This window comes from Phaenicophaeus curvirostris, chromosome 15, assembly GCF_032191515.1.
Source record: "Phaenicophaeus curvirostris isolate KB17595 chromosome 15, BPBGC_Pcur_1.0, whole genome shotgun sequence".
NCBI classification, from domain to species: Eukaryota; Metazoa; Chordata; class Aves; order Cuculiformes; family Cuculidae; genus Phaenicophaeus; species Phaenicophaeus curvirostris.
Genome location: NC_091406.1, coordinates 5,644,651 through 5,853,269, shown reverse-complemented (window position 1 = coordinate 5,853,269; position 208,619 = coordinate 5,644,651). Strand labels below are relative to the sequence as shown.

The 208,619-nt window shown below is 48.7% G+C and overlaps 6 protein-coding genes across 11 annotated transcripts; 4 read left to right on the top strand and 2 right to left on the bottom strand.

Annotated features, from left to right (window-relative positions):
• The first annotated feature begins 3,741 nt into the window (after positions 1-3,741).
• CSF1R (colony stimulating factor 1 receptor) lies at positions 3,742-24,128 on the top strand. Its single transcript, XM_069869141.1, has 21 exons — positions 3,742-3,948; positions 8,738-8,983; positions 10,308-10,592; positions 11,116-11,252; positions 11,741-11,900; positions 12,475-12,661; positions 13,707-13,822; positions 14,001-14,121; positions 14,709-14,899; positions 15,257-15,369; positions 17,323-17,449; positions 17,919-18,023; positions 18,333-18,443; positions 18,707-18,869; positions 19,427-19,524; positions 19,661-19,779; positions 20,520-20,642; positions 20,765-20,876; positions 21,189-21,288; positions 21,892-21,997; positions 22,539-24,128. The coding sequence occupies exons 1-21, from the start codon at positions 3,900-3,902 to the stop codon at positions 22,671-22,673; spliced, it is 2,904 nt and encodes a 967-aa protein (XP_069725242.1). The 5' UTR covers positions 3,742-3,899; the 3' UTR covers positions 22,674-24,128.
• Positions 24,129-24,778: 650 nt separating this feature from the next.
• On the bottom strand, positions 24,779-44,035 carry HMGXB3 (HMG-box containing 3). Its single transcript, XM_069869138.1, has 20 exons — positions 43,883-44,035; positions 42,978-43,119; positions 42,416-42,590; positions 41,404-41,958; positions 40,378-40,476; positions 39,194-39,325; positions 37,368-37,771; positions 36,844-37,019; positions 36,454-36,551; positions 35,874-35,972; positions 35,295-35,444; positions 33,335-33,636; positions 31,737-31,864; positions 31,338-31,469; positions 30,882-31,066; positions 30,058-30,277; positions 28,829-28,962; positions 28,317-28,433; positions 27,731-27,940; positions 24,779-26,808 (listed from the first exon to the last, which is right to left on the bottom strand). The coding sequence occupies exons 2-20, from the start codon at positions 43,115-43,117 to the stop codon at positions 26,338-26,340; spliced, it is 3,927 nt and encodes a 1,308-aa protein (XP_069725239.1). The 5' UTR covers positions 43,118-43,119; positions 43,883-44,035; the 3' UTR covers positions 24,779-26,337.
• RNF130 (ring finger protein 130) lies at positions 43,921-206,969 on the top strand. 3 transcript variants are annotated; one of them, XM_069869144.1, is made up of 10 exons: positions 43,921-43,926; positions 152,739-153,021; positions 163,311-163,505; positions 176,350-176,600; positions 180,679-180,750; positions 182,322-182,404; positions 187,345-187,441; positions 188,473-188,677; positions 190,694-190,787; positions 193,647-193,841. In XM_069869144.1, the coding sequence occupies exons 2-10, from the start codon at positions 152,751-152,753 to the stop codon at positions 193,660-193,662; spliced, it is 1,284 nt and encodes a 427-aa protein (XP_069725245.1). In that variant the 5' UTR covers positions 43,921-43,926; positions 152,739-152,750; the 3' UTR covers positions 193,663-193,841. The 3 variants fall into 3 exon arrangements, with proteins under 3 accessions (XP_069725245.1, XP_069725246.1, XP_069725247.1); XM_069869145.1 differs by lacking the exons at positions 43,921-43,926; positions 190,694-190,787; positions 193,647-193,841 and adding an exon at positions 200,288-206,969 and having other exon boundaries at positions 152,538-153,021; XM_069869146.1 differs by lacking the exons at positions 43,921-43,926; positions 190,694-190,787; positions 193,647-193,841 and adding an exon at positions 190,523-190,674 and having other exon boundaries at positions 152,540-153,021.
• LOC138726943 (neuropeptide Y receptor type 2-like) lies at positions 61,035-66,921 on the bottom strand. The gene is made up of 2 exons (XM_069869055.1): positions 66,648-66,921; positions 61,035-63,076 (listed from the first exon to the last, which is right to left on the bottom strand). Exon 2 carries the CDS (start codon positions 63,057-63,059, stop codon positions 61,875-61,877), a length of 1,185 nt encoding a protein of 394 aa, XP_069725156.1. The 5' UTR covers positions 63,060-63,076; positions 66,648-66,921; the 3' UTR covers positions 61,035-61,874.
• On the top strand, positions 79,636-84,891 carry LOC138727024 (zinc-binding protein A33-like). The gene is made up of 6 exons (XM_069869147.1): positions 79,636-79,916; positions 80,330-80,425; positions 82,225-82,458; positions 82,861-82,880; positions 83,622-83,737; positions 83,823-84,891. Exons 1-6 carry the CDS (start codon positions 79,644-79,646, stop codon positions 84,365-84,367), a joined length of 1,284 nt encoding a protein of 427 aa, XP_069725248.1. The 5' UTR covers positions 79,636-79,643; the 3' UTR covers positions 84,368-84,891.
• Positions 89,153-147,487, top strand: FLT4 (fms related receptor tyrosine kinase 4). 4 transcript variants are annotated; one of them, XM_069869136.1, is made up of 30 exons: positions 89,153-89,299; positions 111,851-111,947; positions 118,618-118,892; positions 122,991-123,103; positions 124,005-124,167; positions 124,399-124,538; positions 125,199-125,367; positions 125,920-126,037; positions 126,674-126,825; positions 127,574-127,736; positions 129,195-129,339; positions 132,132-132,240; positions 133,077-133,436; positions 133,685-133,831; positions 134,471-134,602; positions 134,862-134,968; positions 135,240-135,375; positions 136,182-136,286; positions 137,649-137,762; positions 138,002-138,090; positions 138,372-138,519; positions 139,153-139,247; positions 139,588-139,710; positions 140,141-140,252; positions 140,625-140,724; positions 141,176-141,281; positions 142,282-142,358; positions 143,049-143,169; positions 143,933-144,018; positions 145,346-147,487. In XM_069869136.1, exons 1-30 carry the CDS (start codon positions 89,239-89,241, stop codon positions 145,563-145,565), a joined length of 4,083 nt encoding a protein of 1,360 aa, XP_069725237.1. In that variant the 5' UTR covers positions 89,153-89,238; the 3' UTR covers positions 145,566-147,487. The 4 variants fall into 4 exon arrangements, with proteins under 4 accessions (XP_069725237.1, XP_069725236.1, XP_069725235.1 ...); XM_069869135.1 differs by having other exon boundaries at positions 142,219-142,358; positions 145,349-147,487; XM_069869134.1 differs by having other exon boundaries at positions 142,219-142,358.
• Positions 206,970-208,619: the final 1,650 nt, after the last annotated feature.

Here is a 208,619-nt window from a genome sequence, read left to right as displayed (position 1 = left end):
CCATCTCTCCGGTAACTGGCCAGCTTGTGGGGCACGGTGCACTGAGAGGAGGTGGGTAGAGGGAAGGATACCGGGAACTGTTCCCATGTGTATTCCCAGTACCAGAGGTTTGGGCCAGCAGCCCCCAACAAGGGCTTGATGTGCTCTTTGGGGTCTGTGCTCAGAGCAGAGTAGGAATGTGGGACCTGCCGGACTGACAGTGCTGGGCTGAAGGAGGTGGGGAACAGCACAGGGCCGTTGATTTTTCCACGTAGCTCAGGGCGGTGGGAGATTGGGGGTAGCCATGGGGCAGGGCACTAGCAGGAGCCACACTGTGTTGCACAGGGCTCCTCATGTCTGGCTCTTCTCTGAGATGGGTTCTCCTCCCCTCCCTCTGGGATGAGGAATTCACTGGTACCCTTCAAACGCTCAGCCCCCCAGCACTGGCTGCCCACACTGCCACCCCCTTTGGTTCTCCTGTACCCCTGCTTTCCTCCTGCTCCCAGTCACCTCTCCAGAAGCTCTGGGCTCTCCCAGCCCCAGGAGACACAGACTTCTCCTGAGTCCAGCCCAAAGCATTCTCCTCTTGCTGGCTTCAATGCAACTGCTTCTCTCAGACCCAGGGCTGCTGAGCAGAGCTGTTTGCAGCCAGCTCTGAGCCACAGGTTTGGAAAGCCTAGGGTCCCCGTGGAAAGGGGATTTTTGAACTGAGTTTTCAAATATATCAATGTTGACTGTGTTTTCAGGCTGCATGATGCAGCCCTGGTGCAAGACCCCGCTGGCACCAGTTGTGCCTCCTTCAGCTCCTGGAAATCCTTCATGTACTTAAAAGCTAAGGCACCAGCTGCAGCAGGAGACGGGTCCAAGTCCCAGCAAGGCTCCCCCACTCCAGCATGACCTGTCCTGGGCTTCTGTCTTTTCTCCCTTTTGCCAGAGAGGAGGTTTGCAAGCTCCCTGACGATCTCGGGCTGATTTTCCCCAGATGCGCTTTGAGTCACCTGGCACAGCTCAGCCACGGCAGGCAGACAGGACATTTTTCTCCAGGAGCTGAATCAGCAGGGGAAAAAAAATCACCTCATCTCAAGGGAGGCTGCAGCAAAGGCTTGGGGTGAAGCAGGGAGGGGGAACTGGAAGACATCAGCCCTGAACTTAGCTGGCTCCCATTGTCACTGTCTGCCTGGAAGGTTTTTTCATGCCAGGATGCACTGAGGAGGGGTCATGGGGCTGGGAATGAGTAGTCACACACGGGGACTACCAGCCTCCCAGGGCATGTTCCCCACCTAGAAACAAGTCTTCTCTCCGGTGATGAGACAGGGACCCTGTGGAGGAGCTCACGGAAGCAGAGAAACTCAGGCTGCAGAGACAATCCCTCACCAGGATTTTTAGCTCCTTGGTACCAATTGCTCACTTAGGACACAGGTGTTTCACGTGTCCCCACACCACTGCAGGGCAGTACAGGCAGGCATGACACCATCACCAGCCGCATTCTGTGCAGGGATCCTGTAAGGCTGGAATGACCCAGCCCCGCTCCCAGCGTGGGACACAAGCCTGAGCTCCCAACCAGAGCTCATGACAGCCTCCACTCTCCCCTCCACAGCCATTCTGTTCCCAGCAAGGCATTGAACAAGTCTTGTGCCATCTCCCAGCATGCCCTCCTGGCCATCAGAGCCTCCACAAACATCCCTAAGTTTCATGTGACTCAAAGTAAGGCTGCAGCTCCTCTGAGAGCATCTCTGCCCCTTGCTCAGAGCTGCTTGGGCACGCAAGACCCAGCAGCACTCCCGTGACTGAGCTGCTGTTTGCAACCATAATATTTGGGGTTCAGGCAGGAGGAGATAGCCACCAGTGAGGAAGGAACCCCAGCAGATAGCTTGTCCCACTCAGCATCCCCAGGTTTGTCCAGCCCAGCTCAGAGATCCATGTGTATGGGCTGTGACTTGTCACATGCGGATCGCTGCCATCAGAGATGCTCTGCAAGGAGCCTCTTCAAAGAGAAGGGAGGCTGAGAGATTGTTTCCCTTCTCTGCATTAAACCTGCCTGGTTTAGTACTTGTTCACGCTGGTGAGTCAGTTCTCTCTGAGCTGGCATTTGTTCTGGAAAAAAAAAAAAACAACAACAACCACCAAACTTAAAAAGAAGAAGGAGGGAAACAAACATCCTTTAAAAAGCCCCTTTGGCTCAAAAGGAGGAAAGAATAATCAGGCAGACGTCTTCTGCAGCCCAACCACTCAACAGACCCCCAGCTCTGGGCAGGAGCCCTCCAAAACACCGCACTGCCTCTATTTTGTGTTCTTCTTCCTCACACCCTGCCAGGAAAAACTGCTGAGAGGAAATCTTCTCTGGCCAAAAGCTGCCTTTCCTTCTCTCTGGACTCCCTCATGCTCTCCAGACGTTCTTCAGGCCAAAACCAAGAGCTGTCTCCGTGTTCCCATGACTCTTAGTCATCTCCAGCAATCAGCCATGCTCTCATCTCTTGGCCCCAAGACCTTGGCTTGCTGGTACCTCTGTAACTTCTGTTCACATTTTGCAGCCAGTGTCCCTGTCACCTCCCCATGGATGGGGCTGCAGCTGGATGCAGCCAAGGCAGAGCCCTCCAGCTCACCCCAGGGAGAACCTTCCTCCCAGGGCTTCCCAGTATTGTCAGGTGGTGGCTGTAACTTCCCACCCCAGAGCCACTCTGAACTGTCATCAACTTCTGCTGCAGCATGTGGACATCCAGAGACAGAGCAGAGAGCAAGGGGCACCCTGTGTCTGACTTGATCTGACAACATTCTTCTGTCTTGAGTGTCCCTGGAAGAGCTGTTTTGCTTCAAGCCTGCCCCCACCCCCTGTTTTGAAGAGCTGTGGTCCAGGAGAGGGTTAACAAAATGCCTAATTATTGCTCCCAGGTGCCCCCAGGTTGTCAATTAGAAAACAGTTTCAAAAAGCCTCCCCAGGAGCGGTGGAGCTTGGGTCCTAGAGGCTTTTTGGGAGGAGAGGTTCTTGCTGGAACCCTGTGGCTGCCTGATGGTGATGGGATTAGTGTGAGCCCTGAGCTTGGAGGTACTGGGAGAGAAGGAGAGCTGGGGTCACCTGTCCCACAGCCCAGCTGGGGGAAGCATCTGCAGACTGTCACCCCCCTAACTTGTGTCCCTGCTGGAGAGTGCAGTGAGGTCAAGCCTGAAGCTGGCTGGACTTGACTCTGCCTCTGCATGGTGCTGGTGGGGAGCTTGGGGTGATCCTGTGTAGCCATAGGACCCCTCTTTGCACCAGGGGTCGTGCTCTTGGTTAAAACAAAATAATTTGTCACCTTCACAGGCCTTTCCCCACCTGGGAGCTGCCCCAGGCTGAATCATCTTTGTGGGCCAGTTGTGGGGGAGTTGGACACGTTCCTGTGTGTGTCTTTGAGACCCAAAGCCACCAAGATCTACTGAGCACGAGGTAAACTTTGTCCTGCTGGGTTGAAATGGAGCTCCCTGACAGTGAGGCAGGTCCCAGCCAGGCTCTTTGTGCCCCAAAACAAGAGGAATGGGTATGGAAGTCCCTGGGTGTTTGGGTGGCAGTGGGTAGGGCACGGTGGGATTCTCCTAGACCCTAGTATGGTGTAGTGGCCCCCAACAGCTCTGGGGAGAGATCTGGGGCTGAGCCCCTCTCTGAGGTAGGAGGGTGGCTCCAGCAGCAGATTGGGGTGCATGCGTGGCCCCACCTCTGCCAGAGGGGTTTGGCATCCATGACGTCTCAAAGCATTGCTTTCTTTCCCCCCCACCTCATTTCAAAAACAAACAAAGGGAATTTCTTAACTTGTGGTCAACTCAGAAAGGAGAAGCTCCTGCTGAGGGAGCGCTGCGGCGGGTGCCTGTGAAGAGAGGTGCCCGCTGCTCAAGAGGATACTTCAGCTGCTTCCCTGCTTCACACTGGGGGCTTCGTGGTCCCTGGGGACATGGGTCCTGCTCTTCTGCTGCTGCTCACCACAACTGGCATCTGGCACGGTAGGTCCACCAGCCCCACAAAGCCCTACAGTGTGTTCATGTCGCTTGGTGCAGTTTTGAGATGGTTTCCTGGGCGTCTGGTGTGAGTGCTCCATCCCTCTGCAGGTGAGGAGGGGTGACAGCCCTGGTAGGGCTGGGAGCTGGGTAATGCTGAAGCTGGACTAACAGGTGTTTGGCTCCTGGTGGTGGAGCATGAAGCCAGTGGTGTCTATGAAAAGCTCACTGTGAGCTGGGACGGTCCCTGCTTTTGGAGGCTGCTGCATGAAGCAGCCACCGCTGTTGTCGGCAGGTTCAAGGAGCCTTGGCACGGGTAGGGAGCTGGCAAGAGAGCACGTCTGCTCCATGGCGCAGCAGGGAAGAGACACCAGCTTGGCTTTTAGAGCAGACTTGGCTGCAACAGCTTCTTGAAGACCATCCAGAACTGGCTGTTGTTATACAAGTAGGACAGCAGTGGAAAGAGGGTGTGTTCCTTGTCTGTGCGGGTTCTAGCGCTCAGCTGTGCTGAGATCTTGCTCTTGGCTGCCTGCAGCCCTGCCAGGGTGAGGCAAAGGGGTAGGGAAAGGTGCATGTAGTGTAGAAAGAGCCTCAGCACTGGGGAGGTGAGAAAGGGAAACTTCCCACTGTTTGGGTCTGGGCAGGGGTTAGGAAGAAGGAGATGTTCAGCAGAAAGTGTCCTTTGGGAAGCACTCTCTGAAATAACTTCTAGTCCAAACAGGGCAAGAATCGGAGATGCTTGACATGCAGGTGAGCGAGTCGGGCAAGTCAGCTGCACCGGTACCTTCTGATGCACCTCATGCCCAGCCAGGATGTGGTGGAAACCCGACTCGGGCAGCCAAGAAGGGAAAGGTGAATATGCCTGGGTTTTGAGGCTGCTGAGATTGCAGAGAGGTGATAAACCCTCAACCTCAAGAGTCACTATGCCTGTTTTGAGGTTTGCAATGAAACAGAAACTAGTATTACTAACAGTACATTTTAAGCACTGGTAGCCTCTTGGATCTTGTGTGGTACTTTTCTTCATTTTCCCCTTGAGCTTGCTTGGGAACACACTGAGACTCGGGTGTGAAGCCCCTCCTGGAAGGGGATAATCTTGTGGGAAAGCATTCAGCATGTAGCAGGGAGGCAGTGTATCTCTCCTGAGCCACAGCACTGATCCTATTTTCAGCCCAGGAAATTTGCATGCCTCTTGCTGTTGCCTTGCATGATGTTTCTCTAAAAGTCATATCTTTAACACACTAAAAAGGCTTTTTCCAGGACTGCTGTACTGGGAACTGGTTTGAGGAGGGTGCAGAGGGGGTTATTTCTTATGTTTAAGATAATAGGGATTGGGCAGGTGTGATATAGATTTGTGAGATCATAAAGATATCTGTCAGGATCTCTCCAAAGGTTCCTTGAGGAACTGGTCACAGCAGGTCACCAGCTGTGACTTTGTCATCAGGCCCTGTCTTCCATATCAAGGTGTTAGATGCATATTTGTCTGAGTATCGTCACTGTTGGCCAGCTGCATCATGCCAAGGTTGTCCAAAACAATAGCCTCGAACTGGAGCCAGAGCCTGGCTTCCTTCTCCTACTTCTTGGATTGCAAGTGCATCTTCTGCAGGTACCGAAGGCTGATGGGTATGACCATTGTGATCTGCTCTCTTGCTGGGGAAGTATCAGGGGCTCAAATCCCAGCTTCAGGTCAGGCAGAGGAAAGATTTGAAACCTGATCCACTCATGTGTGTTCTTGGCTATTTTGAGAGGTCTTCCTGGGGTTTATTTTGTTTTCTTGTGGATGTATCTAAACCTCTATAGTAGAAGTCCCAAGCAGAGATGTGTAGAGCCACATTTATCCCCATCCCTTGCCCCCCAGGTGCAGTAAGTGACTCTGAGGGTGGTTTCCTCAGAAACCAAGCTTTTACTTGCTATTGAGTGGGAAGCAAGAGGCGCTCAGGTCTAGTATGCGTCCCTCCTAAGGCCAGACCTTAGCTTAGATATCCCCTAGAGCCAAGTCAAGGTCCTGATGGTTGGCTTCTATGTAAGGTTCTTGAGCCCCTCCGTCTTATCAGCCTTCACTCCTCTTTCCTCACCATTTCCAAACCCTCAGCAGAGGAAAATAGTGTTTTGGCTGGCATGGGAGAAGCGGGGACAGCGCCTGCAGCTGTAACTAGAGGTCATGGTTACACAACCCAAGTGTGGTAAAACCTTTGGCCAGCAGTTACTGGCAATGCTGCGGAAGCTGCTGGAGAGCAGCAGAGAGACATCCCTGGGCTTCGTGCAAGATTGCACTCTGGTCAGCAGGGAAAAAGCCTCCTCCAGCAGCCCTGCTTCCCCATTCTGGAAAAGGACTTGCTGGTCTGATTCATCCCCCAGCCCACACAGAGGGGTAGATGTTTTGTTGGCCTTCACCTAGCATTGTCTGATGTTGAGTCTTTGGCCACTCCAGTTGTGTGGTGGTTGTGCCACTGACAGGCTCTGGTGGCCTGAAGGCTGTTGGCTTCTTCACTGTTATGAGGAGCACCTATCCTGAGCCTTTTTTGGCCATAACATCTCAGCAGCAACTGGATGCTGATAACAAGGACAGAGAACGGCATGGCTCTTTCCTTGTCCTCCTGCTATAGCCAAAGTTCTTCCCCTGAGCCAGTTTGAATGCAACTCTGAGTCAAAGAGCTTGGCTCCCACATTAAAAGATGCTGAGGCCTTGGATGTGGAGGCACAGCTAAAGTGGAGAGTAGGTGAGGAAAAAGCATCCAGTGACAGAGTTAAAATAACAGAATTGTGTCAAGTCCTGCTAGAAAACACAGCTTAGCAGAAAGGGAGGAATGTTGTCCCTAAGATATGTGGATGATGTGGCTTTGGAAAGGATTCTGGGATATGTTTTTCTCCACTCTGGGAATAAATGAGGCTTTTCCTCTTTCCACAGAAAGATAAGAACATCACATGCACAGAAAAAAAAATTGGGGAGATAAAATGTGAAATATTCCATGCTCCAAAGCTCCCTGACCTCTCCTTCCTCCAGGGCCAACGGTTGTGGATCCACAGTTGGGTTTCCCATGAAAAACCGCATCACTGTCACACACCGGCAATGTTCTCCAAGTCCTTAAGTCTCCTATTCTCAACCCTTTGTATGGCCAAGATTGCTTAAATTATGGTTTTTTGAGTCCTGCCTGATGGGCTTTGGTGTCACAGCCCTGAGCACAGCTGGTACACAGGACACGCATGTACCTCATGGTCTTTCTCACCCAGGGAGAGCTGTGAGCAGGGCTGGATGAGGATGCTGTGTGCTTCTATTGGCTGCTACAGGAATGATACCTGTGCCTATGGGCAACCTTCCCTTCTCTCCTCTCTACAAGAGGTTTGAAGAGTGAAAAGCTGTAACAGAACCTTTCCCCTGAAGGATGTGCAAGCTAGCTGAACTAATGGTGCAATTATAGGGTATCTTGCTCTCTCCCATTTCCTGATAACTGGGGCTTTTATGCTCATTTGGATGAGAAATCTTTCAACTAAAGAGCTCCTGCGAGTCCAGAGCACTCTGCTGGAGTTGGAAGCATCACAACACCAAACTCAGCCCTTGCTTCTGCTCCACTGCCCCAGTGAGCCCCTCTACAAAGAGCAATGAATCGATAAATTGGACAGCTGCCTTTCTACTTAGTATTATTTGAGTGTTTGTCCCTTTAAGATCTAAGAGTGAATTAGCAACCGGGAAGGAAAGCAGAAGTGGGAGAATAGCCCTGGATAGGGGCTGGAGGGGTGTGCAGAGCCCCCTGAGCACAGATAGCCATTCGCAATGTGTTTCCTGTCCTCCCCACGGGCCTGGCGTGGGGGTGGTGGTAACGCTTCTTCCCTAGCCCCGCAGTACTGATTCATTTCTCACTTCCCCCCCACCCTAAATATAGGTGGTGACTCAAAGAACTCGCTGATGTGACAAAACAGGGGAAAAAATATTTCCCTCAGACACTAAGGGCTGGAGTGGGACCCTGGTTCCCCTTTATTTGGCCAGCAGAGAAGCTGTCTTCAGTGAAGAGAAGGCATCGAAGATCCAGCTGTGTTGCTGTGCCAGTGTTAATGTGACTTGGTGTGCTGCATCTACAACTATTGCAGCTATAGGGAAGCATGGAGGGATAGGACAAGGGGGAATGGCTACAAAATTGGAGAGGGGAAGATTTAGGTTAGACCTAAAGAGGAAATTCCTCACAATGAGAGTGGTGAGGCTCTGGAACAGGTTGCCCAAAGAAATTGTGGCTGCCCCATCCCTGGAGGTGTTCAAGGCCAGGTTGGATGGGGCTGTGAGCAGCCCGATCCAGTGGGAGGTGGCCCTGCCTATGGCAGGGGGGTCGGAACTGGATGGTCATTAAGGCTCCTTCCAACCCAAACCGTTCTATGATTCTGTGGGCTTTCATGAGCCATTAAGCTTTTCTGTGCACCTAGATATGACTAATAATGCTTCATAATTATTGGATTGTGAGGAAATTGCACTGTGTGACTTTATAACAAGGCATAAGTAGTTCTTCCAGATCCACTGCCCAGCAACCAAAAAATCAGTCCTCCCAACAGGCATGCTCTGAATTCCTTCTTTGCAGGAGTTTTCAAGGTCTAGTCTAGCTCATCTTGGCACTAATGCAAGAAAGAGCCCCATCCACTGGGCTCAGCTTAAACCTCACCAAGTGGTGTTATGGGCTAACCAAATTCATACAGTAGGTCCAGTTCTGATCTTTCTGATTCAGAACCATCTCTTTCTGATGCTTAGTGTGAACTCAGCAGAGCATCTTTAAGGATCATTTTTGCATCCTCACTCTTTCTCTTTCCTTTGTAGGCTCAACATCACCAGTGATCAGCCCTGACCAACCTGCTCTGGTTGTCAACACGGGGGATCCAGTCACCTTGCGCTGCTCAGGAGAGTCTGAAGTTGAATGGAAAAGCCGAAAGGATACGTTCAGTAACCACACCAGCAGCACACTCAGTATTCCCAAGGCCATTTACAAGGATACAGGCACCTATAAGTGTGCTTATGTCAACAGCAGTGACAAGAGCATCGCAACTGTGCATTTGTTCGTGCGAGGTAACCACTTTTTCCCTTTTCCTATGTGTGCTGACAGAAGTGTTTCCCTTCAGGGAACGTGGTCATTACACAGATCCTCTCGATGGCTGTGGTTGTGTGTGTGTTTGGGGGAGCGGTGTGTGTCTCTAGTGGGGCAGTGGCTCACCCACAACCATGTAAGCCTGCAAAAAACGAGGCTAATGGCTGAAGCACTGGGGTAGAATACGGAGCATCTACATTTCATGCATATTTGTGAATGGCCTGAACCTCTCCTTCCATTTACCTTGGCTTCCCTTCCTGAAAAAAAACAGATGCAAACAATGTTGTAATGAGAAATGAGAGCTGAAAATCAGAGAACTCTATTGCCAGTAGCCCAGGTAAGGGAGAGAGTCATATGAATCACTTCCTCACAACATGATCTGAGCTGCAAATATTCTTTTCCCTTTGAAGTTATGCTGTTGTACCTCCATACCTTGAGCTCACCTCTTCTCTTATACTAGAGATACTGTTCTGGACAGGGAAGCTGCAAGTCTGATAAATAATGCTAACACAGTGGTGAAAAGTCTTATTAGAATCATAGAATAACCAGGTTGGAAGAGACCCACCAGATCGAGTCCAACCATTCCCATCAATCACTAAACCATGTCCCTTAGCACCTCGTCCACCCGTCCCTTAAACCCCTCCAGGGAAGGTGACTCAACCCCCTCCCTGGGCAGCCTGTTCCAGTGCCCAGTGACCCTTTCTATGAAAAATTTTTTTCTAATATCCAGCCTGAACCTCCCCTGGTGGAGCTTGAGGCCATTCCCTCTTGTCCTGTCCCCTGTCACTTAGGAGAAGAGGCCAGCACCCTCCTCTCCACAACCTCCTTTCAGGGAGTTGTAGAGAGCAATGAGGTCTCCCCTCAGCCTCCTCTTCTCCAGGCTAAACACCCCCAGCTCTCTCAGCCGTTCCTCATAAGGCCTGTTCTCCAGCCCCCTCACCAGCCTCGTTGCTCTTCTCTGGACTCACTCCAGAGCCTCAACATCCTTCTTGTGGTGAGGGGCCCAGAACTGAACACAGGATTCGAGGAGCGGTCTCACCAGTGCCGAGGCAAGCATAATTCTCAGCCTCTCTTGCCTATGTACATTTGTGAGTTGATTTCTGTCCTCCCTTCAAATGCCTTAGCTGGAATTGGGCTGGTCATGCAAGTTTTTGGAGGCTGAGTCAGGCAGTTTTGAGCAGAGCTGCCCCAGCATCGAACTCCCACAGGACAGTGATGCTGGAGACTTGCCTTTGCTGGAACGTTTTTCTCAGCTTCAATGCATTTCTTCATCCTGTTCTCTGGCTCATCTTTTCTCCTTCACAGATCCCAATAATGTGTGGTTCGTCCCATCTTTTCGGATCTCTGTGACCAAAGGTGCTAATGCCGAGCTCCCTTGTCTCATCACGGCCCCCGAGTATGGATCCAATGTGACTCTGATAATGGATGATGCATCTCAGCTCTCACCTGGGACCAGCTATTCTTTCAGTACTGAGAAAGGAATAACACTATACAATGTGCAGAGCAAGCAGAAGGGCTCTTACCGATGCCAAGCAGTGATAAATGGAAAAATAGAGAAGTCACCAAGAATAAGACTGTTTGTGGAAGAAGGTAAAGGATTGGGGATACTGCTGCCCTCAGGGAGATGGCTAAGCTGGCCACAGTAGATGTCTAAAGGGAATCTCCTCACCAGTGGTAGGAAAGACCTTCTGAGTCTGCAGGGTATTTAATAGAGACAAGATTCCATTAGTTTCTGGCAAATTGTCTCGCTCAGGTGGGTCTCCCTGGGTTGTGCAGGATTCAAACCTTTGCAGACACTATCGTAGAACAGGGGGGAAATAAATCCATCTATCTCCCTGATGTTGTGCAAGTCCTCGGGCCCTGATGCTCAGGACATAACCCTATCACAGGAGGCTTCTCTTCACTTTCAACTCAGTGTGACTGCTGTGCTCTCCCTGACCTGTACCACTTCCCATAGACAGATGCACAAAAAGGAGTGATGATCCCTAGGGAAGAGGTAAAGAGGCTGAAGAGGACAGAAATGAGAATGTAGCCAGGCCCTGGGAAGTCCCCAAAGCCCATGGGGTCATTAGACCAGCTGATGTTGAATCTTTCCTTGCTTGCCTCTGTGTAGGGCTGGAGAAGCCTGTATCAGTGATGATGGACCTACCAGACCACGTGCGAATCGTGGGTGAACCTTTCCAAGTCACTTGCAGAGTAATTGCTCCTTCCCACAAGTATGACATCAGATGGGTGACAGCAGCAAAGAACGTAAGTTGTGCAGCTTCAGAGGGGTGTAGGAGTTCCTTAGAAATTGGGAAATGCAGTATGGTAAGAACTGACCCAACCCAAGTCACCTCCAGCAAAGCCTTAAACTGCCCAACCAAAGCAACTATTCAAACAAGCTGCAGAAATCTGAATGTGGTCATCTGTTCCTTGGGATGACATAGGGCTAGGAAACACCTGCTCATGGTCAGGATCCTGCTACATGACAGCAGTGTGTTGCTTCAGCTGAATTCATTGAGCAGGAGCCACAGTACCTATTAATTGGCAACATCTTTCCACCCAGCCTTGCCAGAGCTTTTAAAACAGCAAACATGCTCAGAACATGCAGTTCCCTTGAGAAAAGATATGGCTCTATAGCAAAGTTCAGGTGCCCAGAACAGGAAGGGGAAGGGGTGGGCACATTTGTTGTAAAAATTTAGTTCCATCCTCTGCCCTTCCAAGAAAGTGCCTGATGTTCCCTCCCTGCCTGACAGGTTATGACAGTTAGAACGTCCAGCTTTGAAAATGAGAACTATTTAATCAACGACATCCTGTCCATTCCAGCGGTGACCATGGAAGACAGTGGGAAATACACTTGTATAGCTAACAACTCAGCAGGATCCAGGAATTCCTCGACAATGCTTCAGGTAGTAGGTGAGTGCTTCCCCAAAAGATCAGGAAGATGTGGGCTGAATCACATCTAGCCTTGAGTTTTTCTGCTTCTGTTCTGTTCCTAGTTTTGGTGTTGGAAACATCATTCTCACTTGTGCATGAAGGCTCACGTGAGAACTGCTAGGAAAAAAATATGCTGTTCCCTTCATCTCTTGAGAGGCAGGAGGACCTTTTTTTGGAGTCTGGATGAAAAATTGGAAAGCTCTTAATTTCTTTGTTTTATAACCAGCTCTAAAACAAAACAAAAAAAAAACCAAAATCAAAAAACCCACAAACCCAATGCAGTAAGTTTATGCTGAAGACGAGGAAAGGCTGGCCAGAAGGAAAGGCACATACAAGCAGAGTATGGATCTTTGGCTCTTCCAGATCCACATAAGAGGATTCAGGTCTATTATGTACTTGTTTGTATCTCAAGACAGAAAACTCACAACTCTCTTCTGCAGCCTTCCAGCTGAGGCTACTCTTCCCAATAATGGTCCATTTATGAAGCTGGTATAAGCTCGTTTCAGGGCTCTGGACATGCCTACTGATGGTCCTGCTCTTCTCCATCCTGCAGAGAGGGGTTATGTGCTCCTGACCGCAGTGCCAGCCACCAGCCAGGAGGTTGCTCTGGGAGAGAGTCTGAAGCTGCAAGTCCACATTGAGGCTTACCCGAAACTTCTCCACTGGGGCTGGGAGCACACAAACCCCTTGAACACTAGGAGTACCGCATTCGAGAGCCAAATGACCTCTGGAAACAACTGGTATGTTTGCTATCTCTTCTACAGTGACCGTGGTGTGTTTCTAACTATGCTTTTGTTGTGAGACAGGCAGACCCCATGCTGCTGGCTGATGGAAAACTCTGCTTTTTAAAAGGGGAATTGCTCTGCCTTTGTCTTCTCTTTCCAGTACAACTAGCAAACCACCATAAGCAGGTCTGATCAGGTCAAGGACAACACTATCTCTGTCTTGGCAGCATTCTCTTTAGAAAACCTTGTGGAAGTTGCTATTCCATCTGTGGTCTGGTTGTTTGTCTGGACTCCCCCTACAGGAAGACATCACAGGGGTTGAACGGGACAAAAACCTGAATTCCCTTGCTGCTCCTCAGCTGTCCCATAATTTGCAGTCTGGACAGTGCGTATGCCGAGAGGGCACTGTGTGCCCTGTGTCAAGTAGAGCCAGGAACATCATTATGTGGATAAGACTTAACAGAGGGCACAGCCTGATCTTCCAAAGTGTACAGCCATGTGAGGCGAAAAGGAGAATTAAAGAAAGAGGATATTCCCATTTACTGAGGAGTTTTGGCAATTACCCTTTCATTTTCTTAGGAACTCTCAATAATCCATGAGAGGAACTGTACCACTCGGCAAGCGTGGTTACTTTAGGATGAACTTTCTTTCACTGGGGTCTGAGAAAGGAGAAGCAGAGAGGAAGTGGGCTCTGGGGACTATGACTTGATGAGCTAAGAAATGAGAGGAATAACACATCCTGTCAAAGGCAGGAGGAACAGCATCCTCCTGCCCTTCCAAGGCAATGATCTAGATGTTAAACTTTGCATATTCCCTCACCTGTAGAAGTGCTCTACCCTTGGTGGCAAAAGATCTTTTCTCTAAGGAAGATCAGACCTTCCCTGCTTGCCCTGAAGAAAGCAAGTAGCAGATTCCCCCCCCGGGTTAGGATTGATGCTGGGAAGTGTTCACGCACGCCAGGGCATAGGAAGCAGACACATCTTGCTGAGCAAAGACTGAGCGCTTGAGTTTCCTCAGCACAGCTTTCTTCATGGTGTTTGTTTACTCTCTGTGTGAGCAGGTATAACAACACGCTCTTCCTGAACCGCCTGCAGGAAGGAGAGGGGGGCCTCTATACTTTTTATGCCCTCAATAATGAGACCAATGCTTCCGTTACCTTCAGTATCTCCATGAAATGTAAGTGTTTGATGTCTGTTCTTTATCCCTGCTTGCCCTGGGGCTGCTGCCCAGTTGGCAGCAAGTAGGGTGGGACCCAGACCAAACCTACTCGTAGCAGTGAGAAGTAAATCGGAGCACAAGGAATGTGGTTTTCCTTTGGTCATAGCATTCACTGTTTATTTGCCATCTGTGACAGCTCCTCCAAGGGTCTGCAAAATCAAGGTGCCAGCCAATGACTCCAGCATCCTTCAGTGCACGGCCATCGGCTACCCTGCCCCACGCATTGAGTGGTACCAGTGCCCCAGTGCCTCTGACAGGTAAGAAATTCTCAGAAGACTGAGCACCTCCACAGTCTGCACTTGCCTTTGCTATGCTGGAGTTTGCTGAGCAGCGACGTGTGGGGTTGCTTACAGGCTGTTCAGCAAACCCTGCTCAGTAACAGCAACAAGGATGTTCCCCTGCTATAAAAACAGGTTCTTGAGAACTGCCTGAGAAGGAAGAGCAGGCACTTTTTTCTTAAAGTCCTGAGCTTAAAGAGATCTATTACCTGTGATTCATGTTCTCCCAATGCTGTTTAGCTCTGTAACCCTGTGCTCTTACAGTGTGATGGGAGGCAACTGCAGCTCCCTGGGCAGAGGTGGCTGTATCTCAGTATCGGCCTCATTCAAGGAGGGAACTGCTGCCAGAACGCAGCTATAGCCATGTGAAGGCAGTGAAGACTGCCTTATACGCGGCTTTGATGTCCAGAGAGAGGCCTCTTAACTGGGCAGTGAGTAACACACCTCCCAGAGCTGCAACCCTAATTCCCAGTGTTTCCTCCGTAGTCCGATACAAGCACCGATTCACAACCGTGCTGTAGAGGAACACTCGTTCACTCCTGCTTGGTGTCTTTGTGTCTTTGCAGGTACAATGATGATTATAGGTTGTTACTCAATGACTCCAGTCCCCAGGTGGTGAACACATTGCCCTTCCAAGAGGCAGAGGTGGAGAGCATTGTCCCATTCCAGGAGCTGGGTGCCGATTTCACCTTCTGCTGTGTGGCCATTAACAGAGAGGGAAATGCTTCTGACATGTTTCACTCGCTCACCATCACCAGTAAGATACAAACTGGTAGCTTGGAAGAGTTGGGGAGTATCTGGGGACTTTAGGAGCCTTATCTTTCTATATGTTGTCCTTCCCTGTTGTCTTACAAGAGAGGTGGAAGTAGATAGATTAGTCTGACCTGCACCTGGTGCTGTTTGTGTGGAAATTGGGGTGGATGGGGAGAAGGAAATCATTGCAGCCTTGCTTGGCATCAAGAGCTTCTCTCAGCTCCCAGCAGTGCTTTCTGAGGCTGGTGCTGGGCTGTGTTGCATTCAGGAGAAGCCGAAGTGAAGAGCTGGTCAAAATGCACCCAGACAATGGGATTGAAAGGGGAGTGGTTTACTCATCTCCATTTTTTTTCTCCTCCAGGAAATGTCATGGCACCCCCAAACACGCTCTTCAGCCCCATTCTCTCCACCTGTATAGGCACATCAGTCCTGCTGCTCCTGCTGCTCCTCTTCCTCCTCTACAAGTACAACCAGGTCAGGTTCCCTGTTGCGTAGCCACAGGCAGGGATCGTTCAGCTTGGAGGTGCCAGCATGCCAACTCCCTCACCTCCACTGCCTCCCAACTTCCCCATGGAGTTCCCTGCTGCAGGGCAACGCTCATGCATCAAACCCAGTGTGCTCAGACCTCTCCCGCTCTGGTCCCTCACTCTTCTAGCCCAGAGGTCAATGTGAATATCCCTTGGTGCCAGACAAAGGTGCTCACTCTGTGCTGTCAGCTGCAGCTGGTTTTGCTCTGGTTGCACAGACCAAATTAAAGAGAGAAAGGTGGTTTGCAATTTGCAAACCTTTTTACACTCTTCCCTGCTTTATAAAAAGCTGCCTTTATGAGGAAAGAGGATATTAGAAGGTGCTCGTCTCTGGGAAGACTTGGCCACTATTTTTATACAACAACTTGCCCCATTTTCTCTGCAGAACTCACTTTCAGTATTTGGATTCCTTCTCAGTTGTTTTCATAAACTGTACCAATCAATAGCTCCCTGTGCTTTGTGAGTGGGTGAAAATCTCCTGGGTTTCAGCTCTGTTTTGGCACTTTTCCTTTGACAGCCCAATAAGGCTGCAAATTTTGTGGCAAAGCTCTGGTGCTGGTTGTCACAAGAGTCACAGCAGAGACCTCTCCCAACCAAGCACCTACAGCTTCTCAGGCAGAGCTGCCTTTGGCCAGGAGCCCAGAGAGACAGAGATGGATGGAAGTGTAAGTGCAGCTCTGAAGAAACAGCTTTTAGGGAGGCCCTTGCAAGGCCAAGAGAAGCAGGACATGTTTATTTATAAACTTGTCTATCTCAGCCATTGGCTTATTGAGCCCTGGCTGATTGCTGCAGTGCTAAGTGAATTGTGGAGCAGACAGCAGCAGTGCTCACTCTCTAGGAACAGGCAACAGCACATTAAATGGGTGCATGTGGCACTCTTTTGAGGACCATCCACCAGAAACTGCTGCTTGGAGCACCCTGTCTGGGCATTTTTCAATAGCCTGCATGGGCATGGAAGTTCAGCTCTCAGGCAAAGAGAAAAAGAAGCAGTGTGTAGGAGAAAACAAACGGATGCTTTGAATCAAAACTGCAGATCAGCTTGCCTCAGTTATGGTCAGTCATCTGACTATCCAGGAGAATTGGTGAGAAGAAGCATTTCAGCACACACCTCCCAGCAGCTGGGGGGTGAGGTGACTCAGAACAGCCATGGTCACTTCACCCATGCTCCCCTGTATCTGTCTTGGTGGATCCGAGACTTGCTGCTCTGGGGTGCAGGTCCTTGCCTGTCTCCTGCAGGAGTGAAGACTGTACACACTAGTCTCATGCCAAACTGTTTCACTGCCTTTCTCTGTTTGTGCCTCCAACCTGTCTCCCAAGCCCTCTCAACACTCACGCCCAGCACGAGCTGGCAACCACCACTGCCCACAGGCCTCCAGCGCTGCTTCTCTCTGTCCTCATCTCATTACTTCTGCTATAAGATTCAGGGAAAAGAGAAGAAATTCTTACTTCTCTTTCTCCATTTCTTTTTTTCCCCCCTGTAAGGGAAGTGGGGCTGGGCCAGCTGCTTTCAGCAACCCAGGATGCCAAGGAAGGCAGCGCAGTGGGGACATCTCCCTCCAGCAGCAGCTGGCGCTGGGAGCCACTGGTCTGGTGGGGCTTGTTGGCTCTGCCAGCTCTGGGTCGCTTGGGAAAATGAGAGCAAAGGGCTGAAAGAGGCAAGAGACCCTCCCTCAGTCGTGGGTGACAAGTTGGGGGGACTTTGTAACAGGCTGTTACAAAGGACCAGGCTGTCCAGACAAAGCCGTTCTCACTCAGTTCAGCTTCAAAGCAAGAAATATTTGATGCATTGCAACCTAAGTCTTCCCTTTACTCCTGTGGGGTGAAAACTAGAGTTCATGCTGGGACTGGGGAACCCTCAGGACTCAAGGAGCACTGAATAACTGGAGTTTCTTCCTTACAGAAACCCAAGTACCAGGTGCGGTGGAAGATTATTGAGGCCTGTGAAGGGAATAACTACATCTTTATTGATCCCACTCAGCTGCCATACAATGAAAAATGGGAGTTTCCCAGGAATAACCTCCAGTTTGGTAAGAAACCTTCCTTGCTGTCTGCCTGGCAGCATGCAGCTCACCACAGAGCTGAAATGCTGCAAGGGACAGAGCCAAAACGATGGGGCAACATTTAAAGGTGCATATAGACATTACAGAAACATCCTTAACCAAGCCTTGCTGCCCTTTCCCACACCATGTGGCAAATGCTAGGGTACAACTTCCCTTCATTGCTCTGAGGAAGGTTGAGAGGATTGTGTCCCTCTCTCATTCCTAATACAGAGCTGGTGAGCTCGTGTTTGGACATGGCCTCTTTCATACCATTTTTGCGCACAGTAAAGTTCCCCTCAAACGTTAACCAGCTCCTGACTAAGGGATGTGTCATCTTATTTGGGCTCAGCAGGTATCCCCACCCACCAGACATCCTCTTCAAGGCTGTTTGCAGCACAACTGCTCAATCTCTTTCCTTAAAGCACATTATAAGCCCATCTTTTTTTTCCTTCTGCAGGAAAAACACTTGGAGCAGGAGCCTTTGGGAAGGTGGTGGAAGCCACCGCTTTTGGGCTGGGCAAAGAAGATTCAGTTCTCAAAGTGGCTGTGAAGATGTTAAAGAGTAAGCGCAGAGCAACTTGCAAAGGCTAAAATCCCTCAAGCTTTTTTGAGACAGGACGTAGCACAAGTTCACCATGTTGGTGCTCCCAGGATGTGCTACTTGCTTTTGTAGATGTTTCTGTGAAAAGTACTGGGAGCTGTAATCAGGCTGCTGTCATTTCTGTGGACACTCACGGCCAGAGGCACAGAGGACATAATTTCCTCTCTGAGTGTGTCTCTGTCTTTTATTGCATCTCTGGCTACACCTTTTTCTGTCTTCCTCCACGACTTTGCTGTCCTTCCTTCACACAGCTCTCCTCTTGTCTTGCAGCATCGGCAGACACAGATGAGCAGGAGGCGCTCATGTCTGAGCTGAAGATCATGAGTCACTTAGGACACCACGAGAACATCGTGAACCTGCTGGGAGCATGCACCTATGGAGGTGAGATCCCACAGCCCTGCTTCCTTCATGGATCCCTCCCAGGGTCTGCTCCTCTGAGGCTGTTTCCTCAGTCTCACAACAGAGCTGATGAGCCCAGTGATCTTTTCTGATTCTATAACTTCTCAAGGGACTCCAGTCTGGCCATTTCCAGTTGTGCTTATGTGCAGAATGGTTTCTGCTGCTCCTCCCTGGAGAAGAAGCAATTCTCGGGGTGGGTCACAGCAGCATCACTTCTTGATGAACCCTTTCTGCCTCCCTCCCAGGCCCAATTCTCGTCATCACTGAGTACTGTCGTTACGGAGATCTGCTGAATTTCCTGCGGAAGAAGGCTGAATCGATAATTATCCAGGATTCTACCCTGGACACCTCTTTAGACAGCACTGCTGACTATAAAAACATCGACCTAGAAAAGAAATACATCCGCAGGTAAGAGCAGAGCTCTGGCCACAGGGCTTGGGTATTTGCTGGGACCAGTACACGGAGGGCTATGCTGGTGAGGGATTAAGGCCAAAGTTCTGGGGACTTGCAGGATACCAGGATGTGAAAGCCACTGGGGATGCGTGTGTTTTAGACTTGGCTACAATTCCAAGGTTTTCAGTTTTTGACAGCAGTCGTTGAATATCTCACAATACACCCAGGTTTCAACCTATTCTGCCCTCCCACAGTCTGGAATCAGAACTTCTTTGCATCCCGCAATCCTGAACACGTGGGGTTTATAGGACAAGAGGCTGGTGCTCCCCATCAGCCAAGGGCAGTCGTTGACTAAAGGGGAGCAGTACCTGAAGATCCATTCCCCAGGGCACCAAGATTCCCTTTCACAATCAGCCTCAACGCTGGCTTTCCCTTGGTCCTCAAGCCTCTAGCTAAACTGCTTCCTGCAGGCAGGGCTGTGGTTTCTTCTCTTGGTGGCCGTGGAGAAGGGCAGAAGGTACTGCGGGAGAGTTGCTAACAGCCTGCCTCCATCTCTGTTGTGTCTGACTCAGTGACAGTGGCTTTTCAAGCCAGGGTTTGGAAACGTATGTTGAAATGAGGCCTGTGTCATCATCGTCTTCAACATCATCAGATTCTGCACAAGCCAGGGGTGAGTTTAAAGGCTCACTTCTGCTTCCATTATTTCTTTATCCTGGCTAGCCCAGCTCGTTTAGCCCTGGGCAACCAGGATACAGCATAGCTTATTCTACTTTGCAGCACCTCTAGAACTTCACTTTGAATTTCAGGAAAAAGCTCAGAGGAAGAAGATGAAATCAGGGAGGACCTCCGTCCTATCAGTCTCTCTGACCTGCTACAGTTCTCCAGCCACGTGGCCCAGGGCATGGCATTCCTTGCCTCAAAGAATGTGAGTGCCTGGCAGACAACTGCCCCAACACCTCACCTGGGAGGCGCTTGTCCCACCAGCAGGCACCAGCTGTTCTGCCTGCAGGAGGCTTGAGGTGGGTTTTGGATGAGGTGGCCCAGCTCAAGCAAACTGCTGGTGGAGAGGAGCCTCTCTGCTCCATCTGTTGGGTTCAGGTATGCTGGTGAGTGGTGCTCCCCTCAGAGCTTCTGCCTCCCGTCAGCTCCAGGCAGGTCATCACGACAGGGCAGTGTAACAGGGGTAACTTAGGACTGGGCGTCATGCTGGTCTCCACGCTTTCTCCCCAGCTATTACGTGAGCTCTAATGCGAAGCTTTCTCGCACTGGCAGCTGCCCCAGGGACGAGGAACTGAAAGTGGCTGTTGAGCTCCCTGCCAGAGCTGGCTTATTTAGAGTGTCAGGGAGTAACAGCATGACTGTTTTGGAGATGAGGACACCGTGAACAGTCCCTGGTTCTCAGCCTCCTCCACTGGGGAAGACGACAGCCCCATGAGTGATTAAAGGACAAGGCATATTTCACAATATCAGCATTGCGAGTGAAGTGGTTGAAAGCACCCGCATTCCCTGTACGTGACACAGTGCCGCTCACAGGGGCTTTTTGAGCAGTACATGTTCCCCTTGCTCCTGCAAGGGTTGTTTGAGTGATGGTCTTGGGCTGTAGGGAATTAGTTGGGACTGCTGAGGGATGTTGGCTGGGTCTCAGCTGCGGTCTCTTCTCCCCAGTGCATCCACCGTGACTTGGCAGCCAGGAATGTGCTCGTATCAGATGGACGGGTAGCCAAGATTTGTGACTTTGGCCTGGCTCGTGATATCATGAATGACTCAAACTATGTTGTAAAAGGCAATGTAAGTAATTAAAACGGGGACAAGAGGCGGCACAAGGGTGGGGCTGAGGCTGCAGCACAAAGGATGGGGTATAGCAGAAGCTGCCAGCCTGGCCCAGTCTGCAGGATTCTCTGCTCTTCCAGGCCCGCCTGCCCGTCAAATGGATGGCCCCAGAGAGCATCTTCGACTGCATTTACACGGTGCAGAGCGATGTGTGGTCTTACGGCATCCTTCTCTGGGAGATCTTCTCCCTTGGTAAGAAAGAAGCGAGCTTGCAAACCTCCCTTGTTTATCATTGCTTACCACTGCCTTACTGTCTCTGCAGAAAAGCTCCCAAGACAGGAGGAAGGCTGACAAAAATCTAGGTTTTATCAAGGCTATAAACCCCTCTTATGCTTCCAGAGGGATTATTAAAAATCAGTGGATCCTGGATCATTTCCTTTAACTCAGAGCTCCCGGAGAAGGAGTAGCACTGGCTTAGGCGATGCTCCAGGCTGCCTCTTCTTGCCTCAAAAGACTCGAGTGTCAGAGCCTCAGGTCTGAGAGCTCCCTCTGCTACTGTCACAGGTAAAAGCCCCTATCCCGGCATGGTGGTGAACAGCAAGTTCTACAGCATGGTGAAGCAGGGGTACCAGATGGCCAGGCCTGACTTCGCTCCCTTGGAAATGTGAGTGGGATGATGTGTGACAGGGTGGCTGGAGCTGCATCGGGAGGTGGGCAGGCAGGGACCCTGGTCACAGGCTTTCCTGCTGCTCCCAGCTGTGTCTGCGCCTGATGGTTCAGGCTGGATCTTACCAGGCAGCTCCTCGCTCTTGTAGGAAAGTGAGACCTGGGGCAGTCCCTTATGATGCTCTACCCAGTATTTCCTCTGCTTAGGGACAGGAAGATGGGAAATTTAATATTCTGTGTCTACATTCATGAACTCGGTGGATTTTTCTTAATTTTAGTCAGCTGCTTTTCACCCTAGGAGTGTGAGAAGACAAGCCTGAGTAGGTTACAGGAGGGGAATGAGTTTTAAGCTTAAATCACTGGAGGATAAATCCCCTTGTGGACAGAACAGAGAAGTTTGCTGTATCTGCTTTTGCACTTGCCTCTCCCTGCAGCACTGCGTCTGCATCGACCAGAGGTTTATAGGCAGGAAGACAAGGGACTGCTCAGTACTTTGTTTTTTCAGGCTCAAAGTGCTGCAGGGAATAGCCTGGGGGTGCAGACCCTCCAGCAGCTCTGCAGCAGCACTGCACAGCCAGCCTGTCCCTGTTTGGCTCCACAGGTACAGCATCATGCAGGCTTGCTGGAGCTTGGAGCCCACACAGAGACCAACCTTTGACCAGATCAGCTGCTTCATTCAGAAAGAACTGGAGGTGCATAAGGAGCAGGTGAGGACCTTTGGAGTGAAGGGGGTAGGAAGATGTACTTTCACCCTACATGAACACAGCTCCTGGACAACTTTTTGGCTTATGTCCCTTACATTTAACTGCCAGGAGCAGTTTAGTGGTGGTGGGAAGTGTAGGGAGGCTTCCAGATTTCACTATGCTGGAGGGTTAAATCACTCCCCTCCATCACCAAAGGAACCCATCACCAAAGGAACCTGGGCAAAGAAATACAGCTGCTTTGAAGCAACCTCTCTGGGCATCAATATGGGCAGCAACACAACGACCAGTGCAGCAGCCCAGCCCCCAGCCCTGGAATTGGTGTGCAGCTGGACAAAAGCTGCGCTGCCTCATGACTAACTGTCCTGCAGCTCCACAAAACCATGGGCACACCTGTCCTGCCAGCCAGATGTGTCCTGTGGGCACAGCAAATGGCAATGTTAAGGTAGCAGACCCAGCTGGTCATCCATGCAGAAACCAAGGTCATAAACCACTGAAGGGACTGATGCGCTCTTGGGGTGGGTGGTTTTTTTTTTTTATTTTCAAGGACTACACCAACCTCCCCTCTGCTGCTGCTGAGGAGGACAGTGGCTGTGATACCTCCGGCTGCTGTGAGGAGTCCTGTGAGCAAGAGGAGAGTGGCCAGCCCCTTCTCAAGAGCAACAACTATCAGTTCTGCTAGCTGGTACCACTGCCCTGGGGCAGATCCCTGCCCTCCCCGCTCTGCAGAGGGCACGGTTCTGCTCTGTGTTAGGATGCAGATGCCTTCTGCTCTGAGCTTCCTCTCTGCTTTCTGAAGTATGAGTGTTACTGACTCCCTCACTTGAAAGGACGTGCTAGAGTGACTCAAAACTGAGACTCACCATGGGGTCTCTAAAGTCTTATCTCAAGCATAGTGTAAAGATGTTAGGATGATAACATGGTTATCTCTAACATACAGAGAGGTCCCTGTCAGCTGCCTCCTCATCGCTGGAGGCACTGGGGCGTTTGGTTGCTGTAGAATTTTTTATATAGAAGTTGTAACAAGATGCTTGAAAAAGTCACTGCCCTGCTGATGGAGCTCATGTTTTACAAGCATGTCTTGAAATTCAAGTCCTGAAGCTGGAACTGCTCCCCACACCACCAGGAGCCCTTCCTTGGTGGTCCTGCTCTTTTCCTGTTGCCAGTCTGACCCTGGATGATGCAGAGTGAGTGTTTAGACATAGGTGAAGCCTCTACTTAGCATTAACTATGCATTAACCTCATGTTTCCTCATCCACTCTACCTCCCTGCGGCTGATGCTTCTGCAGGGTCTGTTTGAGTGAAGCGAGCCAAGCAGACAAGCCCAGGGTGCTGTGAACTTGTGCCCCCAGAGCACAGGGGCAATAATTTCTCAGGTGAAATATGGAAGTAACTGATGCTCTTCCACAGGAGCACTGAACACAACCCCAATCCAGGAAAGAATGGCAGCTTAAACAGATCTGGGAATGACCAATTACCACATACCCTACAGAACTTCTGAATTATTAAACATGTAGCAGTCACTGCCTTTGTCCTGACTACAGATATGCTCTTGTACATAATCTTCCTGAATGTATTGTAATTGTACTGCTGAGGTGATTTTTTTTTTCATAAGCTAGGGCCTAATGCCCTTTAATTTCTTTCTCATTTAGCTCTTGTTCAGGGTTACTAATGCCCCAGACACCCACTCCTGTGTAGCTATTGGGAGTAGCTAATGAACCTCTATAGCTTCACCTGACTCAGGGGGTAAGGGGTCTAGATTCCAGGTACAAGCACTGACAGGGCTCAGGTGAATCCCAGCACAACAGACCTAGGGGCTGGCAGGTGCCCTTTGTTGCAGTGTGAGCAATCACACTCTGGGCTGCTTCCAATTGTATTAAACCTGGATTTACACTAACACAAACTGATTGATTCCTCTCTACTAAATGAAAAGCTAACCTATTTCTCTCTGTCAGTATTATAAAGAATAAAAGATGTTTAACAGCACAAGTCTCTTCAGGGGCTTTAAGGACTGTTCTTGGAGCAGGATGGATCAGAGCAAAGGTGAGGCCCTGGCCCATCTCCTCCCACCCTCCAATGCTGCTCCAGTTCCTCAACCACCTCTCCTCAAAACCATTCAACCTTGTGTAATGCAAAAAAAACATTAAAAGCAAGGTTTTAAGGCACTTTGCTCTGACTAGCCTGTCTCTAATTAGGGGAAAAAGCTGTACCCATGCTCAGGGACTACTTCAAAGTTCAACTGCAATGATGGAACAGTTGACAACAGTCGCTATGTCTGAGACCAGCGCATAGCAGCAGTCTGTATGGGAAAGGCAGTGCAAGGCCAAGGGCAAAATAAAGGCAGAAGGACCCTGACAACCAGACTCGAGCTTCCTGCAGCAGAACTGCCTGCAGCAACAGTTTAAGATACAGCAGGAGCTTCAGCTCAGGCATTAAACACATCCTGAAGGGAAGAAGCCACTGTCAGCTCCTGCAGTCTCACCCATGACAGGCGCCTCAGGAGATGCCCTGAGGAGGGAACTGCAGGGCAAGCACAAGGGGGAGTCTGACCATCTGCAAAGCTACTGTAAGAACTATACCTTTGCTATATTTAGCAGGATAATTGTAGTTCATGCTCTGGTGAGGTGATCTAGCACCACCTTGATCTGCTCCTCTCAGAACATCTTGCTTCGGGGGGGCTTTTGCCCACCATCACAGCAGTGCAGACCAGTGTACATCCACACAGTGTTTGTGACCTTTCCCACTCCAGTCTTCCAGGCCTTGTACACAAAAAAGAAGTCACGTAGCCACCATTTCACCCCAAAAATTGGAGATAATTTATTAAACTTTATCACTGACTGAAAAAAGTCACTAATGTCTCTTATAATAAGTTAATGTTCTTAACAGAAAACCCCAAGCCATAATTACTGCATTTGCTCAGACTTAATACACTTAGTTTAACAGTTCGGTACTCAATAGGTTCCCCTTCACAGAAGGGAGTTTTCAACCACACCACAAACCTCTGATTCTTTCCCACTGCTCACTCAAACAAAGTAAACTCCCTGGATGGCCACTGAGCAGTCCAGCATCCCCCTCCCCTCCTCTGCAGGATGCAAACATCCACCCACCTTCAGCTTCATCGCCTGCAACCAGCAGAAGGGAGCTGGCAGCAGACAACTCGCATCCCTTGACAACCCCAGCCCCAAGTGTGCTTTAGACCTGCTGTAGGGGCAGAGGTCTCAGCCCAATCCCTCTCAAGGAGCTGATAAAGCAACCTGGGTGGCACAGCATGAGACTTCTCTAACCCACACAGCACTGCATGGACACAGGTGGCACCCAGCCCAGTGCTGAGATTGCACTCGTGGCTGCAGCTTTCCCAACGCCTCCTCTGAGAGGAATACAAAACCTTGCTCGCTCCAGTGATGCTGCATTCATTGCTTTTCCTTGATGCCACGCTCCTTGTGATTCTGTTCTAAGGGCTGGGCAATAGGAACTCAAGTCATTAGACAGAATGAAACTGCTAAAAAAAAAAGTTTCCAAGGACACAGCACAGAAACTGAGTGTCACCACCTTCCACAGCACTCAACATGCTTGGTTCCCTGGGAGCTCACCTGGCCAATTCTTACCATAACATGAAGAACACTTTTCACTCACTGTGTGTGCCAGCTTCTAAGTTATTAGTGCTCACATGAAGGGACAAACAATCCTAGAAATTTTCTGCAGCCAAAGTACCCAAAATCGTAGACCCAGGAGCGCAGCCTACAGGGAGCCTCCCCAGATACAGCGTGGTAAAGCTGCACGGCTCCTCCTCAGCTAAAGCCTCCTTGCAGCAAACGCATATGAGAGCTCTGCAAGATTTCCAAGCAGGAGTCAGTGTCCTAAACCAATCCGTTCAGAACATTTTGGGACAAGTCATCTTAACTGCCTGCATTTCATACCTGCTCCCACACCCTCAGCCCTGCCACCAATATGCACAAAGAAGTCAGCAAGCAAGAACCACAATTAAAAAATCCTGTGCGCTTGACCATGCATCCTCCCCACTGTCGGAAATGCTTCTCACTCCCTTCTCCTCACTGGCTGCAAGGGAGGGCAGCATTTCCCACCACCGAGCAACGGGTCCATCATACACCTCGGGAGGCAGCCGCAGCCTTCAGTAAGGAGGTGACAGACCCATCCTCGCAGCACCTACTGTAACATTATGGAAGCACACAGCTCTTTGGTCATTAACAGCAGTCACAGCCACTGGCATCACATCTCCAACCTGAAAAAATAAACTCTAGCTAGACAGCTGCCCAAACCTTGCACAAGCTGGCCCAGCCCACCCACCCGCACAACCAGAGAGAAAAACCAACAAGCTGTTTTATTACTCAGCAACCTCTATCATCCTCCTGCTTCCCCTGTTCATCCTCTTCTGTTTCTGTTTTAATCTGGGCCACTCCAAGACGGTAGAGAGCATCACGAATTACCACCTCCCCAGGCTGGCAGCTCTGTACAATCTCCTGGATCTGCCGATTCACAATTTCCCTGCTGGTGAGGAAGTCCATGAGGCGGTTGTAGAGGTAATAGTGCGTGGCGTTCTCAAAGGTGATGGGCCTTTGACGAATGTTGCTTGTTTTACTGTCGCTGATAGCAGTGATGATGGCGCTGTAAGGCTCCAGCTCTCGGCACAGGGAGATGCAGTGATGCCGAGCCGTTGGATCTTGGTGACTGTCCTGCTCCGAACCCATGTGAACAATTCGGCGTGCTGAGGACTTGGTGATTGGGTGCTGAATGGAATGTTCAGCCACAGTCATGTCTACACTGTAGTGCTGGTCAAGCAGTTCAGGGCAGGACACGTACTGGAGGACAGAGACAGGCACCAGGTAGAACAAGGAGCAACTTTCTCACAGTAAAGAACAAGGCAAAACTGTTTGGCTGAACTCCAACCAGCACTAAGACCCAGGACAGAGGGAGGGTGAACAGATTAAGGTTCCCCCTAAAAACCACAAAGGTGTTCTGTACACTGACTGAACTCGTACACCCTCAGACATAACCCCAAGGCACTAGCAAGCCTCTTCCTCTCTCCTTTCTCAAGTAATAGCAGCAGCTTCAGAGAACCAAGTACCTCTGTCACAATAAAACACATGCTCCAAAGTTCATGATCTGACCTGTTACAATGCACTTCCAGCACAGTTCCTCCTATTAAGGAACATGAACCTAACACACATTGCCCCAGCAACACATGATGCTTTCTGCTACGCTTGGAAGCAACACGCTGGCAGAGCTGTGAGTCAGGACACACTGACCAGGTCCAATTATCTTGAAGCACAATGCAGGTTTCAAACACACGAGAATCATAGAATGGTTTAGGTCAGAAGGGACCTTAAAAGATCATCAAGTTCCACCCTCCCCTGCCATGGGCAGGGACACCTCCCACTGGACCAGGTTGCTCAAATCCCCACCCAACCTGGCCTTGAACACCTTCAGGGATGGGGCAGCCACCACGACTTCCCTTGGCAACCTAGGCCAGCACCTTACCACCCTCACAGGAAAAAAATCCTTCCTAATATCTAATCTAAATCTCCCCTCTTTCAGCTTAAAACCATTATCCCTCATCCTATCCCTGCACTCCCTGACAAAGAGCCCCTCCCCAGCTTTCCCACAGTTCCTTTCAGTGCTGGAGGCTGCTCTAAGGGCCCCCCTCACATTTTTTATTTTTTTTCTTTTAAATCTCACTTGAATTTTTTCCATACTGGGCTGGCATAGTTGGACATAACTAACCGTTGGAGGATCCATGGGGTCAGAGAAGCAGCCCTGTTTTTTCCCCCACATCTGGGAAGTCAGGCCAGGACAGCAGACATCTGCACACAGTGCCACTGAAGAGGCTGTATCAACAACATACACTGGAGGCCAGTGACGTGAGGAAACCAACAGGTCCACATGATCCCGTGCATTTTCTCCTCTCACTAGGTACTTTGAGCCACACACAACCTGGAAAGAGAAGGATTACCACCAAACAGCACAATAAAACTGAAAACTTCAGGTATTCCAGACAACACAGTAACCAGACAGTTACTTTCTATAAAGATATTCTGTTTCTTCCTCATACACATTTACTTTGTCTTGTTCAGGAAGAGGAGATTTGCAACTCCGCCTCAGCAGTAACATGAAAACTGGGCTTCAGATCATTAATGGAACTTGTAATCTCCTGCAGAGCTGCTCAACGCCGAGGCCCTGAGGCAGTGTTTTCATTCCCAAGGCTCAAAGAGGCCCACTCCATCACTCCTATTTAGCGAGGGAGTTCCACAATAATAACAATGAATAACAAGGTAAGAAAAAAACCCTCACTGACTCCAGCCTCCCTTACCTGATGTGGACACACTTTGTAGATTTTTCCTCCTGTGTGATGAGCAGAGGCTTGTGTGATGCTTGTCCCATTCTGTACAAACTCATAGAGAGCCAACAGGGAGTAGCAGAGCTGGTCCTAGAACAGACAGGCCCCGGAGAAAGTCTAGAATTAATGGGCTCCCCGAGAGAGGGCGAAGGCTGCAGGCAAGTTCTCCCAAATGCTAATTTGCACTTCATCCAATAACTTCCTAATCCCACACTCAGCACTGTGAGGATGACAAGCAATTACGTGATGCTGAGCCTGTGATGAGGTAATTACAGGCTTCCTTTCTTCTAGCCCACAAAGGCTCAATTTGTAACAGCATGTGTAATTTACCCTATAATCTGCAGGGACTCACTTCTAAGCCACCCCTGCCCTTAGTCCGGTCAGATGAGACGTTAATGACCTAGGATGGGAAGTCTGAATGAGGGAAAAGTAGTGAAGAACTGCTCCACTCCTGCAGGCTCCTCTGTGGGCAAACAAGCCATTACCTTTGTATCTGAAGCCTCCCAGGGGATGCCACACTGTGTCAGAAAGCGCTGCAGCTCTTCCTCACTGTAAGAGCTTATCAGCTCAAGCCTCAAGTTTTCTTCCTGAAGGAGCCTCACCAAGGCACTCCCATTACCTGCAAAGGAAGGAAACAAGACTCAGCACTCATTCTCAGGAAGGGAAGTCACCAAAATAATTTCTTCTGAAGACTACAGAAGCAGGGATTGCATGACCAACTGCCAACAACAGAAAGCAGTGAACAGCCTTTTTAGCAAAGCGCACACTTCTCTCAAAGCCTTTGTTAGTAAAGTCACCAAACCGAGCTCAGGAGAGCTGCAGACTCCATGATCGCTTGTCTGTCCTGTCATCTGCAACCTTGAAATGACCGGGTGGACTAACATGAGGATAAACAAGTGACAAGAGTGCAGAGAAAGGTGACTACAGCCTTCAGACTGAGCAGCTCCAGGCTTACTCTGCCCTCTACTTCTTTCTCTGGAGCTCCTCTCCCACAAAAGCCCATGCAGCCCTTCTGCAGATCAACTCTCTAAACCAGCTGCAGCCCGGGTTGCAAAGCCAACTCATACAACACTTCTTAAGCTTGCAAAGCCAACTCATACAACACTTCTTAAGCTTGCAAAGCCAGTTTTCCTTCTCATACCTAACACCTAATGTGTTAAGGAAACTGGATGCTAACTAAATTTAGCTCTCATATACCTGAGCTTAACTCATCTCATGGTTTCTTGCAGTCAGTGCCCTGGATAGAATGAATATTGACAACACTGAGCAGCACTAACATGTCCTAGAGACATCCAACTCTTCGTCTTTTTTCAAGTTCTGTAAAAACTTATTCACCCTTTATTGAGATCATTATAGTGAAATACCAAGCACTGCCTGCAGCTACACAGTCCAAATATCAGTCTAACACGAAACAAATACTGACTGGCATTCAAGTTGTGCAGGCGTCCCTCTGCAATTACACTGTATCTCATCTGGAAAGCAGTGTTTTCATGTCCCCCACATCTCGAATGTATCAGAGCACACCAGTGCATCCATGCTTCACTAGGCAGGCCAAAGTTCAAGCTGCTAAGTATCCTGAAAACAGCTGAACCTTCTCTCAGCAGAAATTTTAAAGAATCATGCAATCATCAATTCTCAACTCTAAACGTCACCAAAAGGTGGAAGTCACTAACACATAAAGCACTCCCTTAATAATCACAACCTCAGCAGTTACCTGGCATTGGCTGTGCAGCCAGGATCTTGTCCTTCTCAGTATTGATTACCATCGCTCCTCTCATCAGTGGAGGGAAGAAAGGAGCAACAATAGAGGCATCAAACTTTGTGATGGGGATGCTAGAAGGAAAAGCCACCTGCTCAATCACCTCTGTCTCCATCGTGGACCAGAAGTCTTCTACATTCACTTCACTTGATGGCAAGAACTCCGGCCAAGTAAACTAGAAGGAGCAAGAAACAGACTGGTCAAATACAAGTAACCGTAGTTCGTCTGACAGTTGTATGTCAGACTCACCCAAGCCATCAGGACTATCCAGGAGAGTGCTCAGCCCAAATCTAACAAGATGACTTCAGGCTCCTAGAGCTCCCCACAATCATTTTCAGTTATGCGGGAGTTAAAACCACTTATGTGACATAAAAGTCAGACATGCTGCACACTATCAGCATGGCTTTTTTTAAGCCCAACAGAGGAGACAGCACCTCAAGGAAACTGCTGTTGGGGGGGAAAAAAAAAAAAAAGAATGCCTTCATGTCAAACGCGGTCAAGTTCAGCAACTTTCATCCAAGGTCCCCACTGTCAGAGGCTGCTGGACAAATGCTGTGGCCCAGTGACAGAGGATCTTGTTTTCCCCAAACCATACAACAACACCTCTAAGAGGAAGTGCAGGCATCACCACTCCAGCCACATCCTCTTGCTAGGAATCAGCAGAAAACTGCTCACAAAGGTTTCATGTAATTATTGTGTGCTATGAAGACCAGAGTCAGCAAAAATCATTATGATCTGCTTTGAACACGAACAGGATGTGAAGTTCATGAAAAGCCTACCTCTACATTTTTCAGTGCCAGGACATTTTCCACGTTCCGCTGGGCTATTTCCACCTTGGGGGTTATGCCACAGATTCCGCAGATCATATCATTGTAATCCCGGACAGTCAGGCACTCAAAGGCCCAGTAGCCGTTGCACAGCAGTTCCTGGAGCTGAACCTGCTCATCAGGGCACAGGCTTTTTTCTGAAAAGAGAACAAGCCTCTGTTACAGCTTTCACTTCCTACAGCCAGTGGAGAGGTAGTTAAACTCTCCTATGCAGAATAAAACCAAACCTGCCCTCCAGAGAATTGTTATCAAGAACTGGTCACAGAGGTGTGTTGGGTTTAGGAAGCAATTTAACAGAAATGTACCACACCAGAAAAGGTGAGGTTTGCCTCGTTATAACCCAGGAATCAGAAGTAGGTCACAGTATGGTCTAAGTGTTATGGTAAAAAAACAAGAAAGAAAACCCACCAGTTTGCTCCCGAACGGAGTCAAGAATATTTCCAACAGCCACTCTGGGATCCTCTCCAAGTTTAATGTGGTTTCGGATTGCAAACAGAAGGTCCAAACTCACCAGCAACTTATTACCCACATTGAAAAGGCCTGCAGTTAAAACAAGACAGTTACCATCTGTAGGGTTACAGATCTTCCTTAGAAGGAAATATATTCCTTATCGATACACAAAGCACTAGTGAGTGCAGTTCAGAAGATAATGGAAACAGCTGGAAAGTCCTTCTGGGACTCTTCCTTCTTGCACACTAGTGAGGTTAGCTCCTTTCTGTGCAGACAGTGCCCTGATAGAGCCCCGAGGCTTCTGAAAGGTTTAGAGTATAATCATGCTAAGAGTCAATAGCCTTACACTTTTCCTACCTGTGTAAATATCAGTGAAGCTATGGAGGGCCAGACACTGCAGGTTCAAGCACACTTTGACCTGAGCTGTAACCACGTGTAATCTGTTAGCTGTCAGCAGCCAGCACTCCTGAGGACCAGCAAGGGAACTGTAACAGAGAACAAATGATAACTCAGAGTCAAGTCAACAGGTTTTTCAGTTCAGTCCTGCAGTAACTTAAAATGTTCTAGCAGAGATCAGTTCATTGCCGCCACTCTAAGCCAGTTCACATCATTTCACACCAGAAAAAAAGAAAAGTTACATTTTAAAACATAGTCCCCTGGCAGAGTGAGTCAGGCCACTGCTCACATTCCCTTAGCAGCACTACAGCATCTCTCCAGCTCTGTCCACTGGGCACGCAGTATTCAAGAGGTGGAGAAATTCTACAGCCTGAGCTGCCCTGGGAGTAGTGTCAGCCCTATTGCTGTGGGGCAATAATGGTGGCTACTAACACGTTCTACATGACAGCCTGTCCCCTCACAGAGACTCCAGAAGGCCTGCTCCTCTACAGCACAGCTGGCGAGGAAGAAGTTCAGACAGGAAAATGCCAGCTGCGCCCTAGGGGCAGAAGCACAGATGTCCACCTGAGAAAACAGGAATCAAAGTCAGAGGCAGCTCCCTCCCACTGATAGGGGTTTTAATTAGAGCCTACGCAGGCACATGAGAGTCCCACACTGGAAATACTGCCTGCAGAGCATTGCCAAGCAGCCCACCACTGACGCAAGGATTTACAATACACAGGTTGATAAGTCACGAAGTGAGGAACAGGATGGAAGCACTGTGCTGTAAAAAATACACAGTACAACAAGTATCTCTGCTGGAAAAAACTCACGTTAGTACAAGCCTGACCGAAGCAAATATCCTTAATTGGCATCAAGAAAGTCTTTTTGGCTGAAGGAAGAAACACAACAGTAAACTATCATCCTGTCATTTTCCTGCAGGAAACATTTCAGCTCCTGCTTTCAGCAACAGGAGAATGTTTGTCTGACTCAGTGAGGAGATATCTACAGGCTTTTACAGAAATTCAGTTAAGGTAATCTAGCCTACACACTAGTAATTTCTGAAAGCCTTTCAGGTTTCAGTTTGGGTATTTGTTCCAGAAAAAGGATTCATTCAAACCCACACAGTAAGAGAATGAAAACATCATAAGTAAAAAGATCCACACAGGAAATATTCAGATCAGGACGACAGAGAAAGGGAAATCACACAACGCACATCTATAATCCAACAATTTTGCCTCTGTCAGCCTCAAAACATCAGACTGGGAAACACAGAAGGGATGACTAATGAAAAGATTCCATTTCAAGGAAAAAAATACATCTAGACTTGGCAGCCACTCTTTGATCAAGCTCTACTACTGCACAGAAACAGTAACTATGACAAACTAAACTGCACAGGAGAAACAGAAATGCATTATCACTAACCACCTAAACCCTTTCCACACACACGGAGCTTATTCAGTGTCACTTACATCAGCTTCAGTACCAGGAGGGTAAAGCAAATATTATTTCAGGCACACTTTTAACATAAAATATCCGCACAAGGTTGAAAGAGTCACAAGTCTAAAACAGAATCTTACTTCTGTCCCCCTTTGAACAATGGGCTGTTACAGAGGAGGCACTGCGCAGATGGAGACTCATAGTAGTTTGACCAGGAGGTCTGCTCTATGGTGACTGTCTCCTCACTCACGTTGGACAGGATGAGCCGCGAGCTGTTGAGTTCATGGATGAGCGTGAAGACCTCGGCCAGTTCCGACTCATTCTCTGGGATCTGCAGCACCTTGCGTAGCAACTGCAGGGTGGATTGACGCTGGATCTCTTTCTGGGATGGGGTTAGGGGCTCACTGGTGTTCAGCACATCAGACTGACCTGGACTGACCTCCTAAAAAGCAAGTCAAACACTCACATATTCAACGAGGCAAGCACGAGGATGAAATATTAAAAAGCCCAAAGAAGTCATAAAAGGTGGCAGAAACAGTAACCTTCGTACCCAGCAGGCTTTTACTCCACTGCTCAATCACCGACACCAAACAGTAGCTTTAAGCCTAAGTTACTTCACTGAAAACACTTTATTACAGCCCAGCCGTTCAGGAACTCCTAAGACACTGCTAGACCACCACAGATGTGCCACTAAACTGGAGTGTCAGTGGCAAAGGTGCAAGAGGGAGGATCAAGAGGGTGAGGACAACCCCCAACAGGCATACAAACACTTCAATAATCATGGCCATCCTAACTGCCTTTCTCCAGAGCTTATCAAGCCCATACTCCCGTGTAACACACACAGATGGCCATGGCAGCCTGCACACCTCTCAAGGAGTGAGAGAGGACAAGCGCTAAACGAGAACTAGGGACTGCAATGTATTGAATACACTCATTAATTACAATTGATCATCTATAGTCCTTACACACATGCACACACATAAAACAGACACCCGCTTATCAATGCATAAGCACAGGAAAATGAAGCTCCAGGTGGTTCAGAACAGCAAGACCGCCAACACGCTAATAAGTTTAATCACTTAAAGTCTTCTGCCAACATTTCAATGTTTTTCGGTCTAGTCTACCAATAAGATAAATGATCAGCCCAAAGCCCAGAGGCAACAATGAACTGTGTGACAGGACTGTTAAACACATCTAGAACCAGAAAATAAGAAAAAGCTAAATGAGGAAGAGACAAGCCGCATGCCTCTCAAAATGCAAGCTGAGCTAAGCACACTGCTGTTCCTTACACAGCTGCTTATGTGCGAGTTTCACACAGGCCATTTCAGCTTGTTTGTTTGTTTAAAAAACACTACACAAAGTTATGTTCTTCAAAATAAAAAAAGCAAGTGGAAGAGTCATATTACCACACAAAGTAAAATGTCTGCATGCTGACTGGGCATTTCAGCTAAGAACAGGACAGCTCCTTTTTTAGTTTTTAAAGAAACAAAAGAATTCTGGACGAGAAAAGCTAGCATTTGAAACTTTAAAGGCAAGAAAAACCCCAAACAAAACCAGAACTTATTATTTACATCTATGCAGAACAGGAGACAATTGAAAAGCAACTTTCTACAACGAAAAAAAATACTATATCCAGAAGTATATTCAGGCTGGAAGTAAAGTTGCACTACAAACCCCTAAAAATAGAAAGAACTTGTACCAGATGTACGAACTCGATTGACATTAACCACAAATTGGCCACAAAGCAGAGCATACTTGGGAGTTTCTTGATGAAGTCTGAAGTTCAACAAAGCTGACATAACAAATGTGACTTCAGGGGTGATTTCCCAGGCGTATACCAACACATCATAAGCATTTTTAAGCTACAGAGACATCCAGTGGTAGAACTGAGTGCTTTCAGTCTCATTCTCAGCCTGAAGCACCACTGTCGCAGGGTTTGGACAGTACAAACATCATCGTTAAGTCAACAGGTCATTATTCTGTTAGAGAAGTTTACTATACTGACAAAAAATTAACACATTCCCATGGGCACCTGCAAACTACAGTACTTCCCTGCCCACCCCACAGCCATTTCAAAAGAGAAATTATTCTGAACCTTACCAGAGATTTTGCTGTTTTCTCAGCTCTGTCTTTGGCAAGATTGTACCCGCAGCTGGGACAGATCCGTGGCTTGTGCCTGTTTGTATACACGTAACTACAGGAGGGGTTCTTGCATTTCCCTCTGCCACGTGATGTTGCCAATCCCAAATCCTGAATGACACAAAAGAGATGTTTGCTTACCTGGACTTCTAGATGCCAACATGATTCCAGAGAAGCCTTCTTGAATATCATATGCTTTTTCAGCACTTTGTAACACCTCATTTAAAGGTCAAATAGCAGGCCCTGTTACTTTGTACAGTGTATTTTAACTGCTGCTCAAACATTTTGAGGCCAGTTCCAGAAACCAAATACTCACACATTAAACTCATTCAGAAACCACCAATCCTCGCTGCTGAAGGTATGGTTGGACTCAATGACATCAAAGGTCTTTTCCAACCAAACAATTCTATGATTCCATGATTCTGAACTAAAGGAGGGGGTGGGGATTATGCTAGAGCATGAAGAAAAATCTAGCTCTTAACATCATCGCACCCCAGAGATGATAATCCCCACAGTGCAAGCCAGATCTGGAAAACTCACCAAAGTTACAGTGCAGCTGTACTTATAGGAAGGGAACACGTCTGGTTTGACCTCCACTACTTTAACCTGAGATGTCCTGCAGGTCAAAGCACTTTGGAGCTAGAAATGGAAGGCAGAAAAAACACCCATGAGACGCCTACTACTGAATATATACATCCTGTAAGCAATACCTATTAGCATTTTTTATCCCCAAAAAATCAATTCATGTTCATTTAATATCAGAGGACTACAATACACTGTTTTTCATACTAAGGTATTCCAGCATCTTAGCACAGCCAGTCATATTTCAAAGGTGAAAGACTCAGTATTGCATGTCAGATTATCAAAGCACTAGCAGATCCTCAAAACATCTTCTAGGAGTAGCTGTGAGGTTCTCAAAGCAGTCAACACAAAGACTGTCCAACAGCATCGTCTCAGTTCCTAAAATCAGCCATCCAGCACCCGTGGCTGCTTCCAATCCATCTTGTAAGAACTGCCAGTCACAGATCTCTTCATCACGAGGCTGCTACGTTTTTATGTTCTATTTCTCACCACTCATATGCCTCATCCAGGTAAAACAGCATGTATTTGAAAAACAAACCTTTTGCTCCTCGGCACTTGGTGTCTGCATAACTGACTGACCCAGTTGTTTCAGCGTACTGGGCTTCAAGCCTGATGTTCTCACAGGGGAATGCTTGTCTAGAAGGAAGAAAAGGATGCAGCAGGTTAGGTAGGAGAACACAGGTCCTGTTTCATACTGACCTCTTTGGTAAAGGCCACCGCAGTCACGTGAGATTTTCCCTCTGAATTTGAAATGACCCAAGCAGGTGTTTCATGGCCCATTTACCTGCACCCTCAGTTAAAGACGGAGTTTTTCCCAGTGTAGGTCACTATCTCTCTTCAGACATAGCTTATTATTTGACAGAGATCACTTCAACGTGGTTTGGAAAGACAACCACTCCCAAAGCACACCAGAGAACACTGCTTTTACCAGTATTTGCAAAGGCCTGTCTGCTGCCAGGCTGCTCAGTGCTGGTTTCTCTCCCCACACTAGCCGGTGCGGGCAGAATGGCTCGCATGGGTCTTGCTGCAGCCAGCAAGGAGGGCTTAGGTCGCGGTTTACTCTTTACTTCTTGTCCTTTGTGCGCAGCAGGTGGGGCATCAATTCTGAAAGACAAAAGCTACAACTGGAAAAAAATGCCATGGTTTACCCATCAGTATGAATTTTCTTCTCTTCCCTGAACCGTGTTTTATTAGCTCAACAATCAAAACTACTGCAGCAGAAAGGAGAAATAGTGCTAAGGATACATCTGTGACTACAATCTAACTGTCATTTTAAAAAAAATTAGTTCTGATGACCACCTCAAAGGAAAAATCCTGAACTGGCAGAAAACAGACAGTAAACAGAACAGGTCTTATAGGAAGCACTGCCAACAGCCTTCAATTTCTTGGATAAGTCCCATCAGCAGACAACAGACATCATATGCTCTCATAACACACGGAAAACTGACTCACCCTGCTGGCTTTTTTGCAGAGGCATTTGGACTCAGCACCTCAGAAGAAGGTGGCATCCCCAGCCCTATGCTATCTGTTTCTGTTTGCTCTGAAGAGTCTCCTTGCCGTTGGCTCTCTTGACCCAGCACCACTCCAACTGCATTCCCTCTGTCTTCAGCAAGTACGTTGTTTGCAAGAATGTGAGCCTCGGAGATGACCACTTCCTCCCACTCCTGCATTTGCCCTCCAACAGGAACAGCATTCAGCAGCTGGCTGACCGCTTCGGAGCTTTCCAGGGCAGATTTGGAGGTGCTCTCACTGACAGATGTTGGTTCTGTAAATACTGACTGTTGACCTCTTTTAGTTGCTAGAGTTTTAAGAGAGGTGCCTGAATTTGACTCAGATTTGCCTTTTGGTTGCTTTTCCTGGAAACAGAGACAGTCACGTTTCAGAGCTTTAGGCTTTCACAGATAAAGTAAAATCTCTACACATACACCAGGTTTGCCATGGTCTATTCAGTGCTGGACAAAACCAGCAAAATCCTAAGTGTTTAAGCAGTGAACTGTACAAGAGCAGAAAGACATCATCTCCTACAACAGCAAAGTCCCTGATAACAATCTATCTAGCTTCCTGGCCCTTCACATATTATTTTTAGCCACTGTTTACTTTGAAGAATCAGTTTTTCTTCAGCTCTCTCAAATATCACCATTAGCATCCACATCACAAACTCACTCACCACCCTCTGTAACAAGGACGCACCTCCTACGCTCCCCTTTCACAGCTTCAACTCTCTGGCACTGTCTGTTCCTCCACACTATTAAGGAACTAAAGAGACAGAGAACTTGTAGATTTTTGGATATGAGCACTGTGAAAAGCATCCATTTAAGCAAGTCAGGAAAAAGGGAATTACTCAGGAAGGTTTTTTGACTAAAATGTTACCATTGCAACTAAGCCAACAGAAGCCACATTTTGGGGTCAACAAAGGTAGAATGAAACACTGAATGGCAATATGCAAAAAGATATCAGAAGGGGAATCAAGAGTTTCTGGCATGATAAACACATTAATTCTAAGTTCTCTAGAGAGCTTACATTCAGAAGGCAGGTATCCAACCTAGCCCATTGTCTTTCTGGGGAACAGGAATGTCTGTATGTATTTAGCTTCAGTTCTACTGATGTTGTTAATGGTTAAAAAAAACTGCTGGTGCATGCTTTTCCCAAAGCATGACACTATAAACACAAGTGTAACTGTTTATGCAAATGTGTTCCCAGAAGAGCAGAATAAAACTAAAAGTGAGAAAGAAAACTCCTCTAAAGAATAGCCAACTTCAGCTTCCACTAGACCAATTTTGTTAGCTAGCTCTCAAAGGGTCATGTTCCTACTATAGCTGAGAATCATTCTTCCTTCTGTTGAAAAAATTATGCTGGAAGACCACAGAAAGCCTCCATTTGCAGAAGAGCTTCAAATGCAGATGAATTACTATAATAAATGGTTTGACCAAACCCCTGAGCTTAGCTAGGGCTGTAGTAGGAAGAACAGGCAACGCCTTCGAGTCACAGGAACTATAGCGCAGGCAGAGGGCCAGAAGAACATGTGTCCTCTCAATCAGAGTTACCAAATGCAGCCTCATCTATTCTAACTGGCACCATTACAGGTGGCATCTTAACCCAAGGTGTGGTGATTTCAGGGCTGTCTCACCTTAGCCAAGTGTCTCTGCAGTGGTAACATGCTCAAGCACTGGATCATTCCCAGTATATTTGACCTCCTGTTCTAGATCCACAGACCCAGAAATATCACAGGCATTGACAAAACCAGCGCTTTTTGTCTGAAAATCAGAGAAGGCATTTACCTTTGGGATCCATTTCCCTCCCAGGAAGTTCCCACACATTGGGCATTTTGGTGGCTTATGCCTCGTGACGTAAGTGAAGGAACAGCCAGGATTGGTGCAATTTCCATGTCCCCTGCGAGTATACGTGGTTGTCTGAAATGAGAGTTGCCAAGAATTTCTCTACAGAGCTGAAAAAAAAATCTGTGCTCAATGCCCCCTTCTTCCTCATAAGCACTTCACAAGCATTATTCAGCAAGTTATCAGCTCTCCCCTGTTCTTCCTGATCACCCACTCCACAAGCAGGATCCAAGCGAGTCAGCACTACAACTACTCCAAGTCTAAATGCTCAGTCCCCAGCTAGGTACCTTTTCTTCTAGAAATGCAAGCGCTGCTGTCAAATAAATGAAACGATTTAAGCTAGGCACTTCTCCTCAGGAACAAAACCTGAGGTATTTCCATTCTCCCTAAGACACCTGGAAGAAAGTCATGCTATGCACCACTATAAATATCCACAGTGTTCCACCAGCTGGAAGCACAGAGGACCTGGAACACAGCTTACACAACACTAGGAGCTGCAGAGCCGACTGCACAATGAAGTCCTACAATGGCTACTGAAATACAGATGGTTGGAGAGCTTAGATTAGAGAAGTAATACTATTCTTCCACATGCAATGGGCCACACGATCATTTACAAGGGCTTCCAAAACCTCAGGTCACTGCCCCTCTCCCGTCACATGGCCAAAGCAAGAGCCATCCACGGGACTGGGGAGCCCACATTTTCCTGTCACAAGCACAGGTTCTTGCCCTTAAAAGGATGGGCACTGGTATTTTATAGAGACAAATATGCACTCAAGTAGAAGGCATGGATGGCTACACAAACCCTGAAAAGGGGAACACAAACTGCTGCTGGCCAGATGTGCTGTGATAGCATTATCTATTCCATCAGGTCCCAAGAATGTCTTGAGGAAGAAGGCAGCAGAAACAGGCCGTAATAAAAGACACTCTAGGAAGTCAGAGACCCCATCAGCATACACAAGGCATAAAACCAGGGACAAGAAATACATCAGCTGACATGATGACTCCAAACTGAATTACCTTTAGGAACTGGACCATGATCAAACCCTTCCCACTTTAACATCTTAAAGACAAACCTATAGCAATATATCCATACCTTAAAATACCATACAATACTCTGAATTTCTTACCAATTTAATTGATGCTGGGTTCTCCACAACAGAATGAGCAGGTAAAGGTAACATAATAAACTGTGTAGCAGGTGTGGAGGAGCTGCTCTCTTCAGTATCCTAAAATCAAGCCAAAGAAAAAAAATATGCAGAAAACAAGAGATAGGTGACCTGTGTCCCAGCCTCTCATGAATGTTACAATTGAACGTATGTTCTAAGGACTAGCAAGATCAGAAAGCAGGAAAGGAGAGCAGTCATTCCAAAAGCAATGGCCTTACCAGGCCTACTTTGGAAATACCAGACTTTCTGCAGCTTGAAATTGAAAACAGCAGATCCAAATCTTCACAGAACCAGGTTTTCTATAACCAAACCCTAACACTTCAGCTTAAAAGGACCCCCTTCTACCCCTCTGCAACCAAGAAACCAGCTATCAGGAGCACAGAGGTAACATTTTTTTCTCCCCAAAATCTCGTAGTCCAACTGTGGAACCCACCCCAATTACTGCTATAATAAATTAAGAAAACTAAAGCAGTCATCACAAACACAAGTGATACAGCACATGGCAGAGCCAATCTGCAAGCAGAGAGGTGTAATCACTCAGTTACACACGGTGCCATTTCCCTCACCACTGAGTTACGCAAGGGTGCTGGCCTCTTCTCCCAAGTGACAGGGGACAGGACAAGAGGGAATGGCCTCAAGCTCCGCCAGGGGAGGTTCAGGCTGAACATCAGGATAAAATTCTTCACTGAAAGGGTCATTAGGCAATGGAATGGTCTGCCCAGGGAGCTGGTTGACTCGCCTTCCCTGGAGGTGTTCAAGGTGCAGGTGGATGAGGTGCTGAGGGGCATGGTTTAGTGTTTGATAGGAATGGTTGGACTCGATGATCCGGTGGGTCTCTTCCAACCTGGTGATTCTATGATTCAAGCACACTGGGCAATGCGGGATACCCTGCAGCCACTGAGGATTTCAAGTGAAATGTATTAAATGGCACTTGGACATCTCAGGTGAGACGTTGGCAGGAGGCCGAGTGCCACTAGAACGACTTACCCTGCCGGTCACCACGGTCACCACAGATACACCATCTGAAACCTGAGGGCGGGCCACAGCGATGCTCCCGTTGGAGATGTCTGTGGAGCCACTAACTAGAGTCTCTTCAATAACCACCCGTGCTGTCTGATACGCTTGCCCTTCTATTTCCAAAGAAGCCTCATCCAAGAGGATTTCTCCAGCCACTTTCTCTGTAACAGGCCCAACATAGTGAGAGAGAACCTCTGATGAAACCACTTCTTCCACAGCATCTGTCTGACCAAAGGACGCAGGCTCTTCTGCTAGTCCTTCGATGGCAATGCACTGCTCGGAAATGCCAACGTGGCTCGAGTCCACAGACAGGATGTTCTGCACAGCATCGCGGGACACGTTTGTGATATTGGCGGAAGCTTCGGATGCTGCCTGACTCTGTGTCACACAAAGCTCCAGCGACTGCCTGCTCCTATCCTCCTGAAGAGTGGTTTTGGGAATAATTATATAGTCTGAGCGAGGAAGAATCTTACGGAAACCTGGAATGTCTGGAACTACTGCAGTTCGAGCAGAAACCTTGGAGTTCTGTCAGCAGAAAAAGAGCACAGAATAAATGAATACGAGAAAAGGAAGACATATGGTTGTCAATCCTGCTATTTTAGTGCCTAAAGTTCAAATGGTTTCCTAAGGTAGGCTGCTGGGAATTACTCCGCGTGTCAGATCCTGGAGAATCCCTCTCAGCCCTGTTTTTATCACCCTCTTTACCATCAATCACCCTGATGACACGACACAAAAATAACTACTGCCCCTGTCAGCGGGAACCAGACAAATCCATCTTGGACTTCAAAGCATTATCCCTTAACTGAACCCAAGGCAAAAGCAAGAGGCACTGGCGTCACTCATTGCTCCTTTACACATTCTCCTAAGCAGAAATACAACCTGGAACCAACAGTTCAGTGATTCTCCCACACAAAGTGCTGCATAAGCAGTTAAGTGCCTCTCCTTCCACATAGCAAAGAGCTGTCACAGAAAGAGGACTTACCGGGTCCAACCCCTCCTTCTCTAGCTTGGCCTTCTCCAAGTAGTAGCTTTTTTCAGCCACACTGAGCAACCTCCAGCTCTCACTGATCTTTTTGTTGATTTCAGATTGAGGGAGGTGAGGGAGCTCTTGCTGTACTTTCAAGTAAATGTCATAATAGTAGAGGAGGTAAGCAGATCTGAAACACAGAGACCCAACGTTTAACATCATTCACAAATTCCTTTGGAAAGAGAAATCAACAAGGTTAAGTTTGTCTCAAGGTCAAATGACAAGTATGTCACATTCAATTCTACTTGTTAATGCATTTTTTAAGCAAACGAAAAGTAAGATTCTGAGGAGAACCTCTGTAGTAAGGAGAAAGAGTCTAAGGCAAATTATTCCGGAGTACACAAACTTTAAATTGAGCAACAGTAGCAACATAAAGGCAAGGATGTCAGAGTGTGCCCAGAGGGTCAAGCTAATTTTTCATGCATGATGTTTAACTGCAGAGTTCACTTTTATCAGAAACAAGAAAAACTTCTCCCATACTCTACACAGGAGCTAAATGAATGCAGAAAGAACTTACCTAGGCTTTTTGGCTTTTTCTGCGTGGTCACTTTTATATTTCTTTTTCTTCTTAGACGGCACCGGTGATGTGTAAGTGTAAGTGTCCTCTATTTCCTCCATCACCACAGTTACTTCAGTGCCATCGTACGGGGCCTCCATTGCTAAAAATACACATTTCACGTTACGCAGTCACCCAGTTACACAACATCGCTCCCAAAACCCACTCTTAATCCCCTTTGAAAGCTGATGAAATCACTGACATCTAAGTTTGGCATTAATGAAGCAAGAAAACCGTGTGTTAGCTACTCACCTGTTCTTAGAACAGCTTTACTGCTGTGGTCTTGGCACCATCAGATAAGCGCAGCCACTGTGTGCGCCCTGGCACAAGTTTCTCAGAGTTGTGGCTGCCCCATCCCTGGAGGGGTTCAAGGCCAGGTTGGATGGGGCTCTGAGCAGCCTGCTCCAGTGGGAGGTGTCCCTGTCTTAGCAGGGGTTGGAACTGGGTGGGCTTTAAGGTCCCTTCCAACCCAAACCATTCCGTGCTTCTATGATAAGTGGTAATGCAGATCCAGCCTTATCCCGGTGAGCAGGAGTCCAGCTCTGAGGCACCACAGCCACACTCACAAAAGCGAAGCCAGAGGTTGAATAAGCACGGAAACCTCGTAATCCTCTTACCCACCAAGAGCTCCTCGCTTAACACCGGCAGCAGCTCCAGCCTCCGGGAGGCGGGGAGGGCCCGGGAAGCCTCACAACATACGCGACAACGCTACCTGGGCTCAGGTGCGGCCCCTGCCTGCCCCCCCCCACGCGGCCACAACTCCCGGGTGGCCTCGGCTCCTCCACGGGGCGGGGCGGAGCTGCTGCCCCTCCCCGGCCCTGGCGAACCCTTTTCTCCCGGTGCCCCCCCAAGGCGCCGGCACTCACCGGGTGGCCCCTGGGGGCGCGGTCGGAGGGGCGGCGAGCGGCGGTCACGTCGCAGGGGGCGGCGCGGGGGGCGGGGGGCAGCCGCATGGAGAGCAGCGGGCGGGGCGCCCCGGCATGCTGGGCCCGCGCCGCCGCTTCGGCCGCCGCCGGAAGTGCTCGCGGCAACGACTTCCGGGTCACGGCGCGGGGGAAGTGGAGGCGGGGGGGGGGGTGGTGTCGTTGCGGGACGGTGGCCGGGAGGGGCCGTAATTGCTGCGCGTGCGCGATGTCGCGGTGGCTGAGAGTCCTGTCCTGGCGGGGGTCACTGTGGGGTTGGAGTCATAGGGTGGTGGGATGGTTGGGGATGGAAGGGACCTCAAAGCCCATCCAGTCCCAACGGCCCTGCAGGGAACAGGGACATAGAATCATAGAATCATAGAATCATAGGATCATAGGATCATAGAATGGTTTGGGTTGCAAGGGACCTTAAAGTCCATCCAGTTCCTCCCCTGCCATGGGCAGGGACACCTCCCACTGGACCAGGCTGCTCCAAGCCCCATCCACTTGGCCTTGAACCCCTCCAGGGATGGGGCAGCCACAGCGTCTCTGGGCAGCCTGGGCCTCTCCACTCTCATTGTGAAGAATTTCTTACTAATGTCCAATTTAAACTACCCCTCTCAATTTAAAGCCATTCCCCCTTGTCCTGTCACTCCATGCCCTTGTAAGAAGTCCTTCCCCAGCTTTTCTGGATCCCCTTTCAGTACTGGAAGCTGCTCTAAGGTCTCCCCAGAGCTTTCTCTTCTCCAGGCTGAACAACCCCAACTCTCAGCCTGTCCCGGTATGGGAGGCTCTCCAGTCCCCTAATCATCTTTGTGGCCTCCTCTGAACCCATTCCAACCTGTTTCAACAGCTCCTTTCTTTTGATTTACTCAACTCAAGCACGCAAAGTTACACATTACTCTCAGCAATCATAATTATACATGGATACAAATCTATATAGTCTATCACCTCGGCTCCAGCAACCTCAGCCCGCAGTGCAGCTTTTCTTTACCAACATTTCTCACCCAGTTTTGATGAATGAAGGTCTCCATACAAAACAAAATAATTGTTTTCTTGCCCTATAGAACTCTGTGCCCATAACTCTCTTCCACTAAACCTTTTGGAAAGCAGGACATTGTTCAGCTTTAACATGTTTCTTAAATTACACATTTTGGCTTCCTTCTATTCATGTCTATTTCTGTTTTTTACATCATGACTTCTAACTTTAGAGAAATGTAAACCACATCTATCTCGCGTCTTCTAAGGTCTCGGAGGAGTAGGCTAAGGTCTCCTCTTGTCTAGTAAGTCATTAATAAAACCCACACAGCAGTGATACGACAGCCAGTATTCAATCTCCAGCCAGTTATTTATTCTTCTGAAGTCCTGCAGCCGTTTATATGCTCTGCTAGTGCTTATGTGCAATAATTGGTGTCAAACTCTCTGTTCTTCATTGGCAGAACACCGTGCAGCTTCATCCAACCCATATACTTTTCTGAAGGTCTGTACTTTAATCCAGGTCAATATACGACCTCTAGAATTTTGTTGAAATTATTACCTAGCCAAATATTTAGGAGGGGAAGAAAAAGGCTGATTGGCTTTACTGGATTAATGATCAGCTGAAAAAAAAAAATAATGGAAAAAAAAAAACTTTAAGGAAGGCAGCCGTATTTCCCTCATCATTCAGGAAGTTTCTCTCGGCACACATGCTGTCGATGGCGTTAGAAGCTCAAACTCCTTCCTAAATTAGGCATTTTGACTCCTCCATGGCCATATGCATTTATCTCAAAAAAATTACATTAACAGCATGTAAATTATTTTAACTATGCTGTGATAGCTTTGTGAGGATCAGGGGAATCTTGCTATGTAGCCCTGTCTTTTGTAAGCCCAAAGAAAGTTAGAGAGGAGGACCTGCTGTGTCAGGAGGAGAAAGGCACTCTCCCTCCAGAACACATTATGCATCATTACCTCAAGAGATGAAAGGTAACAACGGAGATTACACAGGGATCTCCCTCTTCATTTCCCTGATAAAGCACAAGGGCTGCTTTGAAGGAGTTCAAAAGACAGCCAGGCACTCTGAACCACAGCAGGTACCAGCATTTACTTTTGAAGAGTTGACTTCAGAGTCGGCTGAGATAGATGAGAAATCATAGCAGATTATTATTAGTTTCATCCAGGTCCAGCTCCCTCATCTTCAAAGCCTTCCAAGGCTCAATCCCTTCCCCTATTCAGTCAACATAATGTTGTCATGTAAGTAACATGGGGCTGAGGCATCTTCCCTGAGCACAATGTGGCATCGTCTCTGTGCCAGCCCTCAAAGAGCGCCAGTTTCTAAGAGGCTTTCATGACACCAGCCCCTGGAATGAAAGTTACAGGAGACTGAGACAGCGCAGCAACGAGGAGCAAAGAAGGCTTAGAGAACCCCAGCGGGATCCACGCTGAGCCTCATCTGAGGGGATTTAGGAGCAGTCAAGTGGATTTGTTACCAGCTTTAGTCACCAGCAACAGTTTTCGGTAGTCCTTTTAAGTAATTTTAAGCCTCCCTGAAGTTTGCTAGGGCACTACACCAGTCATAGAATCATAGAATCACTAGGTTGGAAAGGACCCACGGGATCATCGAGTCCAACCATTGCTATCAAACACCAAACCATGTCCCTCAGCACCTCATCCACCCATCCTTTAAACACCTCCAGAGAAGGTGACTCAACACCCTCCCTGGGCAGCCTCTTCCAGTGCCCGATGACCCTTTCTGTGAAATATTTTTTCATGGTTGGCTCTGAGAATAAACACACACTGAATCAGTTCCTCTGAGGCTCTGCACACATCTGCTATTGCTCCCTTTTCACTGCACCACCATTAGTGCTCTTTGTGCTGATAATAACTGCCACAGCATGACTGAGCAGCAGTCAGAGGGCTGGAGGCAAAGAAGAAGTATCTGTCTGTCCATAGAAGGGTAAAGGAGCCCCTTTTCCCTCAGAAATGTGGCAATAAATATGTTACTATTTTTAAAATGGCACCAATGGAAAAGCAAAAAGGGATTTATTACATTTCTGATTAATTCTGTTTGCAGGAACACAGGGATCTCCGAAGTGCTAACATTTTCAATGTGTCTAGTTTTATATGCAGAGGGGTTGAGGGGGTAGAAACAACAAAACTTTGGCTCTTAAATGCGTCTGTCTTTACTGAACGAGTAACTCATAGCACAAAATGATCACACAAGAAAAGAGAACAAGATTTATATGCTGATTTAGGTAGCAAAAGGTACCTTCTTGTTTTATCCAAAACACAGTAGCCACTAAACCAAGGGCGTTATTTTACCAACCTTGCATTTGATCTTCCAGGATCATAAAAAAAATCAGTTTCTCCATGAGGCTGCTACAGCCACACATAGTATTTGGGGTTTCTGTGTTTATAAAACAGAACCTGTCTCTCTTCTTTGAAATTGCTTTGAATAGATTGCCAAATCTATTCGATAGATTTGGCAATCTATTCAACAGTCGTCAAACTAGCACATATTTCATAATAAGTGAAATGCCTTTCCTTCAAAAAGGTTACATAAAACACTTCAAAGACATTTATTCAATTTTTCCTAAACAATGAAATAGGAGCAATGATTCTTATCACTTCTCTATTCTAGTTATTTCAATAAAATTGTTAACAAGGCTTAGAGGTGACCTTCATATTTTAAGCTAGAATTTTATCTCTACACAGGTTTCTACTAAACGAGGTATAGAAGTGTTATATGCTAGGTGATGAAAATAGTGAAAGCAGGGAGAAAAGCCACAGTCAAAAGGACTGTCTAGAGAGTTTATGAAGAAGAGAAACCTGGTGATACGTTTGTGTAAAATAATGATCTGTGCAGAAAAGGCTAGGAGCATGTTCCTATTCCCTCTTTATTGCAGGTAAAGAAAGGGGATAGCTTTTTAAACTGAAAAATTTCATTTCACTCAGATTTGGAAAGTGAGATTGAAGCATAACCGTTCAGAGCTCATGGGAAAATACTTCTGGCTTTGCTGCCAGCTGATCCCGGAGCAGCATGGTGCATCAGCATGTATCCAAACCCACTAAAATATCACAGGGATAATGCACCCATGTAGAATACTGCATCAGGATAAACAAAGAGGAGCAAAACAGCTTCCTGTTTAAAGAATAAACTCACCACTGTCTAAAGGACTGGTAAGAGTTCCCCAAGGCCCCGTATTACCGTAACAGTCTATTAGAGAGGGTTGTATACAGTTCTGGTGGCCATTAAAGGCAAAGTCTTGACTAGATCTGACACTTGTGGGTCCTGAATATATTTTATTTAAGTAAACATTTTGTCCTACTCATTTCTTTCCCCAGAACATCAGGAATAACGCATCGGAGAGTAGACATCTGGGGCAGTGCACTGGCTCCTCAATCCCTTCCGAGCAGGTAAGAATGCCAACCAGCACGGGGCAGGCTGTGCTGGCACCGCAGCTCTGTGCTCGGCAGGAGCAGCACCCACGTGAGAGGAGGGAGTCGTTATCTTCGTGGCAGTAAATGAGTGTATGAGACCCAGGGCTGCACACTGAGCCTGACAGCTCATTCCCAGAAGACATGTGAATTCTGTCCTTCCTGCCGATTGCAGCTGCGGAAGTGTTATTGTTTTCCAGGGTTCATGCTGTGCCGCTCTCTCTGACAGGACGTATTGCTTTATTTCATTACAGTCTTGTTAAGTGGCATGTAACATTTATCTGAAATCAATCAAGATGACTGCCTCCTTTCTTAATGAATATGCTAATGGTTTTGATCCGTGTTGGGTTTTTTACTGTTGTTCCCAAAGCAGTGTGTTCGCTCAGATCCTTTCACAGCTTGCGAAATACAGAAATGATTTTCACTGAGTGGTAAATACATTTGTTAATAAGGAGCTACCCCATATGAAGGTGTCACTTTGTGAAATTAGTGTCCTTTGTGCTGAGCCTGTTAAGTGTGACAAGCTTGACTTGGTCTTTGTGGTTTGTGAGAGAAAAGCTACTCAAAGACTTGGGGTTGCTGCTCTAATGTGACACTTCACCAGCAACAGTAGTGAAACCTACTCAACAGCAGTAATTAGACATGTGATGTGAGGCAGGTAAACACGGCTTGTCACTCCCCATTTTAATGATGAAAAAACTGAAGCACAAAGAGGTGAGTAAGATTGATATCTCATATACTCAGTGAAGTCACTCAGGTTGACGCAGAATGTTGATTCTAACCCCATCTCAGTTTGGCAGGGCAGGGAGAGGCAGCAGTCAGTCAAAAAACAGAGAATGACCATACAATAATGACATTTGCAAAGGCTTTCTTCACCTGCTTCCTATAGCCTTCTGCATACCTGCATCCCTGAGAGGTCGGAACAGTCATGCATGACTTTTGGGATGCCCTAAAATATTCTCAACCTAAGACCAGTGAGCTGGATCCCGATAAATGTCTATTCCTATCCCCATGAAACAACAGCTTTCACAGCTGCCACCAAAACAGCAGGACTCCCTGCACTGTAACTTAATTCTTTCTCAGAAATGCAGAGCCAGAAAGGAAAGAGAATCTTCAAGTCAAGGTCTTGGGCAATATTTTCTTTCTGACAAGACACTCCAGCATGGAGGCAGTTTTCTTGAATACAAGAAGCAACTCCAACTGTCAAATACAAAAGGTGCAATCCTGGTCTCTGTGATATTAATCTGGTTTCAAGCAGAGCAGCTGAGTAGAGAATCAAGTCCTCTGATGGTTCATGATTTTATAGTGACATTCAGAAGAACTGCTTCTCCTGGTGTTTTGAACAGGATAATACCATGACTGAGCGCAATACTGCTAATCTTGTCTCCACTCTTTCCACTGAAGGGGACAGCATCAAAGCTTTAACAACTGCACCTCCTACCTGGTGTCTGTCTAGTGTCTCTCTCTTCTCCCCTCCCTGTTCTCTAGTCCATTTTGAGCTGAAACCCTTGCCTTATCACATTCAGCAGTTGTCTGTTGATTACAAGGATCAAAAGAACTTTGAGCTGTGTCTCAGCTTGCACAACAGAGCATTTCTATATGTCTGCAGGTCTCTGGCAAACAGAACTCGGTGCCAGGGTCTCTTTTTATGTAATACCTCTGAGTAACTTGGCACATTCACCAGTCTGGAGGGTCCCTGAGCAGACCCTTAGCAGTGCAGTTTGCATGGAGAGACACAGTCAAGCTGCTGCCAGCTTTCAAAGCTCCAGTGTCTCCAGTGTCTCCAGGGGTTTTATGAAATAGGATGATATCCAGGAATGAAGTCACATCCACGTGCTTCCTTCTAACAAGTGGTGGCTTGTTCATACGATCCCCTCTGGTAATGCACCTCCTGGAAAGTCCCAGCCAAAATTATTTCTTTGTCACACTGTAGGGGCCGAAGGCATCTATCTCACATTTATTAGCACAACCACATGGGAACTGAAGGAACGAGCTCTGTATAAGCTCAAGAAGTCCTGGCTAATATAACAGGGCTACAAATGTCGAAGAGACAGTTTATTAATGCAGCAGGTTGAGCTCGCCTAACACCTACAGAACAATAAATATAAGAATTTTAAAATCAAAATAGACTGAATAAAAAAAAGCACATATGCTATTACTCTGGATTGAAAGTATCGAATCTGTACTGAGTTACAACCACTGCAACAGTAAGGATATATTGAATTCTGTTTAGGACCCTCATTTTTAACTTGCTTTTATAAATCACCAGTCATCTGAATGCATAACTGAAGAATTTTTGCCACAGAACTGGCATTCCAGTTTTTGAGTCGGCACGGTGAAAGGCAGGCACATGAGGAAGGAGATTATTCATTTATTTCTTCTAGGAAGGTGCAGGGTACCAGAAACACTGGAATACTTGGGGCTGTGGCCAGACCTGATGACAAGACTGTAACAAAAGGCAAATAACCGCTGAAAAACAGGAGCAGCTTCTCAGAGTAGGATCTATTCATCTATGGAATGGCTCTATAAAAAAAAAGGGGGAATTCATGACTTGGAACAGAACTCGAAGAGACAAAACAGTAGCGAGTGCACTGGAGGGAACAAGGAGATTCTGCCCCAGCTCTTCTGTTTTACAGGACCCCCGTGGGGCTGGTGCCATGCCCATTAGTGCTTGTTAATGAGGAGTCTCAGCCAGAGCTCAGGTTTGTGATTTGTCTTTAATAGTGGAGAAGTAGGTTAAAAATTCCAGGGGGGAACACGCAAGAGCCTCTAAGGAAAAAGAGAAGAAGGGGCTGATAACACTCACATAACACCTGACATCTTTAGGGGTGTCCTGTGGTGAAGGGTAACTTTAAGATACAGTTTCCTAGAAAACAAATTACCATCATGCCCTGTGGGCCCAAAATTCATGAGGTTCCAATGGGGTAGGAAGCCCCATTTGGCTTTAAAACCACTTGATGAATTTCAACAAAATTTGGCAGAGAGGTTAAGATCTTCACAATGTTGTATTTGAAGAGTTTTGTGCAAGAACACAGCAGGTAGAGAGTACCACTTGTGTGAGCTGACACATTATTAGAAACCAGAGAGACAGCCAGCCGGCACAAGGCCATTAGGAAATCTGGCTTTCCTCGTTTTGTGGTTCACTGACCTACTTGCAAATAGATTAATTATGAGTTGCAACTCACACTTCCACAAGGAGCAATTCAGATGCTTCCCAGGATGGACTCTGGGCTCTGGGGAACATGAGCCACTTTGAGACTATTGGATAAAAACATCACAAGTGGGGATGGGGGAAATATTTTGTTAAACAAGAGCAATAAGCGTCTCTACTGATAACTGATGCAGCAGGGACCACAGATTACTGAAGACATGACCTGATCATAAAAGCCATGACAGCAGATTGCTTTTGAGCTTCCTAATTTGGTTGTGATAGATGTGGTGCCTCAGGAGGTCACCTCCATGCTGCTCCTAAATTTAATTGTTTTTCTTGCTGATTGCTAGGGTATGCACACAATTTTGTACATGTGCTTTGCAGCCAGGGGGCCCCATCCTCATCTTCAGTCTCTTCACTGGTGCTGCAGCCCAGAGCTTGTCATCTTCCAAAGTGGTTTCAATAGAGGAAGCTCCTTCTTCCGATTGCACATCTTAGCAATCATCAGGGAGGGAAGCACGAGACAGTACAAGACAACAATAAGAATTGGGTAAAACATGATTATTTTTTTTTTTAATAAGCTTCCTTGGAACAGAAAACAACCATGTTGGTATCTCTTTAGAATCATTCTTGTCCAAACAATTCAGAAATGCTTGTGAGCAGTGGAGCAAAGCATGTGGTCATCCTTCAGTCAATACTCCTACTCCACAGTGAAAGCAGTAGATGCTGCTAAAAAATTCCAGGCACTGTGGCCATTAAAAACCCTCCCACACCTGGATTCACAAATTATCACTTTTTTTTGAGAGAGAGTCTAGAATAAATATTGGCCCCTGAGAATTCAAAATTTGATTTTCTCTGAGTATTTAACAGCATTTTCCAAGTAACCTCTGCCTCCTTGATACTGACAGAAATGTAATTATTGTAAGATATGTTCAATTATAATGCTTTTTACTGCAGTGGCGCTATTCAGCTGGCATATAGGATACGTTTTACAAGCCTCTGGGTGCTGCACTTCTCCTGTTTCACAAAAGAGGAAAGCAAAGCTCAGCAGTTTGAGATCAGCTCGTCTAGGATTTGACAAAGCTGGAAGAAAGAACCAGCTATAAAGAATTCTACTTTCTATCTACAATACAAGGAAACACAATGTAAGTCCTATTCTTTGAGGCAAAGTGGAAGAATTAGCACATAAAGGTCCCTTTAACAGCAAATACAGAGGACAGTCATGCTGTGGACATACCCAGGCTGCACACAGGACACGACACCCACAAGGTGCAAAGCTCCACATGATGCAGCTTGTAAGGAAGTCTTTGCCTGGTGGTTGTTTTCACCTGTGAGGGCTTGAATACCACTGCAAAGTGCTGCTGCTTTTACCCGTGTAGAAAGAGCCGTTGGTGAGTCAGAACATGGAAATAGCTCTGCTGACAGCGAAACAAAGACCCTGGTCTCCTGCCATAGTGCAGAGGCTGTCAGTGTTTGGAAAAGAGCAGTTCCCAATTATGCATTCCAGTATACAGAGCGAATACTCAGAGAACATAACATTTCTGCAGAACCTTTTTACCTCCTTTTGTTTGCCTGCAAAACTATTGCCTGTTGAACACAGAAAGTCCAGAGGAGAGCAGCAAGAACAAACAGAGGTACAGCAAATGAGCCCTGTGACGAAGGACAGAAAAAATTACTTGGTTTAGTCTGGAGAGGATAGAAGAGATGCATGATAATACCCATTAAATACGTAAAGGTGTGGTATAGAAGGTAATAAACTATTATCTATTACTATTAGGGAAAAAGTAATAGATTGCAGTAAGGGAGATCTATTGGTTAGACAATAGGAAGGGCTCAGAACAGAATGTGCAGGAAGTTGATGAAATCTACATCACGGGAGCCTTGGAAGAGGTGGTAGACCCTGCAATTTGGAATTAGGGTTTGGAACTAGATGACATTTAAGGTCCCTTCCAACCCTAACTATTCTATGCTTCTATGATTCCAAACAAACTGTGGGGTATTAATGACCCAACTCTCAAGGATTTTGCATGAAGCCAGCTGGGATTTCAGACAATGAAGAACTGCAGTGCCAGGTAGATCTTACAAAGACCAGTGAACCCTATGCTTTAGTAAAATGTCTTTGCTGCTGTAGCAGTCTTGTGTTATTGCACTCCTTGAAGCAACAGAACGTTTTGATCAGTTCCTGCCATGCTAGATGCAATCATAGCTTTGCTTAACTGGGTACTGAAAGGTTATCTCAGAGAGCTGAAATCTGCACTTTGAAACAACTAGATTTTTTCATTTTTCCTAGGAAAGAGAAATGGGATTTCACATAGCAAAGTTGTCAGTAACGAAACTAGACCAAAAATTCTGAATCGCTGCACAAATGCATTAGCTGGGGTGCACTTACACAGCCATCAGCTGAGTTCAACCTTGGAGATTAGCTCCCAGCAACTGAGGCCCTAAATTATTGTTTTAATAATCATGTCTGAATTCCTGTCTGAAGCCAACTGCCACTGCAGGAGGCAAGACAAATTTTACTCTGGCCTCACTGCCTGGGTTTGCTATCAGTGTGTCTACATTCACCAGGCTCTCAGGTCTGACTGCCCCATCGCCAATTTTCTCATGCAGATCTCTTGCTGATTCCTCTTTTGAAGGTTTTTGTTTCTGGTGCTCAGATCTTGGCTAACAGGAATGCAACCATGCTGCGTGCTGATTGCAGCTGGCAGGTGGATTAGAGCACATTCAGATAACTGTGAAATGCCTCTGCGAGACAGAAGTGGCAGAACAATTCATTGTTTTGCCATGAAGAGCCCAGAATCTGATCCAGACAGTCACGTTGAGGAGACAAGCTGAGAAGCATGCAGACATAAAGCACTTTTTACTTCCACAAGCCCCAAGATATCTTCCCAGCTCGAAGTTTTGGGGATCTGCTGCCAGTTCCCTCTCTCCTCATCGAAGTTGGTTGATTTGCCTCAGGTGGAGGATGTTCTCAAATTCTTTCAAAATATGTGGGAGCGACAGTTGCCAAGCAACAAAAAACTCATCATTCTTTTCCTGAAATGCACAATTCCTCGTTTTTCTGTTTCGTAGAACAGATAGATGAAGCTGTGATTTAGGACATTGGGCTGGGATCAGGATCATTTGGACTTCAGTATTGCTGCTGGATAAATCTGTCAGATAGAGTTCAAGGTGAGGTAGGGATCTGGCTGCCCTTGTGGCTCTCGACTTCAAAAACAAAACCAGGGATGCATTTCTTGATTCACTGAACTGACTCGGTGACCAGCGTAATGAGATTTCATTAAGAACACAGTGATGCTGCAGCCAGGAAGAGGCAGCCTGACATTTTATCAAGAGGTGTCCTTCCCACACACTCGCTTTAAACCGCTCATATGACTGATGTCAAGCAAGGCTGGAACAAAGCTCATAGACCCCACTCCTTCACGAGAATCATGAGGAAAGTTCAGCCTGTTGCGGAACTAGAGGAGGTCCACAGAAGAGGAGATAAAATGATCAGGGATGAAGAAGCTGCCTTAGGAGAAGATGTGACTTAGGAGAGGAGAAAGGTGGAGAAAATAGCACCCTCATTCTCCACCTTTCTCCTCTCCAAAGTCACATCTTCTCCTAAGGCAGCTTCTTCATCCCTGATGATTTTATTTACAAAATGAAGACTGGTTCAGCTGCTGTTCAGCAAGTCCCACAGTACTGGAACCAGAGGGTATTTGCTGAAACTAGCAGGTGATTTGTTTAAATAGATAAAAAGAAGTGTCTTTGAACTTTGGTATTGGCTGCTACAGGAGGCTGTGGAAGCAGGCAGAATTGTCAGGGTCAGGGAGGGATTAGACAAAGCGACAAGCGAAAGATCTAGAAATGGATATTGAATGGATATTGAACAGTTTAGATAGGGTTGTCCTCTCTAATGTCTCTAATGCAACAGTTGTGGCTGCTGCTAGGGTTGTGAGAGGAACGGACCACAAAAGTGGCCATGTTAGCATGCTTTCCCTAAATAGCATCTTTTATTGCCTCAGTCTAAGACAGAATACCTGACATGATGGATCCTTATTTGCTGTTATTTCCTACTTGTCTCTAGTTTGATAGAGGCTCTGTTCTTCCTGCACCATGGCAAAGTTCATTCCCCTTTTGATGTTACTCACCCTAGTCCCAACAGAGCCAACAATTGACCCCGTGTTCCACAGAGAACCTCCAGATTTCATGCAGGGGTTCATCCTTTCCTGAATATCTTGAAATCTTGTTCTGTCACCTATTTTCCTCCTTCCTTCCATGCAGCAGTGAGGGGAAACATCTTGTAGCTGGGCTGCCTGCGCATCCTGGAGGCAGCGTCTGAAGGTTTGTGACACGTTAGCTAAGTGACACAGTGACAACTCCATGCTTGTGCACTTCAATAAGCTAGTTATAAACAAAAGGGTTTCTCCTCTAATGTTCACAGTCCTTGCTACCACACTGGAGAGGACTGAACTAATGAAGATCTCCTCCTGTGAACTCCATGAGGCATCCGCGCTCTTCCTTCTGTACTCATTACGCTGAGCAGAACATAGACCAGAAAAAGAGTTCTTTGCTGGCTATAAATCATGAGTGACACTAAGGTATTGCTATTAGCAGCAGAAAAATGCTTTCCTCCCACAACCTCATTCAGGCCCATATACATACAACATTTTGGCAAAGGGTGCTGGGATGTCTGGATAGAAAATTAAACAGAGGTTGTGTTGTCTGAAGATAAATTTGTATCTCCCTCAGTGTATGTGAGTGACTTTGTCTTTTTTCTGATTTGCCTTTTAACTTACAAAACACTGAGACTGAAGATAATGATGAGCTTTAAAACCCTAGCCTTCTTCCTCTCCCAGGCCCTCCTGAACAAATCCCTTTTCTGAAATGAAGTCAGAGAGAAAATAAATGTTCTGGCAGTAATATGCAATGTTATTTTTGGCACTTGAAACATCTCAAGCTCGATAAGGGAAAACTGAAAAACAGACGGGGCTCTGTTTTTTCAAATGCAAGGGACCAAATTCTGCTCACCCATCCATTGATCTTGAAGTAAGGTACTACTTCAGCCTTGTACTGCTTCAACTTGACATGATAGCTAACCAAGTTTTTAGCTAAAGCTCAGAAGATTGTAATTTACCTCCATCGAAGTCACATAATACTCCTAATCTGTCTGGGGGAAAAGTATATCTAGAGTCTTGGGTTTCTTAGTATGTTTTCCTGAAAATATGGTTTGCAGCCAGTTGTTGATATGGATGAAGCAACCTGATCCCTATGTGTTAGTCCCATGCTGCAGGATTTGCAGCCCTTCTGAGCTCTCACCTCCCAGTAATGCTGTCCACTTTCAGCAGCAGTGGTTCCTATCCAAAAAAAAATATTTAATCACTATAATTAAGTCTGCCTTACAACACTTGCTTCCTTATAGGCACCAGTGAAGTCTTTGCTGATTTATTTTAAGGTAAATGCTTAGAAGTACAAAACTTTCTACTATAAGGAGCAAAAATGTTAATGTACAAGAAAATAGAATATAAATATAAAATAGAATACCGAGACAGTTTTTACTTGCACTCGCTGAGACGATACATTTAACATCAATTCACATTTAATAGCAGTGAATGTCAGTCGCTAAGAGCTTTGTAATAAAGAGCTTCAAAAAACTTGAAGACACCTGCTGTAGCATGAAATTTTAGTGTTATATAGGCAAAACGACCTCTGTGCAGGACAAGACCAAGTACGCTGCTTTGAACAAACACAAATCTCCCCTTAGGTTCCTACCTTGTCCGCCCTTCCACAGCATTACACCTCTGGGAGTCTATAAAAACCTAGAATCCTTCCTTTTACTGCATTACTGCAGTAATTCCTGATTTTCACCAGGTAAGCTGATCCTGAGGCCTTATTTAAAACCCAGCACATTCAGAGACCCTGGTGAAATCACACAATAACAGAGCCGAAAGACAAAGGCAGGCAAAGAAAGAGCCAACTCCACAGCTCCTGCTCAGACAAAGGCTAATTTTGTTTCAGATCATGGTAGCTGTGACACTGATAAGACAAACACCTGGTATCAAGGGAAAGGCTGAGCTGCCTGTGACCTCCTGTGGCAGAATAGCACTGCAGCCCCTCTTGTTTTTAGCCTATGTTAGAGAAATCCTTCTCTCCCAGTGTAGTACGTCTTTCCCTTTGTGAAAAGCTCAGAGCAATGTTTCTGCTCACACGTTTGTGAGCATATTGAATAAAACAGGTGCCATTTGACATCGTTGGCTTGGGCTGCCGTGTGTGATGGGAGAGGGCACATGGTACTGCAGGGCAGGGAGCCACGAGGCGATGGATCTGGCCTTTATAGGAGCAGGATGAAGCACAGGCACACGCAGGAGCGTGTCACGTCTTTGATTCTAACAGAGCCCTGACCGAAGAACCCAGCTCACCCTGCGTTGGCCTAAATGCCAGCTGTAGACATTGCCCTAAGACAAGGAAAAGCCCAAGCCTGCGCTCTCTTTACTCTTTAATTTGTTACAGACATACACGCTTTGGAAATCAAAGAGAAAGCGATTTTCCAGAGCAAACTAAATGTCTGAAGAGCAAAATCTCTAGTGCTTGGAGAGCTTCTTGTACTCAAATCATAGCTTTTGCTTTGCAAATTTGACTGTGCTTTGTCAAGCCTGGAAGTTTGATAAGAGGCTCCAGGACTGCTGAGAGCTCTTAGAGTCGCCTCAACTCAATAGGGAACAACAGCTATTGATGCTGCTGTTTTTAAAGGATGATGTTGCCACATCTCAACTGTTCTTGTATTTGTCAGGTACGGTTGCACAGGAGAGTTAGAGGCATCTCCGCCTGTAGCGTCTCTTCAGAGTTAATCATAGAATCATAGAATAACCAGGTTGGAAGAGACCCACCGGATCATCGAGTCCAACCATTCCTAATCATCTTTTAAGAGTTACTTGACAATTAAGAACTGTTCAGTGGTACTTTTTATAATAGAATATTTGTATGCTGTGATCAGAGAGAGTGTCCTAGCATGAGAAATAGGATATTTTTCAGGGAATTCAGATCCTTTCTCCCAAGAGCTGTGAAATACCCTCGGGTCAGTGCAGTGAAGCAGCGTTTTGAGAAGGATGTCAGCAAAAATCAGGCCTAGAGGAAATCTGTTTGGTCACCAGGAACAACACCATCTTCTAGACAAGCTTTGATGAAACACTTGCTCATTTTTCTGTCTGTCCCTGTGTTTCTAACTCTGTAAAGCAATCCCTTCTCCCTGCCAGCTGCAGGGCCATAGACATGCGCCGTTCCATCCCGTGTCATTAACACCAGGGCCGGCCCCGCGGAGAGGAGCCTGGCTTGGCAGGCGTTCACTGATGAACCTTTGGCATGGAGCAGGCAGTGGGAAGATGCCTTTACTCCAGGAATATCTGCAACTGCTAGTGGATCTGCCCTTGACACCTACAGAGCAGGGTCCTGAGCTCTAACTAGTTCAAAACCTTAAAATGCTTCTGGTCTTTGGTTTCACGGAACTGGTCATGGCAGTAAGACCATCTTTAGTAGTGTGTTAACTCTTGGGGAACCTTCAACTCCCACAGATTTTTATTTTATGAAAACAAATTAAATCCTGTCTTCTATGCAGGTGTGACAGTCTATAACATACTATTCATTTGCCCAAATCAGCCTCTGGTAAGAAGCTTTAGAATCATAGAATCGTAGAATAACCAGGTTGGAAGAGACCCACCGGATCATCAATTCCAACCATTCCTATCAAATTGCTTCCTTGCCCCCCGCATTCTCTTGTTCTCTTTGGCAGTGGACACTAGGGTCATTTCCCCTCCACAAAGACATTGTGATTTTCCACAGGGACATGTATACACAACCAAGAGCTGATTGCCCTGCTCATGGCACACGTGGAAGGTTGTAACTTTTTACAATGGCAAGGAAAAAGCAGCAAGCTTGTGGGCAGAAATCCATCAGTATAGCTGCACAAGTATATTCAGTAAAACCAACAGAACTTTGGTGTTATACTTCAAGTAAATAGTCTCTCCCTCTCAGTTTGGTCCAATATAAAAATCCCTCTGCCCTGTAAAATCCATTGCCAGTATATATTTGCGAAGAGCTGGGATCTATTTATTTATTTATCCATTTTTAGTTTAAAAGTCCAGGCTCAAAATTAAACAGACATCCATAATGTCATTATCTGCCTTGCTCCGCAGTCAGATACTGTGTGTGGTGTCACAGGACAAAACCTTTGGCAAGGCCCCTGGAAGAGCAATTTAGCTCCTCATCCATCTCAGCTGGCAGCGTGATTGGCTTCCAAGCTAACATTGCTGAATGTTTTATTTTACTCTGACATATATTATTGAGTGTTAAATCACTTTCTGAAGTGTTTATTTTTTATTGATAATAGTTGAATTCTTTCCACTCATTGAAGCTGCTTTTGAAACAAAAACATTTCCTTGTATCTTGGAGTTTGATGGAAACACAGGGAGAGTTCCTTGGGAGGATGGATTGTAGAAATGACCAGTTCATTAGGTAGGCACAGAATTTATGAGTGCTGTGTAGGAGAATATCCTCCTCCTTCCATCAGCATGAATCAGCAAACTCCCCCTGTGACACCACAGCACTTCTCATGGGGAAGTTTCACTTGTGTCTCAGTTCTCTCCTCGTGGCTTGGCCTTCCAAGAAGCAGATAATCCTTTTGCTGGAACATCAGTAACTTCCTGACAAGATCTTCATAGATCTCGAAGCTCCTTGAAAAGAAAAAAGCACTGTGATCTGTGCTGAGGAGGTTATTTATTAGGCATCGGAGTGCCCATGTCTCCAAGTGTGGAGTGTTGTCCATGGCCCCTGCCTGGCAGTGATGTCTCTTGGAAGGGAACCGGAGACCACTTGCTTGTACCTTTTTGGGAAAATGGAGCAGGGAATCAGAGAACAGAAATAAACAGAGAGATTAAATTCATAAAGTGTGGCAGTAGGAAGCTGAGCTGGAGAACAAGGGCCAGAGGCAGGTCAAGCTTGGGAGGAGGCAGGAGAGCTGGATTTTCAAACAAGCCTTTTGACAATTCATCTCTTGAGAACTCCAGATGTGACAGCCCAGCAGCCTGATCCAGGCTGGTGTACTCAGTACTGCAAGACCTCTTACCTCTTGTCCTTGTTCCAGTGAAGATCTATGAACCAATATTTTTCTTTTCTTTTTATCTTTAATGAGTAGGTCGGTTAAGTCTCTCCCCTACATCTGAGAGTTACTTTCCAATCTGATGAACACTGACTTTTAGAGACGACACCAATGATGATCTGCTGAGATCACAGTAGCAATCAAGCCTCCTTTGATGGCAGAGCTAAAAATATGCTCCCCAGCTGACACAGCCTTATGTAGGAGAACATACAGTTTGGTTTGAAAGAATACATCTTCCTTTGTCTCTATGTCTTCTTCTGCCAGAGGAGACTACATCTGTGACAACTGTGCAAGCAGAATACATCTGTCTTCTGAATTGAAGCATCCAAGTACAGACTTATAATACTTCCAACACCAGAACAAGTAAAGCTTTAGAAACCTCTGAGTGCCTTGAAGGATGGTGTGGTTGGCGCTCTTCCTGGCACCTGCCAAGTTAATGCATGGCAGGAGCCACATCTTAGGGTCTGGAGGAGATCATCTTTGCCAGTCCCCTGGGTTTAGTTTCAGTCCTCTTGACCAGCTGCCCCACATCCTTCCTCTCCTAGCTTCTCTGCCTCTTCTCCTTGCTCTGCCCGGGGCACTGGTTCACAAGCTCCCTGGCTAATGAGGGTTCTCAAAGCTTTGCTTTGGCACTTGTAAAGGAAACTGTGATAAGTAGTGTCACTGCCACCTCCTGGGCTTTCTGAGGACAAGAGCTCATCCCATGGGTTGCAAATGCAGATCCGTGCAAACGCTGTGCAAGAGATGATGGATTGACCAGCTTCAGCCTGCACCAGCCCGTTCCCTTCCCAGGCCTGTGGAGCGATGGTGCTAACCAGGCTGTGTTTGCAGAGGAGTGTAGGTCTCCCTCCCCTTGGAGGCATTAGCTAAAGATGGATCGTTAAGGCTTTTGGGTAGATGTACAGATGAACAAGCATACAAAAGAAAGGTTCTGCGCTTGTAATGTGTAATATGTCAGGGGATAAAAGGTTGAGCAACCCACTTTGGCAAATGGAAATAGCAAAAAGCACATATTTTACTGACTAAATTAAAGCCTCCTCAGTGTGGGATTTTTTGTGCTTCTGCAAGTATAACTTGAAAAAGGAAAAATTCATTTGTTTGGTCAGACAGAAATACACCAGATTTATTGTTTTGAGAGATAGTGGTGATAATTTCTATGTGGCTGCGGTAGCTGTAATGTTTCAGCAATACAATGTCCTGCCAAAAAAACAGCATTCACCCAAGAATGTCTGTGGGCTCAGTCAGCCTCAGTCCCGACCCTAAACCTCTGTGGGCAGTGGTTCATTGCCAGGAGTCTGTTTGATGCTCCCATTTAGGGTGTTTGCTCTGAAGATGTAAGACCTCCCTCTAACCGAGCCTTCAGTGTGGATGCTTTCTGGTTTGTTCTGGCAACGGAAAAACATAAGAAAGCCGTTCCGGTAGTTCTTGTTCATCCATCCGTAGAGCAGAGGGTTGACAAATGTAGAGCACATGGCCCCGACGTGGAAGACAGTGTACAGGAGTTTGTACTCGTGGAAGATAAGAACCAGATCAAGATCAATGGCAAGCTGGAATATGTGGAAGGGGAGCCAACAGACTGCAAATACCACAACTACCATCACTAGCATTTTGGTTGTCTTCCTCCTCCGGCACTGGTTTTCATTCCTAGAAGTGGGACTGACATGGTTTTTCAGCTTGAACCAGATCCTGGTGTAGGCATAACAAATAATCGCAAGAGGAAAAACATACTGCAGGAGGAGCATGGACAGGCTGTAGATAGTGGCATCTCTGTTATTACCAGAAGGCCATTTTTCAGAGCAAACAGCCATTTTGAGGTTTATGGATGGGATTTCCTCATGCCGGTACTCTCTGAAGATAGCCAGAGGACCTGCTAGGACAGCTGCTGCGAGCCACATGATAGCTATGATGGTGAAGCTGAGCTTCTTGGAAATCCTGCTGTCCAGGTGGAAAACAATACACCGGTACCTATCTAGAGCAATCACAGTTAGGGTGAGAGTGGACACATGGACACTCAGAGCTTGAGCATAAGGGACCAGATGACAAAGAACAGCTCCAAACTTCCACTCGTCCAGCAGCGTGTACACTAGGGTGAAGGGCAAGCAGAGTGTGTCCACCATCAGATCTGCCAGAGCCAGGTTAGCTATGAAGAAGTTGGTGACAGTCCTCATGGTCTTGTACCTCGCGATGATGTAAATGACCAAGGAGTTGCCAATGAAGCCCAGCAGGATGATGAGAGAATAGGCGGCAATCAGAACAACCTGGACCCCTGGGATCTTAGTGCTGTCCATCATAACACTGCGGGATCCAGAGAGATCCTGACTAGGAGTGACAAAGTCCTTGGCATGCCAGCCCTGTGGAAACTTCTCGTCTAGTGCTGTCTTCTCTATGGTAGGGGTGCCGTTGGCTCCTTCCAATGGTCCCATGCCTGGCCTGAGACTTCCCATCAGGAGGAGAAAGAGGTCTGGAACACAGACACAGCCAAAGTGAGAGCATGGGAGATAGCAGAGCATCTGCAAGAACCGAGAATCAGTGGGCATGTCCCACATGGCATTTGGGGCTAAACAGCAGCAGCAGTGGCATCCTCCTTCCTTCTCCCTTAACCCCGTCCTGCCTCACGCTGAATGGCCTTTCAGATCTCTTACACCTCCTGTTAGAGTCTATGATCAGTTGAGTGCCAGTTCCCCAAGGAAAGGTCAGGAAAAAAAGTGAAGGGAACAGAGCAAGGGCTGGACACTCTTTCAGGGGATGTGCTTTCTCTGCTTGCTCTCTGCCTGGGTTTTTTATACCTTCCTGACTGTCTAGCATTACCTCATCGCTATCACTTGTTATCCCCTCTTCTGTGACTTGCATGTCCCATTTGTCTTCCGTTCCCGAGTCCTAGCACGGGAGCTGTGGACACTCCCTTCCCTTTTTCCTCATCTTACCCACCAGCGGGCTGCCAGCTCCCGTGTTCGCATCTCAGACCATTTCCTTTCACTGGAGACTGGCAGCTTCCCACCATCTGAGAGAAGCCAGGAACATCATGATTGTTGGAGCTGTTTTGCTTCCTAACAAAATGGCCTTAATGGAGTTGTTATTTGATTTGCTTTGCTTTGGTTTTTTTCCAAAGGGGAACTATTAAAAATCAATTAAGGCATTTTAATTAAGAGTCAAAATGTTCATAATAAATGTTCCCACTCCAGGGGCTACCTGGAGGTCACAGGGATGCTGCTAGGAGTGGATTGATGTCCGTTCCAGCAAGTAATGGAAGTGCTGGCATATGTGTAGGCTGCTGCCAGGCGCACGCTCCAGTGCCCAGCAAGTCTGCCAGGCTAGATGGAAAAATCCTTGGAGCTGAGATCCAACTGCTTTTGGGAGAACGAAACAGCAGGGCAAACCAGGAGGGGGCAGAAACACTCTCCTAAGTCCTTTCCTATGTGCTGGGCTGCCATTGCCTAGATCCTGCCTTCACCCCCTCCTTCAGCTGAGGTTCAGCCTGACCCAGGGATGGCTCCCAATGAGACAGAGAGCTGCCAGCAGGCTTTGGGAAGAGGGGGAAAGGAGGAGGAAGCAGAGAGGAGCTCTGAAACTTAGCCCTTCACTAAACAAACTGCTATCAATGACTGAGAGGGACAGGGATTGACATGCACCCCTATTTCTTGGGGACACCTCGGCTCCCTTCTTGTCCCTGCAGCAGCCCCAGGCACACAGCCAGCCTGGTCCAGATCTGTCAGGGCACATCCAGACCTGGAAGAGCCATCTGCAAAGCCTGGCAGGGTTCAGAAAGCAGGGCTGGAGCGGTGGGCAGAGGACTGGAGAAAACAGAGCTTCTTAATTAATTTCCTCTTAACTTCCAAGCAGGGAGACAGGGGTCACTGCTGCGGGCAGGCACACAATGTGAGGACAAAGGGTGCAGAAAAGAGAGAGGTAAGGACAAAGATTGCTCAGAGAATGACCAGGAATTACAATTTTATCACAGTCATCACTGATTTGAAAGGAGGGAGTGGAGGGACTTGGGTCAGCCTCTGCTCTCTGGCTAAGGACAGACGCAATCTCAGATTGAGAGAGGTTTGAGGTTGATGGAGACTTCCATGACTTGGCTCACTGATATATTCCATGATGTGTTCTTTCTCCAAAGCAGTGCAACTCCATAAAACCCTTTCATCTCTAGCAGCCCAGTCTGGAGCATTGACTCCTCTCATCCCCAGTCCCTTATCTGGCAGCAGTCAGGTGTCCGTGGGGAGGAGGTCTGAGACCATCCCCATCACCAGAACCTGGTTGTCACCCTGGGGCAAGTCACCTTCCTGTCCCCCTACAGCACCCAAGAGGCAGCAGAGTTCAGCCCTGCACCCCACAGCACTTAAGGGAGGAAGAACACAATAAACAGAGATATGCAGGTTAACCAGCTTGGCAGAGGCCACGCAGTACATCCACAGCAGGTCTGGGAACAGAGCCCAAGTTTGCTAACTCCAGCCTCCTGCATTCACCACCAGAGAGGACTCTGCATCTCTCAGGATAAAACCTGAACACAGATTTCAGCAGCTGCATGAAAATGCAAAATGTGAGTGATGGAGAAGAGAGGGTGGTTGCCTTGTCTGTGCGGTGGGCTGGTTTCAGGACAAATGGCAGCTCTGGGATTATTTCCTGAAGCCAAAGAGCAGATAGAAATTGTCCCAGGTCCTTCCATCTCCAGTAAGGTGGTGATTGCCCTACTACGACACTATGGCAGAAGGAAAGACCCTGTGACCTGCCCATCATCTGCTGCAGCTTTGTGAATTATCTGTCCAGGTCAGGCCCATTGGTGCAGAAAGCTGATGGCATCAAGCATGCATTGCCACCCCTGCACTCGCAAACCTCCAGGGCCCTGAAGCTGCTCCCAGGGGACCCCAGTGTAGAACTGGCATCAGGAGACTAAGTGCAAGGAGGAGGAAATACACCAGGGATTTCTTGTGGTTCCTCACTCGAAATGTTTGCACATCCCTGCCTAGGCTGGAGCCACAGAAGACTCTGAAGGGAACGAGGCAAGGAGGATGCCTTAGTCACTCAGCTCAGGACAGGGTGTACAAGACAGTGATGAGGAGACCTGTTTGGCAGGGATACATGCTTTCTGCTCGAAATTTCTCCTACAGAAAGCAGAGGGGAACAGTACAGGGCCCTCTGCCCTGTGGGACACGACATGGGAGCAAAGCAACACTGGCTGCGGGTCAGGGCTCAGTGGGTGACACTGCAGTGGAGCCACACCAGTTGTCGGGGCTGCAGAAGGGAAGAGAGAGCCTGGTGAAAAGATCCTGGTTAACTGGGGGAGTCTGTTGCCTCCTGAAATTCAGGGAGTCTACGGTAGATGAGGCAAGGGAGGGGAGAGAAATAACAACCCCACTAACAGAACAACCAGGGAGCAAACTCGGTATCCTGCTTTGGGACAGACCAGAAACTCCCTAAGTAAAACGCAAGCTACAACAGGACTCTCAGAGGCTCCCTCTGTTCAACAATTAACATGCAGCGAGTGCAGAAAGCAAGCAAGCGCCAATTTTCCTCCTGCAGTCCCCTATCTCCCTTTGCATCTCTCTGAGGGCACTGATCTCTGTCAGTGAGCTGAGTGCCAGCAACATGTGCAGTCCCAGCACGGAGGAGCTGACGGGAGGTTTGTACCAAGCCACGAGGAGGCAGATTGCGGGAGAGATCAGGATTTCTCAGACAGCTACGTACCTCAGCCCCACACCTGCAGGACGCTGCTCTGTAGCTGTACATGCCTGGTTTCTTCAGCCCTCAGAGCAACCTGCTCTCCTGACTGCTCTCGCTCAGCATCCTGCTTCCCAGACTCCCTGCTTCTGCTTGGGGACCATTCAAAACTCTCTTGCTAGTATTTCTTGTTCACTTTCTCTCTATTGCAGCTCTCGGCTCTTGGTCCCCTGATTCAGTTTCCCGAAAATGTTTGAACCATGTGGCATGGCCAAGACCTGGCCCCATCTCAGCCCGGCCACGCAGACAAGCCCTCCTCGACCCACCTGCAGAGGCCAGAGCATCCTCCTCCTTAGGGGAACAAAGCCACTCACCTTGAGTTATCGTCTCATTGCTGGCCAGGATGGAGCACTTGGTCCTCTCCACTCTCTGGGAATCAACCTGTGGCAAAGGGGTGAGAAGCACTTTTCTGCAACTGTCCTCGGAAAAACGAGGAAGTCAGTGGAGGATCTGGGCTGCCGGAGGGTGCTTCATCGGCGCAGGTAGCTTCGGTACCCGAGCATCCAGAAAGGACCCTCTTGCAGGGTGACTGACAACCCCCGTCTCACAAAGCTGGATGCTGTGTTAGCTCCTGAATGAGAGCAAGGCAGGGAGCGTGTGTTAAACAAACAGAAATGGAAAGGGGGAGGGAGCCTGCTGCTGCTGTTTATACAGTGTTCAGCCACTGAGGGGCTTCTTGCATCGAGGAGAGAGAAGCTTTTTCACCACATCCAGTTCCCTCTCCAGGGAGAAGTGGTGGGAACTGAAGGTCTGCAGGCTCTTCATCTGTGCCACTGACCTGGGCAAGTGTCCATTCACCCTCATGCCCCAGCTCGCCCGTCTGCTCAGGCTTTAAAGTCTTTTGGGACTGGAATGCTCTTCTTCAGAGGTGGATCTGCCCTGCTGCAAGAGGTCTGCAGGTCCTGCAGCTCAGCAGAGCCTTCACAGACCTCACCCCATCCTCTGCACGAGTGGCTGCTGTGTGACAGGCCTTCAGATACTCTTGGGATGCAAATAAAAGCAATGGTGAGACATTTTAGCCACTTGGCAATGGCTTGGTCTGTTCCAGAGCCAGATTCAATGTGGAGCTAGGAACCCAAGTGAGTTTCTAGTTTAGGGTGCTCAGCACTGCCGATACATCTGAAGCAAGAGAGAGAGGCACAAAACCAGCATCCTCGTGTCCAAATCTGCAAAATCCAAGTTCACTGGAGCCCAGGAAAGCACCCTGAGAGCAGCACAGGGAAGCAGGAAAAGAAGAGCTCCCTACCTGGACAAAGGTTTTGCCTTCTGAGAGAAGTCAGAGGTGTTCCCAGCACAGGATTTCTACCACAGGCAATATGTGAGTTTGCAGCTCACCTGAGCTCGGAGATGGTCCCAGAGGTTAAAGAGAAGGGGACTTCTCCTTGACTTTTAGTATCTACAGCTAGAATTTTAGTAGGAGTCTTGCTCTTCGCCCCACAGTGGACTTTGGTTTCCTTGTCTTCATGTGAGCAGAAACAAGGAGGGTTTTCAACCAACTTTCAGTGCAGCGAAAGTTGTGATATTCCAGGAAAAAGAAAACACTCCAAAGGCTTGGCAGAAAAAGGAGTGAGAATATTCCTAAAGTCAGTCACATGGAAAGTAGCACTTGAACCCAAGACCCAGATAAGGATCCTCATGAGTCCCATCCTTCCCATTTCTCCTTTAGAAGGGAAAGGTCTCGACACACCAGCGCTGACAGCCAGGAGAATCCAACAGCTGCACTAGTTGGATTTTTGTGGTAGTTGTGTGTCTTGCCTCCCTTCATCTTCCCTGAGGCTGTTGATTTAGTTGCTCCGGAAAGCTGAGACTGGAGGGGAGCAGGACAGGCAAATTAGCATGGAAGGGGCATTGCTGTCTCCTAGAGGTCCGTAGGGAGAGGTAAAGAGCGGCTAATGGGAAGTGAGCAGTGCATGCTATTCCCTGTGCTCCTGGTGGATGGATACTGCTCCACCCCAGGGTCCTCAGCAGTCGTTGCCTTATTTCTGCTCGAGAGAGAGATTTTTTTCCTCTTTCTTTTTCTGGTGTAAGATTTTTTTTGCCCATTCCCCAAAGCCCTTTGGTACAGCTCCCCACTTTTCTCTTCCCCGGGCTGGAATAAGATGCCTGCGGAAAAAGCAGTGATTGACAGGAGAGAAACTCACTGCAGCCTGAAGCTGTGAACCTTCATCAGGACCATGGGGTGAATGCCAGACATTTTTGGCATGTGGTGCTTGCTGGATGACAGCAAATGCAAACGCTTAAATGATGGATTAACCGGCACAAGTCCCCAAGACTGTTCTCTCCTCTCAGTCTCAGGGGTCCAGCGGAGAGTTTAGCTCCCAAACCTGCAATGCTCCCAAATATCAGCTCTTCTCTTTGACCAGATAACTTAGTCAGGTGAAGCCTCTGCGCTTGGAGAACAGATGGAGCCCGGGTAGGGATTGCTGCCTGCAGTCCATGGTGATGCACATGGTCACAAACCATCCTCCAACAAGCAATCCTCCTGCAACACAGAGCAGTGCAGTAAGGGAAGGTCAAGCTCTCAGCACGCCTCGGGTGTCACCCCAGCTGGCAGCCACTAAGCTGGGGCTTGGTTCCCATTCCCTCCGTGCTCTCCAGCTCTATTTCTGCGAGCTGGGCTCTTCTCATGGCACCGCAGACGCAGGCTGCCTGCCAGCCTGCCTAATCTCACCCAGCTATAATACAACATAATTACCGCTGGCAGGGAGTGCCTGCAGCACAGTCCTGGTGCTGCCTAGCCCTCAGCTTCTCAGCAGCTAAGGGACAGCCAGGGGCTGCTGTGTCACAGCCCCAAAGCCTCTTGGTGGGTCAAGAGGAACAGTTACGGCACAGGCTGTGGCAGCTTGAACGCTGAAGCATGAAAAGACCTCCCCTACGCAGCTAACAGATCCCAGAGCAGCTGAGGGACTTCCCAGCCTCGATCAGCAGCTACATCCTGAAGGACGAGGATGGGGAAATACGAGGATGGTTCCTGAGATTGTCCTGGGGTGTGGAAGGCTGCGCAGCCCCGAGCAGAGGTGGCAGGACCCACTGCATGCACTGGTGTAACCTCAGCCTCTGGGGTATTTGCACATGCAGGCTGGGTACACACAAACACCTGCACGAGTTTCCTGAGAGCCTTGTAGCCTTTCAAACATGATGGGATTGTTCAAAGGATTTTTTGCAGCCCAAAAGCCTTTCCTAGTGGTTGGGCTTTGATTAGGCAAAAGAGAATCTGCTCACCCACTCTTCTGAGAATACAACAATGAATTCTGTGTTCCAGGGAGCAAAAATGATGTCAGAAAGCCTAGAAATGGGGCAGAGGCGAGAGCTGCCTTTTCATCAGCTCGTAATCTGCTCTGCCTCAAGAACAGGCAGGTCCTCGATCTGAACACCTTGCAGCTGAAAGCTACACTCTGTAGCTCAACTTCTGTCATAAAAGAAAGGCGTGTTATCTGATCCCTCACTGCGAGAAAGCTCTAAGAAATCTGTTACCAAGGCTTCCAGATGCTCCAGTTCATCCTGCTTCATCTGGAGCAGCAGCACTGTTATACTTCAAAAAAGAAGCTTTTCATTTTTCAAACATCTGTTTCATTCCACCTGCGTGTAACCAAAATATTTCCACTGCTCCTTCCTGTGGTGTCAAGCCTGTGTGTTGCTGGGCAGCCTCAGAAGCATTAGCATGTTGTGGTAACACAAAAGCTTCTTTTCCATTTGAGCCCCAGAGTTCACGGATGCAGTGGATTTAGGAGTCTGTGATTTATTTGGGAACTTAATTAGCCACAAAGCTGCTCAGAGGTGGGAGGGAGGACAGAAAGCTGTCGGCACCCTCTCTGAATTTAAAACCAGTTCTCATTTCATAGCTGCTTTTTGTCCCCGTATGAACATTTCTGGAATTCGTGGAGGAGCAGAGATAGCATCAGGGACAAGGCTTTGCTGAAATACCTGAGTGGTCTGATACCACAATGAGAGGCACTGGAGAATTAGGAGAAGAGCTGTATGGGTTGGCCTGGGACTGACACAGCTGTGCTCTGCTCCGAGGAGACAGAGACAAGGATGCTCAATGTGTCTTCAGGATGAGGGTCTGTGAGCCAGGAAAGAGGAGACTATATTGTTGGACTTGATGATCCGGTGGGTCTCTTCCAACCTGGTTATTCTATGATTCTATGATTGTAAGAGATGAACAGGGTTTGTGTCCTACCAAGGAGCACATACATCACCATGCTTCAGCTCCTCGAAGAGCTGAGAGCCTAAAGGGACAGGGCTCCGCTCGGGGCAAACCCGCAGGGCTCATTTAATCAGGTTGATAAATGCTGAAGGGGGTTTACCCCTTCCACTTCATTCCCACCCGTGGATCTCCCTCTGACATAAAAAAATCCCCTTGGTCATCCTCACACCAGAGCAGATGGACTCTGGGCAGCTCAGCAAGGTTCCTCCAAGCAGACACCAGCGCCGCTGAGCCCAGAACTGGCCTCTCCGTTTAGCTGCTGTTTCTGCAAGTCACTGCACTCAAAGCTTTGCTAATTTATTAGAGGGTTGTTGCTTGTTGTTTGTGTACCGAGCCAGCTAGAAAACATCTTCTGCAGAAGAGGATAATTGCCGTCAGATAAGCTCTTCAGAGCCGGGATTGAAAAAATATGATACATGGTACACCAGCAGTTGTCCAGATAAACTGGAAATCTAGCTGAGTTTTGGGCTGGAGCATGTTTCCTGGTGCATCACAGACTCCCTGTCTGACTTTAGGCAAATCTCTTGATGTGTCTCAGTTCTCTGGATCACCAGGTCACCTGGAGCTGAGCACCAGTGCTCAGCACCTCCATAGAGGCAGCAGGATCAGGTTTGCTACTTCACTATCTCATTCTGACTTTCCTAGACATGTGGGGACCCACATTAGCTGTCAGCAAGGAACAGCTTATCTGCACTGTGCTCAGCTCTGTGGTGCTGGGCTAGTGGCAGCGTTGGGGCACGATTCACACTGCGACAGGAGGGTCAGGTCCACTCCTGGTACAAACCCAGAGATCTGGCTGGGAACCCATTTGGCTCCGTGTTCCCCAGAAATATGACTCAGAAGCCACCGTCTGACACTGAGAGACATGTATGACATCGAGTCTCCCAGGAGAAAGAGCAGCATCCCCAGGGTATGAGCAGAGCACGCGTAAGCCAAGCGGAGACCATGCTGGAAAGCACAAAGCCTTATAAAGGCAGCACGGATTTGTCCTTCTTTCAGCTCTTCCAGGCGATGAAAAGGACGGCTCACAACCCTAATTAACTGGAGCATGCTAATAACACCGAGCTTCCCTGGCCAGCAAATTTGGCACGAGGAGTGTAGGACACTTTCCAGACAACTGCTCAGGGGAGCGCGTGCCTGCAATCTGTTATTCGTTGAGCAGTTTCCTCTCTGCCTCCACTGAAGAGCTCAGACCAGACACATGAGGGAGGTGAGTCTGGAGCCTGCAAATCCACTTCGAAAGCCATTTCATGCTGGAAGGAGAAGAGACTTATTTCTCCCTAGGCGCTAAAAGTATTTAAGGTGCCAGGGGAAATACGGCTTTGCACAACTTCACCTCTGTGAGCGCTCGGGGCTTCCAAATGCTGCAGCACGTGGCGCTCAGCTTCCCATGGGGAAAATCACGTTCCTTCAGGGTGACATTCACTCTGGACAGAATATGCGCAGTTTCCCGTGACACCTTTGTTGAAGAAGCAGAGCAGTGTGCATCATTTTGCAGAGCAAAGTGGAGGAGCACAGCCACCCCTCAGAGCTGGAGAAAGCAGAAAGGTAGCAGGGGCCCTGGCACCATGTCTCCAGGACGGGTTATCCCCTGTTTTCACAGCTGTCCTGGGCCAGGCAGTGCCCCAGCTTATTCTCCTGGATAAGAGGAGGAAGGTGCCTGCCCAGCTCCTATTACAAATAAATCAGTCTGTGACCTTTGAACAGGGAGCAAAGAGCAGGGCTCTGAAAACGATCAATTCATCCCTGTGGTAAGATCACCACTCTCGGTGTTTAAAATCATAGAATTACCAGGTTTGAAGAGACCCACCGGATCATCGAGTCCAACCATTCCCATCAACCACTAAACCATGCTCCTCAGGGCCTCATCCACCCGTGCCTTAAACACCTCCAGGGAAGGTGACTCAACCCCCTCCCTGGGCAGCCTGTTCCGGTGCCCAATGACCCTTTCCATGAAAAGTTTTTTCCTAATGTTCAGCCTGAACCTCCCCTGGCAGAACTTGAGGCCATTCCCTCTCGTCCTGTCCCCTGTCACTTGGGAGAAGAGGCCAGCTCCCTCCTCTCCACAACCTCCTTTCAGGTAGTTGTAGAGAGCAATGAGGTCTCCCCTCAGCCTCCTCTTCTCCAGGCTAAACACCCCCAGCTCTGTCAAACCAGAGGCAGAAGATGTGGCCAGTACAGACTCTGGGAAAGGGCCAGAAGATTTGGGCACTATGCCTAGGATCAGCCCTGGTTTGAGTTTGGCTGGTTTGACAACCCATCCTTCCCACTGCCTCAGGAACAAACTTCTCCTCCTCCCGTACTCCTCCCCATCACCAGCAGCCTCCTTCACGCTCACACGTTCCTCCCCCTCGGCTGGGCTGCCCCTCGTCCTCGGCATCACCCGCGCCTGCCAGCTGCATGGCACCACGTGCTTACCAAGGGCACGTCTCTCCCTGCTCCCTCCCCATCACATTCTTCACAAACATCTGTTGTTATGGTGACAGCTCCAGAAGGAAAAACTTCCTGAGGATCTTCCACATGTTTCTACAAAGATACAGCCACGTTACCTTTTTTTCTTAAAGAAGATGCTGATCTTGCTCAATGGCAACTGAATTCCTTTCATTTTGTTTCTCGCAACCGCCTGGGTCGTGCCCAGGCTGTGGCTTTCACTCCGTGACAGTGAGAAAATGGAAGGGAGAAAGATAGAGCCAAGTGCAATCAGATGCTTTTAAATCCTGCCTGGGGTCATAGGTGCCTCCAGGCTGAGGCTGCCTCACTGCAGGGAGCAATGAGTCTAAGTTTGTCCAGAATGGGTGAGATTTTCAGACCACATCTTCATCTTTCTCAGAGAGCAAAGCCCAAGTTAAACAGCAAAGGAGAAACATCTAAGCCAAATAACCTGCGTTTGACCTGAAATGCTGTACTGAGAGATCTTATTGTTGCAGTTTCTTCTGCAGAAACATCCCGTGGCTTTTGAAGGCTTCATGATGGTGAGTTCTATCCATCTCCACTGAGCAGGCTGAAGGTCTTCATACGTGACATCTGGAGGTTCTGCAGAGAGCTGGGCTCTGTAGCCGTCTTTAATGCAAGTAAAGAATACAGCAAACATCCTCAGACCAGCCAGGGGAGAGTAATCTGGTGAGATGATGCGACCACGGGGCTGGATTTCACAGCTACCATATTCTGACCATGGAAAATGGATGATAACCCACAAAAGACTTGAGCACCTTGAGCGACCAAGCCCATCCAGACCATTTTTTGTAGGGTAAGCTTTCCCATATCCCTGCCATGCAGAGCTGAGGACTGAAAACTCAAAAAATCCCCACAAACCCACACACTTCAGGCCCTGCAGAGGCAGCGTGACACGTCTGCAAATGCTTGGCAGCTTCACCAGGAACCAGGCATCCACGTGCAGCAGAGAGTTACGGGACATCCTTCACCCAGGGACCAGGTAATAGGTTGGCTGAGGAGCTGAAGTATATAACTCATTGTGAGGAAGGCTGAGAGGACAAAGCTGTTTGTGCCAATCCCTGTCCTGTGTGTGTAAGATCAGAGGGGTTTCATGCATAGCTCAGAACAAACAGGCAAACAAGTGGCAGCCTGAAATGTTAATATTTGCAGAAATCTCCAGGTTTTGGCGCCTGGGTGTGGGGAGCTGGAGGACGCTGGTGGAATGCAAAAGCGGATTCCTGGCTGCCCGGACGGGTGGCATGGGGAATCTCACATCCCGGCGTGTCAGACCACCTGGCAGGCCAGCTCGTGATGGTTTACACGAGGAGTCCTGGGGAGAGAGACTGGGCTGAGAAGTTCAGCAGGCATTTGCATCTGGTCCCTAGGAACTGAGCTATTTGAGCACCCCAGGGGAAAAAAAAAAGCCATAATTAAGTAGCGTTCATCCTCCTGTGATTGCTCCAGGACCTGTTCCACTCATGCCATCATCAGTGGGCTGAGGGTTAAACCTTCCCACAGCCCCAGTGCCCCAGAGCTGAGCAGCACCCAACGGCTCAGGAGAGCCCCAGTCCCATGGTGCAAACCCCTCTGTGTAGAAGGAGATGGATTTGTCTATGCTGGTCCTCAACCCTTCTCCATGACATCCTGGACACAGGAGGGACAAACCTTTAGATCACTGGCCTTACTTGACCTGGATCCTCCCACGGTGTGTTTAGGATGGTTTGAACCTGCTCAGCACCTCTCACCATCTCCATCTGGCTCCTGTCTGGACCATGGTTGCCATTTCACAGGTATAACTTGGGGCCAGGCGGGTGCCTCCAGAGCACAAGGTTCTGGCCTTAGCAAAACAGTGGTGTCATTTGCTTCTGGGAAGAAAATATTGGCAAATAATGGCCTCCCCTTTGGTCACTCTTCTCCTCCAGCTATTTACCCAAAGATATCATATCTCAGAACGCTGCTTCGTTTCCTGCTCTCTTTTCTAACCAAGGCCTTTAAATTATGTCTCTGCAACTGAGGTCAGGAAGGGATGTATAATATTTAATGGTGATGCAACTGTTACCTTGATTCACCTCATCCCTTCTTCTTTTACATTTTTCTTTCTGTTTTCTGCTTTCCATTTCCATTTCTTCCTCCCTCCTGGTCTCAGCACAGGAGAGAGCTGACAGGAGCCCAGCAAAGCAGCGATTCTTGGGGTGCAGCCTGCTTGGGGGGGACATAGGCAGTTTGGGGATTTCTCCCAGGTCTACAGCACCTCTGTCCCTCCGGATCAGGGATGTCATGGGCATCAGGAAGGGCTGGCTCCAGGTTGCACCATCCTCACCCTCACACAGCCCTTCCCCTGGGGCTTGTCCAAGTCAGCACATTGAAAAGACCAGATTTAATTCAGCTCAGTGTCTGAAATGTGGAAATAAAGACTGCTGAAGGCTTCCAGGGCAAGGACAGAGGTTAGGGCTGCTAAGTCTTTCAACAGTGATTAAAACCAACTCCCACACGTGGGCTTTCAAACCCCAGTAGGCAGCTGGGAATTCCCAAGCGCTGCTGCTCTTTGTTCCCTTATGGCTGCATCAAAACCACCATCTCGCCCCAAGGTCCGTGGCTGAAAGACCCTCTGCCTTCAGGTTTCCACTCTGCAGTGGATGGGCTGGTGGATGCAGAGGGGACACAAACCCACTGAGGGGCTGCCCAGCACCTCCCCATTGAGGACCCAAGGGCTCCAGCCCCGATTTACCCCTCTGCCCCCTGCCCTGCAGCTCAGGCAGAGCCACCAGGGAAGGAGGGAACCAGAGGAACTGAAGTCTTCAGTGTTTATTTGTAATCAGAACAAAGTGAAACAGGGAAGTCAAAATGCAAAGCTTCGCAACTCTTGTCAAGCTTTTCTGCCAGCGTTTGGAGAGCTGACACAAAGCACTGATAGTGTGAAGCAGCGGTTTTTTTCTCCTTCCACTCAGGTATCTCTGAGAGCTTGAAGCCCCCTCAGCAGCCAGACCCACCAGGCTCCTCTCTTCATCTCTCTCCTTCTGTAAGGCCAAACAGCGCCTGACACCCATCTCCAAGAATTTGTATTTACTGCACAGAGCAGAGAATAGCAAAGGGGTTTGGACCCAAGCCATGAGCTTTCGGCCAGACTCTTCTTGATCCATGTTATCCTTCATCTCCCCAGTGCATAATCAGGCTCTCCAAATACGGCGTTCTCAGGTCCCAGCCCAGAGCTTGGAGCCTCCCGAGAGGAATATGCTAAAAAAAGAAAGAAAAACATTACATTGCCAACTGAAGCGAGTGCTGAAAGGCAGGAGATGCCAGGAGCACTTAAATAAGAATTCAAGACCAGGGGACGCTCAAGCGTGTGTTTTCAATCTACAGACAGGAGACATGTTCATTGGGAGATGACTGCCACTCACTGTTAGCTTTAGTTGATGGCCCAGAAAGTTAAATGGCCATGGCGAGGACATCCCTGGCTGTATTAGAACTTCATTCTGTGACTGATGCATTAGTACAGTGCACGTTAAAATGGTGCTGCTCCCTCTTTGGCTCGGAAACCTATGTTTGCACCTCAAACCTGCAACGGTGATGAGCTATTTTACACGGACAATTGGTCCTGTCGGCAGCTAGGGGAGTTATCTGGGAAAATTGAGTCAAGATACCAGGTCATCCAAGACTGCCATGGGTGCTGCTGGGTGTCCTGCAGCACCTGGTAGCGCCATGCACAGACTGTCCAGGACCAGGCTCCAGCTGGGCTAGCAGGGGATCTACCTCAAATTCTGTTTTTAAGGGTGAAGCTTATGTTACCTGGCTACAGAGGGACTCACCTTCTCCAAACAACAGTCCTGCAGATCCCCCAGGGTGCATGGAGGTGCAGGCTGGGGGCTGTCATCTCCCTGGGCTCTGGAACCAGCCCCAGAGGGAGGGGTGAGCTCTCTGAACACAGTGCAGATGTTGATTCACAGGGACATCTCTCAGCACTGATGGCTCAGGCTGCTAGGAGAACGTAACCTTTGGTGGCACATTCCAGATCTCTGCCAAAAAGCAATTATTGATGCTTTTACCTCTGTGCAGAGCCACACAAATAATGGACCATGGTGCTGCAAGCGACAATGAGTCAGGGAGCAGCACCAGGGCTCAGTCCAGGCTGGGCATCCTGGGCTGGGCGTCCTGCTGGCTGGCTCATGCATGTGTCTAGATGTGTGTTTAGGAATAGTCTGTAATGCCTCTTGGAGGAACGGTGGCAAAGCCAGGAGATCAGAGGCTGGACATGGATGGTGAAGCTATTTCTCTCTCGAAAATATGCATCCAAGCAGACGATTCAGCTTCTATCCAAAATCCACCCATTCCTCAAGGATTGCTGGTGCGTGACAGGAGGGTGACATGCTACACTCTGGGCTGGCAGCGGTCACTGCTCCTGGCAAGCCCTGCTGGCCCGTCCACACAGTAAGATCCAACCTACTGGAAGCGCAAAACTCTGAAAACGTGGGGAGTGAGGATTTTTTGCATTAAATTACAGCAAAATGGAGACTGTTCAGTCATCCCTGGTGCCTGTGTCATTCCCAGGTCCTAGTGTCACCATCCTAGTGACATTCCCAGGGGTCCCATTCCTTGCCCCCAGTGCCATGCTATGCAATAACATGCGGAGCTGTGCAGAGCCATGCAGTCCTGTGCAGCGCTGTGCAGCGTGCAGCGCCGTGCAGAGTTGTGCAGTGCCGTGCAGTGCCGAGCCATGCAATGCCACGCAGTGCCGTGCAGGGTAGAGCCATGCAGTGCCATGCAGAGCCGTGTGATGCCGCGCAGTGCCGTGTAGAGCTGTGTATTGTCATGTAGAGCTGTGCGGTGCTGTGTAGTGGTGTGTGGTGCTGTGCAGAACCATGCAGAGCTGTGCAGAGCTGCATAATGCTGCGCAGAGCTATGAAGAGCTGCACAGAGCTGTGCAGAGCTGTGTAAGGCTGTGCAGAGCCATGCAGAGCTGTGAAGAGCTGCGAAGAGCTGCGCAGAGGCATGCAGGCTGTGGCAGAGCTGTGCAATACCATGCAGAGCTGTGTGGAGCCATGCAGAGCTGTGTAATGCCGCACAGAGATATGAAGAGCCGCACAGAGCTGTGTAATGCTGTGCAGAGGCATGCAGAGGCATGGCAGAGCTGTGCAATACCATGCAGAGCTGGGTAGCGACGTGCAGAACTGTGTAATGCCGCGCAGAGCTGTGTAATGCCGCACAGAGCTATGAAGAGCTGCACAGAGCTGCGCAGAGCTGTGTAATGCTGTGCAGAGCTGTGCAGGCCCGTGCAATGCCATGCAGAGCCACGCAGAGCTGTGCAGACCCACATAGAACTGTGCATTGCCATGCAGAGCTGTGTAAAACTGCACAGAGCTGTGCAGAGCCGTGCAGACCCGTGCAAACCCGTGCAAAGCCGCGCAGAGCCGTGCAGAGCTGTGCAGACCCGTGCAATGCCATGTGGAGCCACGCAGAGCTGTGCAGACCCACATAGAACTGTGCATTGCCATGCAGAGCCATGTAAAGCCGTGCAGAGCTGCGCAGAGCTGTGCAGACCCATGCAGAGCCATGCATTGCCATGCAGAGCCGTGCAAAGCCGCGCAGAGCCGCGCAGAGCCGCGCAGAGCCGTGCAGACCCGTGCAATGCCATGCAGAGCTGCACAGAGCTGTGCAGACCCACGCAGAGCTGTGCAGAGCCGAGCAGAGCCATGTAGACCCGTGCAATGCCATGCGGAGCCGTACAGACCCGCGCAGAGCCGCGCAGAGCCCGCCGGGCCGCGCAGTACCCGGTTCGGCCACCGGCGGCGCTCGCGGCCCCGGCTCCCGCCCCTCTCGCGGGCGCCGCGGGAGCCCCGCCCACCCCGGCTCCAGCCAATCAGCGCGCGGGAGCGCGGCGGGAGCGCGCGGCGATTGGCTGGAGCGGGTGTCGCTCCGCGGGGCGGGGGCGGTGAGGTGCGCGGAGCGAGGTGCGCGGAGCGGAAGCGGCGAGGGTCAAGGGCTGCGGGAGCTGAGAGGTGCGGGAGCTGCGCGGTGCAAGGTGCGCGGGGCGGGAGCTGCGAGGGCTGCGGAAGCTGCGCGGGGCGGGAGCTGCGCGGGCACAGGGGCTGCGAGGGCTGCGGAAGCTGCGAGCTGCGCGGTGCAAGGTGTGCGGTGCAAGGTGCGCGGTGCGGGAGCTGCGCGGTGCAAGGTGCGCGGGGCTGCGGGAGCTGCAAGGTGCGCGGTGCAAGCTGCGCGGTGCGGGAGCTGCGCGGTGCAAGGAGCTGCGCGGTGCAAGGGGCTGGGAGCTGCGCGGTTCGAGGGCTGCGAGCTGCGCGGTGCAAAGTCTGCAAAGTGCGAGGGTCAAACTCGGGGTGCGGGGCCGTCGCTGTCCCCGAGCCGGGCCCCCTCCTTTCCGCGGGGCCAGGGGCGCAGGGCCCGGCTCTGCGGAGGGAACGGGAAGCAGAAAGCTCTTTTTCTGCAAGGGGACTGACCTTTTGCCGGGAATTCCCTGAATTCCCAGCTTGTGGCGCTTCCCGGGGCTGGATGCACCCAAGGTGGCACCGGGTTCTGTGCCTCCTGCCCGAGGGCCGGTGCCCGAGCTGTGCCCCAGAGGAGAGGCAGGGTCTGCTCTGGCCCAGGGAGGAGGAGGAAGGGGCTCAGGGGGCGGTGGTGGCACAAAACGCAAGAGTTGGGACCCTGTGTGCCAGCAGGGATGGCCGGAGCGAGCCAGGAGCGGAGCCTGCGGGAGGAGCTGACGTGTGCCATCTGCTTCGAGCTCTTCAGCGAGCCCGTCATGCTGGACTGCATGCACCACTTCTGCAAGGCCTGCATCCAGGGCTACTGGGAGAGCGGCACCCGCGTCCCCTCCTGCCCCCAGTGCCGCCGCCAGTTCCCCAGCCGGGCTTTCCGCACCCACTACCTGCTCTCGGGGCTGGTGGAGAAGGTGCGGCGCTCTGGCTCCGTGGAGCATCGGCTCAAGATGCAGGTGAGTGGCACAAGATGCGGGTGAGTGGCTGGTTGCTCATCACGTAGGGGCCAGCAGCCAGGAGCGAGGGCGCTGCTCACAGGACCAGTCCCTGTGCAAGTCAGTTCACAGCAACACAGGTTTTAAACCTTCTGCACAGAATCAGAATCACTAGGTTGGGAAAGACTCACTGGATTAGCGAGTCCAACCATTCCTGCAAGGCTGGAGCTCCCAGTCTCAAAAATGAGCGTGTTTCATTATGTGCACACATATGTAGTTCTCTAGCCTGTTGATGAGCTGCGTTCTCCTTACTGCCTTTGAAAGAAATCATATCGCAGCCTCCCTGTAATGCTGATTTCAGGAGCTGGGATCGCTCCCGAGTCACAGCAGAGTAATGAAGTGGTTTACTCACCTTCTTTTCCTTGTTCCTGCAGAAGCACCTGGAAGAAGCTTTGCAAGCTCGTCAGGAGGAGATGGAGAACTTCTTGCGGAGGAAGCACGCGACACAGGAAGATATCTGTGACCTGATGGTAATGCTCTGTGGTGGCTGCCTTTTGTAGAGCCTCCGGGTTAATCATAGAATCATAGAATAACCAGGTTGGAAGAGACCCACTGGATCATCGAGTCCAACCATTCCTATCAAACACTAAACCATGCCCCTCAGCACCTCGTCCACCCATGCCTTAAACCCCTCCAGGGAAGGTGACTCAACCCCCTCCCTGGGCAGCCTCTGCCAGTGCCCAATGTTCATAGAGGATCTGTGCGTCACTCCAGCTGAGATTTAGCCCAACTGCCTGTAAAAATCTAGATGAATAACGATGCAGTGATCTGAACTTTGTGAAGAGACATTAATCACTCATTCACGCAGCCTTTCCAAGGTGCGTTGGTGCAGCAGAGCTGAGACAGGGTGAGTGGTGGGAGCTGCCAGGTGAGCAGCCTCTTCCAGCCCTGCAGTGCTGCTGCTTTGCCCAAGAGTTAATTCTTGGAAGCTCTGAAATCCTCTTGTCTGTCTGAAGGGGTGGAAGCAAAGCTAAGGAGCAGGGTCAGCAGCAGCAGTGTTGGCGCTTCAGAGAGCAGTGGCCTTGTCACCAGTGCCATGTTTGGATTCGCTGTGAAGCTCTGAGATATGAGGAGCCCGAGTGCTCCCTCCAGGCTCGAGTGACACCAGGCTGCCTGCTTGTCACTGTGCATTGAAGCAACGACAACCACAGGCTGACTGTGCTTCCTTCTTGAGTGGCATAAAAGTATTAAAAGCAAAGGAAGGAGAGTTTAAGGAAAACAGAAGTAGTTCAGAGGTGAGATAAAACTGATGGAAGACTGTCTTCTGACCGGACGGAGCTCTGATCCCCCTGCCTGCGCTATTTAATACCTGTGCCCCACTGTCAGATTTGGATAGATCTTTGAGGTTAGTGAAGAAGTGTCAGCAAATAAGTACATGCGGTTGATGTCCTGTTGGGGTGGAAAAGCTGGATGAGAAGTGTAAAGAGTAAAGGAGTAAATTCCTGATCTGAACAGGGAGATCACGCCCATCCTCTGCAGTTCTGGTGCGTCAGCACAAGCACCTGCTAGAGCAAAGGGGGGCTGGGGTGCTGCCCCAACTGTTGAAGCTTCTGATGTTCTCTGGGGCACATGAGTTTCCTGCTGGTAGAAAGGAATGTTTGTTTTGGGAGGTGCTTCTCAAGCAAATAGTGAAGGCAAAGGTTGCGCTTGGAGATTAAAAGCTTAAAAAGCAGGAAAATAAGTCTTTGGCTGCCTCTTCTAAACAGGCAGCAGTAAGAGCACCACAAGGTTGTCTGGCCGACTAAACAACTGCAAAAAAGTGGCCTCTGGAAAGAGCTGAGTGGGATTTTATCAGCCTTAACTACAGAGATTAGCTTGTGCAGCTCCACTGTCTCTCCCACACAAACAGGAGCCCAGAGAGATAGGAGATATCAGAGAAAAAGAGCAAGTTACCAGTTTTGGGTAGCTCTGCCTGGGGCCTGGCATGATGTGAAATAAATCCTAACTAATCTGAACAGCTGAGTCTGCAGCTCTAAAAAAGCAAAAGATCTGCAGTCTTGTACACAAGCAAATTCCTGGTGGCGTGGGAGAGGGCTGTGTGCAAGGATTTCTAGTTAAGATGGCTGAGCAATTGGTAGACCTTCTTGGCTCCCCTCTTCTTGGCTTTGCAGCCTTGGAAGTTGTCTCTGTGTCCTGTTCTCCATCCAAAAAGTTGTAGGTGTATCTGAGACTTTAATTTCCAGGACACTGTAAGCATGTCAATGGGCCCAGCCATCCTGTGCACCCGTTTTAGCTGCCAGACTGATCTTTGCCTTTTCCCTCTGCTCAGATGGTGTCTGGGGAGCTGAACTTCAAGATCCGGGCAGAGTTTGCTCGTCTTCATCAGATCCTGGAGGATCGGGAGAGAGCTGTGCTGGCAGAGCTGAGTGAAAAGGAAGAGCAGGTGCTGACACGGCTGCACAGGGATGTCTACCAGCTGGAAGAGGGGATATCGGTGCTGCAGAGGGACATCGAACGTATCGAGCAGACCCTGAGCAAGATAGAAGAAGTGTCATTGCTGGAGGTGAGCATGCTTGGCCCTAGCAGGAGGCTGAGGGGTGTTTCATGATCTGAATTTGGGATAGGAAGAGTCCTATATGGCAGCACCAGATTCTACCTGGAAGTCAGTCTCCCTGCCGTCCCTCGGGATTCTCTACGCATTCCCTCTGAGCCTGGAGGCATTAGCCACAAGGGATATGGTGATCTCTCTGAGGTGATGGGTCTCTGGAGCCTTCCTCCTCTCTGTCAGCCCTGTGAAATTGCCTTGGCTGCAGTGCCCAGGCAGTTTCCCCTGGGGTGAGGGTCCTGGCAGGCTGGCTTCCTCTCTCTGTGCTTTATGGCAGCAGGAGACAGGACAGGGAGCTTATTTGTGCAGCTGCATGGATTACAGACCATAACCACTAATTCTCTCTGCTCCTTTCTGCAGGTGGAGAGCCTGGATATCAGGTACGTGCCTGACATGAAAGAAACAGATTCCCTTTCATCAGACAGAGCTTATCTCTGTCCCTGCCTGGGACCACGTCGGGGAGGGATCTTATCTGGAGTTATAAAAGCATCACACGTTGCTCAGTGAGCTCCTGGTACGGTGCTAGGTGGGGGCTGGTCACCAGCGCATGGGGGATGCTCTCTCTAGGGAGCACGTGTGTTGAGATGGCTGGAAGAGCAGGTGGAGGAGATGTGCTGGTTTGGAATGAGCGCAAGAGCCATGCGGGAGCAAGGTTGATGCCACTGACTCTGGGTGCTTTGCTTCTCCGTGCCCTGTCTTAGCTTCTTACAGCTCACAGGGCTGCAAAACTGACCTTGAGGTGCAGGTTTGTGGGAAGCTGTGAGTAGCTGAAGGCCAGAAGTGCTGTAGGACAGCGTGTCCTGTCCCCCTCTTCCCTGGGGGCTGCTGTGGAATGGCCTGTTCGCCCTGCTTTGGTGTGCTGGGTGCTGATCTGCTGGGAGTCACTGCTCCATGAGCAGAGCTCTTGGATGTGTCTGGGTCCACACCACCTCAGCCACGAGTCGCTTGCTGTGCTGGGGGGTAACGCTGCATCAGGAGTAGCAAGAAGCTACCTGAGAGAGTTGTGTCCTGTCTTTATCAAACCCATCACACGCAGTAGCATGCTGCAGTCCTGACCGTGCTCGTCCCGTGTGCCTCGCTAGCGTTGTGGCAGGGGGGTTGACTGCCTCTCTCTGCCCCAGGCCCTCGGTGCACGTGGAGACCCAGCCTGCCTTCAACCTGGAGCACTACAGGGACAGCTGCAGCGGCCCCTTGCAGTACATCTTCTGGAGGCAGATGCTGCAGTCCATCTGCCCCGGTGAGCGGATCGGTGTGAGGGATGGGTGTGCTGGGGGGGCTGGAGAGGCTCTGCAGAAGGCTGTGAAACACTCTTATCTCCACAGCTCCTGCCCCGCTCACCTTCGACCCCGAGTCAGCCCACCCCAACCTGGTCTTCTCCAGAGACCTGACAGCGGTGACGGAGAGGAATCAAGCCCAGCCCGTCCCCAGCAGCCCCCGGCGCTTCCGTCAGTGCGTCAATGTGCTGGGCTCGCAGACCTTCGACAGCGGGCAGCACTACTGGGAGGTCTGGGTGGGCAGCAAAACCAAGTGGGACCTGGGGGTGGCCTCCGAGGCTGTGGACCGTGCGGCGAAGGTGAAGCTGTGCCCTGAGAACGGCTACTGGACTCTTCGCCTGCGGAACCGGGTGGAGTACTGGGCCACCACCACCCCCTGGGTGCGCCTGACTCCCCGCCAGCCCCTCCGGAAAGTGGGGGTCTTCTTGGACTGCCAGGAGGGCACCGTCGCCTTCTTTGATGCCGGGAACATGTCCCACCTCTTCACCTTCCACCAGGTCTCCGCGGAGAGATACTGCCCCTTCTTCAGCACCTGCTTCAGTGACGGGAGGGACAACGTGGAGCCCATGCGCCTCTGCCACCTGGCCCTGTGAGGGGTCCGGAGGCGAAGCAGGTGTTCTGGGGACCCCAGCCTGGCTCTGTGTCCCCCGAGCAGGCTGCGTGGGGCTGTGCAGGAGGCCAGCTCTGCACGCACGGACCTGGTGGGTGAGAGGCGCTACTTTGGTTGCAGTTTCCAGAGGGAGGACGGGGGTGAATCTCTTCTCAGCTCCCGCCTGCCCTTCTCTGTGCCTTGGGCTGCACTATTCCCAGAAGTGCCTGGCACCCCTTGAACAACCTCCGATGCCTGAGCATTGCACAGTTCAGTGGAGGTGAGTGCAGGCTGCTTGCACCTCCTGTCCCTCTGCGCTTCTAACCGTAAACCCTGTGGAGGGGTGGCCTGGTCCCAGAGCACTGCTGGGTGCCTCTTGTCGCAGTCTGTGTCCTGGTGGTGGGCTTCCTCTGCTCGAAGGGCTTTGTGGGATGGGCTGTGGGCAGCGTAGGCTCAAACTGGGGGCTGTCTGCCCTCTACATGGTCACTATTAAAGCTCATTAGCAAGCAAGACCCCTGCCTGGTGGACCTGCTCATGGCTTGCACGGTTTGGGGATCCCCACTGGGGTGGGGGGGCACAGAGCAGCCCAGGCTCCAGCCCCTCCGCCTGCAGCACGGGAGGCATGAAAGAGCTGCTGCTCTTGCCCAGCCCTTCCCTTGTGCTGCTTCACACATCTTGCAGGGACTTCTGGCGTGTTGCTCACTGCTCTGTGCTGGGAACGAGGAGGGGGCTTGGTGGCCCTCTGGGGTGAGGAGTTTTGTATTGAGCCCACCTGTGGCTTTGGGCTCTTGGCTTTCAAGATACAACCCAGGTGGGTTAGAGAACCCACCTGGGTCAGGACCCTGCCTGTTGGGGTGGGTCCAGCTTGGCTGGCAGCAGCGTTGGGTGGGAGAGGGGATGGCAGTGCCCGAGGTGGGTGGGGTTGTTGTGTATAGCCCACTAAGTCCACACCAGGCACAGAGCAGAGGCTGGAGCTGCCCTGAGCCTGTGTAGCCCCCGATGCTGCCTGGAGTCTGCAAATTCCTGCTCTGCAGAGGCTTAATTTTCTGCACAGCCAGAAGGGCCAGGCACAAGGACCTTCCAGCTCCCACAGCTGAGTATGGGGACAGTTGTCAAAGCAAGTCCCTCCCTGGTCATCCCCCTGCTCAGTGGGGCAGGACAAGGGTTCTGTCCTCTGCGGTGCCACGAAGGGCATCACCCCCTTACCATGCAGCGAGCGAGGGCTGCGCTCTGCCGCAGCACCTGGTTTGGGGGTTGCCTAATGCCTGTGCTGGGGCAGGAGAAGACTTTGCGCTCAGCTGGAGGGGAGGATCAACATGCAGGCACATGTGCACTGATTCACAGCAGCCCTGAGCAGCCTGGGGCTCTGTGGGTGCAGAGGGGACCCAGTTATTGGGAAGCTGCTTTTTGGTGCAGCCTTGTTTGGGGTTGCGTGTGCTTGGAGGGGGTGTCAGGGATTGGGCTTTAGCTGGTGGATGAGCTCTGCTCCCTCTCTGCTGAGCCCCTGGGCTGAACTCTGCCTCCTCCCTTGGCTCCTGCCTTGTCCTTTTGCTGCCCCCCAACCTCAGCTGAAATAAAAGCGGAGAAGAAAGAGCTGTTGGCTTGGAAATGCTGCGGGGAGTGGGGCTGTCATCCCCCTGCAAGGGCTGGGAGCCTCTGTGGGAAGGTGAGGCTGGTTTGATGGCAGCGGGGAGCTGTGGCTGTCACATCCCAAACCACAGGCAAGCGATGCTGGGCAGTGGCAGGCAGCTATCCCAGAGCTCGAGGGGGGGTGATCGGCCAGGCACTGGCAGGCAGCGAGCACAGCCGGGCTGTGGCAGCTGCCGTGTGCCGCGTGGGCCGCCGTGGTGGCACGGGCTGCGAGCAGCTCGCTGCGACGTGTGCCAGTGCCATCGCCGCCACCTCCTACACCTTCCTCTTGCCAAAGGCAGAGCTGGAGAGCAGCGAAACCTGCCTGTCCCAAATCCCTGCGCTGAGAAGGCTCCTAAAGACGCATCCTTCCTCCTCCTCCTGCCGGGGCGCGTGTGGCGGCTGTGACGTGCCAGGCAGAGCCAGGGTTTGGGCTGTTATATCCTCGAGTGGCCCTGCCGGCAGGGAAGGGCTGTGGTGGGCAGGCAGAGCCCCTGCCCCATGTGCAGCCCGTACGGCAGCTCCTCTCACCAGATGCCACCAGGACCAGGCTGCGTTTTCCTTGCAGGTTACATTGTCATTTCGTCCCTGGGTGTCCTCAGAGCCACCCCAGGGCGCTTTCCCATAGCCGTGTCTGGGGCTGGGCAGTGTCCGGGAGCTCCTGCCCTGGCTCCTCGCTGCGATGTGCCAGTGTCTTTATCCTGTGCTTTGGGGAGACCTTTGCCTCCTCGGGTCCCTTCACATGCCAGAAGAGAGGAAAGATATTTTAGAATCACAGAATCATAGAATCGCCAGGTTGGAAAAGACCCACCGGATCATCGAGTCCAACCATTCCCATCAATCACTAAACCATGTCCCTCAGCACCTCATACACCCGTCCCTTAAACCCCTCCAGGGAAGGTGACTCAACCCCCTCCCTGGGCAGCCTGTTCCAGGGACCAATGGCCCTTTCCATGAAAAATTTTTTCCTAATGTTCAGCCTGAACCTCCCCTGGTGGAGCTTGAGGCCATTCCCTCTTGTCCTGTCCCCTGTCACTTGGGAGAAGAGCCCAGCTCCCTCCTCTCCACAACCTCCTTTCAGGTAGTTGTAGAGAGCAATGAGGTCTCCCCTCAGCCTCCTCCAGGCTAAACACGCCCAGCTCTCTCAGCCGTTCCTCCTAAGGATAAGATAAAATAAGAATAAGATAAAATAAGATCCTTTTGTTTCACAGGGCGGCGACAATGGAAGGGTCCCCCGGGTCCCACGATCACCCTGTGTTTGTGATGGAAAATCCCCCGTCTAGGCACGGTGTCCCTCCCTGGTGTCCCACCATTAGATGGCAGCATGGACGGGCAGGTCCCAGCCCCCTCCGCCTGCACAGTGCCACGTTTGGACTGAACGGATGGAGGATGCCAAAAGCCCTTCATTTTTGGGGTGTCAAAGGATTCCCCTCACTCCCTATGTCAGACCCTCTGCTCTCCTCGCACTCGGCATCTCCAGGCAGCCTGCATGCTCTCCAGCATCTCAGCGGTGAGATGTGTTTCTTTCCTCCGTCACTGTGCACACCTTGTCACCTCCCTGCTCATCTCTCAGGTGTGTGATAACCCCTGATGTTCACGAAAACAAGGCGCTGGTGGGGAGCCCAGGGGCTGCCCCATCCCTGATCATGGCTCCCGGCACCGGGAAGGGGTCTGGTGCCAGCCTCAGCCCTTCCCCCTGGGGCAGTGGGCAGCGCTGACCTCCTGTGTGGTCACCGTGGTGAGTTTGGAAACCCTCTCTCCAGAACCTGCAGGGCTTCAGGCACTCACCTGAAATGGAGAGACACCATCACCCTCCGTTCCTTCGGGTCCGAGATGAGTGTGCTGGAGAGCAATGCAGTTGGCACGCTCAGGGTTAAAAACTCGTTAATTAGGCTGGGGGGAGTTGAGTAAAATAACTTCTCTGGCTTGGAGCCCCTCTGACGGCTCTGGGAGAGGGACAGGGTGATTTCTTCCACAGGTTTGGCAACAAGAGCTGTGAGCGCGCAAGTTTTCATGCCTGTTTGAAGCCGTGACCACATGGTTCTCATTCAGGCTCTTTTCTTGGCTGTCTGCAAGTGTGTGTAATTAATAACTCTTCAGGGCTCAGCATGAGGCTGTGTTAATTTATCTATTCAACGCTTGTTGGGTGCGCAGGCAGCCGGCCAGGGCTGCACCCGTCGTGCCACCGCGCTCCCAAAGCTCTATGGCCACACCGTGTTCACAGTCAATTCGCGTTGAGCTGGAGGTTTGTCTGCCTGGGTGTGTGCGTACAGGTGGGAGGTGCAGGCGCTGGGGGGTGCGTGAAGGTGAGTGTTCACATGAAGTGTGCGCAGCGTGGTGTGAGTGGGTATTTGTGTGCATTCCCTCTGGTCTAAAAGGTCAGGAAATACACCCAGGTGCGCACAAAAAGATTTGTGGGCTTTTGTGCATCGGCACAGGGTGATGTGTGTGCACCTGGGGGCAGGTGGGATATACAGGGATGCACACAGGAGTGCAGAATGTGTGTTCACACAAATATACACACGAGTGTGAGGTGCCTGTGTGTGGTGCGGGGCAGGGCATGCACATGGGTGCACGGTACCTGTGTCACACATGAGGCTGGGGATGCTCTGGGGTGTCAGTGCCTGTGTTACACATGAGGCAGGGGATGCTCTAGGGTGTCTGGTGCCCATGTTGCTCACAAGGCAGGGGATGCTCTAGGGTTTCGGATGCCCGTGTTACACAAAAAGCCAGGGATGCTCCCGGGTTTTGGATGCCTGTGTTGCACATGGGGAAGGGATGCTCTAGGGTTTCGGATGCCCATGTTACACACAAAGCCAGGGATGCTCCTGGGTTTTGGATGCTTGTGTTGCACACGGGGAAGGGATGCTCTAGGGTCTTGGATGCCCGTGTTACAAACGAGGCAGGGAATGCTCTAGGGTTTTGGATGCCTGTGTTACACACGAGGCAGGGATGCTCTAGGGTTTTGGATTCCCGTGTTACACACGAGGCAGGGATGCTCCAGGATTCGGTGCCCGTGTCCCGGGCGATGCCCGCCCCTCCCGGCAGCAGCCCCGGTGCCGCAGGTGCCGCCCCGCCCCGAGCTGAGCGGAGGGCGGCGGGGACCGGGCGGGCGGAGGAAAAGGAAGCGGCCCCGGGGCTCCCCGCCCGCCGCTCGCCTTCGCCGCTGCTGTGGGTGGCGGCGGGAGCAGCGCCGGGGGCTCCGCTCCGCATCGCCCCGCACCGACCCGCCCGCCGCGCCGGAGATGAAGAAGAGAGTTTGCACGCTGCCCCTCTGGCTCTGGCTCGGCTTCGTCTCGGAGGCAGGTGAGTGCCCTGCCCGCCCCGACCGCACCTGCCCGCCCGGGGACCCCCGAGCCCCGACGGGCACCGGCACAGCCCGCCCCGGGGACCCCCATCCCGGACAAGGAGCTGCGCTGCCTATTCCGGAGCCCCTCATCCCCCACAAAGACCATCCCGGGGTCCCCCGTCCCCAACAGGGACCGAAACAGCCCTCCCCTGGGTCCCCCATCCCTTGCAAGGACCGACACAGCCCTCCCCGGGCTCTTCCATCCCCAACAGGGACCGACACAGCCCTCCCCGGTGTCCCCCATCCCTTGCAAGGACCGACACAGCCCTCCCCGGGCTCCCCCATACCCAACATGGACCTACACAGCCCTCCCCGTGTTCTCCCGTCCCCAAAAGGGACTGACACAGCCCCCCCCGGGGTCCCCCATTCCAGACAAGGAGCTGCGCTGCCTATTCCGGAGTCCCTCATCCCCCACAACGACCATCCTGGGGTCCCCCATCCCTTACAGGGACTTGCTGTGCCCCAACGCTTCCCTCAGGGCTTCCTCATCCCGGACAAGGACCGGCACTGCCTCCCCCGGGGTCCCCAGCCCCGACGCAGCCCCCCCGGGATCCCCCATCTCGGAGAGGGATGTGCGGTGCCCCGGCACTGGGGGCTCCGGGATCCCCTATTACCGACACAGCTCGCCCCAGGGTCCCCCCGTCGCCAACAGGGACCAGCAGCGTGCCCCGGGGTGCCCAGCCCCGGCGGGGACAGACACAGCCTCTCCCAGGATCCCCAGCCCCAACGCAGCCCGCTTTGGGATCCTCAACCCCAACAGGGACCGACACAGCCCACCCCGGGGTCCCCAGCCATGATGCAGCACATCCCGGGATCCTGAGCCCTGACACGGCCCTCTTCACTGTCCCCCATCCCCAACAAGGACTGACACAGCCCTCCTTGTTGTCCCTCATCCCCAACAGGGACCGACACAGCCCATCCCGGGATCCCCCATCCCCAATAGGGACCGACACAGCCCATCCCGGTGTCCCCCATCCCCAACAGGGACTGACACAGCCCATCCCGGTGTCCCCCATCCCCAACAGGGACTGACACAGCCCATCCCAGGATCCCCCATCCCCAACACTGACCAACACTGCCCGCAACAGAGTCCTGAGCCCCGACGCAACCCACCCTGGGATCCCCCCATCCCAGATGGGGATGCACTGTGGTGCCCGCTGGGGTGTCCCCACGGCACCAGGATGGGACGGAAGGGCTCTGCTTCCACCCCTGAGGGTCTGGGACCCGGGATTGAGGCCGTGGTGAGCCCGAGCTTTCCCCACACCGCGCGTGTGTGCCCTACGTGTGGGGAGAAAACCGCATTGGGCTCCGGCAGCCAGGCTTTTTCTGCACGCTGGCCGGGAGGGCAGCCTGGAGGCCAGCTCCCTGCTCTGTTTATTTATTTGTCCGTGCACAGAGTCATTAATTTGTGAGTGCCGGGAGCGCGTTGGGGAGGAAGGCGCGAGGAGGCGGTGGTCCACGCGATGCCGTCCAGCCTGCGTCTCCCAGCTGGGCGCTGGCAGCTCTGGGCCACCTGGGAAGTCACCCAAGTGAAACACGTTTCCTTGTCTTAGCGCTTCTAAAAGGCTGTCGGGCTGCAAGTCGAACCCCCTGCTGCGGCTTGGGTCGTGCAAATGTGGAACCACAGCAGAGATGGGGCTGCAACGTCCTTCCAGAGAGCAGAAAGCGTGGGGCAGAGCAGAGCTGGGGTGGGCGCTGCCAGGGCAGCAGGGAAGGGGCACCAGACCCACCAGCGCTCTCCAGGGAAGCTCCTGGTTGCACAGATAAAGCCTTTACAGCCTGGATAAGAGCGAGAGCGACAGAAAGTTAGTAACGCTGGAAGCTTGCAATGTGGGGAGATGGATTTTGGGAGCATAAATAGAATTTTCTGTAGCCGTGGCTGAGTGACTCACTGTCACCAGCGACGTTTGCTGCCGTCGTTGAAGGGAGCTCACGGGAGGGCTGCAGGTCTGGCTGCAGGCGTGTGGTGTGGACAGCGTCATTGGCACCGCTGCTGCCAACCTGCTCTGCCCAAAATGCTGCTGATGGCTCTGGGGTGGAAGGACCCGCCGGGCTGCCGGAGCTCAGAGGGAGCAGGGCACAAAAGGACCTGCTGCTGGTGGCATCGCAGCGGGAGCTGCAGCTGTTCAAAGCTCTCTTGTTAGCAATTTGTAAAGCATCGTGTAGCTTTTCTCAGGTTCTTTCATCTCCCAGAGGTGCTCTGGCCAGCGCGGCTGTGTGATGTGAGGGCCTCGTAAGCGCAGAGCTGAGCAGAGCTTTGAAGCTCTCCAGTGCTGCCTGATTAGCGCAGCGACGACGGGCGATGTGGAGCTCAACTGGGGAATTGAACCCTGGGGATTTGCTTCCTCTTCTTCCACTCTACCTGAGACCAATTTGTCGGTGCATAAAGCGCACACAAATTCCTCATTAACCATAATCCCAACTGGATAAAAATATTTGCTTGCCTTGGAAGCAGGGATGGGGGGTGAGTCAGTTCCAGCTGGGAGGGGTAAAATATTCACCTCAGGATTGTGAAAGGTCTGTTCTGGCTCTGCGTCCTGCTTGTTCTTGCACCCCAGTACCTGGTTAAATGGGCCAGCACTAGGAGGGGATGCTGTGTATCAGAGCACGTGGGCTCTGGGAGCAGACGGAGGTTCAGCCCCAGCATCCCAGGGTGACTTGGGGTAACCCTTTGTGTGGATAGTGATGAGAGCGTGAGCTCCCTGTGCTGCGATGCTGTGGGTGCAGAGCAACGCTGACTACCCCACAGCCAAATAACCCCTGTGGGGACTCCAGCTTGCTGCTTTCACGAGCATGTGCCCTTTGTGTGAGGGAAGGGCCCGTGCTTGTGTAGGACCTGAGCCGATTGTGTTGGCTGCCTTTGCCTGTCCTCCTCTAAGATCACGCAGACCTCCCCGGCCGGGTGCTCGGACAGCCTCGCGCTGACCGTGCCAGCAGCAACATTCGCCTTTGCAGCTGGGATTTGAAGCAGTTTCTTTATTGCAAGTAATAAACATGGGCCATTTCAGCAACACCCTTTCATGCAAAAGCCCGTGAGTGTGCAACAAAGCCCACTCTGGCTTAACCCAGCCACTCGTTAGTGCTGAAGCAGAGCCAGCGCCTCCGAGGGGGAGGTGGGATTCAGCCCCTCATCCCCAGGGGCTGCTGAGGAGGGGGCAGCTCGGCTTTGTGCCCCGCCGTTTGTTTAGAGATGATTTCAGATGAATGGGCTGCAAGTACTGCCCTGGGATTTGGTTGGGCTTGCGGCCGGCTGCCTGCACAAACAGCCACGAGGGTGTTTGCTGCTGAGCTCATGTTGACGCCTGGTCATGGGGACACTCGGCCGGCAGCACCAAGTCCCCAACCAGCGCGGGCAGGGTGAGAGGGGGCTCCTCCAGCGTATTCCCACCCCTCTCCACTGCCTTTCTCCCGTGAGCTCGCTCCGTGTGGGATCGCCGTCCCCGGGGCATCTCTTGGCCCCGGTTGGTGCGGTGCTTCCCAGAGGAGGCGTGGGAAGGGCAGGTGCTCCCGGCTGGCCAGGAGGGAACAGTCTGTTCCCAGTGTCCCGGGGCAGTTCCTGGGGAGGGAAAGGGAGAGCGGGATCCCACGGGAACGGCAGCAGGAGGGAGCTGTGGCCAGGCTGTCGTTTCTCCAATGCTGTAGAGGGCATCCACAGCGCTCGGAAGGTTGCTTTGCAGAGAGGCTGCTGAGCAGAATGGGGCTCTTGATGGGTTCCCAGGTGTGCCCAGCTCTCAGCAGCGTTGGGGAGCAGCATGAGCCCTGAAGATAGCGTCCCATCTCACCCACCTTCTTTCCAACCACTCAGTCTGGCACAGCAGAGGCGTTTCCAAATGAACGTGGCATCTTTGCATTCAGCATGCTGGACCGAAACAGCCCCAAGGGGTTCCCTCACCCACAGTTTGGTGTATTTAAACCCAGTGGTAGGGGAGAGCTGCAATAAGCCTGAGGTGATGGGGATCCTGGAGGATCCTGCAGGTGTAGGGAGAAACAGAAAACCCTGTGATGGACGGACCCCACAGAGGGTGGGGAGCCAGAGCGGAGGAGCAGCAGTCGTGGTGGTTTCCGTTTGAGGAATGACTAAATGTCGCAGGGCTCTTCCGCTGGGAAAGACGGGCTGGGGCATCACAGCAGAGGGCTGCAAAATCACAGCCTGCCTTGAGAAGGCAACTCCTGGTGGGTTCCTGTGGTGGGAGGATGAGGAGCGTGGCAGGGGGACAGCGGTTTGTTCCAGCAGTGGAGCTCATCACCACGGGGCCTTATGGGTGTTAGATGTTTGCCTCGGTCCAAAGGCAGTTGTGCATGGAAAAATACATGGGTCTGCAAGTAAGAAACCCACAGGTGGTTGGTTAAAGCTGAAAAACTCCTTTCCTACCCGGGACTGTGAGCCAGAGGTGCCCAGCACCACATTTTGCCTTGCCCTGCCCCACCTACCCCTGCATGGGCAGCTCCTAAAAATCTCCACCTGGGCGAGAGGCAGCGGGGAGCCGGACACACAGCTCCCAGAGGGTCCCCCGCCAGCTGGGTGCCACGGAGGGGACTGGGACTGCCTGGCACGTGCCAGTGTCTGCTGGGGAGGCCAGAGCTGAGCCTTGCCCTGGGCCAGAGCTAGAATTATTTTTTTTGTCCTTCATTAGCAGAAGAAATACTGCTGCAGCTGCACTGGCATCTAGTGACTGGTTAAATTAATTCCAGGGTTTTTATTGCCCCTGGCTATCCCAGACCTTTGTTTCTTGTTTCACGTTGTTAAAAGAGAGGGTTAGCTGGGTCCCAGGGGGGCTTTTTCTCTCTCTGGTCGAAATAGTTGTAATGTTTCTGACTCACAGTGTTATTGCCCATCTGTGGTGCCGCATTGTTAATGCAAAAGAGTGGAAGCGGAGATGGCTTTTGGTCAAGTCGGTGAGGAGGCACAAGCCCTTGAGCCCAGCACGACCACTCATTCGGTTGAGCGGCCACAGCCAGATTGCTCCATCTCTAGGTGCAAGTTCAGCAGAAGGAGGCTGAAAACCTGGCCCCGCGGCAGCCGGTGGCGAAACTCCTGCTATGTTTTATAAGCTGAGGATATTAAGCAGGGAGTCTCTCCTGGGGTTGTTTCCCTGCTGAGGTAGCAGAAACAGGTTTCAGCCAGTGACTTGTATTTCACCTTACAACTTCTCCCACGTGCGAATTGTTTTTCTTGCTGCGTTTCTGCCCCTCCTTCCAGGGCGAGGATCTCCGGCGCAGGCTTCGCAGGCCAAACCTGGAGGTGCCGTGGGACGGACGTCATGTGCTAATGAGGGAGGATCAGTGGAGGGGGTCAGGAAAAGGCTCCGAACTGGGAAAACACAGAGAATGGAGTGGTGGGGAAAGGCAAGAGATACTGTGAGCAAGTGCTGTGGTCTCTCCATCCCTGAGCATGCAATAACCAGGCAGCTCCCCTGCTCTGCTTCTACGCAGCGAAAGGCAGCAAGGACCCCAGGACTGTCCCTGGAAAGGACCACAAGAAAGGGCTGAGTAGGTTGCAGACCCTCCTGGTCTTTATATCCCATTGCTGATGCGCAGAGCCTTGGAGTGAGCAGAGAGACAGAGGAAATGAGATTTTACCTGCTCGCAGCAGCCAGTCCAGAGCTGGTTACAACTCTCAGCAGAGCCTGGAAAACCCAAGTGTGGCTGCAGAGGGCTTAGCGAGAGAATGTAAGCTCAGCCCCGCTCCCAGTCTCAGTGCGTGCCAAGATTGAAGCGAGTCAGAGTGGCTCCGTGACGCTTTTGGGACCTGTTGCTGCCACGCAAGATGTAGCCACCCACCCACATGCAGGCGCAGAGGGTTTAAGCCTTCTCCTGGCCATGGCTCCAGCTGGCTGGGTGAATGCTGGCCGGTGCGCAGAGTCTGTGTCCGCCTTGGTCTGCGATGCCGGTGCCGGTGACGCGGTGCCTTGTGCCATCCCACCGTGGTCTCACAGCTCAGCGTGGCGAGGCCACCTGCCCGGCCAGGCTCCAGTGCCCAGGGTCAGCCCTCAGGGAAGTGTTTAGCCAAGGCGAGCAGTGCCGATGCCAGGCTGGATGTCCAGGTTCTCCCTTGGCGGAGGTCAGTGGTGGTTCATGGGAAAGGAAAAATTGGCAGCTGGGCCGGATGTCCCTGCATTTCCCCTCTTCCTGCAACTGCCTGAACGACGTTCCTTATTTAGCTTTCCTGACGGACAGGAGGAATCTGATGGCGGAAACTGTCACTGCCTGATAACAGCTCAGGGACCCCTTTATGATGGGCGGCACGGCAGGGAACGGGGCAGCGCTCCTCCTCGCCAGGAGGGCAGAGCCAGGCAGCCAGGGCTGCCCTTTGCACCGGCTTTTCAGAGCAGCTGTGGGTGAAGAGAGGAGGGCACTCACGGCCTTAGAATCATAGAATCACCAGGTTGGAAAAGACCCACCGGATCATCGAGTCCAACCATTCCTATCAAACACTAAACCATGTCCCTCAGTGCCTCGTCCACCCGTGTCTTAAACCCCTCCAGGGAAGGTGACTCAACCCCCTCCCTGGGCAGCCTCTGCCAGTGCCCAATGACCCTTTATGTGAAAAATTTTTTCCTAATGTTCATCCTGAACCTCCCCTGGTGGAGCTTGAGGCCATTCCCTCTTGTCCTGTCCCCTGTCCCTTGGGAGAAGAGGCCAGCACCCATGCAGGACCTTTTGTACAAACCTCCTAGGCGCTATTTAGAAGTCTGTCAAGACCAAGAAGCAATGGCATATATATATATATATAAAATTGGCATGTTTTTATTTTTTTTTCTGATGAGACATCTGAGCTGGTGGAAGGGGGCACAGATGGGGAGAGGGGAGGCGTGGAGCAAATACACCCTGCCAAGGTCTGAGACTAGGTGAGCCTTTCCACTCCTTGGAAATGAGGATGTGAAGGGCAGCCAAGGCTGGGATGCTTCAGCAGGAGATGGGAGTGATGACCAGTGCCAAGAGTTGAGCCTACCCAGCAGTACTGGGACTGGTTCCCATACAAGGATGCTCTGACCGAGCAAAGGCGATTTTACTGCATGTTTTATTGTCCTCGGCTTTCTCTTCATAGAAGATGGCATCTTGCTAGTGTCTCAGCCGTTCTCTCATATGTGCCCACGGTGACCAACGCCAAAACCGCAAAAGGTCCTGAAATACAGCCTGTATTTCAATGTATCCATTGATTTTTATCTTGCACCTGTGGAGGCCATCAGGCTGCTCCCGTACCAATAAGAGCATCGTTTCCATGGCAATTAATGTATTTAAAAGGGCAGAATGTGCAAGGAAACTGTATTTTTAAAAGAGTGAGCCCTAAGCAAGACAGCCCTTGCTGCGGGACAGGGCTCAGTCTGTGCAATGCATGGATTGGTGCGGCTGCGCTCTGCACTGGGATGCAGGGCACGGGGAGCCAGCTCAGCTGGGCTGAGTGCACCAAGGTGTGTGTGAGCGTTTCAATGGTAACTCAACGATATTAAAAATCTCCCTGCGAGGCTGAAAACTTGAACAGGAACTCACGGGAGTTGTTTCTGTGCTCTGCTCTCTAAGCAATCCGCTGTGTGACCAGGTCACCTACCTGAGCGTCCATGAGTTGAGGTTTAGGTCATCACCATGTGTTGGTACCTAAAGACCAAATGCTTCTCCTTTTAGCTAAGTTCAAATTGCTTTTGTGTTTGCACCAGCAGGGAGACTGGTGTGAAGGGAATTGCTGTATTTGTGTTCATATATTGCTCTATCAGTGCCACAGGTGTGTTCGGAGCTAGTGGACATGGGAAAGAAGCAGGAGCTCCTGCCCTGAAACCCAGCACACATTTCAGATGGCTGTGCTGGCGATGAGGTACCCATGGGGGATAACTGGGTTTTGCGTCCTCCTGGCTATTCTGAGGCAGAAAAAGCAGGAAAATCCATAGCGCAAGTTATTTTTTTTAAATTATACATGTTTCTTATGGTGTCACTTCCTAGCATGATGCATAGTTGCCATTGCCATGAGGTGAGTAAACTTCCTGCTATACCTTCCTGGCAGGAGTCATCTCACCCAGTCCCCATCACATAAAAGTCTAGTTTCTAGCCTAAGACACTTGCTCCACAGTCAGAGGGGTGAGAAAGGCTTTTTTTGGAGACACTCCATCCTATCCTCAAAGAGGTGTTGAAGGAATTGCCTTTGGGGAGGGCTCCGGGGGCGGCTGAGATGGCTCCCAGCCCGCGTGATGTCCACACAAACGCAATCCACCCTCTTCCTCACTGGCTGTTCTGGCTCTGCTGCGGCAGCTTCCAGCTGCATTGGGGGGGGTGGACACGGCACAACAGAGGGTAAAACGAAAGAGCAGCATCAACCAAAACAACTGATGGCCCCAGTCTCAGGAGATGTGGCCAGGAGGAGGCCAGGAGGCAGTGGGATCATGCGGAGTGAGCAGTAGACAAAGGAAGGAAGTTTTTATTACTGGGCCAAATCCTGAAGTCCTTCGGTTGTATTTAGGCCAATGCCTCAACGACTTCAGTGGAGAATGGTCTGAGTAAAGAGAGAAGAAAGGGCGTAAGGATCTGGCCCCTGGGTAATTGTGTCACGTGGGAAGCTTATAAAGGATTTGCAAGCTCACGATGGCTTTCCTGAGCAGCCAGCGCTAGCCAGCAAGCTGCACCCATGGCAGCCAGGCTTCCTAGCTGGGTCACTGTCCCTTTCTGAGGACATGAAGTCCCCATCTCACCAAGGGATTTACCATTCCAGCTGGTGGCAGGGCTTGGCAGAGCTGGGTGGTGGCTCTACAGGCTTGTGAAGGTCTATGTGCACATTCACGACTCACGAGACCCATCGAGGGTTTTAGGGCTCTCCATCAGCTTTCTGAGTTATGGAGGTGCTTAGTCTTTTCATGCATCAGGGAAGCCAGCAAAAGGTTTGCTGATTTCATGTGCTCCTCAAAAAAAGCATAGGGCTGCTTAGCAGAGCCTGGAAACCCCTCCGTTGGTTTCCCTGCATATAGGAAGTCCTGCATCAGCTGGTGGAAGTGTGTAGATGTCTGCTCAGACACACGCGTGTGCGCTGATAGCGAGGTTCGGCTCTGGGCTTGGCCCTCCATCTGTGACTTCTCCCTGTCTCTGAAATACTGGCATCTGCTGAGATGGATGTTAGATGGAGTGACCTAAAAAAATAAATACTGACAAATGTGAGGGTCAAGTCAATAGTTTCCACGGACAACAGTAAATCTTGATGTTTGCTAAGGCAAGAAGGTTGGGCACGAATTGTCATTTGTACTCAGATTTGGAAACTGCCAGCTCAGAGTGACAGCAGCACGCAAAATCACTTCCAGCAGAGGTGACGGCATGCAGTGCCCACGGAAATCCATCACTCACACAGTGGGTTATCCTAGCCTGAGCAGAGTCCCCGGTGAGGAGTAATTTAGTGTAAGTGGCCATCATCCCTTCCCCACGCTGCAGTGCCTGCCTGGCCCTGGGGGAGCAGAGGGCAGAAGTTTAACGGTGTGTCCCAAAAGTGTGTCTGTACGATGCAGGGTGCTCCCACGGGAGATGCACACGTTCACACCAAAAAGACCCCTGTGCTGTTGGGCAGGCAGTGTGTGGTCCATGTTATGTTTAAGGGGCGGGTGGATGAGGTGCTGAGTGACACGGTTTAGTGATTGATAGGAGTGGTTGGACTCGACGATCCAGTGAGTCTTTTCCAACCTAGTGATTCTATTATTTTATGAAACACAGAGAAAGCAGGCAACTTGCCTGCAAACGGAGTTACCCAGCGGTGCCTTTGTAAAGCAATTTAGCTAATGTAGCATGATTCTGAGCCTGATGGCTCCTCATTTGGTTTGTTGGCTGTTGCTGGACTATCTGATTCAGCAGGTCCTGGACTGCTGTTTGTAGGTGCTGGGATGGGATCAGGCCATACCCCGGTCTTCATCTCCTCTCTGTGCCATAACACCCCCAGTGCAAGTGAAGATGGCCTGATACTGCCCCGTTCTGGGCAGACAGGCTCAGACCCCACCGTGTCCCCTTGAGTGACCTATGAGAAGGCAGTTGAGGCTCTGGAGTGAGTCCAGAGAAGAGCGACAAGGCTGGTGAGGGGGCTGGAGAACAGGCCTTATGAGGAGCGGCTGAGAGAGCTGGGGGTGTTTAGCCTGGAGAAGAGGAGGCTGAGGGGAGACCTCATTGCTCTCTACAACTACCTGAAAGGAGGTTGTGGAGAGGAGGGAGCTGGGCTCTTCTCCCAAGTGACAGGGGACAGGACAAGAGGGAATGGCCTCAAGTTCTGCCAGGGGAGGTTCAGGCTGGACATCATGAAAAAATTTTTCACGGAAAGAGTCATTGGGCACTGGAACAGGCTGCCCAGGGAGGGGGTTGAGTCACCTTCCCTGGAGGTGTTTAAGGGAAGGGTGGACTAGGTGCTGAGGGACATGGTTTAGTGTTTGATAGGAATGGTTGGAGTCGATGATCCAATGGGTCTTTTCCAACCTGGTTATTCTATGATTTTCCCACTTGGTCAGGTAAATCCACCACACTTGCTTCCTCACGTGCTATGAGGACTAATGGAGGCAACCAGAAGGCATGGCTGGGAGCTTGATGTCCCCAGTTTGAACACATGATGATGGGTTCTGATGTCTCAAACCTCTTGTGTTGTAGGGGACAGGAACCTTTCCAACACTGATCACACCAGAATAATGCTCAGCCCAGGATGTGATGCCTGCTGCCATGGTGCCCGCGTTGCCCAGCACCGCCCCTCCGCAATGCTCAGCATTTCACAATATTTATGGCTGCTCCTCACCCTTGGCTGCTTAGACAAATAAAGCCTAATGCAGCTGGGGGCTGTTAGTCCAGGCTCTCCGGCCTCCCAGCAATAACAAGGCCTGGGTGGCATTTCAAAGAATGCACTGGGGAGAGGGGGAGCGCCGGCATCTCCTTTTTATACGGTGGTGGAAATACAAGCCTGCCTTCACTGGAGATAAGCGGTGTTGGCTGGGCTAAGCTCCTACTCAGAGGTTATAGCGGTGATGGAAGGCAGGAGGCTCCGTGCAGCGTTGTCCCTGCAATAACCTTTGCCAGAAGAAAAACAGTTCGTAATACAATAGTAGGTTTAAAAAAAATAATAATAAAAAAAAAGAGAATCAAAATAAACAGGGCCTCATGTGAACTTAGGAAACCTGTGCCGGCGTGAAGAGATGCGTGTGGTGAAATGACCTGAACAGCACCTGGAAAGGCTCTGGTCCCCAGACCCACCTCGCTGGGAACTGGAAAGACCCTGTGTCTGTCCTCGGCCCCTTGGTCCAGTGCGGTGTCCAAAACAGCCCCAGTGCCAAATGTCTTCACCTGCCTTTGTGGTTGAAATCATTGCATCTTCCCTTTGTTCATGCCTTGGCTTTCCCGGAGGGCTGGAAAGGCAACCCCCAGCCTCACCCACGGCTCTGAGCACCGAGTACCTTGCGGTGACCAAACAGGGAGAGCCAAGGAAGTGGCGTGTTGCCTCTTTAGCACAATTTCCCTGTTAGTACTTGTGCTCCTTTGGTGGAAGTCATTAGCATGTATAAACGCTTCCTTCCCGTTGTGTCCGCTTGCGTGCTCTCCCCGCTGAGCTGCGTGGCAAGGGAAGCACCTTGGAACGGGAAAACAACAGTCAGGCTCTGCATATTAACAAGAAAGTAACTGGATGTTTATGAAACTTGGTAACCCTCTTGTAAGCTATTTTTTAAAAGATGTTTTAGCTTGCTGGCCTTCAAACAGCACCAGAGCCCGATACTGCCATTTAGGCTGGGTGTTTCATCGTAGGGATTGTGCTATGATATACAAAGTGTGACATTTCCAACTCAGCCTTTCTTGGAAGGGAATTAAATGAGTTTCATAGCTGCGTGAGGGGTGTTATGTGGAGGTGGAGAGAGAAATCTGTGCAGATGTTAAACAGCCAGCTAATCTCAAGTGACGTGAATGCCCTGATACACTTTGGCTCTTGGAGATGATGATTATCATCATCTGCTGCAGCGGGTCCTGGCTTGTGGTCACAGCTCTGAGCCAAGAGAAATCGAGAGTGTAGCATTTATAACTTGCCATCGATGCCCCGGGCAGCCCCAGGAGGACAGCTTTCTTTCTATGCCCTGAGTCTCTCCATCTTCAAGTCTCTTTGCTCAGCAGGGAGCAGATGGTATCGCTGACCCAGAGGTGGGGAGCAAGTCAGCAAAGCCCTGGGTGGGGGTAGAGCTTGGTTTTCTAAAGCCCATCCCTCATGGAAATCCTGTAGAGAGCAGAGCGAGATTTTTATTAACCACATCAGGGAAAACTCTGGGTTTGGGCAGCTCCAACTGCCTTCAAGGATGGCAGAAAGCTGAGCTGTGGAGTGTTTTTCCCGGAGGGTTGAAATTTCTTATCTCCTATGTTGCCGTAGACGTGTTTACCCCAGGGAATGGCACCTCCTGTCCTGCTCACGCAGATGCCAGGAGGGCTCTTAGATCTGCGGCGAGCGCTCAGAGCTCTTCCAGCAGCCTTCTCTGCTTGCGCACGTCTGACCTCGTACCTGAGGTTTCCTTCCTCTGCTGCTACCTCTGATGACTAATTCTCCTTTGAAGAGCGTGCGCCTGTGATCTTCCTGCCTCCCCTCGTGCCCACCCCTCGGAGGCGGCAGAAGGGGTCGTGCAGATGCACAAGTGTGCACGTGCGGGCGTGCATGCGAGAAGCTGAACCGTGGAGGAGGGTCCATGCTCTCCTGCTCCCCAGGCAGCAGCTCCCTCTTATGCCCATGACCACTCTTCCCTTTGCTTTTTTATTATTGTTATTTTTAGATTAGACTTGATGCTTGAAAACCCTGCTTTGATGATCAGGAAGTTTAAATTCCTCCTGGTCTGTGCTTATGCTTCCTACTTTTTTGACCCATCCTCAATTAATGTAGTTTTTTCATGTCACATTGGCTCTGGAATAAATCCTTTTCCTTTATTCCCTGTTATCTTTCATTAGAAGGAATAAGAATTCCTCCTTTTTTTGCTTGAGGTTTTTTTTTCCAGGCCAAAGCCGTCCAGTTCCTGCTCTCCCACCCTCTGTGGCTCAGGCAGGAATGGAGGTACAAACAGACTGCTTGACAGGCTTGCAGGGAGCCTGGAGCAGATGGGGAATTGAATCCAGGTTTTCCAAGGCCAAGATGATCATCTAATTGCAAAAGTGTGGGGTTTTTTTTTCCCACTTACCCTGTTCATCAGCTTCTCTCGCACTCAGCAGCTGGAGATCAACTTGAGGATGGGTTGTGCTGCAGAGGAGAACAGGCACTGCCAGCTCCAGGGCAGCTGCTTGGTTTGAGGGCTCTGAGTTAATTTCAATTCACAGCTAAGTAGCAAATATCTGGATGCAAACTCCGGGGACGTGAAGATGGAGGATGGTTTTTTCCGCTTGGCATGGTGCCTCCCAGTCCAGCTGCATCGTTTCCAGACCCCTGGAAAAGCCCAGCATGGTCAGACTGGCTGGAGCAGCCTGGGTGGGAGGTAGGCAGAGTCCCACTGGCTTTGCTTGCGAGGGGGAAACCTGACCTGAGTGGGGCACAGGTGGTTCTTCAGTGTCCTCAGCCTGTCCATAAGCCAGCAATCTTGGGAAGAGCTAAACTTCAAAGGCCAGCAATTAAGCCCACACACATCAAGTGAAAAAACAAACCTGTGACTTGCTTTTTTCTTTCCAAATGCCGCTGCCCTTTTCTCTCTGTGCTCGATGCTGACCCTCGGGCTCTATCTGATTTCCCAGTCAGCTGCCGCTGCCTCCTCATCTCCCAGGGAGAGTTGGATGCCAAGGCCTTGCTTAGCTTGAACTCTTCCCCCAATAGCACATCCGTGTCTCACTTCAATGGGAGATTAACCTGAGCACAGCCTCTGGGAATAGCTTGTGGTGGAGCTGTAGCTAGTGGTGTCCAAACTGAGGGCGTGCAGAGATGCTGATCTCTCTTTTCCACTGTTTATTGGGCTTTTCTCTTCCTCTGTGCGCGTGCAGCAAAGCCTGGTAGCAGCCCCTGCCCAGGCTTGGGTGCTGGGAAAGGGGATGATGCCCTGATGTGCACAGGGGGCTCCCTGCCCTGAGGCACCTGCTGGTTTGTTAACGAGCAGCTTAGGGACTCCTAGACCTGGATGTCTCACCTGAATCACCATGGACATTGTTCTCCAGGAGCTTACCTGTCTCTGGGAATCTCTCTGTGATTATCCCACAGTGGCAAAACCCACAGTTTGCATGAGTTGCATGAAAAGATACGTTGTTGTCTGCCTCAACTTCAGGTACAGGGTGAAAAGCAGTGGACAGTGATTTCCTTTAGTGGTTTACCTTGTGTCACTGTGTAGGCTCTCATTTCTTCTCAGTGGCCAAAGGTGTCTCTTTGGTGTCCCAAGGGTTTGTACCCACTGCTGCCAGAGGTGCCCCAGCTTTACTGCCCCTGGGGTTCCACCTGGATAGACACCGAGTGGCATTAAACTCTGAATCCTGCAGTGGTCAGGGCAGTCCCAAACAGCCTAATGGGACGTAGCAGTGGTACAAGCTCTTCCTAAGCCACCATCGCAGAGATTCCAGACTCCCAGAGCCCGTGTGAGGATGTCTCCAGCCCATCCTGCCCATCCATTTCTGCCTGTCTGCCAGGTACCAGCTTTGGACCGACATTCGTTTCACATGGGCTGGGGACCATCCATTGCATCCCTTCAGGTTAAAGACGTAATGAACAGCACTAATTTCTGTTGCTGGTCCCCTAAAGCCATTCGATCCCTCTGCTCTTTCTACGCCACGTTAATCACATCCTGCAGAGGCAGAGAATGTGAGCAGGGCAAGATTTTGAAAGAAATAAATTAAAACAGGAAGAGAAGGAACCTGACAGTCCTTAAGATGTAGGAGGATAATTTTAATTGAGTTTTGCGAGGGTTTAGCCATGCAGTTAATAGGGGCCACTGAAAGAGGGGTGGCTGCGTATGCTAAAGCAGAGCAGCTCGCCTCGGGCTCCTGCATAACCGCAGTGGTGGCAGTGGGAGCCGCCACAGGTATTTTGGCAGGTCTGAAGATTTCTGTCCCTTGGGGAGTGGATTCTGTGGACAGAATAGGTCCTGTTCCTGTCTGAAGGTGCTGGGCTCCCCCTCCCAGCCCTGCGCATCCCGCTGAGCCAGAGCTGCTCTCTGAAATGTCAGGGAGAGGAAGCAATCCTTGGCTTGTTAGTTTCTACAAGGAAATAAAACGCACAGATGGCTCGAGCATCCTCTATCTGAAAGGCAGGAAAAGGATTCTCCGGGCAGGAGCAGGCAGCCAACAAACCCAGAGCAATTCAGGGAATGGGGGGGACCAAACAAAGCGGCGTCTGGCCAGCCCCTGGCCAACAGCAGCAAGGGTGGCTCGCCGAGGGGAAACCGAGCGCTCTGATGTGCAGGAGCATCCCTCACCCCAGCAAGAGCAGCAAACAGCCAGCTCCCCCAGGACCCAGGGAGGCTGCTGACAGCAGAGATCCTGGAGGAGGTCTGCAGGGTGGCCCCGGGTGACCCGCTGCCCCAGGCCGGACATGTGGCTACCTGACAGAGGCTAACTTTGGCTCAGGACGGAGCCTCTCGGGGAGGATGGAGTAGGGAGCGAGAGCGGGGGGGTGTAGGGAGAGGAAAGACGGCAGGAGACAGAAATGCAAACATGGCCTGACAGCCATGGGGCAGGGGGAGGGGAGGAGGAAAAAGCAGGGTAAACCTGGCAGGATGGGGCAGGAAACCGGGCTGGAGCGAGGCAGGGCGATGGTGAGATAGAGCTTCCTGCGGAGGGAGAAAGGCAGACAGATAAACACCCTCAGACAGGCGCTTGTTGACCCTTCTTTGGGATGATGCGATGGCAGGTCCCCAGGACCTGGGTGGCTGTGCTGGTGCAGACTGGAGTCCCGAAAACTGGTGGCAGCACGGTCGAGGCTGAGTGTAGCCGTGCTCTGCAGGCTCAGGGCAGCTGGCTTGTGGAATACACTGACTTAAATCCCTCCCTGGGCGCACCAGTGGACCAGGACTGAAGGATACAGGGGTAGCTTTGCTCCTCAGGGCAGCCCAGCGTTCTTGAAAGTGGCTGCTGCTTTTGAGCTCCCCTGATCCTGGTCCCTGGTGAGGCTGCTAGCTTGGAAGTCCAAAAGCTGAAGTAGCCCAGAGGGCTCGTGACTTTCTTTGCCTCATTCCCCATCACTGTGAATGGTTATGAAATTTTTGTGCTTTGCCAGAAAAGAACCGATTAATTGAAGTTTATGAGCACTGAGAGGCTAATTGGACCTGTCGGTTTGCAGGCATTGAGACCAGGGAAGCCTTTGGGACTGAGACTGTGGGGCTGTTTGCCCAGACCTGCAGGCACTGGCTGCACAGCTGTGGTGCCACGGAGTTCCAGGGGCTGGGGGAGCGAAGCAGAACGCTTCACGGTGCTGCTGGTCTGGCTGTGGCTTCTTCTTGTGTCAGGACCATGCTGACACTGCAGGATGCACTGCTCGCGTCTCTGCCCACCCCATCCCACTCCTCACTTGGCTGGCAGGTGAGGGGATGCTTTGACTGGGGTCTCCCCTGGCTGCAGAGGTCATTACCTAGAGTAGAGCCCTGATTTTTGCTTCCCCCTTAATGCGCTGTCCCTTCCTCATCACCTAGCAGTGCTGCAGACCTGTGGTGCTTGGGGCATCTCTGAGGATGGTGCCAAGAAAAAAATATTTCCACCAGCTCTGGTGGCCTTTTCCTCAGCCCTCATGCTGGTCCCTGCTTAGGGTGCTTCTGACTTACCCACAGGTATCTCAGGGCAAAGTTCATGTCTTATCATACTTTCAGTGTTAGACAGGAGGAATGAGACACCTGAGAATGACAATCACCTCTGTGTTTGTGAGTATTGGCTGAGTTCCTGTAAGTATTAGTCTCTTGTGTCCCCTGAAGGAGGTCAGCCTGCCCTGGCTGGAGCAAAAGAACACCTAGTGCTTTGGGAATGTCCTCACAAAATGGTGAGGCCACACCATGCTTCAATTTGATAGCATTTCAGGGCTTTCGGGTCTGAGAGTGAAAATCTCCAGACCAGGGGAGTGTCAGAGGGGGAAAACATCTTGTCTCGGACCTGAATAATCTGTCGGTGTGTGGAGGTTCATGGCTGGGACAATGATGCTGCTGTAGCACAACACAGAGCACAGAGGGGCTGATCCTGCACAGAGGAGCACAGCCCCTGTGTTTAACTCCTTCTGGGATAGGTCTGACGTGGTGGTCAACCACAAAGGAACCCCATAAAAGAAGGGTTTCCTTTGCCCTTTGTGCAAATGCATGGGTTTGAGGCATTTCCATCATTATCATTTTTAATTTATGCATTGCTTTACCTCATTTCCATCTTGCCCACAGAGCCCCTTAGCGTACCACCTCTCCATTTTCCCCATGTCCAGGCTGTCGAGCAGAACCAGCTCCATTTTGGTGTGAATTCCCTCCAGGGTTTGGGGCTCGCCCTGCCCACTGTCAGGCTGGAGAGAAAACACCTGGTGCTTCATCCCCTCATCGGCTGGAGCCTGCCATTCATTTCTCAACCTCATGTGATATCTCACCTCGCTGCAAAACAAGCCTTCCTCCGTGCTGGCAAGCACCGTGAGGAGGAAGAGGAGGAGCTGACAGCCCTATGTTCAAATTCCCCCTGCTGCTCTGCCAGCTGCCTGCTCCTTGTGTGACGTGACACATGCTCAGCCACTCCAACCCACAGCTGGATGCTTGCCCTGAGTGTGAGGACTCGTCACTACATGGTGGGATTTCAGCCCCGTAGGTGGGAAGTTGGCACTGCTCTGCCTCGGCACGTGGACTTCCCACGTGTCTGCAGGCATCTGCAGGTTCCCTGGCCCCAGGTGTGAAGGCAGTGAGTTATACCTGTGCGGAGTGCCAGTGAGGTGCCAGCATTCTGTTGCTGGCTGTCCAGGAGCAGGTCTTTGCTCTCACAGTGGCTGTGGTGCATGATGGCATGTCTAAATGCATGTCTTGCCCCACTTGCAAGGGAAGAGCTTCACCACTGGCTTTCCAGCCTGTGGGGGCAGCCCAGGGCAGCTGGGGGTAAAACCCAAGGGAAATGGGAGATGCTTTGCAAGATGAGCCTCATCAGGCTATGTGGTAGCGCTGGGCACTGAGCAGTCCCAGGGCGTTCAGAGCGCTGTTGAGCCCAATGAGTCAAAGAGGCTCGTCTGTGGTGCTTTGCATTGCAGATGCAGAATAGGGATAAATTCAGGGACTCCATCCTGGAGCCTCAGTGTGGTGATTCTGTTACTTGGTACAAATCTGCCTGAAATCCCTTTTGTAAAAAGTGTCTAGTTCTCAAAATCCTGCCTTGCTTTGTTGGGATGCTCATTGACCGGGAATTTTTGCCTGAATACATCAAAGTAGGTCATGGGTAGTAAGGCTAGGGTAGCTTTGCTGGGGGAAAGGATGCTCTTTTTTCCCTTCCCACCTATTTTTTGCCCTGGTACAGCAGGCTCGGTTGGGCTGAGTGTGCGAGATGCAGAGAGATGAGCAGGAGTACACAGCTTCATCTGAATGAGCTTTGCCCCGCGCATGTTATTTTGCAGCTCTGGTCACAAAATCTCAAAACAGTAATTTTGATGGCAGGAGCATGAGCTGTGCTGGTTAGATGGGGACACACGGCAGATGTGGTCACAGCAATGCAGTGCGGTGCCAGGGAAGGAAGTCAGAGAGAAAGACAGAGTGTGAACAAAATCACTCTCCGGAAAGGTGCCCCATTAATCAGTCAGCAGGGCCAACTCAGCAGAGAGGGAGGGAAAGGGAAGCGGACAGGGACTGAGGTGGTGTGCGGGGGCTCGGAGGGAGGATCTGGTGCAGGACTTCCTGCAAGTGGATGTAGACAGAGAGCAGGAGCTCTGTTGTGCCATACCATGTCGTGTCATGCCCGCACCTTCACCCACGTGCAGTCCTTGCAGGGGTTTCTAAGCCCATCACCTGCTGCAGCAGTGCTGGCTCTGGCACAGACACTGCTCTGCAGGACTGAGCTATTTGTAGCCATTGCATGGGAAAAGTAGACCCCGTATGAGGCTTTCCTGCAATGTTCTCAAGGATGGAGAGAGGCCAGGCACAAGGCTGGAGCCTGCAGGCTGCTCGGTCTCTGCAAGACATCCCCCACCAAGCAGGGAGAGCCCTGGGATGCAGGACCCAGCAGGCAGCCCCGCCATGCTGAGAGCAGCAGTGATTTCAGGGTGCAAAAAGAGGTGGAGAGGCCTGGAGAAAATGAAGGAGCTGCTGGCGATAAGGAGAAGGCTCTCAGTGCAGCCTGGCCCCTTTCAGAGCCGTGCACTGAGAGATCAAGGCTAGAAAAACTGCTGGGAAACGCACTTCTTTGAAAATAGACAAGGTGTGAGTGGCTGTGGGATCCTGCTTCCTCTCCTCACCTCCCATCAATCCCCTTCTGTTTATTTTAATATCCCGCTGCCAACTTGCTTGGAAACCATCTTGAAAAAACAAAGCTCGCCGGGGCTGCCACATACCTTTTTAATTACATTAATGCTCTCCCTGTGCAAGAGCACGATTCGGTGTGCACGAGAGAACGGGGTCTGCTTGGAGCGTCAAGGAGATAAAGCATCGCCAGGGTTGGAGGTGGGGAAGGAGGGTCTTGGAGGAGAGGAGACACTCCATGCTCTGGAGACATCTCCCTCGCGTCCTGGGATTTGACGGAGACAGAAACCATCTGTAGGTTGGGTAGGGAAGATTTAACGGCCAAACCCAACACCAAGTTCAATGCTGGGGAGAATGAGATACAGGAAAGTACCACAGCAAGGCACACGCTCCCTTGGAGAGGGAAAGGACAGGGCCAGCAACAGGGTAGGATCCATCTGGCGAGCACTGAGAGAGACAGAGAAATTTTGGGGTGGAAAGCTGATGGCCTTGAAGATGCTTTTGCAGGCTAGGAATGGCTCTGTGCATCCTTCTGCCTGTCCTAGATGCCACAGGCGGCTGTGGGCACCAGCACCCCAGGATGGTGGCCTGGGAAGGGGGTATCAGGATGAGCAGTGGGTCCCCAGCATGAGCCAGTGTCTGATGCGGGGAGTCCCCGAAACCCCAGTAGTCTGGGGCCGTCGAGGAGGCTGGACAACCCCAAGGGCTGGCCCAGTGCTGGCTGCCAGCGGCGGGAGCGTCCCCAGCCCTGCGCCGTGGCGCTTGCGGAGGGAGCAGTGGTTCCTTTTCCTGTTGTACTCGCAGAGGTCCATGGACAGGATGCATCTGCAGGAATCCCACAGCCTCAACCTGCACAGATCGTACTTTTTCTTTCTTCCCCTCCACCCCCCGGCGTTGTTTGCTAACAGGTCACCAAGTGGCACGTGAAGGGAGGCAGGGAGTTATTTCTGCGCCTGTCCTGCTCCCTCCAAACCCAGTGGTGGGGCAGACATGGTGCACAGCATCGGCTGAGAGGCTCCCACCAGCCTGGACCCTTTTTTTTTTTTTTTGTGGTTCAAGCAAAGGGCACAGCTCTGGGTTTGAGACCCACTTCGGTGCCTGGGGATCGCTGTGCCAGGGTTTTGGGGATCAGCTTGCTGCTTGCTGCCTGGAGCACCAGCAGAATGAGACAGATCCTGTGGAGAGCTGTATCTTTCCCGTTTTGGGCTGAGCACTGTGGGGGGCGATGGGCAACCCCGGCCGCTGGCCAGGGCGATGGACCAGCAGGCTGTGGCCAGCTGGAGAGCCGTGTTTTCACTGGGATAAGCGTGTCCGGCGTTAATAGGAAATGCAGCTTAACGGTCAGATTCCTCCCCTCTCCCCACTCCCCTCCTTTTTTTTTTTTTTTCAATAAGCCTCGTTACATTTTGAAGGGATTTTACCAAAAATGTGCTCCTTTATTTTCACAGCCCCGCGGCACATTTTTGTGTGTGACATCTGACGTGCCCTCCCTCAGGAAAGGGGAGCTTGGAGGCACGAGGCAGGGTGTCCTCCATGGGGGCCAAGCGCCGCCTGGTCCCGGGGGGGCCAAGACGACGCCAACCTGCCTCGTGTGTTGAGTGACAAACGATGGCTGTTGCTGTTGTTCCTGAGAGAGGGGTGTCTGTAGGACGGGTCACGGAGAGTGGGACCCCCACGCAGGCGGAGGGGGGCTGGGATGGCCACTGGGCTGCCGCCGCCTCACGTGGGCGAGGGAAGAGGAGATGGCAGGGGGAGACGGCCAGTGCCCCGCTGTTGCCATGGGGGCAGCCGCGGGGACGGCCACCTCAGAGCCATGCGCAGGCGGGAAGGAAGTGGAGAACAATCGGGGAGAACAAGGCTGGCGGCCCTGGCCTGGCCGTGCCGGCGGTGCCGCTCAGCACGTCCTTCTACCAACGCATCCCCCCTTGGCAGACCCTCCTGGTGGTGGTGGGCACCCCAGCTGCCTCACAGACCAGGCTCCTCATGCTGCCCTTTGGAGTCGTTGTGTCTGGTGGCCGTTTGATGTCTCCTGGGGCAGGTTTCCCCATAGAGAAACATCCCTCACGTGGCTCTACCACAGGGGTTCCAAGTCCTCAGGCCACAGTTTTGAAGGAGAGGCATCATATAGCGTTCCTGCCACCCATGGAAACACCACAACCTCGAGACCTCTCCCACCCTGCCAGGTCTCTCTGAGAAATGGGTTTGAATGTTAGGAGGGAAGGAGATGGACATGCACAGAACAAGTTGCAAAAACCTCACGTTTCCGTAGAAAAATCGAGCTAGCAACTTATTTTTGCATTCTTTTCATCCTTAGCATTTAGCATCCACCTGAGTCACAGCTTCACATTTCGCAACCTGGATTTTTTTTCTTCTATTTCTGGTTAGTTTGCTTGCTTTTTCAGTCACCGAGACTTTTCTTTTCAATTATCTCACGTCTCCAGAAGCTGGAGTTCTAAGATAAAGATCACAAAGTAATGACAGTCAGCAACACTGTGGTAATGAAAAACAACGGGTGCATGATGTTTTGTCCATGGGGAGCTCACTTAGGGTGCGTGTCTGGCATGCCGGAGATGCAAGAACTTGAGAAGTGGGACTCTCCCAGACAAAAGCTGGGAGAAGTGCATGATAATGTGTTTAACTGCCCATCCTTGAGCCTGGATAATTTCATTTCTGGAATGCGTGCCCAGCTGCTGTGTGGGGAAGGGGGCTGCTGTAACCCCCTAAGGTTTGGTCCTGTCTGAGTGGCAGCCTGTGTTGGAGAGTGCCTGGAAGAAGAAGGGCATTCAGCGAATGTCTGCTGGCTTCTGAGAGCACCTCTGTACAAATGGAAGAGTTTTGCATTAGTGGCATGAGGGCAGATGGATTTTTGTCCCCTGATTAGAGCAAACCACATGAATATAGAAAAATCTGCCATATTTCCTACAGTTTTCAGATAAGATCATTTCTGAGCAGTGGTCTAAGCAAGCTCAATCTCAGTCACCTGGTGAGGAATGGCCACACCTGGAATCCCTGATTTCTGGTCTTCCATTCTTTTTCTGTCCCTCATCTGTTCTAGTCTGTCTGTCTGATGTTTCCTTCAAGAGGCTTTTCCCCTCTCCAGGCTCGTGATGCCGAGCTAGCTGCTGCCCAAAGTGGTGGGTCCAGACTAGCAGTTGTCTGCATCATCCCCTCTCTCCTTTCTCTCCACAGATCTGGTGAGCAGCTATTCTATGACCCCCCCTACTCTTAGCATCACCGAGGAGGAACACGTCATCAACGCCAAGGATACGCTGACTATCACGTGCAGGTAAGCTGCATGGCTCTGCCTGGGTTGCTCATACGTGGTAAGTGTTGGAGGACCAGGCAAGGACAGCCCCCTGTGGAGTTGTTGACTGCAGCACACCTGCAAATCAGCACAGCTGGCTGGGAATCTACCACATTCACCATGTGTGAATTCATCTAATTAATTAATTGAAAAAGAAGCTGAAGACTTCTCAGAGGAGATAGACCTCTGCTGTAGTCCGCCAGGCAGAAGGAAGGTAAAGAAACATTTGCATGATCTGATAGCTTCCTTGGAAGCTCTTTAGGGGAAACTGGGTTCCTAACTCTCCTTGTCTTTCTCTGATGCTGCTTATTCTCATCTCCTCAGGGGGTGCTAGGGTTGTAGTTCTGGTTCCTAAATGTAGCAGGTCATTTTGAGGGAAGTGGCGAAATATCCTTGGGAGAAGGCAAAGCTGTGTTTAGTGGTGGCTGTGAGAGACTGCCAGCTTTCTAGGATGCTGGAAGTTAATGCTCTGCCTTGTACATGTGGGGGTGAAGAGAAGCCCTGGCCTGGCCAGGTGAATAATTCTGTGTGAGGAGCTGGAGAATCTCTAGTTGGTTTGGAAGCTGTGGCTCTGAGAAGGTGATATGCTGGAACTGATTTATCCTGCGCTTGGATGTTTGGCTGTACGTGTTCAGCACTACACTCTATCTTAGAAATAAAAAAAAAACAAGTGAGAGAATTGACCAAGGTCAGTTTTCCTGACAAAGCTGGAGTTTCCCTTCAGCAGCTGAAAGCAGATCCCTGCTTGGGATGAGAGTTCTAGGGCCCAATGAGGATATAAATTCAGCGTGGGCCTCAAATGGGTGTTTCTCAGTGTTATATATAACCACGGAGCAATTACTGCAAATACTTGGCTGGCATTGTGTTCATGTCTTGTCACAAACATATTTAACTTTTCCTGGAACAGATGGCATTGCTTTTACTTTGTGAATCAGCTTGTAGCCAGGGGAGAGGGACAGAGGAAAGGTTGTTGACAGCCGTACTGAACCGATTTCGCTTGGTCCGGGAACTTAATTAGTCATGAGCTCGTTCATAAGGTGACCTGAGGAGCCATGGTGTGTGCTAGGTTGTGGGAAATGTGCGAGCTGGAGGACCGTGGTGAGCTGTGTAGCTGCTGTGGGGGGCATGGGGGAAGAGGAGGGGATCTAGGGACTCCTGTGCTCTGCCACGGCAGTTCTCTCCACAGGGGGATGGAGGAGCTGACGCTCTCTTTTAAGACCTTGGAAAAGGGGACATTCAGTGAGGTTATTCTGAATGAGCTTGTAATCAGGCCAGAACCTTTCTCAACATTGGTCCAGAGAGGGGCACAGAAAGTGGTTTCAAGGCTGCATTGCTTGCAGATTGAGCCAAGGCTGAAGGACGTATGGAAGTTAGAGGTAAAGTGTCTTCTGCACTCAAGCATGAACTTAACGCCACGAAGAGGAAAGCCTTTCTTTTCAGGTAACCCTCCTGTGGACTAGGAAGGATGAAACTATGCTTTCCTTATGTGTTTGCTAGGTATTGATTAATATGAAGGAAAATCACATGAAGTGGAAAAAAACACAAAGTCTTATTTCCACTGCAGACTCTGCATGGCCTGCCCTTGCAGGGAACATCTTACAAGGTACAGTCTCTTTAAGAGGCAGCAAGCTCCCTGTTTCCTGTTGCAGTGCCAAGGCTCGTTAGGCAAAATCCATACAGCATGCTGGTATGGAGGCAGCTGAGATAAGGAACATCCTTAACCCCAGCTCCCAGGGTCAGGACTGAACTTGCTAGTGGAAGGACAGCAAACGGTACTAAAACCTGTCCATCCTCTGCCCACGTGCTCCGTGAGCATCCACTCTGCATCCTGCTACCCCAGATGTGCTCTTCTGGGATTGCACAGCGTCCTTCGCACCATCCGCAAGCAGATAAGACAGCATCTCCTGCGTGGCTCAGAGGTTCCCCTTCTCGCCCCAGGCTCTCAAGCCTGTGTGTGTGTAATGTCTTTAGGAGAGGATTTTGACTGTGGAACACTAATACTCAGTTTGAATGAGAAGTAACCCTTTCCTGATCCTTGGATCTCTAATTACACCCAGCTGCTTCTCCAACCTCTTCTCTGGATGGTGGCCTGCCCTGGGAAGACCTGGCTTGTGTTAATGGGAGCTGAAGGGGAAAACATGCAGACCACCAAGAGAACAGGCAAAGGAGAGGATGATGGGGCAGGGTAGGGCAGAAACAAATATGAAATAAAATCCAGGATCCAGGGATCCCCGCTGAGCATCGTGTTGGAGGTGGCTTCAGTTTGACCCTGGTCTTCCCCTGAGAACAATGTCCTCTGGCTGCTCTTCGAGCTGCCCTGGAGCCAGGAGTATGGGCCTGCAGAGCTGCAACAGAAAGCTGAGTTCAAAACCCACGATGTGAGAGTCCCTGGAGACATTTCAAGCTTCACCCACCGAGCGTGAGAGTCTCGCAGCTGACTGCACTCTCAGGCTCCCTTGCAGCAGCCTGGATCTCGCACACTCACCGCTCTGCACCCCCATCCTGCTCCGCAGCCCACCTAGACTAATCAGTGACCAGAGTCTGTGGCAGACCATGGGATAAGTGATGCCTCCGGAGCTGGGCATGCTTCGCAGAGACCCAAAGAAACACCAAACCCATAGGCCCCCAGATACTGGGGCTCTGCTTTACCAAATGGCATCACATATAATCATGTTCCCCCATCACCCAGTGCTAGACACCCTGGAGAAGTTCAGACAGAGCAAGGGACCTGTGTAGGAGCATCCACCAAAATACAGATCACACCAGGCTGGCTGAGAGCCCCAGTGAGGTTTCGATCGAAGCATGTGGCAGAGCAAGGCAAAGGGGCTGATGCTCACAGGGACAATGCATCTTTTATTACCTCCCATCATGAGAAAGAAGGAAAGAATATTGTGAATCTCTGCGCTCATGCTCTCAGCAGCCTGCGCTGGGGGAAAGCAGAGAGCTTGTGCTGTTCCAGCTCGTGAATATTGGAGCAGCGCCCACGGCAGCCAGCTGCACAACAGCAGGAACCTCCATCAGGATCAGCTTGGTCCTGGCTGTGCTGGCCCAGCCCCAGCCATTCCATCCTCTCCTATCCCATCCTGCAGATGCTGGGCATTCATATGGACGTGGAGAGTCACCCAGCCGTGGTATTTAGAAAAAGAAGGGCAAGGTTGTCCTTTGCTGCCCAGTGAGTTGTTAGTAGAGCTGACTCACAGGTGCTTGCAGATGCACAAGCCCTAATGTGGCAGAAAGAGGAAGTATTTGACCCCAGAGCCCTCTTGGCTCTTGTGGAGGAAATGAGCGTTGTGGCAGGGCTGAAGGACCCCAAGGACAAGGTAATGCCCTGCTATGGATGCTCCGGAGCAGTGTCTGGGGACATAAACCACCTGCTGCTCTTTCCTACACGTGTACGACTGCCGTGAGCATCCTCTGTGCTGCTGAAAGGGGATCTGACTTATCGAAGCTAAGCCACAAAGCCACAGCTAGCTTTGCCCGTCATACCACACTTGGGAGCTTCAAAGAGGATTGAAGAGAAATGGTGCCAATTGCAATGTCTCCCTTGAAGAGCATCTGTCCTGAAGAGATTTAGGAAAACAGCTATGGAGAAGCCTACAGTGCATCTGTTTCCAGCTGGCATCAGCAGGCTCCATCACCCTGAGGCACATTATCACAGAGCTGGAAGAAAACAACTTGGGAACAAATCTTTGAAGGTGACAGATAGGAGGGAGGGAGCCATCCAAAACTGCTGCCTGGACCTTTCCCAAATGAAGAGGGGAGATTCAGCCCTGCCTTCTTCTGGCCCTCTTAACACACCAGCAATGTTAACTTGGATTCACGCTAATGCCTGCACCTTCTGTGTCCTCACTGACTCTGGTCGAGCAGCACGTGATACAAGGAATGTAGTTTAGAACCGCCAGGAGGCTGGTTGGCAGGTCTGTTTGTACTGGCCCATCCGTGTTTATATAAATATGTGTCACTCAGCTACTGCTAGCCTTGGTGGTTAATAAAACAAGGGGATCTGATAATGCGTGAAAATCCCAGTGGATAAACAAACAGAAAGCGGAAACAGTGGAGACTTGTACAATTACCTTGCTCCACATGGAGCACCAAAAATGCCTGAGCAAACGCAAAGAGATCCTTTGTGCAGTTGGGGTGTGAAGCTCTTAGCTCCGAGTTGAGAGTGGGGCCAGCCTCATGGTCTGTGCCCAGGGCAATGGGTATGGCAGAGACCACTCAGTGTTACTGGTTTGGTGATCAGATTTACTATTATTTTTCCTTGTACATGCATAGGATGGGAAAAACACAAAATTCAAGAGTCTTATTTTTCTTGAAGTGTTTGTGAGACTGGTCCTTCGGAAAAGCCTGCTGTGATTCATGGATGCAAACCGCTGGAGGTGTCCTTCCAGTCCTGCCTCAGGCACCAATGGCATTTTTATTGAATGCAGAAGTTTGAGCTGGATCAGAGAGGCTGTGTGGATGTCCACAAGGGCACGTCCTTGCCTCCAGAGCCCTTGTGTTTGGTGACACAGGGAGAGTGTGGCACACTCTCCAAATATCCGCAGTGAGCTTGGATGCAGGAGCTGGATGAGGGTAAAGTCTGCAGGAAGACAAATCAGCTGCTGAAGACAAAAATAAAGAGGCAGGTCTTCCCCCCACAATGCTTGGACAGAAATCCTGTCCTCATTGCATCTGAGCCTTTGTGGCCTTGGATGGCACCTTATCTCACTTCCTCCTTGCTGTCCCTTGCTGGATCGAGTTATTGGAGATGGTCACAGTCTGGCTGCGCTTAAAAGCATCTGCTCACCAAGCTGCCCTGGTGGGGCCCTGACGGAGGAGCTGTGTGTGCCAACACGCCTGGTCCCAACTTGCATAATAGGGGAACCCAGTTTCCCCTAATAGAGCAAATGGTCCTGACAAAAGGCTGGGTTTTTTTCCCCACAGCTGTCTCTTGAAATATCTCCTTTTTTTTCCCATTCTTTTTTTTCCACGTTCTTGAGTGACTTTCAGCTACACTGGCAAACTTTCAAGTCGGGACGAGGCACTTCTCTGAAAGGGGCTCTGATTTCACGGAAGGAAACTTCCAGCGTGGAATAAAAGCTTGTTTTGTTTGTAGTAAACAAATGCAGTTATAGCAATGTGCGCATGTGCATACATGTGCATATCCAAGCCTCCTGCTCTGGAGATCCTTGACTAGATATCAATACACGCATACATGGGTTGCATGGGGTTTTCTTGCAGTTCCGGGACTTTTCCATTTGTCTTTGGGCTGCTGGTGAACAGGATTCACAGTCGTGCCCTCGGAGGGATGTCTGTAGCTCAGTGTCTGCAGAGGTGGCAAGGGGAGCGTGCTGGAGAGCTGAAGGGGTTGCAGGGTGCTGTGCAGAGCAAAGGAACCCCCTCCTGCAGCAGCAGGGAAGGAAGTAGAGCTGGCAGTTGGACAGAGGGTGATCAGTTCAGCCTCCCCTTGTTTCCTCCTTGCTGTCTTGTATTCCTGACTCCCTCCTGCTTTTCTCTTTCTCGTTTTCTTCCCAGTCTGCTCTCCCTCCCTCATGCTCCTTCCCACTCCATCACACCACGAGCCCCAGCCAGCCGCTGCACCGAGCCAGGGGAGCTCATCACATCCGTGTGTTTTATTAATGGCTCTGGATCCTTTTTATAATAAGAGGGAATAAAGAATAAATGGAGCCTTTCCCTGAGGGCGCTTTGTGATTCCCTGTCCCAGCATCAGTACCGACAGGACAAAGTCATGGCAGGGGGAGACCTGCTTGTGAGTGGGCTGATACCTTACAGCCTGGCATGGCCAGAGAGGTGGCCCAGGGAAAAGAACGAGCCTGTGCTTGGCCAGTGATTAGTGAAGCTGCTTGCCATCTCCTTGAGCTTGGTTTCTCCTTGGAGGATGGATGTTCCACCGCACCTCAGCCCAAGAGAAGACTGTCTGGGCCACGTGCAGGTGTGTGCAGAGTCACACAGGACATCTAAACCCTTCGTGGGGTGTTGGTTGACAGCCGACTGAACATGCGCCAGCAGTGGCCCAGGTGGCCAAGGCCAATGGCATCTTGGCTTGTATCAGAAACGGCGTGACCAGCAGGTCCAGGGAGGTTATTTTCCCTCTGTACTCGACACTGGTGAGACCGCTCCTCGAATCCTGTGTTCAGTTCTGGGCCCCTCACCACAAGAAGGATGTTGAGGCTCTGGAGTGAGTCCAGAGGAGAGCAACAAAGCTGGGGAAGGGGCTGGAGAACAAGAGGAGCATGTGAGGAACCTGGGGTTGTTTAGCCTGGAGAAGAGGAGGCTGAGGGGAGACCTCATTGCTCTCTGTAACTCCCTGAAAGGAGGTTGTGGAGAGGAGGGTGCTGGCCTCTTCTCCCAAGTGACAGGGGACAGGACGAGAGGGAATGGCCTCAAACTCCACCAAGGGATGTTCAGGCTGGACATTAGGAAAAAGTTTTTCACAGAAAGAGTCATTGGGCACTGGCAGAGGCTGCCCAGGGAGGTGGTTGAGTCACCTTCCCCGGAGGGGTTTACGGGACGGGTGGATGAGATGCTGAGGGACATGGTTTAGTGATTGATAGGAGTGGTTGGACTTGATGACCCGATGGGTCTTTTCCAACCTGGTGATTCTATGATTCTGTTTTCAAAGCTAATTCATCTCTTTGCTCATGTCTAGAGGCCAGCACCCCTTGGAGTGGTCGTGGCCTGGTGGCAAGGTGGACCCTACTGGGAAGGAGAAGGAAACTGAGTTGGTGGCCACAGCAGCCCCCAGCAGCGGCTGGGCGATCCGAGAAGAAGACTGTGAAGGGACGGGCACAAAGCCGTACTGCAAAGTGCTGGTGCTGACGGAGACGCAGGCGAACGACACAGGCTACTACCGCTGCTACTACAAGTACATCGATGCCAAAATCGAGGGCACCACAGCGGTCAGTGCCTACGTGTTTGTGAGAGGTAAGAGCCATTGGCGATGCCACCTTTGGGCTGGGCAACCTCAGGGGCAGCATATGCACCAGCAGAATATCAGCAAGATTAGAAAGCCCAATGTGCCCCCCTAGCCTTCCAGAGCAGAGCGTGGCTGCTGCAGGCTGGGGGAAGAGGCCAAGGGCTGGTTCCCAGCACTTCGAGGGAATCAATATCCGTCCACTTCTGGGGGATGGCAGCAGCGCCTGGGATTCAATTACATCCCAGCCTGGGGGCATTGCTCCAGCCAGGCTGGAATGCAGGAATTTAAGGAGTGAGAATCAGGCCTAAGAGACGCTCCACTGCTAAAAAAAGCACCAGACTTAGCTTCTGGGCAGCTGGAGGCTTTCTGGGATACTAGTGGCTAGGGATAATAATGTTCCATAAAACTGAGACTGAGAGAGGAGCGGTACAAACATTCCATGTGCAGCCGCTTCTCGTCCCCAGGGCTGGATGTCCCTAGAGCTGCTCCACCATGGCAGACCCAGATGTTCTTCTGTCCCTGCAGGCAGGGTTATGAGATGTGGTTTGGAGGAGTGCTATCCACCAGGCTTGGCGATGGAACCTCTGCTCAGCAAGTGGCCGCAGAGCCAATACTCGGCTTCCCCGTGTCCCGAGGGCTCTTCTGCTGTCTCCCCCACTGCTCACAGCATGCTTCAGCAAGATAAATGAGCGTGGTCCCCTGGAAACAGTTGGCTGAGCTATTTCTCTTTCCACCCCCATTTAGTAGTTGGTGCAGTTGTCATGAGCCAGGCAGGTCATGACATATAAAATGCATTTTTCAGAAGTCCCGGGGCAAAGCCAAATTTGCCTCTGAAACTACGCAGAGAAAAATGCAGGGGTAAATCAGAGAAGCTGGGCAGCTGCTGGAGGGGAACTGGGGTCTGTTTGGGCAATTGCCTCCTCTTTCTGTGGGCTCTGCTGTCTGTTCCAAAATAGGACAGAGCTTCTCTGGATCCCAGATGTGTTGTGAGGAGATGTCCGTGAGTCGGACAGGGGTGTTCAGACTCTCTAGCATGTAGTAGCGGGATGCAGACAGAGAGCTTCTTACACACACTGAAAATAAGTACAATCTAACAGGCTTATGTGCAGGGAGTGCTTTTGCACAAGCCTGATATTCCTTGTGATCCAGCAAGTGCCATCTCCTTTGACCACCTTCTCTCACCTCCAGACTCATCTGCAGCTCAGTAATGGCTCTCGTGTTTACCAGAAAGCAGCTAGTGTACATGTGTTGGGTAGCTTAGAGGCAATAAATCCCACACTGTCAGGGCCCATGGGACTCGTAGTGCTTGTGGACAGTGTGTATGCAGAGGATCCAGCCAACACCTCGCAGTGATGCTGTACACATTGCTACACAGCACATGTTCATGCTCATTCCAACCAGGCTGTACCCTGTTACGGCTATCAAACATACAGGAAACTTCAGAATTCCCCTTTCCAGACAGGACAGGCTTTCAGGCAGAAGGGACATGTCAGGAAAATCCAGGCGTACGGTAACTGTGGCCAGTGCAGAACATGCAGATAAAGCCCTGCTGTTCCTGCTGAACTGGTCTGCAGTGTGAAGCTATCCCTAGAGAGCTTGGAAGGGCTGATGTAAGTGTCAAGGATGTTTGCAGACAGCATGATCAGGCCACGGATTTATCCATCAACCTCATTTCTCTTGTTAAGAGCTTGGTGAAATTCCCGGGAACAAAATATCTGTACTTGGCTGGGAAAATAGGTTCTTCTGTATTTTACCTGCAGCTCAATTCTCAAATGAGCTCTCCACACATATGTCTCATTTCCCATGTGTCTGGTTAGGTGTGTATTTTATTGCAGCTACAGACAGTGTTGTAAACATAGAGAATGCCTCATCAGGGTGGAATAGAGTATGAACAGCCCCCATCTCATAAGGTTTAGCATATATTAATGAAGAAGATGCTAAATTATTCCCGCCCGACCCATTAAGACAGCTTTACAGAGAATATGTGATGTGGTCAGAGAAGGGAGTTGGTGTATGAATCACAAGCTCGTTGGCAGCAGGACCAGCCCAGTAAATCAGTTAGTTCTTGGCTGCCATCTGATCTCGGAGGGGACCTCATAGTCTCTCACCTCTGGCTGTTGTGCTTCTCCTCCCTCTCACATGCTCAGAGCTCCAGAGAAGAATGAGGAACACGTTCCCACTCAGAAACAGATCTGTGATTTGAGGAGAGAGCTATCCTGTGACAGCACAAAACCTCAGGAAATAAAGACAAGGGTTCCCTGGGCAACCCCGTATATCCATTAGAGCTGACCAACACATTTCCTCTGCATGGCTATAGAAAGCTGCATGCAGAGCAAGACTTTGCAGCACGGCTGTCACTGAAACAACAACTTTATAGACCAAAAATTAAAGGAATTCCCTTATGCACTTAACAATGTGAGCACTGGATTTGTCCCAGTGCGATTTGAACAGTAGGATGCCCAAATGGGGGTCATTACCCCTTTCCTCAATGACTTGTCATTTCAGATGGACAGCTTTAGGGGTTGGGTAGCAGAGGAAAAGAGTCTCAGGCTGCACAGACATCTTCATGCTACAGTCCCTTTAAATCAAAGGTTTAGCTGCAATCCAGGTGAATATAGAGTAGCCTTTAAGGCCACTGAGATAATTTATTCTGATTCCAGCATGCAAGAAGCTATAAGATCTACCCTTGTAGGTCTCTGGGGCAGCCCCACCACCTTCTTATGGAGACTCCTTCACCCATGAGAGTGTTTCCATGGACAAAGCCAATCACGACCACATGTTGGGTGGACATTTCCAGAGACATCTCTTATAGAGGAAAGACGCTGGCAATACCAGCCATCATTGACACTATGGGCCAGTCTGTATTCATAGCATCCTGTGAGGCATGTGTCCCTGTGGAAATGGGCAGGCAGGGGCCGATATTCCAGAAGAAATTATCTGTCGTCGAGGCACTGCCAGAGGGCACCAAGCAGCCTCGCAGTTCATACTCTTTTCCAATTTTGTCTTCATCCCATTTAGTCAACCTGGGTGCCCTGTTTGGGAGAATCCTAAGAGTATAAAAAACATTCAAAACAAAATATTAAAGAAAGGTGGTGTCCAGCAGATGGGTAAGAAGGTGCCCCAGTAGCAGCTGGGCAAGACAAATCTCATCCTTCCCACCTTCAGGCCAGCCATGGCTTGGGATAAAGTGTATTTTACAGCTTGGTCTCACCAGCTTTTTCCAGCATATCTGAGAAAGAACCAGAAATGGGGTCTGATCTTTGGGATCAGGCTGGACTTTGTGCTCTGTGTCTGGACGGTGCCTGGCAGGATGGGTCAGGACCATCAACTCCTTTTCACCACGGAGCCCCGCACAGCCTTGTCTCGTTTGACACAGGCAACACACTAAGCAGAACAGGGCAGCCCTTTTTGCAGACACGTTGCTTCTTGGTGCTGGCTCTGCTTGGAGCTTAGTGCAACGCCCCTGGCCTTACTAAGTCATTTCACTGATTAGTTTTGGGTGGTTTTGCTCTTCCTGTCAATATTTGTGCTTGCGGCGGTGAGGTGGCAGCCCTGGAAAGCTCAGCTCATCTGTTTATCCGCTGGCCGGGATGGCTGCAGGATGACATCTACATCCCATTCCGCTGCAGATCACTTCCTCGCCCTGGAAGGTCGCGCTGCCTGCTGCTGCACCAGGGCAGCACAGCCCCGCACCGTCCCTGCCAGGCACCAGCTGGGCAGGCGCTGAGCCCAGGGCAAACCACACCAGTTTCACAAGGGGTCAAACCCAAGGCAAAGACCTTGAGAGGGCCAGGAAAGGGGAGGTCATTTCCAGCACTGCCCTGATGTCACACAAGGGTTGCTCCACCGGTACCGTGTTTGATGCAGAGGAGCTGGCTGGCCCAGGCATCTGCCTCAGCTGCTCCCTTTGCATTCCCGAGCTCCAGGTGTCTCCTCTGGCTGCTGCTCATTGCGGATGGGGCTGTCCAGCTCAGCACCACTCCCTCTGGCAAGATCATGCTGTGTTAAAGAAAGCCAGAAAACCTCCTTTTCTTCTGGTTGGTCCCTCTTCCGCATTCTTTTCTTACCTCTGTTTAGTTGTTTTTCTCCTTATATCTCTTCTTCAGACTTTGAACAGCCATTTATCAACAAGCCGGAGACCCTTCTCATCACCAAGAAGGAGAACACTTGGGTACCATGCCTCGTTTCCATCCCAGATCTTAACGTCACACTGATCTTGGTGAGAGCCTGGCCAGTGGGAGACTGGCCCAAGGTTTATTGCATTTGTTCTGTGTTTGTAATTGCCTGACTGGAAGCAGGACAGGCCCTGCCAGGAATGGAAAATGCCTGGAATACATTTTTCCATGGAAAGTACAAGCCATTGGTTTCCTCATTTTATTTTCTGGTGGAAGCTGTGCTGTCCTATTCCCTTGGGCAGACCCCACGGGTTTCCTGCCAACCTTGCTTCTCTTCCCTGGAGCTCTATGAAACAAAACCAGACTTTGTTTCAATCCTGTTTCCCTACAGCATCCCTCGTTTTCTTTAATCTCTGTGATCTACAAACCCTCCAGGGGGTCAGCATCCCCACAAGGGAGGAGGCTGCAGCCTTGGGGCTGATGACTAAAAACAACTCTTGTTATCAGTTCGCTTGTGCCTTTTTTTTTTCCTTCTTTTTTTCTGTTTGTTTTTTTTTTTTACAATGAAAATACATCCTTCCAGGATGAGTGTTACAATTGTACAAAAGCCTCCAGGGACACGCTGGGGGCCAGGGGCCTTTCCCTTGCTGGGGAAGGACACTGCTCAAGGTCAGCACTCATCCCGGTGAGGCTGATGTTTGGGACATCAGCATCAATTTCCTTAGCTATCTCTATAAGTTTCCATTCCTGGAAGTCTCTGGCTCGCTCTGCAGATGGAGAGGCTTGTGGTGCAGGATACGGCTGCTCGACTGCTCAGGGTGTAGGGGAGGCCACAATTCCTAGATGACAAACCCTCCAGGGGCGAGGGCAGGAGGCCAGCACAGCATGATGCTGCACCATTTCTTCCCACAAAAGCGATATGTTAGCCAACGCAAAGCCTGGAAGGGGTGGGGTGGGAATGTTGTTACCTTCTTATTTCAGTTGGCTAAATGTTGATTTTTCCAGCAAAATTCCTTCATCCACCCTGATGGGAAAAGCATTTTCTGGGACAACAAGAAAGGGATGCAGGTACCCACACACTTGATCAGGGACTCCTTGTTCGTCCAGTGTGAGACTGTCATTGACAAGAAGGTCTTCAAATCCAATTTCTTCATCATCCATATAGCAGGTAAATATTGGATTGTGCAGGGGGCAGTTTGGATAGTTCTGAAATCAGTCAGTGTGGCTTGTGGGGTTGCTACAGTCTTCTCTAGCTGCAGGGGCTTTGCATGGTTCTTGTATTTCCTCTGTGTGCCAGGGAGAAACCAAGCAGGAGGAGGTTATACTCAAGCCTTTGGTAATCGCATAATCAAAGAATTAATACATCAGAAATTTCTTTTTGTCGCCTCTTCTGTATCAGGGAGTGAGCTGTATGACATCCAGCTATATCCCAAGAAAGCCATGGAGCTCCTAGTGGGAGAAAAACTTGTCTTGAACTGCACAGTGTGGGCTGAGTTCAACTCTGGCGTTCGTTTCCAGTGGACTTACCCTGACAAACAGGTACCAGCAAATAGAGCAGCTCCCCATACACTGAACCGCTTCCCTCTGAGTCATCCCTTCCTTACCCCTTCACTTCACGTCATTGGCAGGGCTCTGCTCCATGATCCTAACCATGCTATGCCCATCTCAGTGAGAGTTCTTTCCCATTTTTCTCTCCTGCAGCAGAAGGCAGACAGAGGGAAGATCCCTTTTACTGACAGAAAGCAGTCTCGCTGATGAGGTGTTGTTACTCTGAGGCTCTCCTGTCTTCAGTTCCACCAGTGCAAATTCAGAGCAAACATTGTTGGTTTAAAAGGAGCTATTTTAGTCATGCAGCCCTGGTTCCCAAGATCCTGCGGGCGGTGGGTCCCTTCCCCTGAGGCAGGCTCTGACTTTTGCGAATAGTGAGATAAAGAGTTCCCTGAGAGCATCACTCTGTTCAAGTAACTATAGGGCTCCCAGCCTGGTTGCTGGGCTGCAGATCTGAGCAGCTACAGATCATGTAGGGCTCATGTAGGGCTTGTTGCCTTTCCATCCCTGAGGATGGCGGTTGGTTGCAGAGACACCTGTCTGGGTAGAGGTGAGCACTGGACAGTGAGAAGCGTAGATGTGAGGAGCGCATCAGCACAGCGCCAATCCCATTGATGTCTTTCATCCTCTTCTCTCTGCCGTCTCGCACAGACTCAGCGGGCAGTGACGGAGCCCGAGCGCCGGTCCCTGCAGACACACACAGAGCTCTCCAGTATCCTGACCCTCCACAACGTCAGCCAGCAGGACCTGGGCAAATACACGTGCACGGCCACCAATGGCGCCCAGATGCTGGAGGAGAGCACCGATGTCATCGTGCACGGTACGGCGCCTTCTGCTCCCTCGCGGAGCCACAGCTAGAGCCGAGCAAGCCCCAGACTACTGAGGAAGTGCTTGGCCCAAAGCTCAGCAGAGGGGCTCCTGCACCTCCATCCCACTCTGCCTTAGTGAGAGCCAGCCTTCCTCCAGTCCCTCAGGTGATGATACCGAGAGATGCAAACACCAAAGTGGCTCAGATCCTAGCGAGATGGCAGGACACACAGGTCTCATGGCCCTGCAGCAGGTGCAGTGCTGCTGTGGCACGGCTGGCTTGGTATTTGCCTATCAGTACTGGGCAGCTGTCTTCTGGCAGCAGAAAGTTACAGGGCAGCACAGGCTCCCTGCGGCCCCAGCAGCTCCCAGCAGCAAGGCAGAGGCAGTTCTTCAGCTGCCAAAGTCTCAGTGCCGGCCTGCCCAGTCTTACCTGGCAGCCATTCCCTCCATCCCTCCCTCCCCTTCTGCTCCAGGGAGATGTCGGGTCCTCTGGCGAGCAGCTTGGCTTGGTGGCAGCCTGTCCCTTAGTGCTTTCCTCCACGATCACCTTTTTTTTGTGCAGAAAAGCCCTTCATCAACGTGGAATGGAGGAAAGGCCCGGTGATAGAAGCCACCACAGGAGATGAAGCCGTGAAGCTGCCAGTGAAAGTCGTGGCTTATCCCCCACCGGACTTCCAGTGGTAACGCACCTTTCTTAGCCCAAGCCACCCTCTCCTCTCTTCTCCTCTCCTCCTTCCCTCTGCCAAGTAGGGAAGCCTAGCCTAGCCTCCCTGCTAGGTCCCTCTGTGGCCAAGATTGTCCTAAATATCACTTTCTCCCCGCCATGGGGGTCATTTCTCCAATCTGCCCTGGCTGTCAGCTGCACAGCGTGGGACAGGAGGTGGTGAGGTCTGGGGGAGAAGCAGCAAAGGTCCTGGCCTGACTTGGCAGTTCTGCACTGTCTGGAGAGGACAAGTGGAGCTCCCACAGGAGCTGCCCCTCTTATCCCCCTGCAGTGGTGATCACAGCTGTCCAGAGGAGTGAGAGAAAGGGCCAGGTTGTTTGCAGCATCGTGCTGCACTTCCTCAAGAGCTCTGGGAGCATTGCACCCCCATGCTGCTCAGGGCAGAGCTATGCTGTCCCTGATCCCACGTGCATCTGTCAAGGACAACGTGTAGTCTCCTGTTCAGGGAAATCCCAGGGGTCTCTCCAGAGAGGTCTCCAGCACTAACAAGGCTCACCTTGACTGTGCTGTAGCGGGGACCAGCAAAGCCCTGCCCAGCTGCCAGTGGGACATTTCCTCCCGATGGCTGCATTTTGTCTCTGCCTCCCCGCAGGTACAAGGACGGGAAGCTAATTCCCAAGCAATCTCAATCTTCAATGCAGATCAAGGATGTGTCGGAGCAGCACGCTGGGACGTACACGCTGGTTCTGAGGAACAGGCTGGCAGGGCTGGAGAAGCGCATCAGCCTCCAGTTAATCGTCAACGGTAAGGGCTGGGGCCAGGGATAAAGTGCTGAGCCCATGGCCCCAGCCTTTGGGCTGCTCCAAGACCAAATCCCCATTGCTGTGCTAAAGAAGTTGGTATCTACATCATCTCCTTCTCCTGCACTGGTGTGGGATGATGTGGTTACAGCTGAGCTGGTTCCTTGTGGCCTGGGGGATACGGCACAGGAGTAGGACTTGCGACACTGAAGTTTTGTTGCTGGCTACATTGCTCTGGGCAGAATATGTTGGACCTGCTGCTGAGGGCCATCCCAACTCTAAAGATTCTAAAAAATTCTAAATTTTCTAAAAAAACTGATGCAGGTTCAAGGGCAGAGCAGCTGCAACACACATGGAGCCTTAAGTTGAAGCAGTTCCTCTGGGTGGGAAGCTCCCAGGGAGCCTTCCCCTGGCTGAAACTGATCCCTGTTGTGCAGGACCCACGTAGCAGCACAAGAAGTGCTGGAAGGGCACTGCCACTTGGAGATTTGTCTCCAGCAGGCGCTGTAGCCCTGTGCCAGGAGCTGCTAAAGAGTGCTTTGAGCTGTGCTGGACAGTCACGTTCTGCAGAGGAAGGAGAAATGACATCACTTTGAATCTGCCCAAGTATAACGTGCTCTGCCTTGCAGACCTGAGCTCCAGGAGCTGCCCTGAGAGCCCTAGTGCTTTAGTGCCCAGTCTCCCTATCGATGGGCCTGGGGATGCGGTGGCTGAGCCCACGGCCACTCACGGTGTTACTCTGATCCTTGCAGTTCCTCCGCGCATCCATGAGAAGGAAGCCTCTTCCCCAAGCATCTACTCCCGGAGGAGCCCCCAGGCCCTCACCTGCACGGTCTATGGCATCCCAGCCCCGGAGGTGATCCAGTGGCAGTGGAGGCCATGGATGCCCTGTCGGATGTTCTCCCGACGCAGCCTGTAAGTGCCATTTCTTCCAATATCCGTGTCTTACTAGGCCACCAGTGTGGCATTATAGGAATGGTTGGACTCGATGATCCATTGGGTCTTTTCCAACCTAGTGATTCTATGATCTACATCCAGCAGGGGATGTCCATGGCCCTGCCACACCTCACAGCACCTGATTTAACACCACTGACCACTGTTCTAATGGGGAAACTGAGGCAGACTGCAGGAGAAATTGTCACAGCCCCTTGTTGAGACCTTGCAAGAGCAGCTGAGCCTCACTCCCTTCCTGCCCTAAGGTCCCTGGGTTTTTTTGGTCCTTTGCCTTCTGCTGGCTAATGATGAAAGCAAAAGCGCTCACAGGCAGGAGAGCGGAGCTGCTGCATGTGAGGAAGAGTTGCTGAATCCACAGGAAGCGCCAGGTCCCTGCCAGTTGCCGGGATGTTTTGCCAGGGGAGTGTTAGCGCAGGCAGCACCAGTAGGTAGGCAGGAAGGGTGCGTGCCCGCTGCCTGTGCCCTGGGAAGCTGGGGCAGTGCCAGGCAGGACTGTAGTGGCATTTTTTAGCAGCAGCCTCACAGGAAGAAGGAAAAGGGATGCTGGGGAGTTGTAGCCAGAGCAGTCAGGGTGGAGGACATCAGGGTGCCTGGAGGAAGCCAGGTCCCGTGGCCCTGTGCCGGCTGTTGCCAAGCCAGGGACGCCAGAGAGCTCTCAATCACATGCGAGTGCACTACAGCCCTGTCAGGAAGCAGAGGGGCCCATGAATTATGGTCACTGTCTCCTCTGGCCATCATATTTCTCCCTAGCTTAGTTCCAGAAGATTCAGGAGGCCTTTTTTTCTAGCTTCCTGTTGTTTACACATCTCACCCATATGCTTGCTCTGCCCTGGGCTGCTAGCACACCCCTGCCACTGCTCCTGGGCACTCGGTTCTCCCCTGCTTCCCTGCCAGCATAAGACCTCTCCCTTTACACCTTACACCCTGGATTTTGGGCAGACTCTCCCATCCTTCTGTCCCGCCTGCATTTCAGAAGCAGCCTGCAGGCTCCAGCATCCTGGGTCCCTGACAGATTAGGACTCTTCACCTTCCTTGTCTGCCTTAGACCCAAAGAGGTGCCACCGTGCCCCTGTGAGATGCTGGCAGCCTCTCTGCTTGGGAAGTTTCCTTCCTGATCTTTGTTGAATCGGGGGCAACGGTTGCACCTTTGGGTAGTGCACCCTCTGCTCTCCAGGCCACCAGTATCCATTCCCTGCCTTGGTTTTCACATCCATAGTTAACAGCTGCCTTAGTAGTGATTGCAGAGCACCCTTATAACACACAGTAGTACTGTGTACCCAAGAGACCTAGGAAATTTTGCAGTCAGAGGACAGGGGTGTCGGTTCTTGGACACAAAGCTGGTTTTGCTGCCTTCATTCCAGCTGACCCTCTCTCTGTCTCTCTCCTTTTTCACCTGCTCCTCCTTGGCTGCTGGATTAGCAATAGCAGGCACCGGACTGCAAGGCGGCATCAGCGGGACCGGATGCCCGAGTGCAAGGACTGGAAAGATGTGTCTCAGCAGGATGCGGTGAACCCCATCGAGAGCATTGACACCTGGGTGGAGTTCGTCGAGGGAAGGAACAAGGTGAGGCTGTAGCCCCAGACCCATCCTGGAGCTTGAGAGGGGCACCTCGGAGGGGTCTGTTACAACCAGCCAGCAAAATCGGCCTGGAAAGGAGCCTGGCAGAGACAGATCTGGGGAGGGCTTCACACCTCTGCTTCTAAAGTAAATCATCAGCAGCCCTTCCCAGCTCTGGGGCTCCACAGTACCAGGCAGCCCCAGAGCAAGGCAGAGCTGTCATCTTTGAGTGATCACCCTGCATCCAGAGAGGGTCCTGATGGACCCTCAGTGCAGAAGGGTTTACATCAATCGTGGCTGAACACAGGGCACCCGGCTAGCGAGGGTATGGGGGACGTGTGCTCTAGGCCATTTCTGAGCACTCTTGCAGGAGTCATTCTAGGAGACCCAAACCTCACAGAGCAGCCTGGGCAAGAGTCACAGACTGACTGGGAAATCTCTGGCCCCAGGAACGTGCCTGTGCATAGCAGGGCAGTTTGTCCAGCTGTCTCCATCCCGGTGGGGCAAGGGTGGGATGGAGATGCTGCCATCCATCCGCTGCAGGTTTGTGAGTGAGAACATGCGTGCCCCACAAAGCCCACTTCTCTATCACAGCATTTCCTCTCTGGAAGGAACATCTCTCCGTCACTGCAGCGTGTGACCTGCAAAGAGCCAGACACTGCTCGCTGCCTGTTTCTCTCTGGTAGCCACCAGTGTCAGATCTGAGCCATGACGGGGTTCCTGTTCCCGCTGATGTCGGGCACCAGCCGCTCGCAGAGGGATGCAGAACAAACAAACGGGCCCCCATTTCCGAAAGTCACTTCCTGTTTTCCTACACACCTCCAAAGGCACTTCCCGTCCTCTGGCCTGGCTGGGAGCTCGTCACTCTGCAAAAAGGGTGGCAGGGGCAGATGCTGCTCCTCCCAGGGCAGCCAGAGGAAGAGGCAGGGATTGGTGTTTGCCAGAGAGGTGAGCAGAGGTGGTGGGATCTCCTGGGTGAGAAGCCCTTGTGTTCCTCTCCGGTTGTGACTCTTGCCTTGGTCACTTTTGATCTTTCTCCCTTTTTTTCCTCATTCTCTTCCTCCTGTTCCTTGGCTGTGTCCCATTTATTTGGTTGTAACTGTCCTGGTGGTCCAACTTAGGCTGTGTAGCCCAGGGACGTGCATGAGCTCTGGGAGAAGAGAGCTCTTCCACTTGTAGTGGGATGCTATGTCCTCAAATCTGTTTTCTCTTCCTCTCCTTTCTGCCTGTCTTCTCTTATCATAGAATCAATCATACAATCATAGAATCAATCATACAATCATAGAATCATCAGGTTGGAAAAGACCCACTGGATCATCTAGTCCAACCATTCCTATCAAATACTAAGCCATGTCCCTCAGCACCTCGTCCACTCATCCCTTAAACCCCTCCAGGGAAGGTGACTCAACCCCTTCCCTGGGCAGCCTGTTCCAGTGCCCAGTGACCCTTTCCATGAAAAATTTATCCCTAATGTTCAGCCTAAACCTTCCCTGGCAGAGCTTGAGACCATTATCATCCTCTTCTGGTTTTTATTCTGTCTGGAAAGGCCAGGATGAGCCACAGGGTGGCCACAGGCAAATCCATAGCCCCCAACTCAAACATAACAGTGCAGATTTGAAGAAAAATCCCCAAGAAAGAGGAAAGATGGCACACAAAAGTGCCAGCAACAGGATCACTTTAACTGTATTGAATAACCCCCAGAAATGGAAAAGGCAATGCACAAAAGTACTAGTAATAAGGTCACTTCAGCTGTATTGAATACGCACTGAATGAACGCCTGTTTATTCTGGTTAACACAAGCTAATACATCACCACTTAGAACGGAAATGCTTCCCAAAGTCTGTGGGATGAATAGTAAAGGCAAGGTAGTTTCCCTGTAGGAACACAATTTTTGTGCAATTTAAACAGTCTCATTAGAGGGATTTCTGTGTGTGATTAACTTGTCATTTAAACTGGGAGGGAGGAGAAACTTGTGCTTCAAACTGCAGCTCTCCTCTAAGGGGAGTGCTTGTAACACAGTTGGCAGCTCACACGTGTGGAGTGTGAGCCAGGGGAGGAGAGCAGCCTAAATCCCCAGCTGCCTTTCTTGGTTTGTTTGGAGGCAGCATCTCCCGAGCCCATGGTCCCAGGACGGCAGCCTGGCTCTTTGCCCAGTCTTAGTCATGTCTTGCTGGAAGGAGGGAGGAGGAAGCTTTTAGTGCTCTATCTATGGACGCTTAGAATTTAAAGGGAGAAGATGACAGCTCTTCCTGAAGTGGTGAGAGCTGGGATGCTTTCACAGGTTTGATTTCCCCTTGTAGGTCTGTAAGTACCTGTAAACTCCACTGGGCTCTGTGGGATGCTAAGGAATCACTTAACTGCAGAGGGCTCAGGGAATCAAAGCCTTGGTGTCCTTTCCCTTTCTCCCTGCTGTTCTAAAGCTCAGCAGGAGTTTAGCCATCCCCTCCACCCTCATTGTGCTCTCGTCCCCTTTGCGGGCACAGGCCTGTCCCCATGGTGACCCGAGGGGCTTAGCAAGAAGTGCTCTCCCATGGAGAGGCATCTACCCTAGCTGAGCTCCATAAAAAGCAAAAGAAATCAGGAATAAAATCATGTTGCTGTTGCTAGAGCCAACTGATGAGGCTTGAAATGCACAAAGGGCTATTGAATAAGGGGCTATCTTTGCATAACCTTTTCCCAGGTACAGCTGCTGCCTGGGGACAGGCTTGCTGGGTGCTGTGCTGTTTTGCCAGAGAGCAGCACCAATCTCTTCACTTTTGCTCTTCCTAACTCCTGCTTATGCTCCTTTCCCCCACCAGACAGTCAGCAAACTGGCCATCCAGGAGGCCAACGTCTCAGTCATGTACAAGTGTATTGCCTCTAATAAAGTGGGTCGAGACGAGCGGCTGATCTACTTCTACGTGACCAGTGAGTACTGCAGACCTCCCCTCCACCTGGACCAGCCCAGCTCTCTGCTTGAAATAGGCAGCTCCCTAGACCTGCTGGATCCCATCATTCACCGTTAGCATCTTAAAAAGTGTCATTCACTGTTAGCATCTCAAAAAGTGTCCGGGAAGCCAGCAGGAAAGCAGGGCTACCCCAAAGCTCTGCTTAGTGGCACATCCGTGGGGCCCTGGCAGCAGGCAGTGCAGGCAGAGTTTGGCAGGCAGACCTGGAGGTGAGTGGTGCCCAGGTTGGGGATATCCCCTGGCTCAGGCCCAGGCAGCTCCCTGGGCTGGGGATGTGCCTGGTCCAAGAGCATCCTCTAGTGGCACTGCCCGAGCCGCTTCCAGGCAGGGTCCCCGCAGGATTCTGGTGGTGGGAGGATGCTGAGAGCCCAGCAGCACTACCTGTGCTCTTATAGCCACCAGGTTTTATGGAGGGGGATGAACACCTCCAGTAATGTTCTGTGTGCAGTGGTCCAGCCTGGCCTTATGACCACCCGCACGTGTAAAAGTGGCACGTGTAAAATCCAGAATGCTGCAGCTGAGCTAAGAGCAGCAACAGCCTGATTCAGACCTCCCAGGCTTGTCTCACTTGCGACCCCGTATTATTTTAACTCCAGGCCATATCCCTTACCACTCGCTGGGCTGAAGCCGTTGGTTGCTAGCCGCCTGCACGTCGCAGCTCTGCTCTAGATTGGTTTTCTTCAGCCTGGCTGAGGGCAGTGGGGTCTCAGAGAGCTGAGGCCAAGGAGGCAATTTTATTACATCTGGCAGCTCAGCCATGAAAGCTCATTCACATGTTCATTTCATTCCTGAAAGCCATTCCAGACGGATTCGAGATTGAGTCCCAGCCGTCGGAAGAGCCCATAGAGGGACAGGACCTACAGCTGAGCTGCAATGCAGACAATTACACTTATGAGAACCTGCAGTGGTATCGTCTGAACCTCTCCAAGCTCCACGATGAGGAGGGTAACCCCCTTGTGCTGGACTGCAAGAACGTCCACCACTATGCCACCAAGATGCAGGGGGAGCTGCGCTTCCAGCCCGACTCCAACGATGCGTCCTTGCTGCTCACCATCCCCAACATCTCCCTGGGTGACGAGGGAGACTACGTGTGCGAGGTGCAGAACAGGAAGACCCGGGAGAAGCACTGCCACAAGAAATACATCTCTGTGCAGGGTGAGGGTCCACAGGGCAGGCGGGAGTGATGGAGGAGAGCTGGTGCTCTTGCTCCTTCAGCTTCCCAGTCCATCTCCAGGGGAAGCCATGCAAGCAAGCTAAACTCAAGGTGGCAAAGGCAGGGCACCTGGGTTCTCAAGACACCCTTCAGCAGGGGTCAGAGACCCAAAGTCCCCCAAGAACACAGATATTGTTTTGATCAATCAGTTTCCCGTTTTCCCCTCCTTCTCTTTGTGCTGCTCCTTCAGCCCTGGAGATCCCCCGCCTCAAGCAGAACCTGACAGACATTTGGGTGAATGTCAGCGACTCCATAGAGATGCGCTGTAAGGTGGATGGCAACCACATTCCTGAAATCAGCTGGTACAAAGACGAGAAACTGGTGGAAGAAGTGTCAGGTACAGTGGGCTGGGGGTGAATCAAAGGCTGGTGAACCATGTCTGGTGGTCAGAGAGCTGAATACTGCTGAGTTCTAGGAGTTGCTGTGCCCAAGACACAGGCACCCATTCTCTGAACTGTCTGAACTCTGGTTTTAATTATATTCTGTGCCAATTTGATGCAGTCTCATTCGCCAATTCTGTATCCTAGGGCCTGGCTCAACATTGTCTGTTAATGTGCACATTCAGCTGGAAAGCAGAGATAAATCATTCATCTTCTTACTCCCAGCCCAGTGTCTGGCATTCCTGTTTACACAGGGATCAACCCAGATCCCACGGAAGGAACATGGGAAGGGTCCAGGCAGATTGCAAAGGAAAGGAAAAAGGTCCTGGAGCCAAAGCGGCTTGACACACTAACTTGGCTGCTTGGGCATCATCCCCATCCAACATCTTCTGCAGGCATTTCATCCCCTCTAGGCCTCTCCAGGGTATTTCTGGGGCCATCAGGCCACAGGAGAGAGCCCCTGCCAGCTGGTGCAATTTTATTCTTCCATCTAAAATGAACCAGCCAAAAATAGGAGCCTTATTTTGAGCCTGAATGAGTCCAATATACTGATCCCCTCCCTGTGAGTGACCACCGCAACCCTCTGTGCCTTACAGGGATCGACCTGGCAGACTTCAACCAGAGGCTGAGCATTCAGAGGGTGAGAGAGGAGGATGCTGGGCTCTACCTGTGCAGCGTCTGCAATGCTAAGGGCTGTGTGAACTCCTCGGCCAGTGTCTCTGTGGAAGGTACCAGCAGCTACAACACCTCTGGGGATGAAGGGGTGGGGTAGGAGTGGACAAGGTCCCATGCCTCTTCCCTGGGACACCAGGCAGCGGGAAGCTGTGAAAGCCTCTGGCCTTGCTGGTGGCATGGTGCTCCCCCAGGATCTGTAGACCAGAGCGATTCAGCTCAGGCAAACACACCTCCCCAGTCTCCCTGCAAAGGGTGGCTGAGCTGTGGCACGGAACGAATCTCTGAAGCTATAATTTCCCTCCTATCCCACAGGCTCTGATGACAGGACAAACGTGGAGATTGTCATCCTGATTGGGACTGGAGTTATTGCTGTTTTCTTCTGGATCCTCCTTATCCTCATCTTCTGTAACATCAAAAGGGTACGTGACTCTGTCCCAGGGCAGGGGAGGTGACTCTGTGGGGATTGGGACAACGCCATTGCTGTGATGTGTGGTTGTGTAACAGCATCTGCTAAAAGGAGGTCCTTGAGTGATGCTTCAAGCACTCTCACAGGCTGCCTAAGGGCTGTGGTAAAGAAAGGGACAACGAGTAGCCTTTGCCAGGGGGAAACAGATCAAGGAACCAAATCCTCTCCGCGAGTTAGTACAAGGAGGACATTTCTTCACCCTTTGTGTTGGCCAATTCCCACAGCCTGCCCATGCAGACATCAAGACAGGCTACCTCTCCATCATCATGGACCCTGGCGAGGTGCCCTTGGAGGAGCAGTGCGAGTACCTGCCCTATGATTCCAGCAAGTGGGAATTCCCACGAGACCGCCTGCGCCTAGGTGAGCCGGACCCGTTCCCTGCCACTGTGCACGGCAGCTGGGGCTTCCTACCAGCCCTTCAAACACCCTCCAGGTTTCTTGCATGCCTCTGTGTATTTAATGCCTTCTCTTTGCCTCAGGTTTCCCATCTTCTTCCCCAGACAGTCCCTAAAGCCCAGCTTTGCCTGGGAAGTCTCTTTGGGTCTGACTACGGATGGATCTTAGCCAACTGTAAGCCCAGACTCTCCCAGGTTACCCTCACAGGCATCTTTGAGACCAGAAGACCTTGGGGCATGCTTTAAAATGCATCCCCATATTCTCCAGCTGGCAACTGAGACAGAACAGCTCAATGCACAGCAGACACACAGAGTTCAGGACCAGAACTACATCCATTATCCTTCTCATGAGGAGACACCTGCTTGCAGGCTTTGCCCCCTGTCTGGGAGTGCCAAAAGAGCCGCAGACCAACTTTGAAGCACAGAGCAGTGACGTTAGCCCTTGCTGCTCTACTGCAAGGTGTCACATGTACCTTTCCCACACGCTTTGCTCGAGGGCAACAAACAGCCTCACACATCTACAGGACTGTTTCCTTCCTCTGCTTTGTCCATGCCAGCTCTGTCTCAGTTCCTCCCTTCATCCTTTCTCTTATTCTCACCAACTGAGCAAGCCGCCACCTGGGAAGGGCACGAGTTCCACTCTTCCTTTTCCTTTATGAACTTTTTTCTTTCTTTTTCCTATGGTTTCCTGTTGGCTTTTTTTGTTGTTTCATTCCATTCTGCATGTGCTGTGCCTGCCTTCCCTCACACTGCCTGTTTTCTTGCCCATAGGTAAGGTGCTGGGTCACGGTGCCTTTGGGAAGGTGGTGGAAGCATCAGCATTTGGGATCAATAAAAGTAACAGCTGTGAGACCGTAGCAGTCAAAATGCTGAAAGGTACGTGGACAGCGAAGCAGAATATGCAGTCTGTGTGGACGGTAAAGGATGAGGCATCTGCCAAGGAATGTCCACCCTGTAAATGCCTGTATTTTGTGTAAGGCATTTATTAAGGTCCTGGAAAATATTTTTTATGATCTCCGATGAGCACTCCCGGGTGCTTCTGCCTGAGCCAGCTCTGAGCTAGGGAAGAGGAGCTGGAGCCAGCCTTTTAATTTATAGCTTCTTGGCCTCAGCACAGTTGATCCTCTTGTCCCTGCCTTGAACGTGCTCTAGCCCCATTCAGCTGCACTGGCAGGCAACGGGCTGAGCAGGCACCAGGGACTTGGGGAACTTGGCTTTCAAGGTAGTTTAGCCGTGTGCAAAGGCAATGAATGAGATCTGCCTCAAAGGACAAACAAGAATGCAGAGCTCCTCTTTGGCAAGTCACTGAAGGAGGTGTTTCTCCCAGCTGCCTTCTCCCAAAAGTGCCTGTATTTCATGTTCATGGGCCAGGTTCAGAGGTGGGTAAGGAAGCAGGTTGCAGACTGCAACTCTTACCCAGCTCACAGGGCTGAATCAGGTTTGCATTCTGGTAAGCCAGGTTTTAAGATTTTATGGCCCTGCTTTCAAACAGGCATCCAGAACATTGTTCTGTAATTTGGTACCCAACAAAACACCCATCAGCTGCAGCCCAAGAGGATGCTTCAGTCGTTCAGATTAAGTTTACAAACTAGGTAAGGTGAAATGCATATGGGGAAGCAAAGAAGTATGAAAAGGGCACACAAAAAGAGAGAACAAGCTCTGAGGGTAAAACAGAGGATCAAGAGTTGATGTGAATTAGGCACTCGGAGAGAAAATGTAGTACAGAGAGCTGGAAGAGGCACAACACTGCTGTTGGAGAGAAACCATAAAAAGATATTCTGGGTTTAAGCTGAAATAGTTCCAACTTTCACACGTGATCAAAAGACTCAGATGCCATTTGTTTCTAGCTTTTCTTTGAATTGTTTTCTGGCTCATTATTTCTTTTTGGGGGCTGAAAGGGCAGAGATTGAAACATGTGCATGTGTATATAAGCCTCATGTGATCTTATTCCTTTCACTGCTATCATAAGAAAAAACCTGTCGGGCACAGGTTGTGTTGTCCTTTGCTCTGGGTTTCTGCTTCTGCAGTGAGTACCCTACACGGCACAGCAGGGATTCTGGGATCTCCAGACAAGGCTCTGACATTTCATATGGAAACATGCAATAATAAAATCTACCAAGGCTTTTGGAGTCACTGCATCCTCAGCAAGACTCACACTAACACTCTGCTAAGAGAAGGGTGGCACAGGGGAGTGAAGAGTTGTGAAGAGGTGTCATGTCATGGTTTGTGTGTTTCCAGAGGGAGCTACTGCAAGCGAGCACAAGGCACTGATGTCAGAGTTGAAGATCCTTATTCACATCGGGAATCACCTCAACGTGGTGAATTTGCTGGGTGCCTGTACCAAACCCAATGGTAAATATGCCAGGGCAAGAGGCTGTTCCTGCTCCCAGATATCAGTGTTTGTCCCTCTGTGCCCTTTCCGCTGGCTACATGTGTAGCTGCAGGGTGATATGGGGATGTTATCAATGTCTCTGTGTGCACTTAAAACGGGTGCCACAGCTCAGCAAGGCTGGACACAACATGAGTCGGGGCAAATTCCGACCATCCCAAGCCCATATCTGTTCCCCTGACCTTTGGCGTCTTCTCACCAGGTCCACTCATGGTTATTGTTGAGTTCTGCAAGTATGGAAACCTCTCCAATTACCTGCGGACCAAGCGGGAAGGATTCAGTCCTTATAGGGTAAGTAGCTTCCTTTGCCCCTGGGGCCCTGTGCCGTGTCTAGTTGAAGGAAGAGTGTAGCCTGAAATGGGATCTCACAACAGCATAAAGACACCCTCTGTCTAGCAGCAGATCAGCTTTACCCACTGATCTTGGTTCATGTACACACCAGGGAAGTAATTTCTTTCTACAATGGGGGACAGGTGCTTCCAGGCCAGAATTACAGGCCAGGAACAGCTTGTGGGTGCAGGGGGTACAATGTGTGTTGCCTTCTGAGGCTTTTGTTTTGGTTTCCTTGCCAGGAGAAGTCTCCCAGGCTGCGGATTCAGGTCCAGTCCATTGTGGAGGCAGTGAGGGCAGACAGGAGGAGTCGTTCTGGGACTAGTGACAGTGCTATCTTCAGCCGCTTTCTGATGCACAAGAGCCAGCCAGCACAGCCGATCCAGGAAGGTAATAGTCCAGCCTTAGCCGAGGCTCCTCACCTGGCTCACCAAAGAAATGCTAGACTTGGCTAACCCAGGGAATGGGTAGGGCATGACAGTGGGGAGCTGGGACCCAGCCCTGGAGCTGATCGCTCCACTGTTGCACGGCGATTCCCTGAACAGGGGTATTACCATCATCTGTTGTCTCCTGTAATCGACTCAAAACCAAGAAGGGAGGATTAAATCCCTTTGGATCTTTTTTAGTCTAAAGAAAGGAGAATTGAAGGGGATCTCAGTAGGTCTTCCCTAGGACAGGAATGATGAGCTGACCTTCATAGTCCCTTCCAGCGCTGTACCCACAATTCTGACTGTGTGTGCTGGAGCCTGGACTCCTTCTCTCCACACCTGAACAGGTTCCTGCCATGTGCTTTCTGACGCATGAGCAGAAAATCCTGGAGGGGAGCTGGTTACTCCAGTTATCATAGAATCATAGAATAACCAGGTTGGAAGAGACCCACCGGATCATCGAGTCCAACCATTCCTAGCACCAAGGACTAGCTGTATCTCACCAAGGAGCTGGTTGTATCCTGCAGTCCTGGAGAGAGGCAAAGTCGACAAGAAACCACTCACTGTCTAACCATTTTCTTATACTCTTGGACAGTGGATGACTTGTGGCAAAGTCCCTTGACAATGGAAGATCTGATCTGCTACAGCTTCCAGGTAGCCCGTGGCATGGAGTTCCTGGCATCCCGAAAGGTGAGTTCACCTTTTCCATCTCTTCCCTCTTCTTTTGTGCATGCCTGGCAAGCCCTGCCTACAGCTGCTTTACAGGTGATGTGCAGAGAGGTTTCATGATCTGCCTCACACTTTGTAGGCAGTCAGAGGTAGCCCTGTGAACACAAAAATGGGAAATTAATCCTCTTGCAGTTCATCCTCTCCTTAACCACCTCTTTTTGAAATTTTTATCTTTAGCTCCTTCCCACTTCCACCATTCCCCCATTACAGCTCAGGTTCTCGAGGGGAGGGGATGCTCTGCACTTTCTGATGGTGGTTCCTGTCCCTCTGATTTTCCGTCTCCCTCTTTGTTTGCCCTCAGTGCATCCACAGAGACCTGGCAGCTCGCAATATCCTGCTGTCAGAGAACAACGTGGTAAAGATCTGTGACTTTGGCCTGGCCCGGGACATCTACAAGGACCCTGACTATGTCAGGAAGGGCAGTGTGAGTGCCATCTCTTCAAACTCTGTACAGATTAGGCCCCCTTGAGGTGTTCAAAAACTACTCTGGGGCTGGAATAAACTGAGGAAAAGATGAAGAAAGAGGAGTGGAATAACTTGCTTGGTGGGAACCAGGAACCATTGGCCCAGTGATGTATGCACCGTACTCCTCCTCCATTACCAGACGTCTACCTTCTTCCTTCTGCCCCTCAGCCTGTCATTAGCTTACTCTGCTTTCTTTATACCCTTTCCTCCCCCTTTCAGTGTCCCCATCCCTTCCTCTGGCCTAACCAAACCTCCATTCCTCCATGGAGAGAGGAGCAGGTCTATTGGCTCTGGTTTCCTTTTGTCCCTTTCATTCCGTTGCTGCAAGAAGAACTGTCCTGGAACGTGTCCCTTACTGAACGCTTGTGCCTTGCCTCTCCCTCCTGCAGGCCCGTCTCCCACTGAAGTGGATGGCTCCAGAGAGCATCTTTGACAAGGTCTACACTACCCAGAGTGACGTCTGGTCCTTTGGGGTCCTCCTCTGGGAAATTTTCTCTCTCGGTGAGTGCTAATGAGGGTCACACGCTGCTGAGGGAGGCAGGATCTCTCTTTCAACATAGGAGCTTGGTGGGTGAGTCTGTGCAGGAGGCCCTGACGCTCTGAAACACATCCAAGGAGTGATGGAAAGAGACGTGGCTGTGGGCAAAATAAATACGAAAGCCATATCCATCCATGAACAGGGTGATGGGAGACAGACATGCAAAGGTGGCCTCCTGCTCATTGAGGCAAAGGAGCCTGTCTGGAGCAGCACCAAGGACTTGGGCTGTATATAAGAAGTGACTGCATCTCCCAGCATTTTGGGAGGAGTCTCGGGAAAAGGACCAATTTCTGATGCACATTTCATGTTCCCACCCCTCTTTGAACCTCCTTTAGGAGCATCTCCGTACCCTGGAGTCCAGATCAACGAGGAGTTCTGCCAGAGGCTCAAAGACGGTACCAGGATGAGAGCCCCAGAGTACGCCACAGCAGAAATGTGAGTCAGAAACCTCACAGATCGCAGCACAGGTCAGGACAGGCTCCTCTGTGGGATGTAAGGACCTTTCAGCTAGGGTAGGGGATTAGCCAACATTTCCTTCACTCCAGGCAGCTGTGTAGAGGGCAAACCAGGTGAGTATGAATGCAGGTCAGAGCTATCTAGGAACATCAGATTCCTTGCACACCCACAGGGTCTCTAAGTGGACGATGTGCTCTCCCACTCTAGAAGGTATCAGAGGTGTCCAAGTTAGCTCCTTGTGCACCGTTACATTCTGTGCCTAGTGAAACAACCCTCTTCCAGTAGGTCTACGTGGTCAATGTGGTTTGGGTGCTGAGCTTTCTTCACTGTGCAGGCACATGCTATCCCAGTAGGCACCGTGTGGGTGGGAGCTGCAGGGCAGGGTAGGAGGGAGTTTCAGTGGCATAAAACCAGTACCTCTTCTTGGCAGTTACCGCATAATGCTGAGCTGCTGGCACAGCGATCCCAAGGAAAGACCAACTTTCTCCGACCTGGTGGAGATACTGGGGAACCTTCTTCAGGAAAACGTCCAGCAGGTGAAAACCTCTCTGTGTCATTGCTCAGCTCCGGGCAGCTCTTTCTTCTCCCACTGCCAGATCCCTTGCTGTCCCCTCCTCTGATTCCCTCACCAGTCCAGTACCCTTGCGTAAGCCAAAAGATAACACAGGGTTGCTTGGATCAGAGAAGTCTGCTTCCCAGAAGCACCAGAGGGGTCATTTCTTTGGTAGCCCTCTCACTGCATCCTAATTTAGCTCCACTCCTTGCAGGCTGGGTACCCTCTCAGTCGTCATTCCAGTATTTCCGCCCTAATCCCCAGATGATTATTTGAAGTTTTTCAGCTGAGTCAAAGCCCTGGCAATCCTGCCTCCCACAAGCCCGCGTAATGAAAACCAGGAATTCACCAGGGTTTCTGAAATTCTGTCCTCAGATCTAAATGTCAAGGCCATGTGAACCAAACAACTGTTCCATTACAGCAGTCACATACACAAATTTCTCTGAATCTATTACTAATTGCTGCCGTGCAGTAACCCAGCAAGACTTTTAACTGCAATGAGCGTGCAGCTCTGAATTTAACTTTTGCTTGATGTTCCATTTTGGAAGATGATAGATAAATGCCTAAACATGAGTACTGTCTCATCCTGACGTCCTTGATTTTAACCTTTTGGCTCTGGATCCCAGCACAGGGACTAAGCCACAGTGAATTGCCCCCAGAACACAGTGCTCCGCGTAGGCTAGAGAACTATAGATGCTGTGGGACTGGGTTGGTTTTCTGCTTACACACACCTACAGCTACTTGACGCAGAGAGCACAGAAGTCTCCAGCCAGATATTTTGTCCCAGAGAAACAAAACGCAAACCAGAAATTTTCCTCCCAAGCTCTGACAGCTTAAACAAAAGCTACAAGCAAGTAGAGCCCTTTCTTGTGGGAAAGCCTTCCCCTTCTTGTAAGGCCACTCACTGTTCTTCCTACCAGGAAGGGAAGGATTACATCCCACTGAACGACTCTCACAGCTCAGAAGATGATGGTTTCTCCCAGGTGCCTTCCTCTGCCCAGCAAAACTCAGATGAAGAGGACTTTGACATGAGGATACGCTGCCACAGCCTAGCAGCAAGGTGAATCCCCTCTGAAAAGGGCAGAGAGCGGCCAGCAGGCAGCCAGCAGCCTGAGCTGTAAGGGAGCCTGAGGGATATGGGGAGAACCCAGGAGCAAGATGTTGGAAAATGCACCACAGGTGGTCAGGTGTGATCCAAGCACTTAGACCACAGCATCTTGCTTATAAAAGCAAAGTCGCTTTCCTTTGCTGATGACAAAGAGCCCTTGATGTGTAAGCCTGTGACATTCCTCCTCCTTTTTCCAGCTACATTGCCAGAGCATCGTGTCCTCCTAAAGGCATTTTGGCCCATCAGGCATATGAGGAAAGAAGGTGTCACCTGGGTTTATGACCTTCTGCTAATGAAGGAGCTTCACCTTACCTGTTCCTGACTAACCCAAACAATGAGGCCTAGGCTTCTTGTCTCTGGGGAGCTGTGCTAGTGTGATGCCAGGGACCTATATGACATTATTCTGCTTATCCAAAGTGGAGAGGTAGCGAGGGCCTGATTCGATCAGGAAGTCTGGGTGTTTCCCGCTGTATGGGGTTAAGAGGCTTAAGATGACCCCGTTCCCCGCCCCAAATCCACCATTTGGGTCATCCGCCTCCCTACATACTTTGGTTGCACAGAGAGGAGGTTGGGTTCAGATCCTGTTTATTCAGGGCATTGACTCTGTTGGTTTTACTGAACAGAGTATGCTTCTTTCAGCAGATATTACAACTGTGTCTCATTCCCTGGCTGTTTGACGGGAGGAAATCAGATCAGGTGTCCATCCAGGATAAAGACATTTGAAGAGTTTCCCATGACACATACAATGTACAAGGCACACCCGGTGAGTAGCATCTGAGCAGGGTCGGGCTAGGGGCAAAGAAATGTTCAGCTGTATCCTGACACCTTTGCTCTTAAGATCATGGAAGAGAGATCGCTCCTATCTGATGTCAGTCTGTCTGTGTCGTTCCTGTTCAGTCCGTCCAGTGCTACACACATTCATTTCTCCACCTGGCACATAGGGGTTTCTCTGCAGCACAGCTTGTACAGCCCACGTATGAAATAGGGAGCTTAGATCTACCAGCAAGGACTGTAAAGGACCTCAGAAAAGAGCCGTCTCTTCACCCTTCTGAAATCTGAGAATATGGCCTGGTTATCTATACCAAAATCCAGAGAGTTTGTCTGGAGCTCCCCAGCCCTGACCCCCACAGCAGTGTGCAGCAGGGGTGCTCCTGGCCTCTCTGAACAGATCTGGTACTTACATCTTCCACAGTGGCAAAACTTAAGTTTTTCCCTTAGTCTCAGAGGAAAATCTCACCTTTCACAGATTTGATGGCAATACATCTTCTAGGCAGGGAGCACTCTTTTTTTCCTCGAAAGTGGCACTGAACTGCACACACAAATCCTGCCTTTGTACATACTGCTTTTAAGAAGGCACCTAAGGATATTGGTTCCAGCAAGACCATGGAGCATGCTGGTAAAGTGCCCCTACTCCTTTTTTCCCATCACAGATACACATGATCTCATCTCCTGAATGATTCCTCCTCCCTTCCCACTCCAATCAGTCGACAGGGATGTTACTGATAACTCCTGTTGCTTCCTTCCAGGACAATCAGACAGACAGTGGGATGGTTCTGGCATCTGAGGAATTTGAGAGGATAGAAAACCGACACAGAAAAGAAGGTGGATTCAGGTACTCCTTAAGTCTAGCCACTCAGATCCCCCTGCTGCCCAAGGCAGACCAGGAGGCAGCTCTTGCTGTCTCCCCGTACCTCTTGGGCTCTCAGCAGCAGCAGGGCTATCGACCCTGAGCCGGAGAAGTCCATGCACATGTTAAATGAGAGGCAAAATGCACACAGAACAGCCCTGCCTGCTGCTTCCTAGGTTTTGAAAATATAAACTCTGTCCATTCAATGAGAACATGTCTGTTAAGGTAACGAGGCACAATGGAGTGACCGTGTTAATAGGACCCTTAACGCTTATTGACATTCCCTAATGAAAAGTGTCAGGGCTTGTTCAAGCAGTGGTGGGTGGGATGGATGGAAGCTGTGCGGCTGCCACCTCCCTCGCCCAGCCCTGATCCATGTGCTGTAGGGTCCTGGTGCGGCACTGCAGGGATGGAACAGAGCTTAGGACTTTCTACATGGTGAGACTAAGCTTGGCAGGTTGAGCTGGCACTCTCATGGCTGAGGACATTATGGATGGTTATGTCCTTGCCCCAGGCTTGGAAACGGGGTGAGAACCTATCCAGCTCATCTCTGCTTGGCACCAGAGCAGGCTGGGACCTTGTCTCTGTAGACACAGCTGGTCCCAAGCCTCTCCCTCACCTCCTCTCCCTCCAAACATTAGATCAGATTGGTCATTGCTCCTCCTCTAGCCATAGCCCTGTGGCCTCTCTGCTGTTGTATCAGACTGTCGTCATCTTCTTGTCTTTGTCCTCTTTTCCCTAAGGCACATTCCTGTTGTCTCCTACACCATGGGCTACCTGGCATCCCATCTCCTGGAAAACACTGCCCTTAAACCTCTCTTTAAATGTGTCTCTCCCCTTGCTCTTGTGGCTTCTTGCTGGTCACCTGCTATCAGCTGGTGCTGAGATGGGGTTGCTGATTTCCTCACACATCTTCATCATCTTCCTTCGTTTCCTTTCTCCCCGTCCTGGCTGTTGGTTTTTACCAGTTTCTATTGCTCCTATCAGGTCTAGGAGCACTTGAGGCAAGGTCTCTTGTCTCTCCTTGCTCACTGGGTTCCTAACCCTGCCCTGGGCTTCCCAAAGATATCTAGAAGAGCTGAAATAAGCCTGTTGCCAAGTTATGTGCAGATTTCTCATGAATCGTAAAGGCTGTGCTTAGGTTTAGAGCAAGGGCTGGTCTTGTGCTTTGAAGTGGAGGTGTAAGTCTGTTCCTGACCGTGCCTCTGCCCAGTGCATTAGCAGATGATGTTTCCCAAAGTTGGAACCTCTCTAAGCGGGACAGAGGCTTTCCAGGAGTGCTCAGACTGATCTGTGTCTTTCTCCCTCGCAGCAGTAAAGGGCCCAGCCGGAATGCAGAGCTGCCAGGGGAACAGTCAGACCTGCGGGGCAGATGTCGGCCGTCGTACGGGTCCCAAGTCGGAGGCCAGACTTTTTACAACAGTGAATACGGGGAGCTGTCAGAACACTCTGAGGACGGCAGCTGCACCCCGCCTGGAGAGGGGGCCAGTCCCCCCACTCTCCATGCTTCCTTCTTCTCCGAGCAGTACTAACGGCATCAGCCCTGGAGGCGACTGCCGAGGCATTCCCTCTCACCCTCCAGGCGTGTCATCAGGGTCACTCAGAGCTTCTTCAACCTGTGCCCAACGCCAGCAGGGAACCTACCCCGAACAAATGGGGAATGCCACTGTGCTTGGAACCACAGCACGATGGCCCACACAGCACCTCCAGCTGCAGCTTCCCCGTGTCAGGACTGGAGAGAGCGCATCGCTGATTCCTCACGTTTCTTTTCTTCCGGTGGCTCAGACAGAAGCATCCTGCCAGCGAGTGGGTGCCTGGGTTTGGCACTACAGCACCTTCTGCCTAGCATCCAGCCTCCACGCAGATCAGCTTCCCATTCAGAAAGCCCATTTCAGGTCAGATATAAATAGATCTGTCTTAGTCTCAAGTTTCTTTCTGGTGTGCAGCCTGAATGTTTTTCCTTGGATTGCTTCCTCCTCCTCTCCTCATCATGTCAGCTGCCGAGCTGTGGAGCAGAATCAAAGGGATGAAATCCCTAGTGGTGTTAGCAGCAAGAGCAGGACGATTTAAAGAGGTGTATGGAGAGATCCTGAGGGATCTTTGTAAATGTTCATGCACTGTTCATTCTGGGTAGGTGCCAGCCTCTCCATCGCCTCTGCGAGCAACACCCACACCCCACTCATCTCTGCTGGGGGGAAACCTGTCAAGCTGTCTTATCGCCAGGATAACTTCAGCCATCTCAACACAGAGAGTGCTGATAGTCGTGAGCTGATAGCCGGAGCCCTCCCAGTGTGATAAATAACAACCTTTTTTTGTGGGCCCTGTGCAAAACAGGGGTTTGTATGATCTGTGCTGGGAGCAGGTTGCTCACAGGTCTACTGCTCTTGCCTTCCCCTTCTCCCCGAGCAGTGCTGAGATCATTTGTTGCTCAACTGAGCAATTAAAGCAAAGCTGTGTTAATTTCAGCTGGCTTCTAAACATAGAGCAAAAATGGGCTGTTTGCTCTGAGGAAAAGGATCAAAGTGGTAGGGAGTGAGGTGTTTATTTCCAAGTTGCTGCAAGGGTTTCAGAAACAATGGAAGGAAGAGAGCTCCAGCAATGAGGTGCCCTTGTGCATTGGCATCATTGAGCACATGGAGGGCAGCACCTGGCCAGTACTCAAGCCCAGTTCTCCTCACTGGAGAGTTCTGCACCATGACCTCTCCTGCAGCCCTAGATCCCTGCCTGTAAGGAGGCACTCTTTGCCCAACATACCCCTCTCCAGCTTCTGTTGCAGAGCTGCCAGCACAGCATACCTGTCTCTGGAGGACTGAGAAACATTTGTTTGCTGAGGAAACATCTCATCACTTCAGCCTTTTGTGTTTCTGAAAGATACCACATGAATTCAGAGCTCTGGGGAACTTCTGCAGCCCCTTTCTACAGATTTCTGTGCTGCTGCCTCACCACTTCCCACCTACTTCTTTCCATCCTGCTCACAACCCGAGAGCTCAGCCACAGAGCACAGTTACGTCACCTCCAGGAGTCTGGGTGAAGAGCCTTGTCGGAACAGCTTGTCATCTTCTCTTCTCCCACACGCCTGTGGCTGGCAGAGCTCCTTACACCAGGGCATCTCGGGGAGTTTCTGCTTGCGGGCCACACCTCTGTGCAGAGAGCCAAGGGTTTGGGTTGGACTTTTAAAACTGTGTTTCCTGTCAGACGTGCTGCTTTCCCAAACTCTATTTCTTTTCCAGAAGAGGGTTTTACGCGTTTCCTGACATGAGCCTGTGAGTCCTTATTGGATGACTTTCCCAAGTCTTAATTATAGTTCTCCACACAAGTTTAATGGGGAGATTTATTTAGCACATGGGAAAAGCACGCCTGCCATTCAGATCGTCCAAGCCTGTGCAGAGTGCTCGGTGTTCCCCTCCCTTTTCATGTCAGCAGGATGACACGGCTGCTATTTCCATGGCAAAAAGAGGCACAAAACAGGACCAGCTTGAGCCAAACTGGCTCAGGATGTGGAATTGGAAACTGCATGTGACAGTGAATTCCCTTACTTCTACTGGCGTCCCCTGACGTTGCCAGGAATTTCAGCATCTTTAAGTAATTGTTACGAATCCTCTGGCAGGAGATGTTGGAGAGCCAGGCCAAGGAAATAGGACAGCCTGCAGGGTGTGGGCCAGACCAAATTCTCCTGCCCTCATCTTGCCCTGCTTTTTGAACTGGTGGTTCCCTTGACAGGAGGAAGGCTGTAGGTGCCCCGTGCTGCTGGAGGTCTCCACCAGCATTCACGTGGGTGGAAGGTGACAGACAGCTGAGCTAAATTCAGGCTGCTCGCTGGGTGATGTTCATCCACAGGACCCAGGCTCTCTTGTTTCCAGTGCTTCACACAGTTCTCTTCATGGAAACACAGCTCCATCTGAGAAAGAGACCAAGAAAGAGGCCTATAAGTAAAATAATAGTTGAAAAACAGAATACCAAAGTAGCTGCAAGTCCTTGTCCATATGTGAGGGATAGAAATGTGCTAGCAAAGTGTGATACTTGCAGGGCACCAGCAGGATTCTTCAGCAGAAAGAGGACAGAGGCATCTGAGCACCTGGCTGGCTGTCAGCACTCGCAGCCAGCCGGGGCAGGTGCACTTTGTCTCTCGATTCAGCTGTAAATTGCTCACAAGCATCCTTGTGGAGAAGGGTTACTTCATTAGAGCCACTGCTAACAATCCCCTGCTTCACTCTGGGGAGGGCACTGGTGTGACTTCTGATAGTTGAGCATTCAAATCATCTGACTTCACAGAAGTTTGTTTTCTCTCTTTTGCACCATCTTGATTGGGGGCTGGGGGCAAACAGAACCTTTTATACCTGCACCAGCACCGTTGCATGAACAATACAGCCATGATCTGGTGGGTCTCTTCCAACCTGGTTATTCTATGGTTCTATGATACGAGCAAACGCCAGTGCCTCTTCAGACGCTCCTGCTGACAAAGAAAATTGTAGGGTGGGGCAGTGAAGAGCTGTTGAGACAATTGTACTTTCACTCTCTTAAAAGTATACTAAAATTAGAGCGTACAAACCTGATGCCCTTCCCTGCACTCTTGCATTATTCCTGGCAATGTTTTTACAGTCTCCAGATAAGCACGAGCATGAAATGAAGCTGTCCTGGTTTGGTGTTAAGATGTGAGGCAACAGTGTCGTCTGTCTTTGCACAGTGACAATGGAATAGTTCAACTTTTAAACCCCAAGGTTCGAGGATTGTTCCTGCTGTGTTCACAATGCACTCTCTGTTTTGGTTTGTTTGGGCTCTTTACTGGAACTCAACACTAAGCTAAGCTATTTATCATCCTTCTCCTTTAAAATGACTGTTCCCGGTCTATGCGCAATCTCATTTTTCCTTCTGTTGGCGTTGAGAGGACATTCCTCCTTCATGAAAACAAAGCGTTGAGTCCCCTACTTGCAAATACACGTGCATCTCTGAAGAAAAACCTGTGTATCAAGTAACACTTCATTTATATTGCAATATTTTAACCTGGTACCTGTTGTTGCTAGAGCAGCATTCAATGTTTCAGCGGGCTGCCTTCGAAGCAAGTAGGTTACAACATGGGTTATGTGCGAGTACAAGAACGTGGTCTGTGTGTGCGAGTGAGTGTTCGGTGGGTGAGCGTTTGGGTGTTTGCATGTGCGATGTTTTACTGCTAGCGAGCGTCTGTGAGTGTGGATAACTCACGCCGAGTCTTGTCTCTGGAGGGTCACGGTTATGTATCAAACCAGTTAGAACACTGCTTTCTCTCCTCCTATAGTACTTGTTATTCTTTGTCACTAAAGAGTTTTGTTGTAATATCTAAATGTGAAAACAAATAAAGTCATAACTGGCCGCTGCTCTGGTTCCTGAGGGCACCGCTGCCCGCGGGGCCGCAGCGCCCACTCCCGGCTCCCCACCAGCCCTGTCCAGCCGCCGCGTTTCGCGGTTGTATTTTTGCTTCCGTGTCCCTTTGCCTTTCCCCGCATCCTCTAGGAAACAGCTGCCCTTTGTGCCACTTCCATCCAGGATGAAAGTCAGTCTTTTCTCATGGCGAAGCCGGACGTGTTTTGGTGAAGCTCGGTGACGGGAGCACCCAGCTCTTTGCCCCGCTGCCATCTCCCCCAGCCCCGGCACCCTGCCTCGCCCTGGGACCCCCCCACGGTCCTTCTTGCCCCTCTTCACCGGGAGGCACCAAGGGTAGCAGAGCCCCCCAAACACCCCCTTCTGCTCAGCGGGCTGGATCGGAACGTTCCATGCTCAAGGGGCGCTGGAGCTGGAATATAAATGGATTTATGAACCCTTCCCCCCAGAAAACTCTTAGAAGCTGGGGTGAAACCTGAGGCAGAGCTCCCTCCTCACCTCTGCAAATACCTTAGTTGCATTTGTCTGTCTAATTAAGATCCCCTGAGATGTGGCCACCCTGTGCAGGGTGGGGAGACCTGGGGACATCCCCTCACCTCCTGCCTCTTCACCACCATTCCTTCATTCAGCTCCACCACCGATAAAAGCAGCAAAAAGGACCTTTCGACTCTCTCCTCCCAATCCAGCGATCTGCTCAGCTGGGGAATGAGGAGATGGAAGCTGCTGTGCTCATGAAATGCTCCACTTTTGCGCACCCTGGAGCAGCGCTCAGCTCCTCCACTCTTGGGACCATAAGCCTTTGGCTGCTCCTCTCCTGGGGCCACAGCTCTCAGCTGCACTTCTCCCGGGGCCACGAGCACAGGTTGGGAGGCAGGCGAGAAGCAGCTGAGTGCTCGTGGCCCTCCACATAGCACAGAGCAACTTCCCAGCTCCCACAGTGTGAGGAGGGATGGGGCTGGGACCAAGCGGGCAGCCCTGGCACACGGAGTTGAGCACGGCAGACTGCCTGTCTCCAGCTGAAATGCAGCCCGCAAAAAGCCAGGCAGGGCAAAGTGGAAAGCATCCCTCTCTTGTGGTTAGAAAAGGGAACCTGGAAGCTGCTGGCTAGGACCTTCAGCTTGTTTTGCTTCTAACAGGGTGTCACGGTTTAGCCCCACTCAGCTTGCTCAGCAGCCAAACGCGTGCAGTTGTGATTCCAATTTCCCTCTCCAGGGAAAGGGGAATTAAATGAGAGAGAGAGAGTTGCGAGTTGGAAACTCTGCCTTTAGCACAGCCCATAGGTCCACTCTGCTCCAAGATGCAGGCTTGCCAGCCTGCTGCTTTCCTTGGGAATGGCAGAGGGCTCTCCAAGGGCATGAGAAGACCCACCGCTTGCCTCTGAACGAAACAGGCTGTGCTGTGAGGGTTTTATCTCCCACGCAATTGCAACCAGATGCACCACAAAGGGATGAACTACAAAACTTCTGAAAAGAGACCAGTCCAGTAAGGTGCTCAGAACACCAGGCTTATCCGAGCGCCATCCGGAGCAGCTGGGCAAGTTTGTACCTTGAAAGAGCAGCAGCACAGCTCTTTGTTCAGAAGTTTAGGGAACATCCTAACTCAGTCACGCAGTTTGCCTTTTCTCTGCTATAAACAACTTTCAGTGAGTTTCCCTTTAAAAATCCATGACATTACTTCGCTGCTTCAACCTCAGAAGGAGACAGAGCTGTTGGAACGGGTCCAGATGAGGCTACAAAGATGATTTGAGGCCTGGAGCACCTCCCACACGAGGACAGGCTGTGAGAGCTGGGGTTGTTCAGCCTCGAGAAGAGAAGGCTCGGAGACCTTAGAGTGACCTACCAGTACCTGGAGAGGCTACAAGAAAGATAGAGAGGGATTTTTTTTTACAAAGGCTTGTGGTGATAAGACAAGGGGGATGGGTATAAACTGGAGAGAGGCAGATTTAGACTAGACATAAGAATTTGTTCACTGCAAGGGTGGTGAGGCACTGGCTCAGGTTGCCTAGGGAAGCTCTGGCTGCCCCATCCCTGGAGCAGCCTGGTCCTAGATGATGGAAGAGAAACCAAAGACTCCGAGGAGCCACAGGAGCCCCCACACGACCCTAGAACGGCCTCAGGGCGCAGCCTTCCACCACCGTGACGTCACCCGATAGGCCACGCCCCCTCTTAGCCCCGCCCCGAATGCGCTGCCAGCTCTCTGGGTGACGTCACCGCATAGGCCACGCCCCTCCTCTAGCCCCGCCTCAAAGGGGGCGTGGCCTCGCGGCACAGCTGTGGGGAGACACCCCAATTGCAGTGACGTCACACATGAGGCCACGCCCCTCCCTGGCACCGCCCCTCGGTGGGCGTGGTCTGTGTGGGCGGGATCGTCACCATGACGTCATCCATCACCGGCTTGTACCAGACACGGCGTGAGCAGCAGGGCCAGGGAGGTTCTTCTGGCCCTGTACTCGGCACTGGTGAGGCCGCTCCTCGAATCCTGTGTTCAGGTCTGGGCCCCTCACCACAAGAAGGATGTTGAGGCTCTGGAGCGAGTCCAGAGAAGAGCAACGAGGCTGGGGAAGGGGCTGGAGAACAGGCCTTATGAGGAGCGGCTGAGAGAGCTGGGGGTGTTTAGCCTGGAGGAGGCTGAGGGGAGACCTCATTGCCCTCTCCAACTACCTGAAAGGAGGTTGTAGAGAGGAGGGAGCTGGGCTCTTCTCCCAAGTGACAGGGGACAGGACGAGAGGGAATGGTTTTAAGCTCCGCCAGGGGAAGTTCAGGCTGGACTTTAGAAAGTTTTTCACAGAAAGGGCCATTGGTCCCTGGAACAGGCTGCCCAGGGAGGGGGTTGAGTCACCTTCCCTGGAGGGGTTTGAGGCACGGGTGGACGAGGTGCTGAGGGACATGGTTTAGTGTTTGACAGGAATGGTTGGACTCGACGATCCAACAGGTCTTTTCCAACCCGCTGGTTCTCATCCCTTGACCCACTAGGCCCCGCCTTGAGCGGCTCTAGGGGCGCGCCCGACACCATGACGTCATCCATCAGGCCACGCCCCTTCCCTTGCCCCCGCCCCCCTCGGCCTCCCTTAGCCCCGCCCCCTCCCGCCTCGTGGCGCGCCTGCGCAGTGCGGGCGGCGCGGGGCGCGGAGCCCGGCGGGCAGCGGCGCGGAGCCGGGCATGGAGCGGCGCCCCCGGGCCGCGCTCCGTTCTCAGGCGGGGGGGAGCCCGCGGCTCGCCCTGCCTCCCGCGGCGTGAGCCCCCCGCTCTTCTACTCCTCCCTCCGCTGCGCCGCCGTTCTTCTCCGCGCTGCCGGCTCTCCCCGATGGGATAAACCCCCACCCCCCCTCACCCCCCAGCGTCCCTCCCTCCCCGGAGGCGAAGATGAGCTGTCGGTGCGCTCGGCGGCGGCGAAGCGGCGGGTCCTCCTCGGTGCTGCTGCTGCTGGGGCTGCTGCTGGGGCTGTGCCGGCTCGGTCCCGCCGGCGCCGACAACGCCAGCCAAGCTTATTACACCGCCCTGATCAACGTGACGGTGCTGAGCCCCGAGCGCGGCGGCCCCACGCTGCTCAGGATCGACCGCGGCCGCTACGGGCAGGACTCGCCCAAGGTGGAGGTCAAGGGGCTGCTGGTGGCCCCCGTGCCCATCAACGGAGGTAACCGCGGCGGGGATGGGGCTCCCGAGGTCGGCGGGGGGGGGGGGGGAGGGGAGAAGAGGGGGAAGAACTCATCCCGGAGGGGGAAAATCATAGAATCACAGAGTAACCAGGTTGGAAGAGACCCACCGGATCATCGAGTCCAACCATTCCTATCAAACACTAAACCATGTCCCTTAGCACCTCGTCCACCCGTGCCTTAAACATCTCCAGGGAAGGTGACTCAACCCCCTCCCTGGGCAGCCTCTGCCAGTGCCCAGTGACCCTTTCTCTGAAGAATTTTTTCCTAATGTCCAGCCTAAATCTCCCCTGGCGGAGCTTGAGGCCATTCCCTCTCGTCCTGTCCCCTGTCACTTGGGAGAAGAGCCCAGCTCCCTCCTCTCCACAACCTCCTTTCAGGTAGTTGTAGAGAGCAATGAGGTCTCCCCTCAGCCTCCTCTTCTCCAGGCTGAACACCCCCAGCTCTCTCAGCCGCTCCTCGTGTATCCGGTTCCGAGCTGTGGATAGAGAGGTGTTGGGGTGGGGGGGGAGGAGGGGGAATGCTGGAGCATTTCTGCTCTGAGGGTGGGCTGGGAGTTGGGGCTGTTCATAGAATCAAACACCTTCGAAGATCATCGAGCCCAACCGTGCCTGTCCGCTACTACATCGTATCATGGACTCGTGGAGTGGTTTGAGTTGGAAGAGACCATAAGGGTTGTCTAATTCCACCCCAACCCCAGCCTTATCACTCTTCCTGGAGAAGGGAAGGGTCTGGGAGACCTTAGAGCAGCTTCCAGTACTGAAAAAGGCTCCAGGAAAGCCGGGCAGGGACTTCTTACAAGGGCAAGGAGCGATAGGGTGAGGTTGAATGGCTTTAAATTGGAGGGGGTAGATTTACATTTTCATAAGGAAGAAATTCTTCACCACAAGGGTGCTGAGGCACTGGCACAGGTTGCCCAGGGCAGAGGTGGCTGCCCCATCCCTGGAGATGTTCAAGGCCAGGTTGGAGTAGGCTGTGAGCATCCTGATACCACTGGGAGGTGTCCCTGGCCATCGCAGGAGCTTGGAACTGGATGGAGTTTACGGTCCCTTCCAACCCAAACCATTCTCTGATTGCATAAAAATCCATGATCTGAGGGTGCTGGCTTGAATAGCAGCTGTGCAGAGCATCCAGCTGTCTTCCAGCATGGACCCGAATAGGCTGAGCATGTTGAGCGGTGACGGTGGGATTCCTAAACTAGTGACAGGCACTCAGCAGCAATAGTTAGCAGCGTTCAGTCACAGCATCATCATGAATCCCAGAACAGCTGCATGGCTCTGCCTGTGACAGGCAGGCTTCCTGATGGCTTTTGCAGCTGCAGGGAGTCATCATCCAGTGCACATTTCTTACAAGTCTTGGAAAGACGAGCCACCAAGCTGTTACTCTCACGACCAGTCCAAAATGCTCGTTTTTGCAGTACTGGATGCTGCATAGTGCTTCCAAATAAGTTTTATTTTTCACTAAGTGAAGCTGTTTTCCGTCAGTTGTCTTCTGACAGATGTTGGCTTTTATAGAGAACACCGATGTCACGATTTAACCACTCAAACCAGAACAACCAAGTCAAACAAGAGAATTATCTTGATTTTTGCCTGAAATGAAACCAATCGCTTCAGTCATAACAATGTGGGTTTAGTAGCATCTTATTTTGAAAACCTTTCTTGGCATTATCTAAACTGCCAGCTTGAAGAAATGGATCCACTTGGTGTTCCCAGCCTGTCTCCTAGACAGTAAACCTCTCAGTGTTGCGTTAAGTGAAACCATGTAGTTGGTTAAAGCAGGACTCCGAGTGATTAATATTAAGAGTTTTTTAAAAGAACTGATAATGTGGAACTGCTGTATTATTAAAAGCTTTTGAGAATTTGCCAGGTCTTAAGATCAGGAGAATACTTTGATGCTTCTTCAGGACAAAATGCATTTTGCTGGGCTGCCTGCTGTAAGCTTCTAGCGTGCATGAAGCAGACTGTGCATCAGCAGATGCTTGCCAGGTTCATTGAAGCTCAGTTTCACTCGCTTTACAAAGTGTTAGCTAGAGTATATTAATATTTTGGGGTGGAAGGGTTAGGAAGCAGAAATTGTTGAGCGAGTCTGCTGTAAAATTATTTTCACTTGTACTTCAAGTCCTGCCTTCACCACACTCTCTGAGTCAGCTCTCATCTTCTCCCTGGTATTCCTCTCTTAAACGCACACACACCAAATGCCACATAAAATCTGGAGGCTGCCCTGAGAAGTGTGAGGCATGTAAACACTGTTATTGCAAGTAGTATTTTTAGGGGGTTTAAAACTGCTGCCTTTTAATATATGCAGGAGATCAAAATATTTTATTTTTAGTAGTTGCGTTATCTGTCAAGGAAATATTTTGATATTAATTACTTTTTATCTTGCTTCTGTAACTTTTTCTGCTGTCTTCACATGCAGCCTTCACTCCAGTGTGATTAAGGCACCGAGAGAGGCTGGTGGTATTTTCACTGGAGGCTAATAATGAGAGAAGGGGTAAACTAAATTCTGAGCAGTCTGTAAACAGCGGTTTTGTACCTTGCTGCCAAGTGTTGTGTGATGAATAACTTCAGTGAGAAAGCACAGCAGCAATTGTGAAATTGCAGACCTCGGTTTCTGCAGTTTTGACATGCTGCAGTCACTAAAACCTTGCCACCAGTTGGGGAGATTGTGTTGTCCTTCTGTTTGTCAACAGAAGACTGTTAAAGCAGACACTGCAACCTCTGCCTGCCTTTAAAGTTCTCCTGAATTGTAGGTTTTTTACAGTGTACATTTCATTTGAATTTTGCCGAGGTTCACTTCACATGGCTTAACTGTGGTGTGCAGTCAGAAAGACTGGACTGTTTTATGCTTTTAATTAAGATGTTCTTGAATTCTTAAGGGTCTTATGTTTATGTTCTTCTGCTTTTTTGTATTTAGATTTTATAAAAGGCAATAATGCTGTCTTGCTGAAAGTAATTGTTCTAATGCCTTTTTATCAGCCCGTTAATGTTGCTGTCAAACTTGTTTGCAAAATGTTTTTTTCTAAAAGCTCTTAGCACCAGCAGCAGACACCATCCCCTGCTGATAGAGCAGGAGGTGCTCTACCCCAGTTCTCACATCCTGAGAAGGAAAGGACTTTACAGCTTTTAGCAGCTATGTTTAAAGACACCTTGACTTTGAATCTGCTTTGATGTCAAGCATTCACCCATTTGTGTGCTGTCCCTTGGAATTCCAATGAACGCGGGTGGTCTGTTTACACCTTACTGGTGTAGACTGGGGCACCCATGTTTTAGAGCTGAAATGTCCTTAATGTCACGTTTTTGCATGCTGCGTTAAGATCCCTTATTCATTGCCTGTGGGGAAATAAATTATTTTGTCAATTCAAGGTTTAGGGCCCATGTTCTGCAGCTGAACTCACACCATTTGTAACAGCACAGCCTGTGGTTTTAAGTAATGCTTTTGTTAATATTTAAATATTACTTTTCGAAGTTTCCAGTCCCTGTGTTTACCCATCCTTTAAATTTCAGTTCAGAATGATATATTCAATCACTTCTCCCGTTCCTTCAGCAGAAGTTCTTTAATCAACCTTGTCACGTTAATACCAGTATTAAAACTCTTTCCTTGGTCTTTTTATAGACTCATGTATGAAATTGATACTGGCTTTCAAAAGCAATGTTCCCCCGGAATTGATATGGCAGTAATTCTCTTGACCGCTGGTGAATGTGGCTGGTGGAAGCGTAGCTAGAGCGTTCAGTCACATTTGGCTGCTGGGTGTAAATCCAGCACCTGGCGATGCGTGTTGTTCCAAGTGCATTCAATGCACAATAGCAGCAGGGTTTCTCTGTTAATCCCTCTTTCGTTTTTCCCCTTCTAGTTCCTTTTCTTACTTCCTCTAACTTGTTAATCTTTTGTCAGGACTTAAATAATTTCTTGTTAGAAGAGCATTTTCAACAGCTTCTGGATATATATGCTTACAGGTCATCTAAGTGCTCCTCTTGTTCTGCCTGTAAGGGTAGCAGTGGAATCCATCTTCACTGCCTGACAGAGCTTTTGTGACAGTTCAGTCTGGAGTTATATCATTTCTCTGGTGAGGTTACTGGGCTTTTCTCATTCGATCCCTTACTCTGCTATTTGTGGCTTCGTGGGACCAGCCGTTTCAGCCCAGGCTTCCCAGTGGCTGCCGAGACCCTCGTGGCAGTGTCCACACTTGCACCGTGCGCATGTTCAGCCCCATCCCTCTCCAGTGGGATGTAAAAAAAAAAGAAATTTAACCCTGCACACCACAGTCATCCCTATTGCAGCCCCTAGATCCCCTCAAACCTATCTGTGGAGCCAGCAAACCTTTGTGTGAGAGCCCGACGCATCATTTCTTGCCGCTCCTGGCCTGTCCTAAACTATACTTATTTTTCTGAAATTGTGGTCCTTGAGGGTGTTTCAGAACAGAAGTATTTGATAGGAATGGTTGGACTCGATGATCCGGTGGGTCTCTTCCAACCTGGTGATTCTATGATTCTATGAGTGACCTCTGCTTTTCAGCATCTTTGGTGTTAGGTGCCTGACACCAGTTGTGGTGCCGACTTACAGGTTTATTCCTCCCACTATGACAAAACCAAGCTGGAAGCAATTGAAAACTAACAGTTCTTGGTAGGACCTGCAGTGCTGTGTGGCTTAGTTCCCTCAGAAATGTTCATTTTGTTTTTTCTGTAGCTATTGAGTCTGGGTTAGTCTTGGAACAGGCTGCCCAGGAACGTGGTGGAGTCAACATCCCTGGAGAAGTTGAAAAAACGTGTACATGTGGCACTTCAAGACATAGTTTAGTAAGCACAGTGGTGTTGGGCTGACTTGGTGATCTTGGAGGTCTTTTCCAACCTTAATGATTCTATGATTGTGTGTTGCTCTGTGTTTGGATGTGCAGCTGAGGGCTGGAAAAATCAGTCCTCCCAAAGCCCCATCGTGGATGGCTGGACCTCGCTAGAGGTTTGTGCATCTTGGCCAGTGCCAGCGATGGGGAAGCAGGCAAGGTGGTTAGATCGGAGGTGGGACTGGTAGGAAGTGAAACAGCAGCAGACTCAAAGCTGAAGTTGAGAACATGAAGACTCGCTGAGCCAACAGGTCAGGAAGGAGGAGGCCAGAGGGGTGGAAAGGGGCTGGAGTCTAAAGGGCTTGTGGGGAGGTGATGGCTGCATGAAAGCTGCTTTGGAGAAAGAACTGGAAATGGGAGGTCTCTGCTGGAGGAGTAGTAGGGTGGTGGCTGGGCAAGGAGGCTGAGGAAAAACATGTTAGGAAAAGGTGGAAGCAGGGAAGAAACAACATTGGCACAGTGATAGGAATGGAGGCAGATCTTGTGCGTGGTACTGTAACTAGCATTTTGTAGCATCTGACATTTCACAAGCAGGTTGTGTGAACAAGTTTTAGCTGCAGACAGCTTAAAATGACAGTTTCCTGGTAACTGCAGAGCTTTCAGTAACACTCAGGCAGCAGTTTGGGTTCCTTTGTGGCCCAGAATCTAAAATAATAAGCTTTAGGATAATGCAACAAGCGAGTGTGTCAATAAATACAGAGCAGTGGAAGAAAAATCTCATGCATGCATCCATTGGTCTCACTATCCAGCTTAATTAGTAGTTGTTAATTGATGACAAAAGTGGAGGCTGTGTATTGGAGTTTATAGCCATAGTTGCAGTATAGTTAGCTAACAAGATTAAATCTGAACTATTACAGGACTCGTCTAAGCTTCAGTGACTTTCTTTTGTTTAACTTCTTCCCTGAAACAAGATTACGTCTTGTTGAAAGAGTTTCCTTCAGTGTTAAACCCAGCTTTAGTCAAAGCAATTACCTGAAATAGCTCTTGAAAAATAAAATATGGCTATACATAATTCATTGACACAACTTCTTAAAAGTAGGAATTAAAACTGGCTTGAATAAGGACTCTTGATAATAAGACAAACAGTGACGCATTGAAAGAAAAGATAAGTGTTATACTTATTAAACCCTAATGGAATGGCAAATAACTGATGCCCTTCCTTGAAATAAGAAAGAATCAGTGCTGCTTTGTTGCTTCTGTAAATTTCCCAGCTGAATTCCTTTTCTGGAAGTGTTATCACAGGATCAAGGTCAGGGTCAAGGTGTCTCACCTTTTGGGTTTGGATTTTTTTTAGAAAAAGAAAGAAATGGGGGAGAAAATGAATAAATGGAATAAAATAGTTAAAGACCAGAGTGTGGGATCACACAAAGTCCGATCGTAGTGCAGCAACCTTGGCTGGAACGGGAGATCACGGCTATGTCCTGAGCAATGCAAGAGCAACATAAATGCACAGTGTGTGAGAGAAAGCAAAGCGGTTCAGAAGCAGGAGGCACTCTGCCTTCAGGCAGGTGTGTGCTTACTTCTAACAAAGCTTCTGACATCTTAATTTCATTTTTGCCCCTGCAGAATGAGTATGACTCTTACGGGGTAAGGTTAAAGTAGCTGGTCAAGCAGCTGGAAAGGATGAGGAGGAAAGTACTGTCATGGTGCTAATGTAACCTTGCTGGCGCTGCTTCAGTATTTGAGGAAGCCTGGCTGCATCTGTCTTATTATTAACTGTGTTTTTCATATGAATCCCTAAAATGCTGTCACAGACATTAGTCCTTCAACAGGAAGGGCTCTTGAATTTAAAGAAATGCTTAAGGAGAAACAGTTACTTGCAAGTTGAGCAGTCCTGTGTGTTCTGCAAGAGGAAATTGAAGCTCTCTTGAAGTTGAAAACAAAGCTGCAGCCTATCAGTCGATACTTCAGTTGTTGCTGATCCTTCTGTAAAGAGGCTCTTCTGTGATGTTGGGGCTTAGGTAGGAAGGGAGATGTCTACAACATATTCTACAGAGCTCTTCAGACTGGCAGGCTGCCACTTCTGACATAAAACTGGTTTTTTGCCAACACGTGCACGGTACGTAGGCAGGCGTGGAGAAAGGAAAGGTAGAGGAAATAACTTAAATTTCAAGCCAGAAAGCACAGCTGCAGGGAGCTGTACTTAGATGGCTTTCTGTATGCTTATGCCTTCTGAAATTATGAAATTAGAGGAGTGACTTCTGATCATATATCTTTCTATGTGCAAGTGACTTGTTTTAGAATAATTTAATGTGAAGTTGCTTTTCATTCCGGCATGGACAGCATCCAGGTAATACTTGCAGGCCCTGGTCTTTTAGATCCTAATCGGATGTTGGAGAACAGGGCATCGATAGCTCGGTAATGAAGAGCCATCGATGATGATTCTTGCTGACACTGTTTGTTTATCTGTGTTCCTTGACGTGCCTGGCACGTTATGTGTATGGCAGATGTTTTATTTTAGCCAGCTCACTATGCTAGAAGGGTGACCATGATTATAAGACTTTCACTCTTTTCAGAGTGTATGAAGCCTGTTGAAAAGACGAGCACAAAAACTCACTTTCCCCTATTGTTCTTCAATATTATTTAGGTTAAAGTCAAGAGATTAATTGTTTGTGTTACAGGCTGGTAACGTAAAGTGGGCTGTGTCTTACTATTAAACCTTAAATGACTTGTAGTTACTCAGTTCAGGTTTATCTAAACCAACCAGATTTTCCTTCATGGTTTTTTTTATTACTTAAAGAGCACTAAAATAATATTGTCAGCTGTTAAATTTTCATCAGGACATGCTGAATCCACCTTGTCAGGAATTACATGCTGCATGCATTTGAGTGGGTTTTGTTGGTCTGTATCTGGAAAGCTTTTATCTCTTAATATCTTGTTTCCTAATCCTGTTGCTCTATCCAGTTTCATAGCTCTGTCCACAGCTGAGAGAGGCTTTGATCTCCACTGTGGTAGAAAATTTTGTGCTACTTTTCCCATAGATGCAGTTTCTGTTATCTATCACTACTTTCTTTGTCCATTTTTAAGCTAAACATTGCAGGCCGTACAAATTTAAAGGTTCCTCTGTATTTTTTTTTGTAGAACTGAACTATATAATGGACTTTTGAGAATGCTTCCTCCCTTTTCAAGGTGTCTTTTGCCTTTAATCGCTTTTATGAATTTTCATTCTTACAGCCCATTACCTTTTGTGGCCGTTTTTTGTTTTCACTTGATATTTTAGTTTAGCAAACTGCAGGTAAACCATAAGATTAGTGCTCTTCATCCATCCCATATAAATGTACTTCAAATATGTTTGCTGTAGTGTCCGCTTTCAGAGTTATTTTTGGTAATTTGAGGAGATTCTGTGGAATTGTAGCCATTTATTGAATGGTGGCTTACAAAGGATGTATCGCACCTGACATTCTTGAATATGATTTCTCTGGAGAAGGATGGGATTTTTAGCTTTCAGACCTTGAGAAACTTCCTTATCAGAGTCTGTTGGTGTTTCCCACATCCTGAGTTTTTCAGTGGAAGCGTTCTGAGCAAGGGGGAAGCGTGCATTAAACACTAAACTGCTTTTATCTTGAGAGGACATCAAGGTTGGTTACCTGCGTGCCTTGTTATGGTTCTATCATGTTTTCCAAAAGGACTATAATTCCTCTAAAAAATTGTACTCTTCTCTTAAATTTCAGAGTACAAGGACAAGCTACAAAAGTACAGTCGATATGAAAGGCCGCTCCTACACTCGTTGCTGTTCGTGATGTCCATCATCGCTGCTCCAAATCAACGTGCTTAGATCAGTGCTAGCTAACAATTTCCAAAGGGATTCGAGTAATGATGTGTGGGCAATGGAAGAAAATACTCCATATAAAGTTTGGCTTCAGGCATCTGTATTTCAGATTTTCCCTGATCCCTGCATAAAAAGAAAAGCCCAAATACAAACATACAGCAAATAGCCCTCCGTGTCTGAAATGTCTAATACAGCCTTGCAAAACAATGGTGAAAAGGATGTGCTTGTATCTGGCTCCCCACCCTCCTTCCAGGGGAACAGGGAGAGGCATTTCTTGTCCAAATTAAGAGATGCAGCGACTTCCTGTGCGACTGCCACAGAACAGGCTCATCTGCACCAGGTTTCTTTAGGAAAGAAAAGGATTTTCTTCCTTCATTCAGATAAGATCCCTTAGCTATTTGACTCTCCTTTCTTGTCGGTTCCGTTAAGCTGAGAATGCTTAAAATATCTTCTGTTTCTAGCTAATACGGTAAACTGGAATTTTTTTGTGGTAGATCTTCTACTGAAATCTCTTAATCTCTGATGAAGAACTCGCTTCCTTAAAGTGAAAAATCAGGGGATGCTTCATTTGAATTGCTCTCATGAACTGTAATGTTTTCAGAGCTATTATGCAAATGAATTGTTTATGTCTTGAACAATCACTGTTTACCCCAACCAATTTTAGTAGCCAAAGATTCTTACACTCTTGGCATTTGAAAGGGTAAATATATTTGTGTTCTAAGCTGCTGTTGGCTCTAGATTTCTAAAATCCTTTAATGATGTGACTAGTGTATGGGACTAAATGGCGTGGTTCCAGTTGTGCAAACAGAAGCGTCTGTCGTCTGGTTCAGCTGCTGTACAGTGAAGTTATCCTCTGTGCTGCTTTCTGTGCCTTTTGTGCGCAGCTCTGTGTGGATTTGGGTTGTTCCAGGAAATGTTACAGCATCGGAAAGGACAAAAGAGCTTTACATGCTGTTGAATTCAGACATCTGGTGTTTGCCATTTCTGTTACTCTTCCTTTACACCATCAATACCTGTTTAGCTGATGACTTGAGTGCATCGTTTTTGCAAAACCGTTTGTCTGCCTATGAATTTGAATACGCTTCCTTGTAGACCAAATGTGCATATGTAAAGAGCTGGTGTTGGCTGCTGGGATTTCACAAGATCAGCTTTTTATGTTGTCCTTTTTACAGTAGTCTGCACATGGCAGATAACTCTGAAATCTGGTTTTCACAACCCTCCTTTGTTTAGTTATACTTCCCACTGCAGGGTTACTTATGGCTGCATTGGAAAGAAAAAAGAAGTTATACTCCCCAGAATGAGTGATAAACAGCTGTTTCATAAATGCCTGTGGCATACGAACCATATTCTAATGTTTTTCAGCCTCTAGGCAGGTATTGATTCAAATGTGAATTCATTGTTCTAGCTGCACTGAAGTTAAAAATAGATTGTGTTAGTGAGACTTATACTTGGGCATAGAGTCACAGCTTTCGGTGTGTGAGACCTGATTCTTTTAAAGACGCTTTTTCTTAAGAATGCAGTTGTCTTTAGGCTTTATTAGCTAGAAATTTGTGGCTTCCTACTGTATAACAGTTAAGTAATTCAGCAAAACTTGGAGTTCATTTTTCTCTTTTTTTGCCTGTTTGAACAGATTGCCGTCTGTATAAATGTATTTCCCATTTCAGTTGCAGATCGCCTGGGCTGTGACCCTCGAACACGTTTCCAGGTCCCACCAAACACCAAGCAGTGGATCGCTTTACTACAGCGAGGAAACTGTACATTTAGAGAGAAAATACTGCGAGCAGCTTCACATAATGCCACAGCCGTGGTCATTTACAATAATATGTCCAGCGATGAGCCTGTCACGATGACTCATCAAGGTAAATAAGGCATAATTTCCCTTAATGCAATTCTTTTTTGCTATATAAACCGTTGGTGAAGAGCTCTTGGCAGTGCACTGATGCTGTTTGAAAAAGCCTGTTATCTAATGATCTTTACATATATGCAATATACCGAAATAAGCCAATAATTCTGAAAAGTTCTTTTCCTTTAGCATAAATTTTATCCAATGAGGAACGTTTTCTTCTGCAGTGGAGGTATGGGTGTTTTATGGTGAGGGAATATCTGTAAGATCTTAGGAGCAATCTGTTTCAAACCATTCTGAGGAAGAAACGCTAGCACATGGTGGAAGGTCTAGAATTTATAAAGCATTTGTACCTGAAGTATTTTTAGTAGTAGTACATCTTCAACTAGTTGTTATGGTGGGGACTTTAAAATCTTAGCAGTTATATCAGGATCTGGTCTTGCATGGGTTTTTTTATATGTCAATTTGCACAGGGTTTGCTTTCAACGATGTGTCTTTGAATGCCGTAGTGGCATCAACAAAACTTTGTGATTCTTAAAGATCAGTTGCTTCTGAGTTGCCTCTAGAATTGCACTATTGCTGGTAGAGAGTAATGGTGAAATTCTGGGTTTCTATTTTTTATTTTCTACTGTGTGTAAAATTTTGCTGTTACTAGTAAGTCACTTAGGCTGATGGGAGCCTCATATGTAAAAATTTTCCTTAGTCAAAAATACTTTCCACAATTCTGATAATTACATTTTTATTTCTTTCAGAAGAATTTCTCAACTTGGAATTATTTAGCTTAATAGGAAAATGCATATCTCTGTATTTGACGGTTGTATTGCTGCCTGATTTTTTTTTTCCTAGAATATTTTCAGTCGTTTTCCTTTAAGCATAGGGTGTTGCTTGGAAACTGGAATTTTTCCTAATTATTGCTCTGCGTAGTGTCACACAGTTAAAAATGAATTCTTTTACTAAAGTGCTATGGTTGCTTCTTTCTCCCTTTTATAGAGGGGAAATATCTTGTGGCTTCTTCTGGTTTAGTGGGCTTGACTTTACCAATTCTATATACCACAGGAATTTTCCAGGGAGATTTCGGCCTCTGTGTAGAAATTCAAAGCCTGTTGTCAGTCCATTTTTATCTTAGGTACCTTGCTTAGACATTTTTGGAAGCAATCTGCAGGTAGGAAATCCCATATTCTGGTGAAATGCTTTCTACCATATGTCTTTTGTGGGGTTTTGCCACTTCTCTCTCTGCTGATGTAGTAACCTAAACCTTCAGCCCTGGTCTGTCTTTGAAATACCTGTAAGATTGTAAGGTCTGTAGTCTGTTCAGCAATGATTTGTGACTTCTGTGGCCTGGAATACCATATAGTCACAGGAAAAAGACTGCCAGCAGCACAGCTATAGCATTTTTTGCTCTAATACACGTTAAATCTATGATAGGTTTGATTATCATTTTGGTACCTTCTTTCTCACAGTGCTGTTAGGTTTGGCAGGTGCTTTCATAGCAGTGGGCTGGTGCCTGTTTTTTGGTAGGAAATCCTAGTTCATTCAGTCTTTTCAGCTCTGTGGTCTTTGAAGCTGTGTCGATAGGTGCTGGTGGACTGAAATAATGTCTGCGGTGATAAAATGTGAGAGCTGCTGTGGGTAAAGTGGTGTCTTGTAAGCCAGCCAGGCAACTGTTGGGGTACTTGGTGTCTGGGACAATGATAATACTGTCTTCAACATGCTGACTTGCAAATAATTACTCTTAGTCATGACAAGCTTTAAAAAAAGTGTAATTACTGGAGAAGACACATTTTGTCGGAGTATTTGAGGTGCTGTTTTCTATCGGTACATCCTCAGTCTCTCATATACTGGAGTCTCTGTCACTGGTTTGGGCTGTAGGTACTATCTCAAAATTAGTGTTGGACTCGAAGCATGCAAACTGTGACAGCCTAAAAGTCATTATCCTGAATCGAAGTGGCTCCATGGCACCACACTGCTGCGAAGAGCCCCTCCACAGCTTTTGTTTTGATTGCGTTATGGTCATGTAAGGGATTTCCGCAGCAATCCACGCTTTGTGGCACTTCCTATAAATAACTTACGTTTGCTGGTGTAAGAACTGCAAAGGTGCATAAGTGAGGTGGAGATGAGTCCTTTGGTCTTAGCCTAAGCACAGAGAGGGTTTGGGAGCCAGCATTCCCTACAAGGAGAATCGTTCCAAGTGGGATATAGGCTCATAAACCCACGCTTACGTGATGAGCCTGTTCGAACAGATGTTGCGTGCAGAGCAGTTGCACACATCCAGGGCGTTCTCTGCCCTTCCTTTTCCTGTCGTTTCAACCATATCACTGCTTGTATGCTTTTTAGGTTGTGAACGACCACATCATCTGTTAATTAGATATTCCGATATGCTACGTTTCTTAAGTATTTTCTGTCCCTAAATGTCAGGAGGAGTTGCCTTTGTGTATTTGACAGTCGTTCTGATGTTGGTTCAGTTAAATGTGTGTTAAATAGATTTGATATAGAGTGAAAATGAAGGTGAGCCACCACGTTGTTCTTACTTCTGTATGATGTCTACTGCTGTGCAGTATTCCTCTTTTCTTTTAAAAATGCATTCTTCATGAGACAGATTTTCAGCTGTTTTTCAACTGTTTTATGATGACCAGGCTCATGGCTCTACGTTTTCTTTCCACAGACAGGTGAAAATAGACCTTGTATTATTTTATATTGTCATGTCATATTTTTTATACTGCTGCGTACGAAGCTTTAGGAATATTCTGTCTTCCTAGCGAAGCAGAAGGGAAAGCAGCAACTCCTGTTAATGCACATTCTGCGACCTGCATGCGTTCCAACTTTGGTATTTGCAACATCTGTGCTAAAAATAAGTAAAATATTACATAGATTTTTGTATGTTGTCCACCTGCAGAGAGGTGATTCCCTATGAAAATAGCTCAGTAAGCACTTCTCACCTATGGGATTAATATCTCATCCAAGTTATTTTATGCTTGAACACACATTTGAAAATTCTAATTTTATGGAAATCTGTTCATACTCAACTCGTTACTCAGCAGAATATAAATTCCTCTGGTGGCTAGATAACAACTGTCACTCTAGAATCAGTCTGTCATCCCCATGTCAAATGAACAATTTCTGTTGCTGCTATCAGAATTTCCTTTTTCTTGGGAGATAGTGCACCAGGTCGCTGCCCCTTCGACTTCGAGTTGAGTTTTAAAATAGATATTGGCCTTAAAGGGTTTCTGTTAATGTTATTTGCATCATTATTTTCTCTTCTTCGTGTATATCCTCATATGTAGTACTGTGTGCATGCAAAATCAATTTACTTTAAATGTTGTTGCAGATGTCCTCTATCAAGCTACACGAAGGACATCTTTCCCAGCATAGTTTATGTTAGACTCTGATATCACTGGCAGGAAGGCAGTTTTAAGAGTGGTTTTGCTTTGCTACTTCTGTTAAAGCAGAACAAATACTGTCTGATGTAAAAAAACTGCTTGTGATAGAGAAAATATGTAGTAGCTGTCTCGTTTGTAATCAGTTATGGGGATAGGAAGGAAATGCAGGTAAAATAGCATTTTAATTCTTTTTTGATTGTGTGTAGTGGAGAGTCCTGTCGAGTACAAAATAGTTAACTTTTATATTGAACTTCTCTGTTAAAGTGTAGATTTTTATTTGGACTTACAGAAAAGAATATGAGCCAAAGAAGCCTCTAATGTTAAAATTTCATACTCAGAATTTATGGAACAAATATAGACCCCAAAAAAAGATAAATATAGAAGAGCGTGTCAAAATGAAGTCGCTGGATTCAAATAACTGCTGAAGAAATGTGCAGAAGCATTCAAACTACTTCTAATACAATACCTCTTTCATAGGATTTACTTGCTTAAATATCACACGAGAGCAGGAAGCGAGGTCTGTACTTGCTTTGAACTGTGATAAAACTGAATGTATTTTACGTGGATAATTTTAGGTCAGTGGGTCAGAGGCAGGAGGGACAGGACATAATTTTGAGTTGTTGCCATCTAATGGTTACTCCATGTTCTTGCCCTGATTCTGAGTGGGTGGTGCAGAGATCCAGGAGCCAAAAAGCCACTCTCCTCTGCGGTGGCACTCGCTGCATGCAGCACATCTCTTCCTCTGCTGCTTGCCTTTCTCTCACAACATCTCTTTACGTAACAGCAAGCTGAACCGATGCGTGAAAGCTATGGCAGGGTGCACTGCACGTTATTTTGCACAAATGTGTGCTCCCTAACAACCCCCCTGTGAAACTTCCCCTGGATTGTTGAGACCTACTTTTAATCCAGAGCTCAAAACTAATTTTACTGTATATTACGATGCTGTTGTTCTAATTTATTATTATTAGTTTACCCTGCAATGTTAGTGAAAAGGAAGGCGAGATGAGTCATTAAAGTTGAAGCTGTATAAAAGGCAAAACCATCAGTAGTCTAATCATAGTTTGCATATCTTTGGTCATTTTATATTGTTTATATTTGATAAATGAAAATGTGGGGAACAAGTGTCCATGGCATTGTAGTTAATCCTGTTTCCCGCTGCATTTCCTGGAGGTGTATCCATCAGGAAAATGTGTTGTAGAGTAGATGGAGGTGTCTGACGCAACGAGATGTGGAGAGGGGCGAATTTGAAGCACACATTCTGGACCATCGCTTCAAAATAAGCCAGGAAAACCCCTGTACAAATTTAACACCCTCAGTGCCTTGCAGAACTTCTTACCAGTGTTTTTTCATGGTATATGCCTCTTCTGGAACTGGAATAACAGCACTTGGGCTCATTTTTCCTTAGCTGGCTGAAAGGGTAATTAGTTCTGTGACTGTGAAAAAGCCTGGGGGACTGTTAGTCGCTGTAAGTAATTACATTCTTTTTTCTTATCCAAAGACTGAGCTCCAGCAGCAGAGTAATTCCCAAAATCTATGGATTTGGTCGAATCAAATTTATGATATTAATCTATGAATAAGCAATTTGTGAAGCTCTAAAGGTATTTTATAGTGTCCTTGGGTAAGGCTAACTGCCATTTCTCTTTCTGGCTTTGGTGGATTTGTTTGGAATGACTGTCCAGATGAATCTTTATGCAAGTTGTCTGTAGACAGAAGGAAATAGGTGAGCATAAGAGGCTATCCTTGTTAGAAATCCCTGGGGTTTTTAGCTCTAGCTCCATCAGTGGGAATAAGAATTGCTACCCAGAAATAGCAGAATGGGAACCACCTACTTGCACTTGGTCATGTTACAAAATGCAAGATTACAGGGACTTTCAGTTATCAAAATCCAAGTGTCTTAAATTGATGTAAGGCAGACCTTGCTGGTCCATTCATTAATATTATTGTTTGGTCAAGAATATAACACTAATCAGTGACTGGGTGTTAAATCTAGATCTAAGGTAACAGGTTTTGGGCATCATTCAGAAGTGTTGTTTTCAAATAAGCAGAAATATCCTTTGAAGATAGAAGGACTTACTTATTTTGGAATTATATGAAACTGCAACACAAGGAACCTTTTTTCAGTAGTGTCATGTATTAGGATTACACCATTTCCCAAGTCAAAACTTAATGTGACCCTTCTGCTTTTTATTCATTTGCATTGTTCAAGGTTTGAATATAAAATTTGGTTGCTTTGTTAGCATACTCATACCTTAACAGTGAAAGTGTTCATTAAATAGGGCTGCAAATACAGCTACTTGCCATAATACACAGTTAAATGCCTTGGAATGAGTGTGAATGAAAGAAATCTGTGCACAGGTATGGGAAAGCAATGATAAAATGACAGTTTCCTTTGTACCAAGTTTTTTTTTATTCTTCCAGCATTAAAGTAGAATGTCTGTTTCCTTCTCAAAAAAATTTTAGTGTGAGTAGATGCAAAGAAGCATAGCTGGAAGAGGAAAAAGTTGTGTGAAATGTCTGTAAAATCATTGCAGCATCTTTCTGCTTTTCCTGTGTCTGGGCTTGATTTGCCCTGTTGTAAAGACTCCAAAAGGTCTCATATGTTAAAATACATAAAAATATCATTCCGAGGAGATAGAAGTCCTTCTACAGAAAGGGAATATGTGATGCAGGTAGAATGGTCAAGGCAATCAAAAGTGAAGGAGGGGGAACCTAAATCCCCAACATCCTCACCATTGTACATGAACCCTCCTGCATCTGTGGACGAAGGGATGTGTAAAATTCCCCCTTCTGGTGCTTCCCCCTTCTCAGCCCAGCAAATCCATCCTTCTGGTGCCCACCAGGAGCGTTGGAGTAGAGTATTTTTGCTTTCCAAAGTCAGGAAGTGGCAGGGATTCAGGAACTTGTGGGACACTTGGAGAAGAGGTGGGTGCGTCTTGTAACTTAATAGGAGGATCTTAATTTCTCTAACAATGTATGATGTCATATGACTTAGGAAAGAAGATGAAAAGAAGCTCTGTGGGTGAAGTGGCACAGAGGAAATGATCTGCAGTGAAGCCAAGAGACAACGCCTCTCTACACACTAATGTTGTGTTGTATCTTTGTGTTGGTTTTCTTGAGTGGGGTACACTGGGTGTCACAGAGGCAACTGGACCTTGTGAGGAAATCCAGAGGCGAAGCTCCACCAGCACGACTGGACTTGGGAATGAAGCAGGAGGATTTAGCTCTGACTACCTGATCTTACGCAGATTTCTCTTTTAAGAAGCATCTCTCTGAGTGTCGGAGTGGAGCAACTGAGTTATGAAACGTGTTGGTAGTTGTAATCTCAATGCAGCCCAGCAGTTTCTTCAACTGGTTTTGCTACTTAGCTCTCTTTTTAGGAACTCTTGGTCTACTCTTGGGTAAATAATAAAGCTGATTGAAAATATGGCAAGAACATTATCCTGAGGTATTGTTTCTTGTTTAGTGAAGGGGGCGGGCGCTGGAAAGGTAATTTCTGCTTATAAGATTATTATTTATCATCTGTGGACTCAGTTAATGTGCTGCCGACTAGCACAACAAGAATCTGATTGGGTTTTAATATTTATTTTGAACTTAATTGTGTCACACCCACTTTTGGAAAGCTACTCTTGCTGTTTCTGGTTTTCTAATCATATGCCTCAATCATATGCCTGTTTTTCTTAAAGGAGCAAGACTCTTGAGCACCCATCACATGTCTGCTTGCAGTAGTAGTGGTAGATTGCAAAACGCTGAAGTGTGTGTAGTCATATTTAGAGGACATCACACAGTGCCCTTTCTCAGCCTAGCAGGGTAAAATCTGTCTAATCTCTTTTTGCTGCAATCGGAGAAGAGCTTTGAGTGTTCTTCAGACATAACCTGACTGTATTTCAGTTGCAATTCATAGAAGTCTGGTCCTCACTGATCCTGAATATCTACTTCCTTGCCCTCTTTAGCAGGCAGGCAGAATTCAACTTTTAGCCTCCTAAGTGATCTATTTTTTTTTTGTTGTTGTTCTCCAGGTTGTTTTGCATAGGTTTGTGTAGCAGAGACACTTGTGACTTCTGGAAATATCTGCTCAGTACTTTGGAATAGCTTGGTATTCCCCTGGTTGTGTTTAATGGATGCACACTGTGAAAGCTTAACTTCATTTAGTGCTGTCCTTTAAAGTTTTCTCACGGTGGTGTTAAAACACCTGATAGGCTCCCTCAACTACACATTTACATACAGACAAGAATTCAACATTTTCAATGTTATGAATGCAACAGGAAGCAAAATGTTTTTAAAATGCTATCTAGTCTCGTTCTAAAATTGATTTATATTCTCAGCACTAAATTCTTACCTTGCTTAGAACTAAATAAGTGACAAATATTACAGGGTATTTTTGTTTTCAGAAGTATTTGATTTGGGACATCTCAAACAACATATTTTACCCTTGAGATTGCACTGTTGACAGCTTGGATGTGCTCTTGTTTACTTTCTGATTAGATCAAAATAAAAATTTGTGCAGCTAGACTTGTTCTAGTCACTCTGAAGATATGCCAAGGCTCTTCCTCTTGGTATCTGCTTGTCGAAAAGCCTGTTTTAGAATGTTAGACTTGTCACTCTCTGTTTTGTGTCAGACTAAAATTTTAAGGTATCTGAATAATTAATGCATTTTTCCCCAGTGTTGTTAATTACTATGGAATTTCTATGTAAAAGCTGTGCTCCCTAAGCCCACCTTTTCTAGCAGTGCAGCTTTGCACACTGCTCAGCATGCCTTTTCCCTTTTTCTCACCTCACCTCACCCTGTGGGTCCCATGGATTATATCCCTTCATGGCTAAATCCCTTTGACTTATAGGGGTAATTCATGCTTCCACTTCTTCTACCTTGCAGGTCAGACGTCTCCTGGCGTTTTCACAGCATTCACCACGAGGCTCTCAAATATTCATATATATAACCATAGCACATCATTTGTGCTTTCCTGTTTTCTTTGTTGACGTTTCATGGGCTCCCAAATTCCGTTGGAGTGGTTTCAGTGCTAATGTTATTCAAAAAAAACTGTCACTCTCAGTAATGGGACCGATCCCTTTTCCGGGTACTGAATAATGTGTGTTGCTTTATTTCTACTTTATAGAATCATAGAATGGTTTGGGTTGAAAGGGACCTTAAAGCCCACCCAGTCCCAACCCTGGGACGCCTCCCACTGGACCAGGATGCTCCAAGTCCCCTCCAACCTGGCCTTGAACGCAGTTATATTTCTGTTGAGAAATGCTTAGCATACAGTTAAGGTATTTTAACAGAAGAGTAGGCAACTCAGGTTGGTGAAGATGGGTCATTTTATTTCAAATTCCATCATCATGATGATGTTCTGATTGTTGCCATCAAATAGGCAGTGACATTTCAGTGCCTGAATCCATCCTACAAGTAGCGGTCTGCACCGTTCTTTGCCTTGATTAGGAAGGGGGGGCATTTTGTTTGCTGTTTTTAAGGAAGTGCTCTGACATTTCCACCAGCAGAATTATTCTGATAAAATGTGTGTTAAGTTTAGGTTTTTCAGAATCAAATCATGAAAGGATTCAGTTACAATTAAATATTGGCTGGTGTTTAAAGAGAGAACAGCGTTCTTTCGCTAGCATGAGGTGAGTGTAGCCGCCTCACGCTGTGTCTGCAGCATCAGCAGGCGCTATCAAAGACCTGGGGAATTACAAGGACTTCAGCTGAAAATATCAGCCATTAGGAGAGTGCTGATCTTTATCTGACTCAATTCTCAGTCCTCTGCAAACCTTGTAACGTCAAATCAAAATAGCTCAGTGCCTCTTCCAGGTGGTTTGAGCTTGAGGTGCGTGGTTGAGCTGGGATCTCAGGTTTTGCCCTCCCCACACTTAGGAAGGTGGTTGAAGCATTGCAGCAGTAGCTGCAGTTTGTTGCCAGGTTGCTCAGATGCCCAGGAGGAATTGTCCCACCTGTCCTTCTCTCTGAGTATTGACCAAGTCCAGGAGAAATAAAACCAGCTGTTTGGCAGTGATATTACACCAGGCTGACGATCCCTGCGTTCTCCAAGGGCTGGTAGGTGGGTGGGAGGTGTTTGAAGTCTGCCCTTTGAACCTTGCCTCTCTTTAGTTTGCTGTCCTGACCATAGTTGTCCATATTTTGAGCTTCAGGCAAACATTTGATTGTCAAGAGTGAACAAAACAAACACAAAAGGAAATAATTACTTGTTTGTGATGTGATTGGAATTTTTTTTTTTAGGATGACTTTCTATTGACTTTCTAGATGTGCTCTTTTATAATTGCTAGGAGGTATGGATAGATTGGTGAGAGAGAAAAGCAGTTTCCTTAGAAGCTCTACAGGAGACTTGGATGTTCCAGGTTTTCCCATCTTGTAATGTTTAGTCTCTTGTCAGCGTTTACGTCCTTCTCTCTTCTCCTCTCCCAGCATAATATAACACAGATTTAATGGTTAATTGCAGCTTCATCCCTTTTAATACATAGAGTTGTATAGCTGTCCTAATTAAACATGCACATGGTGTGAAACTGCAAGCTAGGAAGAGTTGTCTGGGCTTGGATGATAGCAATTAAATGATTTATATTTACAGGCATCAATATTTGTCTCGTGCCTCCCATCTGTCCTAGCTTGTCGTCTGTGGCTGAATATGTAGTTCATTTGCTTTGGTTAGTTTAGCTTTCCAGCTTTTCTCTGGGCACACTGTTCTTGGCTGAGGACAGCGTTGCTTTTCCTAAGATTACGTAGTAAGTCCACATTCTAACTTTTACACACGCTGCTGGTCTTTCTGTGTTCGCCTGAGGAATTATCTTCTGCTTAAGTTTCAGCAATGCAAGGTTTCAAGGTGCTTAAAATAAATGAGTCAGTGTCTCCTCCTGCCCCCAATTGTTCTGAAACAGGGAGCTCTTGCTAAAATTATTTCGGGTGATGCCCCTGACAAAAATACGTACAATCCAAGTCCCAGTTTCCACTGAATTTTGCTGTATTAGACAGGAGCAATTTATTTTTCTTTCCCGCAGTTCTCCTTGGCTCTTGAAGGGTCAGAAGCAGCAGTAGCACTTTGACTGTTCCCAGTTGAGTCATTTGGAATGCAAATCACTTTGCAGTGATGCCAGAGGTTCCCTTTGTGCTGGGCTTTATATAAAACACATGACAGATTGTCAGCTTTGCCATGTTCCCTGGGCTGCAGGGAATAGGTGGAGGCTTCAACTTTTGGTTCAGACAGAACTGGACTAGCATTGGAAGATCTTACTCAGCTTGGCTTTGCAGATAACTGTAAATCATGTTGGAATGCTGCGTTGAGGGCATCTGAATAAGATTTTGATACTAACGTGGTGCCTCAGTGCAGATAAATACCTGCTGGGGAAGCTTAGCAGAACTTGTGCTGTCTGAGCTGCAGGGCTTTGGGGCTGCAGAACGTTGCAGGAAAGGTGGTTCTTGTCCTGTGATGAAGTGCTGCAGGTCTGGGCAGGGACTCTTCCCAGCTAGACAAATAGGAATCCCAGCAGATTTTCTTTGAAAATAAAGCAAGTGATGGATATTTACTCTGTTTCTGAGCTTTGCTGCCTGTTAAATATCTTTGTTAGTTTGCATGAAACCAAACTCGGTACATCTCAAGCTGAAGTATCAAGAGCTAGACTAAAACAGACCTTGTGTGGATGTGTGGAATACTAGTGATTAAATAAATTGTAGCCATACATCATGTGGGATTTTGATTGCTCTTCAAAGCTCTTGTGTTACTGTGATAATTGTTTCAAAAATAGTCATTCAAAAGGAAACACTAAACATCCTTTTCCTACTTAGATCCATGTTAGTTACTATAACAAGGCATGAGTGTCTTTGCCATTTCAATTTTAAATGAAGAAAAGTTGAAATTTCTTGAGGAAAACAGTTTTGGGGCTGTAGAATATTTATTTTTTTATTTTGTAAATCTTTATTTCTGAGTTTATCAGCTTTGATTCTTCTGAGTAGTTCTACCAGCACAATCCACACCACCAGTGTTTGGGAACCTGCTCTGAAAGCTGAGGATAGTGTTAGTAAAAGTTAATATTTGGCATGGTAAATGGAAAAAATAATGAGAGAACATTTAAGACTGTTGCACAACTCTTACTAAAGCCCACATTTTGGAAAATTTTGTGGCTTTCTGGTCTGTCACCCTGACTTATTGTGCCCTGGGTTTCAAAGATGCTGCTGTTTTGGATCTTCTACATCATTTTGTGGGTACAATAACTTCATAAAAATCAGATTTCGATTGAAAGGCTTGGAACAAATTCCTTGTGTTAGAACAAGACCTCCGATTCCCTCTTCATTGTCACACCAGGTTCTCTGTAACTTAAATCCACTCTAAATCCAGAATGTCAGTGCTGAAGCCACTTGCATTGTACAGTTCCTCTCTTGAGGGAATGTGAGCTGGAGCGAGCAGATGGAGCAAACAGATGAGCAAACTGCAAGAATTTTCAAAAAATAGGTCTTGGAAGGGGAATTTTAGTATAGGAAGCAAATAGACTTGGATGAATAAAAATGGCACTCATAAGGCTTTTTTCTTTCTTGCTTTAGTTTTCTTATAAACTTCACTTTCTTTGAACTTAGGTCACAATTGCCCTGAGTTCAAGGTGTTCTTTTTTTTTTATGGGACCTCTGCTTTTAAAACATAGATGCTCTCTGCTCTGCAGGTGATTTTGTTCTTTTTCTGCAAGTCTTCTGGTTTGATTCTCTTATTATCCTCGTACCAATAATTTTCCCTTTGGGACAGGAGGTAGTCTAGAGGCAAGACACTACAGCAACCAGATGGGCTGCACATTTGAAATGGAGCTGATAAAGCTGACAGCCTCTTTGCTGTCTTATCAGGCGTGTCTTTGTATGGGTGATAAAATCAGCACTTACATTTCTGCCAAGTTTTTTTATTTCTCTTCTTTGCAGCCAGACTGATGCGCTTTACTTCCACTTTTTATGAAGTGATGTGGGTGATGTAGGTAGAAGTCTGACTCTGTTGCTTTTGTGCTGCGGTTGTGATTTACGCGTCCTCGACAACCTTGATTAAAGGCACATAACCATGCAGAACTTGCATACCTTTCCAGAGCAACTTTTATGCAGCACTGCCTGTACTAAGGCTGCTCTAGGAGCATCGTTGAACTCATCTTCTCAATGTTTTTCTGTGAGTTCCTTGCTTAGGTATTCACAGTTCCAAATCTGGAACAAACGTACTTTTGAAAGCTAGTTCAGACTGCACCCAGTAATTAGAATGTGGGAAGTGCCGTGTAACCAACGGCAGAGACTGTTACTGCCTGTGGAGCTGCAGCCAGTCTGCATGGTAATGCCCTAATTTGAAAATCTGGGTATGAGGTTCACGCGATGAGTCGAGTGCCCAGTAGCATGTTCCATGAGCCATAGATGGTGTAGATTAAAATCTCTAACGTGTCCGGTGGTTTTGCATTTGGAAAATCTTATGAATGGCATGCCGTGCTAATTTAAAATGTAAATTAAATATGTTTCTCTCCTTATAGGAACTGGAGACATTGTTGCTGTCATGATTACAGAATCAAAGGTTAAAGAGATCCTGAATTACTTGGAAAAGAATATCTCTGTGCTGATGGCAATAGCAGTGGGGTCCCGTGTTCCTCCCAAGAACTTCAGTCGGGGCTCTCTAGTCTTTGTGTCAATATCATTCATTGTTCTGATGATAATTTCTTCAGCGTGGTTAATATTTTACTTCATCCAGAAGATCAGGTACACAAGTGCACGTGACAGGAATCAGGTAAGGGGACTCCTTTTTTGTTTTTCCCTTTAAATTCTGGAGATGATGTTTCTGCAGGCAGTAGTTAATAGAGAACAAATAATTTCTAAGGAATGTCCATCAAACTACCATTGAGAACCGCTTTGTTCTGAGCAGAGCGAGTTACCAGGCAAGGATTTTTGTATAGCAAAGTATTTTCACCCTAAGCAGCACCAGTACAAGATCTTTTTACAAGACAGGAAAAAACAGAACCAAACCAAAATATTTGGGTTTTGATGAGTGTAAGTCCAAGAGGAAAATGGATTCTATATTGGCTGAATAATACTTGCTGTATGTATGTTGGGAATGGAGAAGAGAGTTAAATTGTGAATGAACTCAGGTAGTGTAGGGGAACACAGAGCTGTTATGGATTCTAGCTATATTGTTAAGGATAGCTTCAGTAATTATTAAGGTAGTTTCAGAAGCTGCATAAAGGTATTTCCAGGCTATAACCTGTCGTGAATGTTAGAGAAAGATATAGAGCTGCTTAGTGATCTGTGTGATCTTTAAACTTTATTTGGGATCACACTTAGTCTGGACTGCCTCATTCCCCAGGTTGTATATTTTAAGTAAAATTTTGTCCAATATGCCTTTCTTACGTTCTTTTTCAACTCTTAATTTGTTTAAGAACTTAATTAAGGATGGCCATACTTGGAGATCTTGACTAAATCAAGTCTTCAATTCCAATATGGATTGAACTGTAGAAGTAGGTTTTACTAGTGTGGATTTAATGACCCGCTGCCTCCACGGTGTGTCTTGGCTTTTGCTGAGAAGGGTCAGTAAAGCTCAGGAAATCCGCTGTGCTTGCTTTGCCTCTCTCTGTCGAGTCTAGCTCACAAAACTGCTGACCTCATTGCTGTCTCCCTTCTCTCCCTGAAGTGCAGCTGATACACTGGAGCTCACTGTGAGGCTGTGCTTTGGTGTTATTAAACCTAGAGCAAATGCAAATTTGTAAAGACACGGTTGCAATAAAGGATTTCCTTTTTAGTTTCTATAAATAGTGCCTGGTGCTGCTGGTCCCGTGGACATCCTCTACATTTCCCTAAGGATGTCATTTTTAAATGTCCACACTGAAACCAGTACTTAGTGTCATCCCTTGGGACAGTGAAAGTTTAAATATAACTGTTTCTCGATGAATGTCTGAAGTTGTGCCTTCTGCATCCCCTGCATGGTTCTAGGCTTGTTCCAAGCGTCCGTGTTTCAAAACAGTTGCTCCATGGGGAAAGGGCTCTTATGACCTTTCTTCTTTCTTTAGATTTTCACAAAGGTCAGGAGAAACTTGATGAAAATTTTATGTGGTTTAAAAAGCTGAGCTTATTAAACTTTAATAAGAAGGTGGCGACAGCTACAGCTTATTTTTAAAGAGCTTTGAGAGCTTTCACAGAGAGAAGGCTGTGCTGTTAGTGATGGAATAACTTGGGTTAGGCTGTGATGTTGTTTTTAAGTTATGTTGAGGCACGCTTTAAAAAAAAAAAAAAAAAAAAACCCGAAAAAAAACACCACCCTGCATTGTTTTGTAGATAGTCTGAGCAGATACTGGTGTTTCACACCATTACTCTTGCACGCTTCCACCGGAAGAATGAAACTCTTCTTGCATTTGGTGGTGACCTTTTCCATCAAGACCATTCTGGGTTTTAAAAGCAAGCGTATGCTGTGTGCCTGTGCCTTGACTTATCGAAACAGAAAATCCTGAGTGTTTCTAATGTGAGCGTAAATATATTTGTTAAAATCAGAAAATGGAAGAAATAAAATTTAGTGTTTAGTACTTGTATTTACATAACAGAACTTGTATACCTTTTGGAAGAGTTTTGCTGAAATATTATGCTTCCAATAGGAAAATAATCTTTAAGGGTTTTTTTGTAGCACATATACAATCGTATGCTCCACAACTGAATATAAATACTGCCCGAATTACTTAGCTGGTAGCATTGAGCTTTTAAATTAAATGCCTGTTCAGCCTTGTTCCTCTCTTAGTAATCTCACTTTGGGTTGTGCAATGATTATTGCCCCAGCAGTGAGCCAGTGTGTTCTGTGTCACTGAGTACTCAGGCAAAGATGCTTGCTCCAAAATACATAATCTAAATTAGCTTAAATTGACCAATTTATCACACGTTGAAGTTAGGATGGAGATTTCTGACTTCAGGAAGCACATAATTTCGATTTCTGATGCTGCATTTCCTACGTGGGAACGCTTCAGTAGTTGGGACTGAATATAGAATCATAGAATCAGCAGGTTGGAAAAGACCCACCAGATCATCGAGTCCAACCATTCCTATCAAACACTAAACCATGCCCCTTAGCACCTCGTCTACCCATCCCTTAAACCCCTCCAGGGAAGGTGACTCAACCCCCTCCCTGGGCAGCCTCTGCCAGTGTCCAATGACCCTTTCCGTGAAAAATTTTTTCCTAATGTCCAGCCTGAACCTCCCCTGGCGGAGCTTGAGGCCATTCCCTCTCATCCTGTCCCCTGTCACTTGGGAGAAGAGCCCAGCTCCCTCCTCTCCACAACCTCCTTTCAGGTAGTTGTAGAGAGCAGTGAGGTCTCCCCTCAGCCTCCTCTTCTCCAGGCTAAACACCCCCAGCTCTCTCTCTTAGAGATGGAGCTGTTGGAACGGGTCTAAAGGAGGCTGTAAGGATGATCCGAGGGCTGGAGCATCTTCCATATGAGGACAGGCTGAGAGATTTGGGGGTGTTCAGCCTGGAGAAGAGAAGGCTGAGGGAGACCTTAGAGCAGCTTCCAGTATGGAAAAGGCTCCAGAAAAGCAGAGGAGGAGTTTTTTACAAGATATTGGAGTGACAGGACAATATCTGATTTTTTTTTCATAATCCACGTTCTAAAAAATGTTGAATTGTTCTGTTCATCTGTGGAAACCACCGGAAAAAGCATGCTTATGTAATTCTAGGCTGACGGTTTTAGTTGGTTGTGGTGGACCTCAGAGGTCTTTGTTTCTCAAATGAAAGCAGCCTGCTTAGTTTCAGTTTGCATGTGGAGAATGTTTATGGTGCAGGGAGGGTTACATGTTATGAAGAATTTGATTTTCAACAGTATGAAAGGTGAACACAGAAACAGCACATTTGTTTTAGGCTCCGTGGGAGGCTTTGCAGGTGCAATTTTGGTATTTGGGTAGGTGCAGCCCATCTCTTTCAGAGTCAGAGTGCTTAGTACAGGACGGAGGTGAAGGATGAAATACATGAGCTTCCCTTTTTCCAGTCAATATAAACCAAATCTGATGTCTCAGGTACCTGAAACAAGAAGACGAGAGCTTTGCTGCACTCACTGCCCTGTCTCTGGGATCCCACAGGCCAGCTGGCAAATATCCATTCTCTCTTGGCTGGGAACTGGGCATTGCAGTAGGAATTGACTCTTGAATTCCAGAAATCCTATGGTGGTTGTCATAGAGGCAGCGTAGACAACAAAAAAGATAGCTTTCCGTGTGTATTCAGATTGAGGTTCATCTTCTAACCAATATTCATTTCAGCTTTATTTAAGTCTGTATTGGCTTATTTAGTTTTCATGAGCCATAATTTTTTTTTTCTTTGTGAGATCCTGGTGGTTTCGGGTAATAGCAAGAGAGAAAGTAGGTTACGCCGAGCGGATCTCTTACGTCTCAGAATAAAATCAGACTGCTCAGGGGGAATAAAGAAATAATAATTCAAGCTCAGGAAGAGAACGAGGGGTGTATTACAGCACACTGAGTAACAGGCAGTATGAACAGAATATACAGAAATTATCATGAGGCATAATTCCTTCAGCTTTTATCCTGCTAGCTGGGTTTGAGTTTTGTCACGCACCCACTGGATCACTTGTGGACTTGTGTATGGTTTGTGAGGTTTATGCCAATGCTGATCGAGTGCATTTGTGGGCTCAATTATTGAATTTTTTTGTCTTCCTGACGAATCTGTGTGCTGTGCTGTGTGTGCTTCATGCCTTATGTGTTGGCCTTCTGCCACGGCACGTGTTGCAATGTTAGTATTGAGCCCAAATAACTTACTATAAAGAACAGTAATTAAGCTTGATTATCATGGTTAATTTGTGTTCCTTTCTTTGTCACTTTATTAGCGTCGTCTTGGAGATGCTGCCAAGAAAGCCATCGGTAAATTGACGACTCGGACAGTAAAGAAGGGTGATAAGGTAGGAGAATAAGATTTCAGCATGGTAAACTTGAGCATCATGTTTAATTCTTGCCAGGGGAAACAATCTCAGTTTTTCCCTTCTGCTCCTGGTTTATGACCTTGCCTTCCTTGTTGGAGGCTTCCTTTGTGCTGTGGCACAAAGTATTTAGTGTAACTTTCAGTATCCATACGTGCCCTCAGTCTGTACGTTTCAAAGAAGCTTTTCTTGCTTAAATACTACTTGCACTCCATCTGGCAACTGTGACTGAGAGTGGGTTTGTGTGCTGGAGGAGGGGTTTGCTGGTAGGAGTGCATAGGGCTAACATTGTTTATGTGGAATTCTGTAAGCTGAGAATCGTTCCATATGTAAGCTGTGTAAATAAATTTAAAGGACACGTAATAAAGGACAGTCTCTTACGTGAAATATGAATGCCCAATAATCTGAGAGGGAGCATAAACAGGTATTTCATTAAAGATAGTAAATGTTACTCCAAGAATTCTGTTTGCCATTGTGCAAATTAAAAAATAGAGTGTGTTAAGTCCTAAACTATTTCCAGTTCTATGTGCAGTAATGCTTTTTCTTTGATTCTAAAATGAAAAAATAGTTTCTTAATCTTGCTTAATTTTCCTCTTTAACTTGCAAAAGGCAAGGGAATTCTAGCTATGATTTGATTAAGATTATTTCCTTGGGCCTTTTTAGTGTGATTCCTTTTTATCTTTCTTATCAACACTCTTGGAAATGGAAAATTGGGAAGTGATGGAAAAATTTGCTTGCAGAGAGAGGGCAGAAAAAAGATCTTTCTGGTATTTCTGACTCCCTGTGTGGTTTTATTTCACGACAGCCCACTGCACTAAATCTTTTTCCAACATTATGGGAGTACACGCAGATAATGGGTACTTTTCCATATTAAAAGATGCTGTCATAATCTTTTATGTCATAATCTTTTATGACAAAGTCAAAACCAGCAAGTGATGTGTAGGTTGCAGTGCAGAGAGGGGGAGATGAACACTTACATGAAAAGATAATTGGGGAAAACCTGTCCTTCACTGGAGCAGCCTGTTGGGGTTCTGTGTGTGCAGCACTGACTGGTGCTGGCCAGGGAGGGGCTGTTGTCCTGCTGTGGTTTCTATCTTCAGTATCGTGCTGGTTGCTTTCTGGCATAGACAGGAATAACGAATTTGAACTGAGAGAAGGCACTGTGTGGTTTGTGTCACAGGCCAAAACATTTTAAATATGCGTTGCTGATGCTGTATCTGCAGCCCAAATGAAGTCAGCCCTTTTTCATTAGATATTTAAAATTCTCGTGATGAAAATAAATAACATGACTTCTGGAAAATACAAACAAAGAGGATCCAGTCGGTCAGTCATCCTCACCTTCATGTCTGGGTAAGAATGATAATTCTTCAAGTAAGCAGTGGATGAAAACATAGGACTACTCTGAAATAAGGAAAATTTGCTAGTTCTGGCTATAAAATGGAGTCCCAGGATTATGCCACTTGGCACCATGCAGTTCATGTGCTAGTCACAGCTACTTCTGCATTTGTCATAGCCTCAACTCTTGACTTGAATTTTCCTTCTATTCATTTTAGGAAACAGACCCGGACTTTGATCATTGTGCTGTCTGCATTGAGAGTTACAAACAGAACGATGTTGTTCGCATTTTACCATGCAAGTAAGCTAGTAAAGTTGCTTTGTTTGGAAACTATTCTTTCTTTGTGCTCCTTTGCTTCATTTCATGTAATACGTGCATTGTAATTTACAGACATATTTGTTACGTGTTTCAAGTCCTAATAACAGCCACTTAATTTTAGACTGTGGTACTGGAAGGTGTGAAGGTGGGTCCTGGCACTGTTATGACAGTGGAGGTGAAACTGAAGATTATGATCCTCAGGATGGGCAGTTTGGGCTTGTCAGCCAGGGAGCTTTTAGGATGGTAATGGGGGAAAAGTGATGTAGATTTAAGGACTGAGTGGTGGGCAAACACAGATTTGTGTGCAACGAGCCAGGTACAGCTGCAGCATTCTGCGCAGTAGATGTGCAACATGGGCTGTTGGTTTCTGAAACAGTGTAGGAAATAGTACTGCAGTCTCTCTAACCTCCCTGCCTCCTCTGACACGGTCAGTCACTGTGCTATCATCCATCTTTGGTCTCGGTGCAATGTGTTCTTGGCTTTTGATTGAAGATTTGTGTCAGCTGGGTATTCTATGTTGATGTCTAAAATGTAACAGATTTTCTCCTTTTATGCCATTCTCTTGATGTTTACATGTTCTCAGTTTGGTTCCATTTCACTTCCATTCTTGAGTTGTTTTGGAATATTTGCTCCTTGAGAGATGCTTTTAAGTGCTTTTCCACCCAGCGATTGGTTTGGATGAATCGGTCCATTTTGGTAGTCTTAAACATTACAAAGGGCGTTCTTCCCTTGTATTCTGAAATGCAAAGCTTTCTCCTTATCTCCACACACAAAAACTATGTGTAAATTATATTGTGTATGCGCAGCCAGGATCCAGTAATTTGGCCTGTGCTTGGTATATAAGTAGTGCTCTGTGTGCTACTCCAGGTTTGTTTTTTTTTAATTAATGAAATATTTAAGTGCTTTTCCCTCAGACACTGTTTATGAGCCACAGTCCTGCAGGCAGGAGGCTCCCTGCTCTCAGGGATAGTTACAACTGCTCTGGGGAGCCGGATGAAGATGCACCTGGCTGCCACCTCAGCACAGCCTCCCTCGCTGCCATCTCCCACGTGAAGGAGATAGCAAGGCTGTTGTGTAGGTCCTTTTCTGTTCTTTTTTTCACAAGAATATAAGGTCAGTGAAGGCCCAGATTACATTCCTGCCAAAGGCTCTATGATAACTTTTATGTTCACTTTCTACTTCTCCTTTTAAATCTCTCTTTTCATCTGCTGCAGTTCAGCTTTGAGTTGAGTGCAAAACCATCCTGGCTAGATGGAAACATTGTGATGAATGCCTCCCACAAGACATTTTTATATTTGCAAATGAAGGGCCAACCAGTAGATTTCAGATTGTGCACAAGAACCTTCCGTCTTCAGTATCTGAGATGCTTCTCCCCAAATCTTGTCTTGGAGTTGTAATCTCTTTCCACTTCCTGACACTTCAACCTCTCATTTTAATGCAGTGTGCAAAGTTAGTTTAAAAAGAAAACAAATACCACACATGTCAAAAAAAAAAAAATCAATCAACCTACAAGAGAGTATCTAAGCCAGAAGAGAGAATAAATTGCAAGAAAACCATGGAGAAAATGGCTTGGCCAAGGAGAAGCAAATGAAAGGCTAGAAGGTTTTCTTGCTATGTCTGTTGAGGAAGCTATAATCATTAGACAGTAGGAATCACTGACATATGACATCCCTGCTGCTTTCATCAATTTAAAAGTAGCATTTCCCTTTGGTACCACAGTCGTTCTCTGCAGTTAAGTAGGGTCTGTCACTCTGTGCCTCAGCAGAGAGGAGTCTGGTCTGGGCAGACACACAGCAGGCAAAATTCACCATCAGCTGAGCAAGTTGTACATAAAATTCTGTTGTGAAACACCTTATTTTTGAGGTAAAGTTTTGTGGCTGATGGGAAATTGTGGCCAATTTAAAAGTAAACTAAAAATGAAACATATTACAAGCTATGCAGTTGAATTTCTATCATTCATTTTGCCCTTCAGAGAGAAATATATCCAATGCGAGCAGCCTGTGGGCATACCTATAGCTCTTAGCACACAGAGGGGTAAGGCAGCTGTCTGAGGCTTACAAGCCTGAGGAATATCTCTGTCTTGTGAATGCCATTATGTAAGTTAATAAATAGTGTAAGCAGGATTCTAGCAAAAGGCAAACCTCATGGACGGTTTTCTTTATTCAGATGGTTTTATTCACGATTGCGCTGCTGCATCCAGGAGATGAAGGGGCACTGGGTGAAAAGTGGGGGGTGATGTGAAGGATTAGGGAGACATAAGGGGAGGGGGAGCAAAGTGACAGGTTAGAGAAAATCACAGAATGACATTGGAAAGGGCAGAAAGATAGTCTGGGAAGAAAGGAGTTTATAAGGTAGGAAGAGAATTAAAGTAGTGATTGTGTTAAAATAAATGGATTTTGAGTCATATGCTCAATATTTCCTGGACTGGGCAAGAAGAGAGGAAAGTGTCAAAGCAACTAAGCCAGATTTCCATCAGTTTGATTCTTTGCCGCTGCAAATAGCACTTGTGGGTTGGCTTTTTTTTTTTTCATTAACAGCAATCTCAGTGCCATCCTTTCCACTTCGTGCGATGCCTCAGCGCAACAGGCCAAGTATCTCTCCTCAGCTGTGCTGGCTGCCTGCAGCAGGGCAGGAAGGGCCCATGTGCCACTTTTTAACCTGGCTGGAAGGTTTATTTCCCAGTGTAAGGGGAGCAGCTGCCCCCAGCAGTCGCTAAAGGTGCTACTTTGCAGCAGCACATTGATCACATCACTTTGTGGGATGCTGCACTGAGAGCAGGGAAGTGTAATGAGCTCTTGGGAAACAGCATTTGTAAACTCATTCAAACCTTTCTTGTGTGACATGTGAATCCAGAGGCATTGCACCACCAAAAGAGGTTTCTGACTCACTTTTTTTCTCTGTGAAATGCTGGGAGGAAGCTATGTTGTTCAACAGAGTCAGAGTCATGGTGTTTATTACAAGCTGGAGGGCAACTGACTTGGGTTTGCTGACAGAGTGGAAAAATATCTGCAGGTCACCTGTTTGGAGTTATGCCCGCATGGGAGACTCCTTCAAGTACTGCCAGCCTGGCTGCGGTCGTGCTCGCTCGAGCCCTGAGGCTGGAGGAGCAGCAAAAGCTCTGTCGTGCTTGACTCCCTGGTGCATGGCTTCTAGGGGAACGTCATCAGCTGCCGTGACCTCAAGCAACTCGCTAGGAGCTCTTTCAGATTTATGGTCATGGAAAAGAAGTGACAGAAATATGAAGATTGAGAAGGTTTGTGATAGCAGAAAATGCAAAGGCTTACTTTGTCAGACTGAGTTTTTAAAATAATCCGTATGTTTACTGTCTTCATTGCTGCTTTTTAACTCTTGCAAGCAGAGAAATCCAGACAGAGCCTGAGCCACGACGATGGTATCAGCAAGCTTTTCAAGAAGATAAACGGCTTAAGTAGCCATCAGAGCCATGCTGATCTAAATCAATAAATAACCTTAGGGGAACTGCACTTTTTTGAAACACATTAATAAATATCCTTGAAAGTTTAGGAACTGAAAGCAAAGAATTAAGAGGTCATGAAAACAGTTGAGCTGCTTTGGTGCATTTGAATTATATCAAACTGCTAATGACTCTTTAAAATACCTTCTAATATTTGGCAGATGCATGTTGACATCCAGACTGGTCGCCTGTTTCACTTTATCTGAGTGCTTCTGCAGCACTGATGAGTCGATAACAATATATTAAAGCTGATTTCATACTTCTGTAGAGTCTTGATGTCTGCTCTTTCCCAAAATATTAGATTTTCAGGTTTGTCCTGCTCTAAAAAAATGAGTTCAGAATCTTAGATGGAAGCATAAGCAGCTAAAAACCTGTAATTTGCCTAATATAGAAAAATACCATCTCTGTATGATTCGGAAGATTTCAAACCACTGTCACCCAGGATTTCTGAACATTGACTCCTATAGTTTTGTGAGTAATAAAGGGAATGCATTAAGGTCTAATAATGATAGAAGTGAGTTTGTATTTTGTGCAATTATTTGAACAGTAAGCAATGTACATACCCTGTTTTTCATGACTGCTACATTGCTAAAAGACTCGTCCGAGCAAAGGGAATGCCTGAGATTCTGTAAGCTTCTGTTTGTGCAATATCTGGGATATAGATAAGCAAAGTTCTTTTGCTCCCTGACCATCTTCTGCTGACTCTGTAAGTCTGTGTATCTTTAGTACAGGTAGGATACACAGGTGCAGCAGACTGGAACCTGATGTTATGTTGATGTACTTCAGTCCCTCCTATCAGTCTTAGTAGCCATAGATGAAACAATTATATGTTGTCTTTTTCCATGTTTGTGAGCAAATTCATAAAGACTTTTTTCTCTGGTCACTTTCCAGACATTTGAAAGGGAATTATCTGGTAATATGCCTCATTTGCTCTCTGTTTTAAAAATCCCAAAGGATAGAGAGCAAAGAAATCCCAAACCATGGGACACATAGTTTACTTAGGTGTGATAGCTATAAAAGCCCTTTCAAAATCAAACAAGTGTTTGAGTTGGTTGCCCTGGCTTTTGAATATAATTGGTGGATGCATGTTCTACCCACCCAGTTTTATGGCCAGGTTCTACATAGAAATTGAGACAAGACTTTACACGAGGCTGTGGTGGGGACTTTGTTACCTTAGTCATTCTGACAGTGTGCGTACTCATATCCAGAATAAAAGGAGGGGATCTTTTTTCTAAGTGTTTCTTCCTAGTTGACTATTATTAAAGGGTGGCAACAACAAACAGGAGTTTTATGGATTTTTTTAATTGCAATCAGCACAGAAGAATGGCAGTTCTGTAATTCATTCTGCTACCTTAATTAAGAAATTATCTAAAAGTTTGATAAATATAGTTCTCATTGTATACTATAGAATTGTTTACGAGTTATATATGTGCCTTATTTGTTCTTCTAGGCATGTTTTCCACAAAGCCTGTGTGGATCCATGGCTTAGTGAGCACTGTACATGTCCGATGTGTAAACTGAACATTTTGAAGGCACTGGGAATTGTGGTAAGTTGTGCTGTTGTGAGCTCTTCTTCCATGTCTGAGACTCGGAACAGGAGGAATAATTGTAGGGGAGAAAGGGAGAAGGTTGTTCCAATACCATAAGAGTTTGGGGGGTTTCACCAGTTTCTTTGCTGCTGATAAAGGAGAATTGTTCTTTCCCCTGGTTGGTCATTGGGAGTGTATTGTTACGTTTCCATTTATAACAATTTATCTACTGGAAGCCTCCTAGGATCTCTGTAATCTTCCCTTTTCTCAGCTTCTTTCAACCCTTCTTTTTTAAATTTACTCTGTAAATCTCTTGTTCTTGTTGTGGTCTCCAGTGGACACTCCCAATTTGTTTACACATTACAAGCCATGACCTAGCTGAGGCCAGTGAGTTTTTCCTCAAGCAGCTCATGCCTTATGGATCCCTGAGGACTGTTGACCAGTTCACAAAGGGATAGAAGTGAAGAACCTCAAAAGGTGTTTTTCCATCTTTCCCATATGAAGGAAAAATCACAAGGTGGAAGTGATGCTCTGCTCTCTTCAGGAGAACAAAATAAAGAAGGAAGAGAAGAGCATATGAAGATACTATCTAAGCCAGCTTTTTGAATTAAGCCAGGGAGAATAATGAGGCCTCAGTTTTTACTTGTGTCAGTTGTAGATTTGCACGCTTTCTAAGAAGTTGTTGCAGATAAATTGTTAAATGATCTATTTTTGCAATTAATAATGTCCCTGGATTTTTGGAGGATACTGTAGAACTCTGTGTGTAGTCATTGCTCATGGTAGTGAGTTGTGCTAGCATAGGCTATGATAGAAGCATATTGAGTGCCTGCGTTGATTCTTAATTCTTTTCTCTGCTTCTTCCTCCACCTCTTTAAGGTGGCCTGAAGGAACAACTTGGGATAGAACTTGCAGATTCATGTGTTCTCTCCTGTGTGATCTGAGGACAGCCATCGTGGCTGAATAGCACATCTGTGTGGTTTTACTCGGTTAATAAGTTTGCTACACGTAGAACATTCACCGCTGTGATGTGGAATTGCTTGTTTTTCCAGCCAAACGTGCCGTGTACAGATAATGTTGCCTTTGACATGGAAAGGCTCACCAGAGGCCAGCCAGCTGGCAGGCGGTCAGCCCTCAGCGATTTTGCCAACGACAGCTCTCTCAGCCTGGAGCCCCTGCGCACCTCTGGGATGTCACAGCTTCCCCAGGACGGAGAGCTAACGCCAAGGTCAGGAGAGATCAACATTGCTGTGACAAGTAAGTTTTCTTTGGCTTCTAGTACAGTTGTATGGTTTTCCTGGAATGTAGCACTTGCTTTGCTGTAGCTGCGTGTGGCAGGGCCATGGGGAAAGGTTTCCCTCCAGGGACAAAGGTGACCTTAGTGTCTCTGCTCCGTACTGAAACCAGTAACTCTAGGTGTGACAGCACCAATCGTTCCATTATTAATGGTTTAGCCTCTTAGGTCTGCATGCAAAAAATACTGGATGAACTAACATGGCAACAATAACCCTCCTGAATTCTGTAACCAATAACAGAACCTGAATTGGCAAAAACATTATTTACCCTTTCAGACTACTTTGTGCACAATAGTTTATATAAATATAAACATATTTTAGCTGATTCCTATTTCTGCAGACATTTTTTTTTCCCCTGAGAATGTTACTACTGGAATTCTGATGTCTCTTAGCACATGGGTTTTCTTATTTTTTTTATTTCACAAATTTTGTATTTGATGTACCAACATTTGAGTATTATTCAAGTGTTTTATGGCATCAGAAAGCTGTTCCTGCACTGCTTAGAAGCTCTTATTCATAACAACATGGTAAATTTCCACTCACTGGATTTTACCTGGGGTTTTTACTGTATAATAACACTATAATGAATACAATGTGTGGAATTGCATCATTTTTCCATATGCTGTACGGTCTGCTTGATGCATGAATGGTTGTTTTTCTGACTGAATTGCACAAATAGAATCCATGCAGTACAACAGTCTTAATGCTCTCCTTCTATTTGGCTTCGTTGCCTCTGTGATGTAGATTTTGAACTTGGATGACACTGCCACTGGTCCGTGTGGCTGATACAGTCCATGACAGTTTCTTTAGATGCTGTAGCAAAGTAAATGTTTCATTTAAATAATTTCATCCTGTGAAACACGTGGTCCATACCCAGAAATGCCCAAGAAGGAAAACTCCACATACAAAATCTAGATTCTTTTCAAAGCCACTAAGTCACTTTGTGCAGTGCTGGGCATCTGATTCACCTTGTATCCGGCTCTATTGAATAGAAAGTGAACCCATTGGTGTGCTGCTTTTCTTGTCATGGGTGGGAAATCTCTGTAGTTTACCTGAAACTTTTTACAATGTGGCTTTACAGAAAGTATTTTTGCTGTCTGTTCCCAGTTGCAGCTGTGCTCTTGCACAAATGGGATGCCAGGGTAAAGGAGGAAATAATCAGCAACAGTTCATGCTGACAACATTTATAAAATAAAGCTTTACAAAGGATGTTTGGTTTTAATGGATGACACATGCATTCTTTGATGCATTGAGAGTTAAACCAAAAGCCATATTCAACAAAAGTGTTTGTGTTCCAATCAATTACTGTGTGCCAAATTGATCTTGAGGAGGAAAAACTTTGAATAGTGAACATTCTTTTACAGCCGCGTTTATACTACTTTGTGGGGGGGGGTTATGGTGTCTCTCTGCATACATAACTGTTGAAACTATTTTTCCATGTTGTATTTCTGTCTATAAAATGGAAAACTCTAGTTATGTTTTACTGTTGGACAAGCTATCCTATTTTTTTGTTGATTTTTTTTAAAGTAACACCATAACACTTATTTAGAAGGGAGGGGGCTAAGACACAAATTAAAAGTGAAAGCATACTGGGTGTGTTGATGTGAAGAGCTGCACCTCGACAAATCTAAACCAACCCTGACAACCGTGTCTGGCTAGGGAATGGACAGCGTTTCCATTACATTTTCCCTTGTTCCTGCATTTCACTTTGTTATTAAGTACTCTATCACTAACGCTTGGGCTCAGCCAGGAAATATTGTTGTGCCATGCTTTTTTTCCACACCTCTCTCCACTTCTTCTTTGCTAGCCTTCTCCAGTCAGTAACTTTGTGGCTAACCTCCTTCTGCTTCACCTCCTGGTGCCAGTCATGGCTTAGAAGCCTCTTGCCTTCCGCCAGTGGTATTTGAGGGGAATATTGGCATCGCTTTGACATAAGCCTTCTCCCACGAGTGATTTCCTCCCTTTCCTTTGTCAACAGAAGAATGGTTTATTATTGCCAGTTTTGGCCTCCTCAGTGCCCTTACACTCTGCTACATGATCATCAAAGCCACAGCTAGCTTGAATGCTAATGAGTAAGTAAATATTCAGATGTTTCTCTATATTTCTGGTGGGCATGTGCCATGGACAACATTGGGAACAAATACCAAGAGAATAGAGGAGGGGGAAATGCAGTTTTCAAAGTGTCATATGCCTTTTCTGCTTTTCTTAAATGTGTTTCTGTTAACAGTAGCTTCCAGGGTAACATCAAAAATCCCTCTTAGCTTATATATAGCTGGGTTGTCCAAGGAAACCTCATTGCCAAGTGGAGACGTGGAAGAGGGAAAAGAGAATAATTATATATGGGTTTAGATCAGTGGTTTAGGTAAACATTCGCTTTCTGGCACTATATCCCATGTTCAAAATTCACCTGGCATAGCCAGAACTTACTGCCATCAGTTACCTTCAACAGTTTTCACCTCAATTTTGTAGTCAAACTTCGTAGTAGAAAAATATGTGTTCCTAGTTGGCACACTCTGAGCTATGAAAAAAAGGTATTTAAATAGAAAACTAACTTTTTGATCTTGGGAGAGGTTAAAGCAACACATACACTACTATTTCTTCTCTCTTAAGTGAAGAAAGCAGACCTCTCGTTTTAGTATGCTTAAGTATTGCAGACAAAGGAGTGCTTAAAGACATTATCACTTTCCTAATCTGTATAGACACCCCCGATGCCTCCTTTCAGACAGGCTGGATGAGAAATTACTCTAGCACATGACTTTCCATCTTTTTTTATAGTTCTATGTGTGGGCAAGTATAAATCTGTTCTGCAGATGCATTAACTGGGTATATCCAGCTATTTTAGTTTTAGGTGTACGGAACATCTGGGCTCATGGAATATATTTAATCATAATTCATTTATTTGGGGATGGAAAATGTCAGCGTCTTTGTCTCTGAACATCTTGATACAGCTGAGATTCTATTAAATGTGTTGATCTCTTACCAAACGTGGGGTGAGATTCGAAGGCAGATCTCCCACACAGCCTGGAAATGCAGCTTTATAAATACAACTTCCCTTTTGTTCTTGTTTTGTTTCATTTTGAGATACGAGAAAGAAGTGCTTTTAGTGCTTTCTGGAAAGTATAAGGTGTCCTTCTCAATAGGATAGAAGCAGGTCTCATAGTCTCCAGCATCAAATTTTAGGCAATCTCAAGCTAATCTTCTTCAGGAGGCACCGTAATAAGTTCTTACAGGTTTTGGTCATCAAGAATCTTCGATTACCACTAATCTGCAAATCTTACTTTCCTCTTTTCAGATGCCAGTTCCAAAAGGGCTTAATGAAGAAAAATTGTAGTATTTCGAATAGCCCTATTAAGTCTGATTTATTTTTTTTCTCCATTTTTCAAAATCTTGAAATTACAACCAGCATTCAGCAACTTGGCACAATAGCTGTAGCTGAACATAGTTAATCTGCACTGGAAAGTAGCTTGGGAAAGCACAGATGAGTTGTGAAACAGGAATGTCTGCATTTCTGGGCATTTCCACATCATTAGGAAGAAGACAAAGGAACTGTAGCCCATGTAGTGTTGTCCAGATGTGGGCACTGATAGCAGTTGCATTTCTGCTTTCCCTTGCAACTCTTCTTTTTGTTGTCTTTTGCTGAAGTTGGATCTGGGTCTATTTTTACTGAAAGGCCAAGCTCCTCCACACTGGCGGAGAGTTTGGGCCCCCAGAGAATTGTTTTCACAGCGTTTAGAACAAGGAAAGGGCTTGCTGATGTAAGGAGAGCTGCTTTGCCCAGTGACAGGAATGAAAATGTGAGCATATAGAGGTGTGTGCTTTGAGGCAGACTTAAGAAAAATAGCAACTGCCAAAACCAGAGCTGTCAAAAATCGCTTATTTAGGTTACTGAGGTACCTGGCTGTAGCCATTAACTCAACAGCTTTTTCACTGAATCCTCTGGGATCTAAGCAGCCTCCACAAGTGCTGCGAGGTTTGACTATTCATTTTAGACAGTTTAAAATGTGTACGCGTGGCACTAATTCTTAGATTTATTGTTTCATTGACACCGTATATTCCCCAGTGCCAGGCAAAGCATTTCCCGTGCTGAACATCACACCAGGTCCATGGCAGCTCCCTCTCACTGCAACTCCATCAAATGTCAAAACAGCATTCCTGCTTTTCATGCCGTTCTCTGAATAAAAAAATCATGCTGGCATGTGCTACCTTTGTTATTGTAGTATCTCAAGATGAAGCTGAGGGCTTTTTCTTATCAGAAAACAACAGTAGCGAGAATGAGGGTGCGTAATATGCTGATGCAAGTAAAAGGTGCCACATATTCTGCATTAAAAATTATCTAAAAACATATCCTGATGCTTCTTTTCCCCTATGTCCTTCCTGCACCTTAGACATATTTATTTGGAGCGATAGTTCAGGAGTTGAGTATATATGCGTATCTAACTGTGTATGTATATCTTTGTATGTATATATACACATACATGCATTTTTAAATAGGAAAGTACATATCTAAGTGATAAGAAAAGGAGCTAGATGCTTTCTCTCCATCTCGTAATATTCATTCACTGTTAAATTATTTAGGTAGTGATTTAAAGGAACGAAAAAAGCATATTTTGCTTGCTTCTTAGGGAATGGTCAGAAATTACTGTGTAATTGTTTTAAAGTCTAGAAAACCCAGATGTTTTAGATGTTTAGAGAAAGTTTTCAGAAGCAGACGGAGTGTCCTCAGAAGCTTAGTAGTGCTCAAACCACTGGCTGTCCTGTCTCTTCTATTGGTCCTAAGAGAACGATGTAAGGTGTACAGACCTCTCTTAATGCTCTGGCCTTGTATAATCGGTCATTTCTCACTAACTTACTTTTACAGGGGTTTATTTTTTTTTTGTATTGGCAGTATTAACTTTAATATAAATATTTTTTCCTTTTTTTATGCCCCACAGAGCAGAATGGTATTGAAGAAACGCTTTCTGGCCGATTGCCTTGGAGAGAGACACCTATTTTTATGCATCTTTAATCGATCATGCAGCACAAGCAATTATTTAGTACATTCTATTTTTTCATAAAATTTGCTGATGCCAAAGCTTTGTATTAAGGAAAAAGTGAAGAAATAAAAAAAACCCACTTTAATTATGAAATCTTCCTCTGAGAATTTTATTTTTCTGGGACTTTGTTTTAGTACTTATGTCTGACAGCCTTTTGCAGGTGTTATAAGGTGCTTTGTTTCTTCTGAATGGTGTCATCTTTGGAGAGCTGTGATCTTCTCCTTTCATTTTAGGACACGCAAGCTAACAAATGCTTTCATTGGGCACTGGCAGAGGCTGCCCAGGGAGGGGGTTGAGTCCCCTTCCCTGGAGGCGTTTAAGGCACGGGTGGACGAGGTGCTAAGGGGCATGGTTTAGTGATTGATAGGAATGGTTGGACTCAATGATCCGGTGGGTCTCTTCCAACCTGGTTATTCTATGATTCTAAGTGGAAATCTCATGCAGTGCTGTTGTTACGTTGCCACCCAGCACTGGAATGACCAGCAAAAGCATTATTAGCACTCACTCCATACCAACTGGCTCAGGAAAAAAGCTGGCCAGGCATTCAACAGGCTCATCTTGACTCCAGCTGAAGTTTAATTGATTTGAAACAAGGGAATTTTCTCCTTCTCCTGTGATGCTGCTGTGTTGCGCTGTATGCTCGTTGTGGCGGGGGTAGAATTAATATTTGTCACAGTAGCTGGTAAGGGGCTGCGTTTTGGGTTTGTGCTGGAAACGACACTGATAATTCAGGGATGTTCTAGTCGCTGCTGAGCGGTGTTGACACAGAGTCAAGGCCTTTGCTGCTCCTCACGCTGCCCCAGGAAGATGAGGATGCACCGGGTCCTGGGAGGGGACACAGCCAGGGCGGCTGACCCCAACTGAACCAAGGGATATTCCACATCGTATGACATCCTGCTTGGCATATAAAGCTGAGAGAAGGAGGAGGAGGGGGAGATGTTTGGAGTTATGGCGTTTGTCTTCCCAGGTAACTGCTAACGTGTGACGCAGCCCTGCTTCCCCGGGGATGGCCGACTGCCTGCCTACCAGTGGGAAGCAGGGAATGAATTCCTTGGTTTGCTCTGCTTGCGTGCCGGACTTTTGCTTTACCGATTAAACCGTCTTTATCTCAACCCATGAGTTTTCTCGCTTTTACTCTTCCAATTCTCCCCTGCCCCTGTCTCAGGGGGAAGCGAATGAGCAACTGTGTGGGGCTCGGCTGCCGGCCAGAGTTAAACCACAACACCCTGGGAGGATTGCAGAGTGATTTTTGTCTTCAGGTCAATCACTGCTGAAGGTTTGCAACACTCGTTTCCTGAACCGACAACTCATAAATGTTTTCTGTCTTCTGCTTTCACCCCACCCTTCTTCCTGATCGTAGTGACACTGCTCTAAACCGCTTCTTCCTCCCTAATACCCGGTGGAAAGATAATGTTTCCCCCACTGTCGTCTGTAAAGCCTCCTTTTTTATTAATGATGGGTTAGTTTTTGTTGAAATTCAGATTGTGAAAGATGGATGATGGGCTTTACTATCATGTAGAAACCGTGTAAACGTGTCCCTTCTTGCCATGGCTCTTTTACTGGTGAGGAGGCAGAGGGAAAACACCTCTCATCACTGTCCTCATACAGGTTGCTTCACACAAGTTACCTTGTGCAAGCAGTGTGTGAGTAATTTCACAAGTTAAACACGCGGTTCTGATTCGCAGCCAGTGCTCGAGTTGAGATGGGTAAGTGAGGGTAACAAATCAGTAACAAAAAGGTAATTGGTGGAAGGAAAAACCTGTCCTGCATTTGATTGGCTTTGTTGTTCTCGTATTGAATTGTAGACGTTTGAAACTTAATGCTTTCTAATTTAATTAAACGGACAGAGAGAACCAATCTTACTGTATGATTTAATTTTTTTATGTACTGGGAAATAGAGGGTTTAATTTAATTTTATTTTTATGTATAGGCACTTTTGGAATTTAGGAACACGGCCAGACTCTACATTAAAATAGTTTCTTAATTCTTATCTGTCCAGTAGGCTTCAGCTGAGAAGGCAGCTTTTATACCAAGAAATGAAGTGTGCGATAGCTTCAGTACATTTAATAGAATTATTTTTCAATGTGCCCTTGTGAAATTTTGACAGAAACATGAAAACAATCAATAGAGCAGCAAGTGCATTTTGCAAGACTGGAAAACCCCATTGGGGTTACTCAGGAAGAGGAAATAAACCTCAAACATACCAAGCCTGGGGACTGGCTCCTTGTAAAATACAGTGTTTGTCAGCTGAGTGTTGTTAGAAATGAAGGAATGTGGTCAGGGGGAGATTTCAGATACAGGCTGCAAAGCAAGAGTGTGACCTTTTGGGTTTTTTCACACCACAGTAAAATTGAGAAGTTTGTGCTTTTCTCCTGAACTGGGCAGCGCGGGGACCCAGATGCGAAAGGCACCACAAACTATTCCAGTTCACCTTCCCTGGAGGGGTTTAAGGCACGGGTGGACGAGGTGCTGAGGGACATGGTTTAATGTTTGATAGGAATGGTTGGACTCGATGATCCGGTGGGTCTCTTCCAACCTGGTTATTCTATGATTCATGTTTCTTCTCCAGAGCAGCAGCAAGAGAAGTTGAGCGATATTGGGAATATTTGGGGTTCTGGTGCATTTCCCTTTGTAGAGGATTGAAATAACCCAAGGCGTCGTCTTTAATCTTTCCTTTGAGTTTCTAGCAATTCTCCCAACAAAGCTTTGTTAATTAATACTGTCTCTATTTTTATTAGGTTAATTACAGGTCAGGCTAGCAATGCCAGTTTATCTTGTTAATGAAATAAATATAGTCAAGGATGGACTCTGCACCTTCTCAGAAACTCAAGGGGTTTTTTGGGACACAAGAAGGAAACTCCCACAGTTTGTGTTGCCTGCGGTGCTTTCAGATACCCACATGTAAAAGATGAAGGATGTTACTCCTGTGTGTGTAGTCATCGCAGTGAGAGGAAAGGAGAAGAAACAGTCCCGCTTTCCACATGTTGGGAAGGTGGCAGGACTGGGTATAGGTCAAGAGGGAGCAGCGGCACCTTGCGAAACAGCTGGCTTGGAGGAAAGGATGCTGTATGGACCAATCCTGTTCTGTTGCATCTTCACTGAGACCAAGGGCGTTAAAATAGTTTCAGATGGAAAGGGAGCATCAGGCAATCCTCGCTCCTGATGCTCCTGGAATGTTACAGCAGTGCTGCGTCTGGTGAATTTTTATCCTGGGTGTGGTGCCCACTTCTGTTACATCCTGTGGTAATAAAGATCAATTCCAGGGTATTATGGTTATTTTCAGACTCAATACAAGTTGTCTGCAAAGTTCTTTGTAAGCATATAATGAAGAATAGTGGCAGAGGGCACTGAAGGATTTGTTTTCAGGTATTAAAACTGAATGCAGACTTCTCATTTGTTTACTGTACCTAAGGGATAAATCCAATTTGTTTACTGTACCTGAGGGATAAATCTTGATCTGTCTCGGTAAGTGCAAAACAGGAAGAACAGATTCATAACCTGAATTTGGAACTGTGGATGTTTCTATTTGCCCTTAAAATACACTTACTCAGTAAATTTATTAACTGGACTGATGCCGCATTTCTAAGCAAACACGGGCCATTTTCTGCATTAAAACGAGCTGGGTCGCTGTGCCCTGCTGACTCTCTCTCTGCTGTGACTTGTGGGCAATGGTACCTGCCTGGTCATTACAGCGCCTGGAGCTGGGGTGTTGGACATCACTGGGGAGGCTGCTGAGTGGTAGAAGCAGAGAAAAGGGTAGAAGAGACAGACACTTGGGAAAAGAATGAGTGATGTGTCCCAAAAGCAGTGTGAAACTTGGAGATTTGGAATCATAGAATAGTTTGGGTTGGAAGGGACCTTAAAGATCATCCAGTTTCAACCCCCTGCGATGGGCAGGGACACCTCCCACCAGATCAGGATGCCCACTTGTATCTGTATGGAAACATGCAGCTTCTCTGTAAGTGGGTGGCTTACGCTTCTGCTAAGAAGCAAGAAAACATCACAGTAAAGAATTTTAGAGGTGTTGGACATAGAGTGCCTTTTTCCAGATACATTTAGAATATTTGTTGTCAGATGTCCCATCTGCCTGTGGATTGAATCTCTGCCTTCAGCCTGCTGGAGTGGAAGTCTGGGCTGTCTGCTTCCTAATCCCTTGTTTAATTTTTGAGTTACGAAAAACATAAGCACCACCAGGCTTTTGGAATCCCCTTCGTGTTGTTGCAGCATTGGCTGTTCAGTCTGTAACATTGCAGCGGGTGGAGGAAAGGGAAACAAAACATCCAATATCCATGGCTTATTTCTGCTACCAGCAGAGGCAGTCATCAAAAATTAGATAATCCTGACCGCTAACAGAAACTGCAGAGGATTTAGATGAGCTATTAGAAAGAAATGTTTACATTGAGGGTGGGGAGGCTCTGGCACAGGTTGCCCAGAGAAGTGGTGGCTGCCTCATCCCTGGAGGGGTTCAAGGCCAGGTTGGATGGGTCTTGGAGCAGCCTGGTCCAGCAGGAGGTGTCCCTGCCCATGGCAGGGGGGTTGGAACTAGATGATTTTTAAGGTCCCTTCCAACCCAAACCATTCTGTGATTCTGTTATGTGATTCTGTTAATCAGTTTTATCTGATATCATTCCAAAGTAGGTTCCATTTCTTTTTGTTGGAAGGCAGACTATGATCAGCTATAAATCATAGTTCCAAATAATTCATGTTCCTTTAAAAATCACTTTTTTTCCTTGCTTTTTTTAATTTTAAGCTTCAAGACCTGTAAGTTCGGGAGAGGATTCATAGAATCACTTTAGAGTCCCATCAGCTTCAGACCTAGAAAGCCAGTGTTCATCATCCCCTACCAACTGCTTCTCAAAGTCTATTCCAACACAGAATAGTCAGTCCAAATACCTGGGTCTGTGCTCCTGGCAGGATGAGCAATTCACCTCTGTGCAGCGTGACTGCAGATTTCATTCTTGTTTCCGTTAACTACAAGATCAAAAGGAGAGTAATTTGCTTGTGAGAAATTCCCCTTCTTGGTGCGAACGGTGGAGGGAGCGTGCGCACAGGCTTTTGGTGATAAAAGAGGTTTGGAGGAGGGTGGGGAACTGGCAGCAGGTAGGTTCCACAGCCCCCATTTGCTGCTGTTCCCAGTGATGACTGGACCTGGGCACAGGATTCCTCTGCATCTCGGAGTCAGCTGCAAATTTGGATGTCAGCTCGCTGTCACAGCTTGTATGTGGTGTCCCATGGGCTCGGACACCTTCCACTGGATCAGGTTGCTCAAAGCCTCATGCTTTGAGAAGTGCAAAATTCCTATTCTCTTTTGCTCTTTTGCTCTTTCAACAATTCTATGTATTTGATTATAGCTCTAGGTTTTCTTTTTTAATCATAATAAGGATGACTGCTTTTTCTTTTTGGTTTTTTTTTTTCTGAATCTCTGACTTTTGGGTGAATGGGGAAGGAGGAAATGTGTTCTGGACAGTACCAGCTGAATTCTTCTTCTGTCATCTCTCTCGTAAGCTCTTTATTTCAGAATAGCATACTCTGGACTCAAAAACTGGGAAAGGAAAGGAGGATTTAAGCACCTAAATCCTGCCAGGGCTAAAACTGCAGTCCCATTAGCGTCTTGCTCCACTGATGCCTGAAAACGGAGGCACCTTGATTTTCTGAGTGCCTTCATGATGAACTTGGAAGCTTTTCTGTTGCCTCCAGTTTGGCTCGTGGCTGCCTGGTGCGTTGTATTCTAAGCAGCCTTGCTCCCAGCCAATCCCTGCTGGGATCAAGAAACCAAGTAATGAAACATTTTGGCTGAGGGCCTGATCTGATAGATGCTTTCAGAGAGAATTTATTGTACACCAGCGGGGCTGGGCTCCTCGCAAAACACGTCTATAAGTTTGGAGAGCCACAGGAGCACAAAGCCGTCGAGGAAAAAAATGAACTTTACTTCCCCGCTCTATCAGCAGTCACTCAGTGCTTGTTTTGGGTGTCACCAGTGTTGGAGAAGAGGGCTGGGTCTCCTCTGGTTCTGTGTAAGGAAATATGTAGGTGCCTGTTTCTAGAAAGTGGCTTTGGGTGGATGGAGGCTGCTGAGCTCTGGAAGAGGTCAGACTTTTGGCAGCATCGGTCAGACAGTCCTTGGTGGCATCGCTCAGCCTCCTGATTCCTTTTAACCCCATGCTGGTGCGTGGCACAGGGAACTGGGCATCTCCCAAAGGTTTCTGGAGGAGCCACGTTCCTGCTTTACAAGCCTGTAAATCAACCGCAAGCACCGAGCGCGAAACTCCGGCCTTGCTCAGACTTGACCTGTTTTATCTGCAAGAACCATTTGAGGTGGGATTGTTCATGCATATGGAAAGCAGTTGCTTTGAGCTGCCAGGGGAACACAGGACCGGCGATGAGCTGTTTCATAGGGCTGATAGGGCTTTGCGTGAAAGGGTGGCTGTTTTTTCCATGCGTACTGTGTTTGTGGTCAGCACCTGTATACAGGGTTGCTTTACTCGTTTTTTACGTCATCTGTGTATGTTCCTAATGAGTTTTCTTTCTACCTCTTGTAGGCAGTCACTTCTTCCATCGTAACTCTCTGTCCCCCCGAAGCCTGGTCTACGAGAGCGAGTTCTCAACCATCGAGCCTGCCTTGGACATGTATGATGAGAACAAAACCTGAAAGGAATCCATGCTCCTTCCTGGCCCTTTTTCTGTTTTTTTCATTTCTCATTCCTATTGTTGTGTACTCTTTCCATGGATCTCCTTTGTCTGAAGAAGAGCTGCTTTTTCCAGAACACGAACCCGCCTTCTCGATTGCAAAGACGAAGAACCGGCTTGTGGTGGTTTCTGAGGGTGGCATCTTTGAGCTGACAAAGAGTTGAGCGCAAGCAAGATTGCCTGATGGAAATTGCTGAGTAGCAGCATGGGGAGCTGTGTCGGTCCAGCCGTGGCGACGCAGAAGAGGTTTTCCGGTGGTCCTAAGAGCGTGTCGTACTGCAAAGGCGTCTCTCACGCAGGTGAATGCTGTTTCCATTTTTCGATTGTCCAGGTGGTTGGACAATGTCCGAAAGGGAACTGGTTGCAGAGGAGATGGCCAGTGGCTGGTAGAAGCACTCGTCTATCTTGATCAATCCATAACCTTACTGTGAAATAACCCCTTCTGAAAGGGACCTTTATAAGTGCATTGAGTTTCCTACAACACACATAACCCTGGACAATAGCAAGCCAGCCTGACGTTAACGCTGCAGAGAGGACCTGCATTTGCAGAAAGATTTCTAGGAACTTGATGCTTGGTTTTTTCTCCAATTCGATTGAAGCAGGAGAAAAATGGCCTACACAGAATATACTTTTCGTCCTTCCATGTGCTCCAGTCAAGTGAGTCTCTTGCTGAAGAGAGGACATTCACAGAACCAGCACTTGATCTACCTGAAAACTATTAGACTTTTTGAAATATGCAGGAATCTAATTAGCTTTCTTCCTCACTTTACTTTTTTTGGGGGGGGGGAAGGGGGGGAGGATGTTTAAAAAATCCACCAGATTTTTCACTGAGGTTTTTTAAAAGCCAGCATGTTGGCATTACACAGAAGAAAAGAGGTAAGCTTCTTATCCCGTTCTCCTGTTGAGATCTGCAACAGTTAAATAGCAAACACGTTCTCTAAGCTGTGCCCTTTCCCACTGACATCAATAACGGGAATGCAGAAAGCAGAAGAAGAAAGGAAAGCAGCGACCGCTTTGACACTCAGCAGGAAAAATCAATTTTTACCAGCGTGTGACAAAAGCGGTGGGGAAATGAATATTGTTTGCAAGCTTCCAAAGGAGTAACGCAGAAATGGAGAGCGAGAGAGGAGCCTCTGGACTTGAGTTGTTCACAGCATTCCTCAAACGAACAAACGTGGAGGAGCGAGCGCTTCTGCTCCACCTTTTCCTACTGGACAATGCATAGCTGCTTAATCAATGTTTGGATTTTTCTCCATTGCAGTCTAAGTTACTGTAGGTATAGAAAAGCATTTGTGTCCTTGTAATGTGAAACAAAGCTTCACCCTCTGTATAGCAATCTTGAGAAAGCAGTTAAGCCAAAAAGAAAGGTAAGGTATCCCCTGCCACGCTGTAATTTCATCCGCTTTAGCTACAGGCAGGGAATTTCCCCTCCTTTATTCTGTTTTTTAATTGCAAAGCAGTTTGCTTGACATATATTCTTACTCGAAGTGTGGTTCAGCTGTGTCTTTAACACAGACGTTTAAGAGAAAAAACAAAAACCCAGCTCTGTAAAATGAGGAAATGATCCTTTGTGCCGGTGTGTGCTTTGACTTTTGTTGCTGTGCGTCAGCTTTATTTAATCTGATAATTCAAGAGTGGGTGGTGTGAAGCGTAGGGAGGTTTTTTTCTCATAATACCCACGTTTCTGTTTACCAAATGCACTTATAGTGTCGTTCAGCTCACTCTAGAAATACGCGCAAACCCCAAACTTTTTAAGAGCACAATTTTAACACCCACTTTCTCCTATAAAGCAGAAGTGAAGGTCACAGAAAATGCAGCCAGTGGCTTGAGCAGCAGCAGGTTGTGGCCAGCATCCTTCCTCTCCTCGCGGGTGTGGGAAGCGGGGCAGTTCCTGGCAGCGCCGGCGAGCCGGGGCAGAGCTCCCACAAACCTGACTGAGCCCCAATCCAGCCCGTACAGGGCTCGGAGGCGGCAGAAAGGCTGATTAAGCAACCCAGTTTTGTAATTATGTCTGTGAGATGGCAGCGGGCAGACACATGAGAGCAGAGAACTTCCGAAAACAAACACCCTAAAGAAAAACCATCCTCTTTCAAGGATGTTATAGGGTTTGTTTTTATCTGTGGTGGCCAGTCAGGTTACAATAAACCGGCAAACGCCTGTGCGTGGGCAGTTAAATACGAATCATCTGGGTGTCTCCAAGAAGGATGCGATGGCCAGCGGCACCACGGTGCAAACGTGTTCTCGGTGCCAGCGGGGTTTGGGGTAGGACAGCCTGGTGCAGATGCTCCAAGCAAATCCAGCTGGTGGGGCTGTGTCTGCCTGGCATGGGGATTCACCCCGACACCATCAGGAATGTCACCAGTGCACCATCTCGGCACGAAAACAAAACTGGTGGCTTCTCAGCTCCGGCTGAGACCGTTGGCACCAGCTACGAACCAGAGGTGGGGAGAAGAGCTAGAAAAACGAATGGAATTCAAACAAACATTCGAAAATACAAAGTCCCCAAAATCAAAATAATCAATTAGGTCATTTATATTTTGATAAATCTTACTGCTAACCTAACATCTTGGTTTTAAGCAGGGAGAGGGAAGGTTCTCCTCTGTGGGGAGCAGGGTCCAGCATAGTGGTAAAAATGAACTTGTGCTGTAGCATCTTGGGTGAGGGGGCTGACGATCATAATTGACATCAAGGATTTGGAAAACCTTGCAACGCTGGAAAAATTAAAAGCTCGTTCAAACAATTGATCCCGACCTGCGTGCTGGGACGTGCTGTAACAGGAGTTCTTTGCCTTAGTCGTATTTAGGCTGGTGAGGCAGCAGCGCAGCCACATGGGTGATTTTTCTGGGCTGTGCTGGTAAGTTTGAAGTTTTCCTTTTAATATTAATCAGTATATAAAAAAAGCTTGATGAGCATTGTTGTTCTTGTTCTGCTGCGGTGGTGCTGTGTATGGTTGAGTCATTTCATAGAAGAAAAATACCCTGTGATCTGCCAAGAACTGTAAGTGCCAGTAACTTGGAAAATCATTTTTAAGGTTAAAAAAAAAAAGGTGGTTTTTAACCGAAAACATTAATTTTATGACTTCTATATCTAAAAAACCAAGAGCTTTTATCTCCAAGTATTTCCCTAAAATATTTAAACCCTAACACTTCATCTTCTCTTTCCCCACCTCCTGTTCTGTGAAAGTTTTGCATGTTCCCGTAAGACGTGTAAAATCAAGATTTGCTTGTGTTCTTAGAGGTTAATTGCCGGTAAAAAAAAAAAAACAAACAGACTGTAAGTGTGCTTTTTACCTATAATACTAACATAAAGTATTAAATTTGCAGCATGTTGACATTCACTTAATGATGCTCCCGATTGCTCCTTCCAGTGAGCTCGTGTTGGTATCTGCGCTGTCCCCTTCCTTCTAGGATGCTTGCCTGAGGATGCTGTAGGACCAGCCAGATACAAAAGCCAAAGAAAGACCCAAAATAGTGAAATAAATGTGTTTAGGACTGTTTTATGAGACTTTTACACAACTGTTTTCTTTATGCACGCTCATGTGAAACAGTGCAAAGGCTTGGGAGAGCCAGGAGCTTTAGCAGCTACTGAAAAGCAGAGGAAGGTCTGAGGGAGGTGTGGGTCGCGCGGCGGCTCCAGGGCTCATTGAGCCCAATTTAGGTTTGAAATAATGTCACTGTTGTAGGTCATGAGCTGAAGGATGAAGGCACCAGGGCTAAGCTAAAGTTCAAGGCAGCTCTGCAGCCTGATTACTGGGGAGTGAGCTGACTTTGTTGTTGGATATGTATTTTTATTTTATTTTTTTTTTGCTTAGCTAATAGTAATCTGGGTTTACAACAAAGAAAGTAGCACGGCGGGGCAAGCATGAGAGCAGCAGGGCTGGGGAGAGAAGGGCAGGAGGGCACAGAGCAGGGACCCCGGGAAACACCTTGAACTTCCCAAGTGAAGCTTTCACTCCTTTTTCACCCTGTGTTACACATCCATATGTGACCTAGTTTCCCAAGCCAAGCTGCAGAGAAGAGCGTGTGTGATGTGCCGTGACAGCTTGCATATGTGTTGTTATATTTAAAGATCTCTCCACTTTTTCCTTTCCCTGCTCGACCTGCTGCACTGCAGGAACGGTGCCCTGGCACACCGGGGGGAAAAAGGCTGAGCAGAGGGAGGGAAAAATGCTCCAGTTAACGAGAATGGGGCAAATCAGGAGAAAGGCAGACTGTACTTCTGCAGGTTGGTGCTCATTTCTGCTTTGTTTCCAATGTCTTTGTAATAATCAAAAGAAAACGCGGTAGCCCCCCTCCCCAACCCGTCTTCATGGGATGCAATGACAAGAGTGAGGCTGTGGATGGGATTTTGCTCCTGGCACAGGGCCACATTGTTGTATAACCCCTAGTCTGTGATGTCCTGACCTGGCAGGGACCTGGCAGGTTTATCTGGTGCTTGTGAAGTGCTTGGAAGGGATGAAAGCTGCTGGCGTAGCCTTTGCAAAGCAGCACTAATTGACACCTTTTCATCTATCTCAGTTGTTTGATCCTTTCATTCACCTGCTCTTTTTAAAAACCTGTAAAGTTCCCAAACTCTCTTAATTCTCCCCAGTTAACCTCTGCCCTTCCACCCCATCAATTGCTGCTGCCTTCCTCCTCCTCCTGAGAGCCAGGTGAAGGTCCCCATTGTGTAGGTGCTGCCATCCACCCAGCATCTTCATCATGCTGACCAGCCTTTCCAAGGGGATTCATCTCTCCAGACCACAGTCTGTGGGAGCACAAAGGTCCCTGGTGGGTTGTTCTCAGCCAAATCGGGTTGCATGGGACATGGGCTGTTGTTGTGGGGTGCTCATTCTGTGGATCCCTGCATGGAGCATCCTCTCGGTCCTTGACCCGATAGCTTCATGGAGATGCCCAGATGAACAGAGATGAATGTGTGCATTGTGCAATAATGTCTGAATATTTATTATTTTTATGGCAATAATGTCCAGAGATTCTGGGCGTGGGGCCCTCTGGTATAAGGCATTGTCCAAAAATAGTCCCTTCCCTAAAGAATTAATTATTAAGTATTAATATTCCTGCAAAGTAAGAAGTACATAGGTTTTTTTATTGAAAGGTGAAGCTGTTTAGAGTGATTTCATTGCAAGACTGAGGTGTAACGTGAGCTAGGGGCATATGGGGACTGGGGTTTCACAGCCCAGAAATCTGCTGGACGTGGGTGAAGGTTCTCTTACTCCTGCCAGGCACGGGCTATTCCTTTCTCCGCTTGCACCCACCCGCAGCTCGCTGTGGCTGAGCCCCTCAGGAGCAAGAGGCTTTTTAATCATTGCCCTGGGCTCAGCTCTGTGCCTTTGCTGCTTGGTTTGCCTTTTTCTTGCTGCTTCCCACGTGCTCTGGAGCTCGCCGTTCCTTGGCTCTGGTTTGGTCTTCATTGCTCCAAGACCCCGAGCCGTTAATTCCCATCTGAGCAGCTCTGCTGGGTTATGGTGGTGGCATCGGAGGGCTGGATGGTTAATTTTGCTTTCGATCTAGCGTGGCTGTGTCTGTAACACCCTCTGGCTGTCTTGGGCAGTAAAGGCTGTATCTGCCTGCAGCCTTTGCAGGTTCCTGGGCTGCAGAGAGGATCACGGAGAACACAGCTCAGCAGCCCTCCCGTGCTCCTGCACCGCTAAGTCTGGGGCTTGAAAATTAAGTCAGGGCTCTTTGCTGCTGTCAAGCCAGGAAAGTTTAATTAATAGGGCATTTTGGGCTGTTAAAGCAGAAATCCTGTTTGCAGGTTCGCGCGGTTCCTGCATCGCAGCCAGCAGAGTCCCAGCCTGGCCCTGACAGGGCTCAATTTGTGTCGTGCGAAGGTGCTGGGTGAAAAAGATGCTTTCTCGGTTGCCACCGCATCAACAGGTGGACTTTTTCCACCTCAGATGCCTAGACTTAACTCCCAGCACTGCTGAGATCTGTTGCATTAGTCCTATAAAGGGGAATAACCTTTCTGAGCAAACTGAGCGACAGCATCGCTCTTCTGCTTATCCGGTTGGCCCTGCTGCAGTTTGTGAGTGAACATTAAATGTTAAAAGCTTCTCTGTACAACCATCTCTCTTTGGGATCCCATGGCCATGGCTAACTATGCACAGAATCCACCGAAACGGGATGATTTTATCCCAGCAGAGAGGGAACACCCCAGCCCTTGGGCTTGGGAGGCTGCAGCAAACAACAAAACGAACCCCAGTTTGCCTGTGTGTAAAAATTAAAAGGTTGTTTCAACTGGTTTGCAGCAAGGTGGTCAACACCGCTGCGACCACGTAACCTAAAAACGGCAGCAGGTCCCAGGGGTCTGGTGAGCGATGGGGACGCTGCGGGGACGCACTGCCCTCCCAACAATCGGATCTTTCCAGCCCTTGTGAAACTGTAGCTTGGCAGCAGCAGAACTTCTTGACCTGTTTTGATGTAAGTATAACACTGTATTGTAGTTACGTGGTATATGCCGATATGTTAACCGTGCATACTGATTAGTTAGGGTTTGCTAATGTACTACATTTCAATAAAAAGCAGTTTAAAAATACGGAATTTGTCTGCTTGGTGTCTCTGAAAACGCAGGAGGATGAGAGCATTGCCCAGTAACTCCAGTTCCTCCAGTCCTTTTATATATACCTATACCTTATACCTATACCTATAAATAGAAATAGAAATAAATAGAAATCTCTCTCTTAAAGAACAGTGTGGAACAACATAGTTAAAAGATCCCTTTTCAGAGAGGATTTCCCCCCCTCTGCAGTGAATATTGTTTTATTTTGCTCTACTAGTGCCTAGAAATCTCAGGCGCACGTGGTTCTAAGTGGGTTATGAGTATTCAGGAGACACTAAGCCCTCTTCCCAGAGCAGGTGCCACCTGAAGGATGGCACAGAGCAAGCAGGGACGTGGTAACACAGAGAAGGATCCTTCAGCAGCATCTCCCAGTGCTCGAACCCTTCCCACAGCGCATCCAGCCTTTGGGAAACACCATGCAGCTCCCAAACACCACTTTGCCATCAGGGTAAAGGCAGAGAGCCTTGAAGGCTCAGCCAGCTAATAAATATTTATATTAGAGTAGTGTACAAAGGCTCCGGCTGGGATTAGGGCACTGCACTAACACAGAAGATGGATCATCCCAGGGTTAAAGGATTTGTAGCCTAAAGAAAACGTGGCGTTCCTGCCTTCCTTGGAGCTGGGCAATAAGCGCAGGGATGGGAAATGTCAACATTTGCTGCCGCCGTAACACTTTCAGAGTTTGCAAAGAGACTCTCTAATGGTTATTAAAACAATAGCAGTTCACAAAATTACTAGCAAGCTGTGCTGCGGCCAAGAGATGAGAAGGAACTGCATCTCCCACCTCCTGTTTGCTGTACAGGCCATCCTTGGACTGGATCACCAGCCCCATGATGGCTCCAGAGCCGCCGAAGGAGGATGGAAACGGACCAGGAGGGGGATGCTGGGCACCTCGTCCTGGCGGGATGCAGGCTGGGACGCCGGTGATGCGCGTGCTTTGCGGTAAAAAGGGTAACAGGATTTTTGTCTGCCTGGAGGGAGGGTGAAAGCATCACCGGGCTGGGCTGGAGAGCTGGAGGGCAGCGGCGGGGCAGCAGTTTGGGAAGGAGGCTCTGTAGCCCTTGCAAAGCTGCACCGGGAGCTCCCTGCCAGGGAGTTACAGCATGTACAGTGGGAGAGAGAATGTTTAAATAATCCATCTCAGTTAATGGCAGCTTCAATGGGTCTCACAGGGAGGTTTCTCACCTGCCTTTTACTATATGAGTGCATTTCTCATCAAATTTGAGGCCCCCTAACTAAGATGTTTTCAGTACAGGCTGAGAGCCCAGCAAACACCTTCTTTGTTGCCCCAGCCACCGCGGGGTATGGGAACGGACCCGCCTCGCAGAGCCTCGAGCTCAACCTGAGCTGCCCATGGGGGAGAAAGTTGAATTGAACCTGAGCTGCCCATGGGGGAGAGACCCCAGCTGCCCACAGAGAAGAAAGTGGAGCTGAACCCCAACCACCCAGGGAATGAAAATGGAGCTGAACCCCAAGCTGCTCACGAAGAAGGTGGAGCTGAACCCCAAGCTGCTCACGGAGAAGAAGGTGGAACTGGACCCCAAGCTGCTCACGGAGAAGAAAGTGGAGCTGAACCCCAAGCTGCTCATGGAGAGGAAAGTGGAGCTGAACCCCAAGCTGCTCACG

Coding starts and splice junctions, on each gene's coding strand:
- CSF1R (XM_069869141.1), top strand. CDS start 3,900: ATGGGTCCTGCTCTTCTGCTGCTGCTCACCACAACTGGCATCTGGCAC. Junction 11,253..11,740: donor GGGTGACAGCAGCAAAGAAC/GTAAGTTGTGCA, acceptor CCTGCCTGACAG/GTTATGACAGTTAGAACGTC. Junction 18,444..18,706: donor GGGAGCATGCACCTATGGAG/GTGAGATCCCAC, acceptor CCTCCCTCCCAG/GCCCAATTCTCGTCATCACT.
- HMGXB3 (XM_069869138.1), bottom strand. CDS start 43,117: ATGGAGGCCCCGTACGATGGCACTGAAGTAACTGTGGTGATGGAGGAA. Junction 40,477..41,403: donor TGACCGTGGTGACCGGCAGG/GTAAGTCGTTCT, acceptor GCTTGATTTTAG/GATACTGAAGAGAGCAGCTC. Junction 27,941..28,316: donor ACAAAGTGTGTCCACATCAG/GTAAGGGAGGCT, acceptor TTCTCTTTCCAG/GTTGTGTGTGGCTCAAAGTA.
- LOC138726943 (XM_069869055.1), bottom strand. CDS start 63,059: ATGGGAAGTCTCAGGCCAGGCATGGGACCATTGGAAGGAGCCAACGGC.
- LOC138727024 (XM_069869147.1), top strand. CDS start 79,644: ATGGCCGGAGCGAGCCAGGAGCGGAGCCTGCGGGAGGAGCTGACGTGT. Junction 79,917..80,329: donor AGCATCGGCTCAAGATGCAG/GTGAGTGGCACA, acceptor TTGTTCCTGCAG/AAGCACCTGGAAGAAGCTTT. Junction 83,738..83,822: donor GCTGCAGTCCATCTGCCCCG/GTGAGCGGATCG, acceptor TTATCTCCACAG/CTCCTGCCCCGCTCACCTTC.
- FLT4 (XM_069869134.1), top strand. CDS start 89,239: ATGAAGAAGAGAGTTTGCACGCTGCCCCTCTGGCTCTGGCTCGGCTTC. Junction 139,711..140,140: donor ACTATGTCAGGAAGGGCAGT/GTGAGTGCCATC, acceptor TCCCTCCTGCAG/GCCCGTCTCCCACTGAAGTG. Junction 144,019..145,345: donor AGAAAAGAAGGTGGATTCAG/GTACTCCTTAAG, acceptor TCTCCCTCGCAG/CAGTAAAGGGCCCAGCCGGA.
- RNF130 (XM_069869145.1), top strand. CDS start 152,751: ATGAGCTGTCGGTGCGCTCGGCGGCGGCGAAGCGGCGGGTCCTCCTCG. Junction 163,506..176,349: donor TGTCACGATGACTCATCAAG/GTAAATAAGGCA, acceptor CTCTCCTTATAG/GAACTGGAGACATTGTTGCT. Junction 188,678..200,287: donor GATCAACATTGCTGTGACAA/GTAAGTTTTCTT, acceptor TACCTCTTGTAG/GCAGTCACTTCTTCCATCGT.